This window comes from Pithys albifrons, chromosome 1 (genome assembly GCF_047495875.1).
Source record: "Pithys albifrons albifrons isolate INPA30051 chromosome 1, PitAlb_v1, whole genome shotgun sequence".
Taxonomy (NCBI): domain Eukaryota; kingdom Metazoa; phylum Chordata; class Aves; order Passeriformes; family Thamnophilidae; genus Pithys; species Pithys albifrons.
In genome coordinates, this window is record NC_092458.1 from 123,367,676 (window position 1) to 123,652,509 (window position 284,834).

General features: G+C 45.1%; 8 protein-coding genes across 17 annotated transcripts; 4 read left to right on the plus strand and 4 right to left on the minus strand.

Annotated features, from left to right (window-relative positions):
* Positions 1–13,928: 13,928 nt before the first annotated feature.
* Positions 13,929–44,719, minus strand: IGSF5 (immunoglobulin superfamily member 5). Of its 2 annotated transcripts, none has more exons than XM_071573707.1 (9): positions 44,289–44,719; positions 41,947–42,148; positions 35,148–35,468; positions 34,145–34,453; positions 29,605–29,733; positions 29,067–29,088; positions 25,695–25,807; positions 24,301–24,377; positions 13,929–14,663 (listed from the first exon to the last, which is right to left on the minus strand). In XM_071573707.1, the coding sequence occupies exons 2-9, from the start codon at positions 42,002–42,004 to the stop codon at positions 14,595–14,597; spliced, it is 1,098 nt and encodes a 365-aa protein (XP_071429808.1). In that variant the 5' UTR covers positions 42,005–42,148; positions 44,289–44,719; the 3' UTR covers positions 13,929–14,594. The 2 variants fall into 2 exon arrangements, with proteins under 2 accessions (XP_071429808.1, XP_071429797.1); XM_071573696.1 differs by having other exon boundaries at positions 29,067–29,091.
* Positions 44,720–53,438: 8,719 nt separating this feature from the next.
* B3GALT5 (beta-1,3-galactosyltransferase 5) lies at positions 53,439–85,430 on the minus strand. 7 transcript variants are annotated; one of them, XM_071566658.1, is made up of 4 exons: positions 81,298–81,430; positions 62,591–62,730; positions 59,236–59,410; positions 53,439–58,810 (listed from the first exon to the last, which is right to left on the minus strand). In XM_071566658.1, exons 3-4 carry the CDS (start codon positions 59,314–59,316, stop codon positions 57,860–57,862), a joined length of 1,032 nt encoding a protein of 343 aa, XP_071422759.1. In that variant the 5' UTR covers positions 59,317–59,410; positions 62,591–62,730; positions 81,298–81,430; the 3' UTR covers positions 53,439–57,859. The 7 variants fall into 7 exon arrangements, with proteins under 7 accessions (XP_071422759.1, XP_071422770.1, XP_071422794.1 ...); XM_071566669.1 differs by lacking the exon at positions 81,298–81,430 and adding an exon at positions 63,315–63,457; XM_071566693.1 differs by lacking the exons at positions 62,591–62,730; positions 81,298–81,430 and adding an exon at positions 85,364–85,430.
* A 6,309-nt stretch (positions 85,431–91,739) lies between these two features.
* On the minus strand, positions 91,740–118,942 carry SH3BGR (SH3 domain binding glutamate rich protein). Of its 2 annotated transcripts, XM_071566725.1 has the most exons (7): positions 118,820–118,942; positions 111,892–112,077; positions 105,774–105,854; positions 98,749–98,946; positions 95,232–95,261; positions 92,817–92,921; positions 91,740–92,217 (listed from the first exon to the last, which is right to left on the minus strand). In XM_071566725.1, the coding sequence occupies exons 1-6, from the start codon at positions 118,862–118,864 to the stop codon at positions 92,859–92,861; spliced, it is 603 nt and encodes a 200-aa protein (XP_071422826.1). In that variant the 5' UTR covers positions 118,865–118,942; the 3' UTR covers positions 91,740–92,217; positions 92,817–92,858. The 2 variants fall into 2 exon arrangements, with proteins under 2 accessions (XP_071422826.1, XP_071422833.1); XM_071566732.1 differs by lacking the exon at positions 105,774–105,854.
* Positions 118,943–121,291: 2,349 nt separating this feature from the next.
* Positions 121,292–135,485, plus strand: LCA5L (lebercilin LCA5 like). The gene is given in 10 exon segments (XM_071569064.1): positions 121,292–121,321; positions 124,505–124,636; positions 124,638–124,700; positions 127,337–127,573; positions 128,588–128,712; positions 130,361–130,455; positions 132,919–133,022; positions 133,320–133,431; positions 135,021–135,243; positions 135,245–135,485. Coding segments are annotated over 10 exon segments (1,362 nt in total).
* Positions 135,486–136,662: 1,177 nt separating this feature from the next.
* GET1 (guided entry of tail-anchored proteins factor 1) lies at positions 136,663–145,535 on the minus strand. 2 transcript variants are annotated; one of them, XM_071566753.1, is made up of 6 exons: positions 145,243–145,535; positions 143,489–143,654; positions 142,497–142,564; positions 139,382–139,496; positions 137,786–137,890; positions 136,663–137,172 (listed from the first exon to the last, which is right to left on the minus strand). In XM_071566753.1, exons 1-5 carry the CDS (start codon positions 145,330–145,332, stop codon positions 137,817–137,819), a joined length of 513 nt encoding a protein of 170 aa, XP_071422854.1. In that variant the 5' UTR covers positions 145,333–145,535; the 3' UTR covers positions 136,663–137,172; positions 137,786–137,816. The 2 variants fall into 2 exon arrangements, with proteins under 2 accessions (XP_071422854.1, XP_071422845.1); XM_071566744.1 differs by having other exon boundaries at positions 136,663–137,890; positions 145,243–145,533.
* A 122-nt stretch (positions 145,536–145,657) lies between these two features.
* On the plus strand, positions 145,658–151,197 carry HMGN1 (high mobility group nucleosome binding domain 1). The gene is made up of 6 exons (XM_071566766.1): positions 145,658–145,815; positions 146,116–146,148; positions 146,293–146,322; positions 146,440–146,490; positions 148,685–148,816; positions 150,305–151,197. The coding sequence occupies exons 1-6, from the start codon at positions 145,801–145,803 to the stop codon at positions 150,350–150,352; spliced, it is 309 nt and encodes a 102-aa protein (XP_071422867.1). The 5' UTR covers positions 145,658–145,800; the 3' UTR covers positions 150,353–151,197.
* Positions 151,198–154,301: 3,104 nt separating this feature from the next.
* BRWD1 (bromodomain and WD repeat domain containing 1) lies at positions 154,302–205,257 on the plus strand. Its single transcript, XM_071566781.1, has 41 exons — positions 154,302–154,410; positions 154,537–154,595; positions 154,733–154,762; positions 154,938–154,997; positions 158,007–158,157; positions 159,740–159,838; positions 160,312–160,472; positions 161,205–161,426; positions 162,988–163,088; positions 164,105–164,175; positions 165,210–165,310; positions 165,907–165,947; positions 166,669–166,767; positions 168,097–168,247; positions 169,018–169,152; positions 170,007–170,135; positions 172,741–172,966; positions 173,124–173,309; positions 174,273–174,456; positions 175,648–175,738; positions 177,065–177,205; positions 178,745–178,830; positions 179,981–180,176; positions 180,883–180,999; positions 181,102–181,209; positions 181,522–181,646; positions 181,754–181,836; positions 182,164–182,275; positions 185,624–185,685; positions 187,386–187,541; positions 188,638–188,758; positions 190,933–191,058; positions 191,577–191,652; positions 192,422–192,466; positions 193,010–193,156; positions 193,809–193,961; positions 194,137–194,306; positions 195,658–195,893; positions 197,195–197,386; positions 198,135–199,112; positions 201,621–205,257. Exons 1-41 carry the CDS (start codon positions 154,353–154,355, stop codon positions 202,742–202,744), a joined length of 6,909 nt encoding a protein of 2,302 aa, XP_071422882.1. The 5' UTR covers positions 154,302–154,352; the 3' UTR covers positions 202,745–205,257.
* A 955-nt stretch (positions 205,258–206,212) lies between these two features.
* Positions 206,213–214,949, plus strand: PSMG1 (proteasome assembly chaperone 1). Its single transcript, XM_071566793.1, has 7 exons — positions 206,213–206,353; positions 206,542–206,621; positions 208,387–208,538; positions 208,859–208,921; positions 212,266–212,464; positions 213,309–213,445; positions 214,413–214,949. The coding sequence occupies exons 1-7, from the start codon at positions 206,232–206,234 to the stop codon at positions 214,485–214,487; spliced, it is 828 nt and encodes a 275-aa protein (XP_071422894.1). The 5' UTR covers positions 206,213–206,231; the 3' UTR covers positions 214,488–214,949.
* Positions 214,950–284,834: the final 69,885 nt, after the last annotated feature.

Below are 284,834 nucleotides of genomic sequence, written 5' to 3' on the forward strand. Positions count from 1 at the left end.
GAAAACTCTTATCAACATCAGGACTCACACATGGAAAGGTCGGTGAAAATGCCTCTATTGCTAAATATATTTTTTAAAATATATTTATGAATTAATATGTGAAGTTTTGGAATTCTCAACCTCAGTTTCTGGGGCTTTTTGAGCCTTACATGCCTGGTTTTTAAATGGAGCTGGTTAGAATTAACATTACAGTGAGTGGGAAGAGCAATGTGGGCTTTATAATTCAAGAGGTCCTTTCTAGAAGTGATTCCTGCATTTGATTTATTCAGAAAAGGGGATCTCTTTCACTCAGCAAGGCAAAGAATTTACTTAACATCCAGAAATTGAGCTAGGCAAGGGAAAGGTAAGATCAGCACTTTTTATTTTCTGAGCTGTGAAGTGCAACAACAGACTGAGACAGATTGGGCTGTCTTACAGAAATACCCATTTAATGGGCATAATCAGAGACCCAAAATCAGGCACTTCATCACAGCCTCTGTCCCACTGGGTTAAACTTCTCCTTTCAGCCATGGTTAGTTTGCTGAGAGGACCATGAGGCAAGGAAAGGAAACATAAAGTATGCTAGAAAAAACCCCATCATGTTCAGCAACTAAAGACCTGAGATGATGAACAGGTGCAGCTAATCTGGCCAAACCTTTTCTAATGATATTCTTTGTAATTTTTTATGTTAAAAATGATAAAATGGAGATGGAAATAAAAGCAGCTCCCTGCTGACTGATGGAAAAGAATGACCCCTCACTTTTAACAGAAAGAAATGCTTAGTTCTCCTTCCTTCATCTTTCTTCTCCAATGTCTGTGTTTCCAATAATAACACCTCATTTAGCTATTTCCTATGGGCTAATGGTGACATTTCAGTTCAGTGGCTGATGACTTTTCTGAGGGCCTTGTCCACCTTCCACCCTTGCTAGAAAGTGCTCTCTCTGAGCCAGTCTCTTTATCTGAGGTATTACTAAGTGAAGGTTTTTGTAAAGGTCAGCACAACTCTAAAATAAAACCATGAACAAAAGGAGAAGTGGTTCTCTGTCCTGGCTCATGTGGTGCCATTTTATTCAGCACAGAGTTTTCCATGGTGGTATTTCCAAAGCACCAGCAGAAGGTGAGCTTGGATGGTCTGGGCTCTCAGGGATCTCTCTGCAGAACATGAAAGGACAAGTTTCCCCTGAGGTAATTTCAGGACATACCTGCCCAGCCTGTGTCCTGGCAGAGCATCTCTCCCTCCCTTACCCCTCCCTCTCCTTTAACTTTCTAATTAAATGAGGGAAAGGAGAGAACACAAAGCTCTTTTTTGGCCATTGTGGATATTCTCCCAAGGGCTGACAGAGAAACCTTTCCCCTAAAAGATGGAAGTTTTGTCTGAATGGCACTGGGGGGAGGTAAGAACAAGGCCAAGCCATGGGATCACCCAATTCCAGCCTCAAAGGCTCCGTGTGTCTGGCACTGAGGAGCTTCTACAGTTTCCTTCCTCATGCAAACTGGCTCATGTGGAGCTTGTTTAACTCTCTCTGCTGCACAGAAATTCAAAGGATTTGCATCCTCTTACTTAGGACTAGAGAAAAAAAAGCACAGTCAGGTTGAATGCATTCTTGGTTTGTCCCTGTGCAGCTCAAGGGCCACAAAGCACTGAGGGATCCAACATCGACCCTGTACACAAGGATTTGGCCAAAACAAATCTCCAGTAAGTGCTCCCTCAAATGAGCAGAGAGAAAATAATTTTGAGTCAATTAGAAGCAGTTCAGGCTCTAGAATGGCCTTGGCAGCACGATGGAGCCCTGGCTATGGGCCTAATGGACTAACTAGCTCTGATCTCAGCTGGAAAATCCAGTGCTTGTCCTGGATTTCCATTCTTTTCTTGCATTTTTTGAGTATGAATAATAAGTAGGTTCATTCATATAAGTTACTCGAAGGAGTTTGTGAAGGTTGGTGGAATCCAATCCCAGGTTCTCTTAAATATTTAGTTTATTATCTCTTTGTATTTAAAGTTTCAGAAGCTGAAATTTTAATGATGTTATGCAACTGGAAACAGATGAGTTCACCTGATACTGAGGAAGGGAAGGGTGTAGAATAACACAGCTCTTATCCAGGAAAGGCCAAAAACTTGCTGGCTTCTTTTCCAGAGGACACTGCCATTTTCCTGAGTGTGGATCTACCTTATTTCATATTTCAAACCAATACAATTCAAAATAATTCTTAGAATCAAAGAATAATTTAAGTCAAAAGGGGTCTCTGGAGGTTGTCAGGTTCCCATGCTCAGTGGAACAACCATGAAATAGTAATACAAGTCAGGAAACTTAGTGCCACCATTTGATATGAATTTCTGGACACCATGTGCAGGGGATTCTGTCCTAGAGCTTGGAATTTTTTTGTTCATAACCCATTGTTATCCTACCAGTTGGAGTGCAATTAGGTATGTGAATATATTCCTATAAAAATTTCTGTGTGAACACACTGTACTTCCAACCTCCAGCACATTTTCTGTATTTTCAGGAATGTCTCAGCATTCCTGACACACACTGACAGGGTTCCTGCTGCATCTGGTCTTGAGTTGTTCCTTGGATGAAGAACCAGCCTATGGAGTCACTTGGCTGTGGGGTTGTATCAGGGGGAGAGTGGCAGAGCATCCTCTTCATGTGCCTCTTGTGGTGCATCTCCAGAGGCCACAGCAACTCTGGGGCTTTGAAGCATTCCCAAGTTTTCTGGGAGGCAGAAAACCTTCAAATCCAGAGCCTGAGGGAAAGAGCTGCCTAATGTTGGACCTCTCTTTATCCTGGTGTGGGAGGAGAACTCTGCCAGTCCTGCATCAGCCTGTGCTGGTGACTCAGGACCTTTAATGAATTCCAAAGCTTTAGTTCCTAATGGGATTTTCTGTTGCTGTTTGTTCTCGAGAGCTCAGCGTGATGAGCACTGATCAGGGCACAGACTAAACAGTAGGTGAAAGCACACTGTGCACAGATCCTCAAGCTCTTGGATGATGCTCACTAATACCTCATTAAGCAGGATGGTTAATTACACTCTCAGTGCTGCATCTATAAACAGTTTGCTACTTATCTGCTTAGACCACCTTTAAATTCAAGATGGAAAAGCAGTGGCCATATCACTAACCTGGGCACCACATCTCAGCAGTGGAGGGGGCTCAGTGGGAAAAGCTTTTGTGATCAGTGTAAAACTGGAGATTGACTCCCAGGAGAGCTGTGAGCAGAACAGCCCAGTGTCTTGTCTCAGTCACTGCAGAAGATCTTCAGTGTAGTGTCTTTCAACAGAACAGTTTCAAATGAGTGAGGTTTGGTTTACAACAGCAGAAATGACAAGAGAGTCAGCTTCTCCCTGCTGCTGAAATGTGTCTTTCCCTCCCTGTCCCTGTTCTCCTTCCTCCCTCTCTGCTGCAAAGGAGGGGGGACAACTTTGGACTGTGACCAAGAGCACTGGTGAAGCTGTCTCTTGCTGGTTTCTATTAATGTCCTGTGAAAAGAAGTGCAAGCACATGAACATCTCAACTCCAGTCCCTTTCCAGATTAGATATTTCTTCCCCCAGTTCCATTATACACATTTCTCATTGAGAGGAGGACAAGACTGATGCCTAAAGAATGAAGTAACCATTATGTCCTTTAACGTTTTTGTGTTAAAAACTATCTTAGCCACAAAGTCTATTAAAAATGTGCTGTTCCAGTACCTGAAGGGAGCTTACAAGGGGATGGAGAGAAACTATTTTCAAGGGCCTGGAGTGACAGGACAAGAGAAAATAACTTTGAACTAACAGAGAGTAGAATTAGATTAGATATTGGGAAGAAATTCTTCCCTGAGAGGGTGGACAGGCCCTGGCACAGGTTGGGCAGAGAAGCTGTGGCTGCCCCATCCCTGGAAGTGTCCAAGGCCAGGCTGGACAGGGCTCAGAGCAACCTGGGCTGGTGGGAGGTGTCCCTGCCCATGGCAGGAGGTTGCACTGGGTGATCTTTAGGGTCCCTTCCAACCCAAATAATTCTATGACTCTCCTGAGAATCACCGTGTCCTGCACACTGAAATGCCCATTCTAACCCAGGGGATGGAATCATTAGTTGTCCAATGAAATTGAAAGCATGATAATAGATTTATGACTTAAATTGTTGATTATGCCAAAGGACCTTTTATTTAGATCATTAAGCCTTCATAAAGTCCTCTTGCTCCCTGACAGGAAAACAAAAAACATCAACAACCCCATGCCAGCAATTATGTTCATTTGACAGCTGTGCTTGAGAAGGAGGAAATAAAAGCAAATGGAGCAAACTGAGTTCAGTGACCTCTTACCTATGAAGACTCCAGCACAACTGTGCACCTGCAGCAGGAAAAACAGGCCCAGCCTGGCACTCCCATGGATATCACTGCAATTAGGGGCTATTTAGTTGACATTTGGAATTGTTTGGTCACTGAGCCATTGAGTGTGTCTGCAGGCAGAGCTTCCCTGGCAGAGGAACAGACAGAAGATGAGAGCTGGTCTGCCCTGTCACTCCCCTGCCCGCAGTGAACTTTGAGCATTAAAACAGCTACAAAGGACACAAAGGACACAGGGGTCTGGCTTGGAAAATCTTGCTCAGTGGCAGAATTACCCAATGCAAGCAAAGGACTGATTTAAGTGTTGTTACATGAGGTAACCATAGCTCGTGGCTCTTCTTACAGTTTCCATTTCAAAGCACCATCAGTGCCTTCATAATCCTCTGACATTAATTGTAGCTACCTCTGCCCAACCAAAAGGGATTAACACCCAAAATTAAGGAAACCAAGGCTTTGTAACTTATTAGCCATAAGCTGCTGAGTGTAGCAATACAGCAAAAGAAAGGAAAACCTCCCTGTTTTGGAGGCTGATCTTCCCAACATGCATTAGAGAGTCTTCATTAATTATTTCTGATTGGGTTCATTGAAATAATTGAATTGCATCTGCAATGCAGGGCAAAATTTGTCAGCAGCCTGGCCAGTGAGGGAAAAGGGATATAGATTTCCTTCCTTGTTTCTGCAGTGCCATGTGCCTGCTCACAGAGCTTGACAGGCAGCTGAGGAGCCAAGGCACCTGCTCTGAGGCATTTGAGTTCCTAATTGAACAAGGGAAGCTGTGAGACTTGACAACAAATTAAGGGCACAGGGGGAGAAAAGAAGCATCTGAAAGAAGAGAGCGAAAGAAAACTTTTCTGGAGGGAAATAAAGCATTTTTGGCAGTAGTGCTGCAAAGTTCAGCAGTGACTTTGTGGCAGCTGCTCAGCAGGAAAGGAGTTGCACTAAGGTTTCTGAGCACAGAAATAATTTACTTTAGGCACCTGCTTAGGGGCAGCCCAGGGCTCGTGGCTCTGGCCCTCTGGCTGGATGCCCACAGGTCTCTCAGAGCACACATTAATGAAGGCAATGGCTGGTCTCTCTCTTCCCTGTGTGACCCCTGGGGACACTATCTGTGCTCCCACCCACGTTATGTGGCCAAGGGACCAGCTGCCTGGCCCCTGCCTTTGAGTGAAGGATGCTCCCACCTGTGCCCTGGGAGTGACGCTGTGGTTGCCACAGCAAAAGCCTCTGTGCAGGGACACCGAGGGAACACACAGAATCATTTAGGTTGGAAAAGACCTCCAGGATCATCGAGTCCAACCTTTAATTGAACACCATCATGTCAATGTAACAACAGCTCTGAGTGGCACATCCAGTCATTTCTGGAACACCTCATGGGATGGAGACACCACTTCCCTGGGCGGCACATTCCAGTGCCTGGCCACCCTTTCCATGAAGAAATTCTTCCTGATGACCAACCTGAACCTCTCCTGGTGCACTTTGAGGTCATTCCCTCTTGTCCTGTCACTTGCTGCCTGGGAGAGGAGGCTGACCCCCACGTGGCTCCCCCCTCCTGTCAGGGAGTTGCAGAGAGTGATGCTGTGCCTCTCTGCCTGCTGGAGGGATTGCACTTCATTCTGGAAGTAATTCTGTCCTGAAATGGGTGAGTGGGGGATACTTGGCATAATGTGCAACCAGAGGAAGCTACAAAAGGTGCATTTGCTGCTTGGTTTGTGTTGTCTGTAAAAAGAATTGTTAAATCTGCCCTCAAAATAATCTTTCTTACAACCTGATGTGTCCCTACAGTGTTGGGGGTTTTTTGTTTGTTTTTTGAGGAATCAGAACTTCCACACAACTCACAAAGGGCCTGGCAGCAGCACAGGGTGTCCAGGCTCCACCAGGCAGGACCCATAAGCCCAGGTGAGCACACAGGTCCATGGGGGGAGGCAGGTTCAGGGTCCGGCCATCCCAGGAGGGGCAGAGCAGCGTGTTGGGCCATGGGCTGCAAATCCAATCTCCCATCCAGGGAGCACAGAGACCCAACAGAGGCCCTGGATGAGGCTTCTCACTGCTCCTTCTCACAGCTCAGCTGTTTCCACAGCAGTGTGGTGAAAGGTTGCACAGCATCACCTCAGCCACAGGCAGCCAAACCCTTGGATATATGGGATGGAATTCCCTGCAGAGGAGGATTATAGAGAAAGATGGACACAGAGAGACTGCTGCCATGGTCAGGGCCTTGACAAACTCCTTCTGAATGCTCTCAAAATTGCATAGGACAGCTGAGCCATCTCATCACATCTCCCAAGACCTCAGCTATCAGGGAGCAGTTCACAGCCGAAGGCCAAGAAAGCCAATGGGATCCTGTCCTGGATCAAAACTAGCGTGCCCAGCAGGTCCAGGGCAGTGACCCTTCCCCTGGACTCTGCCTTGGGGAGGCCACACCTTGAGTGTTGTGTTCAGTTCTGGGCCCCTCAGTTGAGGCAAGAGATTGAGGGGCTGGAGCGGGGCCAGAGAAGAGCAACGAGGCTGGAGAAGGGACTGGAGCACAAGTGCTGTGGGGAGAGGCTGAGGGAGCTGGGGGTGTTTAGCCTGGAGAAGAGGAGGCTCAGAGGTGACCTCAGCACTGTCTGGAACTACCTGAAGGGAAGTTCTGGCCAGGTGGGAGTTGATCTCTTCTCCCAGGCACTCAGCAATAGGACAAGGGGGCACAGGCTCAAGCTCTGCCAGGGGAAATTGAAGTTGGAGATCAGAAAAAAATTCTTTCCAAGGAGAGTAATCTGGCATTGGAATGGGCTGCCCAGAGAGGGGGTAGATTCCCCATCCCTGGAGGTTTTTCAACTGAGCTTGGCCGTGGCACTGAGTGCCATGATCTGGTAAAGGGACTGGAGTTGGACCAAGGGTTGGACTTGCTGATCTCGGAGGTCTTTTCCAACCCAATTGATTCTATGATTCTATTCTATTCTATGAAATGTCTGTGTGCACCACAGCCACCTCCTCCTTTACCTTGTACTCTTCAGCCCTTGCACCTCCCAGAGTTCCATCCTCTTTGTCTGCATCCTGTAAACACATTCAGTACACTCAGTTAACCTTTAAATGTTATGAAAATAGGTAAAATACAACAGCCTTGGAAGGAATACATTTATTTCTAACTCTCGATGCTCCTTTCAACTAGAGAGGTCTTTTAACTCTAAAATAGCCTCACCCCACTGAGATCAGCAAAGGTTTTGCATGAGCAGAGGGAGCAGAATTTTGACTTGTGGTTTAATAGAAAGTTATAGAATGCCCTCAGATTTGGTTGCACAGCAGAATACAGAATGTCATCTTTCTTTTCAGGATCTCAAGGTGAAAGGTAATCTCAGAATCATAGAATTATTTGGGTTGGAAGGTGTCTTGGACCTTAAAGATCATCAAGTGCCACCCTCTGCCATGGGCAGGGACACCTCCCACCAGCCCAGGTTGCTCCAAGCCCTGTCCAACCTGGCCTTGGCCACTTCCAGGGATGGGACATCTACAACCTCTCTGGGCAACCTGTGCCAGGACCTGCCCACCCTCACAGGGAAGGGTAAGTAATCACTAATTAGTATTAGTAATATTAATAATCGGTATGACAGTATCCATGATGCAACCGTCATACATAATTCTGGGGGAAAATGCTTAATTTTCCTTTAACCTGTGTTGCAGTCATGGCTGTTCTCCACAGCACATTGCTCCAGTCCACCCATCAGGACTCCTGAAGCAATCCCAGGCACTCCTCTGTGTTTCCCCCCTGCTCTGGCAAAGGATGAAGAGGTGGAAAGTGACTGTTCCTCTGCCAGCTCAGATGCCTCTCCAGTGAATTTTGGTGCTGGTCACTGGCACTGCTTCCCTCCTTGCTCTCTCTTTTTCAGTTCACAAATGGGGGTGATGCAGATATAAAGTGTTTGCTGAGCTCAGACTCACAGGCAGCATCAAAGGGCTGGGCTGACAACACTGGATCTTCAGGAGGATGCCTTTAGAGGAGCAAGGAGCAGCCTTGCAACCCTCAGAAATGAAGATCAGCACAAAATGGTTGCTAAATTTGCTTGTGTTTTGACAAAAATCTCTGGTTTGGGATCACAGAATCATGGAATTGTTTGAGTTGGAAGGGATCTGGAAGATCATTTGTTTCCAACCCCCTGCCATGGGCAGGGACACCTTCCACTAGCCCGGGTTGCTCAGAGCTCCATCCAGCCTGGCCTTGAACACTTCCAGGGAAGAGGCATCCACAGCTTCACTGTTCAATGCTTTGCATGTTGAATGTGTCTACCTGCCCTATACCAAGATAACACAACACATGGCTAATGTTCAAACAGGAATTGCTTCCCCAACACAACTCTGGAATAGACCAGCAACTTTCATGAAGGTTTCTGGCTCCTGCACAGATTCTGCAACAAGAAAAGTGCTGAGGCAAAGCCTGCAGGGAGCAGAGTTATCAAGGGGTGTTCCTTGGCTGTCATTAGGGTGACATCTAAATGCAACCCTTTGGCATGGGACACCTGGGACTGTCTCAGCATCTGGCACCTCCATTGGGAAAGAAAAACAATCTGCCACCATCTCTGTGTCAGCTGTGGGGCAGGGAGACTGAGCCAGGGCTCTCCCTTTGTCCTTCCACAGCTGGGCTAAAGAGGGTGGTGGCAACCCTGGAGTTTGCAGGACAGAGACCCAGGGACACCTGGTGCAGGTGAGCAGAGCTGAGCCCACAGCAGAAGGGTCCGAGGGGAAGCTCACCAGGATTGAGGGGATCAATAGCACAGATGAGGTGATCCAAGGTCAGAGCAGCCCTCAGGCCCTTTGTGATGGGAAGCCAATGAGCTGGAGGAGAACAGAGATGGATCTGGTTGACTTCTCTACTAAAAACATCTCAGTGCTGTGTTCCCTTGTTTTTGGCATTCTTTCCCCAAAACAAAAACAAACAGAGCATTTTTCTGGAACATGATTTTTTTTTAAAAAAAAAGCACTTAGTGTAAGGCTCATTTGAGGGAGTGATCATAGCACAGAAGAAAATAAACAATATAAATAACATCTGGGTGACACGAGCTCTGCTGTGAGAGCAAATGCCAACTGAAGCTGGGAGCTCCCAGACATTAATTCCCTGAGCTGGAAAGGAGTAGCCTATTGCAATATTGCTCCAAGACAGCAAGTATCTATATTTGTTTAAATAATTGTGTGCTAATCTAGCATAAATAATCCATGATTTCTAGGAGAATGTAAAGGAGTCGTTACCAACCTGCACTTCCCAAAGAACAGAAAGCAGGAGGAGAAATGGGGAAGGTGTCCTGACCACAGCACAGGGGCTGGAACTGGATGACCTTTAAGCTCCTTTCCAACCCAAGTATTTCTGACTTGGTCTGTGAATTTCCCAGGGCACAAGGGCAGGAATCTCACCCAGAGCTACAGACTGCAGGAATGTAGAACATTCCTGTCAAATCCCACCTTCACAACACCACAGAGGATTTTTCCACTGGCTGAGGGGGTTTGGAGCAGACTATTAATGCAAAGCCAGTTTGGCTTCTCTGTTTTCCTCCAGTTTTTCCCAACAGCAGCTCAGGAAGGTCAGTTGGGATGTGCTTGGTGTCCTCCTGTCATCCCTGTGGGTGGGATGGTGGGAATACACAGCCATGAGTGTGTGTTTTATTGGATCAACTGGTACTCCTGGGAATACCAGGCAAACTTTCAGGGCTGCAAGCCCTTAGTCAGGTCTGAAATAGAAGCAGCAATTTTCAGAGCTAAATACAAGCTGGGAACAAATGCTCAGGTGTTAATTAGGTATCTATCAATTAGGCCTTTGTTTAAAGAAAGTGTATTTGGGAGCTGTGGAGAAGAAAGGATGGGAAAGAGGGCGGAAAGTGAGAGAGAAAGTTAAAGTTAAATGAAGCTGCTTGTCACCTGAGGGGAGGAAGAGGCAGGTGCTTTATAGCCTGGGGAACAAGAGTCAGTCGTGGTGAGTAGGAGGAGAGTAATCATAAAAGTCACATTTGCTGAGATTATGTTCCTCCATATCAAGAGGCTTTATGAATTTCAATGCTCAGCCTCATCTTTAGAAAGTGGTTTGGGGAGGCTGGTTGGAAAAAAAAGATGCCAAAGGTGTTTTGGGAGCAGTGCTCTCCTGCTGGCATCTAGGAGTGGTTGGTTGGGGATTTTTTGTTATAGCTTGGAAATATGAGACCATTTCTGTCTATCCTGTTTGCTTAATTTTACTTATACAGTTACTATGAGGCCACTGGATTAATGTCATGGCATTGCTGGGAATGTGGGTGTGGGATTTAGGGAAATTCAGAGAGGGGGAGTTGGGGGTGAGCCTCATTTCCCCATTTTAGATGGGGGAATCTCTTTGGATGGAGAGAGAAGAGTAATGAGATGAGTTATCTGCAACACTTTGAGGAGACCACAGCCTGGTTTTCCATGAGCTTCTGCTGGGGAATTTTGTAGGAAGCTCTGTTTTTCCTGGCTCCTGCAGGATCCTTTTGAGGGAAGAGAGAGTGAGCCCAGTAACCAGAGAGTTATTCCCATCTGTGTCACTGGGAGGCCCAAATACTCAAAAATGGGGCTTTTTTAGGTTCTCAGCACCACCACATGTTGTGTATTCCACTGAATAAACCTTGAAAACAGGAGCTGGGTTCAATCAGATCGGTAAGAAACCAAATGTTTAGTCAATATTGTGAGTACTCCTCAGTGAGAGTTCATCTGTTGGTTCCACTCAGCCCACACAAACCTGAGGTGCCTTTTGTTGTAACAAGAAACCTCCACATGAAGCCAGGGTTATTTTTAAGTGGCTTTGTGTTAAAGGTAGCCTGAGTTTTCTGTGAAATATAAAACTGGTGAGGCAACTTTAGGAAACCTTACTGTAGCATGATACTGTTTATTTTCAGTGCATTTCCCCCCTCCATCCCCCAACTACAAATACAGAATTCAAATCAGAACAGTTTGTAGGGAAACATAAAAAGGTTTTATATTATCAAACTGTGCACAGTCTGTGGGCACTAAAAACCTGGATACTTCTAGATTACTGAAATGTCCCTCAAGTCATAATTATAAATCAATATGCATATGCACAAAAGATTGGTGTCTCCAGAAAGTGCCTGAAATTCAATATTTTCTGTCTGCTGTGCCTCCTGAAAGTGCCTGCATATTTTATATTCCCTGGGTGCCGAAAATTGTCTCTGTATTTTATGTATTGTTATTTGTGGAGCTCTATTTGCAAACATAAGTAACAGTTAGTACTGGAGATGATATACAGGCTGTACAACATGCCTGAGGAAAACAAACCTGCACGGATGGAAATGCCCCAGAGCCATAAATTTCAGGGACACGATAGGAATTTTTAACCTCCTGCTCAGGCTGTTAAGAGTGTTCCATAGCTGTGTGGGATGCATTCCTGGAGCTGACAGGAAGGAAAATAGCTCCAGCCCCTGGTGCAGGTTTCCATGGCTGTGGGACCTGTTTGTGCACAGAAGCTCTGCCTGTTCAGTTGTGGGATGTGCAGTCAGTGGGGTGCAATTCTTTCTGCTGCTCTGTGATGCCCACTGGGGATGCCTGGTAGGTGATCCCTGAGGATCATACGGCACCTTGGAGCACTTCCCAGCTCCCAGGCAGGATGCAGAGCTGGAGGGTGATGTGTCTGCACAGCCCTGATGCCCCACCGAGACACCCTGGAGGTGCCAGCGGGGAAGGGGCTCCCTCAGGGTTCCCAGATTGGGGTCTCACATAGAACCACAGAATGGTTTGGGTTGGAAGGGACCTTAAAGAGCATCTCATTCCAACCTCCTGCCATGGGCAGGGACACCTTCCACCAGCCCAAGTTGCTCAGAGTCCCATCCAACCTGCCTGGGACACTTCCAGGGATGGAATAGCCACAGTTTCTCTGGGCAACCTGTGACAGGGCCTGCCCACCCTCACAGGGAAGAATTTCTTCCATCCATCCATCCATCCATCCATCCATCCATCCATCCATCCATCCATCCATCCATCCAACCATCCATCCATCCATCCATCCATCCATCCATCCATCCATCCATCCATCCATCCATCCATCCATCTAACCCAAATCTCCCCTATTTCAGTTTGAAGCTGTCCCTCCCTGTCCTGTCACTACAGTTCCTGATGAAGAGTCCCTCTCCAGACTCCTTGTAGCCCCTCCAGATACCACTCTGAGGTCTCCAACCTTGTCTTCTCAGCTTGTTCAATCAACAGGAGTGCCAGAAGGTTCTTTTGCCAGAACCTGAAAACCAATTTGTGAAGCTTTGCTTCTTTGCCCTGAAGAGCCTCCAGCCCCAGGTAGAACCACGTGGAGATCCCAGGGGGGACTGCCCAGCACAGAAGTGTTGCTGACACAGCCTTTTGGCTCAGAGTTTGTGCCTTCTTGCCCATGGCATCAATAGAGAAATGTGTTTGAGTCATGTGGAAGGATGTGGATTAAGTGGAGGAAAGGTTTTCTTCAGTTCTAGCTTGGCTGCTTTACTATGACATCGAAGCTAAGCTTGAGATCAAGGGCTTCAAGGAAAAAAAAACCAATATAGTTTGTTACCTTTGCAAAATAAATTCTAATGAATCAACATTTTCTGCTGTCTCCATGCAGGTTTCAGAGCTCTCTGACAACCAGGAGGTGTTGCTAACCATGGATATGCACAGAAAGCCAAAATTCTCTGGGGTTTATCCCCAAATCACAGGCTGGTGTTACTCTGAGCCCACCTCTCTCTCATGCAATGCACATTCCTCTAATCAAGTGGATTTTTGTTTGTGTTTAGGTGTCATTAAGCTACAGCAGTAACTGACTGTCAGCAATAGGAATCCTTTTGTCAGAGGAAGGCACATGTTTCTCCCCATGCATGTTCATTTCAAGGAAAATCAGGATATTTTTGAGGCAAATCTCAAGATATGCCACAACATAAATTGCTTCTTCCACAGAAGGCATTTCCAAGCTCCTCCTTAGCCAAGCAGGACAGAGAGGATGTGGCTGGTCAGACCTGCCAACAAGCTTTGTGTACAGTAGCACGTGGCAGTTCTGCCAGACTGGCTGAAAATGCCACTGGCAGCACAAAATCTGCCACGAGCTAACGAGATGCCAACTGCTAAACATGCAAAGCAGCCCCTTTTCCCTGAGATCAGGTTTCAGAATTCTTAGTTTTGTTGCACAGATTGTCACTGGAAGTGATTTGAAGCAGTGGCTTCTTTCATCACTCACAGAGCACCTGCATTGGTTTGTACCAAAGATTAACGTGCCACACACTGAATAATTCAGAATTCTTTGAGTGGGTAGAGAGATGAGTACACTGAAAATAACTTGTTTTTCTGGAAGAAGTTTGCCTTTTTGTTAAAAAAAAAAAATTGCAAGCTTGAACTTTTTATTATGAAATACAAAATTTCAGGCAAAACACTTCTGCTAGAAATCACAATTTTTAGGTTGGGAAGGCACATCCAGGGTCCATGTGCTGGATCTGATCTGCTGAGACATTGCCTTGCTAAAGTGCATGTCCTGTGGTCCTTATCACCTCTGTCCCTGAGGAAAAAATACTGTATAATATGAATACCATCATTGCTGTGCAACAAGTCATTTGGTGCAAACCCAGCCCACAAGTAGAACACAGACATAAAATATTCAAGCAACAACTCTTCAAAGTCAGAGGTTTCAAATCTACATTTGCCAGCTTAAATTTCATTTTAAAAATGGAATTTTTTTTTGGCACATGGCTGATCAGGTTTTATTTCAAAATGGAACATTAGATTTAAGGCAAATATGTTTTCCAAAAATAAGTTATTGACATGGAACAAATTGATTTATGATCCCAAGGTAGTTTGGTTAGACATCTTGAAACAGTCCTCCTGAAAACTTCCCTTGATTTTGTTACAGAACAAGAATTGAAAAATGTTGATCCATAAGCTCAAGATGATCAGCTGTCCATGAAGTACATTAAGAAGCAGTTGATATTGTATTAACCATTATTATTATTATTATTAACAGTTCTTCTGAACTAATAAATGTCTTGCAGTTCCAGTCCTTGGTCTTGCTGTAACAGAAGATTTCTGTCTGACAGGGGTTTTGCTGTTCCCTTGGGTCCCAAAGCACAGACTCTTCCTCTTGTACAGCCCCATCAAATTCCTTGTCTCTGTAGCTCAGACTGCCCATTTATGTTCATTATTTTGCTGAGATATAATATACTTTATAAAGGTTGTGGTTTTATTTCATTACATGAGGGGAAAAATAAGAAAAATAAATTATAGCTTGAACTGAGCCAACTGGTTTTAACCTTTCTCTATTGCAGAAATGCAGCTGATGGAAAAATATCCTGGAGAAGTTCACCCTACACAAGGGTCACGTTCCTGATTTTCTTTGGTCTGATTTGATAATCAGAATGTCTTTGAGGCTGCACCTATGGGAGAGCAAAAGCAGTCAGAGAACTCAAAGAAATCCTAGAAAAGCAGTGCCACAAGGGTTCTCAGGAGGTTACCTGCCAAACCCTCACCCCAAAATGAGATCCAGCAGCAGCAACCCACTCAAAATCTAAATACAAAGGAAAGGGTGAGCAGCAGAACGAAACAAAAGCTTCACATGGCAGTTCTGGGAATTCATTAACTGATCTTGTGCTATCTGAGAACTTCTTGTGGCCTCTGCACTCTGTGTTCTTTAAATTAAAACACAATATTGGGCATTTCTCCTCTGGTTCTCCTAAAGAAAATACCTGGTAACAGATAAATCTGAGCATTGCTTTCCAAAATCCCTTAGAAACTGCAGCAATGAGCACATCAGCATTTCATGTGCCTGAAAGATCCCTCCCAACTTCTGTGTTTATTCAAGGCAGGCTTTTTTTAACCTTCCCATGGCTGGCAGGGTTTTGCTTCCACTGTTTCCAGGCTGACCCCAGTGGGATCAGTGCAGGGCAAATGTTCAGCAGCTTTGCAAAGCCTGTCCTTATTTGAAACCAGTGCAGTGCATTTCCAGTCCTAATTACTTCTGTGCTTTTACAAAATAACATGGCAAAGAAAAAAAAAAAACAAGGAAAAATCCATCCTCAAATGCACCATCCACTTTGGATATTTAAATGTAGCAGTGAGATCTCACATAGATAATTATGAAGTAGCTCTAAGGAATGAAAATTTCTTCCAGAATTATATACCATGTATTTTCACATAGTTTCCTGACACTGCAGTTGAATGATTTGCTGTGTCCAGCCCCAGTGTTGGTTTCATCTGACTCCAAACAGATGCTGCCTTCTGGCTGCTCTTCTCTGCAGTTCCTCACCTGGTCTCAAGCCCTTGGAAATTAATGGAAATTTCACTGTTTTTCCCAGTGAAATCTTTTATCAAACCAAACATGATTTTTTTAACTACTGACCAATCTTCTTGTGGCTTTTTTTTTTTCTGGAGCATTAATCCTGTACAGTCTGTTATTGCCTTGGTATTCTTCCAGTGTTAAATGTCTTCAATAATGCATTTGGTACATATACATTATTGAATAGGCCATACAGGAAAATGTTAGATAACAAATGTGGACAACATGTCTGTGGTATTTAATGAGTCCCAGCACCTCAAGGAAAACTGTGGGATAAATATAACCATCCTAGAAACATGTCACAAGGCAGCTGCCTTCTGTTTTAAACACAACTCTTTTTCTCCTCCCCTCCCATCCCTTTTGTTGCTAGAACATGCTGCTGTTTTCTAAATTTACCCTCCTTTGCTGTTTATTTTTGCAGAGAGGAGAGGTGCTCTGGGAAGTAACAGGATTGCCTGGCTCTGCTCAGGAGACCTTTCCAAGATCTCTCTCCTGCACTTCATTCCTTGCAGTTCAGCCCAGACTGGTGCTGAGCAGGGGCATCACTTGCTCATTTGTAGAGCACATCAGAACTTTCCTCTTCTCTGTGTTACCCTGGAGATTAATATGTGATGAGATTTGCTCCATTTCTGGCAGAACAGCTCCTTGGCATTTCCTGATTGTTCAATTACAGCTCTGTTATGACAGGCTTTCTCACTAGGACAGAGGTTTGGAGATGCTCTCTACTACTGCTCCCTCCAAAGTAACAAATTCACAAATAGAATGGGAAAAAAAAAAGACTGAAAAAAGGTGAAGGCAAGTGTTATGTTTGCAGAAAGCAAATACTGCCAGATATTGTGGATTGTGAGTATAAAGGAAACTGAACTAGTAGCATTCTGAGTAACCACAAGGTTTCAGAGGGGGTCCAACTGCACACTGTGTCTAAAACTTCCTGATATAAGTAATTCTTTGAATCCTATGTGGGATACTGGGGTGGGAATATTTCTCAGAACCTCTTGCCCAAAACCACTGTATTGCACCCAGATTCACTAAAGCAAAACAAGACATTAATCAGAAAGTTCACTGAGCAGTGCTGTGGAAAGGGGCAGTTTGAGGCCATTAACAGGCAATGCTACAGGGATTTAGGGCAGGGGGGATTCTGCCCCTCTGCCCCCTCAGGTGAGACCCACCTGCAGAGCTGCTCCAGCCCTGGGGGCAGCACAGGAAGGACATGGAGCTGCTGGAGAGGCCAGAGGAGGCCCCAGGATGGGCAGAGGATGGAGCAGCTCTGCTGGGAGGAAAGGCTGGCACAGCTGGGATTGGCCAGCCTGGAGAAGAGAAGCTTTGGGGGGACCTCAGTGTGGCCTTCCAGGACCTGAAGGAGCCACAAGAAAGATGGAGAGAAACTATTTCCAAGGGCCTGGAGTGACAGGACAAGGGGAAACAGCATCAAACTGACAGAGAGTAGGGTTAGATGGGATATTGGGAAGAAATCCTTCCCTGTGAGGGGGGGCAGGTCCTGGCACAGGTTGGGCAGAGCAGCTGTGGCTGCCCCATCCCTGGAAGTGTCCAAGGCCAGGCTGGACAGGACTCTCATCAACCTGATTTAGTGGGAGGTGTCCCTGCCCATTGCAGGGGGTTGGAACTGAAAAGTCTGTGAGGTCCCTTCCAACCCAATCCACTCTGTGATTTGTTTCCATATGATTTGAACAGCAGAGCCAGAGGATGTTCACCAGCTGGATCTCAGCTGCCCTAGGACAGCACTGGTGAAAATGTAACCCCAAAACACCTCTTTTTTTAAAAAAAGTCTCATTAGCAAGATGAGCCATCCAGCCCCTGCCTGGTCATGCACTTCTCCTCAGCACCAAAGGAGGAACCAAGCAGGGAATTTGCTCCAGGGGTGGGGACGGTGCCTGTAACGTTTCACCTCTGCCCTGCTGCATCTTCCACAGTTATTTCCTTTAGAGCCAATGCCCTGGGTTACTTCTCTTTCACTCTTACTGTGCTCTGATGGCAATTAATGAATAATTGCATGAATTTCAATCAACTCATGCTGTGTGTTGGCCCATTTTCTGCAGAGCTTTCTCTGAAGCAGCAAAGCCTCACTGAGGCTGCAGCTCACAGGAAATACCTTCACTGACCTGGAGGCTGCTGGGCACTGACCCAAAACTCACTCTCTGGTGCTGTGAAAGAGCTCATAGAACACACTACAAATACATAATGCAGAGGAGTAGGACCACAACAACCAGTTCATATTTACACCTTGATCTGCTACAGCTGCTTGAGCCTCTGCTTGGTTTCAGTTTCAAAGTTGTTTCTTCTTTAGAATAATTCTACTTAGTCCTGTCAGCCCCTGAGTGAGAAAAAAAATGGCACCATAATTCAGTATATCCTACAGATTGAAGGGGAAAAAGACATCTCTAGTGGTTCTCTGCACAGCCCAACATTGCAGGAGTGAGTTCCTAAGGTGGTCTCCTCTATCAGGGAGGATGCAAAACATCAGCATTGCTTTGAGATAGATTCAAATCTCTTTGTCCTGTCAGCCTGGCATCTAGTTAACCTGGATCTTTGACAGTCATGTGTTTCAAAGCCTGCCTGTTGACTTGTATCTGCCCTGGAGGAGTTTTTATAGTGATTATTATAAAGGGATTATTATCCTGGGGAAAGCTTTGCATGGTTTATTGGTTTGGCTGGAGAAATGGATGCCCAAATCTTTTTTTCTCTTCCAGCTCTTCAGCCAGACTGAAACAGAACTGGCAACACAAGGATGAATCAGAAGACAAACTGAGTGTGTATCAGCTGGTTTCAGGGTTGAATCCTTCAGTGATGCTTTGAATACTGATCTCCAGTCAATGAAAGAAGGATTTCAGATATTATAAGGATGCTTGTCATTTCTGCAACCCATGTGGCACTGGGGACATGAATGATGAACACACTTTTGGCATTATAAACCAGGACTCTGGTCTTGACACTGATTTCACAGGTGGCAGCTCCACAGACACTGAGGCTGTGGAAGGGTGGGATAAACTGAAAGCTTGATATTAGCCAGGCAAAAAAATCCAAGTTGAACTGCATTAGAACAAATTGCTGAAATTAATGTGGTAGGAGTTCTTCCAAATGTTCCAGAAGCATCACACACTTGGCTAACTGTAAGAACAAAATATCAGGGAGGCACAGCTTTCTGCTTCTCAAGGTTAATTCCCCTCCCTGCCCTCAGTTTTTCATTTTCAGGCCAAATTCACTTCATTTCCAGGAAAACACCCCCCCAAAAGTTCTGGATGAAATAATTTGGAGACATTATTACTTCCAATAGAAAACCAGTTTCATCCTGTCAACTTTTTGTGCACTCAGCACATTTCCCTTGATATACAACCTGGAAATTCCTCCTTGTTTCTTCATGGGTTAATCCCACCCATATACCTTCACTCCTCCCCTTCTTCCACAGACATTTGGGAAAATTACATTGTAAACTGCACCTGCCATCCCTATATCTGTATCATCAATATTTATTACTCTCTTAATCAAGATATGCTAACCAGTGGATATCACAACCTGACATGCTCTGTAGTACATTTCATCAGTAGGGGTAAAATTATTTGCTTTCATTGGTTTATATTTCTATTTATTGACCTTTTAATTCAATTTTGATAGCTTGATTTTTCTTTTCAAACCATCCTCAGAGTCAGAGCAGTTCTACACAGTGCAATAAATGGAGCTACGATTCATCATTCACTTTCACTTCCTTCCCAGTATAAAACCACAACCACAACTAAATAATATTTCCAGTTTATAGAGTGTCTTTGAGAGTAGTTAAGAAGAAAAATGGATCCTTCCTCATTAACACAGCCATGACTCACCCTGGATTGGAGAGGGGGAGTGTGGCTGGGGGGGCAAGTGGAAGCCTCTGAAACCAGCTGGGTTACACCAGGGAGGAATCCGATCCACTATAAATGAGCACTCACTCCCTTTTACAGAATGGTCTTCTGATTTATCACAGAGACATTTATGGCAGATTAAATGGACTATTATGAAGCTTGTCTAGGAGATTGTCCAATCCTGCAAGCTCCTTCTGTGGGAGTTTGAAACACGGAGCAGCTCGAGGTGGCACTCAGGACCTGGCAGAACTGGCCCCATGGCCCTTGCTCAGACTAAACTGCCTGTGGGACTCCCCCAAAATCTGCTAAAGCCAAGGTAAGGGATCCCCCTCACTGCACTTGGCTTTGGGAGGACCATTGTGCAATGGTCAGGGAATGAGGGACATCCTCTGGGACGGGATCTGTGTCCCAGCACCCATTTGGGCTGCAGCTCAGCCCCAGTGCTGGGAGCAAGGACCACTCAGCCTGGAGAAGAGAAGGCTTAGGGATCACCTAATTGTGGCTTTTCAAGATCTGAAGGGAGCCTACAAGAAAGGAGAGAGATTAACAAAAACATGGAGTGACAGGACAAGGGGGAATGGTTCCAAACTCAAAGAGAGGAGTTAGATGGGATATTGGGAAGAAATCCTTCCCTGGGCCCTGGCACAGGTTGCCCAGAGAAGCTGTGTCTGCCCCATCCCTGGAAGTGTCCAAGGCCAGGTTGGACAGGGCTTGGAGCAAGCTGGGCTGGTGGAAGGTGTCCCTGCCCATGGCAGGGGGTTGGAACTGGATGATCTTTAAGGTCCTTTCCAATCCAAGTCATTCTATGATCACTGACAGCAACTACATATGCAATTAAACAGAAACCTGCAACTCTACTCTCAGTCTGACCTTTCCTCAGCTAATGTAATCAGAGTGAAGACCTTCCAGCACCCCTGACTGATGCTCTGGCCTCTTCTTCCAGCAGTTGGTCATTCTTTTCCTCAGCTCAATAATTTACTTCGTTATTCATCATTTTTTAAATGTCTCCCACACCTTTTATTTCCCTTCCTTCTTCTTTGCTGAGGTATCACTTTTCCTTAAGATGATTTGCCAAATCTTTTGTTCATGTTGTGAATTGATCAGTGCAATTACTGGGAAACATTTATCTTCTGTGGACATTTTGCTTTAGTTTCTGATTCAAAGAGTTTGAATGGCCAACAGCTGACCTAAGTGATTTTCTGTTGCCACTCTTTACAATGACACATTCCAGGCATTTCATTCTTTGTACCTGGTTGGCTCCATGGGCAAGGAATTCTGAGGAAACAAAACCTGTGATATGAAGTCCCATTTACTCTCCCAAATTGTTTAAAATTGTGATTTTTTTTTTACACATAGAACAGAAGGGATCAAATTTGAAGCAAATACCCTCATAGAGAGAGGAATAGATGAGGCTTTAAGTCTTCAATCTCTGTGACTCTTTCCATCAGCAGATGGACTCCCTGCTCCTCAGGGAGGATTTGGACTCTCCCTCCTTCTTCTTGACTTCCAAAGAGGCACTGCAAACACTTTTACTCATTTTTCTTGATTATCCAGGGAGAAGCAATTTGTTTGAGTCCAACCCTTCATGACCTCCTTCACTATGGAAAAAATTCTCAGAACAACTTCTCTCCCCCCTTTTTTTTTTTAACCCCCTATTTCTCATTAAAAAGTCCTGAAGAATAAGGATGAAAAATCTTTGGGAATGTTTCCAGTATTCAGGCAGGGAAAGCCAACTGAGAAACACAACTTGGCTGGGCTCAGAAGATGCAGTGGCAGGAAGACACGTGGTTTCTGAAGAAATTGTTTGATTCAGCACTAACCATTAAACAGCTAAATGAGTTACCACCTGATTTCTCCCTTGACAAGAAATACAATGAAAGAGCACTGCAGTGTTTATCAGGCAATATACTGGTATCAGTGGTGATTGAACTTTATTAGAATACACCCAGTATTTTTGTCAGGAAATCTCTATTATGCAGTTAACAGGGAAGGCTGTGAATGTAAAAGAAAACCACTTTTTGTCTGGGAAATGTTTTACTGTGTGTTTGCATATAATGTCATAAATTCAAATCATGGACTGCAAATCCACAATTTAAGGTAAACTTTCAGCAGCCTTTATCAGCTCCTGCATGTACAAGATGGGGACAAAACAATATGCTAAAAAGCCCTGTCCAAACTGAGAAATAGTTTGTTTTCACCAAGCCATTTTTAGGTTCTAAATATTCCCCTAACAAATGGAAACTACTTATAAATCATTTTCACCTCTGGATGATCTCCTGGCAATTTTCAAAAATATGTGGGCAGTTATTGATGCAGGTAGAAGACACTGTAACAGGCTTTTTATATTGTCCAGGGATGATTGGTTTAAAAAATATAAACAGTCCAATTTTGTGCTGTGTGTCTGTGATGGATTTCAATGTTTTCCTGGCCACTGGGACCACATCTGACCTAGAGGTTGAACTGCAGGGCTGCACCTCCATTCATGTTTCAGTTTGAAGCAGGACTGAACCAGTCTCCTGATGGTCCCCACTCACTACTCCATCATTCTCCCAGTGGAGCACCCAAATTTGATGCCTTTTAGATGACACCAAATGGCTTAATGACCCCCCAGTTCAACATCAACCATCAACAGTCATCACCCAATCACTGGGAAATGGTTACAGACACTGAATCCCTGAATCCCAGAACCATCAAGGCTGGCAGAGACCTTCAAAGTCATCCAGTTCCATCATCAAAGCAGCACCACCACATTCACCCCCAGACCATGTACCCAAGGTTAATATTCTGCCCTGAAATGTGTGCAGGGAGGATTCAGGGTCCTCAGCACAAGCTCTTTGGGTTCTCAGAGCAGACCACATTGTGCCACATGCCTTGTGCATGGAAGCACAGCCAGTGCTTTATAATCCTGTCCATAAACATTTCAAACACTGTCTGAAACTGTTGCTCAGGGTTGTAGATCCCCACTGAACCCTCAACTGTTCAGTACATGCTTTTCAGCTTTGCTTCTACAGTGTTTTGTTTGACAAGTAATTAATGTCAAACATCATAATTACCAAGCACAAACACAGCAGTGTCATTGCTATTATTTTTACTGTTATTATTTGGATCATTGTTTTATTCATTGATTGAGTACTTCCTAAAATTCATTGCGTGCCAAAGAGAACTAGACACACTCTGCTATGATTTATATGCAATGTCATCCCACAGCAGATTTCTGCATTGTACATGTTGAAGCAGCTCTTCAAAAATAAATGAGTTATGGCTGTGTTGAGAAGTGAACTCAGTACCACATCACTGCCACTTTTCCAAGAGATTATTGGCAAAAACCATCATGGAGGTGCTAAAAAGTGTTTTAAAAATATGTGGCATAAATTAGGATCCATGTTGCTGGTGTGCCAGAAGAGAGCCCAGCACCATCCTTCAGAACAGAGGCCTCTGAGAATGGAACAAGGAGAGGAATAAACTCTGAGCTCAACTTTTTCACATGTTAACCATGTGGAAAGGGGGTAAAGCTCTCAGGGGACTGGGTGTTACCTGGGGGCTTTCCCTGCCAGCATTTACTGCTGAGATATCAAAGGTCTCCAAGATCAGTGTAAAGTTCCTGATTGAACTGGAAAATACAGTCAAGAAATGATTTAAAAAAAAAGGGCTCATTTATTTACTATGTCTACACTGGATTTTGTTTGCAAAAGAACCTCAAGGAGTACCTACATCTGATATCCACATCTCCTCCAGTGTGGCAGATTGGGAGAACAACAAAAACACTGCAGAGACCTCCTTGGTGAAGACACCTATATAACAGCTTATCTATATCTATATCTATATCTATATCTATATCTATATCTATATCTATATATCTATATATCTATATCTATAGCTATAGCTATATCTATCCACACACATATAAATATAAATCTAAATCTAAATATTTATAAATATATATATAAATATATATACAAATATAAAAAAAATATATAAAAATATATATGTAAACACACACACATATATACAGATACATACAGATACATATATAATTCTGTCCAGAATTATTACCTGCCCCAAACAAAGGAAACCCCCACATTATAATTGTTTTTAAATTCACAAAGAGGTAATTTCCCAAAAGCCAAGCTGGAGTTGCTCTGTCTGGAGAGGCTGGGAAAATCAATCAATCAATCAATCAATCAATCAATCAATGGTAATTCGTGGGTTTGTGAAGAGAGACCTTTTAATCCCAGGAATGACAGTCAGGCACCTGGATTTACTCATGGGAAGTCTGTCCCAGTCAGGGCTGCCCATCCTGGGGGCCAGCAGGAAAGCCTGGCTGGCATTTGGAGGAGGAAAGGCATGAAAAACAATGGAAAGAGAAGAGCTGACACTGCCTGGACTCCTGTCAGAGCTCAGGGAGGGTCTGGGTGATGGGTTTAGTCACATTGGTTTAGTTTTAGACAGTCCTGTGAGGAGCAGGGAGATCAACCCAGTGACCCTTGTGGGTCCCTTCCAGCTCGAGATATTTAATGAGGGGAAGTCTGTTGGTTCCTGACTTTAGCCTGGGAGGTGGGAGGAAGATGGAGCAGAGGGGAACAGATGTGGCAAAAGCTTTATTAAACATGTCTTGCAAATATCAGAGGAGGGTTTCTCTCTCACCTCTCTTCAGGCCCCCACCCCATTCCCTCCTCCCCCAGTTCAATCTAAATCTGAGCCTAACCCAGATTTTATCCTTACAATTCAAACATTCAGGAATGCTGAAGGGACATTCCACTGACCCAATTCCAGCTGTAACTGACTTCTAACTGTCCTACTTCCCCTCCAAATCTGTGTTTGGTTGTAGCACAATTCACACCATGTGAAAAAGAAAGGTCAAGATATTCAGGGCATTGCAATTACCTTTGGCACTGCACTGATGTAGGAATAGTCCTCAGGATCAGAGAACTTGGAAGACATTGGGGGAAGGGAGGCAATTCCTGTAACAAGGACATACAAAATTACTGTTATTCAGGAGAGGAGCCCATGCAGGAGCAGGTTTTGGGGCAGGAACTGTGACCCAACAAGGCATCCACTTGGAACACTCCATTTCTTGAAGGATGGACCCTCATGGCAGAAGTTTGTGAAGGATTGTGCCTTGTGGGAAGATCCACACTGGAGCATGGGAAAGGACAGAAATGATGTGTTATGGAGTGACCACAGCCCCAATTCCCTGTCCCCTCATCTCCCTGCCATGTCTGTGGGGAGGAGCCAGATGAGCTAGGAGGGAAGTTGAGCCTTGGAAGAAGTGGGGATTGAGTAGATGCGTCTTTCACTATCCTACTGTTCCTTATTTGCAAAAAAAAAATGAATCCTCTAGAAATGGAATCTTCTTTGCCTGGGACAGGAATTGGTGAGGGATCTTCCCCTCCTCCTCTTCACCCCCAGGATTTTCCATCTTATTTTCTTCCCCTGTCCTGCTGAAAGGAGGGAGTGATAAAGCAACTTGGTGGCCAGCCAAGGTCAATCCAGCACACAAATAAATATGAAAGAAGCCAATAGAAGGACTCAGTAGAATCAATTTATCCAAGTTCACTTAGTTTCCTTTTTGTTTTTCATAACAGCTCCATTTTACAATACCACATGCTCTGGAAATCTTTCCACTGCACTTATTCCTTCACCTTTTATTAGTTAGAGAGAAAAGGATGTGTGGCTGGATTATAGATTCTGCACAATAATTTTATGTCATTAAGTGTTTGATTAAATGTTTTGATAATAATGTGGTTATAAGTGCAAGTGGTAGGGAACAATTTGGTGGAGATTTACATTTGCTTTTGAAAAGTCTTTGTGCTTAAGGACAAGAATTTATTATGTCTTAGTCATTTACCAGTAAAATAATAGTTCACTAACTACCTTTTTACTTTCCTTCTCTTCCCTTTTCTTTTCTTTTTTGTGTTGGTAGTGGTGGATTTTCTTTTGTTTTCACAGACCAACTGCAAAATATTGCCTAAATTGATGGTTGAGTGGAAATCCAGTCACATCTAGCCCCAGAAGACACTTGGAAGAACAAAGGAATATAAAAAAAGAACAAACCTGGGACTGAATCTAAATTCAACTGCAAAGAATTTTAATGTTTTCTGAATATTTTTGAAGGACCTTACTCTAGGAAATCCAAAATGTTCTGAAGAGGTTCAGGGCAAGCACAAATCCTTCACCAAGTATTGTGAAACCTCACAAGGTAATTGCTTGACATGTTGTCCAAAATGCCCATGTTGAGAAGCAAGTTGACAATATGTGATTCACCAGCTTGGACTCACCTGGGCTTTGTTCTGTGTTCCACAGTTCCTCTGGAAGGTATCCCAGATTTTCACTACCATTCCTTTGCCTGTTTTCCAAATTACCATCTTTTTTCTTCTCAGATGAAACTTTTCTAGAAACAAAAGGGCCTGTCATTAGAAATTCATTGTGATAGGAGAACTCTGGGGTAGCAGAATACAGAGAAAAAAAGTCTTCCTTCCCAAAAAATAGATGCAAAACCTATCTGGGACTTCCAAGGAATTAGTACAAATCTTGTCCCATGTAAGTATTACCCATGAAGTTCTGTTTGGAAAGTCCACATCAGCTGCAATATCAGAAAGCAGGAAAATAATAGCCATGTTCAAACAGTGAAGACTCTGCACCACATCAGGTCCTGTAGGCAATGAATTTTGATCTCTAATTGTGAATTGTTCTGGGCCCCTCAGTTCAGAAAGGATATTGAGGTGCTGGAGAGAGTCCAGAGAAGAGCAACAAGGCTGGTGAAGGGACTGGAGCACAAGTGCTGTGGGGAGAGGCTGAGGGAGCTGGGGGTGTTCAGCCTGGAGAAGAGGAGGCTCAGAGGTGACCTCAGCACTGTCTGGAACTGCCTGAAGGGAAGTTGTGGCCAGGTGGGGTTGGTCTCTTCTCCCAGGCACTCAGCAATAGGACAAGGGGGCACGATGGGCTCAAGCTCTGCCAGGGGAAATTGAAGTTGGATAGCAGAAAAAAATTCTTTCCAGAGAGAGTAATCAGGCACTGGAATGGGCTGCCCGGAGAGGGGGTGGATTCCCCATCCCTGGAGGTTTTTCAGCTGAGCTTGGCCGTGGCACTGAGTGCCATGATCTGGTAAAGGGACTGGAGTTGGCCCAAGGGTTGGACTCGATGATCTCCGAGGTCTTTTCCAACCCAATCGATTCTATGATTCTGTGATTCTATGATATTCAGTGGACCAATAATGGTCATTTATGGCAGGTCACCATTTCGGTGACCAGATCCTGCCCCCAACTACAAAAACAAAGCATGTTATCTCAAATCCCCATGGTGAGCTCCCAAGTGATTCATCTGTACACTCCAAAGTTAATCCTTCACTTTGGAATTTACAAGTGAAAGAACTTCCTTGGTTAAAATTACACATCTCTGAATATGCAGAATGCTGACCTGCAGAGCTGCACAGTGAGAAAATAGTGCCTTTTCACCCCAAACTCTTCCTCTAGAAGAGATGCTACTATTGATCTGTTCCTACAATGGACCCCTCTCGAGGATAGTCCCAGTCTGAGGGATGACAAGAAAAAATCCACTGACAACCCAGGAATTTTTAGGGGGAAGGCGGAAACATGATGTCAGTTTGTGGAAAATGCTGCATTTAGCTGTAAAAAAGAGGTTGTAGCCAGGTGGGGATTGACCTCCTCTCCCAGGAAACAAGGGACAGGATCACAGGATGAGAGGAAACGGCCTCAAGCTGTGCCAGGGGAGGTTTAGATTGGACATCAGGAGGAATTTCTTCATAGGGAGGGTGGTCAGGCATTGGAAGGAATTGCCCAGGGAGGTGGTGGAGTCCCCACCCTTGGAGGTGTCCAAGGAATTACCAGACATGGCACTCAGTGCTCTGGGCTGGGGGACAAGGTGGGCATTGGGCACAGGGTGGGCTCCAGGGGCTGGGAGGGCTTTTCCAACCTAAAGGATCCTCTGATTCTATTTTTATGTTTAGTAGGAATTTCTTTGCTGGCCCCCAGAGTTTCAGATGGGTTTTACTGATACCCACATCACTCTGATAAGCCAGTCATAGACTATGGGGGTTTTTTTTAGGAGGTGAACATGTCAGATAGCACCAAGAAACCTGTCACTGTTGCTAGAAGACAAAAGCAATTGTTTAGGGCTTCCCACCCCCACATGGTACATGATACTGTACTGTGCATTTTAGCTGATCCTTAGATCCCAACAAACACAGTGTGGTAGCCAAATAAAAAACAGCCACAAAAAAAAAAAAGTGTGGGAGGTATGGGAAGATATCCAGCCAAGTTAAAAATAAATGTGGGAAATAAACCAATATATGTTTGGTCTCACCACTTCTCTGCTACTATAGTGGAGCTTCCCAAATCTGGACAATCATCATTCCTTTTACTGCAGGTAAAGAAAAGAAAACACACTGGACCTACAAAATCTGTAAGGGATTGTTAATAATCCTTGTGATTTCAGTGCCATTGTTTACACACAGTAAAAGTTTGTAGAGCTGTTAACACTGGGTCTCCAAGTCCAAGCTGAGCCTCAGAGCCTGAATTCATCCCAGGTTTCTTAACTTCCTGAGTGGAAACTGCACTTGGCAAAGTGATCAATTCAGCCCCACAAATTAGGAGATCCCAGGGAAGTTTATATGGATGGCATCATTTCCTCAGGACAAAACAGAGGGTATCTAATATTCTTATTTTTTTCACATCAATAAAGTGCTCTATAAATGCAAATCTGTCAACAGACCTTCACAAAATATCCCCACAAGTGGCTGTTAATGATAGTGGGTGCCAGGAAACGGGGTGTGAGGTTTGGTAAACTCATTAAGAGACAGGGAGTTAAAAGCCCCACAAGCGTAGGCAGGGTATGAATTTATACTGCAGGCTGGATATAAATAATAATACAAATAACCCCCCTGCCATTGCTGTCACAGCCACACTGGTGCTGATAAAAAGGATATTCATGCTGATAGCTATCAGCTACTGATTTCTAAAATTTTCCAGCTCAGTGCAATCATGTACCAACAGCTTTGTACTCCAGTTTGTCTCACAATCACTTGGTGAAAGTTTGATGCCCATCTTTGGGGCAGCTTTATTTATTATTTTTAGAATTATACAACAGCTTGGGTTGGAAGGGAGTTTAAAGATCATCCAGAGCCATGCACTGCCATGGGCAGGGACACCTTCCACCAGCCCAAGTTGCTCCAAGCCCCATCCAACCTGGCCTTGGACACTTCCAGGGATGGGGAGTCCACAACCTTTCTGGACAACCTGTGCCAGTGCTTCCCCACTCTCACCATAAAGAACTTTTTCCTACCATCTCATCTAAACCTGCCCTCTAAACCCCTCTTTTGCCCTTAAAAGCTCCGGGCAAACGGTGTAATCTTCCTGCCCATCCATCGCAGTGAGCTCCTACTCTGCCGTCCCCATCCGAGTAGTCGGGCTGGCAGTGACATCCTGTGGCGGCCGCGGCAATCGCCCGCCGGGCTCTGGTACCCAGCCCGGAGCACCCCGCGAGCCTCCCCTTCCTCCCCCGGGGGCACATCCCGGGAGTACCGAGCGTTCTGGGATGCTGGATGGCAGGGCGTGGGCACTGCACATACCTCTGGCCACTCTGAAAGAGTACAGTTAACAGGAAAAATTCCTCCTCCTCCTCGTCTGGCTTACCTGATTTCACTTTGATATGTAGCTGCTGAGAAAGAAATAGGAAAAAAAAGTGTTTAAAATGCAGGAAATTCAAATATAAACTACTAAAAGTTCTCTCAGTGCACGCCCTGTGTTCCAGCTACCACAGGACCATCTCTCCTCCCTGCTTAGAAAATTGTGCAGCCCTGCAGAACAGCTTACACAGAAACTGGAATTAGGCACACAACACTGAAGATATTCTTCAACAAAGGACCTCAGCATGGAAACTAAACAGCTTTGGAATTTACTGTACTCCCCAAACCCATGATTCTCTCACAGTTAATGTGAAGGGCTGACACTGATTGCTTTGGAGTCAATTTATGGGAGAAATAGGAAGGTGAAATTAAGGAGCATCTAAAGTGAAATTAAAGAGCATCTAAGGTGAAATTAAGGTTAAGGTTAAGAGCAGGATCTGTCTGCTCACACTTCTGCTTGCAGGTCTTTGAACAGCACCAGAGCTGACACACTGGGAGGTTTCTATCTAATTGAAGGTACTTTTTAATTGTGAAGTGCCACTTACCTCTCCTCTTCAGGCAGCAGCGCACAACCACCACAATAACAATGATTAGAAGAACAACACCAAGAAATGAAAGCACAACAGCAAGTACAATAACCCAGGAGCTTCTGGTGTCTTCAATGTAATCATTTTCTGTTAAATCAAATGGAGAAACATTGTGCTCAGAGCCTCAGAACATCCCTTTCTGAATATTTACCTTTTCTGTGAGATGCTGTTAACTGCTTGTTGATTATTAACAAGGACTCTGTGTTTTCCAAGTGACAGACTCTGTATTTATGGATGGTGCCCAAGAATATAAAATATTTCCAAATTCAAAATCTTGGATGCAGTTGTAACTTTTCCCACTTTTTTTGAAAGACACAAGATTGTAATCTACCAACCTACCTGTATTTTTGGGCCTCCCAGCGTCCTTTGGAGACATTTATGGTTGGGAAGAGGGGTGAAGATTCAATTTAGATGTTTATACTGCAGATATTAAGTGTCTTTGCCTACCTGCTCTTGTTAATGGAGAGAAAATAGGTATTTTGGCTTGCAATTAATTTGGCTAAATGTGTATGTGTCCCTTTTGAGAAGCTGAACTGCTCTGAGAGTGTCCATTTCTCCTCACACAAACTCCCACACAGTTTGTGTGACTTGTACAGTTGGGGATTTCTAGCCTGGAGAGAGGATTTTTTTGAATGAATTCTGTCTTGGGATTTCTCTCAATGAACTCAACAAGTGTTTGGTTTTGGGACAAGTTCAATAGGGCATCTGTCACCCACTTAAAGAGCAGCAAAGAGCTAAACCTGGAAAGAATAAGCAGCTACTCACCCATTTTCTTTACTAGCATTCTCCCAATTAATTTATTCCTTTGTCTTTGCTGGAATATACAGGGTGAAATGAGGTGATTTAAGGATAACTCAATGCCTTGCTGAAAGTGGTTGCTATGACCAAACAGGGCTCACATGTGCACAGAATTTAAAAAATACCTTGTATTTAGAATCATAAAATCAGAGAGTTGTTTGGGTTGGAAGAGAACTTAAAGCTCAAGTTCCAATCCCCTGCCATGGGCAGGAAAATGTTCCTCTAGACCAGGTTGCTCAGATCCTCATCCATTCTGGCCTTGAACATTCCCATATTTCTCACACAGATGGATACACAAGGAAGATATGTCAGTTCTCATTGTCCCTTCCATCATCCTGCCCTGTGACCAAATATTCCAGGAGCATCTCTCATCCATCTATCCTTTGGAAAGCAGCCCCAAAATAATTTCGACAGTTGTTTAGAAACCAACTTCCAATCCAAGTTACAGGTGTGAGACACATCCAAACTTGGCAGAGCCCATTCTGTTGGGTGGCTTTATGATCGTCTTTTCCTCATTAGAGGTCTCAGTTAATGACTCCATGGCCACTCTTAGCTGGGATCCTCTGGGAAAGGTACTGGAGCAAGGAAGGTGGTTCTGGGAGCTGCACAAAGTCAGCACTGTTCCCTTGATGTGGGAACCAGGTTTACCTTACCCATGGCAGGGTATAAACTAAATCCTTTCTGTCTACATTATTTGCCTGGGTGTGTGTTTGGGGTTTGGAGGTTTCAGGCTGCAAAGATACAGGACCAGAGCCTCCTACACAGCCTGAGCCTCTACTAAGGAGTCTGCATTCTCCAAAGCTCAGATCATTATGATTAAGTAATTTGTTCCAGTATCCTGTAATCCTAATGCTCAATCAGCTTGTTTTGAATTTCTTCTGTTAGAAACAACAAGCACTCAGTAACCCTGAAACTGGTAATAAATCCTGTGGGCTGTCATCAGTTGTGATCACAGTTGATGATAAACTTGTTCATAATATTTTTAACTAGAAGTACCACAACAGATACCTACATTTTGTTATATTTTCTTCCTTCAAGCATGCCAAGATGATTAAAATATGAAAGACAGCTATTTAGCTACAGGAAAAGCTTAGTGTGAAGGGAGGAACCAAGCACACCTGCCCATAGCTTCAGGCTGGTTGCCACACTGAGGTGTTTCACTCCCTGTCAGGTTCAGGTTTTGTGCCCAGAGAAGATCTACAGAGCTGAAGGTAGGACAGGATACAACACAAACACTCCCAGCACTTCAGTATTTTAGTTTCTCCTCAGTTTTGGAGGATTCAGAAAGAAACTGGAGCTGGGACCAGCAGGCAGGGATAAGGAGCTGCCAGCTCAGCACAAAAGCAGAGGTGCAAGAGAGGGGCACTGAGGGGTGAGGGCATTAAACCCCTTATAGCCCATTAGTAAATCCACACCAAGTTACCTGAGGTGTTTAGTGTGGACAAAGCCACTGTCTCATTCCACAGGGCCCATCCTCTGCTGCTATCCAGACCTCTGGCTCTTCCCAAAGCTGTCCAAGCATTTACTTGGACAAAGCATCTGCAGACAACGGGATTTTCCTTGTCCCATGTGACCAAGGAGAAATGAGAGACTGGAAAAACCCTCACATTTCTTCTGGGACACTTTGGAACTTTCTGGATAACTTAAAAATCAAAGAAAGTCCAGGCTCACAGCAGATTCCCTGTCCTCATCTTCTACAAGTCAAAGGCCACATGAATTCCGCAACTGGAGAGCTTGGGACCAGCAAAGGGACAGGATAAGAGGAAGAGAGCCAAGCTAAGGGACTCTGCCATGGGTCCCATTCCCAGTGACAGCTCCATGAATGCATCTCCTGGGATAACTCTGTGGGAGTTCCCAAATTTGGGGCTCAGCCAAACACCATTGTGAGGCATGTCTGGAGGGAGTGACTGACATGAAAATACATCAACTTGTATGGAAAGACTGACCTAGAGGTGCAGGAAGGTGGGACATTCACTGCCCAGGAGGTGGCTGGCTGAGGAGGGCTCAGATTTCTGGTAGTTCTTGTATTACTTGAGAGGAACACAAAGGAATTCAATTCCTCAAGCTTTTAAGTGAAGGGGAAAATTGATATAACAGAAGTTTTGGGGTGGTTTTATTAGATGTTTGAAGCCAGTTGTATTCTTTCCCAACAAGAAGTAGCTCAGGCTGAGCCTGTATATGAAAAATCAGACAAGCTCTGAGATTTTAAGTGTGATATATACATTATATATCTTCCTCTGTCATAAATACCATCCTTTTATTTCACTCTAATCACTTAAAGACTTCACATTCTCCTACCCTCACAAATTTTTAGTGGCTGCTGCTGCACAGTGGTATTTCCAAAGAGAAATGAATGATGGTCCTATACAGTCACTAATAATACACTAATAGTGCTTCGTGACATCTGTTTTTCTCCTCTTCTGATTTACAATGAGTAGCTATGGAAACTGAGGGTGGATCCCTCACTACTTCACAAATCACTAGGCAAAGGAATTTATTCATTTCCTCAGGATAGTTCTATTTTGCTTAGTCAGTAATTAAGATCAATGTGACTACAAAAAAATCGTATTAAGAATGGTAAAATGACCTTTTCCAACTGAATTTCCAAGCAAGTACTTCTGAAAAAGGCTTGTTAATAATGACTCATACTGAAAATGAAAGGCACAGTTGCTCAGTCTCCTCAGTTGTTTATATGTCAAAATGTCTGTACCAACTCCCCCCATGGGTCCTCTATAGGGATGTCTTTGCATGTGCTGTGTTCACCCATTGCAGAAGAAGCAGCAGCTCATCCAGAGAAGCTGTCAGCATGATTATAACATGACAAAAATATTTAGAGTATCAAAGGTCTTCCTAACTGTTCTTGAGAGATTTGCATAACATCCATACTTGGATTAAAGCAACTTGGAATTTCCTTAAATAACAGTTAATATAAAGCAACCCAATGCACCATCAAAAAATTCCACATAGGTTGCTGCAGGACATTTTTTATCTTCCTCTAAGATTTGGAAGAGAAGAGGAAACCAGAGCCAATGTCTCTTTGACCTAAGCAGACTTTGGGATAAGATCCATCAATATTCCCTATCCCCAGAAGTGTCCAAGGCCAGGTTGGATGGGACTTTGAGCAACCTGGTCTAGTGGAAGGTTTCCCTGCCATGGGTTGGAATGAGATGATCTCTGGTCACTGCTTATATGGATTCCATCTGCACCCAAAATGCAACTATAGAATTTATTCTGGGTTGTGTGCAGAAACTGGGAGGGTTTTTTCCAAATCAGTGGTCAAACTGGTGTTGAATATTATGGAGAACAATTTCATGTTGGGCTTGGCTTTGAGTAAAGGATGTCTAAGAAAATATATCAGGCATGGTCTAATCAAGGGTATTTAAGATCTAAATTCAGTAGGTGGTTTCTTGGGCAAGGAGCAAAGGCTGTTTTTCCTATCAGTGAATCCAGTTTAGCGCTTTGTTTGTCCTGCTCAGTCCTACATTGGACTTTGTGGTTCATTAGACTTGTTCCAGTGCATTCAACCCTACCTATATATCAGATTTTGACTACTGGGTCTTAATTCTATCACCTTTTCAAGTCTCATGGTATTTCATTTGCAAATAAAAGAACTTCTGAAAACAAAACAAAGCAGAACAAAACACAGGGCTCTGAGCACAGGCAGTACAGCACAGGCAAAGTACAACAAACATTCACTTACCTGCAGTGGAGTTGTCAAAAATAAGAGTTACAGTTGCATTCTGAGGTTCAGGGAGTGCTTCTATGTCAGCTAAACAAGTCAAAACCTCAGTGGCTGTTGGAGTCACAGTCAGGATGCTCAGGACATTGTGGAGGCCATTAGATCCTTGACTTTGCTGGTTAACATACCTTGACTTATCAATGAAAGAGTCATTTGTCATCCAGGAAATGTCTGGAGCTGGAGCCCATCCTAAGGCTTCACAAACAATTTCAACTGTTTTGTTCTCATGTACTGTTAAGGTGCTATTTTTGATGAATAAAGATCCATTAACTGTAGGAGGGAAAAGATGTTTTGTTCCTTCAGAATATTTTGCTGCTTTGCTTTGCTGCTGGTAACTTTAAATCTTATCTTGCTACCCAGAAATAGCTATGCCTTGAGATATGAAGTGGAAAACAATCATTATTAACAGAGATATCCCATATGCATGACAGAAACATGCAGATATTGCAACTGCATGGGCACATTGTCCAGCACATCTAAAGAACAAGCCTCAGCTTTCAGTACCTTTCCAATAAAAAGCAGGAAATTGTACTTTTTAGCCATCCTGACATGCTTCCAACTGAAAGACAATATAACAAAATAACAGTGTTTCTCTCTAGCTTTTAAATATGCCCAGGTCCTATAAGGGAAGGTTTATGGGTAGGTGATGAGAAGTTAGCACTGCACAAAGCAGCTCTTTGACAGATGGGCAGTGCCTGGTGGTTAGGTCCTGCTTCCCTGGCTGCAGGCTGATAGGGAATAAGAGGTGTAACAGGAAAAAACAGGGGCATTACCACCTTTGTAGATGGTACTCTGAATGTGACTCAAACCTGCTTTGACAGTAAAATTAAGACAAGGAGGACAGGAGGCAAAGGATGGGAAATGAGAGCACGTACTCCTTCCCAGGTATAATCTGAGCAATTCCTCAAAGGATTCTTTTAAGTGCAGCATAACAAAATACCTCTCTACTGGTGGCTCTACACACCTTGGACAGAGAGAAAGGCGAAGTTGTTCTCACTGGGCTGCTGGATGCTGCACTCGATTTTCCCAGAGTCACTCAGCTGGGTGTTGTGGATGATGAGCTCCGAGGTAAACTCATCCCCACTGGTGTAATTCTGGGAGGTGAAGCGTTCTGTTGTCTCAACAGATCCCTGAGAACTGAGGACAGTGAGCACAGGATTCCCATTGGACAGCCAGATGAGGATTTTCCATCCTGCTGACACGGTGCAGTTAAACCGGGCCTGGGAGCCAGCAAGGACTGTGGCATTATCTGGGCCTTTTGTAATAGAGTAACAAAAGCCAAGACCTGAAAGGAAACAAAAAAAAACCCCAGCCTGTAAATCCATGTACAACATCCATGTTTTATAGTTTAAAAGATCCTAACCAGTTCAGAGATGGAGATATGCAATCAAATCTTTCAGTTTTGGCTTAGATTAAGTGGGTGTCTTTAAAGATGCATTTAATTTTTTGTGTCTCCTCCCTCTCCAGAATCCCCTTTATTTCTTCAGTAACTCACTGACTACCATTTTGAGGAAAGAAAGAAGTTCCACTTTTAAACAGGAAGATACATGAGTTCTCTAGACCTTAAACAATTAAAGGGTATGTAACTGGTCCCTTTTCCATGTCTTGGATTGCCACTGATTTTTTTGAGTCCCACATATATCATTCTATGCTCTTTCCTCTCTTTCTCATGCGTGTATCACATACTCACCTTCTCAGGCTTTCTGATAACCAGTGTTTCTGTAACTCATCACTTTTAATTCCTTAAAAGCTAATATGACTTTTGGCTACTATTTTTCAGAACAGAAAGCTCCTTTCTAACACAGGCATCTTGTTTTCCTTTCCTCCTCAGTGGGCCCAGGGCCTCCCACTGCCCTCAGAGGAATGAAGGTGCAGGTGCTGCCCAGGCAGACAGAGGATTCCCCGTGTGTGGAAAGGGAGAAGAACCTGCTCCTGCTGAGCAGAAAGTGAGGGAAGGATGAGGGATGAAGGCAGACACCCCCTTTCTCAAAGCAGCAGCTCTGACTTCAGTCCCTGGAATTCCTGGGGGCAATTTCAGGTGGGAAACTCTTAAAGCATTGATCTGCACACCTCCCATCACATACAGCTCTTCCTCCTCCCAACAGCTGCCATTGGATCTTCACCTGCCTCCACGCTCAAGTCTGCTCCTTTCTGGCCTAGTGCTCACCTGCACCTCACTGTGATGGAGATGCCCTTTGATGGGGGCACTGGAAGGGGTGGCAAGAGACCTCAGGGGGTCTGTAGCCCACCCTCTGCTCCAAGCAGAGATAACTGCACTGTTACACCAATTGCACCTCATCCAGTCAAGTTTTGAGTCTTTCCAAGGATGGACATTCACAAGCTCCTTGCAGACCTGTGGTCCTCCCAAGGAACTCTACCTTTTCATCACTTCCTGGGAAACATTCCCGCTGAGGACACCCCAGGACTGCCAGTGGCACCCTAATGTTTCCATCTGTACTCTGCATAACAACAGCAATTAGATACTGCAGTCCATAGCAGTCTAATTAGAACCTCGTGCCTGCACATTTGGCCTGAGAATAACTGCTCAATTATTTTCCAGGAGAAAGGAAGGCTGAAATGGTCATCACTCCCTTGCTAAGAATATTCAGGCCAATGAAGTAATTTTTAAAGGTTTCGCTCACCCCGAGTTTTGTACACTTTGGGTAGTTTATTCATTAATGGACTAGCTATAAACTATTGGACAAAAACCATTTTTCATTCAGTGAATAGGTGACATGAGCAGGGGAGAACCTGCTGCATTGTTTCACACAGCAGAAGTGTTTGATGGTTGTGTAAGTGGAACCAGAGCCCAATCTCAGTTATGACATTGCAACCAGCACCTTGGGCATGGGATCTGTAATCTCATTGCTCCATTGTCAAGACAATTTCATAATTCCCAGCCCATACTTAACCCAGGCAGGATCTATCTAACCAGTGTCTATCTAACCAGTGTATATCTAATGAGGTTTGTGCCCAGAATTGTTCTTTATTATAAGCAGCTCCTCTCTTTCCTTCCACCCATGGCAGGTATTTACAGACCTCTCTGTTTTGCAGGATTATACAAACCCAGCTCTCCCTGGTATGATTGACTCTGAGTTCTCTCATATTTACAAAAACCTTTACAATAATTTTCCACCTTCCTGGGTTGTGTTACCTCTGCCATGCACCTCAATCTCCAAAGGATATCTGTGTGTGAGGGACAAAACATTAAATGAAAAGCAAACTTTACCTATGCTGATAGTTAATAAAGCCAGATAAGATACAGTAAAACAGATTTCTGCCCAACTTATATGGTTCATTTTTTTATTCAAAGCTTTCTTCAAACCCGTAAAGCTGAACTGAAATGTCTTAAAACATGAGGCAGTTTGGAGGTGAACTCAGGAATCAAATCTATCTGCACATGTGAAAACCTTGCTTTGAAAACTGTCAACCCAACAAAATTATTAAAAGCTATTTCCTCTCTTTTCTATTTGTCACTTTCTGAATTTTAGGAATTGGCCCCATGTCTGTGGATGGCACCATTTACAGAGCTCTGGGTTTTCTAATGAACAGGCACTGATGAAGTTCATTCCAGTGAGACCATTTGCCATGTAATATGTCCCTTTTCCCTGATATTCAGCATCCAGTTGTCATGATTTATATTCATAATTTATATTCCCAGGGGTGAGACACTCTCCTAAACTGAAACATGCCTTTGAATTAACTATTTGTCCTTGACTTACACTCTAGCCAGCCTTCACAATACTCCTCCCTGTACCTCTACAGTGTCTGTAACATGTTCATGTGCTGATTTTGTTAATTTTTTGCATATTGAAGTGTTCCAGGTTGGTTGAAGTGGACATAAACAGTTATCATGAATAGACACAGCCATGAACAAACCCCCTTGGAGGTAACACCACAATGCATTTGGTTGTTCCTGAAGCAGGAGCTGCAGCTCTTTCCCACTCTGCTCCTCTTCATGCAAACTGATCTCTGTGCATTTGGAATTAATTTCCATGCCTATGCCTATGCAAACACTTTACTTTTTAGTGATTTGCTATGGGCCTGAAAAAAGGATGTGACTTTCAGGACAATGTTTGCCGTTAATTAAACATTTCCCATGAGATCATGTCTGTGAGTTCCATTATAGCCTTGAAATTTATCCCTAAATAATTAGTGATCATTGGCTTTAAAAATACATGGTTAATACTGCTTTTGTTTTCTTCAGACATTTAGGACAGTGTAGGCAGGTATATAGGAGTTATGCCTTCATTTATCTACTGTAATTACTTTTTATCAGTCCATAGCTGTGGTAGGAACTACATCTTCTCCCACCAGCCACATCTGCTGGAACAGTAGATGAGCTTTCCCTGATTGCTGTCCACTAGGGAACAGGTCCATGAGCCCTGCATGGGGATCCTCTGGAAAGCACAAGGACTGAGGAGTGAGACATAGCTCAGCCTTGCCTCCATTTAGATCTCAGACAAGCCCCAGCACAGCCAATAAAGGGGTTTCATGAGCCTTCTCCACCTGCTCCCTAAACATTTGCTCTGATTCTACCTTTGCCTCTTTATCTTCTTGCTTTTATTGTTTATCTTGCAATAGCACTTGGAGCCCTGAACCAACAGTGTGTTCCATCGTCCAACCCCCACACAAACACTGATAAAGTCCCTTGTGTGAGGTCAAAGAGGACATTTATGACATAAAAGGGATCTCAACCCAGTTCCTCAAGCCAGTACTGTGACTCTTTTTGCTGGGCTTTGCTTCTTGCACCAAGGAGAACATTTCAGTGCTGGTTTCATTTGCATCCAGCTTTAAAAATACCTTGCAGATGGTTGCTTTTAAACAAATTAAGGCCTCAGGCTAGATTTTCATTGCACTTTACAGCAATTACATGTTCAGCTCTTCACAGCTGTTTCAACATCTGCTTCCCCACACACCAGTAAGACATCCCACCCAGGCAAACACCATCTCTGCAGCAGGGGAATGTTAGGCTGTCTTCATGATTATCCCTTGACTTTTGAAGAGCAAAGCTGAGTGAGGACACCTTCTTTGAGGCACATCTCTAAACTGTTTATAGAGCAGTTGCCAGTGGTGAGAATCTGCTTAGATTAAGCACTTACATTGTCCCAGTTGCTCAGTCCTTCCCAACAGCACCCAGAGTAAACATCAGCCCCTTTATGAGCTGTTTCTTCCCTCATCTGTCACACAAATTCACTGTCACATCACTGCAGGTTTGAAGAAATGAAAATGCATCTTGTTCCCTGGATGAGGCTGCACTGAGGGAACCTCATTTGCCAAAGAACAGCCCCTGCCCTTCTCCAACAATGGCTTTTCTTCCACGCTTGAACTGCTTCTAAAGGACTCCTTTTTCATGCTGAAGTTCTCAACAACAAGGGCATTGAGACGTGGCTACCTTCTCCTGTCTTCCTCTGCTCTGCTCACTCTGTCTTCCCTCTTTTATAAGTGACCTATTTGGATGCAGTGCAGTGAAGGACAGGATGGGCTTATCCCTTTGCCATAATGATTCCTTTTTTTTTCAGCCTTATTATCGTATTTCAAAATAATCTCCCCCTCTACACCCATATTGCCCTTCCACAAACACAGCCTTTTATCCTTCAGTTTTTGTGTCCAGTCTCTCTCTCCCTCCCTTTCCTCTTTGCTGTTTCTGTTTGAATTTCTACATCTTTTCCTTCCAGTCACTTTTACATTCATTTTTCTTTTCACTTTTTCTTTAGTCTCCTGCTCACCCCCACTTTGCCTTCTGTCTCCTCTGCCTCATCACTGGCCCACCACTCCAGCCACTGCTCTGCAATAATCTGTTCAACAAAATAACTAAATAAACAAACAGCTCAAGTTTATTCCAAAACCCAACAGCCCTGCAGCTGAGCTTTTTGAAAACCAAAGTAGGTTAGAGCTTGTCAAAGCCTGCAGAGAAGGACCAGCTTGTTCACTTATGTTAACAAGATTTTTAAATGCTTACAGGATGTTTCTGTCAAGTAATACCAGACTGCTGATACTCAGCAACACATATTTCCACCCACCTGCACACAAACCTCTCCACAGCCCCCAGGAGTGTCTTCCCCTCTCTTTTTTTACTCACTGTTTGACAGCTGTCCCAGTTACAACTTCCCAGTGTCCAAAAATAAGAGATCTAGGGACTTCCTGAGCCAATAATGGCACCTGCACCTATGGCTCTACACCCCATCATATTTGTTTCTAGCTCTTTTCAGCCTACTTATAATTTGCTATCCCACATAACCAGCAACCACAAGCTTTACTATTTAATTACATACTGTGAGGAAAAATATATTCTTTGGTTCACCTTAAATCTTCTTTCTGATACTTCCACTGGCTGCCAGCAATTCTTTTTCTTATGAAAAATTGTAAATACCCATTTCACCATTCACTTCCATATAATTAATTATTTTAATACGTTTTTACTATTTACTCCTTTTCAAAAACAGAAAAATATCCCAGTCTAATGAAAGCCTCCCCATCCTTTTCTCTCTGCCCAAAGAAGTTGTGGATGTCCCTTTCCCTGGAATTGTTCAAGGTCAGACTGGATGGAGCCCTGAGCAACCTGGTCTAGTACAAAGTGCCCCTGCCCATGGCAGGGGAGTTGAAAAGGACATTAAAGGTCCCTTCCAACCCAAACCATCCTATCATTCTATGCATTTGACACCTCTGTCTCACTTTATACCTTCTCAGATCTAACATGTCCTTTTAGAAATGGAAGGGCTAACAAAATATCCAGTATTCAAGTTATAAACTTTCTGTGGATTTATATAGTGCCAGATTTCTTTTTATGTACCTTTCTGGAGACACTAAGCAGTGATTTTTTTGTCTTTTACAGCAATTTGCTCTCTTTTCAAGATATCTACTCTTTTCCCCCACTAGACATCTCAGTTCAGTGATGCTTTGCATTGAATGCTTTCTGTGCCTTTACTACTTACTTGGCATCATGACACTTTCTGGCAAATCTTCCTAGTCTCTTTTTGGATTTGGCTGCTCTGAGGAATTCTGCACCACCTGCAGAGTCTGCCACCTCACAGTTCACTCCTCTTCACCAGGTTGTTTGAGAGCTTGTTGAATACCACACATCCCTGTGCAATTCCACTGGGAATAGCACTCTGTTTGGACAACTCAGTGTTTACTCCTGCATTATGTTTACTTTCACCAATTATTAAGTCAAGGCAATACCTTGCCCCTCATCCCACTGCAAGTGCCTTCCCCTCAGAGCCTGTTAAAACCTCAGCTACACTATAATTAAAAAAAAATAATCAGACTTGCCTCTATGACCCAACTAGCCACTTTGTATTTCCTTCTCCTTTAAAGCTTTGCACCAAGACACTTTTAATCTGAACTCACTTTGAAACTCAAGTATGTGAAACCTGAATTGGTGGTAAACCAGCAACAGGATCATTTGCACATATTTCTGGAAGCAAAACCAGCTGCTGATACTGAGTTTTCAACAGATGCATCCTCAAAAGCAGCAAAAAACAGGAGAAGGAAATACAAGAAGAGAGAGAAACTGGAAGTGAAAGAGGGGAGCCTCCCCACCCCACACACAGCTCAGTCCTGCACATTTAAACCCACCCTAAGCCATCAGGTCATTCCAGCTTGAAATGCAGACTTAAGCAATTCCCACAGTTAAAACAATCCCATTCTGGGACTGACTGTCCACTCTGATCTCTCCAGGAACAGCCATTTACAAGGCTTTAAATTTAGTTCTCATACTCAGTCCATGGTGGCTCATTTCATGGGTTACGAACGTGTCCTACCTGGGAGCGAGGCAGTTAAGATGAGAGGAAGCAAAATGGATTTCTGGAGCCTCTCCATTGGAGCATTCTCTCCTGGTCCCTAAGGCAGAAAGCCACCAGCAGTCAGTGCATCCTTGAGGAGAAGCTGAAGGACGGGACTTATCAAGGAACTCAGGAATGAGCTGCTGCTTTGCGTCCTGTGACAAATGTGACTTTGTGTGACCTGTATTACCAACAAGGAGAAAAGATTAAATGAGGGGAGGTTTGGAAGGAGACCAGAATCTTTTCTCAGATAACTGTTTCAAAAGACATAGAGGAACTTTCTTCAGCAGAGAAACCTCCTCCCATAGGCCTCACACCTCTTGTGCCCTTAGTCCCTCCTGGCTATTACAACACTGCTGCTTCAGGACCGACTGGGTCAGGAGAGCTCCAGCTTCATCATTAATGTTAATCATGAGCAACTGAGAAAAATAAGTCTCTGAGCTGCCCATCAGGAAACTGGTGGCTCCTGTGCCAGGTATCCTTCGCGAAAGGAAGTGGGAAAACATCCAAATTTGCTTGTACACCCTAAAAGGTTGTTTTTATTTATTTCTGTGTGCTTTACTCCAAAACTGCAATCCCTGTCCAGGGAAAGCTTGGTGTCATCATTGCTATGGCAGTCCTGTCACATGGGGGCCACCCCAGCCAGAAGGAACAGCTCCTGCCACTCTGGCCTCTCCATCTCACCTGCCTTAAGCCAAGGGTGAGAAACATGAAATCTCCTCCCAGCTACCCAGACTGAGCACTCAGGAAAGCTGATAGTGCAAAGAATGTCCCTGCAGTTATGTCTCTGATCCTGAGAGTGCCTCTTATATCCCAAAATCAACCCACACCAGCTCTCCACTGTGGTCAGAGATAATACACAGAGCCTGAGTGTGAGGCACCACCTTTCTCCTGCATTTTCTCCTTTTCTGTGTTTGTGATTCACTTGTGAGATATTGTTCTCCTCCCTCTCAAAATGTGTGGCAGTTTGACTGCCCTGCTTGGTTTACAAACTTCCCCCCTGGGAAACTGGAGCTTGACTTTATCAAAGCAGTCACGGGACAGAGGATGCAGTTTTGTGGCCAGACCACATTCCTTGTCATTTCTTGTCTCTGATTTTGGGGCTGTCCTCTGTGACAGCACATTGTGTGATGCGTAAAATTAGTGTTGCCAGAGAGACACCCCGAGTTTCCTGGGCAGCTGCAGCATCAGGCAATGCCAGAGCTCCACTCCCTGCTTGGTGCTTTAAGCAAGGGATCTCTCCAGCTTTCTTACAGCAGTCCTGACCTGGCCAGCCCAGCTGGCATCCTGCTCCACTTCTTCCCGTTTTGCAGGCCTTCTGTTTCCTTTGAGAACTCAAGGGACAGCCCTGTCAACTAATCAACATTTTAAGCCAGACCTGTGGGTTTATTTCTTCACCTGCTTGTTCAGAGGGTTTGAAAAGTTATTTTTCTCACTTTTCACACCTTTGGTGTGTGTGGGAGTCCCCAGCAGGCAGCTGGGGAGGGAGGGTCACTGTGCACAGCCTGGAGGGATTTCTCCTGGTTCTGGCACTGGGATGGCCCTTGGCACGAACACAGAGCAGTCAGTAGGAACAGGAGTTAGTATTATCTGTCACATGGAGTGAATCAGCCCAAGTAAAGCAGCAGGAAATGAAAACAAAAGGCAGGGGTGGGTTCTTTTTTCAGGAAGCTGTGCTACTAAGCAGGATTTACAGGACTGGAGAGAACCCCCCTGGCCAGGGCAGTTTTCATACTCCCACTTACAAATGCAGCTGCACCAGTGCAATCTGAGCTCGGCGAAGTTTTGTGGCAAAAAAATAAACCAGAGGGAATCTGATGCCAAATCAGTAAACAGCGTGGAGTGAAGTAGAGGAAGACGGGAAAGGGAGGGATCTATAACGTTTTGTTTGACTTTGTTTCAAAATGGCCTTTCAAAGGGCCAGGAAATATCACCCGATCCCCAGCTGAAACAGAATATTTTGGCTGACGATGAATTAAATGCCTGGGGTTTGTCCTGTGCTGCTTTTCTCCTCCTCTGCAGGTGCAGGGGGTGACTCACATCGCTCCCTCCGTCATCCACAGCACAGCCGAGGGGATAGTGACAATAATATTGCCCGAGAGGAATGGCAGCTGGATCCAGCCTGGCACAGAGCGGGGCTCGGATGCTTTGGGACACTCCCGTGGAATGCCAGGAAGCAGAGTAGGAGGTGGGAGTCACAAAACGCCCCTGCTCACCCCACTGCCACCACCCCAGGGCAGGGAGCAGGGAAAAGGGTTAAATTATCGTTCAGCCTCCGGCTCCTTCTGCTGGGAAGCGAGTAAAATTCCTGGAGGGGTTACCTGGATCACATCCCTGCGCGCCGAGACGTTTTCCCAGCGCTTTCCCTTTGACGACCGGTCCGGCTCACGCTCCCAAACCAGGGGCTGCAGGAGGAGGACGAGGAGGCTGAAGGTGTTCAAAGCGAGGATTCCTGAGCCAGCCCTCACCTGTTGTCCCCAGGAAACCTCCTCAGGTGTCGAGGTGGCTGTCCCTTGGATGTCGAGTTGGCTGTCCCTTGGGTATCAGGGTGGCTGTCCCTCAGGTGTCGGGATGGCTGTCCCTCAGGTGTCAGGGTGGCTGTCCTTCAAGCGTGGGGGTGGCTGTCCCTCAGGTGTGGGGATGGCTGTCCCCCAGGGAGGGAGCCCTTCCTCCGGAGCCCGCACTGTCCCCGCACTGTCCCCGCACTGTCCCCGCACTGTCCCCGCACTGTCCCCGCACTGTCCCCGCACTGTCCCCGCACTGTCCCCGCGGTACGTGAGAGTGGCCTCTCCCCTTCCCTCCGCCCAAACACGCCTGTCGGTTGCCCTGTTAATGTTCAACCGGTCCCACAGGAGGAAGTGAGGCATGGCCAGTGACACACTCAGGGAACGAACTTGACGCCAGCCGAGCGGAGGGGCCGGGTGGGTGCCAGCGCCTGATCCCCGGCGGAGCGCGGCTGGACATGGGAGGGGGATGCTCTTCCAGGTGAGTGTGGCGGTGCCTGACACCGGTTTGGCCCCGTTATAATGACACGAGTGAGAGCGAAGGTCCTGGCACGGATTTGCCTCCGTTATAATGACTGACACAGGTGAGTGTGATGGTGCCCGGTGCCAAGGCTGGAGCACTTCCCACTGTTCCAGAGCTGCAGGCAACGTGGCAATGTGACAGCTGTGCCCTCACCAGGGACCTTTGTCACCCACAGCTGGCGGGCTGAGGTCCATCGGCAGCCCCCGGCAGGGTGAGAGGCTGAGCCAGGGCCGGGGAACACCCAGGGGGATGTAGCTGAAGGAGGTGGGGAACGGGAAGGGCTGGAGATGAGGCTCTGTGAAACTTGGCATGTCAAACTTTCACACTTAAAACTTCACAGGGCGCCAAGAGGCCCAACCAGAGGACAGGGACAGGGACAGGGACAGGGACAGGGACAAGGGCAGAGCAGGCTGTGGCAGAATCCCAGGATCACTGAGGCTGGAAAAGCCTCCCAGCCCATGGAGCCCACCCTGTGCCCAATGCCCACCTTGTCCCCCAACCCAGGGCACTGAGAGCCACAGCCAGTCATTCCTTGGACACTTCCAGGAATGAGGACTCCATCACCTCTCTGGGCAGCCCCTTCCAGTGCCTGATAACCCCTTCCATGGAGAAATTCCTCCTGATGTCCAGGGTTGGTGAGGTGCTCTTGCAGCCTTCCTCTTCCTCCCAGAGCTGAGCTGCATCCTGCACTTTATGTCATTGCTGGTCAGTGAGTTGAACTGATGTGACACATCAGGAGACTTTTATGATGACTCCATCTGCTGGGAAGCTTAAATAATAAAGAAGAGACCTAGAACTTTCCTGAAATATATTCCCTGCTAAGTAACAGTTCTAGCAAGTAGAAATTAATGCCACAACAACTCAAAATGAAAAGGTTCTTCAACAAAGGGAAATGAAACATTGTGTTTGGGGAATTGAGATTAATTTCTGAAAAGAAATTTCAAGAACTTTGCTTTATTAGGAAAAAATACCACCCTGACCTGTTAAAAAAATAGTTATGAAACCTCCAGGAAGATTTTTTTTGACCAGTTTTAATTTTTTCTTGTTGCTTTTTTCCTTTTAGAAACATCTCCTTTTTTAAAATCTAAAATCACACTTTCTTGTTGCACCACCAGCCCTACTTTCATAATGATATTCTTGAAATACTTTCTGTACAGTTAAGTCCCAATAAAGCTAGAGGAAGAAAAGGAGTAACATCTAATAAGCAGATTCCATCTCTGGTTGCCCAAGCAGGACAAGTACAGAAGGTTAAAAGAGATTGACTGGATTTTTAGCTTGAATAAATAAAGGTAACTCTTTGTAAAAATTCTTTGAAAAGTGTAATAGCTGCTTTTAAAACTTCCACAGTACTACTGAGAAGAGATTTGCTCTGTCATCTTTCTAATTGCTCTTCAGAAAGACTTAAACTGCTGTTAGATCCCCCTCATCCTCTTCTCTGCCAGACTACAGCCTTTCTTCCTCAGCATCTCCTCACTGGGGCTGTGCTCTAGACCTTTGTCCACTTGATGTCCTGCCACTGGACCTTCTCTGGCTTCTCTACATTCAGCTTGAACTGAGGGTCATAAAACCACACACAGAATCCCGGATGTGTCTAGTGGAGGGAAATAATAGTTTCTCTGAATTTGCTGGCCATACTTCTTGAATGTCCCCGGTACATGGTTTGCCATATTTGCAGTGAGAGTGCACTGCTGGCTTGTGTTCATCCTGATGTCCTGACGTTCATTTCACCCAGGTCTCTTCACTGAGGTCTCCACCCACTGTCACTTAGGTGGGACCACTGAGGCTGTTGCATCTCATGAGCAGAACTTTGTGCTTCTTCATGCTGGTTGTCACAGTATTGCTGTTGGCCCAGACCTCAACCTTATGGAGGTCCCTCTGGACATCACGTTACTGCACCTGAGCTGCTGCCCCACCACAGCCATTTCATTGCCACCCCCTCGGTGCAGAGGGGGCAATCACTTAGGTTGAAAAAGACCTTCAGGATCACTGAGACAGGTTGAAGCCCACAGTGGGAACTGGAGGAGTTGCATCCCAGAGCATCCACAGTGTTTACACTTCTCTGGATCTGACCCCAGTGGGAATCACGAGGAGAGTTCCCCTCACCTCCACCCACACTGGCTTGGCTTGGCTTCATCAGCTGAAATGTTCCTGGGTAAACCTGGTGCACAGTGAATGGTACCAAATGTCCTTCGTTTTCCCTGGGGCTGCTTAGGCAACCAGCACATGCATTATTAGTTTATTAATTATTCATTACTGCTCTTGTTAGTGCCTTCCTTACTTTGACTTGCTTAATGAACCACGACATTGTGCTGAATGCAACCTTTGGCCCTGGTTGGGACAGGCGTGGGATAAGACACTTCATGGCAAGATAAAGTGTCTGAATCTCCAGCTGCTGAGGACAAGGTGCATGCACAGGGCTTCCCATGCCCAGGACTGTTCAAAAGACCATGTCCTAAGTTTGCTAATCTGATTTAAATGGAAAGTCACTTTGTGAATCATCAGCCTGCACACCAGGCAGATTCCTACCTCCCACTCCAGTTCCTCTAGACATTTTTTTCCAATCTTTCCTTTTCCTTCTGCCTGTGAGTAGGAGGATTTTTCTCCCCAGCCCTTCCAAACTCATCTCTGTGTGATGTGTAAACTGCTGGGACAACCCCCCACATTTTTTGTTCTGGGGTGTGCTAGTCTGGAACATGTGTCTGCACAGCCTGCTGTGCAATCCCAACAAGAAGCTCCGAGGGAAATGGACTTCCTGGGAACCTCCTGTCATTGCCATTGGGGCCATGAGTGTAACTTTTTTATCCCTCACAGGAGAGTTGGGCAAATTGTCAGGATGGGAATGGTTTCAAACTGGGGGAGAGTAGGTTTAGATTAGACAGTAGGAAAAATTCCTTCTCTTTGAGGGTGGGCAGGCCCTGGCACAGGTTGCCCAGAGAAGTTGTGGCTGCTCCATCCCTGGAAGTGTCCAAGGCCAGACTGGACAGGGCTTGGAGCAACCTGGGATAGTGGAAGGTGCCCCTGCCCATGGCAGGGGGTTGTAACTGGGTGGTCTTTAAGGTCCCTTCCAACCCAGACCATTCCATTATTCTGTGATGGAAAATGGACAACATTTAAACACCTCCATTTGTAGAATCACCAGGCCCTACAGTTCCATGTTGGACTTTGGCTTATTCAACTGAGACAAAGAAAATATGACCAGATGATGGGAGCATCAGAACAGCAGAGAAGAGGCACTTAAAGCAGACATGTAAAATATTAAACCTGATTTGAGGTCAGTGCTAGAAACAGAAATAAAATTCTTCATGAAAATGGGCTTGAAAAGTGGTTTTATCATTACAAGGATTTTTAGAAATGGCTCCCTATTAAAAAAACCCCAAAATCTTTTCTCTCATGAAGAGCAGAATTGAAACATCTATGAAAGACTAAGGCAGGACATAAGCTGCCCTTGTGACTTAATTGACTGTCTCTATCTTGATGCCTACAGGTTGCTGCTCTCCAGTGGCAAATGAGGCCAAAGAGATGTTAAGCCATGATTTTTCCAACTATACCTCTATTTTTCTCCCCATCCTACTATGCTCTTACTCCTTTCCTCTACTGTTTGCCAACATATTTGGTGCTGCAAGGTGTGTTTCTCACTCAAAACAGATTTTATCAGCAGTAGCTGCAGAGGTCTGAGTGAGACACATAAACCCCTCTTGGTCTCTCACAAATTATTAAAATCTTTTAATCAATCTGTTTGTATTTTTCCTTAATCAGAAGCCGAGAGGAAAAGCTCCAGAAATAACAGGGCTTTGCCATTTCCTTTTTGTGTTTCCTGGGGGAATGTTGAGATGCATTCTGCCCCAAGTGGTTTGCACTTTGCAGGGTATGAGAGCTCTGGAGATCCTCTCCTGCTTTCATCATCAAGCACAGCAAATCCTCAGTGCAAGCTGGGTCCTTGCTTGCCTCCCTCCTTCTTTTGACTCCAGAGCAGCTTGAAAGGGCTGGGTTAGGCTGAGCTTTCTGGTTTAGGCTGCAAAGGTTAGCTGGGACCAGTCCTACCAATAAAAGATGGTTCTCCTTGATTTGAGGAATTCTGTTTTCTCTCTTTCCTAGGAAGGCAGGTAATCTTTGTCTTCATCTAAAGACTCATGAAGTGATGCTACCATGAATCTAAGTCTGGATAAATTCTCAAAACCTTCATAACACAAATATAGCTCATCTGATGTTTCATTTAGGTTTCTTTTCCCCTTGCTGATTATTATAAAGCCTTAGCCCTGTGAGGGCTTGCTGTGAGCCCTTAAGAAGGAAAGTTTTAGATAGAACCTTTCTCCAGACTTTCACACACAGGAGGCCACAGCATTAAATCTTATTTTTTTTTAAATCTGCACAACTGGAATGTGGTTGTCTGGTGCTTTCCTGCCAGCACTCCTTGTGAACCACATTCCATGTTTCCCTTTTTGCAGGTGTATTTCTCCTCTCCAGCTCTGAAATCAGTAGTGAGTTGTAGCTGGTAAAGTGAAAATGTCATAATTCAGGGAATGAAGATGAAGACATTCACCATAAAGTCCAGGCAACATGAAGTAAGAAAGTTTATCACAGAATGACAGAAGATGCAGCTTTGGTGCTGTCAGGAGGAGTGTAAATCTGAGAAGGAAATTTTTAGTGCTCTTTCATACATCAGTTCCCCTGGCAACATTTTCTTTAGCTTTAGAAATGCTTTGTCTCTGGTCCAAACAGCTTAATTGCTCTGGTTATCCTTCATTTTATTCTAAAGAACTTTTCAGTATGTGTTAGTGTGCCAAGAAAATGTAAACATCATTCTGTACACTCATAATCACTGCTTTATTTTTCATTAGTGCTTAGGGTCATGTTTTTAGACTCCCTCCTGAGCTTTACATGCAAAGCCAGATTCTTCAAGGAGTTCAGGCAAAGTGCAAATGTGTCCAGAGCTCCTTTAACACTGATGTGCCCAACACCTCTCAGCCAGTGCACAGTGAGACAGATAAACAGTGCCCTGTCCAGAGCTCCAAATCCCACAGGGCCTCCCTGATAAAGACAGGAAAATTACCATGGGGCTGTGAAATTATCCCCCTTTTCCTTCTTTCCTGCTGATTTTGCAAGGCTGCCAGCTATGAGGAACATTAGTGCACCTCTGAAAATGGAATATTGATGACTGTTCCCTGAGTGACCTGCAGGAAGGATCCAAACTGACACTGCAGTGATGAGGGAGCAGATTGTCACCATAACAAGAGGTGTTCTATTGGAAGAGCTGTCTCTTTTTTGCATTTTCATGAAATACATCCTTGTGACTGACATCTTACTGCTCCCTTTGGGCATTCAATTAAGATCACCAAGTAGAAATGGCAGGTTTGGGTTTTTTTAATCCATGTCTCCTCTGCATTGTATTTGTGATACCGAGTCTGTGACTGAAAGCTGCCCTTTTACAGCAAGTAAAATCTCTGGCAGAGATGGTTTGTGATATTCCATTTCTCTTTATGTGGCAGGGTAATGAAACACTGCTGTCTTTTGTCTTTCTCTTATGGAGGAGAAGTAAACTTTATTTTGATGTTCAGGCTGGGAAAGCTGGGGCTGCTCTGCCTGGAGAAGAGAAATCTCCAGGGACAACTTAGAGTCCCTCAAAGTACCTAAAAAGGTCCTACAAGCTGGAAAGGAATTTGCATGTAGAGACAGGACAAGGGGGAATGGCTTTAAATTGAAGTGAGCTTGATTTAGATTTAGATATAAAAAAAGAAGTTTGTTACAATGGGAGTGGTGAAAAACTGCAGCAGGTTGCCCAGAGAGGTGGTGGATCCCCCATCCCTTGAAACATTCAAGGCCAGGTTGGACAGAGCTCTGAGGAACCTGGTCAAGTTGAAAATGATGCTCTCCATGGCAGAGGGGGTGGAACTAGATGACCTTTAGAGGTCCCTTCCAGCCCAAACCATTTTGATTTCAGGATTCTATTTGGTCTTTTCTTTGCAACACTTGTATAGAAACTGAGATGCAATAAAAGCTTCAGGAAATGGTGAGTACTGAAAGATTTCAAGAATATAGTAAAGATTCATATATTTGACCCTGAGATCAGCTCAGTTGGTTAAAACTTGGTTGTAATAATGCCAAGGTCATGAGTTCAACCCCTGTATGGGCCATTGACTTAAGAGTTGGACTTGATGATCCTTGTGGGTCCCTTCCAACTCAGAATAGTCTGTGATAGTCTGTGATTATATGCAAAGATTCCTGTGATTTATAGGGTAAAGTTTCCAGTCCTTCCCTCTTCCCTATCCCATGCAGCACTTTATTCAGCAGCATTGCAGAAGGCTCAGTCCCAGTGGCCTCGGGCACCAAACCTCCTGCCAGAGTCACACCTGCAGGGCTTGGCCTCAGCACCAGGGCTTGACATGCCCCTGATGGGCTGAGGTGAGCACAGAGGTGCAGCAAACACCCTCACCCTCAGCTCTGAGCTGCTGTTCCCCCACCTTCTCACCTGAGGAGCCCTGGCATCGCTCCCACCCCGCGGCTCTGCTCCCTCTCACGCCTCAGCTCACTCTGCTTTTTAATTCCCTCATTGAACCTTTACCAGCAGAAACACATGTAAGAGCTGCAGGTCCCTTTATGTACTCGAGTCAAACATTTACTTACAACTGCTGTTTCAGCAATAATAATTAAATTAAACATGAAGGGGAGAGAGCTGCCTGGAAGATGTACAAGCTGGAGGTGTAAATCACACCACATAACTAATTTATGACATTCTGTGCCTGCAGGGGTTTGTAAGTGTAATTGTGGCATTGCAACTGTGATTGCTGAGGGATGGGAAGCTGATTACACTCTATCCCTGCATCAAAGTCATAAATTAAACGAGGTCAGGTTAGGTCAGTAGCTGAATGGTAGGAATGTTGTGTACATGGTTCAGTGGGAGAGATTCTAAGAAGGCACTCGGATTTGTGTTTTGCCCCCACAAAAATAAGGCATTTTTGAATTTGTCAGACATTGTTTCTCATCCATTGAAATTGTCCAATTACATTTTTCAGTGAAAATGCACTTGAGTGAACTTTTTAGAAGAACAGCATCAAACCCACTGTATTACCAAGCTTTGAAAAAAAATCTCTATTTGCTCTGCCAGAACATGTGCAAATTCAAGTGTATTTTTTCAGGCTGTTTTTCCTATGACTGAGTCTGTCTAAGTCCTGTGACTCAGATTGTTTCCTCTATTCACTGTAATACTTGTAGATATTTCTAGAAATATATTGGTTTAATGAAATAATGAATTTAATGAATAAATTTAATGAATAAAGCTTAAAACAAACAGGCACAATACATCAGAAAGGGAAGGATGAAGCAGAGATAAAACAAAAGATAAAGGCAGTAAGGGAGAGCTTTTCTATTTATGGCTTTTAGTTCATAACTGCCCGTGTTCAGCAAACAATCTGATGGCCTTCAGTTGCTTCACATTCCTCTTTTTCAGTGATAAGGGAACAGTACTGTGCTCCCAGGTTCCAAGGAGCATGTCAGCCAGCCCCAGTCACAGTCTGGCTGTGTTGACACAGACAAAACCAGCTCAGGCTGCATCTTCTTCTTTCAAAAGGCATCAGCTGTGCTTAAATTTATTCAATTCAGTTGAATAAGGAAGGGGAGAAAGTTGAGCAGTTTCAGATTCACATTCAACATGTCCAAGGGGCAGGTCTTGCCCTTGGGTCACAACAACACCAAGGATGCTCCAGGTGGGGACAGAGACCATGGAAAGTGCCCAACAGGAAAGGCCCTGGGGGTGCTGTGACAGCGGCTGGACACGAGCCCAGGTGTGCCCAGGTGGGCAAGAGGCCAAGGGCACCTGGGCTGGGTCAGGAGTAGTGTGGGCACAGCCCAGAGCAGGGACTGTCCCCTGTGCTGGCACGGCTGAGGCACCTACAGGGCTGTGCCCAGTGCTGGGATCTCATGGAAAGGACACTGAGGGGCTGGAGGGTGTGCAGGGCAGGGAATGAGCTGGGAAGGGGCTGGAGCAGCAGCTGAGGGAGCTGGGGGGGGCTCAGCCTGGAGAAAAGGAGGCTCAGGGGGACCTTCTGGCTCTCTGCAATCCCTGCCAGGAGGGGGAGCCGGGGTGGGTTGGGCTCTGCTCCAGGCAACAGGAACAGGATGAAATGTCATCCCTTTGAGCCAAGGGAGGTTTACACTGGATATTAGGAAGAATTCCTTCATGGGGAGGGTTCTCAAGCATTGGGACAGGCTGGGCAGGGAAAGGGTGGAGCCTCCATCCCTAGAGGGATTTAAAAGCTGCGCAGATGTGGCACTTGAGGACATTGTTTAGTGGTGGCCGTGGCAGTGCTGAGATTGTGGTTGGAGTCAACGATCTTAAAGGTCTTTTCCAACATAAATGATTCCAAGATTCTATTAATTTTAACTGGAAAAAGAGCAAGCCCTTTAACTTGACCACATCCCAAAATATCAATCAATTCCCAACCCAAAAGATGAGTGAACACACAAAACTGTGGCAACAAAATGCTTTACTAAAACATCATCCCTGGAATAGTTGGCTCAACATTTCCATGTTCTATGCAAACAATGCAAACATTCTCACGTGGTTTATGCCACCATTTTACAGTCACCTGCACAGATGCAAGACAAGCAGCATTCCTGGCAGCTCCAGGACAGACCATTAGCCCTTGTGTTCCCTTCAGCTTTGACAGAAGGCAAAAGTTTCATCACAAAAATCTACCCTGTATTCCCAGAAGTGCCTAAGAGGGTTGTACCTCCTCAGTAAGACTGAACCAGAGGAGCTGTGAGACCAAATCCTTCATGCACAGTTTGGACAGTCCTATCCCAAACTAAGAATATGTTGGTTGATGAGTTAGAGATGTGAAAAAATGCATTAATTTTTCTATGCACAAAAAATGATTTTGGAAGAAATGATTTCTTCATTCCTCTCTGTTTAAATGAGAAGCAATGGAGTAACTTTTAGCTGACCTTTTCAAAGCTATTGAGAAAAAACTGATGTAGTGATCTTCTGACTGAAAAAGCATAAAAATGTTAGAGTAGTGCTCTGCTTTTACAGACAAACTGCCCCCAAATTGCCAACATTCTTTAATTAATCCACGCAAAATTTAAAAAATAAGTATATCTACACTGCAGTATTGTTTTTACAGTTCTAGTTATATTTCTGTTCATTTTATGATGGTCTTCCGTAGGAAAATAAACATAATTTGGCAAAAGGCCACTAATACTCTTTTGATTGTGTTAAAATTCCTGATCTGAGGCCTAAGCTGCAAAAGCTAATTTCTTTTAGCTGATACACATAAACTCACTAGCACAGTGGTTTTGTTTAAATAAATAAACTTGCCTTACATGCAATCATTTACTTTTCTTAAATCACTTTTTCCAGTAGAATAACCTTGTATTTTAAGTGATCAATTATTCATTTAATATATTCTTGTTCAAAGAACCCCAGGGAAATGGGGCTGTTCAGTCTGGAGAAAATGAGGCTCAGGAGGGACCTCTCCACAACTCCCTGACAGGAGGTTGTGGCAAGGTGGGGATTGATCTTTTCTCCCACGTAACAAATGACAAGACAAGAAGAAATGGCCCTGAGTTGCACCAAGGGAGGTTTAGGTTGGACATCAGGAAAAATTTCTTCACAGAAAGGATGGTCAGGCATTGGAAGGGGCTGCCCAGGGAAGGGGTGGAATCACTGCCCCTGGAAGTGTCCAAAAAAGTGTAGATGTGATGCTTAGGGAATGGTTTAGGGGTGGAGCTGGAAGTCTTGGGTTAGTGGTTGGACTGGGTGATCTTGGAGATCCAACCTAAACCATTCTATGAATTACAAGATCAATTTCTAATTTATGCCAGCACAGAGAAAATCAGATGTTGAGGAAAATTCTGGGCAGCAACTAAAACCATTCAGCTGGGAAGCTGCTTTGCAAAGAGGAGGGGAACAGGGTCCCTGAACCCATAACATTCCAACCTGGACTCATCTGCTCCTCAGCAGAGCTTTAGCAGTGAAAAACCAAATGCTTACAGAGAGTCAGGCCACCAGAGGCTTCACAACATGTATAAGTGGGGACAAATATTGAAAGCAGCAGTCGAAGCATCTTGAATTTAAAAATAAGACTCTCTGGATTCAGTATCCAGACATGCTTGAGGACTTTATTCCCACTGGCACAGCAGCTGTGAATTTCAGAGAATCAGAATGGTTTGGGTTGGAAGAAACCATAAAGATCATCCAGTTCCAACACCCTGCCATGGGCAGGGACATCTTGCATTAGAATTTAGCCCTCAAAATATAGTGGTAGGGTCTGCAGAAGTGCTTAACAGAGAACAGCACCATCTTCCCACTTAGTAGCTGCATTCAAGTAATTAGGAACACTCCTGACCTGGGATAAAAGCCACGGCCAAGAGGTCAAGCAGAACTTGGCCCTCAAGGGTAACATTTCTAAGCTTATACAAAGCCACAAACTGCTCAGGTGAGACATATTTTAGTGCCACTCACAAACAAGTTCAGGGAAACAACCTAAAATGCTGTCTCCTAGAGGGAAACTTTATGCTTTCCCACTAACTCAGCCTGGGAGAAGAGCAGCAGCTGCACCATCTCAGGAGCCACCACAGGTCCTGCATCTCAACACCCTGTGGGGGTGAACAACTCAACGCATCCAAATGTAAATGAAGATAAAGGCTCTCTGGGATTGCACAGCTGGACTTGTCCTGCCAGCTGGGGCAAAACTGGCACCAGGCACAGAGGTGGAATTGAGATCTACAAGCAACTGCAGGATTATTGTATTATTATTCTTACTTATTACTTTATTATTATCTCTGAGAACAAGCAGAGGGCAGGATGGACATTGGGCTGATTATGCTCTCCCAGCTCACAGACCTTCTACCCCAAAAGACAGAGAACTAGGAAGAACCAGAAGCTTTCCTTTTGCTCATCATTTTCCCATAAATTAAAGGAATACCCAGCCTGCACCTTTGGCACAGGACCAATGAATGGCAGAAGATATTTCTGCAGGTTACATGGAAAGAATTAGGATTAAAAAGGTGTTGTTTGGCTTTATCAGCCTGACACACCTCAGCAGCAGCAAAAGTATTCAGAAAAGAGCTGAATTTTAAATAAAATTGAGTTGTTAAAATATTTCATTTTAATAAAATATTTAAAGTTTAGTAAAGAATATTAAAATGAAGAAGATTATTCTTCTGCCAAACAAATAATTTCTTTCATCATCAGTGGCCAAAAATAAGTTCATGAGCTCAAGTTACTCTACAAAGAAAATAAATAATTATTACTAAACACTTTTCAGGATGAGGCATGTTCCTGCTGAAAATATTTATCCTGCTCTTCAGACACAGGCAAGTAAAAAGATACACCTGAACAGTCCTGGCCAACTTCAATAAAAACAAAAGAAACAATAAAAGTAAATAACAGTAAAAGTAATAAAATTTATTTCCCTGTCTTTTCTCCTGCTCCCCCGTGTGGGTGTGTGGGGATGAGCCCTGCCAGGTGTCACATCCCCTCAGCTCCTGGCCCATCCATCCTGCCCTTGGGAACAGCTCCACTTTGACTGCTCTCTGCTAAAACAATCATTTCACACACATTACAGGCATTTGCTACTTCTTTGCTGATAAAACTGACCTTCCCTTGATATGAAAGGAAATCAAAGAGGAGCACTGCATAAGGCCAGGATTTATCAACTCCTTTCTCCCTCCTCTTAGCCCCAAAGTATTTTTCACAGCATCTGTTGTAAAGACTCAATTCTTTATCTCTGGAACCTACAAACAGCCCAGAGATTTCATGAGTCTTTGCTTGGGAATGAAACAAGAAATAGGGCTCCCAACCTGAATAATTACTTGAGCACGTTTTCCCACTACGTCTTCTTTAAAAGAGAAAAATCCTCCTGTCTTCTCCCTCACACAGCCAGTTTCTCATAGGAAAAAAATGTTTTAATCACTGTGAGTGAGTCTAGTTTAGCCTTGGCAAACCACTTACAGTAGGTTTCAGGCAACCAAAGTGAGATAAAAAATATAAAAGATGTCTCTGGGCTCTATTTTAATAGAAAGAGCAGGACACCCTCCACTGGCTCCACCACAGGTATTTTCAGCAGGAGGTACATCCAAGGAAACAGATGCAGCAGCTTTACACATTCACCAGGTGACCTGCAGTCCCCAAGGTTGCCCCAAGAGCATTGCATGGGAAAATTCTTCCATCTCTGCAAAAAAAAAAAATGTATGTAGACTGAAGGAGGGATCTGTGGCAGGATGCAGTTCTGCCCACACAGAGCTGGTTGCAAGGGCAGGGCTGCAGTTCCCTCTGCCAGGAGAGGAGTGTCCTGACAGCTCCAAATATTCCTTAAATGCCTGCACAGATGGGTGCAGGAATCTATCAAGGGCAACCAGGAAGACAGTGTAGATTTTATTCTCTGGGAAAGAGTGCTTTGACTGTTCATTTAGAACTGCAGAAATGTCCCCAGTTCTTTAGCAGCAGGATTTGGAGGGCAGGTTTCAGAAAATATAATAATTGTGCAGAGAAGGGATGCAAAGAGCTGGGAGGGAATGGGAGAGAAAGGGATTTGCATGTTCTTGGGCAGAAATTGAGAATGTCTTTATGGGAAGGGTTGTCAGGCATTGGAAGGGGTGCCCAGCGAGGTGGTGGAGTCCCCATCCCCGGAGGTGTTTAAGAAATGACTGGACATGGCACTCAGTGCAGTGGTTTAGTTGATAAGGTCAAAGGTTGGACTTGATGATCCTGGAGGTCTTTTCCAACCTTAACGATGCTATGATTAAAATAACCATTTGAAAAGCTTTTAACATGATGGATCTGGAGTTAATTGGGGGTTTTGCTGGAGTCAGGAGCAGCACTGTAAAAGTAGAGCCTCTCAGTGTGTTAATTCCAGCAGGGAAGGTGCTAGAGCACCTCTCCATGGCTTTCTGTCACTAAGTGATTCCAGAAGCTCAGCTGCTCAGAGGGTTCCACTTCGTGGCACATCACGATTTTCTTAAAGCGAGAAACAGAGAACCTGATCCTCTCTGGGAAGAAGGTCTGCTCTGAATGAAGCTCCTCCAGCCGAATTTTTAATTTCTCAAGGCACAGCCCTATGAAAACATCCTCCAGTTTAATGAATGCAACACTCTCAGAAACATTATAGATCTGACTGGCAACATCACTGGATAAAACATAGCCAGTCCCGGAACAAAAGGGCGGGTAGGTCTTCCCTGGGTACTCTTCCCTACTCACATACCACTTGCTCCATCTTCTCCGGATGGGGTACTCGTGCAGTTTTAAAAAGCCTGTGAAGAATCCAGTGGTCTTCTTCCTCAGAAGCAGCTCAGTGAGGTAAAAAACGTTGACAAACACGTCTGTGTCAGTTTTCATCACAAAGCTGGCCTGGTAACAAAACCTGTGAACCCACTCGATCCCCATCATGGTCTTCAAGGTCAGGTTGTAATACGTGTCCGTGAAGTTCTTCTGGATGATGTCCCTGTACTTTTGGCCTTCAGCAGCGATGTCAGCCTGCTGGCTGGGATCCACAGCTCTTCCCAGGAGGAAAAACGTCACCAGGCGTTTCCCAGCCACCGTCCTCTCCTTGCCCCAGGTCTGCCTGATGGCCATCCTGGCATCCAGGTGCTGCTGGGAGGATGCCACAAGCAGGACAAGGAAAGGAGGGTTCTTATGGCAGTCTATGTCTGGCAGCTGGGAGAAGTTTCCTTCAATTCTCCTAAAAGTCTCTGTGGGGAACAGCAAACCTTGGCTGTTTTCACAGAATACACGGAACTCAGTCCAGTTGTAAAAGAACCAGAAGCTGCCACAGCTGAGCCCGAGGAGGCAAAAAAACCACCTGAGCTTTCTGGAATCCATCTGAAAGAAACATGAAGGAACAGCACATGAATAAAAATAATAACTAATTCCTTTCAGTGCTGTGCATCAAACCCCCTGCATAGGGATTCAAAGCCAGGGCATCTCTAATTGGAAGCTGTGTGTTTCAGGGCACTCCCCCACACCCATTTCTCCTTGTATCATCTCCACAAGATGTTCTGCTGGCCATCAAATTCACATTCATGCTTACTTGAGTCTGCCCTCCAAGCCAGCACATCCTCAGAATTCCACACAAGCACATCCAGGTCACCCTGGCTGATGCTTCAATGCTCACCCCTTATTTTCAGCATCTTACAAACCATGATTTAGATCCAACAGGGGTCTCACAAGCCAGTGAGAGGAGGAGCAGCAGATTGTGTCCATGTCAGGTGAGAGAGAACAACAACAACAGGGTTTTTTTTAAATACCATGGTTCTCCATCTATGCCTGTGTCCCAGAGCCAGCAAGTGTCCCAGGTGCACACCCAGCCACGTTCCTCCCATCCTCATCTTCCTGTCCTGTGGGGCTCTTGCATCAACCCAGAAACTGCTCCTGATCTTTTTGCTGGAGGGGCCATGAGTCACATATTTGAAGCTGGGTCAGCTGTTGAGAAAAAGAAAAGAAAACCTGCAATGGGTCACATTATTTGGATGGTTCAGCATGTGCAGATTTGAAGTGACTCACTAGGGCACGCTGAGGTGAGAAGGGGGTTGTCCTGTCCTACTCTCCTCTTGGGTGACAGACATCCAAACAGTAACAACAAAGTTCACTCATTTATCCTTGTAAACAGATTAATGTGCTGCACATCAGGTTAAAAATACTGATTTTCAGAGAGAGAAAAATTATCAAAGGTCACAGTGCCAAAAAAAATTACGCATCTGCATAAATTAACCTGGCCAGAAGAGTTTAAGGCTTCAGTTACTTGTTCCAGTAACCCACAGGCCCAGTTAATTCCACCAACTACTATTTCAGAGCACTAGGATAGGGCATTTTACCTTCCACCTTCTCCCTTCCTAACAAAGGATTGGATTTGGCTTCCCATCTGAAAACACAGCAAAACATGTTTACAATCCCCAGAGCTGTAGATTTCGTGGAAATTTGATCTTTGCCTGCTGACCAGGAATGTTCTGTGTAGACTCCCCAAATCACATCAGTGCCCTCCTTCTGCTCAAATTCCCTTTTCCAAGCAATGAAAGGTTTTGCATTGCAGGCTTTTAAGTGCATTTGAAAGTCCAGCCAGGTGTTCCTAGAACCAAACCCAGCTCATCTTACCTGGAAGAATAGTCCCATTAACAGCAGTTGGAATTGTCAAAAGCATGAAACAAGTAGAACTGGAGCCCCAGTTTACTGAAATTCCTCCCACATTGAAATGCATTTCTGCAATGATTCACTAATGAATTTTGAAAATATTTCAAGAGTCCACATTTCTTCTGGTACTTAAATTTAAATTAACTTTCTCCCCAAACAGAGCATTCCTCAGATCTGTTTTTTTCCTGTATGTATAGCTCACAGTAATCTTGCAATTAAGTTTAAAACTGCTTTAATTAAATTCATATGTAAAACTGTGTGAGATTATACATATGCATGCATACATATATATATATATATATCCACACACACAAAAGATTATACAAAAATCTGCTCTGCATCTGTTCTCATGTTCCTCAGTGGCCTGGGAGGAAGCACAGCACTATCCTGAAAACAGTGTTTTTAGGAGAGGATGATGTTCTGAGGTTGACAACAGAGCTGCACAGGAGCTGTCACCAGCTCCCATGAGACTCTGAGGGTCTGATATTTCACAGTCACAGGAATTTCAGAGCATGTGCAAACCAAAGTCCTTCAAATATGGAACTAAGAAGGCCATTGAGACCAATATTCTATTAAAACACATTAAAAACTTCTTACAAATACCCAAGAACAAGAAACCATAACTCAAAACACTCATTTTACCACATTTCAGTAGAGCCAGACTAATGTGACATGACCATATTTACTTCTTGTTTTCAGACCTAAAAACCATTACTAAGGTCCTTGTTCTGGACAGCTGGGAGAGCAGCCTCCCAACTTTCCCATTCTGCCCATCTGGATCCAGATTGTCTTCCTTTTTCTGTCCTTGTAGGAAACATCTTACCTTACACAGATATATAAACACACGCACACACACAATGCAAATGTTTACAAATGCATTTAAATTGTAAAACATATTGCAAATGCCCCATATGCCCATGTGTCCTTTCACAGCAGGTCCCTGTGCAAGCACCAGTGGGTAGGCAGTGGCCTGCATGAAAAGCACACTCTTCCCAGGGCAAAGTCTCCTTTGGTTCTGTGTGAAAGCTGGAAAATAACAAGCTTTTGTCATTGGTTTAATCATCAAAACCCAAATTCAGGTTTATCTGGGATTGGTAGGAATGCTGTTCTTTTTTTCTCAAATTAAATACTTGCCATTAATCACAGAGGTATTTGTGGAGGGCAGTGGGGAGAGGACTTGGAGGATCCAGATCATACCAGTAGCACCTTGGGCTTTCCCAGTTTGGCATCTCACTTCTGTCTCCCCAGCTGTTCTATCCACCAGATAACACACAATCACAGAATGTTTTGGGTGGGAAAGGACCTCACAGAGCATCAAGTCCCACTCCCTGCCATGGGCAGGGGCACTTTCCACCAGCCCAGGTTGCTCCAAGCCCCATCCAACCTGGCCTTGGACACTTCCAGGGATGGGGCAGCCACAGCTTCTCTGAGCAACCTGTGCCAGGACCTGCCCACCCTCACAGGGAAGGATTTTTTCCTAATATCCAAGCTAACCTTGTTCTCTGTCAGTTTGAAGCCATTCCCCCTTGTCCTGTCACTCCAGGCCCTTCCAAATAGTCTTTCTCCATCTTTCTTGAGGGCTCCCTTCAGGTCCTAGAACGCCAGTTATGTCACCCCAAAAGTTTTCTTCTCCAGGCTGAACAAGACCCAGCTGTCCTACCCTTTCCTCCCAGCAGAGCTGCTCCATCCTCTGCCCATCCTGGTGCCTCCTCTGGACTTGCTCCCCAAACTCCCTTCTCCAGGTCAACTCACAGGCAGGTTGGTTCCTTGGACCACTGAAGTTGTTATATCAGGGACTAAAATAAACCTGCAATTGTCTCCTCATCCCTGATATCCTGAATCCCCGCCCATCCCTCACCCCACCTGGGAACAGTAGGTTTAAATTCCTGGGTGAAGCAAATGCCTGGGACAGCTGCTATATGTGAAGAACACATGGAAAACAAGCTGCTATTATATTTCAACAGGACAACCTGGCTGTGACTGTATTTATCAAGACCCTCATCATCCAACTAAACCATCTTGCTGTGCAGCAGAGATACCAACACAAGTTGGGTGTGACCAGGGCTGGCTTTTCTAAATTTTCTGCCATTGTATCCTTCCTCCTTTGCCTGCACCTGATAAACAGTGCAGGCTGTGACTCAAGATTTCCAGCCTGCATGCACATATCTCCATGGAGCAGTCCTGGAGATGTTAATATGAAGGAAAGAGTAAGTCTACAGCAGATGTCCAGAAGGCAAAGGAGACTTACTAGCACCCAATCTCTGCTCTAGAGGTCATTTTGAACTGCATCCAGTGCTTTTGCATCTAAACAAATCTTTCTGGTTCCACAGAAAGCCCTTTAGCATGATGTTATACTTCATTTTTTCTCTCTGATCTGAGTCAGAAATCACAGTTTTTAATTATCTCGAAGCTTTTTCCATCTTCTGCTGTTCCAACTGCAAAATATTTTATGGAGGGCATTGCCAAAAAAGTTACCTGTTCCATGTCCTAGAGGCTTTCCTTAAACTGAGTGGTGCAGCATTTCATGGCTTTGCACAGATCCAGGTGAGGTTTGTATGGAATCCTGGGGCCCAGGAAACATGGAGTCTGCAGCCCAGAGCTCCTCTGGCACATACCTGAAAGGAACACATGAGAAACAGGCTCTGCTCTCATGAGATCCCACTGTTACTGCATCCAGCTCGGAGGCCTTCAAAGTAAGAAGGATATGGACCTGTTGGAGGGAGTCAGAGGAGGCCATGAAGATGCTCAGAGGGTTGGAGGACCTCTCCTATGGAGACAGGAGGGGGTTGTACAGTCTGGAGAGAAAAAAAGGGTCTATGGACAACTTAGAGCCCTTTCCAGTATCTAAAAGGTCTCCAGGAAAGCTGGAGAAGAGCATGGAGTGACAGGAAAAAGGGCAATGGCCTCAAGCTGGAGGACAGTGAGTTTACAGAATCACAGAATCTTTAAGGTTGGGAAAGTCCTCTAAGGTCAAGTCCAACCACCCTCCAGCACTGCCAACGCCACCACTAACCCATGTCCCCAAGTGCCACATCTACACATCTGTTAAACCCCTCCAGGGATGGCAACTCCACCACTGCCCTGGGCAGCTGTGCCAGTGCTGGACAACCCTTTAGGGGAAGAAATTTTTGCTGATACCTGACCTAAAACTCCCCTAGCTGAACTTGAGACCATTTCCTCTCATGCTGTCACTTGTTACCTGGAAACCTGGGAACTTTCCTCTTTGTTAATCTCATCCTTCCATCCTCCTCCTCCTCTTCTATCTGCACCAAGATTCCTTTCTTGCTCTTCTCTTACACCTGTTTTAAAAGCTTTGAGAAAGCAACAGTCTTGTAAAATAAGTTTATGCAATACTTCATACAATAGAGCTAAAAATGTAAGAGGAGCTCTTACAAAATTCTGAAGAAAAAAACACTAAATTCTGGTAAAACAACCAAGACCAGATAAAATTAAACAGTCACTGGTTTCCCTTCCTCTTTTTATTTTTTTCTTAAATTCTCTTAATATCTAATTACTTTTGCTAACCAATGCAGTGAAGAAGTAGGAAATAGCTCTCTGTTAATTAATGTTTTTATTTCAATGACCTGTATTAATGTTCATTTATAAACTTTAAAAGGGAATATGAGATTTGATAGAGAACAACATGTAAGAACATTCTGAGCTGTAGACACACAAGGTTTATCACATCTGAATAACCAAAGTATTCTGGACTGGGGTTGACATTCTTAGCATCTTTTCAGATTTAGTAGATAGGATAATAAAGGGACCCAGAAAACAATTGAAATGTGTGGGGTTATAGGTTTGTCAAAAGTTATTCTTCATAAATTGGGCATCAGACCTGTGGGGAGGATACAGGCAGGCACTCTGAGCCTTCTCAGCTATTGATGCACAGAAGATCACAATCAATTGTATGTAAATTATTTACATTTAACAAAACCTACTACACTAAAGGCATAAATCCTTTCACTGTTGGACATGACAAATACAGAGTAGGTCTGACACTCCTCAATCTGTTTTGCTCTCAGCCCCTGCTCCCCAGAGCACTGGCCGGCAGTGAGGGAGGGCAGGGCACAAAACTGTGTGTGCCACTGAGCCAGCCCAGGGCATTTCATCAGTGCCACTGAACCCCCAGCATTCCTCTGCTCCTCCTAATGCCACAGCGAGGGGCAGACCTGCACCTCAGCTTTGGCAGGTGCATTGTGCCCCTCAGAACACTCTAGAGATGAGGAGGAAGTTCTTTGCTGTAAGACTGGTGAGGTGCTGGCACAGGTTGGGCAGAGAAGCTGTGGCTGTCCCATCTCTGGAAGTGTCCAAGGCCAGGCTGGACAGGGCTTGGAGCAACCTGGGCTGGTGGGAGATGTCCCTGCCCATGGCAGGGGGTGACACTGGATGATCTTTGAGGTCCCTTCCAACCCAAACCATTCTGTGATTCTGTGAAGAAGGGAGTCCAGGTCTGTCCATACCAGTCCACCTTCAGTCCTCTCTCTCTTGCAAGTTCCTGTTTCCATGAGTGGCACAAACTTCCTCCTGCATTCTGCCATGGGAAGCAGGTCAGCTCTAGGATCAATCTGTTCACACCACTGACCCTTGTGGGACTCTCTCACATTTCACAGTGGTAAGGCCATGGTAACTCCTGTGCCAAAGCCTGGTTATTCAATCAAAAATAATCTGACACCTTCTTTAGGCCTGTTAATGAGTGTAATTATCTGAACGGCACCAAGAGATCAAGACTATCTGCCATATAGGTCAGGAAAAGCAATCTGGCCTGAGGCAGAGGGAGGTAAGTAGGTCTAGAGTCCCCCTGAGAACCAGAATTAAAATATCAATTAAAAGAAATACGGTTTTGTTAACTTTTCTGGGTCGAAGCTCCAGTCCTGCCACTGAGTTCAGTGGACTGTTGGTGTTGTCTTTGCATTGAGGTCTCACACATCAACCAGGGAACAACCCAAACCACAAATGACCACAGTCTCCACTTTGTAAAGAGACTTAAGCAGCTGTGACAAGGCAGACCCAAAAGCAGAGGCACAACCAAAGTGTGTAAACAGGAGTTACAACCTCAAATACTGCACAGTTAAAGTCAGCAGTTTTATTCCCATTTTCCTTTCCTAATCATTGAAAGTAACATGTGCCCTGGTATAAGAACTAGTAATAGCTGCTAACTCCTGATTTTCCTTGGAATAAAGCCCCTAAATTACTTTCTCATAAGCTCAGCAGGGCACAAGGAGGGATTAAGCACACACAGATAATAAGAAAATGTCAAGTACAGCAGGAAACGTGTATTTTTTTTCTAAATGCGAGTGTTTGAGAGGAGCAGGGGCCAGCCTGGAGCTCTCCAAGATGATGTCTCTGGGGATGCAGTGGCTTCAGCAGTGACTGGGCCACTGTTTTTACGGGAAGGCAGCTGAAAGAACTGGCCAGAAACACCCACCAAGGTGACAAGGCTGAATGTCTCCTTCCTGGATGAAAGAATTTTAAATTCACTTTAAAATGCTGCTTTTCAGAGGAAGGTTTTCACAGCACTGTGTATTAACAGTGTCCTTGCCCAAACTGTGGGGGCTGGCAGAGGTAGGCAAGAGGGGTGGAAAACCAAAAAGGGTACAGGACAAGGGAAGAACTTTTTGTGCTGCCCTTACTTACAGACTGAGGAAAACTTTTTCCCCTTTGCTACCTCTCATCAACCTCTGCTATCAGTGTTGTGTCTCCTTGTCAACTCATCACCAAGACAGAGCAAGACACTGTTCCTCTGCTTCTTAAGCACTGAGTTGCTGCTGGGCATGTTATGTACAGCCAAATCTTCTCCCTGGTGGTTTTTCCCTTTCTTTTATCTTTTTATTTTTCTTTTAGTTTAGATTATTTTGGGGAGTGCTTTGTCTTTTTTTTTTTTTTTACAATGCTGCTGGAACGAGCATTTAGTTCTCTCATTCCTCCTCAGGTTTGCCTTGATGGGGTGTGTGTGGAGAGAGGGGCTTTTGGAGCTGACTCTGTCACAGAGCCAGGGAAAGAGTCCCCATCTCCAAACCCTAAGCCATCAATTAGACAACAGATAGAAGAGGAGCTTTACTGTTGTGGATTTTCAAATCCTACTGCATTGCCTGGCTTATGTTCTGTCATTATGTTACTAATACCCATTTAGCTGATTGACCCTGTGACTCCAACAGCAGATTGAATCTTCTCTGCAAAACGTTGGGCTGGTTTCATTTACCACTTTGGGGTTTTAATAAGGCAAGAATAAAAAATAATTAAAAGAAAAAAGATGAAGAGTAGAAATGAGGTGTAGAAATTCAAGTTAGATATTTTCTAGAGGGAAAAATCATTATTAGAGTCACGTGTTAAATTCTAGATTAATATTAATCCAAGTGAAATGCCCTGCAGATATAAATTATAAGATGTATACAGATATATGCATACAACTGTATTCTTAGCAGTGTGATCAATGAAGCCTAAACACTGGTACAGTCATAAGAAAGAAACATTTTTCACAGCAATGAAAGGAAAAAACATGATCTAAAAAAGAGACATTAAAATACAAATTGGTTAAAATTCAACTGAAAGTTTCAGCTCCATGCCCCACATCTCTTTCCATCATGAGCCAGTTTCAAGAAGAGCCACCTGACCTGCAGTAACTCCCTAACATTAACCCCTCAAAGGCAAATTCCCACTATTTCCTCCTCTCAATCATGTTTTCTGTTCCACAGATGGTGATGTACTGGTGGTTAACCACAGGTTGACCCAGCATATTGTATAAACAACCCCGACACAGCAGCTCTCCCAGAGCCAACACACAGCACAGGAGGAGCTTGGCAGGAAACATTCACTCATTAAATAGGTGCATCTTTATTATTACCATAAATGAATAAATACTTGCAGGTCTCATTCACTCAACAACAGTCCTCCTAAATCAGATACCGAAATGTCACCTCAGGTGTAGAGATTTTCATCACTAAAGTGATTGCAATGGCCAGGACCAAAGGCCCATATGGGTTCTGCCTCTGAGTTCTGCCTCTGAGACAGCCCAGATGGCTGATGCCTAAAGGAGAATAAAGATCATGGCAAGAGGGAAGGTTTAGTGGCACAGGGATCTTTTGAATCAGAGGGTGTATCTTTCTCTTTACTAAAAGACTCATCACTAGCTCTTAATGCACCTTGATCTCATCCACCCAACCATGACCACTTGCTCATCACATTGGTTTGGAAAAGCCAAAAAGCATCCTCAGACCAAAATGCAGTTTTGCTCTCAAAACCAGCAAAAAAGTTTGGCAGGAGCTGTAGCTGCTCTGGTATCATCACAGTAAAGAAGTGCTGCATCTGAGGAGTAAAAAAGAAATGTATTTCCAGGGACTTTAGCCAAGTTAAGAAAGCTTCCTTCTATTTTTAAAATATCAGTTTGCTTTTCCAAGCTGCCTGAAAAATTCTCTGGATTAATCCTGGCTCTAAAACCCCTACACAAATGTCAGTTTGGGTAGTTAATAAGGTCAGAACCCTTTTCCAGGATGGAGAAAGATGTTGCAGTGGAGCCTGAAGGCATCCCATTGCAGAGTTCAAACCAGAGTTCACAACAGCAGAAACACTGTACAGGACAACCATTACAGTCCAACCCCAGGGCAGGAGGTTTTTGTCCTTTTTAGGAGTATATTTGGATGGGTTTAATTTAATCCACTTCCACAGGTGATCCAAAGAGAGCTGGCAGGCAGCCAGCAAAGGGCATCCTATCTCAGAGAAAACAGCAGCACCCCTGGGGCACTCCCTCCTTGTTCTCCCAAAAAAGGACCTTTCCTCATCTTGGTAGTAATTTTATCCAAACCTTCAGCCTAAAAGCCTTCTCTTCTTGCCTCTGTCCTCCCTTCACCTGTGTACCAAACATGCCTTTCTGGATTTGTCTTCAATGCCAATAGACTCTTTTCTTCTAATGCTCCCTCTATTCCTACAGTGCTGCCATTTTCCTTTTGTTGCTGATGCTGATGGACACCTCTTAAGAATTGCCTAATGAATCAGCAATTTTCCTCCAATTACTATTCTCCCTGCTATATTCCAAGTTCTACTTGCCATAACTCCAGATCTCACCACAGGTAAGCAATTGTCCACAACGAGATGAATCAGAGCAACCCGACCCTGTGTAAACCCATCTGGTTCATTGTGCTGAACAGGAACAAAATCCCACTCACAGCCACCCTCTCATCTTCATAAACAAATCAAGCAATCAGAACATTTCCTCTTCAGGCTCTTGCTGTCAATGCCAGGACTCCAAAAGTAGTTATTCTGAGTTACAGAAGCACCATTCTTCTGAAATTGTATCCACGTGCCTGTGTCCCCAAACCAAACTATTTATTACACCCTTGTTTACAAGAAGCACTACATGTTTTCCTCATCTTAATGAAGAGAGAAAAAACCCTGAAAATAGTATTTCAGATAGAATGAGAATCTTGCTCTTCTCCCTTGGAAACAGTCTCAGGATATACAAGTAAGAAGAGAGCAGCGCAGAGAAGTGATAACTATGATTGTACAAAAAAAAAGAAAAAAACCCAAAAACATTCAAAATGGGGAAAATTACCAATAAAGACATTCCAGTGTCACTCTTAAATCTTTGAGTGCTGCTCAGCCCTGCTGATACCACTGTAGGATAAGGACTTCTTAGGATGTTCCCTTTCAGGTGGGTTTTTTCCCCTGTATTTTAATCTGGGGGAGCACTTGCATGGAGCAGGTGAGCCCAGTGCTCGTGCCCTTTTGTTTCACCACTTTTAGGTGTTTGGAAGTTTACACTCCCCTACCCATATAACAGTTGGACTAAGTCTTTGCATTTATGTGTAAGTTCAAGAAGCAATCTGGTACTTTTGAAGGAAAGTGTTCCTGGGCATCACAGAGTTCTCAGTGAGGGCAGAGAGAGCCAGGAGAGCCATGCAGGCTGCCCTTAGTGCCAGCCCCGTGCCAAAGGTGCACTGGAAGGGACAGGTCCAGCCCCTCCTTTGATTAGCAGGGCAAAGGCAGAAAGCAAAGGAACAGCAATCCAACTGTGGGGCCCTCCTGCTGGCAGATCCTTTCTCAATAACTACTTGGCTTTAAAAGTGCTGATCACACACAGTAATGTTGGCAGGATCAGGCCCAATGGCTGCTTGTTTAATTACTTACCTGTGCCTGATGGATCTTCTTCCCTTTAAGCATTTTATCCAAGCTCTCCACAGGACAGCGAGGACAAAGTCGCCCTGTGCTTGTCCTAAGTGATCCTGGGCTTTACGAGGGGCTGCCAAAACCTTTTCTCATGTAAAACACGCATTAAATCTGGATTATTATTACTTAATATTATTACTATCTTCTCACCATCAAACCGGTCTACCCCTCGTGCCAATCATCCCCATGCCCCTCATGGCCCATCTTACACGCGGGATGGATTTTGCAGTCCGGAGCCTTTCACACACTGCTTCGCTCTGGCGAAGGATTTCCTTGGATAAGGAGGTCTGGACTTTGATCCTGGGCTTAGAGGCAGGCGCACACCTTCTACCCCTTCTTATCTCTCACCCAACCGTTCTTATCTCTCACCCAACCGACTTTTGCGAAGTCGGTGAGGGTGGTCCAGGGCCACGTCCGTGGGTGAGCGGGATCGTTTCCCACGGTCCTACCTGGAGCTGGAGTTCCCGGCAGGAAGAGGGACCTCCTCACCTCGGGCTCCCGCAGCGCATCCTCCACCTCCAGGCTCTGGCCGTGCCGCGGGGAGCTGCGGGGAGCGATGGGCTCCGCTACCCACCGGGAGATCGCTGGCTACAGCTGGTGAGGTGCCCCCCGATGCCCCATCCCGAGCGAGGGGTCCGTCAGCGGCTGTGCCTCCGGAGCCAGGAGCGAAGGAAGGAGGCGATGCGGCAGCGCTAACCTGAACTCCGCGCCTGCCTCTTCCCTCTCTCCCTCCTCCCTCCGTCTCTCCCTCCCTCTCCCTGCCTCCCTCCCTCCCTCCTGTAGGTAACAGACCGACTGTACGGCTGCCGCTCCATCGGCGGGGAAGGGAAGGTTAGGAGCTAAATGAACATGTTTTTATTTTGGATATTTGGGATGGGAGGGGGCAGGCGGCGGCCTCCGGGGCTCAGCAGCGGCGCTCGCAGGGCTGGAATCCGTGTCAGGGCAGAGCCAGCCCTTGCCGGCGCTGGGAAAGTTCGGCTCCGCGCTCCCAATTCCGAGCGATCCAGCCTGGATTTGCACGGCGGGAGAGAAACGCCGCTCCGCTAAAAAGCCGCCACTGAGGCACCGACGGGATTTTCCCTGATGAGGAATGACAACCTGGCGAAAAGGGCAGAGGGGAGCAAACACCGCCCTGGGTGGGCGGGGGGGAACAGGACCCCTCAGTCTCCACTCATTCCCCTCTCCCTGGATCCCTGTGTTTGCTTGACCCCCGACCCTCTGCTGTTTGGGCTCAGGACAGCCCTCACTCAGCCCCGGGAGTAGTCAAGCTTTTGCTTTAGGGCTGCTTCGACTCCGGGCGAGGTGTCCGATCCCTCGCCACGATCGCTTCCAATCCTTTTGTTGGAGCAAGTGGAGAAGTGCAGCGCTTTTACCTTTGTGCACACGCAAACTGTCCCCCTGTGACAGCAACAATGACAGCTCCACATGGCAACAATTATTGCAGCAAATGGCTTCGGGGGAAATACGTTTTTCTTCTAAAGGGCTGCAAGCTCAAGCAGAAAAGAACACTCCCAAATAAGTGTTACTGATAAAGCAGCCCATTTAAGAGCAAAATACCCACTGACAAGTCAGAGGACTTTGAATTTCTAGCAAGAAATATTCGCTTTGATTTGCCATTGTCATTTTTGAAACAGATTGTTCCAGCGCAGCAATAAAAAAAAAAAAAAAAGACAAATCAAAGGCTGGGAGCTGCTGGCAGCATCTTTTCTCCTCCCCCTCCACTCCAAGGCTGGGCATGGATATGTGTAGTTAAGGAAACACACAAAACGCCGTTTGCTTGTACTTTGCAGGAGAAATACAAGTGAGAAAAGAGGTCCAGATCCACTCCCAGATTTGCTGCAGAGAGCACTGCCTCAAAAAGCATGTGGGGGGGCCTTTTTTTCGTATTATTATTGCTCAAAAAACCATGCCCAGGTGGCTTAAGTTTCCTCTGATGAGGACACATTACCTAAGGCACCTCGAGTGCCTCTGCCTCCCCGTGGGTGCATGACTCTCTCTTTTTTGCTCCAAGTTCCTAAAAAAACCTTTCCTATAGTTTTGAGAAACTGCTACAACTTCCTTTGTCACAGTCTGAGCTACAAAGTACAAGAGCTACTGGACACACAAAAGCTTCTGCAAGCGAATTACCTGCCCTCCACCTGGAAAGGGGATATTTTCCCATGTGAAAAAACCAGAGTGCTGGGGCTCTCCCCTCTGCCCACATCCCATTGTTCACTGTCTGTCTTCAGGGCAGCCCTGAAATGAGGATCATGGAATGGTTTGCATTGGAAGGGACCTTAAAGATCATCTCGTTCCAGCCCTCCTGCCATGGGCAAGGACACTTTCAATTAGACCAGATTGCTCAGAGCCCTGTCCAACCCTGAACACTTCCAGAGGTCAGGAGTCCACAGCTTCTCTGGGCAACCTATGCCAGGGCCTCACCACCCTCACAGCAAAAAATTTCTTGTTCATATCTAATCTAAACCTGCCCTCCTTCAGCTTTAGGCCAGTCCCACATGTCCTATCACTACATGCCCTTGTGAAAAGTCCCTCTCCAGCTCTCTTTAGGTACTCAAAGGGGCTCAAAGGTCTCCTTGAAGCCTCTTTTCCAGGCTGAACAACCCCAGCTCCCTCAGCGCAGGAGCAGAGCTGCTCCAGCCCCTGATCATCTTCATGACCTCCTCTGGACTAGCAGCTCTACATCCTTCTTATGCTGGGACCCCAGAGCTGGATGTGGCACTGCAGGTGGGGTCTCACCAGAGCAGAGCACAGCACAGAAGGAGAATGCAATGCCAATTCCTATAAAGCCTCTTTCCACTGCCTCCAGCCAGGCCAGGGCAGGTTCCTGCTCCCAGCTTGCTCTGTGAGTTTTAGCAGTTTGATTCTCCAGGGCTTTTACCCTGCCCAGCTGCCAGCAAGTCCAGGAACACTTGAGGGCATCCAGTCCCTGGCAGGACCGCTCACTGAAAAGCACACACTGAACTAAAATAATGTCTGGGAGGGGCATGAGAGGGAGGAAAATAAACTCTGGAATATCTAGCCTTTTTGTTGGGGAAAAAAAAAACCAACAAGCACAACCTACTCCTCCAAGCCTCTGATGCAGGATTGTGTTTGCTGTGTGAGTCCACCCCTGCACCAGCAAAGCATTTAATCAGAGTAATGTACACATGTGCCTGTATTTCATTAGCAGTAAATTTAAGCCAACGTATGTCGACGTGAAGTCAGACCTCAAAGAGTGAGTCAGGGTCTAAATCAGTGTTGTAATTGAACTAAAATAATCTAAGCCTGCTCTAAATGCACATAGCTTTAACCTGTCACATCAAATGAAAATTATATACTTAAACTGTAATCTTCCTGTTCTCTTAGTCATCAAAAGAGGCCACATCAAATTTTATAAAAAGAGTCCATGGATGCTGCTCAGCTGGCTGAGGAGGAGATGGGGCTCATGGAGCAGGGTATTGACAGAATCATAGAATTGTTTAAGTTGGAAAAGCCCTCCCAGCCCACAGAGTCCAACCAGTGCCCAATGCCCACCTTGTCCCCCAGCCCAGAGCACTGAGTGCCATGGCCAGTCCTTCCTGGGACACCTCCAGGGCTGAGGACTCCAAACCTCCCTGGGCAGCCCCTTCCAATGCCCGACCACTCTTTCCAGGAAGAAATTCTTCCTGATGTCCAACTTGACCCACCCCTGGCACAGCTTGAGACTGATGTCCTCTCATCCTATCGCTTGTTCCCTGGGAGGAGAGCCTGAACCCCCTGGTTCCCCTCTCCTGTCAGGTGGTTATAGGGTGCAATGAGGACCCTCCTAATCCTCCTTTTCTCCAGGCTAAGCCCCCCCAGCTCCCTCAGTTCCTCATAGGACTTAAAATTCAGCTTGAACCAAGGGGCATTTCTGCCTTCTGAGCTGGAGCAACTCCCAAACTCAGGCACTCCCTGATACCCATCCATGTCACTCCTTTATGCTTCAAGGAGGAAATGGGCAGCTTAAATCTGATGGCATTGGTGGCTCTGTATTGTCACCTCCTCTGACATCTGGCTGCGGCCTCACTAAGTAATGTTTCCACAGAGTTTGTTCGAGCTAAAGGGAAGCAGAGTTAAGGCTGGGCTGCAAACACCCATCCAAAGATGCCATTGTTTGGTTGGGCTTTGGGTTTGCTGTGTTTTGTTTTTGTACCACAGTGAAAAATGTGCAGAGGAGCTCTGTCCTTGGGCTTCTCTGAGCACATCTGCTGATAAGATGGGGGAGAGGGAGAGAAGCTCTTGCAGCTGAAGAGGGTCAGTGATTTACAGGCAGCTACTCAGTGCAGGTATGAGATGTCTTAACAGCTTCATCATCTGACTGCATTGAAAGTTTCAAGGCTATTCAACTTAATGCAACACTAAATCCAATTTTCATGTGGAATTTTTCAAGATTCTTCTGCAAAGAATCCACACAGATTCATTTCAGTCAGGAGGAGGACTTCTGTTGAAATAACAGCCATTCAATGACTACAGTTTGTGGTATAAAGGCACTGAGAGCAACGCAGATTAAACTAATAACGAGGAAGATTTTTACCAATAAAATCTACTTGAAAGGCAGCAAAATGGTTTCTACCTTCAGATTTATGGTGTTATAATTCTACTGATGCAAAAGTGATGATTGTTGCCCAGATAAGTTGTGGATGCCCTATCCTTGGAAGTGTTCAGGGCCAGGTTGGACCAGGCTCTGAGCAGCCTGGTCAAGTGGAAGGTGTACCTGGCAATGACAGAGGGTTGGAACTGGATGATCTTTGAGGTCCCTTCCAACCCAAACCATTCTGTGATTCTATGATTCTAAAACCATACCTTTGGCAGGCAGTGCAAGCTCTATCCTAAACTGGACACAGCAGATACCTGGCAATGCATGAAGCCTGATTTATATAACAACACCCTGCTAGGGGGAGGGTTGGAACAGTGCTCAATTAATTAGAACAAAATATGCAAAGTTCTACAACAACTTGTGCAAACAAGGCTTAAATACCTCTCAGCATCAGCAGTTAATGCAGTCAGTGGGCAGCCAGCATTGTGTGCTGTTCCCTACAGCTGCCTCCTGTGTTCAGTGCTCCTGGAGCTGCCTCTTGTCCTTTCTTGATGCCTTGGAGCACAGAAGAATTTTTCCTGCTGAGAGATTCATGTCCAGAGAGGTTTTGAGTATCTCCAGAGAAGGAGACTCCACAGCCTCTCTGGGGAGCCTCTTCCAGTGCTCTGTCACCCTCACAGTCAAGATTTCCTTCATATTCATGTGGAACTTCTTGTGTTGCAGTTTTTGCCTGTTCCCCCTTGTCCTGTCACTGGGGCACCACTGAAAAGTCTGACCTCATCCTTTTGGCACCTGCCCTTAAGGTATTTGTGTGCATTGATAAGGTCAGAGAATCCTAAAAGGGTTTGGGTTGGAAGAGACCTCAAAGATCATCCAGTTCCACTATCCCAGGTTGCCCCAAGTCCTGTCCAACCTGACCTTGGACACTTCCAGGGATGGGCCAGCCATAGCTTCTCTGGGCAACCTGTGCCAGGGCCTCCCCACCCTCACAAGGAAGAATTTTTTCCTAATAGTCTTTCTGAAGATTCTGAAGCCATCTCAGCACCACAAGAGCAAGGTAAACCCTGGCTTTGCATAGTTTCCATCCCTCCCTGCCCTCCAAGGCTGGACTCAGGGCTGGCAGCCCCAGTGCTGTGGTTTCAGCCACTGGTCATCCCCATCTCCACTGGCCTCAGGACTGGCCAGGGCTCAAAGGCTTGGCCCCAACAGTGACCTTCACAGAGCAACCAGCTCACTCCTCAGTGTCCCCCTTGCTTGGCTGAGTGATCTGAGCCTGTTACATCCATTTGCTGGGCTGTTTTCCAGGGTTTGGATCCTGTTAACTCTTCCCATCACTGCCACATCCTTCCTTGAGCACAAGGCCAGTGCCTGGCAGGGCATCCTGGGCAAAAGCTTCCCACTGGTGCTCTCAGGTGCCACTGAACCCTCCCACATCCCCCTCCTGTAGCATCTGGGGATTAGGTTTGGAGCCATTTAGGCTTTGACTAAGACACGTGGCTTATTTAAATAAATAAGTGCAGGTTATGTAATGCTGGGGCCATGAGGAAGATGCAGCACAGCCTTCCCCTCACCACCTGTGGGGTTTTGGATCTCTCCTGGAAGGAGCCTCTGGCAAATCTCTGTGAGGAGTGGTCTGGGGGGACAGGGGCTGGACACACCTGGGGGTCACCACATCTGCCCTTGGAAACAGTGACCCCTTGAGCCCCCCAGAACTGTCCTCTCTCCCAGCAGGCCCCAGGCACTGCCTTAGGACAGTGATGATAATCCAATCACATGCTCCAACTGCAGGAATAAGGAATGCAGGGCTTTTGGCCCCCATCCACTGCACAATTAACTGGAAGCATGTGGAGGCTTTGAATTTGTTTGTGTCTCTCTATCTTTCTCCTGTTCTGAAGGAAAAGAAAAAGAGAGAATGAAAAAGAGAAAGAAGGAAAGAAAAAAGAAAAAAAGAAAAAGAAAGAAAAAAAGGAAAAGGAAAAAGAAAAAGAAAAAAAAAGAAAAAGAGAAAGAAAAAAGAGAAAGAAAAAGAGAAGTAAAATAAAAAAGAGAAAGAAAAAGAAAAAAGAAAAAGAGAAAAGAAAAAAGAAAAAGAGAAAGAGAAAAAGGAAAAAATATAAGAAAAAAGGGAAAGAGAAAAAAGAGAAAGAAAAAGAGAAAGAAAAAGAGAAAGAACAAAAGAAAAAAGAAAAAGAGAAAGAGAAAAAAGAAAGATAAGAAAAAAGAGAAAGAAAAAAGAGAAAGAAAAAAGAGAAAGAAAAAAGAAAAAAGAAAAAGAAGAAGAAAAAGAAAAAAGAAAGAAGAAAAAGCAAAAGAGAAAAAAAGAAAAAGGAAGAAGAAAGAAAAAAGAGAGAAAGAGAAAGAAAAAAGAGAAAAAGAGAAAGAAAAAAGAGAAAGAAAAATAAGGAAAAAAAAGAAAAAGAAAAAAGGAAAAGAAAGGGAAAATAAAAAGTAAACAAGAAAAAAATAAAAAGGAAAATAAGAAGAAAAGGAAAAAGAACTGGGGGAGGGGTGGAGAACAAGAGAAAACCAGAAAGAAATACAGAAAAGAAAAGAAGGACAAACCACTTTGTGCCACGAAGTGAGTGCCCCATTCCCACACCCTCATTTCCCTTCAGGAAAGGATTTTTCCCCCCAGTCCCATGGCCTGGGGGCAGGGAATGGAAGGGGCGAACACAAAGGGTTTGCTTCCATCCCGCCGCAGGGGTTTGGGATCAGCTCCTGCTCTCAGCCCCAGCCTCGGCGGTGCCCCCTGAGCCTCTCATTATCCCCCTCTGACACGAGAATCCCAACAAGCGCTCGCAGGGCACATCCACTCTGCGGGAAGACGCGGAGCCTCCTGGAAAGGTGCGTTCCTAACACATGTCTTTCCTCTCCCTTCCCAGCACCGTGTTGTTTCCTCCCTGCCAGCGGTGCGAGGGTCATGGAAAGCCCAGGGAATGGGCAGGAGTCACCATGGAGCTCCATGAGCAGGACAGGAGGAAGGAGCCCAGGCACTGGGATGCTGGTTGTAGGCTCAGCTTGGGGTAGGCAGTGCCTTGGACCCCTCGCTGGGGGCTGAGAATCTGCAGCATCTCCACAGGGACAGGGCAGAGCTCTGCCCTCCTTGCCCCCTGAAGGAAGGACACACCCAGATAAGGCTGTGATCCGCAGGAAACGATTGAAAACCAGGTTTAACAGAACTCCCACTCCTTCCCTTCCAGCCTTATCTGTCTGCAAATGTTTTCCCAGCACTGATGGATCTGAGCACAGTTAGCTGGTGCATAGTTGGAGATGAAAGTTTTGATGGAGTTTGATTGAAGTGCCAAAAACTGTTCACTCAGTTATGGCTCTGACAAATGGATCCTTCTGAGCTGCTGAGTTTAATGTGCTGCTTTTAAAAAAAAAAAAAATTATTCTCAGCATGTTCCTGTTGTGGGCAAACAAGACAGCAAAAGCCAAGGGGAAGGTATCCAAATGGCATAATTTTGATCTGGTTCAAAACTAGGGTTGGTCAAGAGGAAAGTTTCAGGTCATTTGGGTTAAAACCAATTTAAAAAAAAAAAAGTACTGTATTGTCCTCTTTTTGTTTCTTTGCATTTTAAAGAAACACCAGTATTTCTCAGAGGAACAGCAGTTCCTAAAACATTTCCAGCATCTTTCTAAGAACACTTGCAGGATGCTTTTCTTCAAAGCATCAGCAAAGGAGAGTCACCTACTCAAGTTTACCAGCAAGACTTATGCCCAAAGGCCACCTCTGCATGGCCAGTAAGACCAGGGCAAGGGATGGTGATGTGATGCCCAGTGTGGCTGCACCCTGATAGGACCTGGGCTGGCAGAGGCACCACTGGGAGAAATGGGAGGTCTGTCTTGCAAACACAGCCTGAGAGGTGACTGGGTCAGGTTGGAAGGCACCACTGGAAGTCATCTGGTCATAGAATCATAGAATGGATTGGGTTGGAAAAGACCTCCAAGATCATCAAGTCCAACCCTTGGTCCAACTCCAGTCCCTTTACCAGATCATGGCACGCAGTGCCACGGCCAAGCTCAGCTGAAAAACCTCCAGGGATGGGGAATCCACCCCCTCTCTGGGCAGCCCATTCCAATGCCTGAGCACTCTCTCTGGAAAGAATTTTTTTCTTATCTCCAACTGAAATTTCCCCTGGCAGATCTTGAGCCCGTGCCCCCCCTGCCCCTCTCCTTGTCCTATTGCCTGGGAGAAGAGACCAACCCCCATCTGGCTATAAATTCCCTGCCTGCTCAAGCAGGATCTCCTTGAGCACATTACTCAGGATGGGGTCCAGATGGCTTTTGAATATCTGCACACCATCTCTGGGCAATTTGTTCCAGTGCAGTCTTGAAGTTCTTCCTCCTGTCCAGGTGGCACTTGCTGGGCATCAGTTCCTGCCCATTCCTCTTGTGCCATTGCTGGGCCCCCGAGCAGAGCGTGGTCCGTACTCTGCCCCCTCCCTGCAGGCACTGCCAGCCATGGGGAGGTGCCCTCAGTGTCCCCTGCTCTGCCCCCTCCCTGAGGCACTGCCAGCCATGGGGAGGTGCCCTCAGTGTCCCCTGCTCTGCCCCCTCCCTGAGGCACTGCCAGCCATGGGGAGGTGCCCTCAGTGTCCCCTGCTCTGCCCCCTCCCTGCAGGCACTGCCAGCCATGGGGAGGTGCCCTCAGTGTCCCCTGCTCTGCCCCCTCCCTGCAGGCACTGCCAGCCATGGGGAGGTGCCCTCAGTGTCCCCTGCTCTGCCCCCTCCATGAGGCACTGCCAGCCATGGGGAGGTGCCCTCAGTGTCCCCTGCTCTGCCCCCTCTCTGCAGGCACTGCCAGCCATGGGGAGGTCCCTCTCAGGGGCTGCTCTGGAGGCTGAACAGCCCCAGCTCCCTCAGCCTGTCCTGCTCCCAGAGATGCTCCAGGCCCTTCAGCATCTCTGTAGCCCAAGATAAGCCCATCTCATGGGCACTTGCCCACTCTGCCCTGCAATGTCCTGCAGAGTCCTGTGTAGAGCAGAAGGCTGAAATCCAGCTGAACATCAGCTGATCTGCTGCTGGGCATATCATGGGTATAAGATGAGATGCAAAGGAAATGTGGTGCTATATTACCTTCAGTGAGTTTGGAAATTCAAAAAAGTTCCCCTCAACAGAAATGAAACAATTTTTTACACCATTCCTCTTTGAAATGTTTCCACTTGTTTTCAAGGTGAATTCCAAGGAGTGAAAACATGTTTTTCAGAAAAGAAAAAAATGCCATTTGTTGAACATTTATTTCTTAAAAACCTGGGACTGATCTATAATGTATTTCCATGTCAGCATCTGAAATAAAATTGTAATTATTTTACACTACTTTTCTAAAGGAAACCTTGTTTATAAGCACAGTCCTCCATGCACCTGCCTGCAACCCTGCTCTACTACATTATTTTCTGTTCCCTCAGAGTATTGTTTGTAATGATTTTGTAAATTGAATAATACCACTGGCTCCACAAATATTTATCAATGCTTTTTAAATATTTATACATTTAAAAATGTACTTCTTTTTTCCATGTTAGGATTTCAGAGGAAGTTTTTTTCAGGTGTGTGACAGTAAATATTAGTCAACTAGATGTCCATCTTCCCCATAATTTCCCAGGTACTTTAGTCACACTTGAAATATCCCATATGATCAGCCTCCAACTTTTTTCCTTTGTTACTGAGGGGTTTTCTGGCATGTGAGGCAGGGAAACCATGGAAGAGGACTCAGCCTGTGGAGCAGTGGGTGTGAGGCAGCTCCAAGAGAACCTCTGGGAGCTGCAGCACTGAAACCCCCTGTGCCAACAGGTGCCTTTGGTGTGTCCTCCACCTGCTGCTAAAACACAGAATCCCAGAATCCCTGAGGTTGGAAAAACCCTCCTAGCCCCTGGAGCCCACCCTGTGCCTGATGCCCACCTTGGCAAAGCCCTGCCAGCCCCTGGAGCCCACCCTAGGCTCGATGCCCACCTTGGCAAAGCCCTGCCAGCCCCTGGAGCCCACCCTGTGCCCGATGCCCACCTTGTCCCCCAGCCCAGAGCACTGAGTGCCACGGCCAGTCCTGCCTTGGGCACCTCCAGGGCTGGGCACTCCAAACCTCCCTGGGCAGCCCCTTCCAATGCCTGACCACCCTTTCCAGGCAGAAATTCCTGTTCCTGTGCCACCTGCCCCTGCCATGGCCCAGCCTGAGGCCGTGCCCTCTGCTCCTGTCCCTGTGCCCTGAAGCAGAGCCTGACCCACCCTGGCTCCCCCTTCCTGGCAGGGATTGCAGAGCCAGAAGGTCCCCCCTGAGCCTCTTTTTCTCCAGGCTGAGCCCTCCCCAGCTCCCTCAGCTGCTGCTCCCTGCCCTGCACACACTCCATGTCTCTTCCAGGAGGCCCAGAACTGGGCACAGCCCTCGAGGGGCTCTTCTCCCCCTACCCCCTCAGGAACCATGGGTTTGTCTCTGCCTGATGGCAACCACAGAGCACAGGTATTTCCAGAACCAGGATGTGGTTAGCTTTAGCCCTCATGATTCTTCGCCAGGAAACAAGTGCTGAGATGCAATTTAATCATGAAAAAATATTTGCCAGTGCGATGATGATGACAGGAAAAACCTTGTTTCACATGAGGAAGTTCACAGATTAGAAGAGAACAGTCTCACTGCAGGAGTGGTCAGGCATTGGAATAAGTTGCCTGGGAAGATGGTGGAATAACCATCTCTGGAAGTGCTCAAAAGGCATCTGGAGGTGGCACTGGGGGATGTGATTTAGGGGACACTACGGTAGTTCTGGGTTGATGGTGGGACTGGATGATTTTGAAGGTCTTTGCCAACCTTGATGATTCTGTGATTCTGTGAAAGGGATGTTTAAAAATAAAACCCGCCAAGTTTGCAGATATACAACTTGTTCTAGTTATAAACATTTTATCTTATCTCTAGTTTATATTCCCCTACTGCCCCCCCCCTTTTTCCAACAGAACAAAACTGTGGTCCCCCCCAAATCAGGGGGTTTGTGCTCACCCAGACACAGGGGTGTCAGCACCCCCAAAAACTCCTCTTTACCCCGACAGTCAGGTCAAGACAACTGGCTGTCCAAACATTGAGAGCTCATTAATCTTTCCTATAGGGCAGTAAAACACAGAGGAGCAATAAATGTGCTCTTCTTGTTTCTTCTCACCCCCTAAATCAACCCCCTGCTTTTTGGCATTCGGTCAGTACCAGGATTCGGATATAAAACCATCAAATCTTTAAGCAATCAAAGGTTTCCACTTAAACTACACATTAGGCAGCAAACTTTCATGTTACAGTCAGCCACAAAACCAAGATCAGGGCTCAGGGCAGCCCCAGTGAAATGTGTGATTGGGGTACAGCAACAGGTGATTTAATCTCAGAGATAATTTCTCTAATTGGTGGGACCATGGCAAGTACAGATGAGTTGCATTCTGGTCCAGGCAGAAACAAAAGCAGATCCAGTCATTCACCAGTGCTGAGCTCAACTTTGCATCCAGAAACACAAAGACTTACGTGGGGTGGTGGCCAGGGCAGGGCAGCTCCTCCAGAAGGACTCAGAGCAGCCAAGGGCTCAGGGAATCCCAGATTGCCCGAGGATGGTCCTCTCTCCCTGCTGAGCTGCAGCTGCACGATGGAGCTGCACCCAGCTCTGCTCCTCCCAGATAACCCAGAGACAGAAACACCCCAGAGGCCAACCACCTTCAGGAAGTTCCCTTTATGACACCACCCTGTCACTGGAGGTTTCTCTGAGCCCTAGCACACAATGACAGGAAACAGTTATTTTAAAACAATTTCAGGCAAAATTTGAAGAGGTCTTAGAGCTTTGGTTTTGTGAAGCTTCTCTTTTTTAATCAAACTTCCTAAAGAAATGCCTTATACAAAAAACTCATCCCACTCACAGAAAAAAGCCTGCTGAAGTCATTATTTTTGCCCAAAAAGCAGTTGTTGGTTTTTTTTTTTTGTCTTCTGTGAGCGAGCAACCACATCACTGAGAGAAAAAATGCTCCACACCTCCTTGGGTTCATCATTTGCAGACAATTTCTTCTGCCAAAACATCTTTAGCTGGTGTGTCAGTGAGGTGATGATTGTAATGTGTGAACAGCTATGGCATCTTCCCAAGCTTGTGCCTTTACTCCCCTTGCTGATTTAGGGAGAGTTTACACAGTTCACAAGTGATTTCCAGTAGCCCAGTATGAGGCATTAGGAACTGTCCCCTTCAGTGGCAGTGTCTGAGGAGGGCTCAGGGGGCTCAGTGAGTTTAGCCCTCCCCTGCCACCTTTCAGGTGAGGTGTGGTCATGCAAAAGCAAATGGTCATGAGCCCCTGGCCCCATCCTGGAAAAGGGATTTGCTCTGCAAAGGCTTAATCAAACATAAGGGATGAGTCACTGCTCCAGAGCAAAGCATCTGTCTAAGTCACCTCTTCATGCCATGGTGTACTGACAAAGAACCATAAAATCACAGAATCATAGAATGGTTTAGAAGGGACCTCAAAGATCGTCCAGAGCCACGTCCTGCCATGGGCAGGGACACCTTCCACCTGCCCAGGTTGCTCCAAGCCCCATCCCACCTGGCCTTGGGCCCTTTCACAGATGGGGCAGCCACAGTTCCTCTGGGCAACTTGTGCCAGGGCCTCACAACCCTCACAGGGAAGAATTTTTTCCTAATATCCAAACCAACCCTACTCTCTGTTGGTTTGAACCTGTTTCCTTGATGCCTAAGGATTTTAGTGTGTTTTTGTAGTTTTTTAGAATCGTATCAGTTGCATAGATTCTTCTAGGCTGCTCACGTCCTAAAGTCAGTTACTAAAGCTCTTTCTCACAAATTGTAATCTTTCTCATGCCCTGCCAAGGCCATTGTGTTTGTGAGAAGCCACCTATAGATAGTGAGAAGACAAAACAGAAGAAGAAGGCCTAGAGGTCCTGGAAGATCTCCAAGGGGCAGTTCTGAGGACCCCCATGGGTGGGGCACAGGGGGAAATGAAGATCATGGTTGGTTATCAATAACTCATATGTGAATTATCAAAGAAGTTATAAAATTGTAACATTCCTGGTCACAGGGGTGCAGACATTCTGAGGTGCACCTTAGAAGCTTTAAAAAAGGTAACCTGTCTATCTTTCTCCATTAAAACTGTTTTTGAGTGTCTATTTTCACAAGAATAGGCAATGCCCCCTTTTCCTGTCCAGGACCTTGGAAATGGTCTCTCTCCATCTTGTAAGTTCCATTCTGGTCCTGGAAGGCCACAATGGGGTCCCCCCAAAGCTTCTCTTCTCCAGGCTGGACAATCCCAGCTGTACCAGCCTTTCCTCCCAGCAGAGCTGCTCCATCCTCTGCCCATCCTGGGGCCCCCTCTGGCCTCTCCAGCAGCTCCATGTCCTTCCTGTGCTGACTCCAGAGCTGGAGCAGCTCTGCAGGTGAGTCTCACCTGAGGCAGAATTCCCCTCCCCTCTGCCCACACTGCTCTGCATTCACAGGACACACATATGGTTGACTTTCTGGGCTCCAAGTGCACATGAGCAGGTCACATATTGCCACACATTGCCACACATTTCCAAGGCTGCTTCCTGCCATGCACACACCTGTGACAGCACAGAACTCCAAAAGGTGACACACGGGCTGTTGTCCTTCCCATTACACCCCATGAGTGGGTAAAAAGTACTAAAATAATCATAAACCCTTGGCTTACAGCAGGTGCCTGTGACTTCTTGCTGTGAGCAGGGCATGGCTTTGCACTGGGAGGAGCACTCACTGTTTCGATGCAGGAGTCTGGGAAAGGGCCATGGCAAGTATCACCCCTGGAGCTGCTTCTCCTTCTCCTGGGGCAGGATTTTGGGTCCAGGTGGACCCCCATGGGGTGAAGGCACTGAGCAAGGAAGAAGCACTTCCTGCTGAGTTTCTGCCATCGGCTTCACACCTGATTTGGAAACAAAAAATCCAGCCTGACAGCCCATCCTGTAGGAGGCCCTGCCCTTCACCCATGGCATGTTGCTAAGTCCTGCTGCCAGCTTTTGGGACTGGGACTCACCCCAAGGGTGACTCTGGGGTGGGTCTGTCTATAACCCAAAGAGGCTTCGTCACCCCCCGAGGGATTATCCTGGCACGTTCCCAAGTCGCTCCCGCTGACGCCACCGGGATCAAGTGTCTGCCTGGCTCTTGTGATGCTGGAGGAGCAGCAGACAAGACTCCAGCAAGCACCCTGAAGACCCCAAGCATCAGATATTTGTGGGTTGTAGTGTGAGTCACTTAAAGAGGTGGATGCTGCTTTTAGGAATAGTGACAGGCAGGCAAAGATCACCATGGGTTCAAAACACACTGCTGGGAGCAGGAGGGGAGAATGATTTGCTCAGGACATGCAGCACTGCTTGAACTCACTCTCTTCAGGTACCTCTAATGCACTACAGGCATTCCCAGTTCCTGTACACCCACTGTGTGCTGTCCATGCTTTATTTTCCATGCAGTTCCTCACGACATGTCCTGTACAATGTCAAGTGGGCATCTGCTGAAGAGCCATTATTTCCCCTTCCTCTGGACTAAGTTCCTTCTCCAGCTTTATGTTTTCTCTAGTCCTGAGTACAAAACAACTTTCACTACCCACCACTTTGGGGAATTCCAAATTTGGAAATTTTGCTGCACTCCACCAACCAAGCCCCTGTCACCTCCTCTCAGAACTTGGACAGTGCAAGACCTTGATAACTGGAATAGCTTTTCCCTGATCTCTTTTTTGGTCTGGAATCAAACATCACACAGTACCTGCCCCAAAGGAGGTGCCAGGGCAGTGCTTTGCCATGTGACTTGGTATTCCCTTTGCTTCTGAAAATAACTCCTTAGCACATCCACCCATCACAGCCACCACTGCATCACATTACAGCTCCCCAAAGCTTGGACACAGACATGTGCACACAAACCTTTCCTCCTCCTGTGCCAGTCCTAAGAGGAAGGGACCCCAGTTTCAAGCAGAAATCCTTATTCCCCCCCAAACACATGGTGCTGGGGCTCCATATCACCAAATTTTTTCTCACATCTCTACTTCAGGATCTTTTGCTTCTTTCTGTGCAACTTCTGTGTTCTCCTCCACTCCTCAACTCTATGCCAGTTCAAACTTCAAACACGCATCCTGTGCTGGGACTGCTTCTTAAGCACAGTCTTCACTACCCTGGGCATGTCTCTGTTGACCCTCTTTTCCCACTGCCTTCCCCTCTCCAGTGCTGGGGATGAGGTGGAGGTGCCCAGCCAGGTGATACATCACCCACCCTGCCACAATCAGCACAGCTGGGTGACTCCCCACCCAGATTTGGGCCACCCAGAACTCCAAGGTCCTCCAGGAGCTGCTTCCTCATTTGTCTTTGGATGGGCTACACTGAAAACTGCCCTGAAACCAGCCCAGGGCTGGCCAGAAGCTGAATACAATTTTCTTTCCATGATTTATCTGATTAGGAGCACAGGGATGCCAGTACCTGACCCACTCGAGTGAGATGCAGCCAGCAATAAAATCCAGGACCACTGGAATGCTTATGGAAAAGTAATGGAGCACAGAGAAAGCCTGAACTCCTGCTCCATCACTGATGGCTGGGAATCACTCACCTGCAATGATGTGCTAAAATGTATACTCTCCCTGGGCAGAGGGATCCTGGAGGGAATGCACCTGTTGTCCTTATTTCTTTGGAGCCTGTTGTGGAGGTGAGTCACTTTTGTAAAAATTAAATAATAAAACAACAACAGAAAAAGGAATAAAAGGCGAGGGGAGAGGAAGAGGGAGAGTAGAACCCACACTGGGGAAGGGGAATACCAGCTGGGTAACAGGAAGCAAGGCAGCTCACATGCTTGGTGCATCCTGACAGGCTCTAGGACTGCAACTTTTAGCAGGGTCATACAATTGAGAAGGCTGAGGTTGGCAACAGCAGCTTCAGCACTGCTCAGGGTGCTGCCCCAGCCCTGTGCTCACCTGCAGCCTCTCTCTGCCCCCCTGGCGCAGGGGGCTGGAGTGTGGAACTGGCAGAACAAGGGCATCCATCCAGGATCCTGTCCCTAAGTTCAGCAGAGCAGGAAACACTGTGCTTTGCTCCCAGCCCCACAGCCAGCTCTCCTTGTGGGCAGCCACAGGGACTCAGGGGCTCTGCTTTCCACAGCCCCTCTTGCCCCAGCTTGGTGCACTCCCAGCTCTGCTGTGTCCTGGTGCCTGTCTTACAATCATGGAATCATAGAGTTGGAAAATACTTCTAAAATCACTGAGTCCAGCTGTTAACCCAGAGCTGCCACATGTACATGGCTTTACATACCTCTAGGAATGGTGACCCCACCACCTCCCCAGGCAGCCTGTCCCAATGCCTGACCACCTTTCCTGTGAAGAAATTCTTCCTAATATCCCATCTAAACCTCCCCTGGTCCAGCCTGAGGCCGTGCCCTCTGCTCCTGTCCCTGTGCCCTGAAGCAGAGCCTGACCCCTCCTGGCTCCCTCCTCCTGGCAGGGATTGCAGAGAGCCAGAAGGTCCCTCCTGAGCCTCCTTTTCTCCAGGCTGAGCCTCCCCAGCTCCCTCAGCTGCTCCTGCTGCTCCAGTCCCTTTCCAGCTTCCTTCCCTGCCCTGCACACCTTCCAGCCCCTCAATATCTTTATTGTCTTAAGGGTCCCAAAACTGAACCCAGCACTGGAGATGTGGCCGCACCATTGCCCAACACAGGGTGACGATCCCTGCCCTGGTCCTGCTGGCCATGCTATTGCTGCCACACGTCAGGGTGACACTGGTCTTCTTGGCCATCTTAATCACAGAATCATAGAATCGATTGGGTTGGAAAAGACCTCCGAGATCATCAAGTCCAACCCTTGGTCCAGCTCCAGTCCCTTTACCAGATCATGGCACTCAGTGCCACGGCCAAGCTCAGTTTCAAAACCTCCAGGGATGGGGAATCCACCCCCTCTCTGGGCAGCCCATTCCAATGCCTGAGCACTCTCTCTGCAAAGAATTTTTTTCTGATCTCCAACTTCAATTTCCCCTGGCAGAGCTTGAGCCCACCGTGCCCCCTTGTCCTATTGCTGAGTGCCTGGGAGAAGAGACCAACCCCCACCTGGCTATAACTTCCCTTCAGGGAGTTCTAGACAGTGATGAGGTCACCTCTGAGCCTCCTCTTCTTCTTTCAAGATCTTGAAATCATCTCCTGTGCTCACTGGGACTTCTTGTCACAATGAGCCTTCCAAGGTTGTTTCTGCAGGAGGAAAGACAAAGTTCCCCCAGCACAAAAAGGAGAACAAGGCTCGAGTTCCCAGCTTGTGCCAGCAAGTTGTCTTAAACTACCAAATATTGTTGTCCAGAGGAGTTTGCAGCAGTGAAGGACAGGTTTTATTCTAACTCTGAAAGCAGTGTGCTTTCCAGCTGCCAGCACATAGAGTCCACGGGCTCCCTTCCAGCCAGGAGGGACCCAGGCCAATGATCCAGGAGATGGGACCCAGAATAACCCTCCTCAGGAGTCTCCTTCTGCTGTGCCTCAGCATGAGGTGGGTTATGACCAGCTCTTCCTCCTAGGCAGGGTTTGTCTTTGATCCACCAAGCCCCACTCGGGTGCTACACAGTTAAGGAGAGGGAAAAAAAAAAGTGGGGGAGGTGAAAAATTCCTTCTTTTGCTGGGGCTACATTTTCCTGAGGGATTACACCGCTGAAAAAGCAGGGATGCTAACAGCTTTTTTCCACACCTCTCAGCAAAATACCAGCTTGGCTGGTGGGAAGGCACTCTGTGTGACATCCTTCCCTACCAACATTAAGAAGTAGCCTCTGCAATGTCAGAAATAGGCTCTAAACTTTTTCAGTGAAGGAGGAAACAGAGATGAGTTCTGTGCTGCTTCAAAATGGCACAGAAACACAGAATCAAGGTTGCAAGAGACCTTCAAGCTCATCCAATCCCACCATCACCCAGGACCACCACAATCACCCCTAAACCATGTCCCCAAGGGCCACATCCAGATGCCTCTGGAACACTTCCAGGGATAGTGACACCACCACCTCCCTGGGCAACATATTCCAAAGCTGACGACTCTTGCAGAGAAAAAAAAAATCCAGTATTTAATCTGAACCTTCCCTGGAGAAACTTAAGGATATTGCTCTTGTCCTTTCCCTTGAGAATATATTGTACAGTAAATGCATTTCTTTGTAAATGTGTAAATCATGAATCTGTCTTTGATCAAACAACTGCAAACATTTACAGATTTTGGAGGACAGCTTGTGACACAGGAGTGTGGAGAGAAATGCTTGTTAAATTCTGTGAGAATGGAGACACAGCTGATACTTCCCAAGAGGAATCCCCAAAGAGGATTTTTTGCAAGTGCAATTCTGATCTAGTCCAGAGAACAACAAGAGAAAGGTGACCATTTTCTCAACCATTTCTTCTGCAGGCTGCTTAATAGGAGAGTTGGGTGAAAAATCAGTGAAGATATAATGTGAAGGAGAAGGTGGGTTTATAGCTGACAGATATCAATATGATAAGAGAAATGTTCCCATTAACTGGATAGTCTGTGGTCAGGGATGGGTTTGGATGAACTGGTATCAAAACTCAGCTTCTCTTAACCCTGGTGACAGTGTTACTCCTCACTAATCAAGCATCCTGAAAAAGAAAAGTTCTGTGGCCACTAAAGCAGTTCCAGGTGTTTTCAGAAATTCATCCTTTGTCTCCCTGAGATAAGGACTCCACAGTTCCCTCCTACTTTTATCCCTGGAGGTATTTAACAGGTGGCACTTTTTAGGTTTAGTGGTGGGATTGGCAGTGTTTCCAGTTGGACTCAGTGATTTTAAGGGTCTTTACCAACCTAAATGATCCAAAATATTCAGTGACAGAAAGTCATCACCGCATGCAAACCCCTGGTTGGTGTGTTCTGAAGCAGGGAATGTGCAGCAGCTCATCCACATCTAATTTGGCCTCTGCTGCCCTTGATTTGTGGTAATAAATGTGTTGTCCCAACTCTACACCTTGAATAATCAATGAGTTGCTTTCCCATGAGCTCAATGGAGACAGTAACTCATTAGGATGAGTCTCAGCTGAGATTTGTTGTTCCCTCTGTGTGCTTTATGCTTAGCAATAACAGGAACAACAGCAATATTTGACATCAAACCTAAAAATTTCCAATCTGCTTTCTGAAGCAATTGCTATCTTGAATTTTCAGCTTCCCAGATCATTTGTCAAGCATATTTCCAGCCTTCTGAAGTCGTCAGAGGATGCAGATAAACAGACTATCTCCTCTAACACTGTTATTCTCACACTGAACAGAGGACTATAAGCAAGTTTTATTACTTGAAAAGTGGGAGAACAGATGTGGTGGCTGAAAGGTGGCCAGAAACACCCACTGGGGGCTGGTACTGTCCTGGCAAAGCTGCTGAACAGTTCCGTTTCTCTCCAATGACTTTCACTTGAAGTTTTAGGAGAAAACCTCTGACACAACTTGTTGGCTGCAAAGTGCTCTCATCCAAGGGACAGCACAGCCCAAGTTTCCTCCTGGACCTGCTATTCCAAGCCCTTTATCATCACCAACACAAGGAAGCTCCTAATATTTATTTTTCCTAGACAACAAACAACTCACTGACCCTGTCCACTTAGTTGCTTTGCCATGGAACTTGAAATCACTTCTTCTAAACTTCAGCAGCCTGTTAAACTTGACAACCAATCATTCCAAAGTGTCAACAGCCACATCCTATGACATATATGGATCTGTAGGAAGCATAGCTTGAAGCCTTTCTAATTTTAGCTTGTTTCAGTACACCAGAAGTTTCTAGCATCAATCATCCAAGGAAAATGCTTTACATACCAAAGCGGCACCGAAAAAAAAAAAAAGCAGTTTGTGTTCAAGTTGGGTGCACTGGGATGATTTTTGCATCCACAGATTCCACAGCATTCTGGGGGCATCGTGTTAACCAGCTGCAGTTGCTTTCTCCCAGTAAAACAGGAATGACATAAAATGCAGCCACTTTGCTTCCAAAGGCAGTGAAGTGAAGAACCCACAAATTCGTTCCGCTGATTTTCACTCAGCTGAAGTTAGAAAAGACTTAATTCTTTGCCCAGTGGCACTGAATTACTGCAGGAAGTATTAAGTTTATGTAAGCAGAATGAACAGCATGGCTCAAATCAGGGAGCAGCAGCTCCTACTTTATCCTTTACATACTCACAACCTCCTTCTCCTCTGGCAGGAAGGATGAGCAGCACCTGCTGGTCCCAAGGAACACCCCATGGAGCTGCTCTGGGAGTGTGACCATCCACTATCCCGCTGTTCCACCACACACTGAGCACCTCAGGCACCAGCTGAAGACCAGGGGAAAGAGTCACTCCCACGTGGGAGGCTTAGCATTCCTCACATTCCCTCCCAGCCTTTCCAGATTATACCCTCTGGAGAAGATTTGCTGTATTTCTGCCTTAACAATGCCTGAATATACAAAGTGGGGTTTGTGTGCAACCCAAAGCCTGTGGGCCTGCCTGAGGTACTGAGTACACTCTGGCTCTTAGTCCTGGGAGGGGGAAAGTGGAGCCTGTGGCTCATCAGCCTTGGGAAGCTCATGGATGCACCAAGAACACCATGGACACAGCAGCTGTTGCATGACACATGTTGGCTGCATCACAGTTCCAGAGTGATTGACAGTTCTGTGTTCATATTGTCTACCAGACTCCCAAAGTCCAGCCTTTGGCTCCCAACCACTGCAGCAATGACTGTCACCCCAGTCTGGCTGCTGGGGAGATGGGGGACATTTTCCCCAGGAAAAGGAATCACCTGCAGGACCGTAAGAATTGGCCAGATCAGTGGTTCACCTCACCTGGGAAAGTGGAAGTGGGCAAAGCTATTTAGGCACAGCAGGGCTGCTGGGCTCAGTTCCTCCTGCCCCAAGTCCCCAGCAGCCACAATTTATAGGATTAGGGATTTTGGTGGACACATCCCAGGCTGTAGTATCCACTTAGGAGCCTCCTGTTCCTCTCACTGCCCAACACCTTCCAGGGCTCTTTGACATTTTTAGTCTCTATAACATCCTGTGGCAACTAATTCCTGAATTTCCTGACTTGCCATTGCCCTCTCTTATCTCTTTTAAGCTGATCTACTAAACTCATTGTGTCCAGTAATTTTTGTTACAGTGTTGCAGGACTTGTTGACTCACAGTTCTGCATTCCTCTTGTTCACTGCCTTTATGATTTTTGTAACTTGGCTCCCTCTCCAAATTGAAGAGTCTTTTCAGTCTCCTCATGGAGCAGCTGTTTCATCCTATCCAAGTGCTGTTTTCTCAGCAGTTCTTCTGACATCCCCAGGTCTTTCCTGAGACCAAAATGCACAAAGTGCTCAAGATGTCAACTCAGCAAGGATTCTATAGCAGCAGAGTCCTGCTGTCCTGCTGACAGTGCCCAGCACTTTCCTGAGTCTTGGCTGCTGCTCCATGTTTAGCTGATGATTTTGGAAGGACATCAACCTGTTGGAGCAAGTCCAGAAGAGGCACCAAGATGATCAGAGGATGGAGCAGCTCTGCTGGGAGGGAAGGCTGGCACAGCTGGGATTGTCCAGCCTGGAGAAGAGAAGCTTTGGGGGAGACCTCATTGTGGCCTTCCAGGAGCTGAAGGGAACTTAGAAGAAAGATGGAGAGAGACCATTTCCAAGGGGCTGGAGTGACAGGACAAGGGGGAATGGCTTCAAACTTACAAAGAGTGGGGTTAGATGGGATATTAGGAAGAAATTCTTCCCTGGCACAGGTTGGGCAGAAAAGCTGTGGCTGCCCCATCCCTGAAAGTGTCCAAGGCCAGGTTGGACAGGGCTTGGAGCACCCTGGGCTGGTGGGAGGTGACCCTGCCCATGGCAAGGGATTGGAACAAGATAATCCTTGAGGTCCCTTCCAACCCAACCCATTCTACAATTCTACAATTCCATGACTTTGCATGGCCTACAACAATGGAGAAAACATCTGCAGGGTTGAATTAACCCTCTCACAGACAAAGAACAGACATGACAGAAAACACATTTATTGAAACTGCTGCACGATGGAAATCTCAATCATTTTCTAATGCCAGTGGAGGGAGAAATGACCCACATGGATTGTGCACAGGAAGCCTCTTGGCACTTTTCAGTGCTGCATTTCTTTCTTTCTGAAGACATCCCTGGTGTGAGTGCAGTTGTGCTGAGTGGCAGCAAAGAGTTTGGCAGTGCATGAACACGGAGAAGGACACAGTTCCTGCCCTGAGGAGCTCACAGGCAAAAATGGGACATGGACAACACCATTCCAACATGGAACACTCGACTGAAATACCATCTGTCAGACATAAGATCCATTTTAACAGGCAATTGGAATACCAAATATATATATAAAGGGCACAGGGAGGACAGAGTGTTATATATTTCTATGTTCATAAGTCTACAGGCACAAAAGGTAGTGGTGGTTTGCTCAGGAGAGGGATTTCAGTTTCTTTGGCAAGGCTGCTCCAGCTGGTGCTTCCTGAAGAAAAATAAGGAAAATTAGATTAGATCTCAGAAATCCTCTGTGATATTACATGTCTGAACACTGTCTGGAAACACTGGGATGAATTCATTCCCATGCAACAGAGGAACACAGATTTAGGAGAGGTAGTGTGAAAGAAGTGATGGATTTCCTGTCCTCTTGAGGCCCCATCAGCATCTGGTTGGTGAAACCTTTGGCAGGTCTGAATTAGCTGGGAATGCAGGCCAGGCCAGGTTGGATGGAACTCCAGTGGAAGGTTCCCTGCCCATGGCAGGGGGTTTGGAGTTGGACGGTCTTTAAAGTGCCTCCCAACCCAAACCATTCCATGTTTCCATGGATCCTACTGGTTCTAGAAAGAGCATTTTTCACTTTGTGTCTGTGAGTGGGAGGAAGTTCCCCCACCAACTCTGCTGTAGGCCAACAGTTTTTCCCTAGTAAGTGATTGAATTCTTATTCCACAAGAAAGAGAACTGCAATTATTCTAAGAGTTAAGTGTGCATTTGGCATGTGAGTTGGGCACTTAATATTGACCTCTTTTCCAAGTTTATCTTATTTTAAGAATATTTAGAAACTGTACTCAGTATCTCAACAGTTACCTGAAAACCTGTTCAAGAAATAATGTGTCACAGGGAGCTGTACTAAGACTCTTCTTCCTCCTCCACCTCTTCATTTTCTTCTCCCTCTTCCTGCTTTTCTTCTTCCTTTTTTAGACAAAATAGTTGTAGTTACCGTATAGGAATTGAAGGAAAAACAAACAGTCTTGACATGCAGAGCTCTGCTTTTGCAACTGCTCTGTTTCTAGTAAAGGCAATATTTGAGATTAAGAAATAGAATTAATGTATTATTTAATCTCAACATTGCAGGGCTTTAGTCTGTGGAGTGAAAAGGCAAGTGTTGGAATACAAGAACTCTCTTCTCAGGGAGATTAGAACACAGCACAGGGTTGAGCTGCAAATAAATGCTGAAGACCAAAATGAGAATAGGAAATATATGTAACTATGACTAAAAGTTTAGTATTTTAAATTAGATGCTTTCTTGGAGCAGCAAACAAGCAAAGATTCATGTCCCAGGAACTGGACTCCTGAGTAGTCTAAAAATGATTCCAAGTCAGACAATACAGCATTGGTTCCATTGTAAAACTTCTTATTTCTCTCTTTTATGTCAAAGAAATGGCACAATTTGAAGACAACAGCCCTTTGCTTCAGTCAGCCACATGAACAGTTATCTGAAAGCTTGAATTTGTGCAACACAGACAACAATCTGTGCTTGTTGTCTTTCAAGAGTAAATGAAGCTTTGGGAAACAGCTTTTCTACTCTGAAAAACAACTGAAAACTGCTTTGTAGGCTCTCCTGCTCCTTCTCTTCCAGTAAACTCTCGTCCAAAGGCACTCCTGCTGTGTGTATAAATAAGCTTTATCTCAAAATGTCATGTCTTCATATAATGTCTAGACTGCAAAAGTGATGTGAGTTTCCTCCTGGCACAACCAACCAATCAAATAATACAGAATTATCCTTCAGCCAGGACTGCAGGTCCTACATGAGCAGCACAGGGATTTGGGTTTCCTCTCAAACACCTCCTGTCTGCACAAGAGTCAAACCTGAGTCAGTGAAGTAAAATCCTGCTTGGGATGGAGCTGTTGGAATCAGATTCCTGGTTTAAATCTTTGCTTTTCAGGGAAAACCATTGCAGAAGGGATCACCCCTACAAAAGCAGGAATGTGATATGAACATCACACAGGTCAGCTGGATGAGAAGTTCTTGTGCCAAAGGAGTATCACTTTTTGCCAAAGGTGCCTTTCCTGAGCCCATGGAAAAGCATCATCAGCTTCTCTTCAAAACTCAGGACACTTAACTCTGACAGGAAAAAAATGGGTATTTTTCTTGCTTGAAGTGCTATTTGGTGGTGTCAGGGGCAGCCAACCACCATTGATGGCCCTCACCAGGAGCCCCACACTTTGCCCATGGAGGTTGAAGGTCTAGAAAATTTATTTTATGAAGAGCAGCTGAGGGGGCTGGGTGGGTTTATCTGGAAAAGAGGAGGCTCGGGGGAACCTCATTGCTCTCCACAACTCCCTGACAGGAGGGGGCAGTGAGGGGGGTCAGGCTCTTCTGCCATGGCCCAAGGGAAAGGATGAGAGGAAATGGTCTCAAGTTGAAACAGGGGAGATTCAGATTAGGTATCAGAATATTTTTTTCCTGCAGGAGTGGCCAGACCTTGGAATGAGTGTCCCAGGGAGGTGGTGGAGTCCCTGTCTCTGGAAGTGTCCCAGAGGGGTCTGGATGTGGCCCTTGGGGACATGGATTAGGGGTGATGTGGTGGTGCTGGTGGGGCTGGATGAACATGGAGGTCTCTGCCAACCTTGATGATTCTGGGATTCCATTTCAGCTGCCAGGTGGACCAGGCACAGCTCTGCCAGTGCCCTGGGCATGTGCACACACAGAGGTATGTGCTGCATTTTGGAAGTGAGAAGATGGGAACGTGCCCTCTTAAAAGCTGCAGGTTTGGAGTGGAAAACATCCCAAAGTAATATTTAGTTTTACACTGTAAAATATTCAAGGCATAAATTTGAAGTGCTGGGCAAAGCAGAAAAGTGTACAGGGATTTGCACCTGGGTCTGACAAATTCTGGCAAGGAAAATATCTCCTTTAGAGGCAGAACTGCCTGAATTGTCTGAATGAATCTTTCACACTCGCAACAAACGCTGCAAATGCAATCACTGTGGTGTCACTGACTGGCAGAGATGGAGTTGTCTTGGGAGCCCTTGGCAAATTTTAGTGAAGAATCTGAAAGACATTTTTTCTTCCATTTACAGTTTTTTAATGATTGAAGGCCTATCTTTGTTCCCAGACAATAAGATTGTGATATGACCAATAATTATCTCTAGCAGAATATTATTTATATTTAGTTTCCTGAATAAGAATTTACTCACTTCTGAGGGAAACAAAGGGGCTGAAAAGGAATAAAATGAACACAAACAAAAGATGAAAGTAAAATGCCCAAGTACACCTACCCCTGTTGCTGCATGTTCTTCCTTGCTTTCCTACACAGGAGATAGAAAAGAAAATGTTATAAAGAGAAATCAAAGAAAGAATAGCAGAGGTCATACAGGAAAAACAGAGCAGAAATTAACACTGAATTTAGGAAAATTATGTGGCATTCAGTGCATTCACTTTGAGATAATGTCCTCCAGATGAACTCACAAAGCACATTCAAAATAAGGTTTTAAGTTGGAAAAGGGCTATAAAATCATTAAATCAAGCTCCCTTTTTCTTAGTTGCTTCAATCAAACCTGCTTCATTGCCAAGCAAAGCTTTAGAGCTGAGCTTTTGTTTGCTTGTTCAGGTGGAGTTGTTGTGGGGTTCCCTGGTAATGAGCTGGTCTGTGAAATGCAAGTTAAATCAGAATTACAGAGTCTTATCTGTGTTAGTTTTCATCACTCAGAATGTGGCTTGTGCTTCTCTTAAGTGTTGTGGGCTGGAACAGATGCCTTGGCTCAACAGTGGTGAGGAATAAGGAATAATACAAGCTGGTTTTAGCCTGTACATTGAACAGGAGTGATGAGAGAGAGAAAAGAGAAAAAAATATAAATGCACAATGAATGGAGCTTAATGTCAGATGCTGAGCTGGTTGTTGGGGAAAAGAGCTGATCTTACCCAAAATCCAAAAGAGAAGGGGCAAAAAAAATCAGTGGTTGATGTGAGTTTGCATAGACTGAGTTGAGCGAAGGGAGGGAGCTGCAGTGCCAGGTTTATAAATGGCCTGGGGGATTGCTGAGACAGGACACAGACTTGCATTATTGTATGATTTTTAACATGTTTCTAAAATAATGCCCTGAAGGAAGCCTAATCTGTGCTGCAAACTGATTTAACTGGGGCACAACTTATAAAATACTCCAAGCTAAAATCTGAGGTTAAAATCAGAGAGTGAAAATAAAGAAAAATTATTGCCAGCACATCTAGTGACCAGCAGAGCCTGTGCCATGGGCAGAGAAGCTCATGGTCTTTTCCTTAAAAAACTCAAACCCAAAGGTGACACCCCACATAAGGAGGCAGTTCTGAGATCACAGAATCACAGAATCATAGAATGGATTGGGTTGGAAAAGACCTCTGAGATCATCGAGTCCAACCCTTGGGCCAACTCCAGTCCCTTTACCAGATCATGGCACTCAGGGCCACAGCCAATCTGCGTTTAAAAATCTCTAGGGATGGTGAATCCACCCCCTCTCTGGGCAGCCCATTCCAATGCCTGAGCACTCTCTCTGCAAAGAATTTTTTTCTGCTCTCCAACTTCAATTTCCCCTGGCAGAGCTTGAGCCCCCTTGTCCTATTGCTGAGTGCCTGGGAGAAGAGACCAAACCCCACCTGGCCAGAACTTCCCTTCAGGTAGTTCCAGACAGTGCTGAGGTCACCTCTGAGCCTCCTCTTCTCCAGGCTAAACACCCCCAGCTCCCTCAGCCTCTCCCCACAGCACTTGTGCTCCAGTCCCTTCTCCAGCCTCGTTGCTCTTCTCTGGACTCGCTCCAGCACCTCAATATCCTTTCTGAACTGAGGGGCCCAGAACTGAACACAACACTCAAGGTGTGGCCTCCCCAAGGCAGAGTCCAGGGGAAGGGTCACTGCCCTGGGCCTGCTGGCCACGCTATTTTTGATCCAGGCCAGGATCCCATTGGCCTTCTTGGCCACCTGGGCACACTGGTGGCTCCTGTTGAGCTTCCTGTCCCTCAGTTCCCCCAGGTCCCTCTGCCTGGCTGCTCTCCAGCCACTCTGTGCCCAGCCTGGAGCGCTGCAGGGGGTTGGGGTGGCCAAAGGGCAGGACCTGCACTTGGCCTTATTGAACTTCAGCCCATTGGAATCAGCCCATCTCTCCAGTCTCTCCAGATCCCTCTGCAGAGCCCTCCTGCCTTCCAGCAGGTCGACACTCCCTCCCAGCTTGGTGTCATCAGCAAATTTGCTGCTGATGGACTCAATCCCCTCATCTAAATCATCAATAAAGATGTTAAACAGGACTGGACCCTGGTTTGAAACATTAGCCAAAATGCCAATACTAAAATCCCACTGGCAGATTAATTCAGACACAGGACATAAAGCTGCCATCTTTCAGGTTTTTGTGCTGATACTACATGTATCCTTTAGGATTTAATATCCAGTGGAGACAGTCCAATGGCAATCTGACAGTCTTAAAGTGTATTTACCTTCATAAAACCTTGGCCAGGTAAGGAAATGTTATTACAACTTTCTCTTATAAGCAGAAAATGAGATGCAGAGAATAAAGGTGCAATTCATCTTGCTGTAGCCACCTCAAAGTTGTTCTTCTCATCTGAACTGTGTGCTGTGTGCAGTGAATGAGAACACCAGAATTCCTGCAGAGTGATTCATGCCATCCCAACAGAAGTGATAATTGGGATGAACTATAGCAAGGCAGGCAGATGCCACATCTGAAGGGATCTGTCCTGGGTGACACGGGGAGTGGGTGGCAGAACAGGCTGAAAAATGCTCTTTGTGCTCCCTCCTCTCCCACTTCCCTCCCTGGAAAACTGAAGGAGAATCTATTTCCCACTTCCAGCTCCAAGCCATTCTGTGAGGAGCAGAGCAAGGTGCTGGTTGTGCAGGAGTGGTGCTGCTGCTGTCACTGCCAAACCTCTCAGCACAGCTGCTTGACACATTTGCAGACTTGTTCCAGCATTCTGCTCCCATCTGAAAAACATCAGAGCTCCCTGGCAGCCAGAAGGGCAAGAAAGCCAACCCAGGCAGGGCATCACTGCACTTGTGTGCTGGGCTGCTCTGGAGAGCCAAGGAAAAAGCAATTTGGTGGCACTCACGTGTCAGCGGAAAGTCACTGAGACATGGAAAAGGCTTGGATGTAATTTAATTGTGACAGATATTCCCCTGGGATTGCCTGATCTCCAAGCCACAAAAGAACCTGCTTGAAGCAGCAACAGGCCTGAGTCCTTGGGAAGAGGCACCTGACACTACAGCATCACAATAAACCCACTCCTAGAAGCCAGAAAAAGCCCATCCTTAAATGCCAAACTGCACTGCAGTTCGAGATGTGCCCATGTGGCTGTGGTGCCAGACCAGGGTCCCACAGAAAGGAATGCTCCATTCCTGCAGTGCCTGGGGAGTTCTGCATGGCCTGGAGAAAACACTGCAGCAAACATTAACAAGGAGATTTATGAGCACTGCACATGCTGGCCATTGATAGCAGTAATTTTTTTTTCCACACAGGCAGGACTCAGATGTCTAGTCCTAAATTATTCTTCATAACTAGAGCCTGGTTCCAAATGGCCATTAAAAAAAATCTTATGGTAGCACATGGCAAAGGGAAACTGTTAAAGTTATTCAAGATTCAGAGCAAAGTTCCCTGGAAGTTTATCTTGGTATCACAATATCCTGATGTCAAAGAAAAGCAGGACCACTCTGCCATAAGTCTTCCCATCCTCAGGCACACTGGGAGGACCTGGGGGTTTATGTTTCATGTGCTTAGCACAGGTAAAAACCCTCATGTCAAAAATAAAAAGGAAAAATTACCTGTTGATCTTCTGCTGGTGCGTGCTCAGACTGAGCCTCTTCAGGAGCCCCTTCATCTGCCTTCTCTTCTGTGTGGGTCTCAGTTTCATTTGTGGCCTCAGACTTCTCTTCCATGGCATCTGACTTTTCCTCTGTGGCCTCAGACTTCTCTTCCACGGCATCTGACTTTTCCTCCTTGGCATCAGACTTTTCATTCTCCTGGCAGCAAAGGAGAAGTCATTGTTACCTTCAGGGCACATAATCAACAATTCATTTCTATCAAATTCTTGACTGAACCTTTTTGGGAGGTGTTTTTTCTAATGTTGTCTCAGCACTCAAATGAAAATCAAACCCTTTTGGGCTGTATTTCACCTGTGAAGGGAACACTTGCTGGCATGTGGGTCTGCTGGGGTTTGTGTAGGGAAAACATGAATTCAGGCACAGCAGATACAACTAAAGGTCATCAAGAAGCTACAAAGAAACAGAAGTAATAGAGGATTTCATACATAGTCTCAACTTTCTGGCTTGAAAACCTGAGGAAACTGTTCCTACATCAGTCAGTCAAGTCTAACTATTCCAGCACTGTGCCCGAGCACCTCCTGGAAGGTTCTTTATTTGAAGTCCTGGTGCACTTTCAGCCAGGAGGCTGTGAAAGGTCACCCTGTCTCACACACTGTGGCAGATAAAAGGGGCCTCTACGGCCTCCAGTGGAACAGCAGAAACAGCATGAAATGCAACAGCAGGAAGAGCAAAGTCACATTATTTGGGACAAGCAGTTCTGGGTCAGAGATGAGAAACAGATTTTTCTATTGCACTTTGGGAGCTTGTTAGTCAACGATCATCAAGGAGGCAAAAGATGGATGTATTTAAAGAAGCACAGAATAACTGAGCCATGAGTGTGATAGTGAAAGAGTCACTGAGGCTCAAGAAGGAAAAATTCAGAGTGGAACAGGTGCAGAGGAGCAGGAACATCTGAGGGAGTGCAGAGCCTGTCTTATGAAAGGGTGACAAAAAAAGCTTCATTACTTTAATCTATTGAAAGTGATGCTGTGAGGGGATATGTTATATCCCAAAATAGATCAGAGTAAACATCAGGGAGGGATAGGATAAGGAAGAACACTGAGGTAGATGCAAGATGAGTATAAATTAGCTCTAAAGAAAAATTCTAATCAGCATCAGTGTGAGATTTTGGAAGAGATTTATGGTAAAGAAGCCCAGGCAAAAGACCTAATTCATTAAAGGGAAAATTGACCCCTTCTGAGAGGTGTTATCTGGTGTGGTTTCCTCCAGCAGGAGAGAACTGGGCTCAGGGGATGTCCTGTCCTGTGTCACCCTGAGTCCTACACCCTTTGGGCAGGCCAGCACATCCCTGACAGGACAGAGGCTCCTTCCTCACCCCTGGGACCAAGCCCTTAAAATCCATCCCCCTGGTCAGTTTGGGGTTTGCTTCTTTTCCACCATTTCATTTGTTAAACAGAAGCCCCCAGTCATGTCCCCCAGTCCTTTAAGCTTCACAAGTCCTCCTCCAGTGTCCCCATCACAGATGATTTCCTCAGCCAGCATCCTCATCCTGCAGAACCTTGACATGGGCACAGCTATCCAGCTTTTACCCCCAGGCAGGCTGGGCTGAGTGCTGGCTCAGGGGTCTTTGTCCCATGATGTGGTGTGGGACATCAGGCATGTCCTCCTGCTGACAAGCTCTGCTGGATGGGGACAAAAATGACAGAAGGGAGCTCAGGAATGTTTGGAAGCAGTTCTGGCAGAGTGAAGATGGATAAAATACTTCTGCAGTTTGATCTTTTTCCTGAAACTCCAGTGTCTCTAAGACTTGGTGCTCTCTTGGCAATTTTCTCCTGAATGATGGAAAATAAGTTTTACATGCAAGAAACTTGCAGTGAAAAGAGAGTGGACACAAAGGCTCCAAAGTTCCCCTTCCTCTCCAACAGGAGCAGGAGCCTGATGAAGATTAAAGCTTTAAAAACCAAACCATTTCTATCCCCCACCATTTTCACACTCTGTTCCACAGCTGCAGGGATGTTTTTGCCAGCACGTGGGGGATGCTCAGGAACAGGAATGAGCAGCTGGGATTGAGCAGGAGAAGCTGCAGGAAGGAGAAAAATATCTTTTTCTTTTTCAAGTACACAAAACTGTGGGCTCACTGCACTCTGATGCTGGTGGCATTATTAAATACACATCTCCAGAGGCTTAACTTGCCTTGATTTATCTTTTATTTTCCCCAACAGACCAACAAAATATTTGAAGATTAAAATATGTAGTCACACAAACATACGTTGAAATTCCCTTGTGCAACATTAATACATTATTTTTTTAAGCAAATGATAACTTCTTAGAGATACTTTCTTTGCATAAGCTCCTAAACTGAAAAGGATAATGTTACTGGAAACTAAAGTTATAGTATTATAGAAAAACTAAAAAGGATAATATTACTGAAAACTAAATTTATAGTATCAGAGAAAAACTAAAAAGGATAATGTTGATGAAAACTGAATTTGTAGTATCATAGAATGGTTTGGGTTGGAAGGGACCTTAAATATCCTCTCATTCCACCCCCCCTGCTGCAGGGAGGGAACCTTCCTCTAGAGCAGGTTGCTCAGAGCCCCATCCAGATTGGTCTGGAAATTGCTTAAATATTTATTTTCACATGAACATTAACATTTCATTTTAAAATCCACGTAGCCATTATTTTTGGCAGATACATAAAACACATAAAGGCCAAAGATGGCATTCTAATTAAAAGGAACCAGTGTGGAAATCTACCTCAGATGAATCACCTTCTCAGATCAGAAGGCAAAAAAAAGAGTGGTAGCTGAGAGCACTAAACTCCAGAAGCAGCATCTTATCAGCCAGAACACACACACAGAGTTCTTGTTAATTATATGGAGAACTCTGACACTGGGAATGTCATCATTACATTGACTCTCCATAGAAACACAGAATTTAATTTTCAACTAATTCAAAATGAAGCACCATTTATAAAGACTGGCTGGCAGGTCATTTTCTCTTGAAATAAAATGCACATACTGTAAATTTGTAATTCAAAGCAGACTAGTAGAAGCCTTCTTCCAATAACAGACTTAAGCTCAAGTATCTATGGATTTTTGGATATCAGGATTCTGGATATTAAAATCAAGAATACCAATATTATGGCTTTAAATATATACAATATTGGAAAACAGACCCTCAGCTCAAGCAAATCACTGAGATCACTGAGTCTCAGACCAAGCAAAAAGCAATGGTGGCTTTAAAAAGAAATGTCCCCAGCCTTGGGGGCAGCTGAGAGTGTCACCCCTGACCCCAAACATACAAACTGCCTTGGTTATCACTCCAATGTACACAGCTCTTCTATTGGGACATCACTGCTTATGTCACTAATCAACATTAAATGGTATCTTTCAGAAATCTATCATTAGAGTGATCTTTAGGTCAGGAATAAAGCACAGCCTGTCCTTCAATCCCAGCCTGTCCTTCAATCCCAGCCTGTCCTGAAATGTGTTTACATTTATTCCAGACCAGATATTCTTTCAGGTGAGAAGGTATTTCATATCAAGAAATTAAATTACTTAGTGGCACAAGCACTATGTCTGCCTCTTCTCTTAGAGACATAAAACTGCTACTCAGTCCTGTTAAATGATGCTTTAGAAAACACAAGAATCAGTGTGATGGGGGCAACAGGAGAGAGGATGAAGTGAGGTCATTGACCCCCTCTGAAGTACCACAAATATGTATTAATTTCCTGTAATGTCACTGAATCATATGGCCACATTTCACCCTTTGAGGGTAAAGATGTTCTTGGTTTCCTAAACTCACAGAGTCATGAATTATGGAAGGATTTGTGTTGGAAGGGACCTCAAAGATCATCCAGTTTCACCCCCTGCCATGGGCAGGGACACCTTCCACCAGCCCAGGGTGCTCCAAGCCCCATCCAACCTGGCCTGGGACAGTTCCAGGGATGGGGCGGCCACAGCTTCTCTGCCCAACCTGTGCCAGGGCCTGCCCACCCTCCCAGGGAAGAATTTCTTCCTAATATCCCATCTAACCCTACTCTGTCAATTTGAAGCCATTCCCCCTTGTCCTGTCCCTCCAGGCCATTGGAAGTGGTCTCTCTCCATCTTTCTTGTAGCTCCTTCAGCTCCTGGAAGGCCACAATGAGGTCCCCCCAAAGCTTCTCTTCTCCGGGCTGGACAATCCCAGCTGTGCCAACCTTTCCTCCCAGCAGAGCTGCTCCATCCTCTGGGGCCTCCTCTGGCCTCTCCAGCAGCTCCATGTCCTTCCTGTGCTGCCCCCAGGGCTGGACCAGCTCTGGCACGTGGAGTTTACTGACATATAAAACTCAGAACCAGGCTGGGTAACTTTGATGTTCATTTCATATTTCCCACTGAAACAATTAACGCAGTTTTTGTAAGTAGGAAGATACTTAAATAACAGTGTGCAAAGACTCCTTTGTGTGTGCTGCTGATCTGAGAAGGATCTCCTTCACACCTGTGGGTATTCAAAGCTCCTTTACCTGTGTCTTTGAGTCAGTGTGCCCCTTGGTGACAACTCTGATGTGTCCCAGACATGCCAGGCTCACCCTGTAAGGGTAGATCAACTCACACATGGAGTTCTGGCACCATCCCAGCTCCAGCACTGGGCAGTGACTGTTCCATGTAAACAAGTAGATCTGGTGACCAGTCGTAGCCACATAACCCAGGGAGAAATCAGGGGCTACAGACTGAGGATGTGCAGAACTGAAATGTGCACTCTGCACTGAGCAGTGGTAATTAATTAGCAAAGAATTTCACTACAAGTGTTTTGTTGGGAAGTTGTAATTTGCTGAGGGAGCCACAAAAGGTTCATCTGCTTCCTTTAGGAAATAGGCTCAAAATCCTGGATCAGGATTCTTTGGTATTCTGGTATTTCACAGACTATTCTAAGTTGGAAGGGACCAACCAGGATCATCGAGTCCAACTCTTAAGTCAATGACCCACACAGGGGATTGAATCCATGACCTTGGCATTATTACAACCAAATTTTAACCAACTGAGTTAACTGTGCTGTGAAGCAGCATCATGGGCATTAAAGAGCTTCTCTAACCCTGGTGCAGTATGAGACAGAAGATGAATGGGAAAAGAAACAGAATGTTTTAAGCCAAGAGTATAAAACATGTATCACATTCATATTAATCTGTCATGGTAAAAATCCCTAGAAAGCAACTGCTTCCTGACTTGTGGTGATTCCATGCTTTAGAGTTGGCTTCTTCTATGAATTATCACCATATTCCAGGAAAAAAAATATAATTCTTTAAGAAGGGGTTAGAAGGAAACTCTGTCATATATGTCATCATCACCATCTCCTCCACACCTGACTTATTATTCCAGATTTCTGCTGCTGGATCACGAGCCACCCTCTGCGCTCGTGCTGAGGTCGAGGTGACAGCTGAGCGAGGGGGAAGGTTATTTGTATAACAAAGCACAGGCAGCCTCTGATGCAGAGGTGCTGAGAAACACCTCTGCAGTAAATGCTGAAACACTTGGATGTGTCTCTCTCAAACAGGAGCAGATTCTAAAAGGGAGGCAATAGAAATTTTACTTTTTACAAACGCTCTCACTTATTTCCCCTCTCTGGACTGAAACCACCACCAAGGCAGAAGTTAATCAATATAAACCACACTTGCCTCCTACCAATGGCACTAACACAAATCTGCCCAGCAGAATGTCCCCAACATATTGTTGTCAGCATTTACAAGGTTGTCATGAAGTGGAGACTGTAACAACCTCTGGTGACAGCTGGGAAAGAATGAGTTCTAACCAAATGTTGCTTTCCTTCATAGACATGGTGTCTAACAGAGCTTTGCATGAAGGAGAAGATAATCTATGAAGGGAAGGTGGAAAAATGCAATTTTCTTTATCTCATTGATTCTCCACATATCTTTTATAATAATTAGAATATGTGGTACCTGCAGTCCTTTAAGCCTGTCAAGGCTTTGTGGATGTTAATTAAATGAATTCTCACAAGAGCCTTGTGAGTAATTTTTATTTCCCTGGGTGGGAGATGGCTCAGCTAAAGCAGAAAGTTTAAATGACTCTCCTTATCACACAGGGACTTGGTGTCAAAGACATTTATGACAACTGGGGCTCTCCCCCGGTGTCAACTGTAGCTCTCAAAGCACTTAGCAAAGGCTCCTTTTCCTCTCTGCTTTCACAGCAGAGGATAAACAGAGACATTGACAATGGTGCTTCACTCCAGGCTGGCAGCAGAGCTGGAGAAGGAGGCAGATCTCGTGCTCCAAGGCAGCTCCTCAGCCAGGTCACCACAATGCAGCTCATCCCTCTGGCTCATCACTCTCTTGATTAACTCCCTTTGTTGAATCACCCACCTTAAGGGTGGCAGCATTTTATTATCATCTAACATGAGCTCAGGAGAAGGGAGCTACAGTTCTCTCTGCTGTAAAACTTCTAATTAGAAGACTGATAAAAAGAAAATACACTGATGTCTAAAAAGAACACACACAAAAAAATAGTAAAAAACCACAAACCAAAATAACATGTTTTTCTTTTGCCAGAAATACATTAGAACATTGTCAAAATACAGTGGATGGAGAGCCATGGGTAGACTTGCCAAAGGGACTTGGTGAAGTCCTGGGTGAACCTTTACTCCTCAACTCCCAGCCCTGCTGGTGGGGACCAAGACAAGCCCTGTTTGGTGCAGTCAGGGGGAAGGGGAGGCTTCTTGTAACTAGAAATTACATCAGGAAATTCTGCATCATTTAGTAGCTGAACATGATAAAATACTGCCTTGTGTCAACACTAACAAAACCCTCAGCTGGAGCCATGGTAACAAGCCTGCAGTGAGAGAAGGGAAGAAAGAAAGATTTTCTAGTATTTACTGAACCAGCCACCTTTTTTCCCCCCTAACAACCCTTTGCTGCACCAGCATCTACTGCATGGCTTGTCAGAGCCTCTTATGTGACACGCTGAGTCACTGCCTATGCTCATCTTTCATTAAAATCAAATAAATGATCCCCATGGAAGGACAGCAGTGCATACCTTGGTGCCTGGAGGAGGAGCAAGGCCCAGGAATGAATAAATAATATTTTCTTCCTTAGCAGAGAAAAAGGATTCAAAATCCTAAAAAGGGAAGAAACAAACAAGAGAGAGTTGGTATGAAAAAATCAAATGAAAAGCACAGGAGGAACAGACCAGCCCAAGTAAATCTTATATTGATGAGAATGACCATGCATTTGTACATCTGCCTGCATTATCTAAGCCCCAGGAAGACAACACAGATAAAGCGAGTTTGATATAGGCAATAAAATGAATAAATGGGCAAATCTCTCCAGAGACTTACATTTTAATTATATCCCATGGATGTCAGAATCAGATAAAATTAAATATCTCATTTGAATGTGCCTCAGCTGCACATTCCCAGGCAAAGCTATTCCCACTTCAATGGTAGAGTAAAAACTTGCTGTGAGTAAGAAAACAGGGCCTCAAAACCATGGGCATCTTCATGGCAAATAAAAGACAACACTAAACATTTCAGCACAAGTGGAATGATGGCAAGGAACTTTATCTTAAAGAAAGGCATTCTGGTTAGAAAATGCAGGTATTTTCAGACCAACTTAGCAAAGGGCTGTGCTGTTCCTTCTGGCATGTTTGTACCAGCCAAAATGTCTTGTCCACACATGAACAGAAGTTATAAAGTTTTAAATCATTATGTTAAATGCCTGTTTTCAGTGCTACTAAAAGTGGAAAGATGTGAGGGAGGCCTCCTATCCTGCCACTTAGAATTGAAGGATCTTTAGTGTTTTCACCTGCACAACTTCCCTACCAATTAAGGAAGCTCTGCTGTTTTGTTACTGGAAAGCTCCTAAGTCACATCTTACACAGGTAAAAATCAACATGTGTTCAAGATCTCAGCAGAAAGTCTGGTCAGAAGTGGCTGCCCCACAGTCCCACCACAGCTCTAGGACAGGGGACTGGACCTGCCTGCTGAGTCCTGCACTACTGCCTTGGTCATGTCATCATCCTTCCTCTAATCCCAGAGAACTCCAGAAATAGAAGCCTGTAAATAATAAGGTGCTGAGTCACCCCTGAGACGTGTTTATAAGGCTGGGTTAGACCCCAGTTGTTTTATTGCACCGTTTCAGCCTTTCCAGAGAATAAATTATTGGCTGAGGGTAATATCAGGGAAAAGCTGGAGTGGATGGTTTAGGAGTCACCTTAATGTCAACAAGGCTGGAATCAATGACATTTCACTCCAGTCTGGAAGAGCTTAACAGACATGAGAAATGACAGCCCATTTCACTAATTTATCTGAGGGACAGATTGGCTTTCACACAGTTGAGGCAGAGGGAACTGCCCGGGCTGGGAGAAGCCCTGGAGCACATTTTGGCCCGGGCAGGCAGAATATCTGCTGCTGCCCCAGGCCACCCATTTCTCAAATGATCTGTTTGCTGTTTTCCTGTTGCTGTGGGATTCTCCTTCTCCTCTAACCCAGGCAGCCAGAGTCTGCCATCTCACCCATGAACTCGGGAGTAGTGCAGCAAACAAGGATTTTCTGCGCTTCCAAGGGCTGGAATTTGACATGGCCATGAAAACACAGGGAACTTGTGTCCTCCACACACCACATACTCATAAAACAGCCTGAGCAGATTATGGCATGACAAGTCAAGAGCTAAAGAAATAAAGAGAAGACAATAACAAGGAAATGCCATGAAGTGGACTCGATATTTTATACATCTTTTTGAGGAATAGCAGCAGGTGGCAAGTGTGTTACAAACCACCAGGAACACTCAGCCTTGGAGATAACCAGAGGGCAAAAGCAAGATGTGTGAATGACCAGACAACTCCTTATCAGAAGGGGGATGTATCTTCTGTCACATCAGGTGCTCTTTGACAACAAGGAATGTGCAATGACATCCCATAGTCAATGTGGCATCTCACAGTAAATGGAAGGTCATTTATTCCTTCACACTGAGGAGGAAGTCATTATCTATTAGGGAAGGGTAAAGCAATGGTTACAGTGATCATGGAATAGTTTTTCTATTGCATATTTTCATCTTGCTTTCCTGATGGTGACCTAAGCAAATATTCCCAGGGCAGGCAGTAAGAAAAAACGAGCACTAACAATTTGTTTCAGGTAAGCAATAATGTTACATCTCTGTGAGAAGAAACAAATGGTCTGGAGGAGGATGGTGGTGTCATTTGGACATGAGTGGAAAGTTCTTCCCCACATGCCTTGTAAAACACCAGGTCAGAGAGCACAGAGAGGGTATGGAAACACCACTCTTGGAGTCTTTTTGAATTCTGGTGGCCAAAGGTCCAAGCAACACCAGCTGAATTTAAAGCCATCCTGCCCTGAGTAGCAGGCTGGCCTACAGCCCTCCAGAGGTCCCTCTATTTCCATGTGTTGGGCTGCACGAGTTACAGGAATGATAAAAACACAGAATGATTTGGGTTGGAAGGGACATCAAAGATCTTCTTCCCACCCCCTGCCATGGGCAGGGACACCTTCCACCAGCCCAGGTTGCTCCAAACCCCATCCAACCTGGTCTTGGATACTTCCAGGGATGGGGCAGCCCCAGCTTCTCTGCCCAACCTGTGCTACCTGTTACCACCCTTATAGTAAAGAATTTCTTCCCAGTATCCCATCTAACCCCACTCTCTGTCAGTTTGAAGCCATTCCCTTTGTCCTGTCACTCCAGCCCCTTGCAAATGGTCTCTCTCCACCTTTTCTATTGGCTCCTTCAGCTCCTGGAAGGCCACACTGAGGTCCCCCCAAAGCTTCTCTTCTCCAGGCTGGACAATCCCAGCTGTGCCAGCCTTTCCTCCCAGCAGAGGTGCTCCATCCTCTGCCCATCCTGGGGCCTCTTCTGGCCTCTCCAGCAGCTCCATGTCCTTCCTGTGCTGCCCACAGGGCTGGGGCAGCTCTGCAGGTGGGGCTCACCTGAGGGGGCAGAGGGGCAGAATCCCCCCTGCCCTGCTGCCCACTCTGCTTTGAATGCATGTTTGGTTCCTGGGCTGCAGGTGCACTTTGCAGCATCAAATAAAATTCTGACCTAATAATTCAGAGGGTTTTTTACAAGTATATACACAGGTATTTTTTTCCTTTTATGCTTTACAGAGGAAAACACAGATTTCAGCTTACAAAGGAAAACAGAAGTTTACATTCCATTTCTTTCCTAGTTTTCTAGGGCGTTTTTGTTAAGCAAAAGCAAAGACAAGAGCAACAGAGTGCCCAATATATTTAGCAAGTGACACAGATGCAGACACCTGTCTAGACATGAGCAAAGAAGCAGCTTAAGAGAAAGATCAAATAAGGACATAATTGCCAACACTGATGGATTAGGATGGATACTTGAAATTGGTGCTGTAGCAGGGCACACTAAATGAACCCATTTGTAATGTATTTCTTCAAGTGGCAATACCAAAATCTGAGAGGAAAATAAGATCTGAACTATTTATGAGAAGGTCTTAATCTTCTCTGACCTCACCAAAAAGCTGCTCCTGGTTGATGTATCTTCATAAAATGCATCCATAAGAAACCTCCACTTTACAGAGCAAGTTGGGAAGTGGAGCAGCAACTTTGTGGTCACCCAGAAGATGCAGAGACTTGTCCATATCAGCAGAAAAGCAGATTAGCAGCAGGACTGCATTTACTGGCTCATTATGTCACTCTATTCCAGCATGAAAAAGAAGACTCCTCACCTGTCCCCAGTGTCTCCTCTTTCCTTACCACCACCACTCCCAAAATGTCACTGAAGTGCAGGAGAGGACACTGGAGAAGGTCTCAAAGGACCATTTCTCCACAGCAGGAACCACTACACTGTTCCTGACAGGTGTTTCTCTGATCCCTTGCTAATGACCTTTAATGAGGTAACGAGACAATCCCCTGAAAACTATAATTTTCTGATGTCTGACTTCAACTTTCCTTGCCACATTTTTTTAACTCATCCATCTTGTCCCACCTTCAGTGGGTGTGGAGCAGAACATATTTTACAAAATCCTGGAAGCATGGGATAATTCAGGTGGGAAGAAACCTCAGGAGATCTAGTCCAATCTCCTGCTCCAAGCAGGGTCAACACTGATTTCAAACCAATACTTAATTCCTTAAAATATCTGAAATTTGTCGTGTTTCTCTTCAAATCTCTCTGAGGAAGGAAAAGAGTGAGCTCAGAAAGAAGAATGAGCAGAAATCAAATGGATCAGATTTGACCTAAAAAGTTAGTACTACCTGGTATTGAAGAAAGAAAAAATTAGTAGGAAGGAGAAAGAGAAAATGCCCTACAATAAAATAGGTGTAAAGAGTTTGCCATGTTAAGCACAGCAAAATGAAGATGAATAGAGGGTATGATTCCCATTCACAAATACACTGGATTGGAGCTGTTGGAGCTAAAAGGGTGTTGGGCACAGCAGGAACTTGGTACAAATTGGTTGAATACAACCAGGGTACAAAGTCAAGGTCTCCAAATGTCACAAGACTGAGGCCCTTGAAGACTCTGTACTAAAGAAAGCAACATATTTTGAAAAGCCTTTCCTGAATTCAGGATACTGGACTGGAGGCCAAGACTCAGACAGACCTTTGCAATTCTCAGGCCTATTTTTAATAACGTGGCTGAGGACAAAGTAAGCAGGACATGAGAAGATGTATCATGTAAACATTGAACAGCATAAAACAATTCTGCATTTCAGGGTGATGCATCTTCTGGACCTGCACAGGATGCAAACCCCCAGTTTTATCCTGTATGTGGTCTCAGCCAGCCCACAGCATCCCACTCACCTGCAGCTCCCCTGGGAAACAGGGGGAGGCTCAGGCACTGATAGGGATCTCATTACCTTATTTATTTGGCAATAATGCTGCTATTAATTAGCCTTTGCTATGCACCCACTGGGATCATTAGCCTGGAGCACTGGGAGCTGGGCACATTAGAATTCTGGAGACTTCTAGACTAACTGTAAATTTGATTTAGATTTTAAATCAATAGCTGCAACTTTTTCCCCCATGGAGGTGTCTTTGCAAAGGACTATTTCCTAACTTAAATTTATTTCAAGGTGTAGATTATTTGGCTTCCTGAAATAGCTTCAGACAAAGAGTAAAAACTGTGTATTTACCACGTGCTGGCAAGGCTGACCAGCTGCAATATTTTATAAGGCAATTACTCTTTCATTCCCTATATAAACTCTCCAGGGAACATCAGAAATATTTATTACAACATTGGCTGGCATAAACCCCAGAGTAAGATATATCAAATTATACTTTTCATTGGTGCAGACTGGATGCTGAAATGCACATGAACTCCAACACAGCAAGTTCTCTTTTAAGGATCTTATGAGAAAATGGGGAAACAACTGCACTCACTGGGAGCACTGAAATTAATTCTGAAAACTTAGTGGCATGTAAATCCCTTCTCTCTCCATACAACCTTGCAGTAGTTCACACTGGATTTGTGCAGTAACTTAAAACTGGGCTCACTATGTGAGCTGCATTTCAGGGCACTTTGCAGGTTTGTTCCAGTGATCGTATCACAGCGTTTTCCAGACTTTGCATTTCCACCCAGACTATGAGAAAAACAAGGTCTCAGATTATCTCTTTTGATTCCCAGTCCTAATATTCATGCTGGCACAGTACTATCTAGCTGTGATTTGAACAGACTGTCTCAAGAGAAAGAAGCTGTTACAAGCAAATATGAAAATATAAAAGTATCTGAGGAGCACTACAATGCCTGTTATGAAGAGCTGGACATAAACTGAATAACCAATAAAATTCAAATCATTCAAATCACACACCAGAACTATTCCATTAAACAATCATTCCTATTTATTTGCACAGTATCATGGAAAAAAAGATTCCTGGTCACAGCCTCTGGTGCCTCAGATTTCAACTTGACAGCCCAGAGGAGTTTGCGTCAAACAAACAAAACATCAACACTTGCCATGCAAAATAAATTCAATGTTTTCCTTCTGTGTGTACTCTGCTCTTGAAAATAAATGATCTTTTGTTTTGTTGCTTTTCTGTGCTGAAAAAATGCTTCCTAAGGATTGTTCTTTCACAGTGAGTCTTAAATTGTTTTGAGGAGTTTGTTTGATGCTTTCTACTAATGGAAAAGAGTCACTTTCTGTGAAAAACAACTCTCTGAAGGCATTGAAATATGCAGTTTCTTACCCCACAGTACCGCTCCTCGTTGAAGATCTGTGGAGGGAGAGGAATTCCATTTTGAGGCTTTTTTTCACCTGGGACATTCTCTCTCATCCATTTCCTGTTGTCCTCATCCCCTGCTATGTCCATTTGCTGAAAGTCGATCTTGTTGGCCTCTAAAAAGCCCACGACTTCTTGCTGTTTCTTTTTTATCTGGGTAGGAAAGAGGAAAAACAACATTCCTTCTTTAAAAAGAAAATTGCAATTGCAAGGAGAACTCATGTAAGTATGTCAAGTTTACAGAATCACAGAATCATTGAGGTTGGCAAAGCCCTGCCAGCCCCTGGAACCCACCCTGTGCCCCATGCCCATCTTGGCAAAGCCCTCGCAGCCCCTGGAGCTCACCCTGTGCCCCATGCCCATCTTGGCAAAGCCCTGCCATCCCTGGAGCCCACCCTGTGCCCTATGCCCACCTTGGCAAAGCCCTGCCATCCCTGGAGCCCACCCTGTGCCCTATGCCCACCTTGGCAAAGCCCTGCCAGCCCCTGGAGCCCATCCTGTGCCCGATGCCCACCTTGTCCCCAGCCCAGAGCACTGAGTGCCACAGCCAGTCCTTCCTGGGACACCTCCAGGGCTGGGCACTCCAAACCACCCTGGGCAGCCCCTTCCAGTGCCTGCCCACCCTTTCAGTGAAGAATTTTTTCTTGAAAGTTGGAAGTTCCTGAAGTTGGATGCACTGCTCCAGCAACCCTCCAAGTTTTTGAAGCTGAGATTCAAGACTGCTTTTGAGTACCCACTGCTTTTGCCATTCCCCCCTCCGCTCCCACCTCCCTGCTCCTTTCTTTCCTCTCTGGAAGCACTGACACCTCTGCCTAAGAAACAAGGCTCAGCAGGAATCCTCCCACTCTGTTCCCAGATCCATGAGTGTGGTCTACAGATACCTGAGCTAATCTTGCCTAAAGTCAGCATAGTTCTGGGAATGTACATGTTCTCCTCAACATGGAACAGCCTCCTTTTTCCTGCTAATTCCATGTGACATTTAGCTCCCCAAGAACCACGATTGTCTCTGTCCCTGCTCTTTAATGTTGAGGCATAATTAAATATCACAGAATCACAGAACAGTTGGGGTTGGAAGGGACCTCTGGAGATCCAGTCCAACCCCCTGCCAAGGCAGGATCACCTGGAGCAGGGATGTGTCCAGGTGGGTTTGGAATGTCTCCAGAGAGGGAGACTCCACACCCTCCCTGGGCAGCTGTTCCAGTGCTCTGCCACCTCTATGGCAAGAAGCTCTTCTTCATGTTGAAGTGGAACTTGTGTTTTAGCCTATGGCCATTACTCCTGGATATATAATACACAACTGAAAGCTCAGTAAAATCCAGTATAGCTGCACTTCAATATTTCCCACATTACAGAATGACACTGAAGTTGGACCAGGAAGAACATGTTAGATACAATTAAAACATCTTAGACACACTTCCTGTGACATCTAAAAATCATTCCTGGCCCTTATTGCCTTTGATGTTCTGTACAGACCTAGGATGCAGGAGGCATCAAGCCTGTATCCTGTCCCTTTACTCTGAAGATGTCATGCTCAGTATAATTCCATAATAAAGGAAAGCTACTCCTAAGCAGGCACTCAGCAATAGGACAAGGGGGCACGATGGGCTCAAGCTCTGCCAGGGGAAATTGAAGTTGGAGAGCAGAAAATAATTCTTTGCAGAGAGAGTGCTCAGGGATTGGAATGGGCTGCCCAGAGAGGGGGTGGATTCCCCATCCCTGGAGGTTTTTCAGCTGAGCTTGGCCGTGGCACTGAGTGCCATGATCTGGTAAAGGGACTGGAGTTGGACCAAGGGTTGGACTTGATGATCTTGGAGGTCTTTTCCAACTCAATCGATTCTATGATTTAACAACACTTCACTTGCCATCAGATGTAGCCAGATGATGCATCAAGGGAATTTTGACATATGAGCCATCTCATGATTTGAAACCATGTCTCCTACACATCAGACATCTGAGCACCTGAGTTTAAAGTGACACCCAGCAAGTGTTAATCAGTCTGAGACAGGCAATGAGAGGAGAACTAAGTCATGGGTTATGCATTTGTGCAATCCAGTAAAACAGAAGAGCTGAAGTAGATTGAGAGCTTATTATCCTGGAAGGATGAATTTTCATTAATAATGATAAAATTTCCCAGAATATTCTGAGTTGGAAAGTACCCACAAGGATCATTGAGTCCAACTCTTAAGTGAATGGCCCACACAGGGATTGATCCCACAACTGGTGTTATTAGCACCATGTTTTAACCAACTGAGATACCCTCAGGGTCAAGTCTTCTTGTGTAAATGAAAAGCATCTAGGCTTGCTTGTAAAAAATAACCAACATAAAATGCTGTACACACTTATGATAACAACAGAGGTTTACAGTGAGATGAGAAAAGTACATCACTTTGAAAGGAACCACTAATCCAAAGTGGTCAAAAGCCATAGAGTTGAGAGAGCTCAAAAGTGCCTATTTATACTTTTATTTTCCCTTTTTAGACAGAGATCATTTTATTATTGGCTGTTTAGCTGCAGAGTTATCTGCAGAACATGTTCAGGTGGCAGAAAGGATTGTTTGAGGGGAAAATTATCAGAAAAAGCAGCAGGATAATATTTGTATAAATTATTAATAAAATCTGCACAAGCCACTACCAGAAGTTTCATCGCATGCTGTGACTGCCAATTAACTCAAGTGCTGTCACAGCTGCAATTCCAGTGCCAGCTTGTCCCCTTGGACACAGGCACTGCAGTGGATACGGCTCCTGGAATAGCTGCAGATGGATAGTGCCTCTGAGGAGATAATGGGAACAGAGCTACAGATTCTTTGCTCCCCAGCTTGTGGCTGTGGCTGTAACTTTTAAATCTGTCTTAACAATTCTCCTGCAGCTTGAGGTCCATAATAGACAGGAGGCTCAGGCAGCACAGGCTCTGAAAGCAAAAATCAGGCAAGGGTTGTGTGAAAAATTAATACTGAGGTAAACCAGGAAAGTGCATGGAATTATGATGCATAAGGGAAGGGCAAGATATTTCTTACTGTGATAACCACAACAAACCAAGCAGATTATGTGCTGTGTCTAAAGGCTCAGCTTCCCCTGTACTCTGCTTTGGTGAGGCCACACCTTGAGTGTTGTGTTCAGTTCTGGGCCCCTCAGGTCAGGAAAGATCTTGAGGGGCTGGAGCGGGGCCAGAGAAGAGCAACGAGGCTGGAGAAGGGAGTGGAGCACAAGTGCTGTGGGGAGAGGCTGAGGGAGCTGGGGGTGTTCAGCCTGGAGAAGAGGAGGCTCAGAGGTGACCTCAGCACTGTCTGGAACTGCCTGAAGGGAAGTTCTGGCCAGGTGGGGGTTGGTCTCTTCTCCCAGGCACTCAGCAATAGGACAAGGGGGCACGATGGGCTCAAGCTCTGCCAGGGGAAATTGAAGTTGGAGATCAGAAAAAAATCCTTTGCAGAGAGAGTGCTCAGGCATTGGAATGGGCTGCCCAGAGAGGGGGTGGATTCCCCATCCCTGGAGGTTTTTCAGCTGAGCTTGGCCGTGGCACTGAGTGCCATGATCTGGTAAAGGGACTGGAGTTGGCCCAAGGGTTGGACTTGATGATCTTGGAGGTCTTTTCCAACCCAATCCATTCTATGATTCTATCATTACCAGGGTTTAGGCAGAGCAAAGACTCGGGACACACACTGAGTATGAAAATATAAAGCAAACCTTTGCTGTGGGTGGCATGAAGTGCTCAGCAACCAAAGGAAACACTCTGGAAAGCAGAACTCAGGGAGAGAAATTTAAGATGTAACAACACAAAGCACATGTAAAGATTTTCCCAGAATGGATGAGATTGCAGGAGTTTGTTTGTGTCCTCACTTGTGTTTGATGGCATGGGAAGAATTCAGATTACTTGGCCATAGATTACTTGGAAAGAGGTGGTGAACAGAATGGTATTTCATCAATATCATTTTCCCTTTCAACAAAGCTTAAGTTCTACCACCCCTAGCTGCTAGTCCTCTAAAATAAGAAAAAAAATTAAAATATTTTTGTTCTAACTACAGTGAAAAAGTTTACCAGAGCAGCTGTGGCTGCCCCATCCCTGCAAGTGTCCAAGGCCAGGTTGGACAGGGCTTGGAGCGACCTGGACTGGTGGAAGGTGTCCCTGCCCATGGCAGGGGGTGGCACTGGGTGATCTTTAAGGTGCCTTCCAACCCAAACTATACCATGACTCTATAAAGAGCTATGGACAATATTACTTTCACCTGATGCATAATTAAGAATTATCATCTATGTCCTCACAATCCAGTGCATTCCTGTTGATCAGCTGCTCACAGCAGGAGCAAACAGTACACAGGGAACAGCAGGAGGAACATTTTGAAGCCATTCCCTCTCGTTCTGTCACTCCAAGCCCTTGGCAATAGACTCTCTTCATCTTTTCTATTGGCTCCTTCAGGTCCTGGAAAGTCACACTGAGGTCCCCCCAAAGCTTCTCTTCTCCAGGCTGAACAATCCCAGCTGTGCCAGCCTTTCCTCCCAGCAGAGCTGCTCCATCCTCTGCCCATCCTGGGGCCTCCTCTGGCCTCTCCAGCAGCTCCATGTCCTTCCTGTGCTGCCCCCAGGGCTGGAGCAGCTCTGCAGGTGGGGCTCACCTGAGGGGGCAGAAGGGCACAGTCCCCCCTGCCCTGCTGCCCACTCTGATTTTGCTGCAGATTTGAGAGGGAGTATATTCATAAAAGGTGATCAAAACCAGTGGGAATAATGGATTTTAGAGGTGCCCTAACAGCAGTAAGCAAGACTTTGGAAGAATTGCTCTGTGTAAGTCACAAACCTCGTTCTCCCATGATTTAGAACCTTGCAGGATGTTGCCAATTCCCAAACACCTCTGTGACCAGCAACAAAATTAGTTTAGTTTTTTACTGCTTGCTCCAAGCCAAGCATTTGTTGCTTTTTAGAGTTATAAATAAGAGTCTCCACTTAATGAGTAGTTCGATATCAGCTAAGTTTGGGGCAGAAAGACAACAAAGCTGAAGATATTTTGAATAAATTTCTGAATCCCTGAGGAGAAAAATACAGAGATATGCTCCAGAGACACAGTGAATTAGATCATTCAAGGATCTGATCCAGAGCACCACAACGTCACTGGGTTCACTGCAGTCACTTTTACAAAGTATTTATTAACATGAAAACCATTGCAATGAGTAGGGTGACCATGTCGTACATAGAACAGAAACATTTTTTGTTCTTTGCCAATGATCCTCTCCTGACTTACACCAGGGAAGGCTGGGCCCATCTTATTTGAAATTCAAAATCAACACCATACATTTGATGGAGATCAGGCACATTGAAGAGATCACCAGTGCTGGTAGGACAATTTAAACTTCCAATTTAAACTCTTTAGGGATTAAATTAATTCTTTTCAGAAAAGACTGTACAAGGCTGACACAGAATTTATTTTTAATAGGATTTTAGCAAGACATTGAGGTCTATGCTAATTCCTGCATGAGTGCATTTTATTTTATGTACAGTAAAACTCATGAAAGGTTCATTGAAAGGTTCACTCGATCCATGTTCATCAGTAAATGTGGAAAATTACTCCAGCTGAACGCTGGGCTTACTTGGCATTGCAATTGTGAATCAGTGATGTGAACACTGAGATTGCTACAGCTCCACACACATCCAGCACAGCAGGAAGGAGGACATGTCATGGGAATATTCCATACTTTTCTTTTGGAATCTCCAGAGGAGACCAAAACAGGCCAAACTGTGCACACAGGCCATGCACAGTGTATGGCAATTTATAAAACTCCCTGAGCAGTAAATTAACTATTACAAATTACCAAACCTGAAGTTTCCAACCTCCTCTTTGTTTTTTTTTTCCTCCCTTACATTTTATTATTAAAAAAAAGGAATGCTAAATGTCAGTAGTAAATTTAGAGTGTCAGGCTCAGTGAGAGAACTGCAAACCTCTTCAGCAATATCCAATTGGAATTTTGGTGAACGACCCCTGGTTCACATTCTAAAGCTGATGGTCCCATGAACAGGGGGTGGGTTTTGGAGCTTTTCCACTCTGGAAGCTTCTTAAAGGAACGGAGCTGTGTCAGGGAGATAGAGATGTAGTTACAGCTCTGTGCAAGCAGCAGCCAGTTTGTTTAGCCCTGTCACTGGCAGGGAGTGAGTGCCAAAGGAAAACTGAAATCCGAGCTCATGTGGGAACTGGATATAAAAGGAAACAGTCCTTTCCTGGTTCCCACCTCCCACGGACTTCCAACCTCCCTACTATTCACATGCCCTTCCCTTCAGCTGATACACTTTGCTGACAGCTACAGCAGGAGATCTCAATGCTAAAAATCATCAGTATAGCATTTCAAGAGACACACACACACACCAAAAAAAACCCACAAAAGACAAACCACCAAAAACTAAAAAACTCCCAAAACTTAGGGAAAGGGAGTAGAGTGGGGATGAAGTTTTTCTGCATAACTTTATTCAGCTCCAGGCTCTTTCTTAACCAGAGTTCCCCCTTTTGCAGGAGCAATGTCTTAAAAGTCTTTTTTAATAACAACACATTATTTTCCACTGCAGACAATCTGCCTTTGCTTTTGTGCAAGTACAATGTCCACTTTGTCCTTCTTCAGGGAATATATATTGCATACACTTTTTCAAACAGCAGTAAATCTCCTAAATGACAGATAATTGATATGTAAATGCCATAACTGTGGTAAAAGCTCTCATGAAAACCAGCCTGCACTAACAAGAGTTCTCTACATATCTTGAGCAGCTTTCAGAAATGAGGTGGTCAGTGCACAACAAAACTAAGGTTTATTACTGCTTGGAATTCCAGTGCTGTTTGTCTCACATGCACTCTCTGTCCTGGCATGTTGTAGGTTAATTCCCCATCCTGATCCCAGCAGCAAGAGGGTGTTAAAGGAGTCACCTACCGCTGTAGAGCCCGAAGATGTGGCCACAAAGACTTTGATCACCATGTTGGCAGGGATGGCAGGGAATCTGCAGCAACGCCTGCTATGCACAAGTCACCACGATCCCAAGAGGAATTCGGCAGCTCTCGGGCTAACCCAGGTCCTAAATGGATGCCCCCTCCCTCCAGCAATCCAGCAGCTTTGCCCTCTCCCCGGGGTCCCGGGTTTTCCCACTCCATTGGCTCCCAGGGATTTTGGGAGGAGGATTGGTCCGTAAGTGGAGCCACAGCGAGGGCTTTGCACCTGCCCCCGGCCTTACTGCATTAGATTGACAGGCTGGCAGCCCAAAAAAGGCAAGGGAGAGTCGTGCACCAATGGGACAGGGCTGGAGAAATATTTGGGAGAGGGGGAAGGGACAAGGGAAAGGGGACAGGGAGCTGGGGGCAATCCCAAAGCTGCTGGAACTCATGGGCACTGTCACCGCTGCCTCCTGCAGAAAAGAGCTTGTCCCCTTCCCCTTATCACAACAACACTTTGGAGCTGGAAATTTTAGATTATGGAAGGGGAGGGCAAGGGGAGCAGAGAAGTAATTATAGCAGAGATCACGTTGAAATAAGCCTTGGTTACCAACGCTCTCAGCTTTAAAGAATTCAGACCCTCGTCCACACTGCAGGGCTCAGGGACTTCCCCAAAATAAATGTGTGTCAGGACACTGCCTGGTACTGAGGGAGGGGTTTGAATCACTTGATGTACCCAGAACCTCTTGTTGCCTTTTCTCCTTCTTTTTGCAACACCAGAGAAAATTTCCAGGGCACAAGGTGAACTAAAGGTTCCAAATACTTGGGAAAAAAAACTCAAAAACATTCTATTCTCTTATCCAGGGTGCTTTTTTCCATCTCTTTGTCACCTTATGCCCCAGAGATGGCCACAATGCAGTGGCTGCCTGCACATATTTGCTTAAGGAGGTCTCTGAGCAAGAGAGGTATTTTAGGAATGTTAAATGATAACACAGTTACTTTCAAATTTTAAGGGCAAAGTTTGTTTCTGCTGTAAGTGAGCAACGTGAGCTCAGTAAAGCTGACCCTAAGCCAGAGGTGAAACTGGCCTAGGTTTTAAAAAGTACTCACACACATTTCATGCATTCAGATTGAGCATAGCAGTGTCCTGAAAACACTGAAAACAAAACTTTGTTTCTAGGGTTGGATAGGATTGAAATGCACTGCTAAATAGCAATAAATAGTAAAGATGCTGTTGAAAGGAGGTTTTTTGGTCTCTGCAAAGCCTTATGTGAAGCTGGAAATGCAGCAGTCCATGTGTGGAACTGGGATCCTGAAAACCCTTCTGAAAATTAAAAGTATGGGTAGTTTCTACTGTTTGCTGTGGCTCACTATCTGTCATTACTTTTTCTTTTTGAGAGGCAACAGGATGTCCAGCAAAAAGCCTATTAAAAGCAGATCTTTTCAGAGCATTTTCCTGCAAAACAACAACAACAACCACTTAAATGAAAAAACATGAATTATTGCCAGAAGTTATTACACATGCTTGTTTCCCAGGAGATTTTGTATGTGAGTACAGCCTAGGAGGTGATGGACCATTTGGAATTTAGCATTTCCAAATTCTTTGGTTATTGGTGCTCTGGAGAAGCACAACCAAGGGATGCAGAAGCACAACCAAGGGATGCAGAAGTACAGCCAAGCAGTGCCTTGGGATAGGGATGCTAATAATTCCATGGAATCCCAGAGCATGCTGAGCTGGGAGACACCCACAAGGATCATGGATCTATCCCTTAGCCCTGCCCAGGACACCCCAACAATCCCCCCTGGCCCTGTCCTGTTATCCAAAGGCTTCTGCAGTTCTGGCAGCCTTGGGGCCATGCCCACTGCCCTGGGGAGCCTAGGCAGTGCCCACCACCCTCTGGGAGAAGAGCCTTTGGCTGAGATCCAACATAAACCTCCCAACACAACTCCAGGCCCTTCCCTGAATCCTGTCTCTGGTCCCCACAGAGCAGAGTTGCCCCTTCTCTGCCCCCCACCAGGAAGGGGTATACTCATTTCACACTCACAGCAGTAAATGAACATCCATGGTCAAATTCCAGGACAGAATTCTCACTGAAGCCTCATTCCTCCTCTGCTGTCATTCCAGGTGGGATACTGAGGGGGCTGCCAGGACGTGGAGATGGTTGTGGGATTTGCTTTCTGGGTGGAACATTGAGGGGACTTCCAGGACATGGGGCTGGATGTGGAATTTCATGTGCAGGTGGGACATTGAGGGGGCTTTCAGGATATTGGTATGACTTCCAGGACATGGGGCTGGGTGTGGGATTGCGTGTCCAGGTGGGACACTGAAGGGGTTGCAGGACATGGAAATGGGTGTGGGATTGGCTTTCCAGGAAGGACACTGAGGAGGCTTTCAGGACATGGGAATGGGTGTGGGATTGTCTGTCTAGGTGAGACACTGAGGGGGCTGCCAGGACATTGAGGGGGATTCCAGGACATGGAGATGGTTGTGGAATTTCATGTGCAGGTGAGACGTTGAGGGGGCTTTCAGGACATTGGTGGAACTTCCAGGACATGGGGCTGGGTGTGGGATTGGCTTTCCAGGTGGGACACTGAGGGGCTGCCAGGACATGGGAATAGGTGTGGGATTGCATGTCTGGGTGGGACATTGAGGGGACTTCCAGGACATGGGGCTGGATGTGGAATTGCATATGCCGGTGGGACACTGAGGGGCTGCCAGGACATGGGAATGGATGTGGGATTGGCTTTCCAGGTGGGACACTGAGGGGCTGCCAGGACATAGGAATGGGTGTGGGATTGGCTTTCCAGGTGGGACACTGAGGGAGCTGCCAGGACAAGGGAATGGGTGTGGGATTGGCTTTCCAGGTGGGACACTGAGGGGCTGCCAGGACATGGGAATGGGTGTGGGATTGGCTTTCCAGGTGGGACACTGAGGGGCTTTCAGGACATGGGAATGGATGTGGGATTGACTTTCCAGGTGGGACACTGAGGGGCTGCCAGGACATGGGAATGGGTGTGGGATTGGCTTTCCAGGTGGGACACTGAGGGGCTGCCAGGACATGGGAATGGGTGTGGGATTGGCTTTCCAGGAGGGACACTGAGTGGGTTCCAGAACATGGGAATGTTTGTTTGGCCCTAATTGTTTTTGTTCCTGCATCTTGTCAACATGAATTCTCCCGGTGTTTGTCCATTCCAGGCCCTCCTTCAGCTCCTGCTTTTTGTCATCTATTGCAATATCTTGAATTTAATTTCTAGTTCTTCACCTTTTGTTTTTCTTTCTTCTCCTTTCCCATTTTATTTACTTTTCAACACCTGCTCTTGAAGCTGAATGATGAGATTCAGCCCACACTTCTCATCAAAACAAATTAAAGCAGGAGTTTCAAGTTTAATTTCAGCTAATTTGATTTTAAAACAATTTGCCTATGAAGTGTTGGCAGTGCCAAATCGAATTTAAACACAAACACAGATCTCTATACCAAGCTGGGCTTTGCCTAATGCTCAAAATATGATTTCTCATCTCTTAGGGGTGAGTGCACTGCCTCAGGTTTAGCAGGACCCTGGCACTCCTCAGTATTCCACAAGGAAAAATTGTTCTTGTAAAGGAATTAAGAGTAATGAAACTGTTTTGATTCAACCTAAAATGTTTTGTTCAATCCTGAATTACGCTTTTTAGTTTTTAATTTGGGAGTTGTGTGATTCCCCTCTCCCCTGGAAGAAATTTAATTTATTTTAATTTAATTTAATTTACAATGAAATGCCACCACGAAGCAAAAATGCCAACAGAGGATTTAGAATGTTCTAAAAGTATCTTCTCATATTTTTCTTTAGTGAAGGCTGTTTGTTAAAATCCATGTGAACTAAAATACCATTTTAATACCCCTCAAATTTCTTTGAATAGTTACCATGTCCATTTTAGAGACCCCCAAATATGCAACTTATTCTACTACTGGATAAAATTCTCCATCTGTAAAACTCCAGCCTGAGTGGTCTTCATGTGATAGAAAGAAAATTGAGTGGATTGAACAATATCCCAGGAAACAATTTTTGCCACAATCACATCTTTTATTACATTGTGAGGTTTTATTTACAAGCTTTTTTTTTTTTTTCATGGAACTAGATAAAATAAACAAAATCCCAGAAGTTGAAGAAAACCTTTTTTTTCAGTCTCTAAGTCAGGGACTCTGTTGTGCAGCTTTAGATGCTGTTCTATCTTCTACCTATAATATTAATACAGCAGCTCAGGTGGGGTTTGTTCTATTTTAATGCATAAATTAATTCTATGATCTGATTTGCTACCTAATTCTTCAAAAATATGACTAAATGATACTTTTATGACACAAATGGTAATTTAAAATTGCTATATAAACACAGGTAGGAACACTCAGTTTCTAGAGACTTGAACAATTCCTTTTCAAATGCTGTAAATCACTTTGTAGGTGTTGAGCATAAATACAATTACACTTCTAAATTAAATCCTTTTTAAAATTGCATTAATCATGGAGAAAATGCGTCCACAGGAAACAAACTATAGTATCTATTTCCATTTAAATTGTACTAACCTGTAAATCTGTAGAAAATCAAAGCTGGAATCATCATAAATTCTGAGATAAAAAACATTATATTTCATATTGCAGTTCCTTCTAGAAACAAACAATTATTTTCCTGGATTAAAGAGCAATGCCTGTTTTTTTTAAAGGTAACTGTGCTGGTTTAAAGGGAAACTGGCAGGAGAAACCCAACACAAGAGAGATCATAAGTCAGAGTGACAATTTAATACCAATATTACAATAAATACAATGGCACAAAGAGAAATTGGGTTTAACCCCCAAACCCAGCAGTGTAACCCACCCCCTGGGGCACAAACACAGGGGGGTTTGGTGGCCCCTGTGTTGAGCCCCACGTGGTTCCTCCGAGTCCAAAGGAAAAGGAAGGGACAAACCTGTTGGTGCAGATGATGGCACAGTCTGGTGGAGAGTGGTGGGCTCCTCCTGTCCAGGTTCTGCTCCTCCTCTGGATCCAACAAGTGGTTTCCCAAGTCCCCAAACCCCCAGATTGTCTCCCCTCAGGTGCAGGTGGGAGCCCCCAGTGCCTCCCCCAGGGCAGGGAGTTCCACACTGGGGGATCTGACTCTGGCAGTCAGGGGGGATTTTGGAATCGTTGCTGGCCCCTGAGCAGAGCTGAGCCCTCAGGTGGGTGTGAAGGTGCCAAGGAGTCCCTGCAGGGCAGTTCTCCCAGCTCCTCTGCCAGGCTTCTTTCCCAGCCAGCTCCCAGCCTGAGGGCTCAGCTGTGCCCTGGGCAGCTGCTGCCAATGGGCCCTTGGGAACAGTTGGTGGGCACTGAATGGAGGGTGGAGAATCCACAGGTTTGGTCACACCCACACAGGAATAAGCTGGTCCCATCTGCTGAACTGGGACAGGAGCTGAGCATGTCTTAGGATCACTTAATTAAGTTCAACACTCTTTAGTGTTTGTGTTACCTGTAAACAACTTGATAATACAAAAACACTCAATAACATTCTAATTTCTGACAGGATTTACATTGTCTGCTATAACACAGGTGATCTTTCCCTCCATATTTCAATAACAGCAGTGGAAACATGGCACAAAAAGCAAGGAAAATAAAGATTCCCCAAGACACAGAAGGACCAGAAGCAGCAGCTGTAGCAGAATCATAATTTTTGGTGATCCAGCACAAAGAAGACACAAGAGAATCTTCTCCCACTGATGTTTCCAAAGGCTCTGGAACAGTCAGGGGCAGTGAACCTTTAGAACCAACAGGAACTGAAGAGAAGAAAACACAGAAAAATGGCAAAAAGAAAATGGGAGATAAGAAAAAAAGGCCAGTATCTCTTTTCCCAAGGTGATAAAAAGGATATTTTTTTTCTGGTAGTTTGAGGGTCTTTTGAGAAATGCAGTTGTTCCCTCTCTTTGGCATTTTTTTCAGTAATTAGGAAAACAGAGGCAACAGTTTTACAGTGAAGAAGTGTAATAACTCATGTTTCAAACACTAATAAGGGGTGGGAAGGGAGGGAGAGATCCCTCCCTGGCTTATCCCACAGTACTCAGTGATCCAAGAGGCAGGATAATCCCTGAGGGGTGGGAGAACCTCTGAAATCCTTAATCCTCAACTTTAACCTGAGGGCTTGGAAATGGCTCTCCCACATTTTGCTTTCTGCCTGTGCATCACATGATGAACCTGAAAAAGCCTTTCATGAGGAAAAATATTAAAAATAATCCACAAACGTGTCAGTTTGGGAAAAAAAAAGTCATGTTTTGGCCACCGAGTCACGTGACGTTGAGTTTATGATTCCACAGAATGACCATATAACACAAACATATAATTGTACATGTAATTTATGTACATATTACAGTGTAGAATCTCTCCACATCTGCAGGTTTTCACATGGACACCCATCCTTTCCTAAATCCTACCACATGAAAAAAAAAGACTGTAAAACCAACAGCCCTTTTCCTGCTGAGCTTCAACATTTCATCTCAATCTACCAAAGCTACAAGACACAAATCAATCAAAAAAGGAGAGAGAAAGCCCTGATTGTCTCTGTTATTATCTGCTATTTGCTGCTGTCAAGGAGTCAGACTGGCCTGAAACAAGCAGACCAGAAAGAATAATGATATTTTTGAAATCTAGTTAGCAGAAGAACCATTACTGGCCTCTACCTGTATTGGATAATTTATTATATATATTTATGTATATCGTATATAATTTGGATAAAGTAGTTGGTTATTTTTGCTTGTTCATGACTACTTGAAATGAAATATGAAGATTTTATAGTACTTCTGACAGCTTTTGCAGGAAACTGTTTTCCCTTTTCCATCCTCTAATTCCATTCTGGCAAAATAAAATAGTAACCTAATGTAAATTTGCAAATATTTGTGTCACAACATTTGGGATCATATTGTAGCCTTCCTGCAGTGGAATTGTGTTACAGAAAACACTGTTCTTTGGTGTTTTTAAGGTCTGTCCTTGCCTATTTTATCCATGAAATATTAGGTGATATATAAATCATAATAAACTTCTACAAAATACTGCCTGAAATGCCTGGAGAGCTGCAGTGGAATTGAATATTTGCCAGAAAAAGGGGAACACACTCAGATTTTCAGTCTTCACCATTTTAAAATTCTAATTCTGCTTCAGGAAAGGCAAATGAGAGTAATTCCCTCAGAACCCTGACCATAAGGAAAGGCAAATGGCAATAACACTGAGAATGCAGCTCATAAATATCTCTTTTTCAGTTTCTGTTTATAATCCATGCACACAACTGCACCTGTTGTAGACTAAAGAGCATGTAAGGTTTAAAAATGTAGTTTAATTCAAAACTGAACTGAAATTTCTAGAAAGCTGGTTAGAAATCCCAGCTGCAGAGATTCCAACCATGTGCTGTTGGGATCATGTTGGGGTTTGAGTCCTTGCAGACCTGTAGATTAGTCTGTTGTTTGTTTGTTTGTTTGTTTTTCCTACCATGCATCTATTCAAGGTGGATCTTCTTGGGGATCTTTCTAGGTGGGCTGAATTTGGTCCATCAGTCCCCAGATTGTGCCTACATTAATGCAGTGCATGATTTCCAGGGAGAAAATTCATTTCCATTGGTACTGGAGCAAGCAGTTACCAGAAATATACTTTTAAAAATATTTTATATATACTTTCATGTATATTTATTTTATTTTATTTTATTTTATTTTATTTTATTTTATTTTCATAGAATCGATTGGGTTGGAAAAGACCTCCGAGATCATCAAGTCCAACCCTTGGGCCAACTCCAGTCCCTTTACCAGATCATGGCACTCAGTGCCACGGCCAAGCTCAGCTGAAAAACCTCCAGGGATGGTGAATCCACCCCCTCTCTGGGCAGCCCATTCCAATGCCTGAGCACTCTCTCTGCAAAGAATTTCTTTCTGCTCTCCAACTTCAATTTCCCCTGGCAGAGCTTGAGCCCATCGTGCCCCCTTGTCCTATTGCTGAGTGCCTGGGAGAAGAGACCAACCCCCACCTGGCTGGAACTTCCCTTCAGGAAGTTCCAGACAGTGCTGAGGTCACCTCTGAGCCTCCTCTTCTCCAGGCTGAACACCCCCAGCTCCCTCAGCCTCTCCCCGTAGAACTTGTGCTCCAGTCCCTTCTCCAGCCTCGTTGCTCTTCTCTGGCCCCGCTCCAGCCCCTCAATCTCTTGCCTCAACTGAGGGGCCCAGAACTGAACACAACACTCAAGGTGTGGCCTCCCCAAGGCAGAGTCCAGGGGAAGGGTCACTGCCCTGGGCCTGCTGGCCACGCTAGTTTGGATCCAGACCAGGATCCCCTTGGCCTTCTTGGCCACCTGGGCACACTGGTGGCTCCTGTTGAGCTTCCTGTCCCTCAGTCCCCCCAGGTCCCTCTGCCTGGCTGCTCTCCAGCCACTCTGTGCCCAGCCTGGAGCGCTGCAGGGGGTTGGGGTGGCCAAAGGGCAGGACCTGCACTTGGCCTTGTTGAACTCCATCCCATTGGAACAGATCGATACAAACATTCCCAGAGTAACTTCCAGGATATTTTAGCCAGATGTTGTGAGGAGGTGAGAGATTGAAGGAATCGCTTGAGGGTGTCTCAGGAATCTGAGAGAAAGACATCCCAGGAGGTCAGAAAAGTTGAAGCAGAGCTGCTAAAAGCTGAAGATGCTTTGCAGACCTTGCTTGTGCTTTCAGACGACAAAGGTCTTGCAGAGAGAGAACTTTATCACAGAATGTCAGTCCTTACACAAAAACTGGAAAAAAAAGGATGAGACAAGAGTTAGTATCTGTTTATTATTGTATTTGTGGGACATTGGATCAGAGGATATCCTGATGGGAAGGGACCCACAAGGAGCACTGAGTAGGAGACGGTTTGGGGCAGGAATAGTGGAAAGGGTTTGGCTGCTTCTTGTCACATTAATGAGTCTGACACAATCCTGTAAAACAGGACACTGGGTTTTGTGTTGTGTTTTTTTTTAATCCATTGCTGTCCCAAGTGTAGAGAAGTTTAACAGGAGGTCATTCATCTCCTTTTAACATCTCACACATCTTTATTCTTACTGACCCTTGGACACAAAGACAGGAGCACAGTTTTGAATACAAAACTGGAAAAGTAAAATTTCCATTGTCCTTCAAGAATTAATTTCTAATTTCTATGGGGTCCAGTATGCACAGAATTAAATAAAAAGAGAGGAAATCTTAGAGAAAATGAACATATAAACAGCTGAATTCAGACCCTCTTTGGAAAACTTTCTGTTTACAGAAGTCCTGGTGAGCAGCTCTAAAAAGCACACAGGGTTTGGTGTCCACCCAACAGGTTTAGGCACCAGAATTTCAGTGCAAGGCAGTGGGTTCTGATGATAAAATCCCCAATAAGTAATTAATTTTCATTTCCACCAAACCCCCTCATTCTGCCACAGTTAATAGTTCTCTGTGAACAGAAATGTCTAAACAGTCCTCGAAGATAATTGTATTTATTAATCCACCAGAAAGGGAATGTGCAGCTTTATTGTCATGAGAGATGCCAAAACCTTTGTGTTTGTTTAGTGAAATGAGGTTTTAAATCAGTTTTTAGTTATTTGGAAAGTAATTTCTCATAATTCCATGTATTGTTTACAACATAATTATTAGCATATAATTGTTATAATTATTTATATTGTTATATATAATTATTAGTTTAAATTGCCTTATATCAGCACACATTTTTTCAATCCTGTAAGAACTGAAATTTTTCAATAGTCACACTTTCCATATGATAAAATATGTCTGTTTTTAAGACTCTTGAAATGCAGCTGAAGCTCAACAACAGCATCTACAGGGAGAAGAAAAAGATTTTAGAAGCTGGAAAAGTCACAAAGAACTTGACAATGGAAATTAACTCTGTGCAGCAAATAATTAAGATGTTACAGAGATTTCTGTTCCTCCAAAAATAATTTGAGTAATTAATGTTACTTATTGCTTTTGTTCTTTTTTGCTATTTAGTAATGATTTTTTTTTGTTTCCTGCTTGAATCTAGAGTCAAAAAAGTCAGAATATCAAATGGTGAAATGATTGTAGGGTCTATTTGTCAAAGGTTCAAATCAGTTCAATAATTAATTGAAACAGAGGTTAATGTGTCACAAATTGGACAAAAATCCACACCAAAAAAAGCCAGATCTGGGTCAAAAATATTCATCTACTAACCTGACACCCTTAGAGAAACACTTTCAAATCAAAAGGAGCCAAATATTTCAGCCTGCAGAACTAAAATTTAACAAGAAAATTCATGGAAATGTTTCAATAGTTTGTGTAAATTCCAGCTTGGTTTTTAGACAAATATTTTTTGGTACAAATACATCCAGTTCAACATTTTCTGCAATGCTTGGAAACCAAACATACAGGAAAACTAAATAGGAATAAAGCCAGAACTGCCAGGAAGGGGATTCATATGAGTTATAATCAAGAAAACCAGGATATATTCCAGAAAACTCGAAATTTCATGTGGCTTTTTAATTATTAAATGTGTTTGTAATGCTGTTAAAATACACTTTTTAATTTTTATTATTATTTCTGTGTAATGTTCATCCCACTGGAGAGTTTTCTCTTTCTAAATGGAAACAAATGCCTGCAAAAGGTGTTTTTAGGGAGAGTTTTCCCAGACATTGTGAAGGGCAGAACAGGCAATTCCTGAGGATTCCTGGAGGTTTGTATTTCTGTACCTGGACATTGTTTCTGCCTCTTACCTGTTTATCAGGTGCAGAAATTTCCTCCTGGTATTTGGCACTGCAGATGTGGGAGATGGGAATAATTCTAATCCCAGCCACACTATTGAAAAACTGTCCCAAAATCCAAATTAGTTTATAGTTTTCACCTTAAAGCTTCTCTAAAATATTTCTACTTCATCTCTTTTCCACACAGTTTTCTCTGTGTGTCCAGTTCTCCTTAATATTATACTTAGAGTCACAAAACCTTCTATTGTTTTTCCATAAGGAAGCCCAGACATTCTTATTAACTTTATTTCTGAGCCACAACAGAGTTTTATTCCTACACATTCCTAGTTTTGGGCCTTTGGTTTATTCCAGACTATTCCAGGTATTCAGACACACTTTCAGTAAGATTTCAGTAAGGAAAAAGGACTCTTGCTAAATAAACATTAAAAGTGTGCTCTGAAGTTTAAGTCACCCCCAAGGCAACAGGTTGTGAAACATCTGAGCACATCAACAAGGGCCCTGAGTAAATTAATTTAATGATATTAAAAAAGGAAATAAAGGCAGCAATTACCTACTCTGAAAAAAAAAAAATAGAACAACAAATGAAAAAATCAGGCCTTCATCTTCTGAACTCTGTGTTATGAGTAAGGTCATCTGGGTGTCAAGGTGTGTTCTTAGCCTGAAAAAGGGAATTTCTACTTGGAAAATTTCAGATTCCTATTTGTGTAAATGACACAGTCACCACCTGGCCTGACACAAAGAGAAATCACTGACAGCTTTCTACCAACGTGGGAAAATTAAAGTGATTAATATTATTTCTTAATGTCTATTAGAAGTTGCAGAGTATTTATTTCTTCTTAGGAAGTCAATTGGCACCTTTATATAAAAAAATATCTATGCAAATAGGATGGCTAAAGCTCTGAAGGACAGGAGTGATTTGGTACCTCAGGAACAGAGTAGATGTATATTTATTTTTCTTTTTTTTTTAAATATGTGACACTTCCATTGTTTTACAACTGGGAGGTATATTCCAAGAAAAATGCCAGTGTTGGACTTTTATATGGGCTAAAAAGGTTTAGGAAGTTTAAGGGCTGGTCTGATAATGTTTGCCCTCAGTGATCCTTTGGGGATTTGATATCAATAAATTGAAATGGACAAGCAGAGATTAATTCCATCCACAGAACGGGTGTTATTTAGAGTAAAGTAGTGGAATTATAGAGAAGAACAATAGAAATTAAGTTCTATGAAGGAAGGAGGAACTTTTTATTTAGGAGTATTTTCACTTGGATGCTCAGTCAAATATTGGGAAGAAATATCTGTTATATCCCAGAATCCCAGACTATTCTGAGTTGGAAGGGACCCACAAGGATCACCAAGTCCAACTCTTCAGTCAATGTCCCACACAGGGGATTGAACCCACGACCTTGGCATTATTACAGCCAAGTTTTAACCAACTGAGCAACCTTGTCCATCAAACATTCCAAGAGCAGCTCCCTTGAGTGGATTCAGCTGCCTGATCCCAGACACCCAGTGCTGTTTGGGATCCCCCAGTGCATTCTGCATTAATTACACCTTCATTTGGGATTGAATGATCTGAACATGGACTTCTCTGGGTGAAGCAGCTCTTTAAAATACTGGGTCAGATATTCTTGCTCCTAAACTGAAGGAGAAATTGGAACTTTCTTCATATGGATACCCAAGAGCACTCAAAATTTCCGTGGCAGAAAACCTGCCTGCTGGAAATCCTGCACATGGCCACAAAATTCCTCCAGGGATGGTATCCATACAAAGTTTGATCATGTTCAGTTATTAATTTCTTTCTCTGTTACCTTTATAAATCCATTGCTCTGCCTTAACTGCAGGTGAAGTACAGGGAAAAGACTGGGAATTCAAGGTGTGAAATTAAGAAAAACTATTCCTGCTTCTCATCCCAAATCAAACACCTATTTTTGTAAAGCTCAGAATTTTAGTTATGCCACAAAACTAATGTGGGTTTTTTACATTTTACTCATACATGGCCTCATACAATAATAAAGGCACTTAAATCACTGTTTGTTATTTTAGTTGTAATTTTTAAGCAAGATAAGGGAGCTTAGTTAGAGATAGACATGATACTTGGTAATGAAAAGGCTCCAAGCAAAGTCCTCTGACCTTTTGGAATTTTTGGCCAATAAATGTTTTCATTCTTTGCCACTTAATGAATTTGGAATCCTAGGGCTGGAATTAGTGACAGTGTTTTTTCCCTCTTCTCTACTGAACTTTCTTGTGAGGAGCTGCCTCCAAGTTGTTTTCTAGTTGATACGCCCAAAAGTTTTCAGCCAGCAGGAAAAAAAATGAAATTTGGGGCTGCATTTTATAACACCCTGAATAAATCGCTGAGGGGAGACTTCCTTGAGTTATCAGAGAGTTCTGTGCACATAAATAAAAGGGATTTCTGGGATGAATCCATTCATTCCATGAGCTATTCCCGAGGGCACAGCAGGTCCCTCCGGCTCACCTGGGGGTGCAGCGCCCTCTAGTCCCGGATGGAGGGAACGCTCCTCTCCTTCCCGCGGGAAAAGCTGCGGGAAGAGCTGCGGGAAGAGCTGCGGGAAGAGCTGCTGAAAGCACTGGGAAAGCCAATTCATTCCCTCCACATCATCGCAGCCATCCCTTCCTCCCTCCCAGAGCGATCCTCGCATTGGTTCCGTGCATCCTTTTCAAACATTGGAAGGGCACCGTTTTTATGGAGAGTCTTCCTTTGGTTTCTGAGATGAAAACTGGGAGTGAAGGCAAATTTGGATGTAGGAAAAATCCTACTTTTGTTGCTGTGGTAGTGACTGTCTCAGCTACTGTACTCCTGTCCAAATTATCCTGAAAATAGAATAAAAGAACAACAGACTCACCTTTTCCATCCCATCTCCATCCAGCTATTTCTTTAAATGTCTCATTCCATCCCTCCCTTGGAATCCCTTCCAAAGACCATTGATATCTCAAACAGTGTTAAGCATTTCCTAATTACTTGGGTTCCATAAAGATCCAGATTTAGGAATCTGAAAGCTGAAGCCTCACACCAGACCTCTTAAATTTATTGTTAAAAATGAAGCCCATAAGGGCTCTGGGGAATAGACACATTCACCTGACTTTGCATGTCCTGTCTGAACAGGATTTTGGAGTATATTTTTACATTTATTTCTGTGTATAGAAGTGTTTTTGTGATGTGCAGATGAAAAGGCTCAGAAGTCCAGACAGCTGCTTGTGTTCCAATTCAGCATTTCTAGATCAAGCAGAACAATAAAGCACATTAAGACATGCATTAAAAACATGTTTGAATCCTGGGCCACCTACCAGTATTATCAGTCATCACAGATATCTTTTATTTATATCAACAATACAGTTCCAGAAACTACTGAACTGCCAGTGATTGTCCTTTTCAACAGGTCTGAGTGCAACCAGAGCAGTGCAAGTAGATAAAGAGAGTTTTAGAGCACTGCTGCTGTCACAGCACCAGGACACAGAAAAAAGCCCAGTCCGGCTCATAAAGGTAGGAAAGATCTGGATGCAAACACATTCCCTTGTTCAACCTCTCAGCTAAGCTGTATGTTATTCCCAAAGTTTCAGTTATGTGCCTAAATAGCTTGATCCATCATCTCAGCTTCCCAGGATGTGGATTTTGCATGAATGTAATTATAGTGCAGAAAAAAATGTTGTGATGCAGAATAAGGATATAACAGCAACAGAAATTACTAATCTTCTTCTAAGTGTTGCACTGACTGTGTACTTTTAAAAGTCACTAAACAAGTATTGCCTCGTTCTTTTTACCTCTAATTGCCAATTACAGGAGAAAAAGGAGGAAGAAGCTGCAGCAAATGGAGCGAACTCAGATGCTCAGGGTAGAGCAGCAAATCAACCAGCCAAGAAAATGCTGCTGCCAGAAACTTCTAACAGAGCACACAGAGGGATATTTAACATTGGGATCTCTTCAAATTCCCAATGACATTGGTAACTTACAGGGGTGTAACAGCCACTATCTGGCACACGAGTGACAGGAATGTGTTCAAAATGATGTGGTGAGGGTCACTAAAATGCAGCTGAGTTGCTGGTGGGGCTGCACTGACAGAGAGCAGCTCTGCAGGACACAATTCTCCATCCTGCTGTTCTTCCTGGGCAGGTGGGTAATAATTCAGGGCTTGGTCTGTAAAAGTATAACTAACACTTGTTAATTCCACACTGATCAAACGCTGCTCTCCAATTCTCGTTGTGAGTCTTCATCAGAGCTGATGTGAAGGTGCATTTCTGTGGCTGGGAGAGGAAAAGGACTTCAAGGGCTGGGTCTGTCTCCTCGTTACAGTGATCACTGTAAATAGATTTGATGGAAATCCTTGCCACTGGCTGTGCTCGTATGTAAAACTTACTTGCAAGGGACTCAATACAAACATCTTTATTTTCAAGAAATTGAATATAACAGAAAAAAGATGCAGCCAGTGCATCTGTTCCCTTGCTCAAGCTTTTCTTTCTAGAAATATCCCTGTTATTTCCATTAAAGTAAGGCTTGTAGGAAGCACCAAGACCAGAATTCCATCATGGTAAACACTTCACAAAGGCAGGAGACCCAAAGGTCACACATTTACAGGTTGAGGTCACTTCCCAGAGCCTGTAATCTGTGTTAACTCCTGTGCCAAATTTGTACTCTGCCTTTTCAGCCTCCAGCCTTTCCACCCAGGTATCCAAATTCACCATTTGTCTTTGAAATTCCCTTTTAAAACTGGCAGAAATCACAGGTCTGCTGATGCTCCCTGTGAATCTCTCTGAAAATCTGAGTTCTCTCACTGCTGATATCACTTTCTTACTGAAGCCTTACTCAGCTTTTTTAGTTGCTGCCACTTCATATCTCTCCTTTAAGACTCTGCCTCATCCTGGTTGTTCTGTGAGTCTCTCCAAAGCACAGGACATATTTATTACAAGTTGTCCTCTAGAGCAGATCAATGTATTTATTGTATGCACATTCCTTTTTGCTATTGAAAAGTAGGAAACTCTTCACTTACAGGTGAGAGTTGCTACATATTCTCCTCCATACAAGCAAGTCTGCTGTGAATCAAGGCAAAGAAATCCCCATATATATTTAAGTTCCACTTAAAACCAAGAAAATTACAATTAGAGTTCAGATCTCATCTGGTTTCTCTGTTCCAGTGCACATGACTTTTCTGGCCCCATTACTGATGATATTTGCTGTGAAATTCATTCAACAAAATTAACCATCATGAAAAAGGTAAAAATAAAGATATTAAGCTGCATTCGATGGCACAATGATCTTGTTTAAATCTTGCCCCATCCTGTTGTAATTATTATAAGTAGCACTGTCATAACCCTCCAGGCTGAAATACCATCAATAACAATCACTGAAGCAGTGAAATAAATAAGGATGTGAAACTTGCTCTCTTTAATGTTTCATGGTTCTTCGTGTTCCTAAATATTTCATTTTTAGAGCACCTAAGGGAGGGCAGGCTACTGACAGAACACACTTTTCAGAATTTATGAAAAGGCAAAAGAGACAAATTGCTTAAAAAGGAGCTGATGAACCTCATGAAAACTGAAGAGAGTCCTCAAAGTGATGGTGTAAAAGACAACAATCAAGAGGGAGATGCAGTGGAAGAATTTGAAGGAGAAGAAAAGGCAGAAGAACAACAAACTACCAGTGAGAAGGGTGGGAGTGAAGGTGAAGCTCCAAACAAAACACCCACTGGGTTGAAAACAAAATACACACTGGGAAGCCATTGGGAATTTGCATCAGGGGCTTCCAGCAGCAGGTACAAAACCCAGAGCAGGCAGCCAGAGCCAGGCAGGGCAGGGCTGCAGTGCAACAGCTGCATCCAGAGAGGAAAATTCCTTTGGGCTCTATGACCATCCTTTGGGAAGGACACCAAGCCCAGGCAGGAGGAGGGAGCCACTGGAGCAGAAGGATGTGCTCACGTGGTGGTGTTTGCTGAAAGGAAGAAACAGCTCATGAAAGAACTCCTTGGAGCAGGAGCTGCTCAAAGAGACAACCCTTCGAGTTCCAGCACGACAGGAATGAAGGCAGAGAAGCAAAAGGGTGCAGGACACAGAGCAAGTTCCCCACCCCCACAGCATGGAAAGTGCCCAACATGAACCAAGCCCTGAGGATACTCAAAGCCTTTCTGACAGTTAGTCAGGTGCATCACCTTTAGAAAATTTAGACTAGATCTAGAGTGTTGAATCCAAATGTTTTACCTTCATTACCTGTATTTTAAATCTTGCAAGCGTTGGCAGTTTCTTCCCATGATTTTTCCAAATCAACTCAAGATCTGTTGTCACAGAAGACCATTCCCTTGTGCTTGGTCTGTGTGTTGCAAATGCATCACACTAAGAGTTCCTGAACATTTTTACTTGTTATCAGGTGTCCAAGTTAGTCCCTGTTTGGTAGCTCCCAGGTTTTTGCACCCTCAAGCAGTTGGAATTTCAGAGCTCAGCTTGCCAATGAGTGACCTGCTTTCATAAGGTTCACTCTTGGGTTAGTATTAACAATGCAATAAAGGAAAATACTTCTTTATTTTCTTCACTCCCCAAACAACTTCCAGAACTCAGATGTAATAAAAATAATTTGCTATTCCATTGTTTTCATGAGCATTAAAAACCTCTAAAGCCTCGTTCTTTCCCACTGTTCCAACTTATCAAAGCAGTTTGCCTGGTAACTTCCCCAGCTGACATCCAAAGATGAATGTGCAAGAGTAAACCATTGTTTTGGAGAAGTCAGGCATAGCCAGTTCCCAAAAAGCCTTTCAAAATCCTGTGTTTAAGGTTATGTAAGTGAGGGGAGGAGGATTATGGTTTGTTCCTCATAGTAACTCACAAAACACTTGCTAAAATGATGTGAAGTGAGGGAAAATTAGGTGTATTTTAAATTAAAAATAAAAAAATCAAAAATTATACTGTAAAAGCTTTTAGAGATGACAAAGATGTTTAGAGCCGAATCTGTCAAAATTACAAAGGTTTAAAAAAATAATTAAAAATAAATTGGTTCTGTTGACTCCTTATGCAAGAACACAGGGGGGCTGTTTTGGGTTGGAGTTTGGGGGGTTTGGGTTTGTTATTTTAAGAGGTTTTGTGGTTGTTTTTTTTTTAGGAAAACTGCAATTAATATAAAAAAAGGGATCAGAAAACCTGAGATGAATTCAAAAGCTTTATTTCCTTAATAAAACCACAATTATACATAACATTCAATCACATTTTTTTCCTTGATATTTAAGGTATCTATTTGCACGTTGGCCAAATGTAATCCTGAATTTAAACCCCAATTTTTAAATTAACATTAAAAAACTCCAAACATTTCATCCACATATACACACAACATAACATGACCTTTTGATCTGATTTCTAAAGGCAGTGCTAATTTTGGAGGGGTCTTGGCCCCTTCCTTTGCAGGAAGGCAAAGGACCTGGAGTAACAAAAGAGATGCATTCCACTGTGGGAATTCCAGAGTGGGATGTTAAATCAGGATCATCTCTGCAGGAACAGCACTTTCTCCTTTCTCTTTATTAACATGGAGCTGGAGAAGGTTGGCCAGACCTTTTCTCCCAAAACATGGAAGGGAATATTTTCAGTGAAACATGGAAGGAAACCACGTGATCCTCAGTTTGGGAAGCAGAACAACCAACAAGGAAGGAAAGATCAATTATCTATAAAAACAGGAAAAAATTCAATGAATTTTAAAAGTCAGGGAGGAAAAAGTATCCAGCCATCCTGTGCTTGGCAGCTGAGGGAGTCTCTCATGAGATAAAAATTGATGGAACACACCCACCAATAGTTCATTATCTGGAGAGCCCAAGAAAATTCCAATTCTGGGGTAAAAAATAGCCAGGAAACTGTTTTACCCTGAGCCAACCAACCCACCTCCCTGTGCCTCCCATACCACCTGTCACCAAACACAATGGGGGTGAAACCACCACATTATACAGCAAAGAAACAGCAAAGATCCCAAACTAATTCTTAATGCAGCACATTTCCAGTTTAAAAATCCAAATCCAACACTTACAGATGTTGGTGGCCAAAGGCCATGACAAAATGTTATGGTTCTGTCATTAATAGACCCAAACTGAGGTTCTATAACCAGCACTGCTGTTCTTTCAAACCTGACCACCAAACTGAAAGACAACCTCTGGAAAGAGAAATCAAAAGGAATGCTGACTGAAATCCAACTGGAATAACAAGGATTGTCTCAGACACAGTCTCATGAAAGACAACTGTTCCTTTTTTTTAAAATTAACTTAAAACAGTGATGACAAAAATTACAGTTGAGGACTCCATGGATTCCTGGGTTCCTTCAGCTGAAAGGGTGGAGCATGATAGCTACAACTTTATTGCAAACCACGAGCCAGCAGGTAATTCCAACACCACCTGGAAGGGATACAAACCATGGATTAAGGCATTGGATCAATAAACATGAGGCACACAATGATCTGAAACCAACTTGGGAAGTGTAGAAAAGGGAACTTAGAAGTTATGAGGTGAACAGGAACAAAACATCTCTTTATATACCAATGAGTCTCTCCAAGAGATGGCAGAGGACTCCAAGAAAACCTTGGGAAGAGAGTATCAAATGAACAAATAGGAGCCCAAGTGTGGAATGTGCACCCCACAGCTAAAAACATTTGCTAAGGACCTAAGAGAGAACTTCTGAACTGCTGGAGTCAAACCCAATGCTTCGTTTGAATCTCAATTCAGGGTTTGAGAGAGGCAAAAAGTAAATTCCCTCTGAAATTTAAATCAGTCTTTTTAAAAGCAGATGGTTATTCATAGCAAACATGTGAAGGAAGCAGCTTTTGGGTGGTTTTTAGACATTTTTCTGTCTAAATCATCTGCAGTTCAACAGTGATCTCTTTACCCTGATTATCAGCCAAGACAGAAGATTTGAAGGCAGACACAGACAAGAGCCTTTTGAATTCCCCACCAATGCTATTTAAATAAATGTCTTCCAGGGACTATTCCCTCCCCCTGAAGCAGACTCCTCTTGTCTAGTAAACATGGATACAAATCATGGATGCAAACACACAATTCCACCAGCATGCACTGGAATTCCTCTTAAGACAGTCAGGATTTAGGAGACAAATATGAAGATTGTCCTACACTTTCCTGCCATCCTGGCTGTGCCTCAGCCCATGAACAGGTACAACCTGTGACACTGTTCTGATCATTCATGTGTTAAACTGGCCAAAACAGGATTTTTAGGAGGTAAAAATGCAACAGAAATGTGATGGGAAAAGGGGTGGGAACACACAAGACAAACTGCCAACAGAGAGCAAAGCTCAGTCACAGAATCATGGAATGGTTTGGGTTGGAAGGGACCTTAAAAATCATCCAGTGCCACCTCCTGCCATGGGCAGGGACACCTCCCACCAGCCCAGGCTGCTCCAAGCCCTGTCCAACCTGGCCTTGGACACTCCCAGGGATGGGGCAGCCAAAGCTTCTCTGCCCAGCCTGTGCCAGGGCCTGCCCACCCTCACAGGGAACACCCACTCTGGAGTTACTGCTATGAAACCGCAGCAATTTATATGAAAAACATGTAAGACACCCAGATCTTTCAAGCATTTTCCCATTTCTAAACCCAGTTCTACCATTTCTGTGGACTATTTAATATAAAAATATTTCAAACTTAAATCTTCTCCAGGGTCTGTCCAATACAGATAAAGAGATAAAGCTGCTCTGTTGGCAAAGAAATAAAAATGACAAAAAGCTCATTTCATTATCAGCTCAAGAACAACTGAACGTAGGAACAGCTGGTCAAAGGTCTGAGCTCCTCCTTGTGCTCAGAGAGTCAGAAAAAAGGAGTGCAGAGGCAGTGCTGTTAATCCAGGTTGGGTCCCAGCTTGGGAATGGCCCTGTCCTTACCTGCCACCCCTGTGGGAAAGGCCACCAGGCGCTTCAGAGGAGCCAACCACTTGCTGGGCAGCACCGTGACAGGCTCAGAGTAGTATTTCCAAATCAGGGAGATCATCAGGGCAGCCTGGAAGGGAAATTGTTATTGGCTTGGGGACTAACACACATCAAAGCACATTCCCCATGCTATTTTGAACAAGTTAGTAATAATAAATTCTCATTAAAGAGAATAGTTTCTTTGTTGTTTTATCTCGTTCTTAAGAAATTTCAAGATATTTTTATGCAGGACCTTAAATTTATACAAAGTACTGAGGCAGCAGCAGAACATGGAAAACACTGTTTTCTTTCAAGAGCCTCGTTCCAGTCCAGCAGAGACAAACACAGTCACAGCACTTGTGAAATTCTGATGACTCTGCTGAGCCTGTTTTTGCCTGCTGGAAATCCAACTTGGGAGTCCTCAGGGTGAGCACTGCCATCCTGATTAGCAGGAAATTTTTGTCATCAAGGCAGAACTATAGAGACAATCTGATGAGGCACCTGGGGAAACGTTGTAGCAGCTGCAAGGGGAGATTTGCATCCTCAGCAAAAGCATATTTTGTTTTCCAAAACACAAGTACAATACATTTGCATGTAGTAGAACTTTCCTGGATCCAGAGCCATATGTAAGTCAACAAAAAAACCATCAGTGATTAAAAAGCCAAGACAAGCTCTTACTTTGTCACCTCAAAACCAGAAACACAGAACTGAAATCAAACACAGAACTCCCTCCATCCTCAGCTACCAGCCTTTATCTGCAGCACCTCCCACTTCCACTTCAAGAAACTCTTCCCATTTGACATGCACCCCGCCACTGGAATCATAATCATGGAATGGTTTGGCTTGGAAGGGACCTCAAAGATCATCCAGATCCAACCTCCTGCCATGAGCAGGGACACTTGCCACGAGACAAGGTTGCTCCAAGCCCCATCCAGCCTGGCCTTGGACACTCCCAGGGATGGAGCAGCCACAGCTTCTCTGCCCAACCTGTGCCACGGCCTGCCGACTCTCACAGGGAAGAACTGCATCCTAATATCCCATCTAACCCTACTCCCTGACAGTTTAAAGCCATTCCCCCTTGTCCGTTGTCCTTTCTCTCTTGTCCCTCCAGGCCCTTGGAAATGGTCTCTCTCCATCTTTCTTGTAGCTCCTTCAGGTCCTGGAAGGCCACACTGAGGTCCCCCCAAAGCTTCTCTTCTCCAGGCTGGACAATCCCAGCTCTCCCAGGTTTTAGTGGGGCTCTTCTCACTTTCCTGCCTGTTTCCAAAGCTCAGGTGCTGTAACACTGCAGGCATCACATCTCACAGTACAGCTAAGGCAGCATTCACAGGCCCCACTAAAACCTTTTACCAGAACCAAAACAAGGCATGGCAGATTCTTGGTGAAGGAAATGGCTCTTCATCTGAGGTACCCCATCCAGTCCAAATCATGGGCCAGTTCCAGTCCTCTCTGCTGCCCATGGGGGGCCAGGGGTGGCCCTTTGTGACATCACAGGCACCTTTCAGGGCCCTTTGTGTCATGGCCATGGTGTTACCCAGAGACCCTTGTGACATCACAGAGCCCTGCCCTGCCCCAGGGGTATATAAGGAGCGCAGAGCTCAGTCCAACTCCGGGAGCGGCTCCCCCCGGAGGGAGCAGCTCCCTAGGGGTCCCTCCCCTCACTCTCCCTTCTTTTTCTCTCTCTCTTTCTTTTTCTCTCTCTCTCTCTTTCTTTCTCTCTTTCTCTCTCTTCAGGATGAGGAGATGGACGAGGGGAAGGAGAAGCCCAAGGCCCAGCCTGCCCAGGACTCCTCTGCCTCCCCCCAGATGGACCTCAGGCTCCCCCAGCCCAGGACTGCGGACACGGCCCCAGGCAGAGCGCCCAGTGTTCCTTCCTCTCGTCCTTCCTCCCTTCCTTTCTCTTTCTCTCTCTCTCTTTCTTTCTCTCTTTTTCTTTTCTTTCTCTCTTTTTCTTTCTTTTTTTTTCTTTCTTTCTTTCTTTCTTTCTTTCTTTCTTTCTTTCTTTCTTTCTTTCTTTCTTTCTTATTTTCTTCCTTTCTTTCTTTCTTATTTTCTTCCTTTCTTTCTTATTTTCTTCCTTTCTTTCTTTCTTATTTTCTTCCTTTCTTTCTTATTTTCTTTCTTTCTTTCTTTCTTTCTTTCTTTCTTTCTTTCTTTCTTTCTTTCTTTCTTTCTTATTTTCTTTCTTTCTTTCTTATTTTCTTTCTTTCTTTCTTTCTTTCTTTCTTATTTTCTTCCTTTCTTTCTTATTTTCTTTCTTTCTTTCTTTCTTATTTTCTTCCTTTCTTTCTTCCTTTCTTTCTTATTTTCTTTCTTTCTTTCTTTCTTTCTTTCTTTCTTTCTTTCTTTCTTTCTTTCTTTCTTTCTTTCTTTCTTTCTTTCTTTCTTTCTTTTCTTTCTTTCTTATTTTCTTCCTTTCTTTCTTATTTTCTTTCTTTCTTTCTTTCTTATTTTCTTCCTTTCTTTCTTTCTTCCTTTCTTTCTTATTTTCTTCCTTTCTTTCTTTCTTCCTTTCTTTCTTATTTTCTTTCTTTCTTTCTTTCTTTCTTTCTTTCTTTCTTTCTTTCTTTCTTTCTTTCTTTCTTTCTTTCTTTCTTTCTTTCTTTCTTTCTTTCTTTCTTTCTTTATTTTCTTTCTTTCTTCCTTTCTTCCTTTTCTTTTCATTTTATTTTCTTCCTTCACAATATATTTTTTTCTTCTCACAATAAAGAATTTCTTCCCAATGTCTAATCTAACCCTACTCTCTGTCAGTTTGAAGCCATTCCCCCTTGTCCTGTCCCTCCAGGCCCTTGGAAATGGTCTCTCTCCATCTTTCTTGTGGCTCCCTCAGGCACTGGAAGGCCACACTGGGGTCCCCCCAAAGCTTCTCTTCTCCAGGCTGGAAAATCCCAGCTGTGCCAGCCTTTCCTCCCAGCAGAGCTGCTCCATCCTCTGCCCATCCTGGGGCCTCCTCTGGCCTCTCCAGCAGCTCCATGTCCTTCCTGAGGTGGGAACCCTGTGTGACCAGTCATCAGCCCACAAATGCTGGAGAGAATTGTAACACCACTGAGGATTTGGTTTCATTTGTATTCGTAACAAAACGTTTACTTACCTGTAAGATGTAGAACACAATATTTATCACCCACTTTATTTTGGCTAATTGGGCAGTTCGTGCTTTCACTGTTAAAGAAAGAAAATATGATTACTTAGAATATTGACTTGTACTTACAGAAAATATCTCATTCTTCAAGTCAAGACATTACACTGCTTAAAATTCTCTTTCCAAGATGATTCACTGCTGTATTGAAAATACCCTTCTGCAAGAAACTTCTAAGTTCATATCACACCTTAGTTTCTTTCTTGAGTCACTCAGGACATGATTCAGTGGTCAGCATCACTAAGAGTAAATAATTACACAGGGAAGCCCAGGAAAGTCCTGGAAAGAGAAAAGCAAGAAGAAAGGAAGAGAAAAGAGAAGAAGGGAGAGAGGGAGGGAGAAAGAAAGAGACAGAGAGAGACAGAGGGACAGAGAAAGAAAGAGAGAAAGAAAGAGAGAAAGAAAAAGCGAGAGAGAAAGTGAGAGAAAGAGAGAGAGAGAGAAAGAGAGAGAGAGATGGAAAGGAAAGGAAAGGAAAGGAAAGGAAAGGAAAGGAAAGGAAAGGAAAGGAAAGGAAAGGAAAGGAAAGGAAAGGAAAGGAAAGGAAAGGAAAGGAAAGGAAAGGAAAGGAAAGGAAAGGAAAGGAAAGGAAAGGAAAGGAAAGGAAAGGAAAGGAAAGGAAAGGAAAGGAAGGAAGGAAGGAAGGAAGAAAGAAAGGAAGAAAGGAAGAAAGGAAGGAAGAAAGAAAGAAAGAAAGAAAGAAAGAAAGAAAGAAAGAAAGAAAGAAAGAAAGAAAGAAAGAAAGAAAGAAAGAAAGAAAGAAAGAAAGAAAGAAAGAAAGAAAGAAAGAAAGAAAGAAAGAAAGAAAGAAAGAAAGAAGAGAGGTGAAATCTGAAGATATTTAAGATGGAGAAGAAAAAGCTGAAGGACAAATATACTTAAAATTGAAAGTACTCTTGACACATGTTTTTCAGGCACTAGGAGAGGGAGCAGACTTTGCACTCTACCGTGGGTTTTAAGCTTGTCAGTCATTTTGTTGATCTTCCTTTCCAGCCGGGCATATCTGGCAAACTCATCCATCATACTGATGGTTGCGAGCTCTTGCTTCATGGTCTGGATTTCAGCTCTCATCTGGGATTCCTGCTCTGCATCCTTTTGTAACAACCTGGATATCTAAGAAGTAAAGAAATAATATCAGTTATCGATCCAGAATTCCTGTAATGTATATAAAGTATGATGTGAAAACCCTCCCATAAAAAAGGCCCTTTATCCCTGTCTTTTACTTTCCTAATTTCTTTCAAGAGGCACCCATGGCTTGTTGGTTCATCAATTCCTTTTACCATATGAAGATACAAATATGTTTCATTTGCTGTTCCTTAGCAATCTTTCCAGCTTTCCCAAGTCAAGTGTAATTTATTTGCCACAGATGCCATTTCCAGAACTGCAGCCAGTGAGGACAGCAAGGCCACTTTCAGCCACAAACCACAGCAGAGAGCTGAGCAGAGATTTTCAAAGACTCATAGAATATCCTGAGCTGGGAGGGACCCCCAGGGACCATCCAGTGCCACCCCTGGCCCTGCCCAGGACACCCCAACAATTCCCCCTGTCTATGTCCCATTGGCCAAAGGCTCCTGGAGCTCTGGCAGCATCGGTGCCGTGCCCGCTGCCCTGGGGAGCCTGGGCAGTGCCCACCACCCTCTGGGGGAAGAGCCTTTGGCTGAGATTCCACCTGTCCCTGCTCTGGCACAGCTCCAGCCGTGCCCTGGGCCTGGCCCTGCTCACACCCAGCAGAGATGGAGCTGCCCCTCATGAGGAAGCTGCAGACCCCAGTGAGGTCTCACCTCAGTTTTTTCCAGCCCTCAGACACTCCTCGTGGGGCTGTTTCATCTCTAGGAACACCGAGCTCAGCGTCCCAAACTGCTGAGAGTAATTTCAGGTTTAAAGGATTCTTTGCTCATTATCAAAGTGTGCACTGATCCCTGTGGCACTGACATTAATTTTGTGAAAGAGCAGAACAAGAGGGATTTCAGCAAGTTTGTTCACATGGGAGTTTATCTGGCGGTCACAGAGTTTATTTGTCCTTAATTCCATTACCCAGGAATGCTTCAGATCAGAGCAGCAGCATCCTGGTTAGTGACTGCGCCTCAAGATTTACTCCTACAATGCCTCAACTCCTTAATCTCCATATCCACTGATTTCCCTACTAACAATGAGGATGTCCACCTGCTGAAAACACGGGAGACTGAGAAAAGCTGTCCTTTATAAACCCTGAAAACTGAGAAGGTGTGGCTGCCCCATCCCTGGAAGTGTCCAAAGCCAGGCTGGACAGGGCTTGGAGCACCCTGGGCTGGTGGAAGGTGTCCCTGCCTATGGCAGGGGTGGCACTGGATGGGCTTTAGGTCCTTTCCAACCCAAACCAGTTTGTGGCTCTACAACACGTCCCAAGGGTTGGAGTCTCAGCAGCATCATTTAGGACGCTGATAACTCATGATCTCGAAGTTCACCTCAAAGCCCGGCCTAACCGAGGTTGCGGGAGACGCCCAGCCTCGGTGCTGGGTCCCACCACCTCCAGCTCCAGCTCCTTCCCTCCCAAGCCCCGGAGCAGGACCAGACACCCGCCCGACACATCCCATGGCACCGGGATACCCCTGGAATGGGCAGCGCTCCCCGGAGTTCACCCCATCCGCTGCCAGGACTCCCACAACGCCCTGCCCCGCGGCCTCGGGCCCCCACAGCCCACCCGGGGAAGGACATCACTCACGACAGAGGAGCAGGAGGGCAGCAGGATCTTGAGCGCGTTGCAGAGGAACACGGCGCTGAGCACCAGCAGCCACGCGCCGCCCTCCGCCATGGCGGGGCGCCCACCGGCCCTGCCCCGCCCCGCCCACAGCGGCACTACCGGCGCTCCGGGCCCGTGATGGGGATTAGGATCGGGGTTAGGATGTCGATCAGGATCGCGATTAGATTAACCAGGATCCCGATCGCGCGGAGCGGCGGGAGCGCCCGGTGGGGGCGGAGCGGGGCGCGCGCGGCCACGTGACCGGCGCCGTCCAATGGGAGCCCCGTGCGCGTACCCGGGAGGCCCCGCCCTCGATGCCGCCCATCCCGCCCCATCCCGCCCATCCCATCCCATCCCGCGCTCCCCCCGCTCCAATCCGGCTGGATCCTGTTGCGGTGCCGCTGGCGCTGCTGGGATGGGGAGGAGGGGGGGGAGGCGGCTCCGCTGCGCAGCCGGGCTGTGGCTCGCAGGCAGCCGCAGCGCTCGCAGCCGCCGCGCCGGGGGAGCCGCAGCCGCGGGGGTCGCGGCCGCAGCCTCGAGATGCCGAAGAGGAAGGTGCGGGCGGGGAGCGGCGGCCTCGCGGGGACGAGGCTCGGGGTTCGGGGGGCAGGACGCGGCCGCTCCGCGGGCTCTGGCGCGGGGACGGGGCCCTGCGCCTTCCCCTGGTGCCTTCCCCCCGGTGCCTTCCCCCGCTGTCTTTCTCGGTGCCTTCCCCCGGTGCGGGGCGCGGAGGGGCCCGGCGGGGCCCGGGAGGGTGAAGGTGGCTCGGCGGGACGCGCGGTGCGGGAGCGGCGGTGGGAAGGGGCGGGCTGGGCCGGGCGGTCCCGCCCCGCTGACGCGCCGTGTGTGTTGCAGGTGACGGTGGCGGACGGGGACGCCCCCGCGGAGGTGAGTGACACCGCGACATGCGTGACCTCCCGACACGCGTGACACCGCGACACGGGCGGGGCGGCGGGACAGCGGGGCCGGCCCTGGCTCCGTCCCGCCCGCTCACGCCCGTTCTCTGTCCCTGTCTCTCTCTCTTCCTCTCAGCCCAAGCGGCGATCGGCGCGTCTGTCCGCGGTGAGTGCGGGAGCGGCGTGGGGGGTGCGTGGGTGGGTAGATGGGTGGGTGAGTGGGAGCACCTGGGAGGGGTCACCGCGGGCAGAATCTCCCACCTGACTTGTTCTCTGTCCTCAGAAACCACCGCCGGCCAAAGCAGAGCCGAAACCAAAGAAGTTACCGGCAAAGGTGCGTGGGAAGAAGGGAAGTTCTGGCCAGGTGGGGGTTGGTCTCTTCTCCCAGGCACTCAGCAATAGGACAAGGGGGCACGATGGGCTCAAGCTCTGCCAGGGGAAATTGAAGTTGGAGATCAGAAAAAAATTCTTTGCAGAGAGAGTGCTCAGGCATTGGAATGGGCTGCCCAGAGAGAGGGTGGATTCCCCATCCCTGGAGGTTTTTCAACTGAGCTTGGCCGTGGCACTGAGTGCCATGATCTGGTAATGGGACTGGAGTTGGACCAAGGGTTGGACTTGATGATCTCAGAGGTCTTTTCCAACCAAATCCATTCTATGATTCTGTGAAGAGGGGAGGGAGAGCAGGTGGTGCCTGGTGGTGTCCTGTGTCAGGTCCTCGATGCACAGTGTTGGGGTGGTTTTATTCCTTGTGGGAACACTCACTTTGGCTGAAGTACCATTTTAAGGTGTTTCTGCCAATATCTACAGGTTTCACCACTGTTTGAGTAAGTCCTTGTTAAGCTCCAGGCATTGCATGGAAACCTGGGCCCTGATCCATGTGTGTTAGATGCCAGTTTGCTGTGGGGTAGAACTACGTGGATGTCAAAGCAACTGGACATCAGGAGGAATTTCTTCCTGGAAACGGTGGTCAGGGATTGGAAGGGGCTGCCCAGGGAGGTTTGGAGTGCCCAGCCCTGGAGTCTCCATTCCTGGAGGTGTCCAAGGAAGGACTGGCCGTGGCACTCAGTGCTCTGGGCTGGGGGACAAGGTGGGCATCAGGCACAGGGTGGACTTTATGATGCTGGAGGTCTTTTCCCACCTAAATGATTCTGTACGTAGGATTATACTGGATCACTGTAACAAAAAAATATAAAATATATAAATACTTATATAAATACTTAAATTTTAAAGCAGTGTGTTAGGACAGGGAAAAATAATTCCTTAGCCACCAAAAAGTTCCTCAGTTTCCATTCATGAACTCAAGCTTTTGGATCTCTGTATGTGCAACAAGGTGAGGTTTAGTACAGTCTTTAAATTTTTCAGCACAGCCTCACAGTGCCAATAACTGAGGTGTAAAATTCTCTGGGTTTTGGGAGAATTAAAGCAGGCTGTGTGTCTCTTAGCTTGCTGCTGTATGTGTTAAGTGTTCCTGTGTCATCCTGAGCTTCTCTTTGTGATGTGTGGATTAAAGACCTTGGGGGTGACCTCATTGTGCTCTTCCAGGACCTGAAAGACCCTCCAAGAAGGATGGAGAGAAACTATTTCCAAGGGCCTGGAGTGACAAGACAAGGGGGAATGGCTTCAAACTGCCAGAGAGTAGGGTTAGATTGGATATTAAGAAGAAATTGTTCCTTGTGAGGGTGGGCAGGCCCTGGCACAGGTTGGACAGAGAAGCTGTGGCTGCCCCATCCCTGGAAGTGTCCAAAGCCAGGTTGGACAGGGCTTGGAGCAACCTGGGCTGGTGGGAGGTGTCCCTACCCATGTCAGGGGGTTGAAACTGGATGATCTTTAAGGTCCCTTCCAACCCAAACCATTCTGTGATTGTCTAATTTCAGACACACTAATATAGAGCTCTACTTTGCTGACTTTCTGATGTTTTCCTTGTATTAATCCTACTGGACTGTTACTTACCAGGAATGCACCTTCATTCCAATGGTTTGACTGTCAGTGTGCTCCTGCTCTCAGGGCTGTAAGCTTGAAGAATTTGGGGAAGCTTTTCAATGTTACTTCAGTTGTAATTCTCTTTTTTGCAGTGTCTGATGCATCTGTTCTTACTGCTGCTCATTGATGCTGAGTGACAACACAGGATACTGACTTGCTGCCTATACCTATTTCTAGGTGTTGATTACCAGCCAAAGATAGATTTTTAAAATATTTTCTTTTCTGTATTTGGTCCATCAAAATACATTCTTTTTCTGCACCAACTTTATGACTTTCTAAAACTTTCCTGACAGGTTTTTTTTCTGATAGGGAAAAGTTTGTTCATTATGGAGTTACTTGGTGGAGTTTTTAAATAAATATTAATGAAGAATAATAGATTTTGACAATGAAACCTCAGAGGTCTCTGTGTTGCAGTTATGTAATTCTGAAATATTTTGGAAGTAGGTTGTTGGTAGCTTAGCAAGTCCATCTTGGTTTTCTGTAGTTTTTATTATTTTCAAAATTTACCTGGTAAGTAATTTACTTACTGGAAATATATTTCATTTTAGGATAAATCTGAGGACAAGAAAGCTCAATCAAAGGGGAAAAAGGGGCCTAAAGGAAAACAGACAGAAGAGACAAACCAAGAACAGACAAAGGACAACTTGCCTGCAGAGAATGGGGAAGCTAAAACTGAGGAGGTAAAGTTTGGAGGGCTGGGGTTGGGTCCTATTGGAAGAGAAGTTCCTTCTTGCTACAGAAGTTTTTTGAAAAATGTAGTATTTTTTCATGTGACTAGAAATAGTTTTCAATGAAAACAACTTGACTAGAGTTGAGGTAACATTTACAGACACTGCTGGGAGAAGGGACAGGTGTAGAGATGGAGAAGAAATTGGGAGACCCACCTAAGGGTTGTTGATGCTGAAGAAGTGAACAGTCAGTCTTGGCTGCACCACAGGGCTGAAGTGTTTGGAGTCACTGCTCACCTCTTAACTTAAAGCACCTCCACAATGCATTATTTTCTTGGAATGCACATATAATTTAGGACAAGATCTGTAGGGAAAGGCAGTGCCTCTGAATAGGGCAATAAGTCAACAGCTGGAAAAACACAAGTGTGGTAACAGGCCTGGAACTGGTCTCAGATTTCAGTGATAGCAGATGCCTCTCTCATTTTCATGAGTTCACTGGACTCTGCTGAGCAGTCAGAGGATTTTTTTAATTTAAATGTGTGGTTTGTGCTTCCTGCTGGGTTGTTGCATTGCAAAGTAATTTTTTTTAAGATAGAGAAAATGTGAAATCTACCCCACTGATCCATCAGTGTGCAGACAGACCTTCAAGCAAAAGGTTTTCAGGTAGCAAGAAAGTACAGGATGGTGCTTGAGTGAACAAGATTATACACTCTGGGGTAACAGTTTGTCATTTGCAAGCTTAGACTGTGATCATTGTGAAAAGTTGGGCTCCAATGAGGAATTCTTCAGCTGGCTCAACTTTTTGGCATCATTACAATCACGTAATTTGTTTTTTTAATTTGTGCACATAATTCTTCAGCAATAGCAGTGAAACCTAAATTTGGCAGCATTTCTGGGCTGGGGTCTATTTAGTTCATTAGTGCAGGGTTTATTTCAATTTACAAGGAATGGATGATGAATTCTGGGGCACATCTTTGTGCTGGATTTGTGGTGGGCACAGCAGCCAACATTTCAGCTGTACTGTAATACCAAAGTCTGTAAGAGGCAGAGTCTTTTCCTCTTGGATGTTACTGTAAAACAGAGTAAGATTTGAGAATATTTTAACAGTGCTGCACTGAAAATTGAAAGCATGAACTGAATCTCTGTTGCCTTCTCTCAACACCCCACGTTCAGGGATTTTAGCTGAGTAAAAGCTGAAGTTTCTCCTGTCATAAAGGCAGTAATTCAAATTAAAATTGAAGTCCTTTGCAATGTGTGTGTTTAGTAACAATATCAAAATTCTGCAATTCATACTGATGGATCCAAGGAGCCTTTTCTGGACAGTTTGCTTTAGTAGGTCATGATTCAAGAGGAATAAGCTCATGGCACCAGTTTATGAAGCAGAAACAAGTCAGGGTTGTTCTTTGTCATTTTGTGCACTGAAACCACTCCAAACTAAGAGTCTGAGCCACTTCACAACTTCCTGCATTGAACTGTCCTGGTTTTTTGTTTCCTTTCCAGACCCCAGCACCTGATGCAGCTGCAGAGAAAGAAGTGAAGTCTGAGTAACACCCAGTCCCACATCTGTAACTGGTGGTCCTTAAACCTTTCTTTCTTGTACAATTCAGAGGAATATTTTTATCAACTATTTTGTAAATGCAAGTTTTTTAGTAGTTCTAGAAAACACATTTTTAAAAGAGGAGAGAATCCCGACTCAACCCATTTTTTTACATATTTAGATAAGTGTAAATGCTTTTTTTAAGTGGTAAAATCATGTACTGGTTGTCTGTTTTCTATGAAACCAGAAATTAACAGCATGTTAATTGAGGAGAGGGTTTTGAAGTCTTGATTGGGCTTCACGTTCCACAGGCTGTGAGGGACAGTTTTCTATCCTATTAAATGAAGCATAACACAGATCAGACCTTGGAATTCATAATGATGTGTTGAGAATGTCTTAACATTTTAGTTATTTATCTTTATCTATGGTTGTACCATCAGTAGAATTCCTTATCTAATAAAACTGCTCCCTAGTGTTGGATTTCTTGCTGAGTGATGTAAATCTGTGACAAAGTTATTTTTGGTAGTTGCAGCTTTATTTTTTTTCCAACAACTTTGTAGCTGTGATGCAAAAGATTGGAATTTTTTTATTTTATACCTTCAAATACTGGCAAAGGAAAAGTTTCTGCTTGGGAGATGGAACTTGTTATGTCAATATTTGAGATACTGGAACTTCTCTAGTTTTAAAGGACAGCTTGTCTATAAAGATCAAGTGAAAAGTATCTGGAATAGTCCTAGGAAAAAAAACAATTAGTTTTTAGATTTAAAAAAACTATGTGAATAAAAACAATTGTAAAATTATTGATAGTGTTTGTGATCTTCAAACAAAAGCCAAATAAATCTTGATTATGAAAGTTTCTGTAGCTCCTGCATTGACTGTGACAACTCACAATTCAAGTGGTGTGGTTTGGATTTTTAACTGTGTTCTTAATAGTGTTAAAAATGTACTTTTTAAGAGATAGGGAGTGGAAAATTGCAGTGTTAATAACCTGAACTTGCAGTTTGAAAGCTGAGAGTCCTGTGCTGCTGCTGTTACTTTAACAAAAGAAGTCAATAATTACTAAGCCAGTCACAACTGTCACCTTGTCCTGGGAGGAGCCAAGATCAAACAGTAACGTTTCTTGTTTCTTTTTTTCCCCCTTGCCCCAGAATTTGTTTATGCTCTTAAGTAACACCTGCAAGCAGTTTCTGCTTCCTGTACATTTTTGTTGCCTTTTTCCAATTGTCATAGTTTTTTCTAAAAAACACACTTGAGTTTCACTTTCAATTCATTTTCTTAATAATTTCATTTCAGAATGAATTTTACCATTTTTTATCTCTTCAATCTTTAACTTAACTGTTGCTTATATATGGGAAGTCCTCCTGTACTGGATCACAACATGCTCCTGGTCCAGTTCCACAAGTGTCTTCCTGGCAGAGCACACCTGGCTTTGGCTTCGAGTTGAGATTTCAAATCTGTACATTTATGCCACTTTTTTAACTCACTTCCCCCAACATCCCCTTCCACTGACCTTATTTTTGGCTTAACTTAATAGTAACATGACAACCCCATGACATTCTTTACTCTCTGGATTTGACAAACCCACCAGTTAAATGAGTAATAAACTTGCAGGTAAATACCCCAAAATAATCTCTCTTGGCTGATTTTACAGAGTGCCATTTTTTCATGTGTTTTGGGTCTCTGATGTCATGAACTTTTGAACTTTCAACATCTAACATCTATTATCCACTGCTTAAATATTGTAACTTCTCCCTAATGTTGCTCTGTCGTGTGTGATACCAAAGATAGTTGCTCTGCACCTTAAGGACTGGAGTGAGAGCTGATGTGCATCCAGCACTGTGGGACACATCCATGATGGAGCACCAGCCCATTCAAAATACAACAGGAAGAGAACAAAACAAGTTTATTGGAAGTTACTCTGCTTTATTTAAATGCTGCTACTGGTTGTTTGGGTTAAGGGAATAATACCTAAAGATATTTTACTTCAAAGGTTCTTAAAATGCATTTCAAGGTATCACAGGTGGGGAATGGAGTAAGGAAAGAACAGCTTGGATTTCAAATATATAATACAAGTACAGCCATTGCTGTTTGCATCAGAATTCATGCTGGGCATAGGTGAGAAACAACTGTGAGAGGGAAAAAAGGTAAATTACAGAATGGCTTGGAAGGGGCATTGAGAATCATCTTGTTCCACCCCCTGCCAGGGGCAGGGACACTTCCCACCAGTCCAGGTTGCTCCAAGCCCTGTCCAACCTGGCCTTGGACACTTCCAGGGATGGGGCAGTCTCAGCTTTTCTGGGCAACCTGTGCCAGGGCCTGCCCACCCTCACAGGGAACAATTTCTTAATATTCCATTTAACCCTGCCCTCTGGCAGTTTGAAGCCATTCCCCTTGTCCCGTCACTCCAGCCCCTTGCAAAGAGTCTCCATGTTTCTTGTCGCCTCCTTCAGGCACTGGAAGGACACAATGTTAGGTCAACCCCAAAGCTTCTCTTCTCCAGGCTGGCCAATCCCAGCTGTGCCAGCCTTTCCTCCCAGCAGAGCTGCTCCATCCCCTGCCCATCCTGGGGCCTCCTCTGGCCTCACTCCAGCAGCTCCCTGTCCTGGCTGCTAAATCCCAAAATCCTGGTTCCCAAAGTGAGGGTGGGATGGAGTTGGCACTGGGGCAAACCTGCTGGTTTTTAATGGGTGGTGTCAGTTCAGCCCTGCTGCCCGTAGTGGGGTGGAAAATGCCCCTCCCCGAGCTGGGGTTTGGGGCACGAACTCCCTTGGCACGGGAGGAGTCCGGGCCATTTCCAAGCTCCTCCAACATGGGCACAGCACCGATGCTTCCAGCTCTCTGCTGGCCTGGGGCACACTGGGCACTGTGTGGGGCAGTGCACTTGAATCAGACTTAGTTTGGAAAAGATGTCTTGAGATTATCGAGTTCACGCTGTGCCTGATGCCCACCTTGTCCCCCAGCCCAGAGCACTGAGTGCCACGGCCAGTCCTGCCCTGGGCACCTCCAGGGCTGGGGACTCCAAACCTCCCCAGGCAACCCCTTCCAATCCCTGACCACCCTTTGCAGGAAGAAATTCTTCCCAATGTTCAACCTGAACGTGCCCTGGCACGGCTTGAGGTCCTTTCCTCTTGTTCTATCGCTGGGAGCAGAGCCTGATCCCTCCCGGTTCCCCTCTCCCGTCGGGAGCTGTGGAAAACGAGGACGTCCCCACTGAGGCCTCCCTTTCTCCCTCCTGAGCCCCCATGGTTCCCTCAGCCGCTTGTCAGCCTGATGTCCAAACCCCTTCCCAGCTCCCTTCCTTCCCTGGACATGCTCCAACCCCTCAATGTCCTTCTTCCAGTGAGGGGCCCAGAACTGGACACAGCACTGGCGGCGAGGCCTTGGCCCCGCCGCACACGGTGCCCGCTCCATCCCCGCATCGCAGCGGGCAGCCGGCCCTCAGGCCTCGCCGCGGGTCCCTGGGAGGGCTGTCCGGTCCCGGTAGCACCGCGACGGCGGCGGCAGCCCCGCCGTTCCCGGGGGCGATCGGAGCAGCCCCGCGGCCACCGCTTCCCCGCCATCCCCTAGCGCCGCCACCTCACGGTGCGCCGGCCCCGCCCACAACCGTCTTACCACTGCCCTCCCCACGCGATCCTTCCGCGTCCGGTCCTCTCTTTGTCCCTCACCGCGCTCCTTCCCCGCCAACCCCCGCGCCGCAATCTCCGCCTCCTTCCCCTCTCCCTCCCCGCCGCCACACGCGCGTTCCGCCGTTTCCCCGCTGCTCCCGGAGCGCGGTGGAGCGCGGGGACTATTTTTCCCCCGCCCCCCCGCGGGCGCGCCCGGCGGAGGTGTCGCGGAGGCGCCGAGACGCGTGTTGCGGCGGCGATGGCGGAGGCGCCGCCGAGGCTGCGCTGAGGGGGGAGAGGGAGGGAGCGCTGAGGGGAGCGGGGGGGCGGCCGTGAGGGGCGGGAGGGAGGGAGGGGAGGCGCTGACAGCGCCGTGCCGAGCCGGGCCCGCCGCCCTCAGCCCGCCATGGCCGAGCCCGCGGCCTCTTCCAGCTCTAGCGCGTCGCTGCCGCTCATTGAATCAGGTAACGCGGCGTGAGGAGGTGCCGCCGGTGCCGCCATCTTCCTGCCCCCCCCCTCCCCTCAGGACGGGGCACGGCCGCCCCCCGCCTCATCCCCCGTGTCTCTCTCATTCCCTGTGTTTCTTGTAGAGCTTTACTTCCTCATCGCCCGGTTCCTGAGCACCGGGCCCTGCCGGAGAGCGCTGAAGGTGAGTGCGGCGTTCGGGGACCCCGCGCTGCCCGCGGAGGGCCGGGGGGAGCTGGGGCAGCCGCGCCCCCCGCGCTGGGCAAGTCGAACCCTGGTTCGTCCCTCACTCTTGTGTTTTTTGTCCCCTTTCCTCCGCAGGTGCTGGTGCAGGAGCTGGAGCAGCACCAGGTCTGTGTGGGCTCTGATGAAATCTTGCTGTAGTTAAAAGTTTCCTTTGCAAGTCATTCAAGTTTCTGCCGCTGTCTCAACTTTTCCCCCCCTTCAACACACATTGTTTTGGATGTGGTCTATAAACCCTCCTTTCCCTTTAACCGCTCACGTTTTTTGTTTTTCCTTTATTTAGTTGCTTCCTAAAAGGTTGGATTGGCAAGGAAATGAGCATTACAGAAGTTATGAAGAATTGGTGAGACTTTTATCTTTTAAAAACCCCTTTGAATTACCATGTTGACATTGATGTTAGACCCTTTACCTTTAAAAGTAGGCCCAAAGCTTCACCTTCCGGTATCGCTCTGGCTCTGGACATTTGAATTACTTTAGAAAGGGCCTTTAATTTCTTTACATCAGACTAACAAAAACACAAGCGGTGGTTTAAATTGAGGATATTGTTTACATAGCAGAGGTGGAGCTTGGCGTTGTGCAGTGGTACATGCCACTGCCTACAGGCAGGCAGGAGCCAATCTGCAGCCAGGTTTCATTTCGGAGTTTCAGGGCCAAGGTTGTGAGGCACGTTGTGATTTGTCGGTATTTATTTTCTGGTTGGCTTCTTTCAGCCCCCTCCAACAGATTAGGAAATGAAATCGCTCTTCAGAAACCGAGGATTGGCAATCCTGGTGGCTGTGAATGTGCTCGTTATCTCTGGCTCCTCGCTGGTCATTGCTTTGTTTCCTCATGTTGGAAAGATAGGAGAGGTCTCTCCACAAAATGTGCCCCTTCTGCCTTCCAGGCATGGGGTGGTTTGGTCTGGATGTCTTTGCAGAAGGGAGAGCTGTGTTTTGGTGCTTAATTTTGCTGTTTCTTAAATGGCCAAGTGTAGTGGCCTTTGAATCTCACAAAGCGCTGGCTTGGGGGTGCCTGCCCAGTGTGATTTTTATTTTGCCTTATTGTAATTGGTTTTGTTTTCTTTAAAGAGATGTTCATTCTTGTTTCCCCCCCCCCCTTAGGATTCGGCCATTCCAGGTTAATTGACTGATTGTTGTATTTAAATCCCTGTTGTGATGCACTGGAAGATCATATTTGTCTAGAAAAGGAATGAAATTTTAAAACATTTTGTTAATTATTCAAGTGTTGCTTAAAATGATAAATTTGATTCCATTTCCTCTCCTTGTCAAGTGTGGTCAGTTGAGCAAACGAGATTTTAGGTTAGTATTTTAAGTCACTAACAAGCCTAGTCTTGCTAAACAGGAATATTTTCAATCTCTGACTCAAATTTAGCAAAGATAAAAGTAGGATTACGTTTCAAAAGGTCTGTAGGGAGGTTGGTTCATTGTTGTACCCCATTTCTTCTGACAAAAAAATGGGGTGTTGGGAGATGCCATGTGGGGATTCTTTTGACTTCAGGAGTAGTGTTTAACTGTGATTATTGTACAGTTGTCAGATTAATTTTTCAACATATGCTGCTTCTGCCTCTTTTTCCTGCACAATTTAAAAGAAATCTCTGCACAGGGCACTGGTATTTCAGAATATCTAAATTAATCTTCTCAACGTTTTAGTTTCTGCTTTTTGAGGGGCTTTGAGACTGTTCTGTCCCTCTGGTCTCACTCTGAACTTGCAGAGACCACAAACTGCAGCCTTGGGGTGTAGTTACTTCTCTGTGTCATCATGGCATTTCATTTTACATTAGTGTAACTGTTCCTTCCAAAATTTGAGTGAAACTACTTGAAAAGGAAAGGGATTGCAAGGTTTTTGCAGGCAAGGATTGCATTTGGAATATGCACTTCCTGCTGATGGCATAAAAACAAAAACGGGTTTAATGCTTGGCAGAAAGTGTGCTGAGCTTTCTATCCTGAACGTTGTGGCTGGGGCTGTTCTGTACCAATTCAAGAGGCAAAATAGGTAAAGAAATGCTGAAAAAGTGCATTTTGTAATCTTTGGACTGCCCAATCTCTTTCTGATAATTGATTTTCAGCATCCAGTTGTCATGTATTTGCCTGAGGGGTCATGTGAACTATTTTACTGATGTTACCACCTCACCACCCCATCAGGAATACAACCTGTACCCCCACCAGCTTCATACATGGATTTTTATTACTAAAACAAGTGCAGGGCTGTGGATTAAATTGTGCATTCCCAATACTCAGTGTGCATTTGGGCAGCTTTTTGCTACCCAGATCTTACCTGATGTATTTTTATTCCCACCGTTCTGAGCAGATCAGCCCTGTCAGGACGTGGCTCAGCCCAGCTCAGTCATTCAGCCCAGGAACAGCATCAGCAGCACGAGCTGGTTCTGCCTGTGTGCTGAGCTACCTGGGCAGGAGGCCACATACCTGTGTTGGTGTGGCCTTGTGCCTCTCCTGGATGGATTGGCTGGGAATTGTCTGGGAGCTGGAGGAGCAGAGTGGCTGCTGGGTCTGACTGGTTTGTGCGTGGCCAGATCAGAGTGGAGGATTCACCTCCCCAACAGCTTCACTTTCTCATTCCGATGGTTTGGTTTGCTCAAGGCCGTGTAAATCCTACTTTGCATCTTAAATTTCTGTGTTACTGTGATGGACTTAAACAGGATAAGGATTTCTTTTCATTGAACTCTCAGAAAGAAAAGGGGGAAAAATAAAACCTGCACACATCTTGACTGAGACATCTGAGTGTGTGTGGGAGTGGGTTTTTTTTAGGCTGTTTGATGCAGATAGTGCGAGATAATTCCTGAATGTAGGGATGACTGCTTAGATCCTTTTGGTTCAAGGAAGTAGGGCAGACTTATGTAGTACTGGTTTTTCAAGGAAGCTATTTCCAGGGAGATTGTACTCAAACCTCCTGTTTTGCAGTTCACTGAGCAGGTGCTGTGTGGCTGAAGTGATAGCTGCATAAATTCTTGTGATAGATTACACCCAAATTCTCCATGATCTGGAGTTATGAGGGTTTGAATCATATTCTGTATTTTTAATACAAATAATTGTGTGGGTTGGGCAAAGAGGGTCACTGTAGGGTCCCTCACAAGTGGGTGCCACAGGGGTGGTTATTACAAGTAAAATACTGATGTGCAGTGAGTAACTTTACTGCAGTTATTTTTACTGTAGCTCTCCCTTGCTAGTGGAATACTCACTGAATTTACTAGATCAGAGCTTAAAAGGATTGATTTTGGTTTCTAAGTGGAACTTAAAACTTTAATTTATTTGATACACCTGTGAATGTTGATGCTCTTAGGGTCATCTATCCAGGATATACCATTCATATTTTTTAAACCTTACCTTTTTGCCAGGTGCTGTCCAACAAACATGTGGCTCCAGATCATTTATTACAAATTTGCAAGCGGATTGGGCCTATCCTGGATAAGGAGATCCCACCCAGCATTTCCAGAGTCAATTCCTTGCTTGGTGCAGGGAGACAGTCGTTGTTGCGGACAGCAAAAGGTAAGGCTTGTTGTTTATCTGGAATGGGTATGGTCAGTGTTAGATGTGCATAGTTAGGAGTGTTGGAATACCTGTGAGTTCTGTCCATGCAGTGAGGAAAGTTCTTATCCATAATTTAGGGAATGGTTGGCAATGCATAAGCAGGTACTTGGACACAGAGTGGCTTTTAGTGTTACACTTCCCTCTTTGTGTCTGGGGTTTATAGCTCTGTGTGGAGTTCTGTTGGGGAGAGCTGGGAACTGGGATGTGGGACTGGTTTAGGGGACACTGTTGTGTTTACACTTACCTGCCCTGCTTGCTCTAAAGGATGCACAGGGAATGATGGGGGGGACTCTTCTGTCCTGGAAATTGGGATTGCAGTTAAATCAGGATGAGTGTGTCAAAATAACTGTCAGTTTGGGGATTTTTTTTTAAGAAAGAACCTCTTGGAATTGTGGAATGGTTTGGGCTGGGAGAGACCTCAAAGCTCATCTCATTCCACCCCCTGCCATGGGCAGGGACACCTTCCAGTATCCCCAGCTGCTCAGAGTTCATCCACCCTGGCCTTGGGCACCTCCAGGGATGCGGCAGCTGCAGTTTCTTTGCCCAACCTGTGCCAGGACCTGCCCACCCTCACAGCCGAGAATTTCTTCCCAGAGCAATCTAACCCTGCCTTCCTTCAGTTTGAGGCAATTCCCCCTTGTCCTGTCACTCCATGGCCTTGTGAAAAGCCCCTCTCCAGCTTTCTTGTAAGCCCCTTTTAGGTACTGGAAGGGTCTTGAGAGCTATTAGTTAAATAATTTCATATTACTCAATATTAATTAAATTTCTGAATAAATTATCATGAAAATATTAAAAACCTTAAAAGCTTTGTACTAAGAACAAGTAGCAAAAATTGAGTGGAAAAGTCAGTTTTGCATTGCGTGAACTGCAGGGGTGCCAACATTTAGGAGTAATTTCAGAGTTTGATGGTTGATTGTGTTGGTTTTTCCTCCTTCTGTTACTCTGTTAAATGGGTTTTTCTCTCCTCTGGTGCTGCAATGTTGGTGAAAAGTTTTCATAGAATCATAGAATGGATTGGGTTGGAAAAGACCTCTGAGATCATCAAGTCCAACCCTTGGTCCAACTTCACTCCCTTTACCAGATCATGGCACTCAGTGCCACAGCCAAGCTCAGCTGAAAAACCTGCAGGGATGGGGAATCCACCCCCTCTCTGGGCAGCCCATTCCAATGGCTGAGTACTCTCTCTGCAAAGAATTTTTTTCTGCTCTCCAACTTCAATTTCCCCTGGCAGAGCTTGAGCCCATCGTGCCCCCTTGTCCTATTGCTGAGTGCCTGGGAGAAGAGACCAACCCCCACCTGGCCAGAACTTCCCTTCAGGCAGTTCCAGACAGTGCTGAGGTCACCTCTGAGCCTCCTCCAGGCTAAAAATCCTCAGCTCCCTCAGCCTCTCCCCATAGGACTTGTGCTCCATTTGGGGCATTCCTGGTTTTTTTTGTGGGTTCAGTCCTGTGAGGCCAATTTTAGATGGGCTCTTTGGAACTGCAGCTCTTGGAATATTTGACGTGTGCTTATGATGAATTTCACCCAAGTGGTTTTACAGATTGCAGGAACACTGTGTGGAAAGGCTCTGCATTTGCTGCTCTTCATCGAGGGAGACCTCCTGAAATTCCTGTGAACTATGGCACCCCACCCAACCTTGGTAAGCTCTGCTCAGCTCTCACCACTGCTGCTGTTAAAATACTGTTTTCACACACAGAAAAATTGCAAATACGAAGAAACCTGATTTAATGAAATCTGAAAGTCACTTCTAGTTAGTCTTTAAGTAATATATTAATGGAATCATAGAATCAATTGGGTTGGAAGACACCTCTGAGATCATCAAGTCCAACCCTTAATCCAACCCCACTTTGATTACCAGATCATGGCACTCAGTGCCACGTCCAGTCTCACCTCAAAAACCTCCAGGGTTAGAGAATCTACCCCCTCCCTGGCCAGGCCATTCCAATGTCTGACCACTCTCTGTAAAGAATTTCTTCCTGATATCCAAACTAAACATCCCCTGGCAGAGCTTAAGCCCATCCTCTCTTGTCCTGCTGTTGGTTGCCTGAGCAGTTGAATAAAATTATGGTTTAGAATAATATATGAACATGTTGTGATTTCTTTGTCTTGCAGTGGAAGTGCATCGAGCAAAGCAGTTAACTGGATATGCCAAGTTCAGCACTTCATTCCCAGGAACCATGTACCAGCATGTCAAGATGCACAGAAGGATCCTTGGCCACCTCTCCTCTGTGTATTGTGTTGCATTTGATAGGACTGGACACAGAATATTTACTGTAAGTTGTTGAAATACATCCCAGTCTGAAAACAGTTCTAGATGGATGCAAGGAATCATAGTCATAGAATGGATTGGGTTGGAAAAGACCTTTGAGATCATCAAGTCCAACCCTTGGTCCAACTCCAGTCCCTTTACCAGATCATGGCACTCAGTGCCACGGCCAAGCTCAGTTGAAAAACCTGCAGGGATGGGGAATCCACCCCCTCTCTGGGCAGCCCATTCCAATCCCTGAGCACTCTCTCTGCAAAGAATTTTTTTCTCATTTCCAACTTCAATTTCCCCTGGCAGAGCTTGAGCCCATCGTGCCCCCTTGTCCTATTGCTGAGTGCCTGGGAGAGGAGACCAACCCCCACCTGGCCAGAACTTCCCTTCAGGGAGTTCCAGACAGTGCTGAGGTCACCTCTGAGCCTCCTCTTCTCCAGGCTAAACACCCCCAGCTCCCTCAGCCTCTCCCCACAGCACTTGTGCTCCAGTCCCTTCTCCAGCCTCGTTGCTCTTCTCTGGCCCCGCTCCAGCCCCTCAAGATCTTTCCTCAACTGAGGGGCCCAGAACTGAACACAACACTCAAGGTGTGGCCTCACACAATTAATGTTGTGCTAAAGCTTCTGGAGCTGGTTATCAGTGGTGCTAAAATGTAGCTGATTAACTCCCTCACTGTGGAAAAATTTGATGTAATCAAAGGCCAGAAACATTTAAGAAGTTGTTGTCCTTACTAAGCCTTTCTTTCCAGGGCTCAGATGACTGTCTGGTGAAGATTTGGTCGACTCACAATGGCAGGTTATTTGCCACATTACGAGGCCACTCAGCAGAGATCTCTGACATGGCAGTAAACTATGAGAACACCATGATTGCAGCCGGGAGCTGTGACAAGATGATCCGAGTGTGGTGTCTGAGAACTTGTGCTCCAGTTGCCGTCCTGCACGGGCACACAGGGTCCATTACCTCATTACAGGTAGGGGGGTTAAGTGTTTCTACCTGGAATTATTTCTGTGGGAATCTTAAAATCTTAACAATTAGTAAAATTAAGCAACAATATAAACCTACTTAAATTAATTGCTTGCCTGTCTGGGATTCTTGAGTATGTAATTGAAGATCATGACAGGAGTTAGAATCATAGAATGGATTGGGTTGGAAAAGACCTCCGAGATCAAGTCCAACCCTTGGGCCAACTCCAGTCCCTTTACCAGATCATGGCACTCAGTGCCACGGCCAAGCTCAGTTGAAAAACCTCCAGGGATGGGGAATCCACCCCCTCTCTGGGCAGCCCATTCCAATGCCTGAGCACTCTCTCTGCAAAGAATTTTTTTCTGATCTCCAACTTCAATTTCCCCTGGCAGAGCTTGGGCCTATCGTGCCCTCTTGTCCTATTGCTGAGTGCCTGTTCTTCACTTAAAGATCATTATTTACATTATTTGAGCAGTTGGGACTGAAGGGAATCTGGGAAGTACCATATCCTCCTGTTGTCTGTTCCTGGAGACTCAACAGGCTGATTTGTGTGGATGAGTGTCCTGATCCACCATATGATTCCACCCACTGCTGTGACACAGGTTTTTTGTCTTAATCTCAAAAATAGGAGTTATTTGAGAAGCACAAAGATGTTCAGTGTATCATACTGTGTATTGAAATTTGAATGTGGTGTGGTGACACATGATGTGCTCTTGGTGCTCCTTTGGATTCATCTCATTTTGGCCTTTGTAATTCCTTCTTTAACACACAAACAAATAGCTCAATATTCAGGTTTGGAGTGTTTTCCAGGGAGACCAAGCACTTATGTTGAGGGCTGAAGACTGAGTTGTGAAGCTCAGTGTAAACAAATAATTTTGCATTTTTCTCTGCCTCTGAGAGTAATCTCCATATCTGCAATTTCTGTGGCATTCACTGCATTTTTTTTTTGTATTTTAATGCCAAAGTATTTATTTGGGGTGCTTGTTTTATTATAGTGTGTGGATATTTTTAATTTAAGCTTTCTTAATAAGACTGTAATTGCACTATTTACAATTTTTGACTGGTTCCAACATTAATAATTGGTGAACAGTTTAATCAACCTGGGGTTTGTGAAGTTTTCTGAAGAATTGGTCAGTAATAATTGCATATCTTAAGGAAAGAATTCCTATAAAATCAGGTGACCCTGAGTTCATTCAAACCTCGTAACTCATTCTCTGCTTAATTAAAGAATTTTTAAAGTACATCTATCTAGTCAAACTTCATTTTTTCACTCAGTTTGACAAAATTTTCAGTGAATTATTGTGGTGAGTTAATACTTCAAAAGCAAACCACTGAACAAACTGATTTTATATACTGCAATAATTGAAGCATAGACCACAAAGTTATTTTAAAGTGTGGAAGATACTACTTTGTAAACACTAAAAATGACAGTTTGAAACTGCTAAAGGAAGAGTTAATGTAAGGAAATCCAAAGTAAATCAAGGTTTTAGATTAACCTTTGTTGAGTTCATAACCAGTTTTTAAATACCTCTTTGAGTGTGTGTCTGTTTTCACTTTTTTCTCTGTAGTTTAGTCCCATGGTGAAAGGCTCCATGAGATACATGGTCTCCACTGGTGCAGATGGAACTGTTTGCTTTTGGCAGTGGGATACAGATTCCATGAAATTCAAGTATGTAAATGAGCTGCTGATAAACCTCTTGTGCCATCCTTTGCTTGAGTAAAATAATTCAGGTGGTTTTAACTGACTAGCTAAAAGAAATTGGGGTTTGTGATTAAAAAATGCTGTGGAAATAATGCATTCCTTAATTATTTTAGAGTAATGTCACTAACTACATCCTTTACAAATCCACATTCTTCTGGGAGATTAGTTGGGAGATTTGTTAACTTCTTACTGTATTAAAAGTACAAATGTGTGTAGGACAACAAGAGTGGCTGGAAGTGTAAATATGTTTCAAAGTATAATAAAGTATAATAAATTTGTGTTGGGTTTCCAACAGTCCTGTAGCTTTAGGATGTCTCTTCCAGAGCATCCATGCAGAATATGCATGTAGGGTAGTTTTACATGTTCTATATGTAATTACTCTTTATTTGTATAAAAATTAGATTATTACCAGAAAGTAAAGATTTGAGATGATCAGTCTGTGTCTAATGTTGTGCCATATCCTGGGTGTTGGTATAAAATCATGCATTTTGCATTAGAACATACATTAAAAAACCCCAATATCTTAGAAAGCAGGTTATATTTATTATTATATTTTAGCTTTTTAATTCAAACTTGTGATCTTAAGGTAGCAAAATTACAGCAAAAACTGTAAAAGGCATAATCTTTTATAGCATCTTAGGGCTGTGTGAGCCCACAGTCCCAGGCCTAATCTGAAATCTAAAGCCTAAACTTAGGCCTGCCTAGCTAAACCCATAACAGGCTGTAAAAGAGGAGAGTGTTTAAGCTGCATCCTTAATTATTTTCCTTCAGAAATTAATTTAGAGAGCTGTATGGGATAGAAATTGGTTCAAGCATGGACTTCAATTACTTGAAGCACTGGAAGGTCTCAGAGATTTACAGGTGTTACTTTATTGTGTCCTGTTATGCAGAATTTTGAAGAAACATCCCTTTGTGTTTGGAAATGTTGGTAAAAGCCAAGTTTTGGGTGGTGTGGGCTGTTCAAAACATCTTTTCTTTTTAAGCAACCGGCCAGTGAAGTTCACAGAGAAACCCAGGCCAGGGGTCCAGATGCTTTGCTCTTCCTTCAGTGTGGGTAAGTCACGTACAGGTGGAGTGATTTCTCCTCCTTCCTCTGAAGTATAACTATAAAACTTGCTTGGGACAGCTTTAAAATGGACAAAACCTGTAACTGTTAGTAAATAATTGTATAGATGTTTATTGTTAGCCAGGACATAATTAAATAACGGGACTTTGTTCAGCAGAGAGTGAAAGGTTGTTGAAGAAAGTGGTGATTTCACAGGAGTAAGTCATCTGATGTTTTGTCCCTCTTTGCTGGATTTTTATTTTTTTATCTGGTGTAACATCAGGGATTGGCAAAATCAGTTCTTTAAAATACCACGGGCAACAATGGAAGTGGTTCCTGCCAGCAGGAGCTCCTGATTCAGTGCCAGGGGTGGTCACAGAGATCCTTCTTTCCTTGAGGATCCCCAAAAGTGTCTATAATTGTGCCTCACTCCTGGCTTGAACTTTTCTTTCCTTCAGTTCGTGTGGCTTTCTGGGAATTTCAGAAATAAAACACTGATTAAAGTCTTGTTGCTTGTTAATAGTGTCAGGATAGAGCCTGGGATAGTGTTTGGGATTTTTTTTTCATGTTGCCAAGGGGCAGATCTTGGAATTGCTGCCACCACAGCTAAATACTGGTGTGTTTATACTGGTGTACTTCACTTTTACTGGTTTATTCCCCCTTTTACCCCCTTCTGAAGCAATTCACTTGCACAAATGAGGCACAGGCTACAGAGAGAGAGTCATCTACACACTTCTGGTTATCCAGAGCCACATTCCCCATCATGAAAAGCTTCTCTGTGCAATTCAGTGTTACAAGTTTCAGTGTTGCCCTAGTTATGTATTTTAAAATCTTTGTAACTGATTTATTTTTACTGTGGCTGAGAAAACTTCCTGAGGCAAGAGGGGGATTTCCTTCCACATTTATACATCAGTGGAAGAGCATAAAAATGTGCCATTCTTTAAATATTGTGGGGTTTTAAATTTAAACCAGACCTCTGAGAAATGTTGGTGATCTGCTTTAACTTCATACACAGTAGCTTAATTATTGCCTGATTGTTACAGGTGGTATGTTTTTAGCAACTGGCAGCACTGACCATGTCATCAGGATGTATTTTTTTGGCTCTGAAACACCTGAGAAAATCGCTGAATTGGAAAGCCATGCTGTGAGTAATTAGTTAATTAGTCACTTCAAACAGTATTGAAGTCACAGGTAATATTGGGAGTGGGTTTGTTTCAATACTCTTCATTAATTTTGTTTGACTTTTTATGTTTTCTCTAATACTGAATCTGGCTTTATGTTGCAGTGATAAGGCTTGATCATTTCTTATTTTGTACGCAGAGAATTTTATATTTGTTACCCATTTTCCCTGCAGTTTTTATTGTGATAAAAACTAATAACTAGTAGTTTATTTCTTTGAGGAACGTAAGTAGGATTGGGAACAGCACATTCCTCACCATTGTAGTTGCCTTATGGTATTGGAAATACATTCAAAATTATTAACTTGGCTGCCAGATTATTTAATCTGTTAATCCTTCATATTTAACTTGGGCAGTTTTTAAAACATACATTTTAAATACATTAATGATTAGTGAATTCTGGGGAGTATTTGTTGGACTTGGTTTGCCTTGCAGTTAAAACTCTTAGAAATTACAAGTTATGCAGTTTTTTCATTGTTTCAGATTTTTACTAAGCTCAGGTTTCTCAAAAACAGTATTTCCTGTTTAAAAAATAAAATAACTCACTCCACTTTTCTTACAGGACAAAGTTGACAGCATTCAGTTCTCTAACAGTGGTGACAGGTATGTTGAAAGATGCTCAAATGTGGACAAAAAAATGTATCATTTTTGAATTAATGTTCTGTTATTGTCTGGAGGTTTCCAGCAGGAAAATCTACTTATTTAAAACTCAGAGGGGAAATTTGGATTGATCCAGGAAAGTTTCAGCTGTGTATTAATCTTTGTTAGATGATGTCTTTTGCCTGCCTGGGGTTTCATTTACCTGGAGGAATATTCCCATTTTTGATATGCCCAATGTATTTGAGGCTTCATAAACCTCCTCTTCCCTCTCCTTCCCTTTTGCTTTCAGGAAGTATTTTATAGGAAATGGGGAAAATGCAGGGAAAGTGGTCAAAGATAATTTATAGTCCTTTCCATCTGATTTATTCTTGCCTCTACTTCAGTATCTGATACTCTGCAATTACTTATAACACTTCATTAAAGTATTGCAGCTGAGAAGTTGAGGGTGCAGTTGTGAACTGAGTCTAACTTTGGAACTTGGTTCTTTATTCTCCATGTCTTGACAACTTTATTCAGTTTTTCAGTCAAGAAGAACTTTCCTGATTTTATGGAAAGACAATTAATGGACAGGTAATTGAAAAGAATTCCCTTGCACACAAGTGGGAAGGTTTCACTTCTATCAGTCTTCCATTGCAGAATTGATGTTATGATGGTGTGTAATTCTAAACATACTTTAAAGCAAATTATCTGAGGATAAATTAAATCTCTTTTAATGCTTGTCCAGGTTCATAAGTGGCAGCAGAGATGGCACCGCTCGGATCTGGCGCTTTGAGCAGGCGGAGTGGAGGAGCATTTTGTTGGATATGTCTGATCGATTGCTGGGGTAGGTGAAGGCTTTATCTCTTCTGTTCTGCTGTGTAAAGTCAGATTGAAAAACTCAATTACTCAAACTAAAGTTAAGCCTTGGCAACATCATGATCAAGTTCTGTGGTCTCTGGAGGGCGTAAAATGAGCGTTCTGGTGATGTAATAAATAATTGCTGAATTTGAGTCTGTGCTTGGGGAAATGCACGAGAGTTTCCAAAGCTGTCAAATGTGGAAAAAGGTGAACAGATAGTGCAGTCTCCCTTCTCTGTCTGAGTTTCAGTCAGACACCTGGTATGTCACAGGAGAAATATTTTTACATCAGTGAAAATAAAATAGGTGGTAATTAACCTGTTTCCAGGAGAGGGTAATGGCACAGGGGTTTCCTCAAGGACTGATCTTTCTGACTATTCTCATTTTGTAGTTTTCAAAAGGTGTATTAATGAAGTGCTGGTGGCACAGTCTGAGCAGTGTAATTACAGATGAAGAGCAGGATGTTACTTGCTGGATAAACCTGAAGGGTGGATAATTTACAGGAGTACAGAATGCTCAGTCAGCTTCCCCAGACACTAAACAGAAATTAATTTGCAGATGATTCTATGAGGTTTTAATTAAATGATTTGTAGGTGATTAAATTAAAAGCCAAGCCTTGGGTACACTGGCTGATTGGAGGCTGATGTTAAGGTCTTTTTCTAACACGGCCATGAACAATAAATGTGGTTTCACAAAGGAAGGAGGAGTTATTAATAATATTTGAGATTTGACTGTGGTTGTGTGGTTGAGCAAGTCTTTGTGGGAGAGGCCTGTGGTTGACCTGGAACACAGATAATCCTGTGGGAAGGTGTTTTCCAATGAAAGCTTGTTCCTTCACTCCACCAAAATGCTGAGGGAGTGCTGCAGTATCCTGTAAGTGTATTTTGGGGAGAGAATAAGGAAGTAGATTGAGGTTGAAACAAAATATTATCTTTACTGAATTTATGTGGGGACTCAGTAAAAAAAGCTTGGCTAATGTAGAGATTGGCTTCTCAATCAGTTGGAAAACCTGACTGAAGTCCAAAATTTTAAGGGATTTGTGTTAGGACTCTAATTGTAGAAGAGCCAAGACTACTTCATGGAAAAGGAAAGCGTTTTTGCCTGGAATCTCAAATGGGAAAGAGATTATCGTGTCCTCTAAAATAAATATGCTAAAAATCCAGATTTGCTTTAAATGAAGGAAGTTTATGGACAAAAGTTTCAAACCAAATTCAGTTCTTCACTTCTCTTGTCAGATTATGAGAAAACAGCTTAATTGTCTGTATTTTGAGATTGAAATGGGCTAATTAAAGGTATCTCTGACCTGTTTAAAACAGTGACACGTGTGCAGAAGAAGACAAATTTATGAAGCCCAAAGTGACCATGATCGCTTGGAACCAAAATGACAATTATGTCGTTACTGCTGTGAACAATCATCTGCTCAAAGTGTGGAATTCCTGCACAGGGCAGTTGCTCCATGACTTGGTGGTATGGCATTTTCCTTGCTTTTTGAGGAATTTTGTAGAATTGCAATGTTGTGTGTGCTGGGTTTATGATTAGATCTGATTTCCCTTGAAGGCTCTGGGTCAATGATACAGCAAGTGTGGTGCTTCTTGGATTTTTTTTGCACCAAGACTTGCTGCTTCCTCTTGCATTTGGACTTTCCTTTCCCCAGGTGCTGCTGAACTTGCATCTCCTGTGGAATAAATCAAAATTTCTGTGCATTACTTGCCCATTAAATGATTAATCATAGAATCCTAGAATGGATTGGGTTGGAAAAGACCTCTGAGATCATCAAGTCCAACCCTTGGGCCAACTCCAGTCCCTTTACCAGATCATGGCACTCAGTGCCACGGCCAATCTCAGCTGAAAAACCTCCAGGGATGGGGAATCCACCCCCTCTCTGGGCAGCCCATTCCAATGCCTGAGCACTCTCTCTGCAACGATTTTTTTTCTGATCTCCAGCTTAACTTTCCCCTGGCAGAGCTTGAGCCCATCGTGCCCCCTTGTCCTATTGCTGAGTGCCTGGGAGAAGAGACCAATCCCCACTTTGGCAAAAGCTCCTTTGGCAGAAGCTCCATATTTCTACAGTTTTTTATTAAATCTAGTGAATTATTACCTTTTGCATGTTAAACTTCTCTGGCTGCCTGGGGTTTAACTTTCCAGAGAGGACAGTTCAAGGCTTTGGGTTCTACTGTAAATACCCTGTTAATGTGGATTTTCCTTGTTGGCACGTGATGTGCAATTTGAAATTTCAGGGCCATGCAGATGAAGTGTTTGTCTTGGAGACCCATCCCTTTGATTCCAGGATAATGCTGTCTGCAGGCCACGATGGCAACATCTTCATATGGGACATCACCAAAGGCACAAAAACAAAGCATTATTTTAACATGGTAAGACCTGAAGCACAGTTTGTTCTCAGCACGTGACAGCGTGTTCACATACCAGCTTGAGGAATTGTCAGCAACACTCCCACCCTCCTGTACCTTTTGGAGGAAAAACCCAACCCCAAACTAGCAAAACTTGTGTGTTCTTTTTTTTCTTAGAGCTTTTATCTTTGAATTTCGTGGTTATTGCTGCATTTCCACTCTTTGTCACTAAAGATCACCTCATTCATTGTCCTCAGTTGAGGTGCCATCTGAAAGTTTGTTTGAGACAATAATTTCAAGACTCTTGGGGGCAAATATTTGTATTTCCCACTGTCTTAAAAATTACAGTCTTATATTACTTATTGGAACAGCTCTTGAGACCTCCCATGCCATTTGCTCCATTTCACAACTCATGATTTACACTTTCAATTGAGTTATTTTCTCTGAGACTTAAGTTGTGATCTAATGTTCATATGTGTTTTTAATCCTTTTTTTTCCTGGTTAGTAAGTAGCAAAGGGATTTTTAAATTTTTTTAGCTCTGGGTTTTTATTGAAAGTGGTTTAACAAAATATATGTATATTAGCTCCAGTTTACTTTAAGCAATGTGTTAACAGCTAAAAAGCCTATAAAGCACCTTATTTCTTAATTTTTTTCACTGAACAGTAAATTTTCATACCCTTTAGTGTGTCTTTTAAAATGGGTGGTTGAGAATTTAAATTCACATGTCAAGGGGAAAAGAAATAAATTGAAGTAACAAGATCATTTGTGCCTTAATGGGGTTATTTAGAAGATGCATGATTGCTTTTGGTGGAGTAATTAATTTTTGATGCTGCATAATTGTCAGATAATCTTGAGGGAGTTTTTTCTTTCAATCCAGATTGAAGGCCAAGGACATGGTGCTGTTTTTGACTGTAAATTTTCACCAGATGGGCAGCATTTTGCATGTACAGATTCTCATGGGCATCTCCTGATCTTTGGGTTTGGCTGCAGCAGGCCCTATGAAAAGGTAAGTTCAGCTTTTTATTAGAACTCTGTATCAGGTTTCTGACTGAAATTAGATTAGTTCTATTAATTCCTTCAAGACATCACATGTGAAAGAGTTTTGTGTGGTTACAGGACCTAAATAGAATGGATTCCTTGAGGTCTGTGGGTTCTCTTCTTAGTGTGGTCCTGGCACAGCAGAAACAACCAGTGTCTTAACATTCCCTGGGGAGCAGCTCCCAAGAACTTTTCTGGAATACATTTGCACCTTCTGGACAGCTCACATTCATTGTTCAACCTCAAAATTACTTCCTAATTTCTGAAAAGAGCTCAGTGTGTAAGGATTGGAACACATCACAAAGTTTATTGCACTATTGCCTATATATTCCAGTGTATGGAAGGATAATTTGCTGGTTTGTCTTGCAGTTCTTTAGGCCTTTCCATATTCAAGCCCAAATTCACAGGAGTTGATGAAAATAAGTAAAAGCAAAGTATTCATCCAACCCTGTGAATTTGGAAAGGCTGGGAAAGTGTGTGGAATAAATGTTTTGCTCTTTTCATCTGTGTCATGTGAAAGGGAGGAGGAAGACAGAAATGCAAAGATTTCTAGTCTTGACTGTATTAATAAAAGTTTTTAGCTATAAGTGCCCTTGGAGTAATCAAAGCTTTATGAACCCAGCACTGCCTGCAGAACTCTGGACAGGACACAGGCTGGAAAGATTTTTGACTCCCCTATGAGGACCACACTTAAGCCAGGGAGAAATTATTAGCAATAAGCACTTCTGGACAATCAGAGCCTCATGTCCCCAACACTGTCTGTGGACAGGGACAGCCCACAGGTTGGGAGAGTTCCTGACCTCTGATATTAAGCCACACAAGCCAGAAAAGAACTGTCCCCCACAACAGCTCCTGAAATAACATTTATTAATACAAACATGTGACAGTTATTGTGGGTTCTGCTTTGCCGGTGAGAACGTTCAGCTGCAAGATTGTATTTAATTGATAATAAAAGACCCCAAAAGAAACCAGCACAAAGCACATTTTACAGAGACAAACACACTAAACTCAAGTAACAATACAGCAATGTATCCCATTCTCACAACAGACAGAAACTAGCAACAAAGAACTACTAACCAAAAACACAGCAACAAAGAACTACTAACAAAACACAGCCACCTAAAACACTTATTTAGACCTCAGTAACACAGGACAATAAAATATCCTGCACCCCACTCTGTAACACAAAACAAAAGGAGAGAACAGAGCTGCTTCTTATCAACACACATGCTGAAAAGGAAACTACACATTGAAAGTAAAGCAAGTTACTGGAGTTGCAAACCAGAGCTGGTCTTATAAAGTAAGAATAGCAAAAAGCAATAACCAATATAAAGTAGCAAAGTGTGAAGCAAGTTACTGTTATTAGTATTAAGGCAGCAAAACACAGGAAAGATGCTTATAAATCAAGAATCAAAGTAGCTGTTAGCATAAGATGTAAGATAGAATGTATAAAGGAATAAGCTTTGCAAGAAAGTAAAGTTAAGAAAGTGAAGTATAGAAAAATAGAAAGCACATGGTCTGCTGACCCCTACATAGTTCCAGGAGGAGGAGGAGACAGGACAAGCTGCCGCAGTTACCCTCACAGAGACACTGGCATTTTCCCCTCTCCTCTGGAGTTTAAACTCCAAACACTTTTTATACTTTTTTTTCTTTCATGTGGTTTGTGTGACTAAGTCAATCTTTTGGTGGGGTGGCACAGATGCCCAAGGGGAGGTGGCTCCTTTGAGCAGTCATAGAAGATATCGCAAAGGGGGGCCGTGCTATTTCTTAACACTCCACCCTTCGTTAATCTCATGAGTTTGAAAGCTTTTGTTCTCTGCTGGAGCCTCCCTCCAGGGGCTGAGGCGTCTCCCTCAACCCATCCAGGCTTATCAGGGGCCATCACCCCACAATCTGTCAGCCTGTTTGCTGTTTGGTTTGGTAAATACATGTGTTGCTTCTTTCCTTCTCCTTCCCCTCAGGGTTTTCAGGTTGAAATGATAATTCCGTGTATTTCATTTTAAAGAACTATTTTTTTCCTTGCTCTACATTTCTAGCTGAAATTGAAACTTGTTCTCTTCATCTTTCCCATCAAGGGAGCAAAGATTCTGACTGTGATCTGATACTTATATAACTATTTTCCTTCAGCCTCATGGGCTCAGTAGACTTTCAGTTGCAGGAAAAACTTCGAGGTGGGCACATACTAAGAAAGAATTCGTGATTAGGAAATTTACTGTGAGAGCTGATGTTGAGCTTTAGGCAATGATTTCTTTGCGTGGAAACCAAGGAATCTTCTCTTAATTGTAGGGGAAAAATAGAATGAGATACAAAACATTTCTAAGTGTAAAATAGTGATTCTCCTTTGAATGACTTCAGCTTTTGATACCTAAAAGCATTTTGTTTCTGCAAAAGCACTGTGAAAAATTGGGATACTGCAACACCCATCCAGGTTAATGGAAGTTGTGCCTAACCCTTGTCTTTGGGAACTTGCCCTTTAAGGAGATTTTTAGATACTTCAGTATCATTTGTTATTTTCTGTTCTTAAGCATATTCTTTTATTCAAATTGGTGACATAAAGTTGCAATTTCCTTCAGATTCCTGATCAGATGTTCTTCCACACGGACTATCGGCCGCTGATCCGAGACTCCAACAACTACGTCCTGGACGAGCAGACTCAGCAGGCCCCTCATCTCATGCCCCCTCCCTTCTTAGTGGATGTGGATGGAAACCCTCATCCAACAAAATATCAAAGATTGGTGCCAGGAAGAGAGAACTGTGCAGATGAACATTTGATTCCTCAGCTTGGATATGTGGCAACAAGTAAGAACCATCTCACTGCAGACAGTTCACTTGTTCAGTTCTTTTCTGTGGACACTGATGTGCCCAAGCCGTGTTTGAATTGCAGACTCCATGAATTCCCACTTGGAGTAAGCAATTGGAGTAATTTCACTCACTGGGTTTGTTTTACACTTGCAAGGTGATGGAGAAGTGGTTGAACAAGTGATTGGCCAGCAGACCATTGACCAGGATGAGCAGGGCCTGGAGCCCAGCATTCTTGATGGAATGATCAGGCAGCTACAGCTGGAGCAGGATCAGAGGACTGGAGCTGATCCAGAGTCTGCTTCAAATGCCCCACAGAACGGGGAGGGAACACCCAGAAGAGGTTGGTAATCACTGATGAATTCTTAGGTGATTGTTTTGTCTCCATTTTTATTACACTGTGTGAAATACTGAAGCAGGTTTTAATTTTATTGCTGTTTGGGGCACTAAGATTCTTTTAACATAATGATAACAGATTGAGATACTCTTATTGATTAAAACACTGCTACTCCTGTGATTAAATTCCAAAACAAAGCTTTTCACTTTTCTACAACATTAATTGTATTCCTTGTGGAGAGTGTTAGGGGTTTAGCTAAGTAAGCCTAAACTCAAGACAGAGTGCTACATACTAATATAATAATATTAATATTTGTAAAGTACTGACATAACATTTATGCAAAATAAATACAATGCTTCTTTTTTGCAAATATTTGTTAATATAAGTATGTTTTCAGTACTAATTTTTTTGCAAAATAAGAATTGTGCCATTATTCAAACTGGCTTCTCCTCACCCTTTTTTACAGATTTAAACAAGATGCTTTTCTGAGCTGTGTCCTTGTAGTTTTAATTATATAATATATAAAATATATATTTATATATTGTGTAATTATGTACATATGTAATGTGTAATCATATAAATGCTATATAATTATATTTATATTTAACTATATGGTAGTTTATATTTAATTCTCTACACTCAGCTCTAAGAGAAGTGCTTTTTAGAACCTCACCAGCCTCAGAGCTGCCTGAAATAGCTCAAGAAAACCCTTGTGTCACATCATACTTCCTTCCATTGGGTTAACATATTAGCAGACATAACCGTTTTTAAAGTCTCTGTGTTCTCACTGTATTTTCTGTATGATTTCTGCATTTTCCATGACACAGATAATTCTGGAGCTTTAAGTCACATACTTAGAGCAATAAAAATATATAAAGTGTTAATACTTTATCTTGTAGTAAGAAGAAACAAAGGCTCCAATTCTCTGCAGTCTGGTGAGAAACTGGGTCTGTGTTTTGTGTGTTTCAGCTTTCAGGAGGCCGAGCTTGGACATCCAGTCCCCGCCCAACATCGGCCTGCGGCGCAGTGGGCAGGTGGAGGGCGTGCGCCAGATGCACCAGAACGCGCCGCGCAGCCAGATGGCCACGGAGAGGGACCTGCAGGCCTGGAGGCGCAGGGTGGTGGTGCCAGAGATCCCCCCGAGCCTCCTCAGGTGTGTGGCAGCCTCCTGGGCCACGGGTGGCACTGCAGGGATCACTTTGCTGCATGTGGTGCTGTTAAACCACAGCTGCTGGTGAAGTGGTTCAGTGTCCTGGTCAGATGGGCTCAACACTCTGAATTGTAAAGGCCATTCAGCAAGAATAAGTGGGAGTTTCTCTAGCTGAATGATTCTCCTATATTTCAGTGTTTTAAATCATCTTTGCCTCATCACTGTCTAGAACTCCCTGAAGGGAAGTTCTGGCCAGGTGGGGGTTGGTCTCTTCTCCCAGGCACTCAGCAATAGGACAAGGGGGCACGATGGGCTCAAGCTCTGCCAGGGGAAATTGAAGTTAGGGATCAGAAAAAACTTCTTTGCAGAGAGAGTGCTCAGGGATTGGAATGGGCTGCCCAGAGAGGGGGTGGATTCCCCATCCCTGGAGGTTTTTCAATGCACTGAGTGCCATGATCTGGTAAAGGGACTGGAGTTGGCCCAAGGGTTGGACTTGATGATCTCGGAAGTCCTTTCCAACCCAGTCAATTCTGTGATCTTCCAGGCCAGCTGGATGACCCAGATTCTTGCTTTCTTCAAAATAAGATACAGGCCCAATCCATTTCCGTGGAAGAGTTGGGCAAGATGGTGCTCTTTGTGAGGATTTTGGGGGTGGTTTGTTATGACCAGAAGTAGCACCAAGCACTTGAAATGCTAAACCAGTTGGTTTCAGAAGGACTGTCAGTATTAGAGCATGGTGGTAATAATGGCAGGGTTGTGGGTTCAGTCCCCACAGGGGCCAGTCACTGAAGGTGATCTTTGTGGGTCCCTTCCAACTCAGAATATTCTGAGATTCATCAGTAAAAAGGAGAATTAACAGCTAAATATTTCTCTTTAATGGTACAGCCTTATGTGCTACTACGCCTCTGAAGGTTTTAAGAAACATTCCCAGTATTGGGAGATGGAATTATTGCAAAGGGGAAAATGTGCATTAAAAACTAGGTTGGAAAAGTTGGTTGCATTTTGACGTTTGCAAGGAATAATTTCTTAATATCCATGTTTTATCTGGAAATGAGAGGAGTTGTTTGAGCAATAATAACATCTGAAATTAATAGTGAAATGGGATTAGGTACTAGGAATTTTGAGATAGATCGTTTAAAGAGACCAGCACTGTCAAAACAGTTACAGAATTGGATTTTCCTGACCTTCTTGTAGGAAGCTGGAAGAATATCGGATTGCAAAAGGGGAAGAAGAGAGAGATCTTTATGCAACAGAGAAGAAAAAGTCATTTGAGTCATTGGAAAAGGTACGTGGCAGCTCCTTGAAAATGGGCATTCTGTGCCCAGGGACAAGTGGTGGTGTAAGAAATGAAGGCAGGTATTTCTGTAGGTCTGGTCCTCAAAGGCCCCACATGATTCAGCTTCCAATTATTGCAGGACAGGGTTCAATTTATTTTGATGAATACCTGGAATTCTTTTTGTTTTCAGTCTTTACCTCTTTCCATCTGAGGTATTTCGGATTCATTTTAAAAGGCAGGTTTGCTCTCAGGCCATTCTGGTTTTACTGCATGAAACAGAGTTGTTGCAGGTCCATGGTACTGCCCTGAGGTGCAAGTGAGATGGTTCAGGGTCCTGTGTTTGAGGAATTACAGGCTACATTACTGTTCCCTTGTCATTTTATTTTACATGGCAGTGTTTTGTGTATGGGGAAACTTTTTCAGACTTGCCTTGTTTCAAGTGCTTTTTTTCATTGTCTGGTTTGTGGAAGTTTGGTGAGAAGGAAAACTTGGTTATTGTGTTGGTTTTATAAGATTGTGGCCTGATTAACTGTCTTGCAGTATTAAACAGTTTGACAGAAGAATTCTACAGTGGAATCCCCTTTACTGAGGGGAGTTGGGGAAAGAAAGGCTCAGACAATTGGGATTGTTCAGCCTGGAGAGAAGAAAAGGTTTGGGGTGACGTAACTGTGGCCTTCCAGTGCCTGAAGGAGCCACAAGAAAGATGGAAAGAGACCATTTCCAATGGCCTGGAGGGACAGGACAAGGGGGAATGGCTTCAAACTGCCACAGGGCAGGGATAGATGGGATATTAGGAAAAAATTCCACCTGTGAGGGTGGGCAGGCCCTGGCACATGTTGCCCAGTGTTGCTGTGGCTGCCCCATCCCTGGAAGTGTCCAAGGCCAGATTGGACAGGTCTTGGAGCACCCTGGGCTGGTGGGAGGTGTCCCTGCCCATGGCAGGGGTGACACTGAAAGAGCTTTGATGTCCCTTCCAGGCCAACCCACAGTGTGATTTCTGGTCCTCTCAGAATTGCACATTGTAGGCAGTTACTGTTTGTGATTCTGTGAGTGTATTTATCAGGTCATGTGAACAGACTGTCACAGTACTTGATAAAGAGCAATTTCTTACAACAATGAATTAATCTTTAATTTGGAACAGCAAATTTAAAACTGTTGACTTATAGGGAATTTACTTCTTGTGAGAGGGAGTTTTGTCCTGGTCAGGCTGTTTGTGATCAGGCCATTTCAGTTTCACATTCAGCAGCGCTTTCAGCCACACTTCCACCCTCAGAAAAGTTTGCCACATGAATATTTTTATTTGACTTCTGCTTTTTCCCTTCCTGTATTAATCAGAGTGATTCTGAGTCCTCATTAATCCAATCTAAGCGGAGACTGCACAGAAGGAAATATTCCAATTACCGAACCCGGAATAACATTGAACAGCTGGAATCTTCTGACGAGGAAAGGGACAACTGCTTTGGCTTGATAGAGCAGGTGAGGTCTCTTATGAGAGAGTTCTGATTTTGAACTTGAGTTCTTCAATAAATGAAGTTAAATGTGCTCTTTTCCCTCTTAAAACAAGCAAACAAACCCCCCCTTTTTCCAAGGAAAAGTATTTCTCTGTGAATCATCACTGTTGGCACTTCTCAAGCTTTGGTATTTGTTCCTTTGATAACAATACTATTTCCTGGCATTTCATAAATGGCTGAACTGGTTTATTGGGAATCCTCTAAACCAGAGCCACAGCCCAAGGCAAAAATCTGATGGACAGTTGACTTCAGCTTAAGTTTGGATTTTAGATGCATTTTTAAGTTTGGATTTTAGATACATTTTGCCGTTTCTCTGTGAAAACCTTCCAAATTTGTGACACAGGACTGTGCTGTGGGCAGAGGGAGCTTTGGGCTGTTGTGTTACCAGATGCTGTAAATCAGTGGTAGTTCTGCTGGGACTGCAATTCTTACCTTGACACAAGGAAATAGTCTCAGGCTGGGAAAAAGGGAAGACCTGAAAGGAGTAGAGAAGGTTGGAACAGTCACTTTGATAAGGAAGAGGGTTGGATAAAATGGACAATGTTCAGGAGATAAGGAAATCTTGTAAATAAGACAAGGAATGGTATTGCTTAGAAACTGATTCTCTTCTGGCCTCTCGGCCTCAGTGTGGCTGAAAACTGGAAGTCACTTAAATTTAATGAAGAGTTCAGGTTTTTCTTATTTTGGAAATAAAGTGGGAGGGGAGATGACAGGAGACTTTTGGCACCTGACATTCCAGGTGCAAATAGGAGAGTTGTGTGCAGTGTCCTGTAAATATTAGACATACTTTTTTTTTAAAGTGATCTTTGATGTATTAATATTTAAAGTAATAATATATAAAAATCTGAGCTTTTATATAAATGTTCAGGGTTTTTTGGTTTATATCATATGAATGGTAGAGTTAAAGAGAAGAACTGAAGTTACAAGTTAAATCTTGTTTATTAGGGTTTTATTGATTTTTTTTTTTTGCTTGACAGGATAGAACTTGAGCAATGCATTATGCTTCTGGAAGACACATTTAAAACATGAAGTTGGTGCAAATAAATTGCTGAAAAACAATCAGGAAATCACAGAAGTTGTGATATGTCTTGATGTATCTGCACAATTTAATTTAGCATTTTAAAAAATACATGCCAGAATACACTCAGTTAGTACTTGGTCAATCAGTTGATACTAAAACCAGGGGAAAGAAAATCACCTGATTGTGACTTGCATAATTAATGAAAAAAAACCATAGCAGTGTCAGAATATCCCCATGTTGTGTGTGCAGGGGAGGTGTGATGATTTTTCTTGATCTGTTCCTGTTGCAGTGAGTAAATCCTTCTCTGTGAGAGAGATTTTCTGATGTACTTTACACGACCTAATGATTGCCATTTCAACAACTTCTTACCACATTTCTTCCTAACTTGATAATATGCAGACAATAAATGTGGGTTTATGTTTCAAACCTTTAAAATATTTGCTGTGAGAAAATTTAGGATTGACTGCTTATTTTTGAATTTAGGAAGCTGAAGAAAGTGAGTGCTCTGGCTCATCAGATGAAGAGGAAGAGTGGAGAAGTGACAAGAAAAGCAACAGTAACAGTTCTAGGTAAAAGTGAACAAACACCCCAGTTTTTACTTGATGATGAGTTTTACTTGAATTCTGACAACTTCAGAGCTGTGCTGAGCCTCAGCTGGGATTACATTCTGTATTATGATTGATACACTTTACTGACACATCAAATTGTTATTTACTGTTCTATTTCACCAAAATACTTCTGTCTTTTAATATAGTTCCAAATCCCTATTTTTTTTTTTGCAACATGGCAAGGAAAGAGAAGACAGTCTGGAACATTATACTGTGTTTTGTTTTGTTGGGTTTTTATGTTGTGAGGGATTTTGTTTGGTTTTGAGGGGGTTTCGGTTGTTTGGGTTTGTTTATTTTAGTAAGGCAGCAAAAGTCAGTTCCTTACTCTACCAAATTTATTGAAAAAAATCTTCATTTTTGCAAGGTTTTAGTTTATGTAGAACTGAAGTTTAGATAACTCTATTTTATTGTGGCTTTTTAAGATCTGTTTTCTGGAACTAAAAAATACAGAGAGAGGGACAGCAAATGTGTAGCTGTGAGATGTGTATAACTAAAGAATTTAAGCAGTGTTTGGCTGCTGTGTTCTTCAGGGAGGGCTTATAACTAGTCCAGAATTTCATTGCACAACTTTCTTGACTAAAATGACTGATTTTGGAAATCCCCAGACTTCAGTTTCTGTAAGAAATGTGCTTTTAATTACCACGTTCCCAAAAAATTCACAATAAACTTCAGGTGCAGTAACTGCAGTGATTTTGTTGTCGCTTTCAACAGCGATTGATACCTGCTGGTATTTTCCTGAAGGGAAGTTCTGGCCAGGTGGGGGTTGGTCTCTTCTCCCAGACACTCAGCAATAGGACAAGGGGGCACGATGGGCTCAAGCTCTGCCAGGGGAAATGGAAGCTGGAGATCAGAAAGAAATTCTTTGCAGAGAGAGTGCTCAGGCATTGGAATGGGCTGCCCAGAGAGGGGGTGGATTCCCCATCCCTGGAGGTTTTTCGACTGAGCTTGGCCGTGGCACTGAGTGCCATGATCTGGTAAAGGGACTGGAGTTGGCCCAAGGGTTGGACTTGATGATCTTGGACATCTTTTCCAACCCAATTGATTCTATGAATTCAGCATTCTGAGATAGTGACCCTTTGGTTCTGTGTTTGTTTCCCTGACCCCCTGGCAGTGATTCCTCGAGCCGGTACTCGGACTGGATCGCGGATGCCGGGATTAACCTCCAGCCGCCCGTGCGCACCTCGCGGCGCAAGGCGGTCCGGTACTGCAGCACCTCGGAGGATGAGGTGTCAGCAGAGAAATCCTCCCCTCCCAAGAGGAGGAGAAGGAAAAGGAGGAAAAAACCCAAACCGAAAAAGCAGGAGGAGGTATAAGTTTTGTTTCTCATACTCAGTCTTTGAGTAATTTCTGTCTCAGGTTTTAGGCCTCGTCACTGAAAACTCAAAATAATTTTTATTGTCGTTAGACAAAAGTATTGGTGTCTCTACACACAGTTACGTGTAGTTAGTTTGAGGCCATCCCAAATGGGAGGCATCTGCTGATTTGTAGGGAAGAATCAGCATTCCAAGTGAAGTCACTTTCACTTTCCACATAAAAAGGGTTCTCAAGGTTGCTGGTATGAAAGAGAAAATCTGTTTATTAAATACCTGTACAGGATATCAGACTTTCACAAGGGCATGGAGTGGTAGGAGAAGGGAGAATGGTCTTAAGCTGAAGGGATTGGATATTAGGAAGAAATTCTTCCCTGTGAGGGTGGGCAGGCCCTGGCACAGGTTGGGCAGAGAAACTGTGGCTGCCCCATCCCTGGAAGTGTCCCAGGCCAGGCTGGACAGAGCTTGGAGCAACCTGGGCTGGTGGGAGGTGTCGCTGCCCGTGGCAGGGGGTGGCACTGGGTGGGCTTTGAGGTCCCTCCCAACCAAACCATTCTGTGACTGTGAGTCTAACCCTCTTAAATGTCTGGTTTTAAGTAACGCATCTTTTGTGTAAGTTAAGCTGTTTTCTGCCAAATGAAGATGGAACAAGTTGTTTTAATGTCATGTCAGCATTATGTCCATTGTGTCTAATTTTGTGCAGGCTGATGCTGCAACACAACCATTAAACATGGAATTGTCCTATGACTGGCACCCTCCAGTTTGGATAACAGACACAGCTCTTCGAAGATCCCCCTTTGTCCCTCAGATGGGTGACGAGGTAGGAATGTTGATTAAAATCCTTCAATGCTTGTGATTCTGTGACTATAATTACTGAATTCAGGAAAGCATTGACTCTCTGGGGTTTGTTGGGGTTTTTTAGGTGATATATTTTCGACAAGGGCACGAAGCTTACATTGAAGCAGTGAGAAGAAATAACATCTATGAACTGAACCCCCACAAGGAGCCTTGGAGGAAAGTGGTGCTTAGGGTAGGTCTGCACTGAAGAGTTTCCTTACACTGTGAAACGTGGCTTCAGGAGGTTACACTATTTCCCTATGGAAACAATAGGGGAAAGTGTCTTCAATTACCAGAATGTCTTAAGAATTCCCTGTGAGAAGCCCAGATTAAATGCCTGTGTTAAAATTGTCAAGCCTGACAGGCTGTCATTGAAATCTCAAATGTAATTTCAATATTTTGGGGTTTTTGCATGTAGTGCAGTCAGTTAACTGATGTTACACTGACAGTTCTGTGCATGGTCCCTAAGGGAATAATTCCTGAAGCTGTTTGTTCTTACCTGTAGGATCAGGAATTGGTAAAAATTGTTGGAATTAGATACGAAGTTGGCCCTCCCACATTATGTTGCCTCAAGCTTGCCTTTATCGATCACGCCACTGGGAAACACACAGACAAATCATTTTCCATCAGGTATGTGTGTTTGTAATTTTTTAGAAAGCATTTAAAAATGTGTTTCTCTTGACTCTTCTTCCTAAAACCCTGAGGCACATAAGGAAGGGCTGATTTTTGTCCTCCAGGTACCACGACATGCCAGATGTTATCGATTTCCTGATCTTACGGCAGTTCTACGATGAAGCCCGGCAGAGGAACTGGCAGGCCTGTAAGTGTGTTTGCTCAGGGTTTGACTGATCAGTTTGGAAATCAGAAATACCTCCTTGGCTAATTCCTGAATGTGCTGCTTGTTTGCAGCTTCAGAGGGTTCTCTGGTAGGTAAGAATTAAAAATTTTGCATTGGAGCTGAGTACAGTTGTCAAAACATCTATTGAGATCTCATCTCTTTTTTTGGGATGTCAGTGGGTTTAGAACTTTTAATTACAGAAAGAAATCAAGAAGTACATTGATTAAAAGCTTTTCTAATGGCATGTGCAAGAGAAGGAGTTCCATAAGGTCCCTTAACAGAATCTCTGAGCAGAGTGTTCTGCTGTAGCCGACAGGTTCCGCTCCATCATTGACGATGCCTGGTGGTTTGGGACAGTGCTGGGACAAGAACCTTACCAGCCTCAGTATCCAGACAGTCACTTCCAGTGCTACAGTGTTAAGTAAGTACCAAGTTTCACGCTTAGGTGGTGGTGGTGTGGGTTGCCTCTCACACAGCTGCCTTTATTGGTATGAGAGTGTATAAATCACTCCATTAAATTATTTTCCTGGCTGCGTTGTCACTTACAGTTTTGAGCTGCTAATGCAGCACAATGTGAATATGTAATAATTTGTGGCAACTTGTTAATGGATGGCAATGGTAAAAGAAGCTGTTGACCTCTTCACATTTTCTGTAGTGACTAAGGCTGGATCCCTTCCATGAACCAAGCAATGCAATTTTCAGTGAATGTTAATTTTAGTCTTCATTGATGATTGGGTTTGGATGGAGATGCTGAATCTGTTTTGGTTACTGACATCATGGTCCTTTTGCTTCCAGTCCTCAGTCTTCTGCCTGTCACATTGTACACCCTCTTTTATGTCAGCAAAGAGGCCTTCACACAAAGGTGGGCAGAGATGTCTCTGGACCTCAGTGTTCAGAATCAGGGTATTATCCTTGCCCTGCCCTGTCCAAACTGTTTTGAATAGAATCACAGAATGATTTGGGTTGGAATGGACCTTAAAGATCATCCAGTTCCAACCCCCCAGCCATGGGCAGGGACACCTCCTACCAGCCCAGGGTGCTCCAAGCCCTGTCCAACCTGGCCTGGGACACTCCCAGGAATGGGGCAGCCACAGCTTCTCTGCCCAATCTGTACCAGGGCCTGCCCACCCTCACAGGGAGGGATTTCTTCCTAACACCTGATCTAAACCTGCCCTTCTTCAGCTTAACCTTCTTGTCCTACCTGCCCTTGTGCATCCCTCTCCAGATTTCTTGTAAGTCCCCTTTAGGCACTGGAAGGACAATTCTGGAATCTTGCTTACTTTGGATTCCCTCAGCAAGGTGGGACTCCAAGGAGAGTAAATAGTGAATACTTAATATTTCTGTTCTGCCATGCCCAGAGATTGTTCTCATGTCTTTTACAGTACATTTAATATTCAGAGTTTCATTGTTGGAGGGCTTCTTAGTTACTTCTGTTCTCAGGAACTTTTGAACTTGTTGCAAAGAAAGGAAATAATTATCACTAATAGACAATTCTGCGGGACTGCAAAGATTGTTTTACATACTTGGGTTCTTTGTTTCATCTACTTGGTCTTCTATCCCATAATTTTCCTTGGTGAGAAGGTGGAATTAACTCCCAGACTGAAGTTCTTGCTGTTATGTTGTTACTACGATCAATATCTGTAGGTCTCATATATTTTGTTACGTACCACAGTTGTTCCTTAAGAACAAGTTTAGTTGTAATTTGGTTGTTTTCTTGACCAGTTCAAAATGAAGTTTGCAGTTCTGAAATGGGGCATTTCCTGGGCTCCTTCCTTCTGTGAAGGCTAAAGGATGTTTCAGTATTTTAATGCCCCAGCCTTCAGCAGAGCAGATCCCAGTAACTGAACAGGGAAGGAATGCTGTGCTCTCCAAAGACCCCTTTCCAAAGAGCCTCTTCCAAGATCTGTGCTGCTTTTGTAGAGAATGTGCCTTTGTTCTAACTGGGCTCAAACAGCTCTTCTAGAGATTTCTAACATTACATGAAAGTATCTGGAGTGTGTGGCAGATGCATTCGGGTTTTGTAGCTTGGCTGGGTCCCTTGTTCTTTTTGTCACACGCTCAATAATCCCAAGTTATCACAGTTACTGTTGTACAGATAGGAAATAAATTGAAGATAAATTGATTTTTTTTGTTGTTGTTTTATTGGTCAGACAGTAAGAGGTGTTTGTGTAGAAGCAGCTTGATATATTAAGTTGCATTACTTGGATGAGTGGAGCTCAAGCAGAACTAAGTGGGGCCCAAACTGTTGGTAAATGCAAAATTGTGAAGTAGTTTATCTACTTGGGAATATTATCAACTTCAGAAGTATTGTACAATAACTAGGGAGGGGAACTGAACTGATGAACCTTCAGAACTCTGTCAGTTCATGAAGATCAAACAGGCTGAATGTGATGGATCCAAGTTCTCCTTAGTCATGGGATAATCCAAAACAACAGAGAGAATGCTCTTGCTGAGCAGAGGTTTCATTACAAAGTACTCTGAGCATAATCATTTCAATTTCCAATTGGTTTGTAGTAAATACAAAGGAGGTTTTAGGCCAAATATCTGAGTGTTAAGGCATCAGAAGCAGATGAAATTCACCCAGGAATTTGGAGAACTCTGAGGGAAGCTGCTGGCAAAGCTCTGGAGGGAAATTGGTGAACTGTAGACTGATTGTATTTGTTTCTGGTATGTGCTGATAATAAAGGAATATATATATATACATATATATATATATATATATATACAGGTATATATACAGATAGAGATAGATGTACATATATATATAAAAGATGTTAGAGAAACTAAAATGACAAGATTGGAGCACACAGATTTCCACAGGAGGCTGTGGAAGCAATACTGGCAGGTTCAAAAAGATACTGAATAAACATAAACAGCAAAGGAAATGGGTTAGGATGTGTTCCCAGATGTGCCTGGAGGAATAGAGGGCTCAGGAATGCTGCAAGTGAGAGTAGAATGAGGTTGCACCAGGATTATGTGGTCTGCAAACAGCATCTCCACTCAGAGCTTCAAAGACACAATTACTGGTGTAGCTGGACCAGCTGATACAGTCAGGCATTTCTTGTGTTCAAAATACCAAAATTCAGAGGTATTTTGTGTGTTTTTAAAAACATCTGAGGATTTGGAGAGAGATCAAAATGATGTTTATGCCTAATACTTGGTTATCAGAATGAATATACAGATACATCAATATCTCTTGAGTTTACTTTTACTTTGATTGGACTTTAATTAACTTCAGTTTCTTCATTTTATGTTTATTCTTTTCTTTGTCTTAAATGGGGCCTGCCTAATCAAATGAAATCTTGATATATGAAATACCTCACTTACTGTTCTCCCTTCCTCTGAAACATTCCATGGGCTTGCCCAACTCCTGTTGTGGTCAGCAGGAAAATCCTCTCTTGTGTTTTTTCTCAAATCTTCCCCTTGATGTTGTTATCTCACTTTTCCAGGTCTGCAGCTTATTTTTCTTCTTAAGCTTCTTGATACAGGCTTTGTAAAATTGGTTTATAAATTGAGTAAGTTGCATACAGCCAAAACCAGAAGCACAGTTTTAATTTGAATTCTTTGTGAAGAATGTTTCCTCTCTGCTGATTGCAAACTAATGCTTTTGTTTGCAGGTATGTTTATACAATATATCTTATCAATCCCTAACAATAGCTGTAATTTAAATGTGCTTATAGCTGTGATTTAAATATGCTTGGAGGGAACACTTCTGAGTCAAGATAAATTGAACTTATTCTCTTATTTTACTTTTTTCTTGGCGACTCAGGTGGGACAATGGTGAAATTGAAAAGCTGAGCCCCTGGGACATGGAACCAGTTCCTGATAATGGTAGGTAGAAACTTATTAATAAATTGGTTTATAATGTGCTTCTCTCTCTTTCCAGTTCCTTTATTTCATGCAGGTATTGCACCTGAGGAGATTCCTGTGAGTTACTAATTCAGATTTAGTGAAGTAACTTAAATACACCTTTATTTTTTCCCTTTTGCACCTTCCAGGGCAATTCTGAAGGAAATACTTCAAATGTTTGGGGAAAGTTTAGTAGATACTGAGAGATTAGTTATTGAAAAAGCTATCAAAAAAGATAATAAATTTAATTTCTTAATAACCTTTTCTAGGTATTCCCCAGACATCAGAAAGGCTTGAGCTGTATTTTAAATCTGAGTATATTGCACATGTTCTCAGTAGCCACTTGTCTCATCTTTGGCTATGACTTTACTGTAGGGAAGCAGGGAAGGGTCACCCAGGGGAATAAAGAAAACCTAAATGGTAATGTGGCTTTGGTGGATAAGGTTAAACATTGGGAATAACATCATCTGACCCTGGATAGGTACAACAGCTACTTGGCTACAGGGAGAACAGGAAAACTATGCAGAACTCCTTTTTTTCTGTCTTTGTTTCAGGCAGAAAATGGCGCTGTGTAGAGAAGTGAAGCTGTTAGACTTAGTTCATTTACAGAAACATTTTAATGTTGACAATACAGTGTAAAAAGGGGATTAAACCCCTTCCCCTTTGCTGTCCCTTCCTTTTTTTCAATGGAATGATTTACAGGACAGATGGAAATTGTCCCTCATGTTTACCACTGTTAAAAATATTTCTTCTCCATTCAGTTGGCTCAGGTGGATGTGTGGGAGAGCAGCAGCACTGAAGGTGGACTAATAATTTGTTACTTTCTGTATCCTGCCAGCATAAGTTTTGTCTCATGATATTCAAGACACAGACTCAGAGGTGCTTGAAGAGCTGCTTCATCTTTAGTGTTGTTTCAGTGAATAACAAACACTCTGTCAGAGCACCAGAAGAACTACAAATTACTTTGAGTTATTAAAACTAACCCATGTCAGCTGAAGGAAAAATAGTATTTTTTGTAAACTTAGAGGATTCCCCATTAAAACTTGGATTTTTCTCTACAGTAGTTGCAGCTGAAATGTATTTTAGATTTAGTCTGCAGCATATTCATGGATTGCAGTCATCCTGGCACTGACAAGGACCCTTTTGCTTTCTTGCTTTCTTTTTCCATGGCCAGACTCCCCGTGCTGATGGAAGTGCTGTTGGTATCCAGCTCTAAGACAAAACTTGTTGCTTTGAGAGCTGCCATGTTCAAAACAATTATTTCAAAGTTGTCAAAAGATCACAGTTATTAATACCAGGAAGGGTGTCACAAAGTATATTGTCTAACTTGCAGTTGATTAAAGGTACAAACTAAGTCATTAAATTATGATCCTGTGAAGTTCAGGATGTGCATCTCAAAAAGCATAAACAGCCCTTCTGATTAGTCCTCTGTCAAGTCTTGTGCCTAGAGTAAGAGGAGGAAAAAGTTTTCTGGAAGTTCAGAATTGCAGAAGAGGAGAATAAAGGGTATTTTGTTGTTACATACATTTTTGTGTCACTTTTTTCCCCACAGTTGTAGTATCAAACTCCAAGATTTTTCTTGTCAGTTAAAAGCGTATGATTAATAAGTGTGAATATTTCATGATTTATCTTGGTTTGTATTCTCACTCTTCCCCCTTCCCCTTTTTGCTCTGTCTCTTCAGTTGATCAGCCTGAGGAATTGGGAGCAAGTGTCTCTGTGACTTCAGAAGAGGTGGAGAAGCTCCTGTACAAACCCCAGGAAGGGGAGTGGGGGATGAAATCTCGGGATGAAGCCTGTGAACGGATTATCAGTGGTATTGATCAGCTTATGACTCTTGGTGAGCATGTAATCCAAGCTTTAGGTAGTTTTCTCCTAACATTCATTTATAAGGAGCCTTGAAATATCCATGGCATGCTTTAAAAATTCCCTCTGATAAAGTATGGGAAATGTTTGTGCGTTTGTCTGTGCCCTTCAGCCTGGAGAGGAGGAGACTGAGGTCAGAACATGCTGCAGTTACACCTTCCTGGGGAGGGGCAGAGGAGAGGCAGGGACTGATCTCTGCTCTGTGGTCCCAGGGACAGAATCCAGGGAATGGCCTGAAGTTGTCAGGGCAGGGTTAGGTTGGATCTCAGGGAAAGGCTCTTCCCCCAGGGGGTGGTGGGCACTGACCAGGCTCCCCGGGGCAGTGGGGTATGGCCCCGAGGCTGCCAGAGCTTCAGGAGCCTTTGATTGCTGCTCTCAGGGACAGGGTGTGACTCTTGGGGTTGGGCCTGTGCAGGGCTAAGGGTAAGATTGATTATCCTTGTGGGTCCCTCCCAGCTCAGCGTGCTCTGGGATTCTGTGATAATTTTGTAAGTCATTGGTTTTATCAAGAATAATTACACATAACAAATGAACACATATGACCATTGTCATATGTGTACAAGCTTTGAAAGAGAATCATAGAATGGCCTGAGTTGGGAGGGACCTTCAAGATCATCACATTCCAACCTCTTGCATGGGCAGGGACAGCTTCCACTAGCCTAGGATGCTCCAAGCCCTGTCTAACCTTGGCATTGAACACTTTCAGGGATGGGGCAACCACATCAAAGAATCACAGACTATTCTGAGCTGAAAGGGACCCACAAGGGTCATCGAGTCCAACTCTTAAGTCAAGAGTCCACACAGGGGATTGAACCCATGACCTTGGCATTATTACAACCAAGTTTTAACCAACTGAGCTCATCTCGAGGTCTCTCTGGCCAACCTGTGCCAGGGCCTGTGCCAACCTGTGCCAGGCCCACCCTCACAGGGAACAATTTCTTCCTGTTATCCCATCTAACCCTACTCTCTGTCAGTTTGAATCCATTTCCCCTTGTCCTGACACTCCTCTGTGTCTTTCCTCCCACGATTCCAGCAGTTCAATCTTTGCTGTTGTTGCTGTTTCCTCACAGACATTTCAGCCGCTTTCTCTGGCCCCGTTGACCTGTGCACGTACCCCAAGTACTGCACCGTGATCGCGTATCCCACGGACCTGAACACCATCCGGACCCGGCTGGCCAACAGGTTCTACAGGTCAGTGCTGCCAGGGCAGACATGCTGGCACTGTCTTCATAGAATCATAGAATGGATTGGGTTGGAAAAGACCTCCGAGATCATCAGGTCCAACCCTTGGGCCAACTCCAGTCCCTTTACCAGATCATGGCACTCAGTGCCACAGCCAATCTCAGTTTCAAAACCTCCAGGGATGAGGAATCCACCCCCTCTGGGCAGCCCATTCCAATGCCTGAGCACTCTCTCTGCAAAGAAGTTTTTTCTGATCTCCAACTTCAATTTCCCCTGGCAGAGCTTGAGCCCATCGTGCCCCCTTGTCCTATTGCTGAGTGCCTGGGAGAAGAGACCAACCCCCACCTGGCCAGAACTTCCCTTCAGGCAGTTCCAGACAGTGCTGAGGTCACCTCTGAGCCTCCTCTTCTCCAGGCTGAACACCCCCAGCTCCCTCAGCCTCTCCCCACAGCACTTGTGCTCCAGTCCCTTCTCCAGCCTCGTTGCTCTTCTCTGGCCCCGCTCCAGCCCCTCAAGCTCTTTCCTGACCTGAGGGGCCCAGAACTGAACACAACACTCAAGGCGTGGCCTCCCCAAGGCAGAGTCCAGGGGAAGGGTCACTGCCCTGGGCCTGCTGGCCACGCTAGTTTGGATCCAGGCCAGGATCCCCTTGGCCTTCTTGGCCACCTGGGCACACTGGTGGCTCCTGTTGAGCTTCCTGTCACTCAGTCCCCCCAAGTCCCTTTCTGCCTCTTTATATGTGGTGACAGTTTGAGATTTGAAGGAAATCTTTGTATGTGATGGCAATTTTCTACCCCGAACTGTCCCGTGATTCAGTGATGAGATTTTCTCCACCAGGTCACGTGGACGAGTTAATGGGGGTCAGGAAAAGGTGGGAATTTGCAACGAATCAAGTGAAGCCATTGCAGAAACAGTTCAGACTTACAATAAGCACTGACATTTATTCTCTGAGAAATTTGCTTTCTGAAATCAACAAATACTTAAAAAAATCCCCTGAAGTTACTTCGGTCCTAAAGGCAATTCGAATTTTGAAGTGCTGTACTTCAGTTGCTTTGAACTTGAAGAGGGTTAAGCCCTTGTGCTCTCCCTAATTTAACAAATGAGCTTAAAACTGAGAGATGAACTATTAAATATTAGCACCACCATTTCAAATGATAAAACTTAGGGAAGAGGAAGAGGAAAGAGTGTAGTGATGACAAAGTTCTGATTTGCTGGATGTGCTGGGTGTCCATAGCTCTGAAATAAATTGAAGCATGTTCTTCATCATGTTCAAGCATTCACTGTCTGTAAATACAATAGAGTCATTAATAGTGGGTTTGCTCCTATATAAGACAGAAATGAAGTCTTGGGAAATAGTTGGAAAATCTGTAGGTGAAGAACTGTAAGCCTGGGCTATCTCTGCTTTACAGTTTAAAGGATTTGGAGAAATTAATTATAAAAAGTCATTTGGGAGCTCATTTCTACCAAGCTAAAACTAATTTGTAGCAGTTTCTCAAGTCTTGTTTTATAGAGGACACTGCTTTGACTGGTCACTTGGCCTCAAAGCAAGGTCTGTGAGGAACACAGAAAGCAATATTGTAACTGAAATGTCTTTAAAGATATAATATTGGTGAAGCTTCTGGACAATGTTTTTGTAATTGCTTGTGCCTTGTATTTGTTAATTAAATATTCCTCAGATACAACACAATTTGTGTTTCATTTATAGGGTTTAGTGACAAGCACCTTCTGATGTGTCCAGAATAAATGTGATTATTTACAGTAGTGGTTAAATAGCTCTTTACCCCCATCCTTTTGAATAAGGTCAAATCTAAGCTTTTTAAAAATGCAAGTGTTCTTAAAGATTCCAGGGAATCCACAATCCTCAGGATTATTTCAGTGGTATTTTATGGGTTAGTGGTAACAAGTGCTAGTGTTTACATGGTCAGTTCTGTTAACTGAGTTTTTACCCCAAACTTTCTGGTCTTGAATTATCAATAATGAGTTGGACAACAAGGGATGAAAGATGTGCATTGTTGGTTTTATTTCCTTGGGTTTTCCATGTGGATGATAAGTTTGAGACTGGTCTAATAAGACATAAACCAAAGGTCATCTCAATGTAGTTGGGCAGAAAATTACAAAGGTTGAATTTTGCTGGTTTGAAGCTTTTCTTTAGTTTTAAAGGTGCCCTGTTTTCTAATTTTAAGGAGAATCTCAGCCTTGGTTTGGGAAGTCAGATACATTGAAAGCAATGCCAGAACCTTCAATGAACCTGGGAGTGCCATTGCTAGAGCTGCAAAGAAGATCACTACTCAGCTCTTAAAATTTATCAAGTAAGTGGCATTTTAATCTAAATAATGTTTGGATCCTCATGCTCTTTAACAGTGGGAAAGGATGAGCAGCTTAACATCCCTTTGTTCTGAGCCCTGCTTTTGATTTGCTTTTCAGTGCACTGCAAGGACAGGTGTAAATTCTACCTGAACGTTATTTTAAATACTCAAATGTTCAGCTTAAAAGCATTTTAACTTTTTTTCCCTGGTATTTCTAGTACCAAGATGTCACTTGGCATTGAGGGTGTTGAGCAGCTCAACCTGTACATTCTGTGCTGTCATGGGTAGAAGTTCCTGTTGCTGCTTCTCTGACTTAATTCACTTGAGGAGGTTTATTTGGAGTGTGGGCAGCCTTTCTGCAGGAGGGAAGGCCCCTTTCAAATTTCTAATGCTAATTTCTAATTAATTCATAGTTATTGTCTTCCATTTCATATGTAGCTCTTGGCTGTGGCCCCGTTTAATCTCAGAAACAACAGCACAGGTTTTGCAGTTGCAGTAACAGAGATTTAATTGCATTGCAGTGATCAGGACTGTACCAACATCTTTGAACTCTGCAGCACAACAGATGATGAGCAAGATTGTCATGATGCAGACCTGGTAAGCTTTTTGGTTTTTGTGGGTAATTCCAGTAATTTGTGGTGGTGAGAAAATACCACCAGCCTTCCAATATTTTTGGTAAACTTGCTCAATTATTTACATAGCCAATGAAAACATGGAAAATATTGTGATATTTTTATGAATGTTTTATGATGTTTGTTATCAGTGAGTTGAATTACTGATGATATTTAGTCACTGAGGTGCAAAGCTGGTGGTTGACTTCTCATTGAAACTTCTGGGGGTGTTTTTTCCTTTGTAATAAGGGCAAGAGTTTGATTCAGGAATCTTCACAGGTGGTATCAAGGGTATTGCTTTCCAAGTCTACCAAATCATAGAATAGAATCATAGAATGGATTGAGTTGGAAAAGACCTCTGAGATGATCAAATCCAACCCTTGGGCCAACTCCAGTCCCTTTACCAGATCATGGCACTCAGTGCCACGGCCAAGCTCAGTTGAAAACCCTCCAGGGATGGGGAATCCACCCCCTCTCTGGGCAGCCCATTCCAATGCCTGAGCACTCTCTCTGCAAAGAATTTTATTCTGATCTCCAATTTCCCCTGGCAGAGCTTGAGCCCATCGTGCCCCCTTGTCCTATTGCTGACTGCAATGCTGTGCTGTGGGTTTTTTTAATGCTCATCTTCTCTCTTACTGAGAGAATTGATAATCAAAGCTTATTTTTACCACAGTTTTAATCTAATGACACTTTGAGCACCCATAACTTATTTTTCCCACATAATTTTTGAGAGGATTGATTTTTTTTTTTTGCAGGATGATGAAAAATGTGTTCCAAGAACATCATATAGAAGAAGAAGAGTGAGTTGGCTGATCTTTACCATATAACCCAAATTCTGTGGGAATTATGCTTGGTTTTCTAACAGTCATAGAGCAGAATTTTTCTGATTGAGTTAAGGAAGGAAAAGCTTTTCTTAAATAGGTCTTTGCTGTTTTAATGCTTTTATATTTATTCTATATAGTTGTGTAAGAAAATACCATTTTCAAGTTGTTCAGTGTGAGAGTTTCCAGTTGTCTGCATAATGCTGAAATAAAATAATTACCTGACATACTTGGGAAAAAAAGATATATAATAATATGTAATACATATAACAGAAGGTATGGGATTGTGCCTTATTTACTATTTTTTAAAAAATTAAATATAGTAAAATAAAATAGTATAATTCACCAGATTTCATTAATAAATATTAGGAAACAATCTGGTAGTACAGTGCCCTTTTTGTTACAGAACAATCTGTCTGGAAGTGCATTTTTCTGCTACAAAAATAATTGCAGGGACTTAATCAGGTTTAATTTTGTCTTGCTATTTTTCAGTAATGCTTTTCCTGACTTCTTTTTTCCAAGGGACGGGGCTTAAAGAAAGGCAAAAGTGTGAAAACTGGCTATGATGAGAACTGTTGGAAGAAGCAGTGCATGGAACTGGTGAATTTAATTTTCCAGTGTGAAGATTCAGAACCTTTCAGGCAGCCTGTTGACTTGGATCAATATCCTGTAAGTTGGTTTTAGTAACCTTCTTAGTAACCTTCTCAAAGTCTTTTTTTTTAACTTGCTTTCTTATTGTTCCATATAGGGAATTAATTTTGTGATAAATTTATATTTTCTTAATTAAAAAATTTATTGAGGAAAATCTACAAGACCAGTTTATTGAGCTTGAGCTCAACTTGATTTGTTTCTTCTCTTTCTTCTCCCTGATTTTTCAGTCCTTTTTGGCCTAAAAACCCAACAAACTTCATTTAAAGGAAAAAAAACTGTAGCTGTTTTCCTGTGATCTTCACATTTTGAGTTGGAGTCTCACTCCAGGTTTTAAAAACATCTTAAAATTAACAGGAGAGGAAGGAAGATTGAGGTGTTTGATAGGGTTTAATTTGGGGTGTTTTGTGTCATCATTGTGTTTTGGGGGTTTTTTGGCTGTTTTTTTACACCAGATCAGTTGTTTCTCATGGTAAAATTCATGGGATAATGAAGAGGAGACTTGAAATCAAGTAGTCTCAGCAAAAGTGTTGCTGTTGTAGGTGCTTGTTTTCCCCTGCTGGTTAAGCTGATCTGTGTCATTTTAGCTGCTCTTAAATTACAGAAATGAAATTCCAAAGTATTTTCTGTCCTTTACACCTTCACAGTATCATTTTTCCCATGTTTTATCCAGGATTACAGACATATTATTGATACTCCAATGGACTTTGGGACAGTGAAAGAAACTCTGGAAGCTGGAAATTACGACACTCCAATGGAACTGTGCAAAGATATAAGACTGATATTTAGTAATGCAAAATCTTATACTCCAAACAAAAAATCAAAGGTAGCTGTTAATGTTCTGGGGCTTGTGAATGTCTTAATGAAATGAGGGCTTATTTTGGAATGTTAATGGGAATCCATGTGCTTTCCCTATTGCTTTTCTGTACAGTTTTTTATTTTAGAACTGTTATTCTTGGATAAAAGGATTTGTTTTTAATATAAGTCACTTCCTTTCCTAGATTTATAGCATGACCTTGAGATTGTCAGCACTATTTGAAGAGAAAATAAGAAGAATTGTTTCAGATTTCAAAAATGGGCAGAAACAGAACGAAAAGCTACGAAGGAACCAGAGGTACACCAGGAGGTTTCATAATCAAAGCTCAGTGCAGCAGCCCACCAAAATGCTCAGGTAACCAAACTGTGAAGATGTAGACACTGATACTCATCATTTAGTGTGGGAAGAGAATAAAAACTGATCTGCTAAATAGTTTGCAAGCTTTTTGAGACTTTGTATAATCCTCTTGCAGTAGGAAAGACATACTGGGATTTTTGTAGTATAAAACTGGGTGTGAAACAGCAAAGGGACAGAAGAGGAGGAAAGGTTGGGAGGGTTCACTTTTGGGTTTTTTAATATTTGTGTCAGGAAGTCAGTATTTAATCTGACCAAAATAATAAGGAATGAAACTTTCTGATTATATTACTGTGATTAAAATGTGGATATATTACATATTTTATGACTTCCAGAAGAAAGTCCTGTAGAATTTATAGAAATTGTCACTTACTGTAGCATCCAGTTGGTGACTGGATTTGCCTTTTCTCCTTTCAAGGCAAACAAGCTTTTGGCACAACTGCTGTTTGACATGATTAACTCATGTTCTTAATTTCTGGGTGGGATAAAGTGAGGCAAAATAGAAAAGCTAAACATGGTAAACTGAGCTTCTCCCTTTCTGTTACTGTCCAGTCTTTGTTCTCTGGCAGTGAAAGGATAGAAATAAGAGTTTTAAGGAAAAAAATAAATCTAATTTCAGGGGTTTACTTTTTACATTTTCAAAAAAAGAAACACCAGAATAGACAGAAATTGTACTTTGAAACTGCCTTTCTTCTCATACGTGGAGAATTGTATGTCTTGTTTGGGAGTCTTTGGGAGAGGGTTTGGAGACCAGAAAGGATTTTACATCTTGTGCCCCTGGATGAATGTCTGAAAACCTCCAGTGTAAGGAAACCACTGACAAAATAGTTCTGAATGTGACTGAGGTAGCACTGGAACATGTGAGGAATCAGATTGGTGAGTTTTTGTTTCAGAAGTGAATTTTCTCTGAGGCTGCACCCTCTGCGTGTCTCTGGAACTCAGTTTGTTGTGGAATGATGTGAGTCTGCATAGCACTTCATTGGAGGGTTTGTGTGCACTGAACCAGAGGCTGGGAATTCAGCAGGAATTGCAGCTGCTGGTGCAACGTCCTGGTGAACTGTCAGAGGACGTGGATTGTCTGCAGGACACTCAGCATTAAATTTCTCAGGGCAGAGAACAAATGTCTCCTGTGTAACTTCACGAGGAGTGCAGACTTATTTTAATGAAAGTACTTGATGTTTATCCTTTTCAGAGTTAGGGTTGTCCCTAAATGTTGACTCACACATCTAATGACCCTTCCACAAACCTAAAATCCAGTGGTGTGCCATTAGTGGTGTTGAAATACAGAATTGCCATTATCTCTCTCAGTTTTGCAACCTGTGTTGCTTTTCCTTCTTTCCCCTTTCCCCAGAAATTTGAAGCAGAAACCATTGAAGTCTCAGGCAAAAGTTGAATCTGAGCAAGAAGATTCTTTTACCCAACCTACCTCAAGCAGATCCGCCTGTGTCACAAGCCATAAACCCAACACTGCGAGCTACAACCAGAGTTCCTCGGGAGAATCCTCGGATTTCCCAAGCCTGGCACCCTTTGAAAGGAATGGGAAAGCAAGATCCACAACACTAACCAACTGTTCTGCATTGTCATCAGGTCAGAAACTTGGTAGTTTATAAATGTGTAGTATTACAGTCTTGTTTTAGTGAGACCTTCCCCTGCAGAGCTGCTCCAGCCCTGTGGGCAGCACAGGAAGGACATGGAGCTGCTGGAGAGGCCAGAGGAGGCCCCAGGGTGGGCAGAGGATGGAGCAGCTCTGCTGGGAGGAAAGGCTGGCACAGCTGGGATTGTCCAGCCTGAAGAAGAGAAGCTTTGGGGGGACCTCAGTGTGGCCTTCCAGGACCTGAAGGAGCCACAAAAAAGATGGAGAGAGACCATTTCCAAGGGATGGAGGGACAGGAATGGGGGGAATGGCTTCAAACTGATGGAAAGTAGGGTTAGATTGGATATTGGGAAGAAATTCATGGCAGGGAGGGTGGACAGGCCCTGGCACAGGTTGGGCAGAGCAGCTGTGGCAGCCCCATCCCTGGGAGTGTCCAAGGCCAGGTTGGAACAATCTGGGACAGTAAAAGGTGTCCCTGTCCATGGCAGGGGGTGGCACTGGGTGGGCTTTAAGGTCCAACCCAAACCATTCTGTGATTTGCCATAATTTGCATTTGAATTCTGAATTGTTAAATGAAGTTTATATTCTTAACATAAAATCTTTTAGACAGGATTTCCATATCATTGGCTGTTTTTTGGATAATACAGAATTCTGTGAATTTTACTGAATTTTGGAAAATTACTACGTTATTTAAATGAATGTTGTAAAAAATCTGTGTATTAAACATAATTTTCTGTTTTGAAATCATGTGGAATACAGTCAGTTTGTTAATCAAGAAACCCATTAATGGGAAAGAATAGTGTGTTTGATAAATGATACTATAAAATACAGGTTAGATGCCCAAACACAATATATGTATGTGTAAATATATGTATGTACACACATTACATAGAATTTGGCATCCAAAATTAGCAAATTACAGAAGTGCCTGTCTTCCCTTCTTCCTCTACACCTGACCTGGACAAAAATGCAACTCATTTCAAAGCAGATGTTTTGTCGTGGTGGTTTTTTTAACTTGCTTTTCTTTTAAATCTGTTGCTTGAAAAGGGCTGTTTTGTTTTAATTGCAGCTTAAGTACAGGCTTAAGAAGCTTCCTGGCACTGAACACTGCATGAATATGGACTGGGATGTTTTGTAGAACCATTAATTTCATCCCTGTAAGACATTCAGACAGGATTGTGTATTTTAAGATACACGAGGAAATCTTGAACATTTCTTGGATCAGCAAAATGTATCTCCTAAGTGGAAGCTGTTTGGAATTATAATTACCTATTGCCTCTTTTTTTTTTGACAGAAAGTGAAATAGAGGGTTCTGTGGTTTCTTCATCTTCATCCTCTTCATCTTCATCCTCTACAAGTAGCTCAGAGGACAGCAAAGAGTGTTCTGGGGCTCTTGTGTCCCCCCCACTGCACAACGGGGTGTGCAGGAGGAAGAGGAGCAGCCGCAGGATGACCCGAAATCGAGCAGCTCAGAGGAAACAGACAGGTAAGGGCTGAGCAGTTCATTGTGAACAGCAAGTAACTCAAGTATAATACATAAAACTAAGTGTAATTAGTGTTTTTTTAAATTGCTGTACAGGTAAGATACTAATCTTTCTATTGGTGGTAGTTTTGAAGCTTCTGAATATGACAGTCAGCTTTTAAAATGATTCTTTTTTTTCATTACTTAGGGTAGGAGGGCAGAAACCAAGAGGGAATGAGAGAATGTCATGTGAGAGGGAATGCCTTGCAACATTTTATATCTTAATGAAAAAGCAATAATTCATAATGAAGTTCTAATTTTGACACAACTGGAGTGAATCTGAAATTTATGACAGTAAAAGCACATGACTATTTATTAGGATTTCATTTATAATGTCTATGGGTTCAGCCTGGATTTGAGAATCCTAGAATAGAATCATAGAATTGATTGGGTTGGAAAAGAACTCAGAGATCATCGAGTCCAACCCTTGGTCCAACTCCAGGCCCTTTACCAGATCATGGCACTCAGTGCCATGGCCAAGCTCAGGTTAAAAACCTCCAGGGATGGGGAATCCACCCCCTCTCTGGGCAGCCCATTCCAATCCCTGAGCACTCTCTCTGCAAAGAAGTTTTTTCTGCTCTCCAACTTCAATTTCCCCTGGCAGAGCTTGAGCCCATCGTGCCCCCTTGTCCTATTGCTGAGTGCCTGGGAGAAGACTTGAGAAGCTGCATATTTTTTAATTTAAGATGTTAATCTCTGCTTTCCTTTGCAGGAACAGATCTTCAGGAGAATGGGAATACAAGAAAAACTGTCAGGAAAAAGTTGTATGTGAGTGACTGTGAGAACACTTCGCTGGTGCCCTGTGAGTTGCTCAGCAATAGCACTGGCAGACACAGGAAAACCCCTCGCAGAAGTGCTGCTTTGGCTGCCAATAAACTGAGGCTGATGAGTGATGTGGAGGAAGAGGTTTCCAGCTCTGAAAGTATTGGAATTGGCTGCAGGAACAGGAAGCTGCCTCACCGGAACGCCTCGGCCGCTGCCCGGAGGATGCTGCTGGAGGGATCCGAGGATGACACAGGCTTGAAGTCAGAGAGTGAGAAAGAACTAGAAGAACAGCTCAGCAAGAGGAAAACTCTCTCTCAGCCTGGCTCATCTGCTCCACGGAGAAAGTTTGTGAGTGACTCTGAAAATGGAACTTCGGACTCTGAGCTGGACGTGCAGGCGAGGCAGAAAAACTGGCAAAGCAACGGCCACAAACAGTTCCGGGGCTCAGCCTGCTCCGTGTCTCCCAAAGGGAAAAGTCCCACCCCAGACTTGTCAGAGGAGGACTCCAAAAGCCATAGTTCCGAGGGTGGCAGCAGTCAGAAAGTTTCTGACCAGTCAACACCTGCACACAACAAACCTGCAGGGAGCAACTCCGAGGATGAGGCGGATTCCGAGTCAGATCGCTGGGATGGCAGGAAAGCACCTGGCCTGCAGCTCACTGCTCCTGGGAAAAAAGCAAAAGTCCTGAGTGATTTAGAGGACACTGCAGAGTCTGAAACAGAAGCCAGAGAGGAGTGGAAAAATTTTCTCTCACAGAGCTTGGTGCCAACTGGGATTGCAAGGAGTTCCAAATCCGGCCCCTCTTCCAGCTTCCATCGCTCCTCTGACACAGACTCTGAGGCAGATTTGAACAGCAATTACTGTGAACCTTCTTTGAAAGCAAGGAAGAGGAAGAGAAAAGGAAAACCAAAAACAGTTAGAAAAGGTAAAATTTTAAAAGTTAATGCCTCTAACTCTTGATCCTGAGTGAGGACAGAGAAAATCTCTGAGCGTGGGAGGGGGGGTGTTCCCTCTCTTTGACCTCTCTTTGTTTGGAATATTTCAGTAGCCAAAACCCTCTGGTTTGGAATTCTATTACCTTCAGTTTGTGGGTAAAGATTATCTTAATTTCCTGGTGAAATTTTCTGTGCTAGCACAGATTTACACCTGTTGTTTTCAGCTGAAGTAACTTTATTGATAGTTTTTCAAAATTAATGTGGTTAAAAGCTGTTTTAATTATTCTCATGTCCGTGGTGGGCACCAGAACCTGTAACTTGATTTGACTTTTGGGTTTTAATCTGTCAGTGATGTGTGGAGGCCTTAACACAGAGAGGCACTTGGCAGGAGCAAGATTTTTCATTCCACTTGTTTCAGAAAGCTAAAATCTTTGATTGTGGGGGTGGGGGTTCCCCCATAATTATAATAGATAATAATTTTAAATTATATTATTATACATAATAATAATATATAAATTTGCAATTCTGTCACTCAAATACTCATGTGTGGTGTGATTTAGAGAGTTAATTTTAGAGGTTTTTTTTTTTTAGATTATCAGAATGATGCTGAGGTTCATTAAAACAGGTTCTGTACCTTGTGTGTCTTAATTAACACTGTTGGGGAATTGGTCCTAATTTGGAATTGAAGGATGTTCTGAGGTTGGTGCTTGGTCTAATCCTTCCAAAGCTGTCACTGTGCTCTAAGAATCTTGAGAAGAAAATTATTATCTCTGAAGATGAATCTAAGAAAAACCTCTTCAGATGAATTTCCACAAGGAATATTTAACTTGTTTTGCACTAAGATCTTAGTTTTTATATGTGATAAACATACTGAAAACGTTTCTTATTTTTTATCATTAGCAGTGGGAAAGGATCCAGCTGGACAACTGGGGGGAAAAGAAGAAAAAAAAAAATGAAAAATCTTACTTGAACATGTTTCTGAGTCAAATATAAAACTGTTTTGGAGGGGTTTGGGGTCTTGTACCATTAATTTGAGCTGCTTGGATGAGACTTAATACAGCAAAAAGGGAAGATATTTGTACATATGTTTCATTTATTGGGAATTTGTAGCTTTTGGAGTAGGCAGTTAGTAATATTTCCATCCTCAAGTTTCTCTAGCACCTCATTTTAGGTACTGCTGGAGCATATCATGCTTTTATTTAAATACATATATAGGCACATATCTATTTATATAGTATCTATTTTCATATAAATATGTATTTTTATATACATCCACTGCTCAGTTAACCAGATGAACAATTCATGTGGAAGCTTTACTTGGAGGGTTTTTTTGGGGGGAGGCTTTTGGTTTAAAATAAATACATAAATAAATATATAACATGCAGCATTTTTTAATATATAAAATGCAATCTGTATATAGTACTACAATTATGTTATATATAATATATATTACAGATACATAGACTTGCATTCCAGCTACTTAATAGTATTGGAGAAGAGTGTATAATTTAAGATTTAACCCTTCATTTTTTTAATCTGTGCATTAGTTCCCCTTTCATTAAGTATTTTGCAGTATTTAGGACTGTGTTGTGTTTTGGCCATAAAATCAGCCAGTACAACCAAGAGGAACATTCATTTATAATTCCTGGAACCTGTTAGAAAAGAGAGGAAATTAATTATCCTTTGGAAATGTCAAGTAAGAATATACTTGAGTACATAAAAGGATTTCCATTGGAATAAGGACCAGAGTGGTACATGAAGAGATTGTTAATACTGATACTCGAGCTGGACATTGGAATTTTCTCTTACTTTAAAATTATTGCAAGAACTTCTTTAGTTTTTTATTGATACATATGAATAATTGTTTATTTAGAGGGCAAACAATTATACTGTTGATCTTTTGAACATTATTCACAGGATTTACAAATTGAAATTTTATTTTAAAACCCAGAAGTTCTATATTAAAAATCAAACTACTGACTGGATGAGTCACTTTTAGCAATAATCTTAGTGTTTAAGTCACTAAGGAACTGAAGGGTTTAAATCATCTTCTCTCTGCATGTGAAAGCACCTAAAATTGTCAAATATGTCTACATAAAATATAATCTTTTTAGCATCAGAATGGCTAAAATATGTAATTAATTTTGCAAGTTTTATTCAAGTAGGGAGATGATAACTTCTAAAGATATCAGTGTTACTAATGGGAAAGCATTTGTTGGCTAAAGTAGGTAATTTGTAATTTCTGAGCTAATTACCAGAGTGATGATAAAGGATGAGATAATGAAAGGGTTGGAAAGTAAGAAAAGAGCAATTCCAAGAGCCAAAAATATCCCTGGGACTGACTGTATTTTCAGGAAAGGCTTCAGGTAAATTACATATTATAGTAAAAAAAAAACCACAAATGCTTTTGTGAGTTTATTAAAGCATCTGTGCTTAATAAACTAATTATCTCAGGGATGTAAGACATTGAAAAGAACTTGTGCATGTTTATTTTGCAGAACCAGCATCCGAGGGGACGGGACAAAGCGCGAAGGTGCTGCGGAGCAGGACCTGCATCATCAACTACAAGAAACACATCAAAGTGTCCAGTGTGGGCGAGAAGAAGAACCCCCGCAGATGTGCCACCCTGGCAGCCAACAAGATCAAGATCATGAGCGATGCCAAGGAGGAATTGTCAAGCTCAGAAAGTGTTTCCCCAGTAAAAAAGAACCGGAAGCAGCTCCAAGGCGCCATGTCTGGGGCGTGCAGGAAGAAACTGCTGGACAGCTCAGAGGGAGATGCTTGTTTGAGGTCTGAAAATGAGAGAGAGCAGCTTTCTGGCAGGAAAAAACTTCCCTGCCCTGAGTCATCTGCTCCTAAAAGAAAATACCTTAGTGAGTCTGAGAATGAAAAAACTGAATCTGAGGCAGAGACTCGAAAGCAGAACCACAGGCAGGCACTTAAATCAGTCTGTGCTGCAGCTCTGAGTAATCTTGACTATGACTCTTCAGAGGACAATTCCACGAACCACAGGGTGGAAAATGGGGGAAACTGGAGACTTTCTCGCCAGGCAGCTTCAGCCCACAACCATTGCACGAGTAACTCTGAAGAGGACATGGATTCTGATATTGCTAAACCTGAAACTAAAAACACCAGAGTAGCAGCAAATAAAAAATCTCGAGCTTCTTCCAAAAGATCAAAACTGTTGGGTGGCTTCAAAGAAACAACCGAATCTGAAAGTGGGGGGAAGAAGGAGGAGAAAAGCTCTGTGTCAGAGGATGTGGAGGCACCTGGGACTGCGGGAGGTTCCAAAACCAGTTTCAATTGTTTTTCCGACTCGGACTCTGGAACTGACAACACCGTCTGCAGCGATGCCACGGAAACCAGGAAGAGGAAAAGGAAATCGAAAACAAACAGAAAAGAAATCACCAGTCCCAACTCCCAGAAGCCTTCTAGGAGACCCCAGCGGAGGAAACGTTGGAAACCCAACCAGGAGCACGACTCTGAGTTCGTGGAATACACCAAATACCGGCGAGCCAACCGGCGCTCCAAGATCCGCACCCGGAACCGCGGCAGGCGGACTGTGCGATACCACGACGACGACGACGACAGAGCCCTCGACGACGTGGACTGTCAAACATAACCTTAAACAAGAAAAGCCAGCCCACCTTTTTTTTAGTTTTAACTTTTTTTTTTCTGTTTTTGTTTTTTTTTCCCAATGGTAATAGCACTAGAACTCCTGATGGATGCTGGCTCTTCTTTGTCCTACATTTCAGGGAATATATTTATATTTTTCTATGAAAAAGTTAAAGAATGTGATTAGATGATGACTTTCTCCTTTTCGTATTTTGACTTGCACTTGCCTGCCCATGTAGCAGCATTTAGCACAGATGCCAAAATGTGCCTCATTATAGGGGCAATTTTTTTGTCTTTACTGGTATTTTATTACATATAACAAGAGTTTAAAAATGTTAAAACACTGCAAACAGGTTAATAGCAGTATGTTGAGTATTATTGTTATGGGTGCTGCAATGAAATACTACCTAGGTCATGCAACATTCAAGAACAGATTTCAAACATCTCTAATGCTGTATGAAATCATCTACAATAGTAACAGGCTTCTAAATAATAGTACACACTATAAAAACCTGGTGGATGCAAGCCTTGCATCAAAAGAGGGATGAGAAGGCTGATAACTCCACAGCTTGATTTAGTACAGATGTTGTTAAACGTTCTGTACTTCCATTATGGATGCCCAGTTACCAGTGAAGAAGTGGATTTGCCAGTTCCAGAGGCTGTTGGTGCTGGTGAAGAGGGTTCTGCTGACAGGTAGTACTATGTTCATTAATGTGACTTCTATACTGTAAACTTTGAGATTATGAAATGCAGGTGAACTCTTGGGCCTAAGGGGTTTGTGTGTTTTCTTTATAAAATAGAAAAACAAACAAAACACTTTGTTCTGTTTTCTTTATGCGTGGAAAGCCTGAGGTGCAGGATTCTGACATTCCAGACATTTTTGCTACATTTCTGTTGTTCCTCCAAGTTCCAAGTGCTTGAATGTTGGATTTCCCACTGATTAAACCTTACCAGTTTCTCATCGTTGCAGTTCATGTTTTCAGAATGTTTGTTGTTGATAGGAAAGAATTCTTGCATATAAAATAGAAAATTTCTCCAGGGAAAAATGTGGAAGTTCCTGGTTGAACAGGTAGAAACAATGAGGCTGCACAGCACCTCTGAATTCTTACATTTTCCTTGGAGTTGTGCTGCTGGGAGCTACACAGCCCAGCTCCAGGGAATCTCTGTTCCTTCCCCACTCCAGGTTTCCTCCCTCTCTGCAGGTTCCTTTTCCCACACTTGCTAAAACTTGGCAATTCCTGATGTTATTGTTCAAAAAATGTGTGAACTGGTAGTAGGATCTGGAAGGGCTTGGGGCTAAAAAGTTTGTGCAGCTGCAAAATCCCAGTCATTAATGGCAGAACTCCCTCTGCAATTGGAATTGGGTCATGGAAAAGGGAGTCAGTCAGTGAGAGCCACTTCAACAACCTCACTGACACTGTGTGTATTTACCATCACATCACTTTGGTTTTGAAAACATCTCAGCATAGAGAATTATTTTTCCTTAAAACTGCAGTGTGAAGTTCAAAATATAACCTAAGTTAAATCTTTTCTTGTCCCAGGAAATTTTACTTAGAGCAGAATTTTGGAAATTCAAGATAAATGTTTATCTGGCTTCTTTATTTCATTTCTAAAATACAAAGTTGTGTTTGGGGGCAACTTTGTTAAAAGAGAATTAAGTCTATTGATATTCTATTATTTTTGTGTGTTCCATAAACTGCATTGTTCAGCAGCTGCTTTTGATAAGTGCCCTATGGAATGCAGCCTCCAAGGAATAAATACTGGGAATAAATGCTGGTACAAGAGCTCTGAGTGAACATCAGAGTTCTTACTAATTTTCAGTTTAAACAGCTAAAGTTGGGTAAGTTTGTATTTCTAGTTCAGGCTTAGTTTTATGAAGCAGGTTTTCTTTCTCACCCCCTCTCAGATGCTGTATCCTGTCATCCTCCACTCACACACACATCTGTGGTGATCCCTGAAAGCTGGGAGAAGGTCCTGGCCTCGGGATTTGTGTATTCCAGAGGGAATCACTGGCTTAGGGACCCTGACACTTCATTTGCTGAGCAAAGCACGGGCTGCTTTGTATTTCCTAATTTTACACACACAGACAGGTCCCAAAGAGCCAGTGGGAAGAGAAATGGTTAAACTGGAAAAGATTTTTGACTCTTTGACCTTGTGAGAGTTTATTTATTTTTAATTTATTTCAATGAGCATGCTGACTCTTACAGAAGTGGCAGTTCTTTCACGTTCCTGGTTGTTTCAGTCAGTCAGCATCCTTGGTTTGGTCCAGCTGTACTCAGGGAAGCAAAGCAATGTAGTAGTCCTGTAAAAGTAGGATCTTTATTTAGTGTGACTTTTGGGGGGTTGTTTTTGTTTGTTTTAAAGCAGGACCTTGAATCTGTGATAGCAAACAGGCAGCATGACCAGAGGGAAACAGTAAAAGGTGCAGGGTGGAATCATAAAGGAATCAAATTCTTTAGTATTGAAGACTTTTATGATGTACATGTATTAGTGGACCAAAGTAAAGCTGTGCATACACCTGTCCTGTCACTGTGCTCTTCTTTGCAACGTGTCCGAGGGCCTTTGGGTCACAAACACCCCAGGAATGCCCCAGCCTGGGGTACAGGGGATGGGAAAGGCCCTGGGGGTGCTGTGACAGCGGCTGGACACGAGCCCAGGTGTGTCCAGGTGAACAAGAGGCCAAGGGCACCTGGGCTGGGTCAGGAATAGTGTGGGCACAGCCCCAGGGCAGGGACTGTCCCCTGTGCTGGCACTGCTCAGGCACCTACAGGGCTGTGCCCAGTGCTGGGATCTCATGGAAGGGACACTGAGGGGCTGGAGGGTGTGCAGGGCAGGGAATGAGCTGGGAAGGGGCTGGAGCAGCAGCTGAGGGAGCTGGGGGGGCTCAGCCTGGAGAAAAGGAGGCTCAGCGGGCACCTTCTGGCTCTGCAATCCCTGCCTAGAGGGGGGAGCCGGGACAGGGGCTCGGGCTCTGCTCCAGGGCACAGGGACAGGAGGAGAGAGAGGGAACAGCCTCAGGCTGGGCCGGGGCACGGGAGATATTAGAATTTCTTCCCGGAAAAGGTGGTTAAGTTTTGGGGTAAGTTGCCCTGGGAGGCGATGGAGTCGCTGCCGCCTCTGCGAGCGTTCCAGTAGCTCCTGCCTGGGGCCCTGGGGGAGATGGCGGTGGGATGGGACGGCTGGAACGTCCCTTCCCACACTGCCCATCCCGCCGGCCCGGGACTCTCCCGATCTCGCCATCCCGGGTCCCTCCCGATCCCATCATCCCGGGGCTCGCTCTATCGCTCCATCCAGCGTCCATCCCGATCCCACCATCCCGAGGCTCTCCCCATCCCGGCTCCATCCCGGGACTCGATGCATTCCGGGTCCATCCCGGTCCCATCCCAGATCCATCCCGGTCCCATCCCAGATCCATCCCGCTCCCATCCCATATCCATCCCGGTCCCCCCCGGCCGCCGTCCCGGGGCGGGGTTGCGCATGCGCGCTCCGCAGACATGGCGACCTTCTTCGGGGAGGTGGTGGTGGCTCCGTCCCGGGCCGGGCTGGACGAGGAGGAGGAGGCTCGGGAGGAGACCCCCGAGGACAGGGAGATCCGCAGGGAGCTGGAGAAGAAGCGGTGCGGGCGGGGCAGGGCAGGGAGGGAGTGCCCGCGCTGGGGGTCGGGGCGCGGCGCTGCCCCAGAGGGCACTGTGAGGCTCCCCAGGGAGCGGGTGATGCCTTCAGGGCTGGGGGGGATTCTGAGGGGTGTGTGCTGGGCTGAGGGTCGGACTGATGGTCCCTGAGGGCGTTCTGCTCCGTTCCCAGGCAGGTGGAGCTGCTGTGGAGCGGCGCGGGGCCCGCGGCCTGTTCCAGGTTCATCGTGGCCATCGGGCGGAACGCGGCAGGTGGGTCATGGAATTATAGAATCATAGACTGAGTTGGGCTGGAAGAGACCTCCGAGATCATCAAGTCCAACCCTTAATCACACCCCACTCTGATTGCTAGATCATCGCACTCTGTGCCACGTCCAGTCTCACCTTAAAAACCTCCAGGGTCGGAGAATCCACCCCCTCTCTGGGCAGCCCATTCCAATGCCTGAGCACGCTCTCTGCAAAGAATTTTATTCTAATATCCAACCAAAACCTCCCCTGGCAGAGCTTAAGCCTGAGCCCTCTTGTCCTGCTGTTGATTGCCTGAGAGAAGAGACCAATCCCCACCTGGCTACAACCTTCTTTCAGGTAGTTGAATCATCCTAGAGTGGTTTGTGCTGGAAAGGTCCTCAAATCCCATCCAGTCCCACTCCCTGCCATGGGCAGGGACACCTCCCACCAGCCCAGGTTGCTCCAAGCCCTGTCCAGCCTGGCCTTGGACACTCCCAGGAATGGGGCAGTCACAGCTGCTCTGGGCACCCTGTGCCAGGGCCTGCCCACCCTCACAGGGAAATATTTCTTGCTAAAACCTTTCCTAACCCTGCTCTCCATCAGGGTAAGGCCATTCCCCGTGTCCTTTTGCCTCCAGACCTTCTGAAAAGTCCCTCTCTGTCCCTTTTTAAGCTCCCTGTAGGTGTTGGATGTCCAGCCCCTGATTTAGGAGCAGAGTTTCAACCCAAGTTGTCCAGAGAGAGCTGAAGTTACTCTGTACTTGCAAAACAAACTTTCTGTTCCAGCTGTTTATTCCTCCTGAAATTTGATGTATTTTCCAGGCAGAAGCAAAGTATGTTTTGGTTTGGGATTTTATTTGGGACAACTCCTCTTATCCTTTACCTGACTTTTACTTTGTAAACTCTCCTGGATTGTTCTTTAAATGACAGACATTTTCTGATAATAGGAAGTTGCTCAGTGCAGGGTAGTTTTGTGAAACAGGGATCTGTCAAAAGTGTCAGATATGGCTTACCAATGTGCAGTTTCTTTTATTTCTAGTGAACAGTGTTTTGGAAGGTTCTAAACTATTACTTTCTTGATCAATCAGTTCCTTTTTATATTCCAGTTCCTTACTGTTCAAAGTGCTCTCTTTTGAGGTGATTATTTACTCTTTAGGCCCAGGGGCTTAAAACACCCTCTGCCCTTCCCACACACACTGAAGTATTTTAATACTTATTTCCCTGGGGACATGTAGAAGTTTTAAGTCTTGCTTCCATTGAAGTCACATTTAGATGACAGTTGTTTATATTTAATTATTTGTTCATGTTTTAACTTCACAAACGGTAACAGATATTTTGGATCTCTGTTCTGTAGCTTTTGACAGGAATTTGATTTCTGAATATATTTGCCATACTCTTACCTTTGCTTTCTAGAATTATTGTAATAGTTCTGCTTCAGTGATTTTTATATTGTCTGTTACATCTGTTTCTTAAGGAGTATTAGAGACTTAATATTCACATCCTTAATTTATACTAAATGAAATGAAATTGACTGTAATGATACAATTCCTGAGAACACAGTTTTTGATGTAACAGATCTCTGTATGTAGATCTTTATCTTTTACATTTTTATACACTCAGGTCATTCATATTGTTGGTCTTTCCTGGATTTGGCCAAGAAATGTATGTTGATAAAAATGAGCTGTTTTCACTTCAGATTGCAAAGGAATGATCTCATTCAGTTCAGGTATTTATTTGCAGAACAGAGATTTTATTCTTTATAAAGTAACAGTATTTATTGGGTTTTGCAGCTTTCCTGTCATCTTTTATTCTGGATTCTGTGTGTTGGGAAGTGGTTGGAGTTGTGAAGCTTTGGAACGAGTGGTGTCGAACATCCAGCACCACAAATGTCCTCCCCACAGACTCCTTCTGTTTGTTCTACAGATTAATATCAGATCCCACAGTAAGTGAATGAAACTTTTTTCCTCTGTGTTTTAGCTCTGTTAAAATGAGAGCAATTTCAGCCACCCCAAAAAGTGCTGAGGCTCCAGTATTCTGGATTAATCTCACAAATAACCTCCAGAGTTGATGCTCACTAAACCTCTGTGAAGTTCTGGCGCGTGAAGCTCAGTACAAACTGAAAAATCCTTGTTAAAACAAAGTTAAAGAAACCCAAAATAACTGAACAAGTTGTTGGTTGCAGCCACATCACCTTTGCACATGATTATGAGCTGTTGTTGTGCTCTTTAAACCACTTGCTTACACAATTTTATTTTTTTTAAGGTTTTATTGTGCCAGTGTAGTTGCTACGTTGCTGAGGATCAACAGTTCCAGTGGCTTGAGAAGGTAAAACTGGCAAGACAACAAACTGAGTAATGAAATCTCAGGAGTAGGGAATCTTCAGCTTAAAGGGCCTCTTCTCTGATAAACATGACAGTGTTGGAAATAACCTTTTCCAGTGGCTTCCATTGTTTAAATATCCAACAAATGCACAGATTTACTCTGCAGGTTCTGGGAAGTCCCTTTGTAGGTGTTGCCAGTTGTATCTGCTGTAACTTCCCAACTTAGTGCAGTCACTTCTTTTGGACAGTTTCAGTTTTCCAAACCCTCTTTTTCCTATTTGGCTTTAATTTTCCATGGCTTATTTCAGCTCCTGGAGAATCCTTCCTTAAAAATTAACAGCACACCTGCATTTGTAAAGATGCCAAAGGATCACCAGCCAAACCTGCTGGGAAACTCCTGATGGATGGTGTCTGTTAATGGGTGTGTCCTGTGCCTTTCACAAGGAGGAAGGTGCCTCCAAAGCAGCATTTATTCATAGATTTAATATTCCCAAGTGCCTCAGCCCAGCATCATTCAGAAACAGGAACACTGCTGGGTCATTCTTGTCCATCCAAATAGCATCACAGAATCTTAGGATTGATTGGGTTGGAAAAGACCTCCGAGATCATCGAGTCCAACCCTTGGTCCAACTCCAGTCCCTTTACCAGATCATGGCACTCAGTGCCACGGCCAAGCTCAGCTGAAAAACCTCCAGGGATGGGGAATCCACCCCCTCTCTGGGCAGCCCATTCCAATGCCTGAGCACTCTCTCTGCAAAGAAGTTTTTTCTGATCTTCATCTTAAATTTCCCCTGGCAGAGCTTGAGCCCATCGTGCCCCCTTGTCCTATTGCTGAGTGCCTGGGAGAAGAGACCAACCCCCACCTGGCCAGAACTTCCCTTCAGGCAGTTCCAGACAGTGCTGAGGTCACCTCTGAGCCTCCTCTTCTCCAGGCTAAACACCCCCAGCTCCCTCAGCCTCTCCCCACAGCACTTGTGCTCCAGTCCCTTCTCCAGCCTCGTTGCTCTTCTCTGGCCCCGCTCCAGCCCCTCAATCTCTTGCCTGACCTGAGGGGCCCAGAACTGAACACAACACTCAAGGTGTGGCCTCCCCAAGGCAGAGTCCAGGGGAAGGGTCACTGCCCTGGGCTTGCTGGCCATGCTAGTTTGGATCCAGGCCAGGATCCCCTTGGCCTTCTTGGCCACCTGGGCACACTGGTGGCTCCTGTTGAGCTTCCTGTCCCTCAGTCCCCCCAGGTCCCTCTGCCTGGCTGCTCTCCAGCCACTCTGTGCCCAGCCTGGAGCGCTGCAGGGGCTTGGGGTGGCCAAAGGGCAGGACCTGCACTTGGCCTTGTTGAACTTCATCCCATTGGAATCAGCCCATCTCTCAAGTCTATCCACATCCCTCTGCAGATCCCTCCTGCCTTCCAGCAGGTCGACACTTCCTCCCATCTTGGTGTCATCAGCAAATTTGCTGATGATGGACTCAATCCCCTCATCTAAATCATCAGTAAAGATGTTAAACAGGACTGGACCCATCATGTTGACTTTAATAAGATAAAGCCAGGGGTGGATGTTCTGGCTGCTGATTTTCTTGCTGGATTTGGGTCACTGCTTTGCCTGAGGGAAGTGAGGCTTATTTTGTCTTGCTGTCTGTCTGCTAACCTGCCTCCCTACCTTTAAACCTCTGCTGTGCTGATGGAAAGCAGAGATTCTAAAGCTCCTGTATAAGGCTGTGGCTGGAGAAAAGTAAGGCTTAGAAACGCTGAGACCTAAAACATTTGGAGTTTGCTGTATTCCACCCATTCTTGCACTTCATTTAAACTGGGAATGCAGAAGAAAGATGGTTGTGGTTTTGTTGTCTTCCCCGTTGGTGCTTCTGCAGCTGTTTGTGTGTGTGTGTGATTTCCAGTGTGGGTGTTCAGGAACAGCAGGAGTGTCATTTTACCAAGTCAGTGTTCCTGAGTATTTTTAGACTTTGTGGTTACTGTTGTTTTTAAATGTACAGCACAAACGTTGTGCTGATGATCTTTTGCTTTTAATGTGAATTACAGACCTGTTCTGTGTGTAAATCCTCATTCAGGAGTCAGACTTTTATTGTTAGAACGGGTCCAGAGAAGAGCAACGAGGCTGGAGAAGGGACTGGAGCACAAGTGCTGTGGGGAGAGGCAGAGGGAGCTGGGGGTGTTCAGCCTGGAGAAGAGGAGGCTCAGAGGTGACCTCAGCACTGTCTGGAACTGCCTGAAGGGAAGTTCTGGCCAGGTGGGGGTTGGTCTCTTCTCCCAGGCACTCAGCAATAGGACAAGGGGGCACGATGGGCTCAAGCTCTGCCAGGGGAAACTGAAGTTGGAGAGCAGAAAAAAATTCTTTGCAGAGAGAGTGCTCAGGCATTGGAATGGGCTGCCCAGAGAGGGGGTGGATTCCCCATCCCTGGAGGTTTTTCAACTGAGCTTGGCCGTGGCACTGAGTGCCATGATCTGGTAAAGGGACTGGAGTTGGACCAAGGGTTGGACTTGATGATCTCAGAGGTCTTTTCCAACCCAATCCATTCTATGATTCTGTGATTCTGTGTTCTCTCAGCAAGTGATCACTGACAAATGAGAACACACAGGCTGAAGTTTTGCAGTTACACATTCCAGACAGTGTTCCCAGCATTCAAGACACTGTTCCCACCAATGGAGATGGAAAATATATGGGCTTTTCTGTCAGTTTTCTGTTACTGATGTGAGGGGACAGGCAACTTCCCTTCTGTGATTGGTGCATAGACAGAAACAGGCACGTTTCTGTCGCATTTACCCAATTCTCTGTTTCTTGTGTTGGTGTTTTGTGGTGGCAAATAATGAATCCAAGGGAATGTTTTGTACAGCAGCTTTGAAACTCTCCTCTTTGAATTTGAGGAAGAACATGTAAGGTTCTCTTTCTCCATTCAACTTGAATAGAATTAAATCAGAGTATTTAAAATAAAAACTCTTAAAGTGTTTGTAGAACATCTGGGTAGTGCAATTTCCATTTCAAATGTCTCTGTAGCTTAGTGAGCTGCCAGGTTTTGTTTGAAGTCCTTTTCCTTTCTACAATCACTGTTAATAAAAATAGGAAGTATTAATAAATTTGCAGCAGAATAGAAAGTGCTGAAAACCTAAAAAATCTCCAGAAAGTCACTGGACTTGTTAATTATGTCAGCTGTTCATTTGGGGTTTTTTATCTCCATCCCAAAATCAGTGCATGGGAAATTTCCACCTGAAAGTTGTAGTTAGTGCTGCAGGCCTGAGTTAAACTACCCTTTGCACTGAAATTAAAATTATTATCTGTTTTTTTGTGCTGTTATTGTGAGAAGATACATTTTGCTGATGTCTTTTTTTTTTAATTTCAGGTGTTTGCCCCTATGCAGAAGGAAGGTTTGCAAGTAACCATTCTTTCAACGTGCCCTGTGGCTGATTACAAAACTCAGGAATCCACTTTAACACTTGCATCTCCATTTCTGAGAGCCTTGAAGACCAAAGACTTCCAGGAGCAGCTCTGCTGCCCACTGCTGGAACAGCCCAACATTGTGAGGGATCTTCCTGCTGCTGGTATTGGGCAATTATTTCAGTTATTTACAATTCTAATTAATTACAAGGCTGCTGGTGGTGGCAACACAAAATTCACTTCGAGGAGCATCCCATTGCAAGGGGAATTTTTCCTTTATCAAGTGAACTGGCTGAAGTGAGCTCTGAAAATTAATCCCTGAAAGTTTCACATCTTACCCTGAAAAATAAGGACAAATTGCAAAAGCACCCAAAAATCCTTTTACCCTTTATACGTGGGACAAAAGTCCTGGAAAACTTTTCAGTATAACCTCACAAAGCATCTTGTGTGTTGGGGTTTGGGGAATTTTGCTTAGGAACTAAGTAGGTTTTATTAAGAATTACTTTCATCTGAGCCTCCAAGTAAAGGCTCATAAAGTAATTTCTGCACTTTACAGGTAATGAGGTTTCACAGTGCTACTGATTGACCTCATGCAAAAGTACATTCAGTTTTATTATTTAATATAATAACCCCCCCAGGCTTTTATTTTAGAATACCAAGTGGTAGCAGCATGAGGCAAAACTTGTCTGACAAGGAGATAAAAGTAGATGATTTTATGTTGTTCACACTTTAATGTTTGTTTGAGTTTCGTTTGGGTTTTCCTCTCTTTTTTTCACAGAAGCTCCTATTATTTTTATTTCCAAATAACACACAGTTTCCAGTTCAGGTTTGTCAAGAAAAATACCAACTGCATTGAACTCACTTTTGGTGTTTTATTTCCTTTTGTTCCTCAGGTTTGAGGGATGGCTGGAGGAATTAATTTATAAACTTTCAAGTTCTTATTTTCATCCACAGAGCTGAGATTCCTCCTGTGCTGAAATTCAACCTTTTTTTCTGCCTTGTGTGTAGTTCTGAGTTACTGCCAGGTGTGGCAGGTCCCTGCAGTGCTGTACCTGTGCTACTCTGATGTCATCAAACTGGACACGGTGACAATTGAAGCCTTCAAGCCTCTGCTTTCTTCCAAAGTCCTCAAGAGTTTAGTCAAGGTGAAATTTCATATTTTAAAAAAAGAATCGGTGGGAGGTTTGGGCTGGTTTTGTTTGTCTTTCAATTCTTGCATTCTGCTGTTGGTGAGGATTCCACCTGAAAAGGCAGAGAAATGCAGATTTTAGTGACAGAGGGCAGTGATTTCTGGAATTGTCCCTGCTTTGACATCTCTGTTCTTGGAAAGAATGAACCTACAGGTTCCCTCAAAACTTCATTTTGACTTTTCAGGCTCTTGTAGGAGTATGAGGATATCAGGGAGTCATTTTTTTGTGTGTCTGATATTAAAACCTTTATGTTTTTATTATGTTTTCTCCATCCTACACTCAGAGCTCTGTTCTAGCTCTGCCTGTTTCGTGCCATACATGGAAGCTTTTTAAAACACTCATTTTGACCTATAACTTCTTTTTGGAACTAAAAGACTGAATTTCTAGTGATGATTCTTAACATTTTTCCACTGATCAGCAGCTGTGAAATCAGGGCATAACTAAAGTGATTGTTTTGCTTCTTTCTAAATATTTTTAATTGAAGTATAGTTGGTTCAAAACACTCAGTTTGGCCAGTTGAGCTTAGATTTAAATTTCAAATAAGGTCTGTGTGTGCTGAGATATTTATTTCAGCTATAAATGTGGGAATTGCAAGTTAGTTTTCAGTACAGCTTATTCTAGTCTGCTAAAAAAGTCTGATTATATATAAATATTTAAACTCTGAAGGAAAACAATAACAAAAACTCAGGTTCTTCCTCTCACATCCAAGTGAGGAGGGATGCAAAATAATAAATCCCATTTTATGGCTGAGCTGCAGATTCATGTGGAGCTTTTTGCAGGTGTTGCTCACAGTTAATATTTTAATATAGTGAATATTTTCATAAATTTGGTATTCAGAGTAATAAAAATTTGAATAATTTTTTTTGGCTTGATCTTGTTTCCAGCAATGTGATTAATGCTGCTCATCTCTTCCTTTTGCCAGGATGCATCTGAAAGCACAAAGATTTTGAAGAAGTTCCTGACAGCCAATGAAAGTCACAATAATATCTATATCTGACAAGGACATTTGTGCCACGGGCTGCACTTTTGGAAACTCCAGTTTCTTCTGCAGAGGATTTTGGGGAATTTTTACTGTATTTTATTTTTACTCCAGTGGGTTTTTCCTCCTCCACTCATTTTTGTTGCTTTCAACTTCATCACTGCAAACACTTGGTATTCCTTCTGCATGGCTTGGGAGACTTTCTGCTGGAGGGACTGGAAAAATCCCTTCAACATGAAAAGCAACTTGTTATTGTCCTCCTGAGGAAATTGTCTCACCTAAATGTTTTCCTTTTACATGGAAAAGAGGAAATGCAGTTAAGGAATCCTCTCTGTATCTCATGAAAACACCCATTTTTTACTTTATTTTCATTCACAATGAAATTTCTAATATCTGATCCTCTTTAAAGGTTTGTCAGGGATGGAGAAAATGCCCTCTGTGCCCTTTTACATCCACAAATATATATAATTTTGTTTTGTTTGTGTGTCTGCACATACTGTTTTTAACGTATGTAATGATACAAAATATATTAATGCCTTTAAGAGACTCAAATAACCTCTCCTGGTGAAAGGGGCTGGCAGGATCTCAAGCTGCTTCAGCTGCATTTGCCAGGACAAACTGATTAATTTTATCCATTTTAAAACTCCAAAACTTTGGCAACAATAGGAATAATACAAGATCTCTTATGCAGAGAATGTGATTTTTAGAGCCGAGTAAAAATTCAAGTTTTAAAGTGTCTCAGAAAATTCTCTGAAAGTTGGTAATCACTTCAGCAGTTTATTTAGAATATTTACTAGGACTGAGATGCAGTTCTGAGTTGTTTTTACCCTCTTTTTAATTCAGTATTTTGTTTTAAAAAACGATGTTAAAGATGGTACTTGTGTTGCTCCAGGGAATTCTGTTCTCTGTGGAATTCAACGTTGACTCACACTGGATGCTCAGTGACAGTTTTGAACAGTGTGTTCTTTTAAGCTTCTGTTCATGTTATTACAGATAAGCAAGAAAATGTTGCTTAAAGTGCTGCTGGATTTTGGAACTGGATTTTGGAACAAATTCTGAAGCAAGAAGTGCAGGACATGGTTCCTTCTGTGGTTTGTTGGGGGTTTTCCCACTTCTGTCCATCATTTTAATTCAAAAATTGTTTCTTTGAGTGAGCTGAGAATTCTGTTGCTCTGAAAACTGCAGCATTTTCTTACTTGTACTTGTTTAATTCATAATAAATAAGGAAGTAGATAACAAGAAATATCTTTAATAATAAAAATGCAGGCTCTTACAGGAAATGTGAATGTGTTTCTGGTATTGGTGTGATCACCCAGGCAGTTTGCAATGTTTCAAAACACTTTCTGTATTATACATAATTCATTTTTTACTACCTGGGTTTATGCTGAGGTGTGAGAATGCCCTTAAACACCTTGAAGAGAAGTGGCAAAAAAAACATTGGCACTTTGGGGGATGAAATTCCACTGGAAACTGGTGGATTGGCAGAATTCCTCAAGGGTTAATTATTCCTCCTTAAAGGGTGTGACAGCTCTGCAGAACTGGAAGTGTTTATATAGGATGTGGTGAGGGCAGTGAAATATTTTCATTTCAAATTCTGTCTTTTTCTTTAATTTCATGGGTATTTTGATTTAAAATTCTCTCTTTTTCCATAATTTGTTGTAGGAAGCAGCCCAGTCACCCCTTAAATAGTTCTGGAAGCAGCAGAACTAGTGATGCTCCTGTATCTTATAAGATGGGAATTTTTTTTCTTACTACAGTGCTCCCTTTTTTTTCCCCTTCTGTGCTCTCCAGTACCTACTAAGAACCTGCAATGAGGTTTTTCTTGTTTCCAGCAGCTGCTGATTTTCATACTTGTAGGAGTCCATAAACTTTAAACTTGTCAAATGTGGCAGATGGCATCAAATATATCAAAATGGTATCAAAACTAGCGTGGCCAGCAGGCCCAGGGCAGTGACCCTTCCCCTGGACTCTGCCTTGGGGAGGCCACACCTTGAGTGTTGTGTTCAGTTCTGGGCCCCTCAGTTGAGGAAAGATCTTGAGGGGCTGGAGCGGGGCCAGAGAAGAGCAACGAGGCTGGAGAAGGGACTGGAGCACAAGTGCTGTGGGGAGAGGCTGAGGGAGCTGGGGGTGTTCAGCCTGGAGAAGAGGAGGCTCAGAGGTGACCTCAGCACTGTCTGGAACTGCCTGAAGGGAAGTTCTGGCCAGGTGGGGGTTGGTCTCTTCTCCCAGGCACTCAGCAATAGGACAAGGGGGCACGATGGGCTCAGGCTCTGCCAGGGGAAATTGAAGTTGGAGAGCAGAAAGAAATTCTTTGCAGAGAGAGTGCTCAGGCATTGGAATGGGCTGCCCAGAGAGGGGGTGGATTCCCCATTGTTGGGATTTTATATGCTCTTAGATCTAAAGTGTGAGTTGTGTATTGAACTTGTTTCTGTACTTAGCGTGTTGTAGCTTCAAGGACTAATTAATGAGGTCAGCAGCTCCTGCCACCCTCTCAACAGATGTGTGTAATCGGCCAATTAGAGCGGGCATTGTCATGTAAACAGCATTGTTAACCAATTATCAGTGCCAAGGTGGCAGAGCTGCGGAGGGATTCAGCTTTTGAAGTGTATAAGAGTTTTGTGAGCGGATGAATAAAGTTGCCTGTTGCAGTAACTTCTGTGAAGTCGTCTCTGCAGGTCACAAACCCGCCTCCCTCCGTTACCCCATCCCTGAAGGTTTTAAAATTGAGCTTGGCCGTGGCACTGAGTGCCATGATCTGGTAAAGGGACTGGAGTTGGACCAAGGGTTGGACTTGATGATCTCGGAGGAATAGCTGATGAGCAAAAGTGCTTGAGAATTCCATACAATAAATACTGTGGGAAACCATTAACTCCCAGGGATAAAAATGCAAAGCACTTGTTCCACTTTGACATCAAGGCATCCTGAGGTTTCTTCAGTGAGGGAAGAACACAGACCCCAGACTGTGTGTGTGGAAGGTTAAAGACTGAATGGCAAATTTTTTGCTTTAAAATAATTGTATAACCAAGTGGTTTTCAAGTTCTCTCTATGGGATATTTGGGAAATGGCTTTAAAGCAGCAAATGTTTCATAGGAATGGTGATGTGCCTTCAAAGAGCAGTTACTGACAGCATTTACTGAAAATACTGTGGGTTCCTCCCCTGAGTTTGAATCAGAGGATTGCAGAGTGCCTTTGTAAACTAAAATCGCTGTATTTCATGTTCAGGATTGATATTTGAATTCTTTTAGGTCTGATTTTGACTTGGATCCATTTACATGAAATAGAAGCCATCTTTTTTCTGTCAACTCTGGAGACTTTAAAGGGAATGAACAAAGAGGAGAACGAATAATAATAATAAAGTCAGGATCACTAAAGCCAGCAGTTTGATTACTGAACAGAATACTGAATGTACAGCCTTGCTTAATTTAAAGGAAAAAAAACCCAGAGCAAACCTGTTGGAGAAAAGGTTGCAGCTGGAATGTTACATGAGAACAGAGGCAGCCACTGTGGGAAGGTGAGAGCACAGCAGAGAAAACCTCAGCCCTGATCATCCTCTAAAATTAGGGTTTGGAAGGGCTGTTGTGAAGTAAAAGCAGGTTGCAAGGTGGGTTTGCTCTTCCCTGCTGCATTCCTGCAGGTCACCAAGAATGCCTTTGTGCTGCTCCACTGAACTGCCTTCCAGACTGGAATTAAAAGGATATTTTTGTGCAGAATAAGCACAGTGAGAAGTACAAAATGCTGTGCCTATTTCCACCCTTAAACCCTGGAGGGCACTTGAAAGAAATCCTTTGGCTGCTGCCAGAAACAAGCAGTTCTTTTGTTCAGCCCTTAGAAAGTGTTGGTGCAAAACTGTTCGACCTCAATCCAGAACTGAGAATGCCCAATGCAGCTCCACCAGGTTGTTGGCTCTTCTCTTCCAAATGGCAGGAAACAAGAACATTTGGGATTAGTTTTTCATGTTCCACTTCTCTGTGGAAGACAGAAGTTTTAGAGTGGATGTGAGGAATATTTGCTTTCAGCAACTATTAAAATTTAGTAGTTTTTCTTAATAAAATATGACCTGTAGGGGTTTTATAAATAGACATAACCAGGTGTTGTGAGAAGCCCATTTCCTGTCTTTATGGCCAGGAATTTCAGCTCCTACAAGGCTCTTGCAGAGATCTTATGATTAGAAACTAAGTAGGAATGCTCCACTTTGTCACTAACTTTTTCAATTTAATAATTGTATAAGAAAAATCTGGGTGAAAATGTTTCCCCAGGTCAATGCTGGAGATGAAATTCAGTATCAATATTTTTGAGATGGTTTTTGACTCTCTGCTGGTTCAAGCTCAGTTGTCTCTGATTTTGGTGTAGTTAAAGCAGTAAGTCTTGTGCTTCATGGAATCACAGAATGATTTGGGTTGGGAGGGACCTTAACCATCATCCAGTCCCGCCCCCTGCCATGGGCAGGGACACCTTCCACCAGCCCAGGTTGCTCCAAGCCCTGTCCAACCTGGCCTTGGACACTTCCAGCTTCTCTGTGCACCCTGTGCCAGGGCCTGCCCACCCTCACAGGGAAGAATTCCTCCCTAATATCTAATTTAACACTACTCTCTGTGGGTTTAAAACCATTCCCTTGTCCTGTCACTATCTGCCCATATAAAGGTCCCTCTCCCTCATTTTTGTTATCCTCTTTAGGTGCTGGAAGGCTGCAATAGCTTTCCCTGGAGCCTTCTCTTCTCCAGGCTGAACACCCTCAGTTCTCCCAGCCTGTCCCCAGGGCAGAGCTGCTCCATCCATCCCTCTGAGCATCTTGGTGGCTTCTGGAGCAGAGTGAGATCTCAGCCCCCAGGAGCTCAGGTGGTGCTGGAGATGCTTCTCCAGGTAAGCACAGAATCATAGAATCAGTTGGGTTGGAAGAGACCTCTGAGATCATCAAGTCCAACCCTTAATCCAACCCCACTTTGATTACCAGATCATGGCACTCAATGCCACGTCCAGTCTCACCTTAAAACCTCCAGGGTCGGAGAATCCACCACCTCCCTGGGCAGCCCATTCCAATGCCTGAGCACTCTCTCTGCAAAGAATTTCTTCCTGATATCCAACCTAAACCTCCCCTGGCAGAGCTTAAGCCCCTGCCCTCTTGTCCTACTGTTGGTTACCTGAGAGAAGAGACCAACCCCCACCTGGCCAGAACTTCCCTTCAGGGCGTTCCAGACAGTGCTGAGGTCACCTCTGAGCCTCCTCTTCTCCAGGCTGAACACCCCCAGCTCCCTCAGCCTCTCCCCACAGCACTTGTGCTCCAGTCCCTTCTCCAGCCTCGTTGCTCTTCTCTGGCCCCGCTCCAGCCCCTCAAGATCTTTCCTCAACTGAGGGGCCCAGAACTGAACACAACACTCAAGGTGTGGCCTCCCCAAGGCAGAGTCCAGGGGAAGGGTCAGTGCCCTGGGCCTGCTGGCCATACTAGTTTTGAACTTCCACACTGTGGGACAGAGGGAATCAGATATGGAAACTCCTGTCCCACAGCAATATAGTGAGTGCCACCCCCAAAGAAGGCACACAAATTTCTGCACTAAAACCCACTTCCCGTGGTCTGCAGAGCAGCCCAGCACAACCACAGGCTGCACAAGTGGCTTTTCCTGAATCGTGACCTTCCCCTCAGCTCTGCAGGGCAGGCAGGAGGTTCCTGTTCATTCATTACAAAGCAGCCCAAGCCAGGAATAAACACAGAGTATTACCCATGAAAAACACGCAGGGCTTTTTAGTATCACATTGATTTAGTTCTCCCTCATTTAGCTTTCACTTTTTGAGCAAAGGAGCAGGATGAAAAGCAGTTGTCTGACTCTGCATTACACTTGCAGCTTGTGCTTGGAGTCAGATGTTAAAATGAAGCTCAGCTGGGGAAGGTCTTGATCAGTGTGGGGTAGAGAAAGTGCTGCTGTAATGCTGTGGAAAAGGTCACTTGGCTGAAAGGGAAGGAACTTGCCTTAGGTTTTACATCCCCTCTACCTCGGGGGTGCTGCTGCCACAGCTGAAATGTTTGGGAAGTGGCCTTTAATGCTGGAACTTCTAGGGAGCCAGCCTGGGGTTTTCCAGCATCCACATGTGGCTTCCAGACTTTCAAATCCAATCCATGTTATGAAAATGCATGTGTTGAATTTAAACCATATTTTAATAATTTGGCCACCTGTACAATATCCTAATAACCTTTAGAGAACTCGAGGTCCTCTGTAAAATTATTGGCAGCAGATGTTAAATCTTTGGTGTATTCTACACATTTACACACTGGGGGATGGACACTAAACATTGCCCTCACAAAAATAACCCAAAACATATTTATTTCAAAGAATTAGGAGGGTTCAGAGCAGGAAGTGGGTGCAGGAAGCTCCAGTCATTGTTGTGGCTTGTTTTAAAGGTGTGTTCAAAATGAGATGATGAAAAAAAGTTTTGGTTGTTACAGCAGTTGGACAGAATTATTTGAGTGTTTAAAACATAAAAAGCCTTTTTTATGTATATATTTTGTTCCAATAAGTTTCTCAGCTGTTACTTTTCTAGCCCAGCTTTCTTTTTTATTATTTTATTTTAAGTACATATCAACTCTCCAGCTTTAAAGACGTCATTACAGGGCACTAAACCCTGAGTGCCAAACCCATTCTCTGATGATTGAAAAATTACCTTTTTGGTCAGAACTTGAGAGCCAGAAATGGAAAAATTGCTGGAAAGAGGCAGAAGTCCCACTCTGGTGTGACTGAGTAATGAGTCTCTGTAGCAGCAAAGCAAATTGCTGCTTTTAAAGGTGAAGACAACATTGAGAAGGAAATGTATATATGTATATCATAGAATCATAGAATCAATTGGGTTGGAAAAGACCTCCGAGATCATCGAGTCCAACCCTTGGGCCAACTCCAGTCCCTTTACCAGATCATGGCACTCAGTGCCACGGCCAAGCTCAGTTGAAAAACCTCCAGGGATGGGGAATCCACCCCCTCTCTGGGCAGCCCATTCCAATGCCTGAGCACTCTCTCTGCAAAGAACTTTTTTCTGCTCTCCAACTTCAATTTCCCCTGGCAGAGCTTGAGCCCATCGTGCCCCCTTGTCCTATTGCTGAGTGCCTGGGAGAAGAGACCAACCCCCACCTGGCCAGAACTTCCCTTCAGGCAGTTCCAGACAGTGCTGAGGTCACCTCTGAGCCTCCTCTTCTCCAGGCTAAACACCCCCAGCTCCCTCAGCCTCTCCCCACAGCACTTGTGCTCCAGTCCCTTCTCCAGCCTCGTTGCTCTTCTCTGGACTCGCTCCAGCACCTCAATATCCTTTCTGAACTGAGGGGCCCAGAACTGAACACAACACTCAAGGTGTGGCCTCCCCAAGGAAGAGTCCAGGGGAAGGGTCACTGTCCTGGGCCTGCTGGCCACACTAGTTTTGATCCAGACCAGGATCCCCTTGGCCTTCTTGGCCACCTGGGCACACTGTTGGCTCCTGTTGAGCTTCCTGTCCCTCAGTCCCCCCAGGTCCCTCTGCCTGGCTGCTCTCCAGCCACTCTGTGCCCAGCCTGGAGCGCTGCAGGGGGTTGGGGTGGCCAAAGGGCAGGACCTGCACTTGGCCTTATTGAACTTCATCCCATTGCAATCAGCCCCATCTCTCAAGTCTCTCCAGATCCCTCTGCAGAGCCCTCCTGCCTTCCAGGAGGATGTATGTGTGTATATGTGTATACAGATATAGAGATATATCTAGATATATATAGAGTCTCTATTGGTGTATGTAGTTCTAAGTGTGCAAACTCTGAAGCCACAACACTTCTAAACTCTGACTATGTTTTGGGGTAGGTTTATTTGCCTCCTGAGGTTTTGCTTTATCCTCTAACTCTGAGGACTGGATCTTCTTTCTTTGTGATGAAAGTGAAGGTTATGGCACAGTCATGGAATCTTATGTTTGTTCCTTGAGGGACTATACTGAGGTTGAAGCAGGTGAGACACCCCAGTCACATCTCTGCTCTTCCAAAAGTCATGGCCAAATGGTCTTTGGAAAAATAGAGGCAAAACTGAAGCCCCTACATCCAGTGGTCTCCTGAAAATTTGGTGATTTTAGGAAGAAATTCTTCCCTGTGAGGGTGGGGAGGACCTGGTACAGAGAAGCTGTGGCTGCCCCATCTCTGGAAGTGTCCAAGCCAGGTTGGATGGGGCCTGGAGCAACCTGGGCTGGTTGGAGGTGTCCCTGCCCATGGCAGGGAGTGGCACTGGATGATCTTTAAAGTCCCTTCCAACCCAAACCATTCCATTATGTCAATGGCCATTCCATAACTGTAGAGCTCCCTGGTTTCTGGCTGCTTCAGTCAGGATTCAGGAATTACTCCATCTCCAGTGGGTGTGTGGCACGTTTGGGTGTCTCTGGATATCTCTCTTATCTCCTCTTCCTCTGCTGTTTCTTAAGCATTCTGGATTTGGTGCTCATGCTCCAACCCTCTGATCAGGACGTGCACAGTCACCTGTATCCAGATAATCACAGACACAAAAGGTCAGGACCTGAAGTTCTCCAAGAGTCAGCTGTGGCTTAGGGTGATGTTTTTATGGACTTTATCCTTCCAGCAGCACCAGCCCTGGAATGAACAGCAGGAAGGAACATGGGGTAGGAGGACAACAGAGTCTTCCTACAAGGGTCTTCCAGGGAGACTGAATGGAGTGTTTGGAGCTTCTCAAAGCTGTCAGGAAACATATTATTGTCCCAAGAGGGTTTTTCTCAGAGTCACTGTAAATGCTGTTGATTTCTATGGGCTTTGGAACAGTCTTCCTTTGGGCATAAATCAAGTAAGAATTTAATAAACACAAAATCAATTCTTTGGTCTTAATATTACTGAGGACAGGAACGGAATATGTAGAAATACAACAGATTGGGGAAACATTTCCCGAACTGTCACCGGCAAAAGGGAAAGCTGTAAATCTTGAGGGGGTTAATGTGGAAAGGCTGATGCCTTTTCCATGGACAGCAGCTTAAATAAAACTGTTCCCTGCACCTTTCAAGTCATAACATTAAGAAATGAAATGTTAGTAACTCACGAAGTGAGAAGGCAGAGCGTAGTAGCGTAACCTTTCTGCAGTCATGGGCTTTAGCTCTCTGGATGCTGCTTTCCCACAAAATGCTCCTGTCCTGGAAGCCTTTCCACAGCTCATGAGCAGTGGGGAATGTGGCTGTGGTGACTCTCAGGTTGCTGGATGAACTGTGCTTTGACACCATCAATTATTTCCCTCTCTGTTTGCCCTCGAAGTTGAAATGGTGCTGATGGCTCTTTTTTCTCTTTCACCATCAGAAAAGCAGCTCTTCTGGCTGTGTGGAAACAGGAAACAATTCTGCTTCCTTAATGAAACTAAGAGAAAAATAGAATTTTTTTTTTTTAAATTGTTTGGGGTTTTTTTATTGACTGAGAAGTTGAACTTGTTTTGAGACTAAGTATTCAATTTTAAAGGTTGGGATTTTTTTTAATATTGTACTTTAAATCCAGACAAACTTTGCCTGATTTTCTGTGAGGAGAGGAGAGGAGAGGAGAGGAGAGGAGAGGAGAGGAGAGGAGAGGAGAGGAGAGGAGAGGAGAGGAGAGGAGAGGAGAGGAGAGGAGAGGAGAGGAGAGGAGAGGAGAGGAGAGGAGAGGAGAGGAGAGGAGAGGAGAGGAGAGGAGAGGAGAAAAGAAAGAAAAGGTGTGAAACCATTCTGGGCTAAAATACTCAAAAAGGAGAGATGAGTGTTAATTTCTCGTCATTATTCTATCAAGGTGATGAGTAAAATTGTCCGGAATTCAGGGAATTCTGTTGACTTTGCTCCTGTACTATTTGTCCCCCCTTCTCTGAAGGTGTCGCCACCGTCGACGGTGGGACCAAATCCCCTGGGTGTGGCACGATGCGGAGCATCCCCTCGAGGGCACTGTAACTCAGCCTCAGGCTGAGCATCCCCTCGAGGGCACCGTGACCCAGCCTCAGGCTGTCGGTCACAGTTTGGGAATTTTTTCCCCTTTATTTCCAGGATTTTATAATCCTTCAGTTTCACAGGCCCATGAAGCTGAGTGGCACTGCCAGACACCACCCTGGGCATAATTCCCCACTCCGCCTCCTCCGTTATCCCAAAGCTCCGGCGTGGTTGCGGTTCGTTCCCAGCGCCGTCCCTCGCAGTCCGCTGCTGTGGCTGGCACGGCTTTCCCAGCTCTCTGCTCCCTCTGCTGCCGTGACATCCCGGCCTCATTCCCTCCAGATGGTTTCCATATGGGAACACGCTGCTCTCGTTAGCCCCCTTGGAGCGGCTCGGCAGCCGCGGCCCCGCTCGGCAACAAATAAATCGTCTGCTGTCTCCTGGATTTCCTTTCAGGCCACGCTCTCCACTTTAAATCTGGCGGCGTTCCAGAGCAATCAAAATCCAATCGGCGGCCACGCCAGCTCCATGTGTTTTATTCCCAGGCTCCGGAGGATGCTGAGCCCTGTTCGGGGTCGTTTCCCCGCTCGCTGTTAACCCACAGCCCTGCTCGGTGCAAAGAGGTGCTCGGCTTTCCTGCAGGAATCCGGCTCCAGCCGAGTGCTGAGGATCAGACTGGCTTCCATAGAACCACAGAATCACAGAATCATAGAATGGATTGGGTTGGAAAGGACCTCCAAGATCATCAAGTCCAACCCTTGGGTCAACTCCAGTCCCTTTACCAGATCATGGCATTCAGTGCCATGGCCAAGCTCAGTTGAAAAACCTCCAGGGATGGGGAATCCACCCCCTCTCTGGGCAGCCCATTCCAATGCCTGAGCACTCTCTCTGCAAAGAATTTTTTTCTAATATCCAACTTCAATTTCTCCTGGCAGAGCTTGAGCCCATCGTGCCCCCTTGTCCTATTGCTGAGTGCTTGGGAGAAGAGACCAACCCCCACTTGGCTGGAACTTCCCTTCAGGGAGTTCCAGACAGTGCTGAGGTCACCTCTGAGCCTCCTCTTCTCCTGGAAAGTGGAGCAGCTCTAACAGGGAGTGAAATGAATGGAAGCTGCAATGAGTTGGATGTGTTGGGAATGCACCTGAGTCCTCCGGGGCTGAGACTCGCAACACAAGCAGACCTGACAGGTCATGGTTCTTCAAATGGTGGTGTGGACATGGTGATGGCCCCTGTTGTCATCTTTTGGGCTCTGTGCTGGAGTCCATCAGCCAATCTTCTTCTGACTCTAAAAATGGTGCAGCCTGTGAGTATAAAATAGAAGTGAGCAGGGCTGTGTGTGCACAGCGAGCAGGAGTTTCTCCAGCAGAGCTGCCTGGCATCCTCTGGGATTGGGTTTGTCCCCATGACTTCCACAGAGTCATAGAATCACACAGTGGTTTGGGCTGGAAGGGACCTTAAGGATCATCTTGCTCCACCCCCTGCCATGAGCAGGGACACCTTCCACTAGCCCAGGTTGCTCAAAGCTCCATCCAACACAGCCTTAAACACTTCCAGGGATGGGGCAGCCCTTTTGAGCTGGATCTGTTTATTTAGCCCTGATCAGTGCTGATGGATGGCAGGTGATGACTGCAGTGCCTGAGCTGTGCTGGCAGGATCGCCACGTTCAGGGCAGCTTTAGGAAGGTGAAGCTGTGACAGGGTCAGGTTGGTACCTGTGGTCTTGCAGCACCTCACACCAGAGGCAGGTTTGGCCCTACACAAAGCTCCTGACCCATTGCCAGGCAGAGATGAGGGATGCAGAGCTGGGGAAACTACTTGCTTAGGAGTTGGCAGGTGGTGTTGGGGCTCGTGCATCTCTGGAGTCCAGAGACCAGGAATGACCTCTCAGAGAAAATTATTCCTGCTTGGAGAAGCTCTCATGTTATGGGAGGAGAGATCAACAAGCAAAAGGCAGATTCACCTTGCACACAGGAAAAACATCCCTGATCCCAAAGGGATCACATTTCTCAGGGGAGTGCAAGGGAGAGAGGGAACCAAAGCTCATACGAGAGGGTTGGTTTGGGTTGGAAGCAACTCAAGCCCATGTTCTCCCCTGGGTCAGCCACATACATTGAGAGTTGCAGACTAATTCCACAGAGGCTGGAAAGCACAGAAGCCTCATCTCCCAGCCTGTGGTCCTGTTCCCTTGTTCCATTTCCGTCTGGCTTCATATTGGGAGCCTGGCATAGCACAAAGGAAGCCCTTCATTTTGTGAGTTCTTTGTGAAGGAGAGTTGTGGCCCTTTCCACGAGTGTAAGGCGGTGGGGAGAGCTCTCTGCCAAAGTGCAGGAAGCACCAGCAGAGCTGTTGAATGTTAGTCCAATATTTAATGTTCAGTGGGTTGCCAGTAGTTATAAAACCCTTCATAGGGTTTGATGGCTGCACACAGCTTTCCATGGTTACTTTACATCTGGCTTTGAGAATGATGGATTGGAGAATACCACCAGGATGTCTTAGGAAATGCTGTGAGGCCTTAGGAAAGGCAATAAACTGGGATTTGTCATTGTCATTGGCTTGAAGGAAGCTTTGAAAAAGCACTCTCTGTATGATCTTTGAGTGCAGAACAAAGACCAGCTCCCAGGCATCAAAGCAATGGCTCTTGTCAGGAAAACCCAACAGGTAGGGGAAGGCTGGAAGGTGATGGGCAGCATGGGGCAAATGTGCAGATCAATGCTAATTGATGAGTAGGAATGTTCATTGATGATGGATGTTGGACCATTCAGCTGCTGTGTTTGAGGACTCAAAATTCTGTAGAGTCTGGGGGAAGAACCACCCAAGCAAAACTCCCAGATTCTGCTCCTCTTCTACAGGTTCTCTGGAAGGAAAACATAGTGCTGCACACACAGCTTTCCTGCTGGGAGAGGGGGAGTTTGATGCAGGAATGATGGTGAGAGCTGTGGAGATGCCTCTATGGTGCACCTGGAAGGCGTGTGCTTGGAGGAGAGTGTGGCTGTGTTGATTCCTGAGTGTGTTCCCAACCAAAGAAAGCTTTGGTCAGGTCAGAGATGAGAGAAGGAGACATGGGAGGGAGAGAGTTCTCCAGTGGACAGTTTGGAGATCCACAAATTTCTATTGATTTGGATTCAAGTCAGAATACCAAAAGGGCTTTGGTGGCGAAAAGCAGGCAAGACTAGTCCCTGTATCTGCTTTTTGTAGTTATTTTTGGAGGTTTTTTTGGAAGCATAAACATCTTTCTTAAGGGATCAGCACACAGTCAGTTTATACCAGGTCAACCTTTTCCTTTGAATTGTGTGTATGTGACAACTCTCAGTGGAGGACAGAAGTCCAGGGAAGTTTGGGACACATGAACACCTGAGGCTCAGGTTTGTCAGCAGTGGCACTCACAGACTGATCTATGGGAACTTTCCCACAGAGGGATTTATTTCTTTGTAAACCTCCTTTTTTTCTCATTTGTTACTCACTCTGATTCACCTCCTGGGTTCAATAAGTCTTTTCAAGCTTTTTGTCTCTGCACCTTTTGAATCTTTCTAATCTTTTTTATAATCCTGACCCACGTCCTTTCTTTGTGAAGCTTTTCCTGTTCCTTCCTCCTCACTGCTGCTGTTTGTTTTTCACAATTGCTTTGCAAGCTGCTCTGTCCTTCCCTCCAGTTTTCTTGGTTTATTTGCACAGCCCAGCTTGTTTTTCTTCCTGGAAGCAAAAAATGCAGAGGTTCATGTAAAGCATTACACAAAACAAAAGGTTTCTATCATCACCTTAGTTTGCAGCATCAGAGATCATAAGATCATGGAATAGTTTAGGTTGGAAGGGACCTTAAAGATCATTCAGTTCCAACCCCCTACCATGGGCAGGGACACCTTCCACCAACCCAGGTGACTCAGTAATTAACTTCTTCATCATATGGTTAAATTAACCCTTTGAATAGTCCTGCTCAGGCTGTTCCGCCTGCAGGGCTGTCCCTGGACTGTGCAGGGAGCAGGATGTGTCCTCTCTTTCTCTCACTTCCCACAGTGTCTTTGTTGGCCTGTAACAGCTTTTTCAATAGGAGCAGATAAGAACAGGTCATAGGAATTCATATTTTTAATTGCATTTTAATTTAATTGATTTTTTAAAAATGTTAGTCTGGCCAGGATTAGGTTGTTCTGTCTTTCTCTCCCTGCCATCCCCCAAAACCAGAATTTAGAAAGAGCAGGATTAGTCTAATCCAATAATCTATTTCCCTTATTTTTCAAGCCTCGTTCATTGTGTTTAACTTAATGAAAAGAACAAATATCAACCACTTTTAATCAGAGTGAGGTGGGGATTGGTCTCTTCTGCCATGTTTCAAGTGAAAGGATGAGAGGAAATGGCTTTATGCTGTACCACGGCAGGTTCAGATTAGAGATTAGAAAAGAAATTTGCCCTGCCAGAGTGGTCAGGCATTGGAATGAGTGTCCCAGGGAAGTGTCTGGAAGTGTCCCAGAGGTGTCGGGATGTGGCTCTTGGGGACATGAATTAGGGGTGATTGTGGTGGTGCTGGGTGAGGGTGGGACTGGATGATGCTGAAGGTCTTTTCCAACCTTGGTGGTTCAGTTCTAAAATGAATTAATTATAATTTTACTAATTCGGTTATAAAGTGTTAAAGCTCAGTTATAAAGCCTAAAGCTGAACCCAGAAACCAAACAGTGGATTCTGAAACTATTTGCATGGCTGTGTCTATTCCCCCTGAGGAAACCAAGACATTCAAGTTTGGGGCTTTTATTACCCTTTTCCCTAAGGAGACGCCTCTTTACTGCCAGCACAAGGAGATTTGAGGAGATTGAAGGAAACACAGAGCAAATCCCCAACCCTTTGGTGGTGGGAGAAGCCACCTGAGACATCGCCCGTCACCAGGTATATGGAATACAGAAAAGGGCAGGAATCTCTTGGAAGCAGGAGGGCAGTGTTGCTACATCGTACGAGTGCTCTGGTATTTGTAGCCGCACTCGGACCCCCTCGGTCTCTCGGTGGCGATATTTAACTGGGAGAGAAACCCCAGCGCTCCCAGTTCAGCTCCGAATTCCTGCTGGGACGTTTTCCTTGCGGAATGCAATCGTGGTTTGCGTCGCACGATTCAAAGTTTGCCTTTCTGGCGGCGTTTGGAAACGGAGCCGTGTTTTGCTTTCAAGTCAATACAGAATGATGTTTTTCCCAACGATTTTGTTCATGCTGGAATTTTGGTTTTGAAGATTATGCTTCTCAGCAGCACCTCTGTGAGCATGAGAGCGCATTTCCTCTCGTGCCCAAAATGAATTTCATGGAATCCTATGGTTTCATGGAATCCCAGACTGGTTTGGGTTGGAAGGCACCTTAAAGACCATCTCATTCCAACCTCCCTGCCATGGGCAGGAACACCTTCCACTAGCCCAGATTGCTCTAAGCCCCATCCAGCCTTGCCTTGAACAATCCCAAGGATGAATTTCTGCAGAAAATACGTGTAAAATAGGATAGGATCTGCTTAATTTATATGCTTTTGACAAAGGTTTCATTTGGGGAGACAAAATAAATAACCTGTTGTTCAGTGACAGCATTTTAACTCACTCTAAAAACAACTTATGAATTCCAGCAGCAGAACTCCAGCGTGTATTAGGCACATACCTGAGCACACACCTGTCATGCCAGGGCATATTAAGTGGATTTATTGAATTATTTTACTTTGTGCTGGCTGCAAAGTGTCAGTTTTACTAATATTCATTTCCTAGAGAAACAGAAAGCCAACATTTGAAATTATTTTCATAGAATCATAGAATGGATTGGGTTGGAAAAGACCTCCGAGATCATCAAGTCCAACCCTTGGGCCAACTCCAGTCCCTTTACCAGATCATGGCACTCAGTGCCACGGCCAAGCTCAGCTGAAAAACCTCCAGGGATGGGGAATCCACCCCCTCTCTGGGCAGCCCATTCCAATGCCTGAGCACTCTCTCTGCAAAGAATTTTTTTCTGCTCTCCAACTTCAATTTCCCCTGGCAGAGCTTGAGCCCATCGTGCCCCCTTGTCCTATTGCTGAGTGCCTGGGAGAAGAGACCAACCCCCACCTGGCCAGAACTTCCCTTCAGGCAGTTCCAGACAGTGCTGAGGTCACCTCTGAGCCTCCTCTTCTCCAGGCTGAACACTCCCAGCTCCCTCAGCCTCTCCCCACAGCACTTGTGCTCCAGTCCCTTCACCAGCCTCGTTGCTCTTCTCTGGCCCCGCTCCAGCCCCTCAAGATCTTTCCTTTTTGCTCTCCTCCTTCAGTATCGCTGAAATCAAGAACTTTCCCTTTGACCACATGATCCTGAGTTGGGCACTCAGGGGCTCTGGCACTAATTCTCTCACACCACACAGGCCAGTCCTGCACCTGGTGAGTGAATTTTTGGTGGGCACAAAGAATGAACTCTGAGTTGAAGTGGCAAAAGGTGATTTTCAGCACCACTTTTCCCACTGTGGGTGTTGCCCTTCTGGGCTTGGAAGGGCTGTTGGCACCTCCAGGCACTGCCTGAGTTCAGGACTTCTGGTTGCTGCTTTTCCAGGTGTGGTGAGAACTTTGGAGTGAGTGGCCTGGCAGCCAGGGACTGTCAGCAGAGCACGCTGGAGTCTGTGGCAGGATAACACTGCCTGGAGAATTGGAAATTGGGAAATTTGTAGGCAGGATATAGAGTGAGACCAGAAGTCTATTAAAATGATGGGGTGCAGACAGAGCACAGGAGAGAGGGGGAGAGTCAGCACAGCACTTGGAGTCTCTGGCCAGGACATTTCAAGCCAGAAGAAGGTCTAATGGGAAGGGCAGAATCAGCAGATGAGCTTCAGAGGTGTTGGAGGGTGTCCAGAGAAGGGGATGGAGCTGGGGAAGGGGCTGGAGAACTTGTCCTGTGAGGAGCAGCTGAGGGGGCTGAAGGTGTTTATCTGGAGAAAAGGAGGCTCGGGGGGACCTCATTGCTCTGTACAACTCCCTGACAGGAGGAGGCAGTGAGGGGGGTCAGGCTTTTCTGCCACGGCCCAAGGGAAAGGGGGAGAGGAAATGGCCCCAAGTTGCACCAGGGCAGGTTCCGATTAGATTTTCGGAAAAGGTTTTTCCCTCCCAGAGTGGTCAGGCCTTATAATAATTGTCCCAGGGAGGTGGTGGAGTCCCTGTGTCTGGAAGTGTCCCAGAGAGGTCTGGATGTGGCCCTTGGGGACCTGGATTAGAGGTGATTGTGGTGGTGCTGGTGGAACTGGATGATACTGAAGGTCCTGTCAACCTTGATGACTCTGTGATTCTGTGATTCCCCATTTGTGCTGTACACACCACCCTTCCCTCCTGACCCTCAGACAAGATGGTTTTATCTTTTTCCCCTCTGACTGTGTCCCTCAGTTTTGAAGAGCACAGTCTCTGTGGTAACCCCACAGTTCTTGCTCCCTTAGGGTACTCCCTTCTTCCTTGGCTGCTGGTTGAGGTGAGCACAGTGTGAATGTTTCACTGAGCTGGAACCTTGCCATGGTGGGGACAGAACTGAAGGAGCAACTCTTGCAAGAAAATTCTGGTCTCTAAAGTATGGCAGGTGGCACTCTGTGTTTGTGTAGCCCTTCCTTATTTTGCACACTGGAGTAAACATAAGCTGTGTGTCTCCTTCCCATAAGAGCAATAAATGCCCTGAAAAGCTGTGGCTGCCCCATCCTTGGAAGTGTCCAAGGCCAGGCTGGATGAGGCTTGGAGGAACCTGGGCTGGTGGGAGGTGTGTCTGCCCATGGAGAGATGGAATGAGATGGAGATACCCATGGTTGGAATGAGATCATAGAATCATAGAATCGATCTTTAAGGTCCCTTCCAACCCAAACCATTCCATGATTCTGTGACTCCCATCCTCAGGAAAGGACAACTCCAGCAGTTCAGATGTCAACTTGTGCCCCTTTCACCTTTCCAGGATGGAGACACTCTTGGCAGTGGGAATGAGGTGGCTCTGGGGGTGGGAGGGTGCCTGGCCCTGCCAGCCCCAGGGTATGATCCTCCTCTTGTGACTCTCCTGGCCACCTTTATTCTCATTCCCTTGATCCCCCATGCTATTCCCAATCCTTACAAGTACCCTTTTTGTCTTGTCTTTTATGAGTCCTGCTTCTGAGCCAGAGGAATGGGGATGTTTGGATCTCCTCTCCAGATCCTGCAGGGCTCCTGGGCTTTATGGCCCCTCTGATGGCTCTGCTCTGTTTCTGTGTGTGTTCTTTTTGGTGTCAGCAGCACTGAACCCACGTGCTATAAAAAAGTTTTAGTGGAAATAATGTTTTCCACACTGTTGATTATTATTTTTAGTGCCTATTTTTATCTTTTTGAAAAGCAGCAGTATTTTTGTGTGTAAAGTAGGGTGGAGAGAGGTCTCATTTTAGTGCTATAAATTTGACTTTCTATATGGAAAGGGGAGCAAACAGCTCCTCTTGGCAGCTGTGGAAGACACTGGAAGTGTCAGCCCTGGAGCAGGAGGAGGATGGGATGTGCTCTGCACAGTGTGTGGACTGATGGCATGTGGATGGACAGGAGGACATGGGGAAGGAGGGGTGGGCAGCCCTGTGGCTGGGAGACTTTGTGAGTGCTGCTCATGGCACTTGGGGGTTCAGGTCCAGCTCAAGGACTGTGTGATCAGCCCTTTCTGTGCTTGCTTTTCAGTACTTGCCTAGGAAAGCTGTGGCTGCCCCATCCCTGGAAGTGTCCAAGGCCAGGTTGAATGGGGCTTGGAGCACCCTGGGCTGGTGGGAGTTGTCCCTGTCCATGGCAGGGGGTGGCACTGGATCATCTTTAAGATTCATTCCAACCCAAACCATTCTATGATTTTGTGATTTTGGGAGCCCAAGGGGCTTCAGCACTCAGATGACATTTAGAAATAATAAAAACACACTATAAAAACTGAAAGAAATGAACACCATTACATTGTTAATTTGTTTAATGAATGTGAAGCATCAGCTCTAAAATCACTGAGGCTCATGGATGGTTTTGAACTGCTCAGAATCACTGTCCCAAAATCCAGTATCTGGTTTCAACAGCAAAGCTTCATATTTTACTGATAGGTCTCATCACTCAGGGATTTCAAAGGCCCTACACTGAGGGCCAGGTGAGGGACTGAGTGATTTCTTCTTGTAATTGCCCCTCTCCTTGGCTATATAGTAACTTACCGAGCTTTGTTAAAACTCCGTTTCTTAGTCTCAGTTCTTCTAAGGCCTGACCTTACCTTATGCTTCTGCAGAGTCACAGAAGCAGCATAAAATTCACAGAATCCCAGAATCCCTGAGGTTGGCAAAGCCCTGCCAGCCCCTGGAGCCCCACCCTGTGCCCGATGCCCACCTTGTCCCCCAGCCCAGAGCACTGAGTGCCTTGGACACCAACAGTGGTGGGGACTCCCCCACCTCCCTGAGCAACCCCTTCCAATGCTTGGCAGCCCTAAAATGGTTCCCAATTCTGTCAAAATCAGTCTCCAAAGGGGATGCCACATCGATGGGACAAGAACAAGGTTGTTCCCCCAACCCTCCTGCCTTTAATTGTTAATGAATTACTTTTTCAGAGGTTATTTTGGGAGACTCAGTATTTGGGTATGTGATGGAAGAGCAGAATTTGCAATCCAAGCAGAAATGCTGAGAGAGAGAGAGAGAGAGAGAGAGAGAGAGAGAGAGAGAGAAAATAACGTGTTGCAGACTGGCTGATTATTTGTCACATAAGCAATCTGTAATTAGAGAGCTCCATAAAAAAACACCGTTTCCATAGTGAAAAGTGAGAACACCCACCAGCGTTAGGAGGTTGGGAACAACCAGTTTATATGCAAGGAGGAGAAACAGAAAGAATATCCTTCAGCTTCCCTAACCCCTGTTTTACTTGGACCACAAGGTACACTAAATGTTCCTGGGAAAACTGAAAGCTTTCTCCAGTGAGCTCAAGAATTCAGATCCCTGTCTCTCATTGTCAGTGGCTGAGTGCACGTATTTACTTGTAGGGCACTTTTATACAGTGTGATGGAGACATTAAAACTTGAGCCTGGACTGGTATTCTCAAAATAACTTACCATTTGGGAGGAGAATAAAGGGTGTTAATCTCAGCTCCTTGGCTGAAACTCCCAGTAAAGTTTTTACTTCTCCATTCCCAAGAATAGGCACAGTGTTCCTCAAGAAATAATTCATATGCAGAGTGTTACTGTGTATATAAAATTTCAGTACACCAGTGCACAACTAATCCCTCGAAGGAAAAGTTGCCCTCAAAAATCCAGCCAGCTCTGCAATACTTAATGTCCATGGACTCGAAGGATAGGCAAAATGTTGAAAGAATTAAGTGAAATGTAATTCAGGGGGGAAAAAAAACATGAGGAAAACTCCTGGGCAAATCTTTTGCAGATGGTAGACGAGTTAATTGCTGTGGTAAACTTGTCTGACATTTCTGGAAGAATTTGGGTGCTACAGTAATCCATAGAATCCAATGGACCAAGATTAATGGCTCAAAGCAAAGACATGCAGGTCTTCATCTTAGCTGGGATGCTAAAGTTTCACCCAGGGTTTTGGGAGTGGGTTTTTTTCCTTTATTATTTTCCATTTAACTCCTTTCAGCCAATTAAAAAGTCGTACACGTGTTATTTGGATGGGAAAGCAACAGAGGCCTTAAATGAAGTGAGTGATGTTACAGAATTCCTCTCTTCCAAGTGTTGTCCTGGAAAGTTTTATGCTGTCCACAGCTGGACAAACTTGAGGAAAAAATATGTTGTTTGGGTTTTCTTCATGGAGCATTGTGCAGGACACAACAGGAACTGGAGGAGCACAACCACTGGGAGGAGTGGAAAGGATCTTCTCCCTCCAGCTCAATGGAAAGGATCTTCTCCCTCCAGTTCAGTGACCGACTTGGCATCAGACTCGGATTTATTACGTTGCTGCCTCTCCTGTGTCCTCGTAGTTCACAAGCAAACATATCCATCCTCCCTTTTTCCATGGATTACCACCCTATGGCTAAACTGAAGTGCCTGTGTTGAGCTAAATTGTCATAATTCCCTTATTTGCCCATGAAGAGAGAGGCCCAAACCAGTGTGATATTCTTTCTTCTACATCTACTTTCTTTGCCATCAGGCTACAGCTTGAACATAAAATCTTCTGCACACTCAGTCTGTGCTTCCCTTCCTTGAGAAGAAGTTTATTCCGGCACTCTCTGCACAAATAGCAGAATTCCATGTCATTCCCATAATCTCACCAAAGGGCAGTGGTCACAGTCTCAAGGCTGCCAGAGTTCCAGAAGAGTTTGGGCAACACTATCAGGTACATGGTGGGATTCTCGGGCCTGTCCTGTGCAGGGCCAGGAGTTGGATTTCAATGGTCTTTTGGGTCTCTGGCTCTTAAAAAAAAGAGAAGTCTCTTATTTTTTGTTTCTCTTGAACATGTATTGCTTTTAAAAGCTGATTAAGTGCTGAGTGTGTTGTTGCTTCACAGGCGGGTCTTGGTCAGATCTTTCTCACTGCACATCTTTCCCATTTAAGGACATTCTTCCTGGGAGTGAGAGAAAAGGATAATATGATTTCCAGACAAAAGTAAAGCTGGCAGAGAAGCCAGGGCAGAATTATAGAGCAATGTAATGCCTCAAACTGTTAAAAAAAATAAAAATCCTTGAAATATTTCAGTTGTTGCTTTGGTAGATCCCCTAAGAGGTGGCATTTTCAGGGTTTCTCTCTGCAGGGTGAGCCACTGGCATTGCCTGTTTGCAGGTCTGTGCCTCCACAGGCCATGGAAGCTTGGGAGTGTTCAGTATCCAGGGTGGGTGCTGCTCCCAGCCAGGGGAGTGATGCTGGGGCACCTCAGGGAAGGCTCTGTGCTGCTTAATGAATTCCTTAATGAGGTTCTGCAGCAGCCCTAGGGGGTTCAGGAGTGCTGAGGAGACTCTGTGGGGTCACTGGGAAGGAGACCTGGGCAGTGGGGAAGGGGCAGCAGAGCCAGCCAGGGCTGTGCCAAGGGTAACCCCTTGTCCTGGGGATAAGGCAGGGCCAAACCCCACTGAGCTGTGGGTTCAGGAGCTCTGGGAGTTCAGGATGAGGAGGAAAAATGGTTGCCCAGGGGGTGGGTGCTGTGGGGTGGGGAGAGGTCAGCATGGACATGATTTCTGGGAGGGACAAGGGTGGGTCACCTTCCCCACCCACCTGACAGAGGTTCAGAGGGACTGAACTGCCAGAGAGAGACAAGCTGGGGGAGCGGGGCCCCCAACACCAGCTCTTGGTGCTGTGGGAAGAGTCATTTCCCCACCAGGCTCAATGATTGCCCAAAGGAAATCCCTCCAAGGTGCCACTGCTTTGGTCATGGTGCAGCCCCAGCTCTGCTGGTGGACTTGTGACACCTTTTATTAAAAGCAAACAAACCAAGAGGTGGTCCAGGACAGGTGCTGCTGCTGCCAGTTACTTCCTGGTTGTGAGCTGGGAGCAGAGTAGGAGAGGTTTTTCCTGTCTTTCCTCTGTTTCCTTGTCTCTGCACTCACACTCTGCTGCTAAAACACTGGTTTGGGTTTTCCTGCACCTTTGGCTTTCCCCACAGGGTGCACCTGGAGAAGGCAGAGGATTGTGTTTGCCAAGTTCATTGAAGCTCATGGGCTTCAGGAATGAAATCAGGTTTTTATAACAACAGTCTCAAATAACCAGCACCTTTCTGAATGTGTCTTTCAAGCTCCTGAACAGCCTGCTGGTACATCTGCTAATGTGTTTGCAAATGCTCTTTGCAAGGCTGGCTGACCCTGCAGATGAGTTACAGCTCCTGTGAGGAGAATGGCCCTGGAGATTTTGAGGTTCTGTGGCAAACAGGTGTTCCTGTTGAAACAGGACTTTTTGTTGTTGTTGCTTGCATTTTATCCCTGAATACAAAGCACAACCTTCTGCAGAGCATCTGACAGAGCCATGTGAGCTCAGGCAACTGGACTATCCCACCTGTGACTCTACTCCTGCTGGAATTTTCCCCCTGCCTTGGCAGAGAGAGGTGTCTACACTGCACAAGGAATTGGGATTCCTGCCCAGTTGTTCTGATACAGGTCAGGTATGTCTGCAATAGACAGCAAGTGCAGGCTGTGGGAGTAGAGCAAAGCATTTCTTGTACTCCTCTTGCTCTTCTTCCATCAGGATCTCTCTCCAGTGGTGAGGAACTCTTCTGGTTGTCATTCCTCTTTCTTTCCTGCATGCCAAAAGACAGCACTGCCACTGAGCTTGTGGGTGGTGTGAGCACCAAACAGCCTGCCTGGAAACGAAGGTCTGGGGAGACTGGGATGGGAAGTGCAGATTATACCCAAAAAAGGATGAGGAAAGGCCTCTTTGGTCATCAGGTTGCAGAGGAACTGCTTGATGAGCAGCTCTGACTCAGCTAGACCCTGGTCACCATCCACCCCTCCCTTCGTGGCTGGCACATAAACCCACCCTTCCCATGGCAACACTGGGGGAAACCCTCTTGTCACCACAGTAAACAGGGATTTGAGGAGTGTCTTGAATGGGTCTGTGCTGTCACAACAAAGGACTGTTTTGTATTGCGATGCCTCACATGAAATCCCCTCTCCGGTCAAAGGAGAGAGAGAGGAACTTCCCGAGGGTCATTCCCTGCCCATGGCAGGGTGGTTGGCACTGGATGGTCTTTCAGGTCCCTTCCAACCCAAGCCATTCTGTGTTTCTCAATTCCTGGCAGTAAGAAAACCATGTGATTAGTTGTGCTAAAACCTAAAACAACTTACCCAGGCCTTGTGGAAGAGATTGAGTTCTTTCCTCTTGTATGTGTGAGATGAATCTGATTTACTATTGAGCAGATGGAAACCAGCATGTGATCTATTGTATTATCCAAGTAAAAATACAAATATGGTGTTCTTTACTTACAAGGGGAGTTCAAAATAGCACAACTCTGAATGTATATCTGTTGCAGGGGGGCTTAAAAGACAAAACCAATACACCAAAGCAGAAGATAATGAGAGAGGATTCAAGTTCCCTGTTGCTTTTTCCTTTGATGTTGAGCTCATTGTGGTCTCCTGTCCACTTCACTCTTCTTAACTTGCAAGTGTAAACCAATAACATCTTGCCTTGCTGTTTGCTTGGGTAGCAAAAGCTCCCTTCTTTTTTAAATATTCACTTCCTGAGCACACTTGACTCCTGGAGGGAGTAGGAGCTTTGTAAATGAAAGCACAATATGATTCAGCTCTCAAAGGTGTGGGAATATCACCCTCAGATACTCAGAGGAATATGTTTCATATTGTTTTTTCCTGTATGTACCCAAGTCACATTTAGTTGACAGCTGATGTTTCCAGCAAGATAATGAGTGTACTCCTCAGGAATCACACACAGAGGATTTCTTATGGGTTTTCTTCCTATTTTTAGAGTTACATGTACTTCTTCAGCATTCACAGTACTTCTCTCTCCATTACAGTAAGGCAGCAGGAGCTCAGTTAAACTAAATAATTGTCAAATGTCATGTTTCTCTTTTTAACAGGCCAAGATACAATTTTCTAGGGTTGATTTGGAAGAAAAAAGAAAAGGTAAAAAAAAAATAGCATGGCCAGCAGGCCCAGGGCAGTGACCCTTCCCCTGGACTCTGAATTGGGGAGGCCACACCTTGAGTGTTGTGTTCAGTTCTGGGCCCCTCAGGTCAGAAAAGATCTTGAGGGGCTGGAGCGGGGCCAGAGAAGAGCAACAAGGCTGGAGAAGGGACTGGAGCACAAGTGCTGTGGGGAGAGGCTGAGGGAGCTGGGGGTGTTTAGCCTGGAGAAGAGGAGGCTCAGAGGTGACCTCAGCACTGTCTGGAACTGCCTGAAGGGAAGTTCTGGCCAGGTGGGGGTTGGTCTCTTCTCCCAGGCACTCAGCAATAGGACAAGGGGGCACGATGGGCTCAAGCTCTGCCAGGGGAAATTGAAGTTGGAGATCAGAAAAAAATTCTTTGCAGAGAGAGTGCTCAGGCATTGGAATGGGCTGCCCAGAGAGGGGGTAGATTCCCCATCCCTGGAGGTTTTTCAACTGAGATTGGCCGTGGCACTGAGTGCCATGATCTGGTAAAGGGACTGGAGTTGGCCCAAGTGTTGGACTTGATGGTCTTGGAGGTCTTTTCCAACCCAATAGATTCTATGATTCTATGATTTAAACCTAATGGAAGCTCGCTTTGAATGGAGGTCAAAAATCAATGGATTCAGTAGAAGAAATGCCATGTTTTCACAGAATCAGGATAAGATTTGTTTTGGGAGGGACCTCTAGAGACCCCTGCCCCTGTATCCCAGTATGGGTCACTGCAAAGCCAGATGGCTCAAGTGCTTCTCTGGTTGAGTTTGTAGTTTGGAGACTGCCGGAGGTTGGAGAGGAGATTGTTACAGCCATCCAAAGGTAATCCAAGATGGAACACCAGGGGAGTGATGCTGTCTCTGGATGGGTGCTTGGCACCATGCAGAGCCTCCAGGCCCAAGGAATAATCTGCCACAGGCAGCTGGACCCTTTCATGACCTTGTTAATCTCTTGTAATGCAAGAATTTCAAGAACTCTTTCTGTGATGACCCTGTGCTTCCAATGGGCAAAGTCACTGTACTTTGCTCTGCCTTCAGCCCTAAGCTCCAGCACTCTCATCAAATCCTCAAAATGCTATGCAACATGGATTTTTTTTTCTTTTTTATACTTCATGGACCATGGAAAAAGCAGGATTTCTGCAGCCTCCTTACTTTGACACCGAAAATATTCTCATGCTGAGCAACAGTCGCATGGAAATTGCTGTAATAAACTTTTCCACTTACAGGAGCATGAACAATATTTATGTGCTGTTGGTAGTACTTGGGGCAACATTGCTGTGGGTTTGTGTTTGAAAAAATAACAGGGGAGGAAGAACATGACAGAGAGAAAGAACAAGCTGTTGATTAAATCGCAGTGGCTTTGGTGAAGCCATGGACTAATAATAATTCTAAATTATCTACTTGAGACTCTAGAAGGGCTTGGGATTTGTGGTGCCTTCTCATCACCTTTTTGCTTTCTGAGAGTGATTTTGTTCTGATCACCTCAAAACCCGTGACTATACAGAAGTAGTCCTTATCCACCACTTTTCCCCACGAAGTATGAAGTTGCATTCTCTTTTTATCCTGGGTCAGTGTCCAACAGCAAAAATTCCATGTCATTCCCAGAGTAAAACTACTGACTTTTGTAAAAGTTACCACGTCTTAAGATTTATCAGTTAAGGGGCTCTTTATTTTTCTGACCTCTTTTCCCACTCATCACATTCTTATTAAATTCTTCCCTTTCCTTCCTGGTTTCATTCTCCTGGTTTGTGAGCTCAGTGAGCTGTAGAAAGCAAAGCCCCTTCAGGGGAAAAACATTTTCTTCTTGACAATGAAGTCAGGCAGTTGATCTTTGAACAAATCTCTGATAGACAAAAGTCCAAATGACTGTGAGCACAGTTACTGGAGGACATAATTAAGCTTGAGCTTTAATTTCCAGTCATGCCCCCATTCCCCCTATCAATTCCCAGCTCTGTCTATCCATTTTTTTGAGCAAAATACTCAGTGCTGGTCCCTCTTGGCTAAAGGGAAATTTTTCTCTGTGAAGTTTGAGTGGAGCAAACTCAGCTTATTTGTTGGGTTGAAGAGGCCTTGGTGAGAAATTTTCTGTGCAGGTATCACTTAAAAACCTAAAGCAGAACTATCAGTTTGGGCTCAACTTGTGAAGGTCACCGAGCTGGAAGGTCTATCCAGAAACTTTTCAAATTTGGGGTGTGTAAATGTGGCAGGTTTTTTTTGGTCTTTCTCTGGGCTGTGTCCTGTTGACTTACACTACACACAAGAAATTACAGCATGAGGTAAAATGCTGAGTAGGGCCTTGCATTCAGTGGGTTTGAACAGAAAGAGGATGATGTCATGATGTGCCCCATGGATGTGGGGGTAGAGCCAGGGAGGAGGCAGCTCCTGTGGTGTTGTGGTTGCCAGAGCAGATATTTAAGACAATGCCTGTGGTTTGGTCAAAGTGGGGAGTGCAGAAACATGTTCCTCAGTATTCCCTGAAGGGCTTGAAGAAGCAGCTGAACTGGGAGAAGGGATGGCAGAAAGTCACAACATAAAACTCAGATCCAAATTTACCAGGAGAAAGAAGGAGAGCTCTGCCCAAAGTTTTGGTGAGTTATGAAGAAATAGTAGCAGGAAATAATTTTAATTTGAGCAAGTGCTCGAAAAGGCAAATCGCTGAAATAAAAGATCTGACACATTTGGAGGAGGAATAATGGCCCTGACACAGCCCCACCTGGCCCATGGGTGGCAGCTGCAACTGTTCATCTTAAATGATCTAAAGACCTGGTAGAGGAGAAGAGGGCAAACCATGAGTGTGTGTGTGCCTTGGGAAATGCTCCTCTTTCATTTGAGTAGTTACTTTGTTGGTTTTTTGGCAGACTCTTTCAAATTTAAATCATCTTCAAATAAAAATCTTACTTAATCTCTAACATTTTTGGGTATCTGATGTCATGATTGGCTCATAGTGAGAAATCTTTCTAAAGCCACCTCTGTATCAGCTAATTTTGCAGTGGCTTTGGTGAAGGAAAAGCCAGGTCTTTCAGTTCTCCCCATCTGTTCTGTCCAGGCCACCTTCTTTAGATTAGACTGACATGGTCTCTCCAGACAAAAACTGGAGAGGCCAGAAAATATTAGTGTTGGAAATCCAAAGGTGGTTGATTGAGCAAGGCTGGTATGAGCAGTCCCAGTGTCGCAGTGAGTTCTTTTCATGTTCTAGAAGTAAACCAATTGTTTGCTATCCTACCTGGCCATCCTCAAGGCATCAAAGTCTTCCAAATGATGGAGACAAATGTGCTGCCAAACTGTGGGGCTGACACGGTGCTGTGCTTTTGTTTCTGAGAACCTGATGGGAATAAGGTGTGTCGATCAGAACTGTGTCACTTTAGGGCTATAAATTTAAAAATTACTGTGTCTCTGGATGTTAACAATGGCACTACCAGAAAATACCCAGATCTGTGACTGAAATACTGATTTGCTGAGGTGGCTGCTTTGTTTTTCACAAGGGACTTGGGTTCCTGGGTTGGATTAGGTCTAATTGACAGCAAGCTCAACATGAGCCAACAGTGTGCCCAGGTGGCCAAGAAGGCCAATGGGATCCTGGCCTGTATCAAAACTAGCGTGGCCAGCAGGCCCAGGGCAGTGACCCTTCCCCTGGACTCTGCCTTGGGGAGGCCACACCTTGAGTGTTGTGTTCAGTTCTGGGCCCCTCAGTTCAGAAAGGATATTGAGGTGCTGGAGCGAGTCCAGAGAAGAGCAACGAGGCTGGAGAAGGGACTGGAGCACAAGTGCTGTGGGGAGAGGCTGAGGGAGCTGGGGGTGTTTAGCCTGGAGAAGAGGAGGCTCAGAGGTGACCTCAGCACTGTCTAGAACTGCCTGAAGGGAAGTTCTGGCCAGGTGGGGGTTGGTCTCTTCTCCCAGGCACTCAGCAATAGGACAAGGGGGCACGATGGGCTCAAGCTCTGCCAGGGGAAATTGAAGTTGGAGATCAGAAAAATTTTCTTTCCAGAGAGAGTTTTCAGGCATTGGAATGGGCTGCCCAGAGAGGGGGTGGATTCCCCATCCCTGGAGATTTTTAAATACAAATTGGCCGTGGCACTGAGTGCCATGATCTGGTAAAGGGACTGGAGTTGGTCCAAGGGTTGGACTTGATGATCTCGGAGATCTTTTCCAACCCAATCGATTCTATGATTCTGTGATTCTATGATTCAAGGAGCAATGAGGGCAATGAAAATGGAGAAGGGCCTTGAGGGGAAGCATTTGAGGAGTGGCTGAAGGCACTTGGTGTGCTTGGCTGGAGAAGAGAAGACTGAGGGGAGACCTCATTGCATGTACAACTTCCTCGGGAGGGGCAGGCACTGATCTATGCTCTGTGGGGACCAGGGACAGGATCCAGGGCACAGCTGGAGCTGTGCCAGGGCAGGGGCAGGTGGGATCTCAGCCAAAGGCTCTTCCCCCAGAGGGTGATGGGCACTGCCCAGGCTCCCCAGGGCAGTGGGCACGGCCCCGAGGCTCCCAGAGCTCCAGAAGCCTTTGGATCATACTCTTTGCTCTGACCTGCCACGTAACACACACTGCTAAATTTCACCCAGCTAAGGTCTGGACACTGTAAATGTTTTCCCCAAATATAATCTTTTTTCCCTCCTCCTTCCTGCCTGTTTGAGGAACCTGCCCCTGTTTGTTGGCAGCCGCTGTGGCGAAGGAGGCGACGCACCATCGAGATGAAGGAGATCTTTCTTTGTCAAACCCTTGAGCACTCAGCCCAGCTCTCCCTTGGGTGCTGACACAAGAGGAGGGCATGGACAAAGGTCTGAAATCCAGACAGGGACACGGCAGGGCCATCAGGTGATCAGTACTTGCTCCATCAGAGGCATCGGCTGCTGTCGAGGTGCTCAGTCTTTGTGAGTGAACTCTGTGGAAATGTAATAGTCCTGTATGCAGACTTAAAACCTAATGTGTTATTCCTGGCTTTTATACACCTGGTTACCCCTGGATAAAGCTACATGATATTTATTATAGCAGGCCAAGACTGCTTTGTAATCTGAATATGCTGCATTCACACCAGCGACTCGAACAAAGTGCTGCTTCATTTCTCTGGCCCATTAATGGTTTTCTCATAAGAAGCCATGAAGTCAGTTCTGTTGTGTTTGTCAGCTGGGTTTTCACTGCGTGTACTTTGTTCCACAAAGGGGTTATTCAAAACCTCCCCTTCAGTCCTAATTAACTGCAGAGCTGGTGGAAGGCGAGCCCAGTGGGGCTGGAGAGGTTCCCGTCTGGTTTCCATTTGGCCGTGTGGAATCCCGGCTGGCTCCTGGTGGGAGGGCTGGTGTTGGCATCCACAGGCACTCCTGAGCCACTGAGCAGCCTCCAGCCTGAACCCAAGGTGCTCCTCAGGCAGCAAGGAGCTTCGTGCTGACCAAAGAGGGTGAAGATCCCAAAAAACCCCTCCAGCTCCCACACTGTCTCCTTTGGATAAAGGTCCATGTGGTTCTTTTGGAGACAAACTCCCCATTTGCAGCACTTGAATCTTGTGCTCTTTAGCTGGGCTTGCTATCAGCTCTCAGTCTGTTCCAGGATTTCCTCTCTGCCAAGGTCTCCTACCAGGGAACCACTCGAAGTGAGGGGTTTCAGGGCGGTCCCGGCGCTTTCAAAATGCCACCGTGTGTTTTACCACAACTGTGAAAGTCAGACTGGAACAGTAACACTCCCTGTGAAAAAAACCCTGTCCTTAATAAATGTATGTAGTGTCTGAGTCCCCTGGCTGGCTTAAACTCTTCAGAGCCTCTACCTGTCCTTTTAATTTATGCATTTCATCTGCCTGCTGCAAATATATCCCAAATCTGGAGAATACTCCTGTTCCCCAGGAGTATATTTTCTATCGAGGTTGGCTCTGCTGAGCTCCCTTCTGCAGATGAATTATGAAGAGGAGACTCATAAAAGCAGGAGGCTCCTCCAGACATTGCACAACAGCATTTTGGGATGAAAGGTGGACCCTCTCAAAAAAGGCATCTCATTGCAAAGCACCAGAATTTATAAAGCAATGCAGAGACAGCCCCTTCCAAAGAAGATTTGCATGGAAATGCCATCTCCCCCAGGAACAAAGTGGGTCTCTGAATGAAATTTGAGGCTGTATCTGCTTGCTGGGTAGTACCTGTGGGGAGAACAAGGTGCAGAGAGCCACACACTGCAAAACAAGGTGAGAAATCCCAGCACACACAGCCCCTCATGGTTACACAAGGGCTTGTGCTGTGTTGGGTTCCAGGATAAGAAACAAGGGCAAATGTGCTTTCTGGTTTGAGCAGCTTTCAGCAGAGTAAATTAAAAATCAGACATAAAAAATGCCTCAGGAAATGCCAGGGATGGTCCCAGCATAGCACAGAACAACAATTTTTCATTTGGTATTTTAGTGTCTTCTGCACAGACAGACGGGAGGATTTCTGAGCGTTGCAGGAAAAATCAATGCTGCAGGAAGGACTAAATGACAGAAAGGAGTAGAAATTATCTCAGCAGGTGAGCAGAGAGCAGAGGCAGCACAGAACTGAGGCAGGAGTTACTGACTGCTATGTTCAATAATGATGTTTTGATAGGATGTGCCAGGTCAGAGCACTTATTCACAGTCACAGGATGGGCCAGGTTGGAAGGGACCGCAGTGGGTGTTCTGGTGCCACCTCCCTGCCCCAGCAGGGCCATCCCAGAGCACATGACACAGGATTGTGTCCAGGTGGGCCTGGAATATCCCCAGTGAGGAGACTCCACACCCTCTCTGGTCTCTACTCAGTGCTGGGTCACTGCACAGCAAAGAATGAGGCGGATCTTGCTGGGCATCAGTTTCTGCCCGTTCCTCTTATGCCATTGCTGGGCCCCCGGAGCAGAGCCTGGTTCGTGCTCTGCCCCCTCCCTGCAGGCACTGCCAGCCATGGGGAGGTGCCCTCAGTGTCCCCTGCTCTGCCCCCTCCCTGCAGGCACTGCCAGCCATGGGGAGGTGCCCTCAGTGTCCCCTGCTCTGCCCCCTCCCTGAGGCACTGCCAGCCATGGGGATGTGCCCTCAGTGTCCCCTGCTCTGCCCCCTCCCTGCAGGCACTGCCAGCCATGGGGAGGTGCCCTCAGTGTCCCCTGCTCTGCCCCCTCCCTGCAGGCACTGCCAGCCATGGGGAGGTGCCCTCAGTGTCCCCTGCTCTGCCCCCTCCCTGCAGGCACTGCCAGCCATGGGGAGGTGCCCTCAGTGTCCCCTGCTCTGCCCCCTCCCTGAGGCACTGCCAGCCATGGGGAGGTGCCCTCAGTGTCCCCTGCTCTGCCCCCTCCCTGCAGGCACTGCCAGCCATGGGGAGGTGCCCTCAGTGTCCCCTGCTCTGCCCCCTCCCTGAGGCACTGCCAGCCATGGGGAGGTCCCTCTCAGGGGCTGCTCTGGAGGCTGAACAGCCCCAGCTCCTTCAGCCTGTCCTGCTCCCAGAAATGCTCCAGGCCCTTCAGCATCTTCACAGTCCTTATTCCACCACCTTCCTCTGATGAGTGACTTCAGGTGCTTTCAAGGATGGAATGAGAAATTCCATAGAAAAATTAAGTGAAACGTGGTGCAGGTGTTCAGGAAGAGCCATGTGGGCAGAGGGCTCTGGCACCAAGGGTTACCCAGTTACCCCCAGCCAGTGGAAGCTGGGCTGTATCCCACCGCAAAGGACCCAAGGAGAGGAGAGAAGAGTGGGAAGACAGGCAGGAGATTATTCCTGCCATGTGGTTGGTTCCTGAGGGAAGCTGAGAGGCTGTTTGGAGAGCTGTGCCTACGCTCTCCTGCTGTGCATGAAGGGAACAGAGCAAGAAGAACTGAGGGAGAGGTGCTCAGCTACACACCAAGCTGAGCATAAAAGTGATGCTGCCAAGAAAATTATGTCGTGTAAAAAGGCATTTCAGTAACCAGGACCTGCATGACAAGTCAGGCTGCTTGGGCTTGGTCTAAGAGGATTTTGGCAGTCAAAGCCTTTGGGGTCTTTATTCACATCTCTGGTTGGTATCCTGACTGCTCTGAGTGAAATTTCAGTGTCATTTTTCATGGAAAAGCTCTTTGTATCAGGGTCTGGATTCTAATAATAGTCTCTGCTTTTTGCTGGTGCTGGAGTGCGTGGCTCTGAAAGGAAGGGGTCTCTGGCACGATGGTTATTTCACTCTGTAGCTCCTGTTTTCTCCTCTTTTTGCTCCATTAGCACTCGAGATAATGAAATTACAATAGGGATTGTATCACTTCAGCAGTTCAGAGCTCTCTTGGTCTGATTCTTCTCTCTCAGTGATGTTTCCTCTTGTACACCAGGCTGTGCTGCTGAAGGAATTTGGGTCCCATCCTGCTGATGCTGAACAAAAAACTGCTCCCTCATCTGTTGGCTTTTGAGGTGGAAGGGGGTTCTAAGAGAAATGGGCTTTCCATATATTGTCTACTTAAATTACTTTGCAGCTCTAATTAATTATCAAGCTGCCTATTGCACACACACTCATTATTACAATCTGGTGAAAAATAAAATCTTACAACTGAAGTTCTTGTAAGAAGAAAAGAAATACATTGCCTCAGTACAAAGGGAGAGTGAACTCCTGGGAAATCATAGCACAAGCAAGATGTAGCAAAAAAATGGGAAAAACCAAGCAGGAAAACTGACAGTCTTCAGCAGAGGAATGTTGTTTGCCCTTTATAAATGCTGCAGAAAAATATTGAATATCCACATGAAGTTACTAAATCCAGAGGAGAAAAGAAACCTTTGATCTGCTCCTCCTTCCAAAAGACCAATACAAAATACACAGAACCAAGTCATCAGGGTGTGTTTGAAGGGTTGATTCTACATTAGGGCTTTTGCTGTCATAAAAATATTGTAACAACAACAGTGATGAAACCACAGCAGCTAAAGCTGACCACAATTATTAGGCAAAAGTTTTATGTGAGCATTTAGTTAAAAACAAATCCTGTCTCACAGCCTCAGCATCAGGTTTGGGGATGTGCTTGTGAAAGGGTTGTGGCAGGTGAGTTGCAAGTCAGAGGAGCCCAAGGGTTTAATGTGAGAAACATGAAAAAAAAAACAACACTAGAAAAAAGGTGGAATGATGCTTTTTACTCACGTGAAATATACTTTAAATGTTTCAAAATAGGGGGGATTAATACAAACCTTAGCTCCTTGTTCTTTTTTGTTTTTTTTTTTTGCATTTGTTCCATTTGTTATTTGGTGTACCTTGTACTGAATCAGAAAAACTCAGGCATGAGGGGTCTCTCTCCTGCTTTTACTCAACTGGGCTGGAGTAGTTGGGGCATAACAACAACTTCAGAAATTGCTCTTCCCATCAGGTTTCCTCCTCATTGGTAACAGCTTTAAATGGTTGTTGATGTACATCAACAGAAGAAGAAATGTTTTCTACCTGAGAGGCATTTAATCAGACTCGGGGCACTGCTCTAATCAGAGCTGTTTGATCTGTGTTTGCAGAGAAAGGGAGAAGTGCTGCAGCTTGTAAATTCTTTTTAAAATCAGGTGAAGTGTCTCTCAAGTGGGGTGAAGAAGTGGCTCCAGCCTCAAAGAGATTGCCTGAGGAGGAGAAAAATAACTCCAGGATACACCTGAAAATGTTTTAAAGCAGATGTTGAAGTGATAGTATTTCCAAATGGACACAAAGTCCATGTTCTGTTAAATTCCACTTGTCTCTCTGCTTTTACTGCAAACCACAGACACCCAGCACAGAGCCCTGAGGAAGGTCACATTTCAGGGAAGAAAAAAGTCCAGCTAGAAAACTGAAAAAGCAAAATTGTCACATGTAAATAGGATACCTAAGGGTATCAAAAGCAATTAAACCAAACTTCTGTAATCATGCCAGTAAGCCATCTGCTCAAGGCAGTAAAGGAGACAACAGGACTATGCTTTCAGGTTTGTGTTTTAAACCACAGAATCACTTTTAAACCACAGAGTCACTTTTAAGCCACAGAGTCACTTTTAAACCACAGAGCCACTTTTAAACCACAGAGTCACTGAGTGTCCTGCTGGAGGAAGAACAAAATGATGGAGCTGAGATGCTGCAGAAACATGACAACCCCATCCACCTGCCCCTGTGATCAGTGCAGGACCTGCCCTGCTCTAAAGCCTGAGAAGTGTCAGCACAAGCTGAACCTGAAGCCTGAGTGATGTTTTTCTTGCCAACCTGTGTTAACGTCTCCCTCTCTCAGACAAATTTAATTGTGTTGCCAGGAACAGAGACAGCACTGCAAGCCTGCAGGAGGTTTCTGTTCCAACCTACCCTTGAACTGCAATTGGTTTGTGGAATGGCACCAGGACTTTCTCAGAAGCTGGTGGGAGGTGGAAGACCCTCAACTGCTCACCCAGAGATTTTAATAAAGCCAGAGCAGTCACAGAGCTCCCTTTATGACTTGCCTGGTCACTTCTGATCTGTCGCAAGAGTATTTGTGTGTAAACTCTCAGTTTGTCACGCTCTGGCCACACCTCTCCTCCTACCAGCAGCTTTTGTGGTGGTCAGTCTTGACGTCACCTGCGGAGCCAATTGGGCAGCATCCCTCAGAGAATCAGGCAGAGGCATAAATCTGGTTAAGAAAACAAAGAAATTTTGTTTCCACACAAATCCTTTGGGAGGAAGAGATGTAGGGTGGAAAGAAAAAAAAGTGGCCATCAGCAGTAGTTTAGGAAAATATATATCTCAAATTTTGCCAGTGTGTGGCAGTGGTCCTTTAGCTATGGCAGTCACACAAAGCTAATACAGTGAAGATTCATGCTCTGCTGTGGAAAGTCAGCTTGGAAGAGGACCCAGACAGCCATTCACAGGGCACACAGAGGATTCAAAACAACCTTCGAGACAGCAATTAAATAAAAACATGTTAAAACCCAGAAAATCCCTGCAAGATCTACAGTAGCTTGACCTGAGGTGTGACAGAAATGAATTGCTAATAAAACCTGCCAAGGAGGAGCAGTTTAAAGGATGCTTTTAACACTTTTCACAATAAAACAGTTTTCCTGGACACCTCATCTATCTCCCTGGGATGTGCTGTGGCGAGTCATTAATGGATTGCAGCCCCTCCCTGAACCGCTGCTGAGTAATTAACAACTCGATACCTTTCCAAGACAATCACCTTCTTTGAAATATGCCTTGAAATGCCCCATGTTTGAGCAATGGGCACAGATGAAAGCCACCAAGGGTTGGGTATCTCGCTGCCTTTTGGAAATGCCCTTGGAAAATGTGCCTTGTTTACAACTGGAGCTCTTGACCGCAGTGGCATTGCCTTGGCAGCAGCCTGAGAAGCTCTGCTGGTTTAAAGGGAAACCAGCAAGAGAAATGAATGCAACACAAAAGAGATTATAAGTCAGAGTTACAATTTAATAACAATATTATAATAAATGCAATGGCACAAAGAGAAAAAATTGATTTTAATCCACAAAACCCCAGAAGTATAACCCAGCCCCCTGGGGCACAAGCACAAAGGGGTTTGTTGGCCCCTGTGCTGAGCCCCACGTGGTTCCCCCAAGTCCAAAGTAAAAGTCCAAAGTGGAAAACCTGTTGGTGCAGCTGCTGACTGTTGCAGTCTGGTGGAGAGTGGTGGTCTCCTCCTGTTGAGGTTTTGGTCCTCATCTCGATCTGACAAGTGACTCCTGAGGTCTTCTTACCCCAGGATATGTACCCCCAGGTCCAGGTGGGAACACCCAGTACCTCCCCCAGGGCGGGGAGTCACACAGTGGGTGAACTGACTCTGTGAGTCGGGGGAATTTTGGAATTGCTGATGGCCCATGAGCAGACTCGTCCCCTCAGGCTGGATGTGAAGGTGCTAATGACTCCCTGGAGGGGAGTTGCCACAGCTCTTATCTCACAGGGTTCTTTCACACCCAGCTCTCAACCTGAGGGGTCAGGTGTGCCCTGGGCAGCTGCTGCAAATGGTCCGTTGTTCTTGGGAAATGAATAGAGGGGGTAGAATCCACAGCTTTGATCACCCCCACACAGTGATAAACTGGTCCCACCTGAACTAGGACAGAAGCTGAGAGGCAAACACGCAGAACAAGATCCATACAAGGGCTAAATTTGAAACTGTGATCTTGGAAATGTCTGTTCAGCTTCTGCCTCAGACCTGGTGTGCACCATTCACAGGGACCAAGGAGAGGGGCAGTGGCACAGGAGCCACTGCTGTTGCCTGCAAATGGCTGGTGATCTCTTTGCTCACCCAAAATGTTTCCTCTGGATTTTACCCAGACATTGTTGCATGTGAAATGAAGACACAGCTGAGATCTGAGAGTAGGTGCTCCTTTGTCTGTGTGACTGTCCTCTCTCTCCCCATTGGTGGGACTGGAGAGGGAATTGAAAAGGCAGAAGTGAGAAAACTTCTGAGTTGAGATGAAGACAGTTTAATAGGCAAAGCAAAAGCCACATGCACAAGCAAAGCAAAATTCCCCACTTCCCATGGCAGGCAGGTGTTCAGCCATCCCCAGGAAAGCTGGGATCCATCACATGTAACAGTGGCTTGGGGAGACAAACACCATCACTCCAAATATCCCCTTTCTCCTTCTTCCTCCTCTCCACATGCTGAGTATGATGCCATGTGGTGTGGGATATCCCTGTGGTCACTTGGGGTCAGCTGTTCTGGCTGTGTCCCCTCCCAGCTCCTTGTGCACCCCCAGCCCTCCTGCCTGTGGGGTGGACTGAGGAGCAGCAAAGGTCTCAGCTCTGTGCAAGAGCTGCTCAGCAATACCCAGAACATCCCTGAATTATCACCTCTGATTCCAGCCCAAATCCAAACCACAGCCCCACACCAGCTACTACAAAGAAAATTAACTCTCACCCAACCCAAACCAGCAAAGACAGCGATTCCTTTATCTTTTATACATCTTTATTGCAGTTATCCCAGTTCAGCTCTGAGAACAGTAAGGAAAAGAGCTGGACTTCCAAAATAGGGACACCTGACACCTTGACACTTTGGAAAAGGGAACATGAAACCACAGTACTTTAAAAAGCAAGAGCTGAGAAGGGTAGTGGTTGGAGATAAAACTGCATTTGGGTGTCTTGGTTTTGAGGAATGACAAGCTGATTCTCCTGCCAGCTGTAGCAGGAGCTCCCTTGGTTGTTTATTGTAAACTTCACCTTCATGGATCAAGCTCTACTGATTATCTCTTGCAAATGGCCAAACACGGAGCCTCATGGACCTTTCCTGATGTTGGTTGAGGCATTTAAATGGACATCACAGCATTGATGTGACTCACAAGTTTGCCAACCCAAATGTGAATACAACCCAAGCGCAAGAAAGGCTGGACCTCGAGTGCTGTGTCCAGTTCTGGGCTCTCATGGAGGAGAGACATTGAGAGGCTGGAGCATGTGCAGGGCAGGAACAGAGCTGGGGAAGGGGCTGGAGCAGCAGCTGTGGGAGCTGGGGGGCTCAGCCTGGAGAAAAGGAGACTCAGGGGGACCTTCTGACTCTCTGCAATCCCTGCCAGGAGGGGGGAGCTGCGGGGGTCAGGCTCTGCTCCAGGGCACAGAGACAGGAGGAGAGAGAACGGCCTCAAGCAGTGCCAGGGGAGGGGCAGGTTGGGCATCAGAAGGAATTTCTTCGTGGAAAGGGTGGTCAGTAACTGAAAGGGGCTGCCCAGGCAGGTTTGGAGTCCCCACCCCTGGAGGTGCCCAAGGCAGGACTGGCCGTGGCACTCAGTGCTCTGGGCTGGGGGACAAGGTGAGCATCAGGCACAGGGTGGGCTCCAGGGGCTGGCAGGGCTTTTCCAACTTCAGTGATTCTGGGATTCTGTGAAGGTGCCCCACACAGGTGCCACCCTGCTGTGCTTATGCAGGTGGTCACACCTGTGGCTGAGAACTTGAACTTATTGGGAGGTGTCTGTGCCAACTCAGGGACGATTGAGCCCGTTTTTAACACAGGCCACATCTGAACATAGATGGCGCAACAGTTTAACTAATATTAAACTCTTAATTCCAACGCTGTGGCTCTGAAGCTCCACAAGCTGCTCTCCTTGAACTTGGTGTCTGCACTGCCACAACCACCCTGGTCTGCAAACGGTGGCAAGCAGCTGAGGAGCAAGGTCACCTCTAAATCCCCCAGCAGCTCCAGCCAAAACAGTGTCTGGCCATGCCCTGAGACTGGAGGCTCTTCCTCACCACAAGCCTGTTGGTCCTAGAGCTGCAGGAGTGAAATAAGCATTTAAAATCCAGGCAGAGGTTGCCAGAGCCCTCAAAACCTTCTCATTCCTTACAGCAATTAAGGGATTTTGCCTTCATAATCACCCCATGATAGGGAAGACAAGCATTCTCCTTTTTTACCAGCTGTAAACAGATCTACAGCATTGAGTGACTGGAATTAGGTCATGCAGGAAGCTGTGGTTGAACTGGAACTTTTGGTGTAGGTCTGTGAGCCCTGACCTGACTCTCTCCTCATCAGCAAACTGCCTGCCTGAACCAATAAGCAAATTTGCATCTTCTAAGTGCCTATCACATCACTGAGCTTGGGGATTTGCATTGCTGTCTCAAGTTTCTGATTTCTATTATTAGGTCTATTATTTATTTCTGCATGTTGAATTTGCCATAATAAGAGATAATGAAAGATATAAAGAGATAATCTTGTATCCCCAGACACTATTTCAATATGTCAGTAAGGGTATGAAAACTGTGCTTAAACCAGGCTATTATTATAATTTATCTACTTTCCCAAGCTGTAAAACCCAGAATGGAGCTATAACTGGCTGCAGTACATCTATACATTGAGTTCCACTGTAAATGAATTGGTAGAAAACTGGGTGGGAACACGGCTGAATGAACAGGGAGATAATTTAATTTTGATTTCCTTCCTTTTGGTGGCTGTGTGTTCCTCTGGCTGTGTGTGCCAACACCGAGTGTTTCACAATGCAGTTTGTGCAGCCCTTTCTCCTTTGACAGCACGAAGGCAGAGGTTTGTTTGCCTCCTGGGATTGTTTGGAGAGTGTCTCATTTGAATGAGGAAGAGGAGTCCACAAGCTCCCACTTGTTGCATGGGCAGAAAATGAAACCCTGCTGAGGTGGGGCATGGCAGGAAGAAATGCAGAGCATGTTGATATCTCATCCCAAGTTTATCTGGAGGGCATTCCTTCTGCAAGGCACACCTCTAACCCCAAGAAAAAGGGGACATTTCCTCTATAGCAATGTTTAACTATTAAAGTCCCCCTCTGCAGTTTTTCTAGGACATATCCAGGAACATTTGCCCTCCTTACCAGGTTAATACACCAAAGGTACCTTCCATCCAAGGATTGGGTGGTGTAACATCTTGACTTTGTTGCTCTTCATAACAGTTTTCTTCCTTTGCAATCTCTGATTGCATTAAGGTGGCTGCTGTCCTATTTTAGAGGGAATTTTTGGTTGAGGTCTTTCCCAAATGGTTAAAGTGTTTCGCTAAAAAGTGTGCAAAGCAAAGCCCAAGGGAGAAGCAAGACCCATCCTAAACAAACTCCTGTAGAACAGGAGATTAGATTTCAAGTAGTAACAGAGTTTCTGATAGAGAGTATTTGCTTTAAGAGCTGCCAAGAATAAGTCATTTCAGGGAGGAGAAAGGCTCACTAGGTAGTGGAATGAATGGAGGAGATCTTGGGAATTTGGGAAGAAAAGGAAACCACTATGAAATGAAGCTGAATGAAGAAAGAGAACACAAATACAGGAAAATAAGCTAATAATTGTGATGGAGAACTGGGGTAAAAAGTATTGAAACAAAAATCCACTAGTATTTGTGCATATAATTAAGGAAATTTGCTGAACTGTTCTTGCCCTCCACTTGCATGTGCTGGTCATGAATGTTCAGCCAACTGAGCTGTGCCATGGGGGCTCAAAGAATGATTCTTTCAAAGCTGCAGGAACAAGTGTTTGCACAAGCAAAGAGAAAAAATCATGTTGTGTTAATATTAGCACTGCAGTGACTTGCCTTGTCTCCCTGTCAGGAAATGGAAACAATGGCACAAAACTTAGTGTGACCAAGAAAACTTAATTGCCAACAGCAAATAGTCCCAGGGAACTGTTCAAGAACAATTGATGGATGCTAACTGGGAGACTGAGTCAGGAAAACATCTGTGGAAATAGAAATGTTGTTGGTTATTCCAAAGATAGAAAGTGATGGTGTCACTGGATAAGCTGACCCAAACATGCAAACACCTTCAGTCAGGGGGAAATGAGGTTAATGGTGATGTGCAGGGGAAAAAGAACCAGAATCTGAAGGCAAAATGATTGATGGGGACAGGAAAAAAAAGGAATTTGGGAATGTGGTAAGAAAACTGGCACCAGAGTTTTGGCTGTGCTCTTGATAACTTCTCAGAAATTGGGTAGCTTGTTGCTTCACCAGTATCAGTGCCAGGTTAACTGGCCTGCCCCTTCCTCCCTTGTGGCTGAATTTCTATGATGTTTACTCTTTTCCAGCATTGCTACATCACTGCATCATTTTCTCTGCCCCCTCAGACAACAGGTAACTAAAGATAGGAACCTTTTCCTACGCAGTTCCTTGACAGCAGACGGTAAATGACCCTGCAGATGTATTTTTGGTTCAGTTATTCCGTCATTTGTGTTTCACTAATCCTATTATCTGCCAGGCTCCTGTTCCCTTCACCTGAGCAGTGACTGTAACTGCCCAGGGTTTCCCTCTTTCCAATAGTTTACCTGAACTCTTAGAGGGCTCTTTTGTTTTTCCTTTCTCCTCACTCCATTACTTTCATTTCTGTGTGTTTCCCTTGGATTCTTCAGGTCTTAAAAACCCTTTTCTTTGTGATCTGCCCTGCAGCACTCCTTGCCAGCCCTGCTTTGGAGGTGGGGACAGAGAAATGCTGCTCCTGGGGTGGTTTTTTGGGTTGATTCTCAATGAAAGCTTCAAGAACACCTGTCAAGTGTAGCCAAAATAGTTCTGTTTATTGGTGGGGAGTGCAAACCAGGAAAACACGTGCGATCCCTCCTGCCAGTGGCTGAAAAAAGGCAAACCACTTTGGAGAAGCATTAAAAGCTTGTTTTACTTTTACAGATTCCACAGAAAATTCACTGAAGCCAGAAACTAAAATACCAGTGTGTACACAATGGCAGTATTGACTCTGTTCGACTGCAGGAGTGTAAGAGGCACTTTGGATCACGCCCCCGTCTTTCTTGGTCTCTTTCTTGACTATATAGGGAATTTGGTCAGCTAACTTTGGTCTTGAATCACACCCACAGCAGATGACTCATGCTGCCCTAAACAGAGATTTGTAGTATAAACCCTCATCATTTCCACTGAATGGATCTAGTGCCTTTCCCCTGGCACTACCCAGAGCTGTAGCACAGGAGACCTTGACCAGCCCAGTGGCTCCATCTCATCTCAACCACTCCAGGAGAAATGGCCAGACAAGGAAAGCTCTCCTGTCCTGGCACAGCAGTGCCAACCACTTCTCTCTGTGGATTATTTAGTGGTCCCCTCCCCTTTCTGTGGTTTCCCAGGTGGATGGTGCTTCAGCCAGGCTTCCTCCTTGTGCTCCCATGCCTTTTTTGGGATCAAATGGCATAGAGCAGGAGTGGGTCCCAGCAGGAGAGCCTGGTGAGAGGGAAAAGAAGAGGTGGTGGCTTTTTCCAAGGCTTTCCCCCCAGCCTGTGGGCAGTGCTGCCAGGGGAAGCTGATATCTTCCCCTGTATCCAGATTTTATCCCAGGTTTCTTCAACATCTACCTCATAGTTTCCACTTTTCCTCCATCCAGATCTTTGCCTTTCACCAGTTTATCCAGATTGATGCTTGTGGAGCCACAACCACAGTGAGGGAAACCTCCTCACTTGAGCCTCCTCAGGATGGGCAGAGCCCTCCCTGAGCACTTATCACCCTTTTTCCACCCCTGAGCACTTACCATCCCTTTTCAAACCCAGAGAACACTTCCTAGAGAGGAACCAGGTGGAAAAAGGGTTTCTGTCTGGACAATTGATGAAGAGCAACAAGGCTGGTGAAGGGACTGGAGCACAAGTCCTATGGGGAGAGGCTGAGGGAGCTGGGGGTGTTTAGCCTGGAGAAGAGGAGGCTCAGAGGTGACCTCAGCACTGTCTAGAACTACCTGAAGGGAAGTCATAGCCAGGTGGGGGTTGGTCTCTTCTCCCAGGCACTCAGCAATAGGACAAGGGGGCACGATGGGCTCAAGCTCTGCCAGGGGAAATTGAAGTTGGAGATGAGAAAAAAATTCTTTGCAGAGAGAGTGCTCAGGCATTGGAATGGGCTGCCCAGAGGGGGGGTGGATTCCCCATCCCTGGAGGTTTTTAAGGTGAGACTGGCCGTGGCACTGAGTGCCATGATCTGGTAAAGGGACTGGAGTTGGACCAAGGGTTGGACTTGATGATCTCTAAGTTCTTTTCCAACCCAATCAATTCTATGATTTTATGATGTTCCCACTCAGTGCTGAAGCTGCCCAGCTGCTGGTGGTACCAGGGGGGATGTATCTGAGGGGCTGCTGAGAGCACAGCCAGAGCCAGGTGCTCAGTCAGCAAAGATCACTGAGCAACTCCCTGCCAAGTGTGTCTCCCAGTGAATTCTGGCCCACTTCCCCAGTTAATGGCTTTTCCAGCCGGGCTGTCACACCTTCCCATTCACTTTCCTCCCAGCTGCCTTGGTTCTCAAGCTCTTTGTGGCAAGGATGTGATTATTTAAATTGCTCTCCGTAGTTCCAAGCAGGCTATAAAGCTAATAACGTGAAACAGTGCCCCAGCCTAGACAGCGTGCCCTGGAACCTGAAACACTGAACTCCAGCACAGGTAGATTTGTAGCTGGCTACAAATGTTACCAAATTCCTGCTGAGCCACCAAAATTCCTGAAATGCCCCTGAAAAACTTTCGACTGCATTTAGGACTCTCTTTCTCCTGTTTTGTTTTCATGGATAGGACTGTGGCAATGAACCTGTGTCTAACCCAGAGGTGGCTGCGACAGGAGGGTGATTGTTGCTCACTAAGCACTTGAAAAGAAAAAGAAAAGCCCCTTGAACACACATTGAAACCAAGTTTTTGAAATGAAAGTGCACTCGGTATAAGATCGTTTGTTGAGTCAAAGCTCAGGTGAAGAGAAAACATCCTAGAAAGCTGTGGAAGAGTGGCCTGCTCAGAGTTTCCAGCTGTAAAGTGCTTGGAGTTCAGAGCCTGGCAAGACTCAAAATCGCTGGCAGTGCTGCTGGAGGGCACACCTTGTGCCAGCTGGGCTCTGCACACCTGTGCCAGCCCAGAGCTGAGGGGGTTTGCCCAGAATAGAAACCTTGGTCTTTTGCCAGCTTGTATAAATACTGTTCCAGACAGAAAAACAATAAAGTTGCCATTTTTCCCCACCTGTGAGCCATTAGGGAAAGTCACAGTCAGGGACACTCCTTTTACAGCGGTGCTTCCCTTTGATGGTTCCCTTCCTTATCAGCACAGCTCTGCCAAGTGGCTGGAGATACTTAGCCTTTGGTGTTTGAGAGCACAGAGCTCAGAAATAAATGTGTATAAGAACAGGGCAGCAAATGCAGCTTTCTTGTCATTTCCTTGAGTCACCTGGTACCTGATCCTTAGGGCAATGTGAATTAAAAATTCAAGTAGAGAGGCAACTCAAAGTGAAAAACCTCATCTATTCTGTGTAAAGCAAGCAAAGACTTGGATTTTTGGGCTGGATCCATGTGAAGCAGGGCTGGACGTGGTAAATCCCCACTCCTGTCCCTGTTGCTCAGCCTTGCTGTCCACACCTGCATGGCAGCAAAACCACCCATGAGCTCTGGAAAGTCCTCTCACATTTTTAACACTTGCCTTTTTTATAGAACAGAGCCCCAGCACTTCCAGCCCAGCCAGTGGAGAAGGTCAGGGGTGCTCTCAAGAGCTGGGTGTTTCCACAGAGTGAAAAAGCAGCCCTAACCCAAATCCCCAGCAGGAAACATTTCTTACTCATGCTCTGCTCACACGTTCCTCTGCCCCAGCAGCCAAGCTCATGGAGAGCAAACACTTCTGCCAGCCACAGGGATGGGCTGCAGGTGTGAGAAAGTCTATGGGCTCAGAGCAAACACAGCACTCCCACAAAGGGAAAGGAGGCTCAGGAGCTACCTGGAACGTCTGGGGAGGCCAAGCCATGTGGGCCCAGACAAGCTGCTTTCACTTTGTTTCAGTCTTCCCACCCAAGAAAAGAGAATAATATTTGCTTGCTGCCCTCACCGGGGTGTTGGGAGATGGCAATGAATGTCTGCACAGTGCTGCAAACATAGAAGGTGTTAGAAAAATGTGAAGGGTTTAGTGCCAAACAGTGTATTTGAACACTGCAGGAAAGGGAAATACGCTGCTCAGACAGTTGTGGGGCGAGGCAAGACAGGTTTATTGCAGACAGGAATGTTTAAACTCACAAATAGAGGGGGTCCCAGAATGTATTTCTGAGGAGGTGACGGACTGCAGACACTCCATAAAGTGCTGCCCATTGGCACCAGGCAGCAATCCCAGAGAGGTGGATGGTTAATCTGCATGGGCTGCCACATCTGCCACCTGGCCATCACAGGGATCTGAGGCATGGAATGGTCGGGAGGGAGCTGGGCAGAGGGGAGGGAGCATGGAAAGGAGGCTGGTGTTTTCTATGAATAGAGCCAGAGAGATATACGGGAGTGCTGCAAGCCCTTGCCTGCAGACACTTGTTACCAGGTACAGCATTTGTGCTCCTGCAAGTGCTGAAATTGCTGCCACTTCACCACCCAGTGCTGTGTCCTGTGAGACAGGCAGGTCGCTGCTACCATGGGATGCACTGGCTGCTGTGCCCTGAGGGCTGTGGAAGGGATAGTTGCTGTTCCCTGTCCTGCTTTCCCTGACAGAGCTCAGGGCGCTCAGCAGAACTTGGGCCAGGCACATTCTCCCATGAGGAGTTCTGTGGTGCTGACAGTAATTTCATGGAGAGAATGACACTTGTTGCAAGGAGCAGCCCAGAAAACCTTCCCCCCAGACCCCACAGCTCTCATAAAAGGGCAGAAAATGCCCTGTGAGAAAGGGAGGCATGGTGAGGCTTTATTGCATCAAGATGCCCTGTCAGACACTCACAGGGACAGGGAGAAAGCCATGGGTGCTGCCGTTCCAGAGCCATTGCCCTGGGATGCTGCTCCCTGGCAGGGCTTGGCAGCCACAACCTCCCTCCCCATAGCAACTGACCCAAACAAAGCCCGGGGCTGCAGAGCAGCGATGACTGAAGGGGAAGGGAAGAGCCAAAGTATTTTTGTATTTCCGAACTAGGCAGCAGCTATTTTTTACCTCTGCCTGCTAAACGATCACTGGTGTGTGTTCTGCATGTGTCTGCAGGGTGACAACCCTCTGCTCTCCTCTGCTTTCCTCTGAGCTGAAGTCCACCTCCCTGACTGAGGAACTTCATTCCTATTGAGGGAAAGCAGAGCTGTGAGAACATGGGCAGTATTTGTTTCCCTGCTGTGCTTATTAAAGCCTGTACTATTTATGCCACACCCCAGCATCCTTCTGGTACCATCAGGTACCTTCTGGCAGAGTGAGTGTGGGCACCCTCCCTGGGGTACTACAACCCTCAAAGGGCTGGGGACAGCCTGCCAATCCCCAGGCTGCAGGGGATCCCACGGCCAAAGTGCCTGCTTAGACATCTCTGCTCCAGGTGTCCCTTAGAGGCCTTATCCCCATGGCCAAGCTTGGACACAGGCAGTGGGGGTGGAAGGAGAGCCATCATCCAGCCATCCTTGGAGATGTGTGGTCCAGGAGACACTCACCATCTGTGCCAGCTGATCTGGGGTACAAGGATTGCTGTTAACCCTCCCAGCAGCTGCAGTAGAATTAGGTGTAATTCCCCTGATCGATGAGACATTGACACTGAAAGATGGGAAGACCAAACTTGTGGGCTCAAGTGAGAGCACCAAATGGTCTGTGGCCAGTTTGAAGAGGTGAAGCTGTGAGGTGGCAGCCACAAGCACCCAAAATCCTGGTGGCAAGACCAGTGCCCCAGGGCCAGCACTTCATGCCAGCAGGGAGACACTGGAGAGCATCTCAGAAAACGCTGTGGTGGAACAGATCTTCAGGCATGAAGGACAATAATGGCCTGAGTAGCAAGAGCTGGAAAGGAAACTTTTCACTTTCCCACACGACTCCTAGAAGTGAGGGAAATGTTCCCTTTGAGACATGAAGACCCTCTGCATCTTTTTATCAAGTGTGAGAAGGGAACAGATGAGTCTCCTTTCCCCAGGCAGCTTGGGGGCAGGAGCTGGGCCAGGTTCTGGTGGCTGAGGGCTCTGCGTGGGGGTGGGATTTGACTCACTTGCCTTTACATGTCTATGCTAAGGCTGCCTCCATCAGCACAGCACCCAAGGCTCCCTTTAGAGTACCCGGGAGAAATGGGTGTGTTTTGGGGCATGAGTCAACTGGCCTAGTTTTGCTTTCTGTCTTAGGGTAAGGTGAATTCCTCTGGATTTTTCTCTTCCTTTCAGTGTGCTGTAAAGGGACAATCAGCTCAAATAACTTGATGCCTTCAGTTGGTCAGATGAATCTCCATTCAAAGTTAGTTAGTGAGCATTAGCTGTCCGTGTGCCCTCCTGGGCAAATGTAATTCCAGTTGCCTTTACTCAGGCTGCCAAAGAGTGTGTAGGAATCCCTGAGTGATGGCAACTTCTTTTCCTTTCAGCATGAAGAGGAGAACTTCAGTGGCTCAGAAACCAAAGGCCAGCAATGAGGAAACCAATGCTGCCCTGCTTTCTCCTATTAATCCCATTTCTCTGTCAAAAGATTCATCAAGTATTTTGGAGGAAAGAGTTTCACAGTAAATCTCAGTAACACAAAGGAAAGTGAAAGAATTTACTTAAAATCTATCTTTTTTTTCTGCTTTCAATTGCTTGTGGTATTGCACTAGATTTAAACATCAGGCTGAAAGTCATATCTGGAGTACAGAAATGAGAGTGGTATCCATGGCTTGTGCTGAAGCTGCAGTTTATTATCTGGTAAGCTTGGGTTAGGACACCAGTGTGCAGACAGTTCCTATCCTAATACATCACCAAAGTAGGAGCAGTTGCTGGAGGTCATCACTCATTTAATACTCTTCTCTTGGAAACTCCTTGAGGATGAACAGCTTCAGAAACCCCCCTTTGGGGTCAGAGGTGAAGCCTTGACCTGGAAAGGAGCCTTTGTGTGGTGGTGATTTACAGCCAAGTTTGTACAGCCATCACTGGAGAGATGGACGTCATACCAGCTCCTGTTACAGTCATCTTGCAGAAATCTCTCTTCTTACTGGAAATCTGGTGTTTGTTGAGATGTTAATCAAACCACTGCTCCTGTCTGTGCTTATAACACGCTTGGGAGGTCAAGTTGCAGCATGCAGCCTGTTCCCTGCAAACCAGGCAACTGAATGAATGAATCAAAAGGAAAATTAATGAGGTTTCAAAGGTGGAGACAAGTCAGAGCCACTTCTTTACACCTATATGCAAATTTGGCTTGAAAACCCCCGCACCCCTCCGCACTTGCCAGGGGTTTGAGCTGCTTGCTCAGTGCTTGTTAAGCAATCCCGTAAAGTACTTTGCGTTCCTGCCTGCACAGACAGATCAGCTGAGGCATCCACGGCCTGGTGTTGTTTGCAGAAAGGGCTCCTTTCTGTTTGGGTGGGTATGTGTAGGAAATAAAGGAACAATAACACCATTCTTCGCTGGCCTGATAAATTGGCCCTTTGTTCTCTCCTCCTTGATCTGCTGGAGGAAGTCACTGCAAGTGCCATTGTTTTCCCGGAGTGTTTCTGAAGGGCTTCAGTGTGTCTTTCCTCTGCTTAATTCAACGGATTTTCAAAGTATTTCAGATGGAAATATCCAAGGAGAAAACCAAGATACTGGTTCTGTTTTGCTGCCTGCATTTTGAGCCACCAATAGAAGATTTCGAGGCTCATTTGTTTGCAGAGTAAGACATGTCCAAAAATGATTTGTTGATGATTTCCACCTAGTGAGTCTATAAAGAGGTTTAGGTTGTGGGATAGGGAAAACCATCCTTTATCCCTAATACTCTTTGCTGCAGGCTGGGACAGCCAGGCTGCCCGTGCTCCCCTTGGCACTGCTCAGCTGAGCAGCACCATTCAAGCAGGCTGTAATTAAGCAGTTCCTAAATTCAGCAGAAGATTGGCACAGAATTGGAAAGGGTGGTCCTGCTGGAAAGCTCACAGCCACACTAATATTCTTGAAGGGAGTATTTTTTTCTCTAGGTGTGCTGTACATCCGTTACACATCCTAAAGCAATTACACGAGAAAGAAGCCATAAAAAGGGCTCTGTGCCCAAAACCTCACCTGTGTTTTCCAGCTGTGTTAGAGAGCCTAAGAAAAGCCATTTCCTCTTCCCACAAACCATCTTTCTTTGAAGGCAGCTATGTGTGGAATAAAAGGTGTTTTTTCAGAGCCACTGCAGAGTATTTAAGGAAAGTATTAATAAGACGGGTCTCCTTCCCAGCCCAGCTGAGGAACCCTTCAAGAAAAGTCTGCTCTCCACCCTCCCCACACCACAGCCCTTCGGGGGAAGGCGAGGTGTTGTTTCCCTGGCACAAAAGCCATCTGTGCACAGGATCACAAAGGATCAAAAAGGATGAGACAACTTTACGCCCCTGGCCACGTTCCTGCTGGCACTGGCACTGTGGTTGGTGCACTTTTGCTTTCCTGGCTGGTCTCACCTGGGGCAAAACTCTCTTCACTTCAGTGACAGAAAGACAGAGACATGTTTGAGAGGAAGAAGAGCAGTAAGGATTTAGTCACTGTGAAGCACAGGAATGAGTAGGAAAAACTGGTTTAATATCTGGAAAGTGATGGGTCCCTCTCTCTCTTGTCCACCCACACACCCCACAGCTCAGCATAACATAGAAATGCTTTTTTGCTTAAAAACAACGGGATCAGGCAAAGTGGTGTTTCCATGTGATGATGATGAGGCCAAAAGTGTCTGAACTAAAACTTTTGGGAAAGTGTGGCTTTGAGCTTGGATCTTGGAGTCATGAACATGTGGAGGCTTGACGGGATATGAGGTGAAAATACACCCTGAGGTATTCCCTGGGGAGTTTGTTTATTGCTCTCTGTGATCTCCAGCATAAGAGGGGTGGAGATACGGAAGGTCTTGATTTAAAAGAGTGAAGAACATGAATGAGAATGTGCTTCAACAAGTCATTGACTTCTCCATTCAAAAGCTGCAGCGCTTGGAGTGCCAAACGTTGGCAAACTGCTCTCCTGAGCAGAGAGGCCCTGGAGGCTGTTGGAGGGGTGTAGGAAAATCTTCTGAGAGGATGTGTCAGACTTAGCCCAGGATGAAAGAGAGGGTGTCTTGGGGGAGGGAAGGAAAAAGTAACTGCCCTCTTGCTGTTCAGCTTTTGCAGGGCTCCAGGGAGTGCAGGGGAATTCAGGGAAGCAGAACAGTGTGCAGATAATACAACAAAAAAGAGGAGCCCATAAGGTGGGCAGTGCTCAGATGAAGGTGCTCTGGCTGCTTCTCATTCCTGATTTATTAGGAAAGCGGGAAAACATGAGCAGGAGGGATTAGTCATACCCTTCCAGGTAGTCCTCAAATACATTGGGTTACTGGAGAATTCACTAATAAAGAGATTGGTGGCAACTTATAAACAAAGAGCTTTCAGGGCAGGAAGTCCCAGTTGCTGAGTGCTAATAATTTATGGGGTTTGTGATTGTGTGTTTTAAATAGAGCACTCTGAAAGAATGATGTGTCCTGAAAAGCTTCGCAATTCCCTCCTGTTGGACAGTGCTGTAGGCATCAAAAAAATGAATGCTGCACAAGGAAAAATGAGTTGCCTGCCAGGCCTGCCAGCCCCAAACCCTCAGCTTTTGTGAGTCCATGGGGAAACATTTCTAAAAGTGGTTTATGTATCTATTATCACCACTGTACACCTGGAGGGCTCTGTGGAACCACAACGACGAGAGAGATGGGAAACAGCTTCGGAGCCTCTTGCAGGTGTCTCGGTGGTGAATGGGAAAAATCTGCTGAGCTCAAAATTTGCTGTGGAAAAGGGCAAATGATAGCAGGTAAAATAGAAGCATTCAAAGGCTTTACTACTTATTCTTTCAATGAGGGTTTTAAAAGATCTTGCTGTAGCCAGATTTTTTTTTCTTCAGTGTAAGAGGTTTGGACATGCCCTTGAAATCTCACTTTCATGCTCTGTGTGCTACTTTATACTCATAAATCTGAGTCCACGCACTCTGACTGCAATCCTCTGCAGGCAGGGTGTGTGGTGTAGGCTTGAAAACGCCTTCAATTATATTCTGAAACCTGAGGACAAGTTGGAGCTTCAAAGCTCTATGTGTTATCACTTGTGTTATTGATGGATAGCACTAAGGAATTGTGCTAGGACAGGACAAGTGATGGAAAAGGCTTGTTGCATCACCTGGTCCAGACGTATGCTCCCTTTGCTAAGTTATCCAACTCCACAGTAAGAGTGGGTGGATTATCTAACTCTATGATCCCACAGGAAACCTTCTCCAGGATCTGGTGATCCCAGTGATTTAAACATTTCATCCAGTTTACAGTCTGGATAAATCAATGGCAAATGTATATCCATATGTTCTTAGGATGAAATTGTCCTGGTGCTCAAACAGTTCTTCTTCCCAAGTGTTTGTATCCAGCACACTTGCAGACAGCAGCTGATTTCATGGAATCACAGAATATCCTGAGCTGGGAGGGACCCCCAGGGACCATCCAGTGCCAGCCCTGGCCCTGCCCAGCACACCCCAACAATCCCCCCTGGCCGTGTCCCTTTGGCCAAAGGCTCCTGCAGCTCTGGCAGCCTCGGGGCCATGCCCACTGCCCTGGGGAGCCTGGGCAGTGCCCACCACCCTCTGGGGGAAGAGCCTTTGGGTGAGATCCCACCTCCCCCTGCCCTGGCACAGCTCCAGCCATTCCTTGGGTCCCTTTTCTGAGCTTTTGTTCTTCCACTTTCCCAAAGCAAAGCTTTAGCAAAAACATTCTGATAATGTAGCCTTTTTTCTTTTAATTATCCTGATAACCTTTCTCCACCCCTACTTTCTGTCCCTTGGGAATTCATGTTGGGAACTGGAAGCAAGAACTGTACCTGCTGCTGCAAAGGAAAGCTAACCAAAGTTTCACAGTTGCATTAGTTCAACCCTTCCTGAGGGATCACCAACAGACACACCTCTTTGGAAGTATTTTAAGGCTGAAAGTCCCTCTTCACAGCTGCATCATGTTATCATTCATAGCTACTCTTTGCTCAGAGAAATTAGGTGATGAATTCCTTACTTGCAGCAAAAAGTCAGTATTCCCAAATGTATGACATTATGCTACTGAATTTCCTCCCTTTTCTGTTACTTATGGTCAGGAGATCCTACTGGAACAAGCTCTAACATTCTGAATGGATGTTGTTTCCCAGTCTTGTGTCATCAGCAAATTGTATTAGCACATGCTGACATTCTGAGCCAAGGTTATGAGGAAAGAATCCTGGGGAAGGAGCCTCTGTTCTGACTCTTCACTGCCTGGGGACTTCTAGTTTTGCCCATTCTCCTTCTCCAGGTAAACACAGACCTTGTCCTGCAGCCTTTTTGGAACCCAGAGAGGAAAAGTTTATCTCGGATTTGATATCTAGAAAATCAGGTATCAGGTTTGACACGAATCATCTGCCCCATGGTGAACCCATCTCACATCTTACCCCACCCGTGCCTTCAGCTGCACTTTTGGTTTCCTCCTTTAAGACACATGCAGAGGGTTTGCTTGCAAGAAGGTGAGTCCAGCAGTCTCACAGCAGGACTCAGGTGTGTTTGTACCTGAGAGGGAAGGTGGGGAATAGCCCAGGCAGGAGTGGCTCTGCTGTGGGACCCGCCCTGCAGCTGCACAAATGGCCCTGTCCTTCACAGAGGACTTGAGTCACCCCTGGTTAATCAGACATCTCCATCCCTGACTAGGTGGGCATGCTGGAAATTCCCACTGGAGCAGAGCCACAGTTTGAGCAGTGCTTGTGTGAAGCTGTGCCTTACTGGTGCCTGTAACACCACAAACTGCACCACTTGCCCCCTGGTTGCCAAGAGCCTTCTAGGAAAACTTCAGGTGAGAGGTGGCTTTTTTGTTTTTAAAAACAAGCAGAAATGAAACAATTAAGATGAATAAGCACCAGTGACTTCCTTTAAGACACATAAAACAGGGAACCACTGCTTTTTCAGTAGTATCCAGTGTGGTGTTTTATTTCTGTACCAATTTCCACCACAAGCAATGCATCAAGTGGAGAATCTGAAATTTACTTTCAGAATTCTTTTGGCTGCAAAAATAAAAGCCAAACCCGGCCCCAAACTTCACTGTAACATGAAAGAAAGACAAACAAGCACGTTGCAATCCTCCTTGTCACACGTGATTTTATTCTGCAGCACCTTTTACCACACCGGGGGCACCAGTCTCCTTCCAGAGGCACCACGCCCATGTTGGTGTTTGCTCCCGTTTGTTTTGTGCTGCTGCAAGGACAGATTTAGCCATGCCCGGATGCGTTTTCCAGCGTGCAGACACACACAGATGGTTTGTCATTTCCTAAATTACCGGCATCACCTTGTTGCTCAGTGACAGCCTCAGGTCACTTGGCTGTGGGAGCAGATGCACAACAGACCCCAGGGCACACATGTGAGTTGTCCCCCTGGCCAGCCTGGCTGCTCCAGCAAATTCCCTGGCACACAGCAGGCTGGCAGTGATCCAAGGGAGGTTTCGAGCTGGTGGGTCCTGCACTTTGCCTCCCATCCCCACAGCACTACCCCGGACAGACAGTGTGGTTGGTTGCAGCCCTCCTCCTGAGCAGGGATGTCACCTGGATGGTGGCTCTGCAGGCTTTGTGTTGGGTTATGACCAGGATAAACAGCCCTTGGGCATCCCCAGAGGTCTGGCATAGGGATGCCAGTGCTGTAGGTCATTCCACTGCATGAGAAGCATCCTCATCACCTGGGTGCCTGCCCATCCCACCCTGCCCAGATGGTGAAGCTGTGAATGGTTTCACCCTTTACAAAGAAGAAATAATGTTAAGAAATGTTTAGTGAGTAAAAGTTGTCTTGGAATAGCTATCATGGAGAGGAAAATTTAATTACTGTGAGGGTGGTGAGGCCCTGGCACAGGCTGTTCAAGGAAGTTGTAGATGCCTCATCCAAGTGGAAGTGTCCAAGGCCAGGCTGGATGGAGCTCTGAGCCAGCCTGGGCTGGTGGAAGATGTCCCTGCCCTTTGGAAGGAGTTGGAACTGGATGATCTTTAAGGTCCTTCCCAACCCAAACCATTCCATATTCTATGGAGAATGGAGAAAATTCCCTCTCTTTCATAATGAAGTGGTAGCTAAAAAGGCCCACTGAGGTACAAGTTTATCCATAGTAGAAATATATGATACAATTTGCTATCCCTGTTAGAGGCCCCATCCTTGGCTATGCTGCAATCATTTTTGGTGCAGACAAGCAGTAGCTTGGTCAAGAAGTCATGTGGCAGCCCAAGGCACACACCAACAAATCCATGGCATACAAACCTCCTCTTCTCCCACCCCCATCACCAGGAGATGTCACCAGCCCAGCCCTGGTGACTGGGAGCTGGAACTCATTGCACAGCTGACGGGAGCCTTTGCCTTCCCAACCCCAAACTGATGATCAGTAAAACAGTAAAGAGATATGGTTTGCCATTTTCCAAGCAGCTGGCATCTCCTTGATGCCCAGTGGCATCAGCAAGTCACTGCCAGCCTGGCATGGCTGTGCCGTGGACATCTCTTTCCATGCAGTTCCCTGCTTGACACCACTGCCACCCTTCACCTCCCTGCTCACAAACCAAGCACCTGCCAGAGCACTGCCACCTCTAATCAGTGTTCACTGGGAGAGCAAACACACTCCCAGTCCAAGGAACTGAACCAAAGCCATTGGTTTCAGCTCTGCTTGTTCCTGACTGCCCAGTGTTTGTGTGGGGGAAGAGGAATGGAACTGGTTTAAACCTTCACAACAGAGGATTTCATCCAGTGCTATTTGATGTCTGGTAAGGAAAAAAGGCAGAGAAATACAAATGATAAAATCATCAGGTCTAGCTGGCCACATGTCCAAGTCCAAAATATTTCCAAAGACTCAAATCAGTCAGGAATGAAGTAGGAAAAGCTGTTTATGTCAGTGCAAGAGGAGTATCAACAATTATATTTTTGGACAGGCAGAAAGGAAACACTCTGCTCCTGTAACTTATAATTTGCTAATTTTTGTAGCCCTGTCATAAACAAAAGCATTCAGTACATATAAAGCCCTTTTATTATCACTTCTGGACCAAATAAAGTAGCATTTAAACTCATGGTAGGGGTACACCCTTTCCAAAGGAATACACGTATGGCCACACTAAGCATCTCCTGTCTCTATCACCAGGCTGTTTATAAGCACATGGTGTATTATCTAATTATGTGCTGGGGGCTGAAAAGAGATATTGGCTTTATTTAGTAGTTGGTTTTACACAGGGCCCAGCCCTGCCAGGGCAGCCACTGCTGTGGTTTGAGTGATGAGATGATGATGATAATGGTATTTGTCAAAATAAGTTGACAATCTGAAAGAAAGATCTCCCAAAATCCAAAACTCTGAAAGCAGACAGACTTTATCCCTGCTCTCTAAAGCAAGAATAATTCCCAGATAGATGTTGTGTCTGTCAGGTGTTAATCTACTATTCCCAAACCTCTGAAATGAAATCCAGTGTGAAGGATCAACAGTACAGACTTTCCATGCTCTCCTTCCACCTGGAAGTTCCATCCCCTGCAACTCCACGTCCTCGCACAGGGAGTGAGGATGGAGTGAGATGTGCTGGGAATTATTTATCCCATTCTGCCTTGGGATTGTTGAAAAGGAAGCTCACAGCTGTGACAGGGGCAAGCTGAGGGACTTTGTACATGGAGGAACTTGTACTAAAAGATATCCAGAGTATTCACAGCAACTTCTTTTGGAGTGGCTCTCTCCTTATTCCTGGTGTCATCCTAAATCCGATAGAGGCAATTTCTGCCAAACAAATCATGGGATTTACAGCAGTGTTTAGAGGCATCCTTTGTCTGCTGATGCTCCTGAGTGAGTGCAGACTTAACTCCAAGAGTAAAGTACAGCACTGCTTCTAAAAATTTACCTTCCATAGTAGGGGAGAACATGGAGACTGAATTTGCTTTGCATGCACACAGGTAATCTGTACTTCAAAACTGCTTAAGTCAAGCATTGAGAAAACATCCAAAAAGATGCCAAAAAGCAGGAACAGTAGCAGGGTTATCAGTCAGAGGTGATATGACATAATCTGAAGCCATTGCACAAGGTATAAAATGAGAGATAGCACTTAAGCAGTTACAAGACTACTAAGAAATGATAATGCAGCCAGTTTCCCGAGCTTGCTGACTCCCTGACTATCAATTTTACCCACACATAGCACAGATTTAGTGCCTGTTGCTCACTCACCTGATCCCTTTCTGGGGGTGGAGGATCCTCCTGCCATATTCTCTAGCTGCTTGCCAGGGCTCAGCACAGAGTAGTGAGTTAAATCAGTGCCCAAATTAACCTGCCATTGATGCACTGCAGGTGTCACCATTCCAGACCCAAGTGAAAGGAGCTCCTGGGGGTTTGCCCTTTGGTGAGGGGAGATCACAACTGGTGTTTCTGAAATGTGGGTGTCCAGATATGGAGTGCTGTGGGCAATATTCCATCAAGTAAGTTATTTAAACACTTTTTCACTGGAGGGGAGGAATATCCCTGATTTTGATTCTGACCTGTTCAAAGGTTTTGTGGGTTGTAGTTGGGCTTTCTTTCAAGTCTGAGCATAGGCCTTTTCACTGGGCCCACTGAACATGAGCCTGTTGAATACTTGTTTTTCTGAGAAACAAATTATTTTCTTTGCTGTGGACAAGTTCCAGTATTTACCTTGCATTGCTGCTGAAGCAGAATATTCGTGGGACAAGTTCAAACTGAAAGAGGGTGGATTTATATTAGAAATTAGGAAGAAATTCTTCCCTGTGAGTGGGGGCAGGCCTGGCACAGGTTGCTTAGAAAAGTTGTGGCTGCCCCATCCCTGGAAGTGTCCAAAGCCAGGTTGGACAGGGCTTGGAGCAACCTGGGCTGGTGGGACGTGTTGCTGCCCATGGCAGGGGGTGGCACTGGATGGGCTTTAAGGTCCCTTCCAACCAAACCACTTTATGATTCTATGAATTTCTTCTTTGGAAAAGCATAATGCATTTATTTATAATTGATAGGTGGAAAGAATCAATCAAGCATATTTTTGATATGTAGTTATCCTATTGCAAAGTGGTGACTGTAGTAGGTTTCATTATCTGGCTGAGAAGTCCTAAAAAATTACTGCAGAAAACAAGTCTGGCTTGAACATCTGGAGGACAGAGAAGCAGGAAAACAAATGAAAGGCCTTGCTGTATTGTGTGCCAGAGGATTGCAATCCAGAAAGAGATGCAAATGACTAAAGCTGAGCAATCTACTTTCTGTAAGCAATCATCGTGACAGACTTAACCCCTTTTCTTGTTTGGAAATTGTCCTGGAGTAAGTGCTGCTACTTACAGATGTGTTTGCTATTTGCATACACTTTGTGAATAAACTTCTGCTCGTGGGTTAGTCATGTGCTGTTCAGCGTGACTGTTGCCTGAGTGGGGCTGTTTGCAGGGGCTGATTCATCAGACCTGCCAGGGAGCTGGAAGGAAACTGCAGTGAGCATCTCTAGAAATATGTGTATGAATGCATATTCACAAATGGTGAGCGTGTTTGGGATGCTTTTCATCTCCCTGCAAACAATCTCCTTTCCAAAGAAAACTTGGTACGAAAAAGCGTTTTGGAGTCAGCAGCTTTTGGAGTGGGAATGATAGAGGAAAACTTCTGGAAAGCAATTACTTGTCTGTATATCTCTAATAATGTGTTTTATCTCAAGCAAAGTGGTCAGCCAAGGGTAGGAAGGCTGTGTGTGACAGTGGGGGAAAGAGGCTCCTGAACATCAGTCACAAGGTGCTTCCCTGTGGGATCCATCAATTTTTCTGACTGCTGCAGAGTGTCCTGGCATGGTCTGGGTCCCCTGAGGGATCTCTGCCCTCAGGTTTGTTTGTGAGTGGGGACAGAGGCTGCAGCATTGCTTGGGGTTGCAGACCTGCAGGGCTGGGTGGGTTTGGTGCATCTGTAAGAGCAGGGTAGATGTGGAAGGTTCTGGGTTGGATGGGATCAGGTCTGGTCACAGGACACTTAGTGCTTCAGCATGAGGGCACTGGGTATCCTCACTGCTTCAGGTCAAGTTAGCTTTTGGGTTGCACTTGGAAAAGACCCTGTGTTCACACATTGTGTCCTCAGAAAAGGCCCTCCACCCTCTACAAAACCTCAACCACGAGATGAAATGAAAGACACTGCCCTGTCCTGGCCTGGCAAGACTAAGGCTAAGCTACTGGCGAGTACAGAGCTGGTGATTTTGCTATTTGAGTGCAAAATAGGGATAAAAAATGATATTTTCCTTCTTCTCCTGGAGAACCTGCAGGGTGATCCCTTTCTCCTGGCAGAAAGACCTCTGGCCTTGCAGGGCAGCAGTTGGGGAAACTGTGGGGTGCAGGTACCCTATGTGCCAAATCTGCCTATGCAAAGAGGGGGGAAATGTGTGCAGGGCTGATCTCCCCAGTGTGGGGACCAGTTGATTATGTTGTTTTGGGTGCCAAAGGTTGCCCCTGGGCTGGAGCAGCACTGAGCAACCAACCTGGCCAGGGCCAGAGTCCTGCTGCTCCCCACAAGTGCAAAGGCAGATGCAGTTCCAATCCTCCTGGAGATGGGATGTAACCAGGACTCCCAGACAAGTTTAATGATCACTTAAAAATATATACTTTATACCAAATACAAACTGTGTTTCAGGTGCCTTTCTTCTTAATTTTCATTAAGAAAACATAATCAATTGTGCTTGAGAGTGTCTTTTTGAGGCAAAGGAAAGAGGGAAGAGGCAGCTGAGGAAAAGACTTTCTGCTTGAGTTTTAAAGCACGAAAAGGCAAGAAAACCAAACACATGGCAGGGGCTTTGTCCCAGCCCTCAGCACCCCCCTTATCTTCCTTTTTCTGCTGACTTCCTGCTCTGGATGCCTTGGCAGCTCATAGGACAGTGTCTAAACTTCACATACGTGAAGGAATTCAAATGGACCTCTGGACGTCATCGCGTTTTCCAAGTTGGCCATAAATCACGGTTTGTTATGGTTATTCTCTTGTGAGGCAGAACATGTGCAAGGAGATAAGAGCCTGGAGGAAGGAGAGGCAGAGGGTATCTCAGGAGAAAAGAAACAGTGGTAGGAAAGACCCAATAAGAGCTGTTTGGACAGTCTCAATGGAGCTGAAGGGCCACTGAGCAGCTGGAGTGAGTTCTCATTGTTGCGGGAACATCGCCCCACCTAATTTGAAGTGAGTTTTCTTTGGAGTTGGAAGGGAGCTCTTTCCCTTGCCATTGAGATTTTGTGTCACTGAAAGTGGGATTTTCCCGGTGAGGCAGTATTTTCCAACCACAGCAATACAGTGATTCATCAGGCAGATCCTCAAGTGATATAAATAGACACAACCTCCACCAGCCCCAGTGGTCTTGCACTGACTTACATCAGCCCAAGGCACTCAGGGTGGAAAGTTCCCATCAGTTTGTCCAATCATTATCCCAGCCACTGCCAGCTGCTGTCTTGCTGTACATCAGTCCCAGCTGGAGTTAGGAAGATATAAAGAACTATTCCAAACAAACTGGAATACTCATTTTTTCTTAGTCAATGGAAGGTATAGTTTAGTTTTCTCTCAGGAAGCTTTCTCTTGTATCCATCACGTTTTTAACTTGCTTTGCTCTTTGTTTGACCACATTTTTCATGGAATCCTAGACTGGTTTGGGTTGAAAGGGACCTTAAAGACCATCTAGTTCCACCCCTGCCATGGGCAGGGACACCTTCCACTAGATCAGGTTGCCCCAATGCCATCCAACATGGACTTGGACACTTTCAAGGATGGGGCAGCCACAGCTTCTCTGGGCAACCTGTGCCAGGGCCTCACCACCCTCACAGCCAAGAGTGCCTTCCCAATATCCAATCTATCCCTACTGTCTTTCAGTTTGAAGCCATTCCCTGTCGATTTTTCTTGATTATTGGTGATACTTGGATGTTTGGAACGTGGGATGTTTTGCTCGTTCTCCACGACAAAAGTGGGCATGCAGGGAATCCACCAGAGAGTTGCTAAACTCTGGATTTTAGCAGTGGATTTAAGGCTTTTAAATGTTAATGATTTTAACTGGGGAGGTGGCTGCTTGGCTGGTGGGAGGTTAACCTGAAGAACAGCCCCAGACAAGGAGGTAATTATATTTAGTCCTTGGCTACATTGTGTGGAATGCAGATGAGAGTTAAGTGGCAGTAATTACCTGTCCAACATGTCATTCCTATTTTCCAACAACAGGAGCAAGGTCAGCCAAGCTTGGACCTGTTGCCTTGGCTGTCCTTGGGTTTCCAAGCACCTTCCACCCTTCCTCTTGCCCAGCATATTTCATAAGAATAACACCCAACCACTGTGTTAAATGCTCCTAAGAGGTGTTTTTACTTGCCCTGGTGTGCTGTTATTTGCTCCGTTATGATGCCACATCAAGGACTGCTTAGAAATGTTTGTTATTTTCAGACATATTCAGAGAGGCACTTTTTGCATCTCTGTTATACTTGGGCCTCTCAGGAAAGGAGGGATACCTATAATTTGACTGAACTTGCTTCTGCCTTGTGAATGATGACTTCAATAACCTTTCTTACTTCCAGAAATAAAACACAGTGAGGGCTGTTCTCTTTATGTTTGGGGACACACAGATACACACACACAAAAAAAAAAATAGAGAGAGGAAAAAAATAAAAATAGGGAGATCCTTGAATTATCATCAGGAATCTGGATTTGGGGAGAGTGGGCAAACCTGCTATTCCAACTACAGCCAGCCTGTGATTAGGATCAAAGATCCATGTGAAGAAGGGGGTGATTATAAGGGGTCTCACAGAGCAGCTCCCATCAACTCAATAATCTTATTTTTGCCTGCCAAAACCTTCCTGTGAAAACAGAATCAGTGGGGATGCCACTTTAAAGGGGAGGAAGAGGAGGAGGAAGAACAGTTCACTAGGTGGCAGACTGCCTTCTGGCAGCCCGTGGGAACATTTGCCAGTGGGGTTGGAAAGGAATGGTCATCCTGGGATCCACAGCATAACTGGCCTTGTTGCTGGGAGTTCAGGCAGGTGACTGACTGCACAGGAGCCTCTGCTCCCTCCAACACCTCCCAGACCATCTCCAGACCTCAGATTTTTGGGAGAAAGCTCAAACTGATGACCAGAATATTCCTGCAGGGTTAATCAACCAAATTAGCAGATCAGTATTAAGGTTTAGAAAACTCCAGATTCGAGCTGTGGGCCACGATCTTTTTGTTATTCCTGTTGATTTCTGGAGCTGGCAGAACTGATAACACCAATCCTTGCCTCAGTCCAACCAGCTACACTGTTGCTTCCAAATTTCTGGTTGCCTAAATCCCTGGTATTTCAGTTGGACAGCCTTTCCCCCTGGCTCTGCACTGCTGTGCTGTTTAAAGGCTGTCAGGCCTGATTCTCATTTACACTCTGGCAGCACAAACCTTCACACCCACGTGAGGGTCCTTTTCTCCTTCCAGAGCGCTGGAAGAAGGATTTGGATCCAGCACAGATCCCCATCGCACGGGGCTGCCTGTTGTGCAATGTCTCTGGTTCTGAGTCAGCTCTGTGATCCTGCAGGAGGAAAAACCAAGTGCAAAATGTCAGCTGGGATTTGTTTTTGCAGTTGGTAGAGCCTTGGGCCTGCCTGACTGCTCCCATCTGCCACGGGAATCCCACTGATGGGAGAAGGGCTCAGGTGTTCTGGCTGAGGGCAGCACCTGCAGGGTTTTTGGAACTGCTGGAGAACTTCAACATGTTTCATGTGTTCATATGTCCACAACTCTCTCTCCATCCTAATGGCATGGCAAGAGTCTGTCCCTGAGCTCCAAAGGAACATAGGATTGATTAATCCAGTTGTGCCATGGGCAACTCTGGTGCTTCCAACGCTTGTTCCGTGCCCGCGGTTGGTGATGCGCCCCCGCATCCAATGTAAAATTAGTAGGTGTGTCTTGTAAACAAAAAATAATAATCCTGTGAGTCAGAGTTAAAAATTTTCCCTTCTGTGTGTGTAGTGCTCATTAATCTGGAATTTTAAGTGAGAGGAAGGGCGGCCTGGAGGTGGTTTGTGCTCACCTGCTCCTTCCTCCAGCAGCCGGCGACAGAGCCAGCGATGGCACTTCTGGTGTCCCATCTGCCACACACTGGCTTGGGCTCTGTGGCTCCTTCAGTGCCATCTGTCCAAAGGGGCACTGGTAGGGTCACCTGTGATCTTAATAACAACAACAACAATGAATAATTGTTAATTTTTAGGGCTGCTGTTGATGTTTTAAGGTGATGGTTTCCCTCCTGGAATGTGAGGCTGACGATAAATGGTCTTGTTGGTTGTTTTTTTTTTTTGGTTGTTTTTGCCCATCTTGGTTTTTAAGTGTGTTTGGAGAAACACCACAATGTCACAGTACACATGTTTTCCCAGAGATATTGTCATCCCATTTAGGCTTAAGCCATACAAGGGGCTTCAAATACCTCTCTGCTTTTGGGGATGCTCTTTTCCCAAGCCGAGACTGACACAGGTATATTTAACCCTTAGTTCTGTGATTCCCTGAGAGAAGGTGCTGTGTCTACTTGGATTTTTAGGGGGTAAATCATGCAGGGAGCAGGGAGGACCTTCCCACTCTCTCCAACTCCCTGACAGGAGGATGGAGCCGAGGGAATGTTGGGCTCTGCTCCCAGAGAACAAGGGACAGGGTAAGATGAAACTTCTGCTTGAGTTGTGCCAGGGGAGGCTCAGGTTGGACATCAGGAGGAATTTCTTCCTGGAAAGGATGGTCAAGGATTGGAAGGCACTGCCCATGGAGGTGGTGGAAGCCCCACCCTCGGAGGGGTCCAAGGAACGACTGACTGTAGCACTCAGTGCTCTGGGCTGGGGGACAAGGTGGGCATTGGGCACATGGTGGGCTGGATGGTCTTGGAGTGTTTTTCCAGCCTAAATGTTTCTATGATCTTTTTTATTTATAGGTTAATAGCTACAGTAGGTCAGTATCTAATTCAGAGGAGAACCCCTTCTGTAACCCTGAGAAAGGGATGTCACACTGAGTTCTCCAGAAAAGGATCTGGCAGACAACATGTCCAGAAAACCCAGGATCAACTGAGTTGGAAAAGACCTCTGAGATCACCAAGTCCAACCTTTGGCCTAACACCACCTTGTCTACTAGACCATACACTGAGTGCCATACCCAGTCTCTTCTTAAACACCTCCAGGGATGGTGACTCCACCACCTCCCTGGACAGCCCATTCCGATGTCCAGTCTCTCTCTCTGTGAAGAACTTCTTCCTCATGTCCAGCCTAAACCTTCCCTGGCAAAGTTTAACACTGTGCCCTCTTGTCCTGCTGCTGGTTGCCTGGGACAGGAAACCAACCCCCACCTGGTTACAACCTCCTTTCAGGGAGTTTGTGGAGTTTCTGATGTGTTAGACCTGAAATGCTGGAGTCATCCCCATGTGTTTTAGGCTTGTTGTCAGCTGGGAGCCTCTGCAGCGTGGCGAGGTCTCTGCTTCTCCTCTCTCCACATCTGCACCGCATGACATTAATGGCAAAAGCAGCTTTCTTTTGCAACTCCATCCAAAAACTGCAAGCATCAGCCCTTCACATCTAATGAGAACTGAAGTGGGGGAGAATGTTTCTCCTGCAGTGCCCCGTGACAAGTCAGCTGCCTCTTGATCCCTGGAGTGCTACTCCTTGTGAGACCTCACATAGGCAAAAATAGAGAGATTTGAAAATACTGTTGCTCTTGCTTATTTATCTTGCAGCAAATTCAAGGTATTAAATCATTGCCCTGCTAAAACCTTGTCTTTCTCCAAGATCATTTCCTCTGAAGTCAACTCCAGCAATTAAAATGGCTACTAAATCTTTGGTTGTCATTACAACACTTTTTTTTGGTTTTGTTTTTATTTTTTTTTAAAACACCAGAACACTCCAGTGTTCGTTTTAGTCCCATAAACATGTTAAGTAATTGAGTATTTATCTGAACAGAATGAGAAATGTGAAATTTATTTTTAAGACTTGAGCTTTAAATAAACAAGATGCTTTTAAACATAACTCCATTTGGGATAATGAGATGTTTTCATGGACATAATGGCTATTTTCAGTATGTTTTCCTGAGGCTTTTCTTCTGAAATGTGACATTTTGCATCTAAATTGAAGTAGCACACAATATTTGTGCATTGAGAGAGGTCAGTTCTTTTTGAGAGTAAATATTTGTATATATGTGGGTGTATGTGATATGTCTCATGCAAGAACTGCGTGTAACAGTGAGACTTAATTCAGTTTAATAATCAAGCTGTAAAAATTTAACAGATTGACCAAACTCATAGTTTGGTTTCCTAGTATAAAAGGCATTACTTAAGAATATTTCCCTATTAAATGTTCTTCATGTAAGTATGTGTATACACCTCAGGGAACATTATCTTGCCATGGATCTGTCACCCAAGTGCTGTCATCCCTCTTCTTAGCTGAGGAAAATTTCAGTGCTGTTCCATGAACGTAATACAACAAACAGACATCAGGATTTTCACGCTGTTTTGTGGCACTTTTTGCTTAGCACAGACCTCTGGGCTGACTGTCTGCACTGGTGGAAGGAGCAGCAACCAGCAGAACCACCTGGTGTGTTAATGCAAGGACACCAAGGGCTGTCTCTGTGATCTCTGGCTGGCAAGAGTGGTACAACATTTCTGTTTTCCATAGGCATGGAACGTTTTCTGCCATGCATGTTTCTGTGCTGAATCATCCCTGGCACACCTACACAGAGCTGTGATTTGCCTTCAATAAGTCCTGATGCCTGAAATAGATGTGAGCAGACATGAGCAGCAGTGCTTGTCAAAGGAGAGGGAGGCATTTTATGTTTTGTTTTATAAACAGTGTGAGCTGCAAAGTAGCCCATGCTGGACAAGAGGTTTCAATCCTTGTTTTCCAAGAACTGATTGGGTTTTTTTCCCCCTTATGAGTGACCAGCAGAGAGATCAGGGCAGTGCTCCCCCATCCTCTGATACACGGGACTTGCTGTGGAGTGAGAAGGAATGAAAGGAGTAGAGGGAAGGTGTCTTGGAGTGAGGGAAGCACAGTAAGGTATGGGAGGGAGGGAGATGAGGTGACTTTATTCACACCAGGCATAAATCAAAGTTGAGGCCTGGCATTTATCACTGCTGCAAAGGAAAAATTGAGGGTGCTGGTGGGTGAGAGGCTGGACATGCCCCAGCCATGGGCACTGGCAGCCCAGAATCCCCCATTCCCTGGGCTGGTCCCACAGTGTGGGCAGCAGGACAGGGGGGATTGTGTGCCTCTGTCCCCTCAGGTGTGACCCACCCGCAGAGCTGCTCCAGCCCTGGGAGCAGCACAGGAAGGATATGGAGCTGCTGGAGAGGACAGAGGAGGCACCAGGGTGGGCAGAGGATGGAGCAGCTCTGCTGGGAGGAAAGGCTGGCACAGCTGGGATTGTCCAGCCTGGAGAAGAGAAGATGTGGGGTGGCCTCATTGTGGCCTTCCCGGATGTGCTGGTTTGAAGGTGAACCAGCAAGGGAAAATGAACTCACCACGAGAGAGATTATAAGTCAGAGCTAAAATTTAATAATAATATTATTATAACAACACTGACACACAAGGGAAATTGCTTTCAACTCACAATACCCCAGCAGTATAACCCAGTGTCCTGGGGCACAAACCCAAGGGGGTTTGTTTGCCCTTGTGCTGAAACCCCTGTGGCTCCCCCAAGTCCAGAGCAAAAGGAAAAGAAAAACCTGTTGGTGCAGGCGAGGGCTGTGGTCTGGGCGAGAGCGGTGATCTCCTGCTGTCGAGGTCCTGCTGCTGCTCTGGATCCGACGAGAAGTCCTGAGGTCTTCTTACCCACCACTTATGTACCCTCAGGGAGCACTCAGTCCCTCCCCCTGGGCGGGGACTCACACAATGGGTGATTAACTCTGGGAGCCAGGGGTTGTTGAGCTGTTGATGGCCCATTAGCAGCTCCGCCCCCCTCAGGCTGGGTGTGAAGTGATAATGGCTCCCTGGGCAGCTGCTGCTAATGGCTCATTGTCCTTGGGGAATGAATAGAGGGGGTGGAATACACAGGTTTGATCACCACCACACAGGGTTAGCTGGTCCCTCCAGCTGAACTAGGACATTATCCACCCCTTATTCCACTCCATCTAGTCATTCCCAAATTAACCCCCTTTTTACCTATACATATATATACACATGTATACAATGAAACATTACAAACTCTTCTCGCTCAAAATTAGGTCCCCTTGTGGTACACAACGTGTTTCTCCATCTTTTTGCATTACCCACCAAGTGCAACCAGGTCCTTGAGCAAAGACAATCCCTCGGATGGGTTTGCCTTTGTTTGAGGTGGGACTAACCCAAACAGTCTTTCCTAACATACCTCTCATATGGACCACAGGGACTTTATCTCCATCTACAGTATTCAAGAGTTCTGATTGGGCAGGGCCAGCTCGATTGATGGAGCCCCGGGTGTTGACCAACCAGGTGGCCTTTGCCAAATGCAGCTCCCAGTGTTTGAAAGTTCCCCCACCCAACGCTTTCAAGGTTGTTTTCAGCAGTCCATTACATCGCTCAACTTTCCCAGCAGCTGGAGCATGGTAGGGGATATGATACACCCACTCAATGCCGTGCTCTCTGGCCCAGGTGTCTATGAGGCTGTTCTTGAAGTGGGTGCCGTTGTCAGACTCTATTCTTTCTGGTGTGCCGTGTCTCCACAGGACTTGTTTCTCAAGGCCCAGGATGGTATTCCGGGCAGTGGCGTGAGATACGGGGTATGTCTCCAGCCATCCAGTGGTTGCCTCTACCATGGTCAGCACGTAGCGCTTGCCTTGGCGTGTTTGGGGAAGTGTGATGTAGTCAACTTGCCAGGCTTCCCCATACCTGTATTTCGACCACCGTCCACCATACCATAGAGGTTTCACCCGCTTGGCCTGCTTGATGGCAGCACATGTGTCACAGTCATGGATAACCTGTGAGACACTGTCCATGGTTAGATCCACCCCTCGGTCACGAGCCCATCTGTATGTTGCATCTCTGCCTTGATGACCAGAAGCATCATGGGCCCATCGGGCTAGAAACAATTCACCTTTATGCTGCCAATCCAGATCTACCTGAGAGACTTCGATCCTGGCAGCTCGATCCACCTGCTCGTTGTTACGATGCTCCTCATTAGCCCGGCTCTTGGGTACATGAGCATCTACGTGACGGACCTTCACACTCAGCTTCTCTACCCGGGCAGCGATGTCCTGCCACATCTCAGCCGCCCAGATGGGTTTCCCTTTGCGCTGCCAGCCGGCCTTTCTCCAGCGCTCCAGCCATCCCCACAGAGCATTGGCCACCATCCACGAGTCAGTGTAAAGGTAGAGTCTTGGCCACTTCTCTCGTTCGGCGATATCCAAAGCCAGCTGAACAGCTTTCAACTCTGCGACCTGACTTGATCCACCTTGTCCTTCAGTCGCTTCTGCAACTCGACGTGTAGGACTCCATACAGCTGCTTTCCATTTCCGGCTTGTCCCTACAATGCGGCAGGAGCCATCTGTGAAGAGAGCATATCGCTTCTCCTCTTCTGGTAGCTGGTTATATGGTGGGGCCTCCTCAGCTCGTGTCACCTGCTCCTCTTCTTCTTCAGAGGACAATCCGAAACTCTCACCTTCCGGCCAGTTGGTGATGATTTCCAAAATCCCAGGGCGATTAGGATTCCCTATCCGGGTTCGCTGCGTGATCAGAGCGATCCACTTACTCCATGTGGCATCAGTGGCGTGATGGGTAGAAGGAGCTTTTCCTTTGAACATCCAGCCCAACACTGGTAGTCGGGGTGCCAGGATGAGCTGTGCCTCAGTGCCAATCACTTCTGAGGCAGCTCGAACTCCTTCATACGCTGCCAGGATCTCTTTCTCAGTTGGGGTGTAGCTGGCCTCAGATCCTTTGTATCCCCGGCTCCAGAATCCCAGCGGTCGTCCTCGAGTCTCCCCAGGTACTTTCTGCCAGAGGCTCCAGGATGGGCCATTCTCCCCGGCTGCAGTGTAGAGCACATTCTTCACATCCTGTCCTGTCCTGACTGGCCCAAGGGCTACTGCATGGGTAATCTCCTGTTTAATCTGCTCAAAGGCTTGTTGTTGTTCAGGGCCCCACTGGAAATCATTTTTCTTCCGTGTCACAAGGTAGAGAGGGCTTACAATCTGACTGTACTCAGGGATATGCATCCTCCAAAAGCCCACGGCGCCTAGGAAAGCCTGAGTTTCCTTCTTACTGGTCGGTGGGGACATAGCTGCTATTTTGTTGATCACCTCTGTTGGAATCTGACGACGCCCGTCTTGCCACTTCACTCCTAGGAACTGAATTTCCTGAGCAGGTCCCTTGACCTTACTTCGTTTAATGGCAAAACCAGCTCTTAGGAGAATCTGGATTATCTTCTTTCCTTTCTCATAAACCTCCCCTGCTGTGTTCCCCCATACAATGATGTCATCGATGTACTGTAGATGTTCTGGAGCCTCACCCTTTTCCAATGCAGTCTGGATCAGTCCATGGCAAATGGTGGGACTGTGTTTCCACCCCTGGGGCAGTCGATTCCAGGTGTACTGCACCCCCTTCCAGGTGAAAGCAAACTGCGGCCTGCACTCTGCTGCCAACGGAATGGAGAAAAAGGCATTGGCAATGTCGATGGTGGCATACCACTTGGCTGCCTTGGACTCCAGCTCATACTGAAGCTCCAGCATGTCCGGCACAGCGGCACTCAGGGGGGGTGTGACCTCATTGAGACCACGGTAATCCACCGTCAGCCTCCACTCTCCACTGGACTTTCGTACTGGCCATATGGGGCTATTAAAGGGTGAGTGAGTCTTGCTGACCACCCCTTGGCTCTCCAGCTCACGAATCATCTTGTGTATGGGGGTCACAGAGTCTCGGTCAGTGCAGTATTGCCGACGGTGCACTGTGGCTGTGGCCAGCGGTACCAATTGTTCTTCAACTTTCAGCAGTCCTACAGCAGAAGGGTCCTCTGAGAGGCCAGGCAAGGTGCTCAGCTGTCTGATTTCCTCTGTCTCCACAGCAGCTATGCCAAAGGCCCAACGCAGTCCCTTTGGGTCATTGAAATATCCATTCCTCAGGTAGTCTATGCCAAGGATACATGGGGCTTCTGGACCAGTCACAATGGGGTGTCTATGCCATTCCTTGCCAGTCAAGCTGACTTCAGCTTCCAGTACAGTCAGCTGTTGGGATCCCCCTGTTACCCCAGAAATAGAGATGGATTCTGCCCCGACGTATCCTGATGGCATCAACGTGCATTGTGCGCCAGTGTCCACTAAAGCTTTGTATTTCTGTGGGTCTGATGAGCCAGGCCACCGAATCCACACAGTCCAATAAACCCGATTGTCCCTCTCCTCTACCTGGCTAGAGGCAGGGCCCCCCTAGTTCTGGTCATGGTATTCACTGCGCTCTCCCTGTGAATATGACCGGGAAGTTCCTTCAAGAGGATCGGGCATAACATCATCATTCCTATACTGTCTGGAGCCTTGCCCACGAGAGACCGGAGCAGCCTTCAACCTTGAAGAATTGCCTGTGTTAGTTGTGCCTCTTTGCAATTCACGTACCCGAGCTGCTAAGGAAGAGGTGGGTTTCCCATCCCACTTCCTCATATCTTCTCCATGCTCATGGAGGTAAAACCACAGATTGCCGCGTGGAGTGTACCCTTTCTCCTTAGCTGGAAGACGCCTGCTTCTGATGGCGGAGACTCTTGTTTGTTCTGGAGAGATATGGAAGAGTCCTTCCTTAATCTTCTCTTCCAGTTCTGCCAGTTTTGTTTCCACAGCTGAGACATGGGCTCGTAATGGAGCAGTGACAGTGTCTTCATAAATCCTGAGTTTGCTGACCAGTGCACCCACCTTGTCTTCTCCCTCTCTCCACTGCAATGTTGCAAGGTAGCGAGAATACATTTCTGGCCCAAGTCGTGCAAATTTTAACCACATCTGGGATGTGCACTGGACACCATCTGGACTTTTAGGGAATCTCTCATCCTCTGAAAAGATTATCTCCAGTACGGCTAATTCCCTTAAGCACCGGATACCTTGTTCCATCGTGTTCCACTGTCCTTGCTGTACGTGGAGGTCCTCCTTACAAAGATATCTCTCCCTCACGCTTGACAACAGTCGCCGCCAAAGGCTGAGAGTTTCCTGTCTCTTTCCAATGCCCTGATCAATGACAACATCTCGAGACAGGGATCCCAGCTGCCTTGCCTCACTCCCATCTAGAATTGTATCATTGGCTGCAGCATCCCAGATTCGAAGTAGCCAGGTCAAGATGGACTCATTTGCCTGTCGTGTGAACTCTCTCCGGAGCTCACGCAGCTCTCCCAGGGATAGGGACCGGGTGATTATTTCTGGCTCCATTTCTTCTGCTTGAGATGAAGGTCCTGATTCTTCCTCGTCATGCACTATACGAACTGATTTGGTCTTTGATTTTCTTTTCTGGACAGGGGCAACTGCTATCGGTTTCTGTTGTCCTTCTGGCTCCTCCATGGTTTGTGTGGACATGGCGCTGGTTGATGTATCTCTCTTCCTCTCTGGCTCAGTCATGGTCTGGGTGGACATGGCGCTAGTTGATGTATCTCTCTTCCTCTCTGGCTCAGTCATGGTCTGGGTGGACATGGCGCTAGTTGATGTATCTCTCTTCCTCTCTGGCTCAGTCATGGTCTGGGTGGACATGGCGCTAGTTGATGTATCTCTCTTCCTCTCTGGCTCAGTCATGGTCTGGGTGGACATGGCGCTAGTTGATGTATCTCTCTTCCTCTCTGGCTCAGTCATGGTCTGGGTGGACATGGTGCCTGTGGATTTGCTCCTTTTCTCCTCCTCCTGATGATGCTGTACCACACCAAGCAGTGTGCGGTAGGCAGTGGCCAGGGCCCAGCAGGTTGCTGTGAGCTGCACATCTCTGGGACTACCAGAGCATCTTCCTTTCACATAGCTTAGCATTTTGGCAGGG

What these genes read in the sequence shown, in the direction of transcription:
- BRWD1 (XM_071566781.1), top strand. Translation starts at nt 154,353, where the DNA reads ATGGCCGAGCCCGCGGCCTCTTCCAGCTCTAGCGCGTCGCTGCCGCTC. An exon ending in GGTCCATTACCTCATTACAG is followed by an intron (nt 161,427 to 162,987) that starts GTAGGGGGGTTA and finishes TTTTCTCTGTAG; the next exon opens with TTTAGTCCCATGGTGAAAGG. An exon ending in TTCCAGTGCTACAGTGTTAA is followed by an intron (nt 182,276 to 185,623) that starts GTAAGTACCAAG and finishes TTGGCGACTCAG; the next exon opens with GTGGGACAATGGTGAAATTG.
- PSMG1 (XM_071566793.1), top strand. Translation starts at nt 206,232, where the DNA reads ATGGCGACCTTCTTCGGGGAGGTGGTGGTGGCTCCGTCCCGGGCCGGG. An exon ending in CATCGGGCGGAACGCGGCAG is followed by an intron (nt 206,622 to 208,386) that starts GTGGGTCATGGA and finishes TGGGTTTTGCAG; the next exon opens with CTTTCCTGTCATCTTTTATT. An exon ending in GAGGGATCTTCCTGCTGCTG is followed by an intron (nt 212,465 to 213,308) that starts GTATTGGGCAAT and finishes CCTTGTGTGTAG; the next exon opens with TTCTGAGTTACTGCCAGGTG.
- HMGN1 (XM_071566766.1), top strand. An exon ending in CAAAGAAGTTACCGGCAAAG is followed by an intron (nt 146,491 to 148,684) that starts GTGCGTGGGAAG and finishes ATTTCATTTTAG; the next exon opens with GATAAATCTGAGGACAAGAA. An exon ending in GGGAAGCTAAAACTGAGGAG is followed by an intron (nt 148,817 to 150,304) that starts GTAAAGTTTGGA and finishes TTTCCTTTCCAG; the next exon opens with ACCCCAGCACCTGATGCAGC.
- GET1 (XM_071566753.1), bottom strand. Translation starts at nt 145,332, where the DNA reads ATGGCGGAGGGCGGCGCGTGGCTGCTGGTGCTCAGCGCCGTGTTCCTC. An exon ending in TTGTGTTCTACATCTTACAG is followed by an intron (nt 139,497 to 142,496) that starts GTAAGTAAACGT and finishes TTTCCCTTCCAG; the next exon opens with GCTGCCCTGATGATCTCCCT. An exon ending in CTTTCCCACAGGGGTGGCAG is followed by an intron (nt 137,891 to 139,381) that starts GTAAGGACAGGG and finishes TATCCCTTCCAG; the next exon opens with GTGGTGTTGGAATTACCTGC.
- B3GALT5 (XM_071566693.1), bottom strand. Translation starts at nt 59,316, where the DNA reads ATGAGGATGGGAGGAACGTGGCTGGGTGTGCACCTGGGACACTTGCTG. An exon ending in GGCATAGATGGAGAACCATG is followed by an intron (nt 58,811 to 59,235) that starts GTATTTAAAAAA and finishes TGTTTCTTTCAG; the next exon opens with ATGGATTCCAGAAAGCTCAG.
- IGSF5 (XM_071573696.1), bottom strand. Translation starts at nt 42,004, where the DNA reads ATGGAGAGGCTCCAGAAATCCATTTTGCTTCCTCTCATCTTAACTGCC. An exon ending in CGCCTTTCTCTCTGTCCAAG is followed by an intron (nt 34,454 to 35,147) that starts GTGTGTAGAGCC and finishes TCCCTCCTACAG; the next exon opens with TTAATGGATCTTTATTCATC. An exon ending in CTGCTGCCTGAAGAGGAGAG is followed by an intron (nt 29,092 to 29,604) that starts GTAAGTGGCACT and finishes TTTCTTTCTCAG; the next exon opens with CAGCTACATATCAAAGTGAA.
- SH3BGR (XM_071566725.1), bottom strand. Translation starts at nt 118,864, where the DNA reads ATGGTGATCAAAGTCTTTGTGGCCACATCTTCGGGCTCTACAGCG. An exon ending in CATCTTCGGGCTCTACAGCG is followed by an intron (nt 112,078 to 118,819) that starts GTAGGTGACTCC and finishes TTTCCTACCCAG; the next exon opens with ATAAAAAAGAAACAGCAAGA. An exon ending in CACCAGCAGAAGATCAACAG is followed by an intron (nt 95,262 to 98,748) that starts GTAATTTTTCCT and finishes TCTCCTGTGTAG; the next exon opens with GAAAGCAAGGAAGAACATGC.